Consider the following 283434-nt stretch of genomic DNA (forward strand, 5'->3'; position numbering starts at 1 on the left):
TTTAAAAGAATTTTTAACATGAGAGAGCTCATAAATATAAGTTTAAGGTTAGGGATGTAGCTCAGTCGATAGAGTGCTTGCCTGGCATGCACGAAGCTCGAAGCCCTGCGTTCATTCCCTAGCACCACATTTCCCAGTGTGGTGGCACGCACTAGCCCTGGGGAGGTGGAGGCAGGAGGATCAAGAGCTTACATGTGATCCTGTCTGAAATTAATTAATTATGTGTCTAGGACAACCTTGGGTGCCTTTTTGTTTTTAATATTTATTTTTATTTATTTATTTGAGAGAGAGAAAAATACAGAAATAGGCAGGTAGAGAGAGAGAGGGAGAGAGAAAATGGGCACTCCAGGGCCTTCAGCCACTGCAAATGAACTCCAGAGGCATGTGCCCCCTTGTACATCTGGTTTACATGGGTCCTGGGGAGTTGAACCTTTGTCCTTTGGCTTTGCCCTTGAGTACCTTTTTAAATACACACACACACACACACACACACACACACACACATATATATATATATATATATATATATATATATATATGCTTAGTTTGTTTCTGTGTGAAGGAAACAGAGAAAGAGACAAAGTATGGGCACACCAGGGCCTCCTGCCACTACAGAACTCTAGATGCATGTGCCACTTTCAGCATCTGGCTTTACATGGGTACTGGGGAATTAAACCTAGACCATCAGGCTTTGCCAGCAAGTGTCTTTAGCCACTGAGCTGTCTTTCCAGCTCCTTGGGTGCATTTTCTTAAGCATAAATAAAATAGAAAAGAAACTCACAGACATGGAGGATAGAATGGTGGTTGCTGAGGCTGAGGAGAGGAAGAAATGAAGGATTGATGCTGGATGGGAATAATCGCATGCCTGTAATCCCAGGACTTGAGAGATGAGGCAGGAGGATTATCTCACGTAATCAGGCCAGTCTGGACTACATGGAAACTTCTAATCCTGTTTGGGCTACAGGGAGAGGGGAAGGGGAGAAGAGCAAAACGCCCTCCCATAAGAAAAGAAAACGTTCTGTTGTGGCAGAGGCACAAGTTTCAGAGACCTGCTGTGCCACACTGGGACCGTGGTCAATCGTACGAAGAAGGGCTAACCTGGGGGCTGAGGAGAAAGCCGGATGGGTGAGGCGCTTGCCTTGTAAACAGGAGGACTTGAGTTCCGTCCCCAGAACTCATGTAATGGCAGTGCCCGTTTGCAATTTCACTACTGGGGAGGTGGAGACAGGAGAACGTGGGGCTTGTGGCCAGCCAGTGTAGCCTGCTTGGTAATCTCCAGGGCAATGAAAGACCCTATCTGGAAAAAACAAAAAAGGTATTTATTCTTTTTATTTGCCTTTTTATTATTTAATTAATTAATTTGCTTGTTTGTTTGAGAGAAAGAGAGAGAATGGGAGTTTCAGGGCCTCTAGCCAACAAAAAAAGAAACAAACAAACAAAAAAAAAAAAAACCCAGATACATGCACCACCTTGTGCAACTGGCTTTATATGGGTCTTTTGGCTGTGCAGGCAAGTGCTTTAACCACCAAACCATCTGTCCAGCCTATAATAAAGTCTCCAGACTGTATAAGAAGGAAAGAACTAGACCGGGCGTGGTGGCACACGCCTTTAATCCCAGCACTCGGCAGGCAGAGGTAGGAGGATCGCCATGAGTTGAGGTGAGGTCACCCTGAGACTCCATAGTGAATTCTAGGTCAGCCTGGGCTACAGCAAGACCTTACCTTGAAAAAAATACATTTAAAAGTATTTGAGTTGAGCTGGGCTTGGTGGTGCACGCCTTTAATCCCAGCACTCGGGAGGCAGAGGTAGGAGGATCGCTGTGAGTTCAAGGCCACCCTGAGACTACAGAGTGAATTCTAGTCAGCCTGAGCTACAGTGAGACCCTGCCTCAGGAAAAACCAGGGTGTCCCAGTGTCCCTCCAGCAAGAAGGGAAGCAGAGACAGAGAACTTCCCAGGAGCAGGAGAGGACGAGAAGAGACCTTGCCTCAAAACAGTGGAAGGGGAGGACACACCCACCAGTTGTCTGTGCACCTGTGTACATCCACGCTCACAATACATGCACAACGCCAATACATCCACCCATGCACACATGCATCCTAAAGGAAGGAAGAAAAGAAGAAGCGGAGAGGAGAGGAGAGGGGAGGGAAGGGGAGGGGAGGGGAGGGGAGGGGAGGGGAGGGGAGGGGAGGGGAGGGGAGGGGAGGGGAGAGAGCAGAGGAGAGTGGATAAGAAGGGGAGGGGTGCATGCCTTTAATGCAGGAGGCAGAGGAAGGAGGATCACTGTGAGTTCGAGGCCACCTTGAGACTACATACTAAATTACAGGTCAGCCTGGGCTAGAGTGAGACCCTGCCTTGAAACAACAAAATAAAAGAGGGGGAGGGGAAAGGGAGGAGTGGGGAGGGGAGGAGAGAAGAGGGAGAGGGCAGGGGAGGAGGAACGAAAGGGAGAAAAGATGAGAGCCTTGAGGCAGCCCGGTGGGGAGTGGCTGGCAGCTGGCGCCCCTTGTACCCTTGGCCAGCGTCCAAATCTTGAACTCAGAACTGCCAGCTAGCCGGGGTGCCCAGGCGGCTTCCCCACGCCGCTGCTTCTTTGAAAGCACTCCTGGGACTGCTCCCTGCTACTGTCCTTGGATCCTGCCCAGGGCCCTGAGTTAAAAGGTATTACATTTTTTTTTTAAACAAAACATGTTGTAACCCAAGTCTCCTGTAACCACAGCACTGCCTGTTGCTGGCTGCGCCTCCCAGGCTGAGGTAGAGGAAACTGTCTCTGCCTCCTGCCCAACCCCACAGTCTGCCCGCCCTCCACTCTGGGAGCTTGGGGCAGAAGCCAGGGCCTGAGCTGGGTCTAGGCCACTGTCCTGCTCAACCCCCGCCAGCCCCCCGCCCCCCGCTTCCTCTTGAACCCTCTGGTGGATGTAGCTCCCTAGGGGCCAGGGCTTTCTGACTTTTCCTCTGCAGCAACCTTGGATAGCACCCATTTGACCACACCCAGCCTTGCTTACAAGGTAGTCAGGCATCTTGGCAGGCTGCCTAGGCCTCTCGGTGTCTGCGGGAGCCTTCTCCATTCCCCTCATTCGCCCTGCACTCTGGCCGCACTGAGCCTCTGAGACCCCCGCAATCGCAGCACAGCCCTGGCTGGGAAATGCTATCGGGGCACTAGAGTACACGGAGCCCAACTTGGGGGAGGCTGTCGACCTTGACTCCCCTGGACAGACTCAGTCACTCCTCATGTTCCCACGGGATGTTTCCATGGCCTTGCTCCATTATCTGCTGATCTGAACCCGATGCCAGGTAGCGGCCTACAGACCCTTTGTTCATCTTGAGGGGTGGTTTGCCTTCACGTGTTGGGCAGGGTGAGGGAGAGACATAGAGAGAGATAGAGACACACACAGAGAAAGAGAGAAACACTTCTTCACGTTTTACATAAGATTTCCAGCTTCTGTTGAAAACTTGCAAAACCAAAGCTCGGTATGGTTACAAACACCTGTAATCCCAGCATTCAGAAGGGAGGCAGGAAGATCAGAAGTCTAAGGTCATCCTTGGCTACATAGTGAGTTTGAGGCTAGCCTGGGCTACATAAGACCCTGTCTCATAAAAAGAAAGGCTGAAGAGATTGCTTAGTGGTTAAGGTGTTTGCCTGCAAAGCCAAAGGATCCCAGTTCAATTCTCCAGAACCCATGTAAACCAGATGCACAAGGGGCTACATGCATCTGGAATGCGTTTGCAGTGGCTGGAGAACCTGGTGCATCCATTCTCTCTCTCTCTCTCTCTCTCTCTCTCTCTCTCTCTCTTTCTCTCTCTCTCTCTCTCTCTCTCTCCCTCTTTCTCTCTCTCAAATAAATAAATAAAATACATTTTTTAAAAAAAGATGGGCGTGGTGGTGCACACCCTTCATCCCAGCACTTGGGAGGCAGAGGTAGGAGGATCACAGTGAGTTCGAGGCCACGCTGAGACTACATAGTGAATTCCAGGTCAGCCTGGGCCAGAGTAAGACCCTACCTCAAAAAACAAAAAAAAAAAAAAAGAAGAAGAAGAAGAAGAAGAAGAAGAAGAAAGAAAGAAAGAGAGAGAGGAAGGAAGGAAGGAAGGAGAAAGGAGAGGGGAGGAGAGGGGAGGGGAAAGGCTGTGGAAGGTGTAGCCTAGCTGGAGAAAAGAGGTCTTTCACTGGCCCCTCCCCGCCTGCCCATCCCTCTCTCTGATGCCTGGCTCCACAGTCATGATTCAGAAGCAATTGTGCTCACAGAGTGACCAGCACCTGTTGGGTCTGGGACTTGGGGTTTTCAGTGCTAAAAGTGAGGAAGCCCTGCGTAAGCCAGGATGAGCTCATCACTCACTCGTGCAAGCTGAGTGCATAGTGGGGCCTCGTTAGGGACGACATTCCTGCTACTTACCAGCATTTCTGGGTCCACACGGCAGGTCTCTGTCCCTTGAAATTGAGCCAGGAATGTGACTGGCTTTGGCCAGTGAAATGTGACTGAGTTTACTGTGCATCACTTGTTTTCTTTTCAGTGCTAGGGACCAAGCCCAGGGCAGTGCACGCTCCGAGGCAACGATCCCATGCACAGATCTGTGACAAGCCCCCAAAGCCACCATGCAGAGATGCCGCATCACAGGATGCCATGCGATGTCCCTGCAAAGCGAAGCCCTTGGGCTACTTGTGCCCCAAGTGTACCAGGCAGCAACTCAACTTTTCTTGTGTTAAATCACTGTTGTTTCTGTTTTGTTTGTTTGTTTGTTTTAGTTTATTGCCCTCCCATTTTTTAAATAATATTTATTGTTATTTGTTTATTTGAGAGAGAAACAGGCAGATAGAGAATGGGTGCTCCAGGGTCTCCAGCCACTGCAAACAAACTCCAGATACATGCATCACCTTATACACTTGGATTACATGGGTCCTGGGGAATCAAACCTAGGTCCTTTGCCTTGTAGGCAAGTGCCTTAACTGCTAAGCCATCTCTCCAGCCCTGTTTTGATTGCTTTTTGCACAGGGTCTCATGTGATCCAGGCTGGCTTGAACTTGATAGATAGTGGTATTGAACCCTTGATCCTCTGTCCCGAGCACTGGGACTGACTGCTGTGTTCAGTTCCACGCAGGTGTTGGGGCTCAGGGCCTCCTGCTCACACCAGCACCTAACTGCTAAGCCAGCTCCCTAGCCCCAAGTCAGTGATTTTTAAAAATTATTGTTTATTTATTTATTTATTTGAGAGAGAAAGAGAGGTAGACAATAGGCACACCAGGGCCTCCAGCTCCTGCAAACAAATTCTAGACACATGTGCCACCTTGTGCATCTGGCTTACATGGGTCCTGGGGAGTTGAACCTGGGTCCTTTGGCTTTGCAGGCAAGTGCCTTAACTGCTAAGACATCTCTCCAGCCCCCAAGTCAGTGATATTTATGTTGGTTATATTTGCTGTTGTTGTTATTGCAGCAAAACCTAATTGCACCTGACAAGGACACAAACCATCAAGTTCATCAACCATCACTGGTAACCTCAAATTCAAGTTGTTTAAAAAAGAAGGAAGGAAAGAAAGAAAAGCCGGGCATGGTGGCGCACACCTTTAATCCCAGCACTCTGGAGGCAGAGGTAGGAGGATCGCCAAGAGTTCAAGGCCAGCCTGAGACTACATAGTGAAGTCCAGGTCAGCTTGGGCTAGAGTGAGACCCTACTTTAAAAAAAAAAAAAAAAAAAAAAAAAACAAGAAAATAATAAAATATTTTTTAAAAAAATAGAACAAGCTGTGGGAATGAACTGTGAGAATGTAATATGGGAATGAAGTATGGGAAAATGGTGGTAATAGTTCTTATGGCCCTTACAAATAACTTTTCTGAGATTATTGTGTGAGGTGCTTACTTGTAATGTGCCCTGAAGTTAATCTAAAGCTACTTAGCCCACCTGCTTAAAGCAACATGACTAGGTTTCCCTGGCCTTGGTGCGCCTTCGGCCTGGACAGCTCAGATGACCAGTATTGACAAGCAGTGTTTAGAGAGGCTGCCTGGCCTTAAACTATGCTCCTTACCCATTTCCATAGTGACCTGATTGAATTCCTGCCTTTCTCATCCCTAGCCACCAGCCCAAGTTACTAACTTCAGAGTCGACATTGAAATTGAGGTCAAGTTTTTAAAAAGTCAACTTGTCAATGTCCAGGTGAGGAACTCTTGAGAAAGGAGAAATGGCTGGCTCATTGTCCATGTCTTTTTAAAATATTGTTTACGGGCTGGAGAAATGGCTAGGCGGTTAAGCGCTTGCCTGTGAAGCCTAAGGACCCCGGTTCGAGGCTTGATTCCCCAGAACCCACGAAAGCCAGATGCACAAGGGGATGCATGCATCTGGAGTTCGTTTGCAGTGGCTGGAGGCCCTGGTGTGCCCATTTTCCCTCTGTCTGCCTCTTTCTCTCTATGTCTGTCTGTGTCAAATATATTAAGATATTGTTTACTGACAACTTGATACATGTACAGAAAGTATCTTAGTCATAATTACCTACGATTACCTTCTTTTTCCCCGTCCCCATGCCGTTGACCCCCTCTTCTTCCCAGGTCGTCGCTCTTCTCCATCAATGTGGGGGGCACCCTGTCCATTTCGTCAGGCTTTATCCGGGCTTGGGTGGTAAACAACTAGTCATACTTTCAGGCGTGGGGTTTGAAACAGTCTGCAGAACGTTCTGCTTACTGCACTACTAATCAATGCAGCCTCATTTATGGGGGAGGCTTTTGGTGGCGGTGGTTTTTGGACACAGGGTCTCACATGGCCCAGGAACATGATATATATACAGAAGATGACCTTGAACCCTGATCCTCCTGTTCTCTTGACCTTTCCAATGCTAGGGTCATAGGTGTGCACCACTATACCTGGCTCACTTCTCTCTCTCTCTCTCTCTCTGTCTCTCTCTCTCTGTGGGTATTGCCACAGCACATGTGTGGAGGTCAAAGGTCAAGGGGTGGGTCCGCCCCTTCCACCTTGCCCGAAACAAGTTCTCTCTTGTTATTTTTGCCTCTGAGAGGGCCAGGCCAGCTGACCCCCAAGCTTCAGGATTCTCCATTCTCCCAGTTCTGCTTTCTGTTGATGTGGATGCGTTGGGATTCCAGATGTGTGAACCGGGCTCCTGGTGGGTGCTAGGGCTCCACACTCTGGTCATCAGGCTTGAGGAGATGGGTAAGTGGACAAAGTGTCCACCACTCAAATGAGAGTACTTTAGTTCCATCCCCACACCCCTCAGAAAAAGCTAGAAGCCATCCATGGCGGGCTTCTGTAATCCCAGCAAGGTGATGGTGAGGTGGGACACAGGGACAGAATTTCCCAGACGCTCGTGGGAAATGCAGCAAAGAATGGCAGAGAGAGATTGCAGACTGAGAAATGCCCCCTAAAATGAGGTAGACAGCGAGGACATGCTCCCTCCACCCAAACTGTCCTCTGACTGCCACAGGCATGCCACACACATGAACACACACACACACACACACACACACACACACATAAATAAGAACATTTAAAATTTTTTAAAAATATGGGCTGGTGAGATGATTCAGTGGATAAAGTGTTTGCCATACAACTGTGAGTATCTGGAAGCCGTGGCCAACTTCTGTAATCGCAGCGTGCCTGTGGTGAGAAGGGTGGGGGGGGGACAGGAGGACCTTCCGAAGCTGGTGAAGGATTCAGTGAACGAGCGACTGCCTCAAACAAGATGGAAGATTGTTGACCTCGGACCTCCACACGTGTGCCTTGTCTCATGCACACCCACACCCACACGCACAAGCATACATGCACACACATACATCATGTACCACAGACAGACATACCAAGTAAATAATTTTTTTAATTAAATATATGAAGGAAAATAAAGGACACTTACAAATCCAAAATCTCAACTTATCCAGGGTTAATCATTAGCAAAACTTTTGATTAAAAAAAAAACCTTTGATTTTTAAAATAAAGATGAATTTGCTGTATATTGCAACATTTTAAAAAAATCTACCCTCAGCGAGCATGGTGGCGCACGCCTTTAATCCAAGCACTCGGAGGCAGAGGTAGGAGGATCACCATGACTTCAAGGCCACCCTGAGACTACATAGTGTATTCCAGGTCAGCCTAAGGTAGAGTGAAACCCTACCTCAAAAAAATAAAATAAAATAACGAGTCTAAATCTTCTCTTTTCAGATGGCAGTGACCTTGGGACAACTCAGAAGGTATCATAGTGCTGGAAAGAAGTGACTGTAGTAACAAGTAACATCTCAATCACACCTTCCAAGTCTCAGGGTCTAAGGCGGAAGAGGTGGCGGAAAGAATGTAAGAGCCAAAGGAAGGGTAGGACTCCTTACAATGTGCTCCCTACAGACATAAAATGGATATCCATGACCTCATAAGTGCCTGACACTACCTACACAAGACCATCATAAGAGGAGGAAAAGATGATGACATCAAAACAAAAGAGAGACCGATTGAATTGGGGGGGGGGGGTATGATGGAGAAGGGAATTTCAAAGGGGAAAATGGGGGAAAGGAAGGTATTACCATGGGATATTTTTTATAATCATGGAAAATGTTAATAAAAATTGAGAAAAAAACAGAAGTCTACCCTCATCTGTATGTTTCCTATGATGTGTTTCCTATGTGATATGTCTGTGGTGTATGTGGGGTGATAGTGTGTATGTATGTGCTATGTGTGGTATGTGTTGTACATGGTGTGTGTGTGTGTGTGGTTGTATATTTAGGAGTGAATGAACCAGGGCATCGGGATGTATGTGCTCCACCACTGAGCAACACCAGCTGGTATTCTGTTGTGGTTGTACCATCACCTACTCGCTTAGACAAGTTTCCTTTCTTGGCTGGTGACATGGAGTGGGTTTCACTTGTGGTCATGAGCGCTGTTTCCTCAAACACTGCTAACTGGAGGAGAGCTCTTTCCTTGCAGCCTGCTGGCCAGCGCACAGCAGGTGTTCTCACAGCTGGGCCCCCGGGGGCACCCTCTACAGTGAGAAGCCAGAAGGACTCTGTATTGCTTGCCTCCTCCTCTTTTTCTTCTTTCTTTAAAAACATTTTATTTATTTATTATTTATTTTGTGTATGTATGTAGAGCCTTTTCATTTGTAGGAAAGTGGTTCAAAGGTTATGTCTGGGGAAAGATTCTGTCTGGGCTTTGACTCTTACTACAATTAGCAATGTCATGTTTTTGTTATTGATGTTTTGCTTTTATTTTATTTTTTATTTATTTTAACTCAAGCGTGGGGGGAGGGTAGAGAATCTAGGTGTTCCAGGGCCTCACCACTGTAAATGAACTCCAGATGTGTGTGCCACTCCATGCATCTAGCTTTATGCAGTTCCTGGGGTATGAAACCCAAGCTTTGCAAGCAAACACCCTTAAACACTGACCGAGCCATCTCTGCAGCCCCACTTTCGTTGTTGTTTGTTTTTGTATTTTTGAGGTAGGGTCTCACTCTAGCCCAGGCTGACCTGGAACTCACACTGTAGTTCTGTGGTTCCAGGGTGGCCTCGAACTCACGGCAATCCACCTACCTCTGCCTCCCTAGTGTGTGCACCACCACACCCAGGCCTTTTTTTTTTTTTTTTTTTTTTTGAGACAGTTTTCACTATGCAGCCCAGAATGATATCAGATTTGCAGCTATACACCTGCTTCATCCTTTCAGGTATTGGCATTACAATCCCAGGCCTGACTTCTTGAAAAATGGTCTCACAATGTAGGCCCCGCATGCCTGGAACTCAAAGGAATCTCCCTGCCTCAGCCTCCCCAGTGCTAAAACTGCAGAGGTACACCATCACCATGACCAGTTTGGCACTGTGATTTTTTTTTAATATGTTTACTTTAAATCAGAAAGAGAGACAGAGAGAATGAGCATGCCAGGGCCTATAGCCACTGCAAATGAACTCCAGATGCATATGCCCCTTGTGCATCTGGGAAACGTGTGTCCTGGGGGATCGAACCTGGGTCCTTTGGCTTCATAGGCAAACCCCTTAACCGCTCGACCATCTGTCCAGCCCTGGCACTGATCTTTTTAAGCAAATCACTTCGCCTCTCTGAGCTTTCCTTTCCTGGGGGCGGTAGCACCTTGATGTCCAGGATAAGGCATGTATGGGGATGAGGAGCTGGGGCAGAAAAGTCCTCCCACGAACAGGCAGCGCGTTTGCCAAATGACGGCTTCCACGCTCTGACACCCAGCGCTCGCTCTCTCGCTCTCATCGGGGCCCTGCGGAGCACCTGCTGCTGCTCGGGCGGCCGCGTCCTGGCCGCAGCAGGCTCCTCTCGCGTGGAGAGCCTCTGGCCGCCTGCCCCGGCCGGGGCCCCGGCTCCCGCCGCTCCGCTCGGCTCGTTCTTCCGGCTTTGAAGGCGCGCGGCCGGCCGGCGCGGCTGCAGCTCGGGCGCGGCAGGTTGGGGCTCAGGGTCCCCGGCGGGCGTGCACCCCGGGCTCCTGCACGGCCCTGGAGCGAGCAAGATGGGATGCACTTGCAGCCAACCCAGCCGCCGGAGCCCCAGAAAGGTACGGGGCGCGGGCGGGCGGAGTAGACTTGGGGTGGGGTGGGGTGGGGTGGGGTGGGGGGTGCCGAGCTGCGGGTACTCTGCGACCCCCCCTCCCCGGACATCGGATCAACCCGGGGGAGAGGCTGGCACGGAGAGCCCCCCTCCCCAAGCCGTCCATGGGACACTGTCAGTCCTGCTGCTGCCCTGGGTCCGGGCTTGTGTCGCGGGTCTGTAGCAGGTGCCTCTGTGTGGTCATGGACAGGACAGTGGACGTCCCTGAGCTCTGGGCTTCCCTACCCGGGAGGGGGCAGCTAGGACCCCTACTCGGGTGGTCCACGGACTTGCATCCTCTGGGGCTTGTTAGAAATGCACAGTTTCAGGGCACAGCCCACCTCTCCCCAGTACTCCCCCGCACACACCTCCCTCCACTGTGTGGTTACCACTACACTTTGTTTAAAAAAAAAAAAAGTTTCCGAAGCCCAGATCTAGGGCATCCCGAGGGCGCAGAGCGAGGCGGGGAGCGTGGGCGGCTCTCTGAGTCGATTGGCAGGTGCCAAAGGGGGAGGAGACCGGTCACCTCCTACTGAGCTCTCCTCCCTTCCTGTCCCGCAAGAGGCCACGGAGCTGGGTTAGGGCCCTGGGGACTCTACTCGGGTTTCTCACAGTAAGACCAGCTGCCCCTTGGGGTCTGAGAAGTCCCCAAAGGCCCAGGAGGACAGCGTCCCCAGTGGACATGAGGAGGCCCAGAGAAGGGAACGGAGGACCCTCAAACTCTTGACGCTTTTTCCTGCTACTGCCTGCCCCTCCCCAGCTCTCCCGCGCCTGGGGAAAGAGAACAGGCGTCCAGTGAATTTTAGGGCTACCTTGCGACTGTGAGAAAACTTAATTTGCAGTGAACTTCAGCATGTATGTGCTCGCTCGCTCTCTCCCTCTCCCTCTCTCCTTCCGTCCTTCTCTCCTTTTTCCTCCCCTCCCTCAAACCTGTAGGGTGTTAGGCCCGCCCTATGCTAGATGACTGTATTACCCTCTGTGCCTGCTGTGGGGGCACAAGTTCAAGTCCCAAGTTCAGAGCCTCTCCACTTTCTTGGCTTCACTCTCATCTGAGGACACACTCTCAGAAGCCTGACTGACCCAGAAATCCACCTGCCTCGGTGTTCAGACCCAAAGCCCTGGGAAACAGGAGTCCAAGCAGCCCTTCCCAGAGCTGGTGTTTTTACCTTCACCCACCCCTGTCCTTCCGTAGCTCTTTCCCTTCCCTTTCTTTTCTTGTTTCATTTGCTTTGAAGATGTGATCTCAACCTCTAAGTGATGGGATTATAGGCATGGGACAACACACCCAGCTTCCAATGGCTTCTTTTATTAACTTTTAAAAAATATATTTTTATTTTTATTTTATTTTATTTATTTGAAAGAGAGAAAGAAAGAGAGAGAATGGGCACACCAGGGCCTCCAGCTACTGCAAATGAACTCCAGACGCGTGAGCCCCCTTGTGCGTCTGGCTATCATGGGTCCTAGGGAATTGAACCTGGGTCCTTTGGCTTTGCAGGCAAATGCTTTAACCGCTGAACTATCCCTCCAGCCCTGTTTTCTGAAATAAACTTTAAAAAATGTAACATTATCATGACCCCCCCCTTTCACCATCCCCACTTTCCCTCCCAAATCCCCCCACCCTGCTGAATCCTTCTTCTTTCAAATTTGTCTCTCTTCTATTTTTTTAAATTTTTTTTGTTTATTTTTATTTATTTATTTGAGAGCAACAGACAGAGAAAGAGGCCAACAGAGAGAGAGAATGGGCGCACCAGGGCCTCCAGCTGCTGCAGAAGAACTCCAGATACATGTGCCATCTTGTACATCTGACTTTTGTGGTTCCTGGGGAATCGAGCCTTGAACCAGGGTCTTTAGGCTTCACAGACAAGCGCTTAACCGCTAGGCCATCTCTCCAGCCCCTCTCTCCTATTCTGATGCCATTTTCCCCTCCTGTTTCGCAGGTCTCGTGTAAGTAGTATCAGTCCAGTGGCTTCTTGGTGACTAAGGAGCCCTTTGGCATAAAGGCCTTCTTCACCCCTGTTGCCTCAGCGCAGCCTGGCATGTCTGCCCAGATGCAGGGCTTGCTACGTCCCGTGGCCTTTGGTCCTGTTGGCAGGACGGTGGGCCAGTTTTAGCTGAAGTTTACACCCATTCCCATCCTTCATGGTCAGTGTTCTGGCCAAATTTCTCATGCAGTTGTCGACCTCAGAAGGCCTGAGCGCGCAGTCCACACCCCCAGCAAGCCGTCACACCCTCGGGCGAGAGGACTCTGTGGATGGGAGCTCAGACAACACAGGGGTCAGGTCACAACAAGAATTCCTCATCCTGGGCTGGAGAGATGGCTTAGTGGTTAAGCGCTTGCCTTTCAAGCCTAAGGACCCCGGTTCGAGGCTTGATTCCCCAGGACCCACATTAGCCAGATGCACAAGGGGCGCACGCATCTGGAGGTCCTTTGCAGTGGCTAGAGGCCCTGGCATGCCCATTCTCTATCTATCTATCTGCCTCTTTCTCTCTCTGTCTGTCGCTCTCAAATAAATAAATAAATAACAAAAAAAATTTTTAAAAAGAATTCCTCATCCTGAGTGTTAGTGAGGACTTTCAGATTCCTTCCCAGCCTCACAGAAAGTCCTGGGAAGCAGGCTCAACTGTGGAAGGAAACTTCCTCACTGTAGAGGTGAGGAAACTGAGGCCCAGAGAGGAGCAGTGCTGGAAGGGGTGACTGTGAAATCGAGGCTGGTTTCGTCCCACGCCAGCGAGGGTGCCCTGCCTTGTGCCGGTCACGGAACAGGTGCTAAGGAAGATGAATGACAGCCAACTAGGAACCCGGCCAGGGCTTAGTCCAGCGCGCACCAGAAGAGCCTTCCGGGGACGTGTGGCTTCTTGGGCGGGGTGGTTGGGCAAAGGGGCTCCGCAGTCGGCGCCATGAGGTCAGCTGAAGCGAAGGCTGAGCTCTGGGAGGGCGACTGGGGTCTTTGTGAGAAGTGGGGTGGCAGGCAATGGTGGATGTGGCTGGCGCTTGTAGTGAGGGGACAGCCCCGGCCCGGGAGACAACGTTGACCTCCAGGACTTCTCCAGGCCAAAGATCTGAGCATTTGTCAGGGTCTATAGTCTGTGGCCTTGGCAGGTCAGCCATTATAGACCAGGCCTTACCACGAGGTCCAGTATGGCGCTAAGTCAGTGCCTTCTTGGGACACAGTGATATCCCAGGATTAAGGCTGGCATGTGGCTCAGTTGGAAGAGTGTGGAAGAGTGCCTCCCTAGCATGCACGGCACATCACATAAACAAGGTGTGGCACTTGGCAAGTGGAGAATCACATATTCCAAGCTAGCCTCAGTTACACATCAAGTTCGAGGCCAACCTGCCTCAAACTTGTCTCAAAAATAAATAAAAAGGGGGCTGGAGAGACGGCTTGGTAGTTAAGGAGTTTGCCTGCAAAGCCTAATGACCCACGTTCATTTCCCCAGTACCCACATAAAGCTAGATGCACAACGTGGCACATGTGTCTGGAGTTTGTTTGCAGTGGCTAGAGGCCCTAGCATGCTCATTCATTCTCTCTCTCTCTTATCGCTTGCAAATAAATATCTTAAAAATAATAAACTGTAAAGAAAATATGGGATCATAAGTGGGGTTCCTGTCAGGCTGGGTGGTGGGTGCCGGGTGGGAAGATCCCTTGAGATCACCTGGTCCTAACATTTCTAAATATTTCTTCCTGGCACAATCTGTGCTAATGTCATGTCCCTTGCTAGCACTTGGAAAATGGCCAGGAAGAGGGTGGAACCAAGAAGCAAAGCCTTCTGTGGTCCTGCCTGACATCATAACTTTCCCTCCTGTTATGCAGGCCTGTGTAGATGCATCAGCCATTATGAGGCCCTGAGTGCCATGACCACTTTGTGTCTGGATGACAGTATAACACAGCACTGCTCCCCAAGTTTTTGGTTCATAAGTTCTTTTTTAAAAAGTTTTTTAAAATGTATTTTCAAGGAGAGAGAGAGAGAGAGAGAGAATGGGCATACTAGGGCCTCTAGCCATTTCAAATGAGCTCCAAATGCATGCACCACTTTGTGCATCTGGCTTTGCATTGGTACTGGAGAATCAAACTCAGGTCGTTAGGCTCTGCAGGCAAGTGCTTTAACAGCTGAGCCATCTCTCCAGCCCTTCGTGTATTCTTTGAATGATTTATTTTTGATGTGTACGGTAGTGGGTTTCATTCACACACACACACACACACACACACACACACGTATATCACTGTGCTGTGCTCACACTCGCCCCCATTGCTCTCCCTCGAGGCTCCTCCTCCTGCTGGTCACCTTCCTCTCCCACAAACTGTCCCTCTTCTGCTTTCATGTCATATATACAGCATGTGAAAATGCAGCTTTTGTCTCCCCTCCCCTACTTCCCTCTCTCGTTCCTCCCCCCCAGACCTCGTGCTCTTCCTCGATAGCCCCCTTCTACTTTCATACCTTGTATGCATGCTCTCTCTGTGTTTTTTTTTTTCTTTTTTTGGTTTTTTGAGGTAAGGTCTCACTCTAGCCCAGGTTGACCTGGAATTCACTATGGAGTCTCAGGGTGGCCTCGAACTCACAGCGATCCTCCTACCTCTGCCTCCCGAATTCTGGGATTAAAGGTGTGCGCCACCACGCCCGGCTTTCTTCTTCTTCTTCTTCTTTTAATGTAGAGTCTGGAGGCTGGGGAGGTGGCTCTGGCTCAGCAGTCAAAGGTGCTTTCTTGCAAAGTCTGCCCACCTGGTTCCATTCCCCAGGACCCACGTGGAGGCAGACGCACAAAGTGCTCATTTGTAGTGGCAGGAGGCCCTGGTGGGCCTATACACGCACTGTCTCTCTGATTAGTTCATGAATTAAACTGTTTAAAAAGAATATGTCTGAGATAAAACATGTGTTATTTATCAGAGTGGCTTATTTCACTTTACATAACGATCTCCAGTCCCATCCATTTTTCTGTGAATGACATGATTTTATTGTTCTTTATGGCTGGATAAATACCCCATTGTGTTTCTATAACCACATTTTCTTTATCTGCTTTTCTGTGTTTGGGCATCAGGCTGATTCCATGTCTTGGCTGCTATGAACAGTGCTTCAGGACATATAGGTGGGCTGACACCCACCCAGGAGTGGCGTAGGACACCCACCCAGGAGCAGCAGAGCTGCGTCCTATGGTGGTTTGGCTTTTACTTTGCACAACTGCCGCGCTGGTTTCCGCAGTGGCTGCACTGGTTTTCATCCCCACAAGCAGTGTCAGGAGGTTCTCCAATCCTTGCCAGAATCTGTGGTTTTTTTAATTTTTTTATTTTGGTGTATGAAATGTGGGTGAATGCAGCAGGTAGAGGCCAGAGGACAGCTTTTGGGCCAGTCCTCGCTTCCCACCCCCTTCGAGTCAGTCTCTGGATCTCGTTCTCTGCTCCAGACTAACTAGCTGACCCAGCAAGCAACCAGGAGATTCTCCTGCCTCCGTCTCCCTTACTACCACAGGCAAACGAGAGTCACTGAAGCCCAGCACAGCCTCCAGCTTTTCCCTGGCGTCTGGGGAGCCCAATTCAGGAACTCAGAGTTGCGATGCAAACACTCTATCCACTGAGCCATCTCCTCAAAATATTTTATTTATTCGCTTATTAAAGAGAGAGTGTGTGTGTGTTGGGCATGCCAGGGCCTCCAGCCACTGCTAACGAACTCTGGATGCATGCGCCACCCTGTGCATCTGGTTTATGTGGGTCCTGGAGAGTTGAACTCGGATTCCTGGGCTTCACAAGCAAGCGCCTTAACCTGCAAGCCATCTCTCGAGCCCAAGCCCTGCCATTGTTCTACATGATAACCATTCTGATCAGTGAGATAGAATCTCACTGTAGTTCGAAGTTACGTTTGCCTGGTGGCTCATGACCTTCAACCTTTTCTCTCATCTTCCTTGGACATCTGAATTTCTTCTTTTGACAACTGTCCAATTCATTTGCCAGATTATTGGGTTGTGAGGGTTTATGTGGTATTCAGTTCTTTTGGTAAGTGTGTAGTATGTAGGGTCATATGTGTATATAGATGTATACACTCCATTCATACATATGTGTGTATAGTTGTATAAACTCCATCCACACATGTGTGGAGGCAGAGGAGGACCTCAGGTAGCCCTCCTCTATCATTTTCTGCCATATTTCCTTGAGATAGGGTCTCTCCTTAAGCCTGGAGCTCACCTTTTTTTGTATGAGAGAAAGAGAGAATTGGTACACCAGGGCCACCCAGCCCCTCTTTATTTTGTCTAGACTACCTGGTGGGTGAGTCCCAGCCATCTCCTGTCTCCACCTCCTTCAATCCCTCAACACTGGGGTTACAGGAGTTCACCGCCATGCCTGACTTTTGACCTGGGTGCTAAGGACTAAGCTCAGATCCTCATGCTTACACAGTAAGTGATTTTACCCACTGAGCCATCTCACACCCACCCCTAATGGTTCAATTTGTTCAAAAAACATTTTTATTGATTTACTTGAGAAAGAAAGAGAATGTGAGTGAAAATGAGAATGGGCGCACCAGGGTTTCTGGCCATTACCTCCAAAATCCAGATGCACTTTGTGCACCTGGCTTTACGTGAGTACTGGGGAATCAAACTCGCGCTGGCAGGCTCTGCAATCCAGCGAGTTTAACTGCTGAGTCATCTCTCCAGCTGTTTGATTTTTTTAATGTATTTATTAAAATCCACTTTAAGCTATGCATAGCAGCACGCACCTTAAATCTCAACATTCAAGAGTCTTTGGTAGGAGGATTGCCATGAGTGTGAGGCCAGCCTAGGTTACAGAGTAAGTTCCAGGTCAGCCTGAGCTAGTGTGAGACCCTGCTTTAAAAAAATAAAAAAGACTCACTTTATGACTGTGGTGGTTTGAATGTGAAAAGTACCCGTAGCCTTACGTGCTTGTGATTGAGCCTCATACTCAATCTCCAAGTAGAGGCAGTTTGGGACGTGGAACCTTGCTGGGGGAGGTCACTGGGGATGGACCTCGAGGGTCCAAGCCTTGTACTGAGACCACTTCCATCCAGCTATGTGACAGCTTCCTGCTCAGGCCTGATTCACCCTCAGTTTAATTTCAACACCCACATCAGCATCTGGATGTGCCCCAGCATGCCTGTGACCCCAGTCCTGTGGGGAGTGGAGACTGGAGAGTAGCTAGAACTTGCTGGTCAACCAGTCTGACTGAAAATAGCAGTTCTGGCTTTGGTTACAAATTAAAAAAAAAAAAACTCTCGGGCTGGAGAGATGGCTTAGCAATTAAGGTGCTTCCCTACAAAGCCTGAGGACCCGTGCTCAGCTCTCCAGATGCCAGGTAAACCAGACGTACAGGTGACACAGTACACAGGTCACATGGGTGCTCAAGGTGGTGCGTGTGTCTGCAGTTAGATTGCAGTAACTGGAGGCTCTGACATGCCAATTCTCTCTCACACTCGCTCATTCACTTTCTCACTCTCCCTCTAAAAAAAAGACTATGTCAGGAGTGCTCAGCACTGTAATAGCTCTATCACACCTTCCAAGGCTCAGGGTCCATTACAGAAGAGGTGGCGGAAAGAATGTAAGAGCCAGAGGAAGGGTAGGACTCCTTACAATGTACTCCTCCAGACTCAAAATGGCCTGGATATCCATGACTTCACAGTGCCTGACACTACCTACACAAGACCATCATAATAGGAAATGAAAGATGATGACATCAAAATAAAAGAGAGACTGATTGAGAGAGGGAGGGGATATGATGGAGAGTGGAGTTTCAAAAGGGAAAGTGGGGGGAGGGAGGGCATTACCATGGGATTGTTTACAAACATGGAAGTTGTTAATAAAAAGATTAATTAATTTTTTTAAAAAAGACACTGTCTCAAGGAAATGCATGGATGAGCAATAGAGGACAGCCATTGTTCTCCTCTGGCCTTTACATGTGTGTGCACACCACACTATACACACACACACACACACACACACACACACACACACACACACAAATTAGCTGTGCCTGGTGGTACAGGCCTACAATTAGTTTGAGGCCAATATGGGCTTCATAGGAAGTTGTAGGTCAGCCAGAGCTAGCTACTCTGTCTCAAAAACCTTTAAATAAGTAAATAAATATTTAGTCAAAATACTACCAAAAGCATAGTAGTAAAAAGACAGAGGATGAAAAACCGGACGTGGTGGCGCACGCCTTTAATCCCAGCATTCAGGAGGCAGAGGTAGGAGGATCGCCATGAGTTCGAGGCCACCCTGTGACTCCATGGTGAATTCCAGGTCAGCCTGAGCTAGAGTGAGACCCTACATCGAAAAAAAAAAAGGAAAAAGAAAGCAGATGACAAAGGAGGGATGAAGTGCTGGGGTTGCTTCTTTATAGACTTCTTTTTAAGAAAAATTTTTTTTTTTGTTTGTTTGCAAGCAGAGATTGAAGACAGAGAGAATGGGTGCACCAGGGCCTCCAGCCACTTCAAATGAGCTCCAGATGCATGTGCCACTTTGCGCATCTGGCACTGCATGGGTACTGGGGTATCGAACTCGGGTTGTTAGGCATTGCAGGCAAGCACCTTCATCTCTGAACAGTCTTTCCAGCTCTTCTTTCTGCACTTGTAACACTGAAGTCAGGCAGGTTGGTGGTTCTGGTAATTGAACTCGGAGACTCCTGTCTTTCCTGCCATTTATGCAGGTGCTGAGGGTGGACGGAACAAAGATCGGGTTTCCGCAAGCGCCCTCTTTCGCCTTAGAAGCTCCTCGTTACGTGCCAGGTTTGCGTCGCAGTCTGTGGGCTGGGCACGCTTTCCCACACTCCTAGGATTTCCCCGTTGTCTGTCCTAAGGCACCCTTGGGCGGCTCCTGTTCGGGCCAGGCAGTGTGTGCTGAGTGAGCGGAGCGGGAGAAGCTGTGGAGCAGCCTCCGCACGTCCAAAGCGATCCGGAGGATGAGGCCCTGGCAGTCTGCGGGAGCTCTCGGGGTCTCAGTCCCCGGAGCAGCGAATGCATGGCAGGCAGGGGTGGCAGGGACCGGGGTGATGGGGGAGCCCCTAGACACTGGGGGCAGGGCTGCACCCACGGTCCCCTTCCCTGCCCTAAGCAGGGGCTTCCCCCGCCTCAGCCGCCCCACTCTCTGCAATGACTGTTCCTGGTCCTCAGGCCCCCGGGAGAGCTCAGACTTAAATAACTAGGAAGCTCCCAGCCGCAGCCCTCCCAAGATGTGGGGAGTGGCAGAGCGGCCCTCGTCACTACTGCTGACCCCTCATGCCTCCCAGGAACCCCGCCAGACTCCAGGCTTTCCAGCACCGCAGGCTTGCCCTGTAGTAGGACCGCTGGCCTCTACTGCCAAGGCCGCCTGGCACAGCTGTCTTCTGTGTGCCCTCCCCTGCCATGGAGCTGTGTGGCCAGAGCCCTGGGCGGTTCCCACCTTTTTGCTTTGGCAGCCTTCTTTCTGCTTTTCCGCGTTGTTGGGTTGTCCTGTCAGCCCCTGAGACCTCCCGCCCTCCTGCGTTCCTCCTCATCTTCTTCATCATCCTGACCCAACCCCTCTTACAAACTTTTTTTTGACATTTTTAAATCTTTTTTTTTTTTAGTTTTTTTTAAATTTATTTATTTGAGAGCGACAGATGGAGAGAGAAAGACAGAGGGAGAGAGAGAGAATGGGCGCGCCAGGGCTTCCAGCCTCTGCAAACGAACTCCAGACGCGTGCGCCCCCTTGTGCATCTGGCTAACGTGGGACCTGGGGAACCGAGCCTCGAACCGGGGTCCTTAGGCTTCACAGGCAAGCGCTTAACCACTAAGCCATCTCTCCAGCCCTTAAATCTTATTTTTATTTTATTCTGTGGGGTGTGGTTTTCAAGTTGGGGTCTGGCTCTAGCCCAGGCTGACCTGGAGTTCACTATGGAGTCTCAGGCTGGCTTTGAACCCATGTGATCCTCCTACCCCTGCCTCCCAAGTGCTGGGATTAAAGGCGTGCGCCGGCCCTGTTTTTATGAGAGAGAATTGGCATGCCAGGGCCTCTAGCCACTGCAATTGAACTCCAGAATGTGTAGTGCCACTTTGTACATCTGGCTTACTTAGGATCTGGAGAGTTGAACATGGGTCTGTAGTCTTGGCAGGCAAGCGCCTTAACCCCTAAGCCATCTCTCCAGCCCCTCATTTAAGAATGTGGCAAGTGTGAGTGTATCCACGGCGCCCAGCTCTGAGCTAGAGGGGCCGGGTCCACCCTCCTTCCGTCACAGGTCTAGTAAGTGACCTCGGACATGCTGAGGCTCCTCCGGGGCTCACTGTCCTCACCTGTAGGACAGGCCCAACACTCCCGTGTCACAAGCTCCCGCAGACTCACGGAGAGGTCCCATGGACTGACTGCAAGGCGAGGCGGTATGCCCTGCAAAGGGTAAACGAGGCGTAGAATTAACGTTGAGTTTCTAGGACATCACTGCCTGGGGTTGCATCAAAGGGAAGCAAACAGGGGCGTGGAGGTGATGGACAGGAATGCTCCTGTGGGCAGGGCTTGAGAGATGGAGACCAGAGGCTGGCCTTGGAACCGCTGCTGCCCCCAAGGGGCCTGAGAAGCGGCCTTGTCTCTTGTTCCCAAAGGCAGGGCTGTGGCTAGCGGGTAGGGAAGCCAGATTTTCACTTCTTGAGAGGAAGCCCTGGGAGAGTGGTGAGTTCCCTAGTCCTAGAGGGGTTCAATCAGAGGCCAGTTGTCAGTCAGGTAAGAATACCAGGGAGAATATAAATCTCAGATTAGCAGATATTTAGGATTCAATTTAAGAAATCTCATGATTGCAGTTAAAGACCAAATTTAACATGTGGAAAAGTATATAAAGAAATGTGCAGTGATTAAGGCTCTTGCCTGTGAGACCTAATGGCCTGAGTTCAATTCCCCAGTACCTACATAAAAGCCAGATGCACAAAGTGGTGCATGCATCTGGAGGTTGTTTGCAGTGGCTAGAGGTCTTGGTGCAGTCATTCTCGGTCTCTCTTTGTGTCTGTTTCTCTTTGCTTGCAAATAAATAAAAATATTTTTAAAAAAAAGAAAGAAATGTGAGCAAGGCAAGGTGGTACACTCCTATAATCCCAGTGCTCTGGGGACTGAGGTTCGAGGATCAATGTGAATTCCAGGCCACCCTGGGCTTCAGTGAGTCGCTGCTCCAAAACCAAAGCAGGAGCCGGGCGTGGTGGTGCACGCCTTTAATCCCAGCACTCGGGAGGCAGAGGTAGGAGTTCACTGTGAGTTCAAGGTCAGTTTGGGACTACAGCGTGCCAGGCCAGCCTGGGCTAGAGTGAGACCCTATCTCAAAAGAGAGAGAGAGAGAGAGAGAGAGAAATCTGTAATGAGTTTCTAAGCCCACCATTAAGAAATAGCTGCTAAAAAAAAATATATAGCTGCTGTGTGTATTTTAGCAGGGCTCTCTGTGGAGTTTTTGTTTGTTTGGTTGGTTGGTTGATTGGTTTCATTTGGAATTTTTTTTAATTTATTTGAGAGAGGGAAAGAGGAAGAGACAGAAAGAATGGGTGCACCAGGACTTACAGCCACTGTAAACAAACTCCAGATGCATGTACCACGTTGTGCATCTGTCTTACGTGGGTCCTGGGGAATCAAACCGAGGTCCTTTGGCTTTGCAGGCAAGCACCTTAACCGCTAAGCCATCTCTCCGGCCCTTGTTTGGAACTTTTTTTTGAGACAGGGTCCCATGCAGCCCAGACTGACTTCACACTCACTATATAATCAATGATGACCTGGAACTCCTGATCCTCCTGCCTTCTGCCTCTACCTCTCAAGCGACAGGAAAGCCACCACACCTGGCTCCACAGCTTTCTTTTTAGTCTCTTCCCACATTCATCACAGACATAAGGCTGACTCTTTTTATAAGACAGGGAACATATGACATATGGTTATTTTCTAGTTGTCTAACACTCTGCCAGGGGCATTTTCCCATGATAATAGTCCATGGGAACATGATTTTTAATGGTCACCTATGCTCCCAGGCTGTTCCCCAGCTTGCTTATCCAGTTTGCTTGTTTATACTGTATTTTTTCACATTCCCTCTCCTACCATTGCCACTTCTAAGTCACCTTAGACATGGCATTTAGCTGGGATTTGAAGGCGGGTAGGGGTGAGACCATGGTGGGATAAGCAAGGTATGTGGGAGCGTGTCCTAGGCGGAAGGAATAGGCGGCACATCCCTCCTTTCTGCTGAGTTTGCTGAAGGTGGGCCACCCAGGGAACCCGAGAGGAGCTGCCTGCCCAATCACGCAGAGGCACCTTGTACCCTCTGCCCCAGCCATCACGGCGACATCGGAATGCACGCAGCCTCTGGGGTAGTGGCTTTTGCCCAACCCAGGAAAAAAAAAATGCCTCACAAATCATTCCAGGTGAATCCAATACAGACTCCCATGTGCTGGGCACTCTGGAAAGCGTGAGGTTTCAGCCACATCTCTGTGTGGTAAGCAGATGGCTAGAGCCTGCAACCTAAAATACGTTAGAAAGCTAAAATACGTTAGAAAAGTTTGCCTTTGAAGAACAACTTTTGGTGACATACTTTCTGAATAACATATTGTTAATCCTGTCATCCCAGCACCTGGGAAGGAAAGCCTGGAGGATCAGAAGTTCAAGGTCAGTCTCAGCTATGCAGCCTCTTCCCCTCGCTAAGGGGTCTCCTCCTTGCTTGCAGTGAGGCTGCAGAACCAGGCAGCACGTGGGTGTCACCTAGGAGGTGGCCACCGAGCTGCCACTCTGCTCCCAGGAAGTTGTGATGGACTGTGTGACCACAGCCCTTGCCTGAGCTGCTGGACAAGAGAGGGAGGCAGAAAGGCATCGGGTTCTCCTTCTACTTCCTCGTGAGCCAAGACCCTTGTTTCCTGTCCTCCTCTGTGACAGAGCTGGCAGCAGAATGTGCCAAGCCACCAGCCCCTTCCCTGTCCAAAGCAAACGTGCCTGGCAGGATGGGTGACACATGAGATGGAGGATGACCTTACTCTTCCCCTTCATGACAGGATGGGTGGCACATGAGATGACAGGTGACCTCACTCTTCCCCTTCTTCCCATCCACGGTATGTCAGAACGGGAAGGACTCTCTAAGTTACCCATGGCCCAGTGCCGTACCCTCAGAGGGAAAGGTACTAGGTGCTCACCCAAGGAAAACAAGGGGTCATTCGTCTTCTCATTGCTGTGACAAAGTACCTGACGAAAGGAACTAAGGGAGCAAGCGCTTCTTTTGGCTCGGAAGGTGAGGGTGTTCAAGGAGAACACATGGTGGCGGGAGCCCAAGGCGCTAGAACTGCGTTCAGGAAACAGAGATGAACGCCGGTGCTCCAATCCCTTTTCCCCTTTCTGTTCCGTCCAGGACCCCAGGTCATGAGATGGTGCCACCCATGTTTAAAGTGGGCAATCGACTGGAGAGACTGCTCAGTGATTTAAGGCATTTGCCTGCAAAGCCTAATAACCCAGGTTCAATTCCCAAGTACCCAGGAAAGCTATATACACAAAGTGGCACATGTATCTAGAGTTCAGTTGCAGCACTAAGGGCCCTGGTGCGCCCATTATCATTCTCTCCCCCCGCCCCGGCGAACAAATAAATAAAATTTAAAATAAGCCAGGTGCTAGGTGTGGTGGCACACCTTTAATCCCAGCACTCAGGAGGTAGAGGTAGGAGGACCACCATGAGTTTGAGGCCACTCTGAGACTACATTGTGAATTCCAGGACAGCCTGAGCTAGAGCAAAACCCTACCTCAAAAAAACAAAACAAAAAAATTAATTAATTAATTAAGAATTTAAAATAATAAAGTGATCTGAGCGTGGTGGAGCATGCCTTTAATTCCAGCACTTGGGAGGCAGAGGTAGGAGATTTGCCAGGAATTCAAGGCCAGCCTGAGACTACATAGTGAATTCCAGGTCATCCTGAACCAGAGCAAGACCTTACCTTGAAAAGCCAAAATAAATAGATAAGATAATAATAATAATAAGTTGGGCCTTCCCTCCTCAGTTAAACCTCTCTGGAAATGCCTTCACAAACACACTCAGAGGTAACTGTCACAGGTGATCCTAGATCCAGCCAAGTTGACAAGGAAGTTCAGTCACCACAGCAAGCCAGGACTTTGCCTCCAGGTGCCCCACTTGCCATCGGACTGAGGAGACAAGTGTATGCAGGCCCTTGGTTTGTCTCCTCCCCACCTCAGCCACTGATACCATTACCTGTCTAGCTCATTCATCGAGGGGTCCTTCTGCCTCAGGCTGACCCAAACGTACCAACAGTATGTAGTACTTTGCCAATTTGAGGTCCTCAGAAGTGGTCAGAATTTACAGAGCCCTGGGAAGCCGGTAAAAGACAAGAAAAGCTGACCTCCTGGGGGAAAATATCAGGACGGACTGTTGGGCAGCCTTTGGCTAAGCCTCAGCATCTGTGAAGTGGGGCCCTGCTCCAAAGGCGTGTGGTGTTCTCTGTGCAGGCGGGCTGGGCAAGGATGGCAGCTGTGGAGAGATGCTGCAGAAGGAAGTGGTTCTTTCCTCCCCTGAGGCCTCTTTCCTTGGTGGTCAGGTTGGAGCCCCAGAGACCACACTGAACAGGACGCTGCAGATGTTTAGGCAATGGTGCCCATGGCTCGGCTGAGGGCTACAATCTGGACTTCTGGCTGTAAGTCTCTTGGATCGTGCCCACTGACCACGTTTTATATAATATGAAGGGAGTGAGCTGACTCTTCGATGTCCCAAGAGGAGTGAAAACCAAATCAAATTCAGGCAACACTTTAGCAAAGTCTTTCTCCCTCTCTTTCTTTCTGTCTCTCTCTCTGTGTCTTACTTTTTCTTTTCTTCCTTCATCTCTTCTTAAAAATAATTTATTTATTTAATAGAGAGAGATTAAGAAGTAGAAAGAGGGAGCGAGAAGGAGAGAATGGGCACACCAGGGTCTCCAGCCACTGCAAATGCACTCCAGACGCATGTGCCACCATGTGCATCTGGCTTATGTGGGTATTAGGGATTGAACCTGGATCCTTAGACTTTGTGAACAAGTGCCTTAACCACTGAACAATCTCTCCAGCCATTTCTTTTTAAAAAAATTTTTTATTGATTTATTTATAAGCGAGGGGGGGATGGGCAGGCCAGGGCGTCCTGCCGCCACAAATAAACTCCAGACACATGCAACACTTTGTGCATGTGGCTTTCCGTGGGTACTGGGGAATCAAATGCAAGCTGTCAGACTTTGCAACCAAGTGTTTTTAACCACTGAGTCATCTCTCCAGCCCCTCATTTTTTTTTTTTTTTTTTTGAGACAGGTTTTCTATAGTCCAAGCAGGTTTCCACCTGCTATGTAGCTGACAATGACCTTGAACTTCTGATCCTCCTTCCTCCACTTCCTGAGTGCTGGCAACACAGGCATGAGCCACCACACCTGGCTTCTGAGTTGCTGGGAATGGAACCTACGGCTAGGCAAGCATTCTCCCCACTGAACTACACCCTCAGCCCACAGTAAAATATTTCTTTCCATCTTGAGGATGGCATAGTGGGGGCCTGTACACTGATTTCCATCTGAGTCATACTCGATTTGGGAATGAATATGAAAATCTGTCAATGCAACATCGAAGCCCCACCCTTCCTCCTCAAAGACCTAAGGGGGCCTCCCGGCCTCCATCCCCACCCTCTTCCTGCCTCTACCTCCGCCCGGGCTCTGCCTGTGGTTGTACTTATTGTAAACCAACAGTGCTGGGGCCCCACCTAGGTCGAGTCCCAAACCGGAAAGGCCCCCCTGGCCCTGCGGAGGGTGTGAACCAACAGTCTCCAGAGACTCAGTCACCCCTGCCCTGAAGGCCAAGCCACGAGGCTAAATCTAGTGAACATGGCTGAGTAAAGAGGAAGTGACGACCTCAGGCCCAACAGTGTGTCTGCTTCTTGGGGCTCAGGCCCCCCGACCCCCACTTGAGGGCCCCTGACAAGCTGTCTGCCCAGCTGACAGTCCTCCAAATTGAAGGTCCTCAAAGATCATTCAGTGCAACCCCAAAAATGACGATTTTGTTCTCCCAACTTCTTGCATGCGCCCAGGGGCATTAGGCTCGTAACTGTCTCTGTGCCTCACTGGCTGCCTCTGTTGGGAGGGTGGTTCATCGTCTGGAGCTGAATCTTTTGGGAATGTCTGGCACTTGGCCACAATCCTGGCCTCCAACCCTGCAAAAGGCATGCTGGCACTTTCTGCATCTGAGAGTCCAGTGGAGATGTGATGCCAGTCTGGTTTGCTTGTCTGCCTGGTCTTTATGCTGTTATTGGATTTGAGGGTAGGGGGTTTGTTGTCTGTCTTGGATATATATATTTTTTATTTACTTGCATGTGTGGGAAGGGGGTGGGGAAGGTGCTCCAGGGTCTCTTGCCATTGCAAGCAAATGCCTGATACATAGCCACCCGAGCACTTGGTTTTACATGTGTGCTGGGGAATCAAACCTGGGCTGACAGGCTTTGCCAGCAAATGTCTTTAACCACTGTGCCTCCTCCCCAGCCCCAATGTTTTAGATTTTTTGACACAGGTCTCACATGGTAGCTCAAGCTGACTTTGTCACTGCAATCCTGCCTCAGTCTCCCTTCCCTGTCCTTTTGTTTATGTTTGGTTTGGTTTTGAGGGAGGATCTCACTCCAGTTGGCCTAGAACCTATTCTCCTATTTCAGCCTCCTGATTGCTAGGAATACAAGTGAGCCACAGTGCCCAATTTGTCTTTTCTTTTCTTTTCATTTCTTTCTTTATTTATTTATCTATTTATTTTTGGGGGGTTGGGTTTTTTGTTTTGTTTTTTGAGGTAGGATCACACTGTAGCCCACGCTGACCTGGAATTCACTATGTAGTCTCAGGGTGGCCTCGAACTCTTGGTGATCCACCTACTTCTGCCTCCCGGGTGTTGGGATTAAAGGCAAGCACCACCACGCCCAGCTTTATTTTTTTAATTTTTTTATTTGCAAACAGAGAGATAGAAAGAAGTGAAACAGGGCTGGAGAGATGGCTTAGTGGTTAATTGCTTGCCTGTGAAGCCTAAGGAGCCCAGTTCGAGACTCGATTCCCCAGGACCCATGTAAGCCAGATGCACAAGCCAGAGCACTTTGCAGTGGCTGGAGGACCTGGCGCGCCCATTCTCTATCTGCCTATTCTCTCTGTCACTCTCAAATAAATAAATGAAAATAAACAAAAAAAAAATTTTAAGCCAGGCATAGTGGAGCATGTCTTTAATCCCAGCACTCAGGAGGCAGAGGTAGGAGAATTGCCATGAGTTCGAGGCCACCCTGAGACTACATAGTGAATCCAGGTCAGCCTGGACTAGAGTGAAACCCTACCTTGAAAAAAAAAAGAAAGAAAGAAGTGAGACAGACAGCGGGAATGGGTGCACCAGGGCCTATAACCACTGCAAACGAACTCCAGACACATGCTCCACTTTGAGCGTCTGGCTTTACGTGGGCACTGGGGAATCAAACTCAGGTGGTTAGTCTTTATAAGCAAGTGCCTTAGCCACTGAGCTATATCTCCACTCCTCTTTGTCTTCTTTTTCTTTTTTTTTTTTTAAGTATTCTTTTTATTTACTTATTTCAGAGAGAGAATGGGCACACCAGGGCCTCCAGCCACTGCAAACGAACTCCAGATGCATGTGCCACCTTGTGCATCTGGCTTATGTGGGTCCTGGGGAATTGAACTAAGGTCCTTTGGTTTTGCAGGCAAGTGCCTTAACCACTAAGCCATCTCTCCAGCCATTTTTCTTTTCTTGAGGCCAGCAGCCATTCTTTTAATGGCTCTCTGGTGATTTGGTCTTCAGCCTTCCCTTCATCTTGCTGGTTTCATTTGATGCCTTCCAGCAGGTTCAATCCTCCACCCCCTACATGGCACATTCTAGGATGACCCTCCAGGCCCAGTCTAGGCTGGCCTGGCGTCTCCACAGCTGTGGACCCTTCTGTCCATCACTCTGTTCTTCACTGATGAGAACACATGTGGTGGAATCCACAGCAGGGCCCTGAATATAGGCCTCAGAGATGGTTATGCTGGGCCCTGTTTCCAGCCATCTGAACAAAAGAGCTAAGGGGACCCTGGACCTTTGAGGAGGGAGACACTGAGACCCAGAGAAGGGAAGTGACTTATGTTAAGCCACACAAAAATACTGGAATACAGGTCTCCCGCGACAATTCCACCACCTAGTGTACATGTACAACCTTGTGCTTGCCTTACCTTTGTGCGTCTGGGTCAAGTGGGATCTGAAGAGTTAAGCCTGTGTCCTTAGGCTTCGCAGGCAAGCACCTTAACCGCTCAGCCATCTCAAGCCCTAGACCCCCAGCATTCTCTACCCCTTGGCTCTACTGGCTCTAATATCCACAGGCTTGACCATGCTGGGTTAAACAGATGGGCAGTATGACTCTGTCTTGTTTGTTGGTTGGTCTTGTTCATGTTTTGAGCTTTGTAGCCTAGGCTGGCCTTGAACTTGCAATCTTCCTGCCTCAGCCTTCGGAGTGCAGGAATGACAGGAGTTCGAATGGCTGTAACAGAACTTGAACCTCAGTTTCCTTGCTTGTAGTAACCAGCACCTTACAGAACCTCCGAGATGAGTAGAGACACATACTGAACCCTGGAGCCCCATGTAAAGGAATTAAAGGCTAGACCGCCCCCCAGCGCCCCTTCACCAAGCAGGAAATGGAAGCAGGGGGACAGCAAAGCCAGGACCGGAATGCTGGCATTCTTGCTCCTATAAAAATATCACCCAGATTCCACATAAGGAGTGGTGGCACCAGAGAAGCCGAATACTGACGTGCATTCCCTCCTCCCTCTAGCCTTGGGTGTGGAGGCTGCTTCCACTCGCTCCCCCAGATTCCCGCCTTTGAACTTGAGGCCAGGCCTCCTCTCTTCCTCTCTTCCAGGGGTGAAGGGAGCATCCTCACCAGCTCTGCCCAACCCAGGGCAGGAGCCAGCCTTGCTCTCTTTGCCAAGGACAGGTGCTTCCCAGGTTTCCTGTCTGGCACTGTGGAGGAAGATCAGACTGTTCCAGAAGTTCCTTTCTCTCTCTCTCCCTCTCTCTCTCTCTCTCTCGTTTTGTTTTTCAAAGTAGTGTCTCGCTCTAGTCCAGGCTGACCTGAAATTCACTGTCATCTCAGGGTGACCTTGAATGGTGATCCTCCTACCTCTGCTTCCCCAGTGCTGGGATTAAAGGCATGTGCCACCACGCCCAGCCAGAAGTCTGCTCTTGATTATCTTCCCTCAAGAGCCAATAGTGTGCTTTCTAGCATGATGTCAGTGGGTCTTGAATTCAGGCAATTGTTTTAAAAAAAAAAAATTTTTTTTTCAGTGTTTTTGAGGTGGGGTCTCATTCTAACCTAGGCTGACCTGGAATTCACTATGTAGTCTCAGGGTTGCCTCGAACTCATGGCAGTCCTCCTACCTCTGCATCCCAAGTGCTGAGATTAAAGGCAAAATATATTTGTTAATTTATTTTAGAGAACTAGAGAGGGAGAATGGGTGTGCCAGGGTCTCTTGCCACTGCAAACCAACTCCAGACACAAGCACCACTTTGTGTGTCTGACTTTATCTGGGTACTGGGGAATCGAAACTAGTCTTCAGGCTTTGCAAGCAAGTGCCTTTAACTGCTGAGCCATCTCCCCAGTCAAGTTCAGGCAATTTTTATTCTAATTTTATGCCCATTCTCTCTCTCTCTCCCCCTCCTTCTGTCTGTTGCTCTCAAATAAGCAAATAAATAAAAATCATTAAAAAAAATTCTTTGGGCTTAGGGGCATAGCTCCCCTGCCATCTAGGGTTTGCCTTGCATGCACAGAGCCCGGGTTTCAGCCTCGGCACCACATAAAACCAGGCATGAGCTAAGTGTGCTGGCCCACACTTCTAATCCAGCACTGGGAAGGCTGAAGTAGGAGAATCATTGTAAATTTGAGGCCAGCCTGGACTATAGAGTGAGTTCTAGGTCAACCTGGGCTAGAGTGAGACCCTTTCTCAAAGAAAATAGAAAGCAAGCATGGTAGAATCAGGAGTTCAAGGTCATCCTCAGCTCTCAGCTACATAGTATGTAGAAGGCCAGCTTGGGCTACATGAGACCCCCATCTCAAGAAAAGGAAAAAAAAAAAAAAAAACAAGCTGGGCATAGTGGCACATGCCTTTAATCCCAACACCCGGGAGGCTGAGGGAAGAGGATCACTGTGAGTTTGAGGCCAGCCTGAGACTACAGAGTGAATTCCAGATCAGTCTGGGCTAGAGTGAGACCCTACCTTGAAAAAAAAAGGGGGGACTAAAAAGATGGCTCAGAGGTTAGGGTGCTTGCTTACAAAGCCTGACTACAGGTTCAATTCCCCAGTACCCATAGTAAAGCCACACACACAAGTGGCACATGCATTTAGAATTCCTTTGCAATGGCAAGAGGCCCTGGTACACCCAACCACTCTCCCTCTGACTCCTTTTCTCTCTCCCCTTACAAATAAATAAAAATATTTTAAAACAACACACACACACATATGAACATAAACGGTTTTTGTTGTTGTTTTTCAAGGTAGGGTCTCACTTTAGCTCAGACTGACCTAAAATTCACTATGTAGCCTCAGGGTGGCCTCAAACTCACGGTGATCCTCCTACCTCTGCCTCCTGAATGCTTGGGATTAAAGGCGTGCGCCACCACGCCTGGTATGAATATAAATTTTTTTTAATCATCAAGGACTCCTCTGATGAGATTTGGCCAACACTGGCCATGACTGACAAGTTTCCCTTAGACCTGGCCCTGGTTCAAACAGCTGACCCTGTTTCCCCCTCAGCCACTTTGGTGGAGTCCTGCTTCCCTGGCTGTCCGCGATGGACAGGTAGGATAGCACAGTGTCAGGTCTCAGCCCCGTCTGGCAAACCTCTCCTTGTGGGCTTCCCTGGCGTGATGGCAACCCCCACTCCAGAGCCTCCGGGGAGAGGAGGCTGGATGGGAGTCAGCTCGAGCGCTCGCTTGCAGCAGGGTTCCACGCACGCAGCTGTCGGTCGGTCTTGCTTGCGCCCATCCTCACACTGACCTCCCATCCTTCACCCTCATCTCATCCTGGTCTCATTTCTTCCAGAGATACAAAGAAGCAGGTCACTCTCCCGCGTCGGAACCACAGGATCCCCTTAATAAAGACACCGGTGAGTGACCTCCCCTCAGTGCTCTTACCCCCACTCACGAGCCTTATGCCTTCTAATCAACAAAACTGATGTAATGACTTAAATATCTCATGAGATCTTCTGCATGTGTACACACGTGGGAGTGTGTGTGTGTGTGTGTGTGTGTGTGTGTGTGTATGCACGTGAACGCGCCAGAGGTGGATGTCCAGTGTCATCTTGACTTGCTCGCCTCTGAACCTAGAGTCTCACCACTTTGGCTGGACGGGCTGGCCAGCATGCCCCAGGAACCCTCCTGTCTCCGCCTCCCCAGGGCTGGGATCGCAGCTACCCACCTCCCTCCACACTTGGCTTTGTGGCAAGCACTGTGTGCACTGGGCCGTCTCCCCAGCCCCCTCCCCTGCGTTCCTCGGTGGGTCACATTAACAGGAAGACCACGTAACCTGGGCTCTCCTCTTCTGATCCATTGACACCACACCCGGTCTGCTGTGCATGTTTCTGGAAAGGGAATCGGGAAAGTTAAAGAGAATACAGCGGAACACAGCCCGTTTGGTAAGGGATCTAGAAACTACGTCTGACCAGTTGAAGGAACGGAAGGTTCCACCTAGAAAGATGCTGTCATAAAACAGTCGTTTTCCCCAAGCGTCTGAGGTGCTGCGATGGAGAAGAAAGGGGAGTTTTGTTCAGTGTGACTCGGAGGTTGGCGGCAGGGCCTCAAGGTGGCAACAACACGCAGGCTGATTTCAGCCCAGTCTCAAAGAGCGGGCTGTGTGCTCGTTGGTTGGAAGCCTGCACGGCTGCTCGGCAATAGAATGAGTTCTCTATGTCTGGGGTGTTTCAACCAGCCCGGAGCTGCCAGTGATATTGCAGGTGGAGTTCAAGTACCAGGTGAGCACTTTGGACCAGAATGCAGAGGTCATCAATCTGACTGTCCAGAAAAGTACCTGCAGGGCATCAGAGGTGCAGATTCCGGGACCTTCCCCAGGTCATCTACACAGGAACCTCTACAAGAGGGGCTGACGTGAGATTTTCTTTTAATGTGTGTGCGGTTTTTGTTTTGTTTTGTTTTGTTTTGGGGTTTTTCCAGGTAGGGTCTGGCTCTAGCCCAGGCTGACCTGGAATTCACTATGTAGTCTCACAGTGGCCTCAAACTCATAGCAATCCTCCTAACTCTGCCTCCTGAGTGCTGGGAATAAAGGCGTGCACCACCACGCCTGGCTCTCTTTTAATTTTCATTTATTATTTATTTGCAAGCAGAGAGACAGGGAGAGAGCCAGAGAAAAAGTGAGGAAGGGGGATGGGTATACCAGGGCTTCCTGCCACTGCAAACTCCAGATGTATGCACCACTTTCCACATCTGGATTTACGTGGGTACTGGGGAATTGAACCTGAGCCATCAGGCTTTATGGGCAAGCACCTTTAACTGAGCCATTTCTGCAGCCCAAGCAGATTTTATTTACTTCTCTCATCACTGTGACAGAGCACCTGGCAGGAGTAACTTCAGGAAAGAAGGGTTTACTCTGGCTCAAGTTTTTAGGGCTATGGCCCCTTGAGGTGACTGGTTGCAGGTGCTGGCAGTCAGGAAGCAGAAAGGAACAGTCATGGAGGAAGCAAAGTGGGGCTATAATTCATAAAACCCCCTTCTAGTGACCCACTTCCTCCAGCTATGCCCCGCCTCCTAAGGGTTCACACACTTCCAACACCCCTTGTGCAATGCTTGAGCCATGGGGCCAGTTCACATTCAAACCATAACATTATTTTTTTAAGAGAGAGAATTGGCACACCAGGGCCTTGGCCACTGTAATGGAACTCCAGATGTGTGTGCCACCCAATGGGCATGTGCGACCTTGCACTTTATGCATCTGGCTTATGTGGGACCTGAAGAGTAGAACATGGGTCCTTAGGCTTTGCAGGCAAGCGCCTTAACCACTAAGCCACCTCTCCAGCCCTCAAACAGTAACAATCTTCCTGTATACAAGACAGTTCTTTCAGCTTCTCTTCAGCTGTGACCTGGTGGTCCTGATACTCAGAACCAACAACAGAGCCAGGCGAGTTATGAAAGTCTACACTCTGTGACCTTAGCATACTGTCACCTGACGTGGTCCTGGGGCTCAGGACTCAGGGACACTGACTCCTGTTCCTATCCTGATGGGTATAACCACAGGGTCATCATCTCCCTCATACTTAATGCTGGGAATATAGGCGTGAGCCACCACACCCAGCTCATTAGCTGTTAATTGTCTTTATGTGTATTTAGCCCTTTCCTTTCTTTCTTACTTTTTTTTTTTTTTTGAGGCAGGTCTCATTCTGGCCAAGACGGAACCAGAACTTACCCTGCAGCCCAGGCAGGCCTTGAACTTGCAACAGTCCTCCTAAGTCAGTCTCCCAAGTGCGGGTATCATTAAGTAAAAGCTTCCCAGTTACTAACTCTAGTTGACATGTGGGCCAGGGGCCCGAGTATTCTGTGAGCTATGGGATTTAGTGTAGATATCAGGGGGCCAATGCCAGCTTCTCCACGATCACTGTGCGTGTGGACACCTACCCGCTCCCACGCCCTCCCAGCAGGCCCTGACCTCGCCGTTGCCTACGTTGTTTTGTATTTTCATCTGCAGCCTCCGCTACCCCACAGTGTGCATCAGAGAAGGCCTTACAGGCCCAGAAGGACGTAACCAGAATTCTCCAGCAACATGACGAGGAGAACTGGAGCCATCGGGTAAGTCCTGGGAACCCTGCCCTGTTCTTTCCCACCCGGATAATCCAGATGAATGACACGCTTTGTCTTTTTTTTTTTTTTATAGGACATGTATTGATTTATCTAACAGGGAAATATTTTTGGTTGTTGTTGTGTTCGAGGTAGGGTCTCGCTCCCAGGCTGACCTGGAATTCACTATGTAGTCTCAGGGTGGCCTTGAACTCAAGGCAATTTTCCTACCTCTGCCTCCCTAATTCTGGGATTAAAGGCATGCAACACCACACCCAGCTCTAACAGGGAAATCTTTTAAGTGTGAATTTTTCTGTTCAATTTTTTTAAAGTCTTTAATTTATAACTTCCATAAATAGAAATAACATAGCATGATCATAATCCCTTCCCCCACCCTGCCTTCCTTCTATTTTGATGCCATCAGGGTTTGCTGGGGATTTTTTGTTTTTTCTTCTTTTGAGATAGGGTTTCACTGTAGCCCAGGCTGAACTGGAATTCACTATGTAGTCCCAGGATAACCTGAAACTCATGGCAATCCCCCTACCTCTTTCTTCCAACTGCTGGGATTAAAGGTGTGCGCCCCCACGCCCAGCAGCTGCTTCTCCTCCTCCTCCTCCTGCTTCGTTCATCTTCTGTTTCACAGGTCGAGTGTAGGTGGCGTCAGCCACTGTGAGGTCATGAACATCAAGGCCGCTTTGTGTCTGGAAGAAAGGCAGTATTGTAAGCAGTCCTCCCCTTCCTTTAGCTCTACATTCTTTCCACCACCTCTTCCACACCGCACCCTGAATCTTGGAAGGTGTGATAGAGGTGTCTCGCTTCTTCCCTTCTTCTCAGCACTTTGGTGAGTTTTGGATCACCCCAGTGGTCACTGACATCTGAAAAGAAAAGCTTCTCTAACCAAAAGTGAGAGGACATTAATAACCTGGGCATTAGCTTAAGTATTTAAAGGGCAGTTTGGTAGGCACAATATATCCATTTAGCCAGACAACAATAGTAGTTTCCCCCTAAGGCTTAAAATTTCACAGCCATAGGCTTTTCATTAGATTTTCAGTACCTGACAGGAATTCTTCCTTGTGGAGTTGGCCTCAAGACCAATCAGAGAGCAGTTGGTTTCCCCCATAACACACATGCCACCATTGCACTAGTTAGAACATTTGGCCTGGCTGGCCACCTGTAAAGCTTGCATGGTCTACTACTGGTTAACACCGTTAGCGACTTTTCTCCCCTAATAGGTTTCATAGCTCTTTGCAGCATTCTGAAAGCTAGCCAACAGGGAGAAAGCTTTCAGCTCAGTTCCAGCTCAATTTCTCAGTGACTTGCAACACATGCATGTGGAGTCTTTAGCAATAGGGTCTTACCATCGAGTTCTGGTTGGCAACCAAAAGCCTCGGCAATAGCCTGCAATGTTTTAGGGGCATCAAGGACCTCCCTGGCCAACAGCTCAGTGGAAGATTTCCCACCCCTGGCGCTGAAATATTTTTTAGTAACTATTTGTGGTTTACAGGCACAACATTATCCACCTCCACGGGATATTTCTGCCCAAAGTCTCTCTTTTGACATATATATTATTAGCTAGAAAAGAAGTAAGATTTCCATATGGCTTATTCACAAACACTTTGTCTTTTATTATTATAAGCACCTCTTAGTTGTTGTTTTTTTTTTTTTTTTTTGTCAAGAACAAAGCTCTTACTTTTCCGGACACATCTTAGTCCACTACATGCAGGGTGCATTGGCCGAGGCTAGCCGGTCAGGCGGTTCTCTCTTCACACTGACCACTGAGAAGCCAGCCACTGGGGCTGGTGGATTAATCGCCTTGCTACGCCTACCTCGTGGCCGAAGGCGCCGTGGGCGTGTTCTGGCAGAGGGGTCGTGAGACAGCACAGCCAACGTCACTACTGTGGCACTTGGACTTGTGTCGCTTCCTGACACATTGCTTCTGGTCATGGCACTTCTGCCCAAAGTTTAATAGCTGACTCAGGATCCTCGCAGTCTTTCATTACAGCCAGGGGAAATAGTGGCTGCTCCCTTGACACGATGACACATGATGATACCTACACCCTGGAAATGGACGCACAGTGAGTAACAAATAAACCTTGCACCGGGCGTGGTGGCGCACGCCTTTAATCCCAGCACTAGGCAGGCAGAGGTAAAAGGATTGAGGCCACCCTGAGATTACATAATGAATTCCAGGTCAGCCTGAGCCAGAGTGAGACCCTACCTCGAAAAACCAAAAGAAGAAATAAACTTTGCATTTCTAAGCCACTTTGCCCTTGTGAGTATGGCCACATAATTTATTCTGGTTGAGGGCGGGGAAGCCAGTTGTGGGCTGGAGAGATAGCTTAGTGGTTAAGCACTTGCCTGTGAAGCCTAATGACCCTGGTTCAAGGCTCAATTCCCCAGGACCCACGTTAGCCAGATGCACAAGGGGGCACACGCATCTGGAGTTCGTTTGCAGTGGCTGGAGGCCCTGGCGCGCCCATTCTCTCTCTCTCTCTCTCTCTCTCTTTCTCTCTATTGCTCTCAAATAAATAAATAAAATTAAACAAAAAATTTAAGAAGTCAGATGTTCCACACTGAGACATCCCTATCACAATCTCTAAGACTCAGGGACCATTGTGGAAGAGGTGATGGAAAGAGTGTAAGAGTCAAAAATAAGGCTGGGCGTGGTGGCACACACCTTCAATCCCAGCACTTGGGAGGCAGAGGTAGGAGGATCACCATGAGTTCGAGGACAGCCTGAGACTACATAATGAATTCCAGGTCAGCCTGAGCTAGAGTGAAACCCTGCCTCGGAAAAAAAAAAAAAAAAAAAGTCACAAAAAGAGGAGAGGAGTGCTTTTCAGTACTGTCTTCCAGACATTCATGACCTCCAGTGGCTGATGCTACCTACACCGGACTATGTAAGTAGGGGCCTCAGTGGAATGGGGACAAGGTAGAGGGGATGTGAGTGGACAACCCAATAGGAATATGATCAATTCTCAATATGTTTATATATTAAAGTCTCCAATAAAAATTATTTTTAGGCCAGGTGTGGTGGTGCATGCCTTTAATCCCAGCACTCGGGAGGCAGAGGTAGGAGGACTGCCATGAGTTCGAGGCCACCCTGAGACTACATAGTGAATCCCAGGTCAGCCTGAGCTAGAGTAAAACCTTACCTCGAAAAACCAAAAAAAAAAAAAATTATTATTAGGACTGGAGACATGTCTTAGCTGCTAAAGAGCTTGTCTGCAAAGTCAAAGGACCTAGGTTTGAACCCCCAGGACCCATGTAAGCCAGATGCACACAAGATGGTACATGTGTCTGGAATTCATTTGCAATGACCCAGGCATACCCATTCTCTCTCTGTCTTTCTCCCTTTCTCTCTAAAATAAATAAATAAATTTATTTTAAAAATGATAATAACCTCAAAATATAACAAGGACTAGTTGGAAAGGATTTAGTGGAGAGAGGACAGGGGAGAGAAAAAGGGATAGGAGGTGATATGATCACGGCACATTGTGTATGTGTATGGAGAATGTCAATAAAAAGTTTTTTTAAAAATAAAAGAAATAGAAAGTCAGATGTGTTGGTTGTGGTGGCACGTGCCAATGGGTTATTGCTGAAGAGGCGAAGGCAGGAGGACCAGGAGTTCGAGGCCAGCATGAGCTAAAAAAAAAAAAAGTCAGGTGTTAAATGCAAGTATAGTCGAGAGTGGCAGTGCCTGCCTGTACGTGACAGTCCTGAGCACTCAGGAGACTGAGGCAGGAGGATTGTGACTTTGAGGCCAGCCTGGGCTACATTGTGAGTACTGTCTCCAAACACCACAAGCAGCTGGAGAAGTAGCCTGGTAGAGTGCTTGTCTGGTGTACACGAGGTTCTAGATGCGAGCCCCAGAACCACCAAGCAAATAAACAAACAAAATGCCCTAGTTACATGGCGCTTTTCTTTTTAATAATTTTATATTTTTGGCTTTTCAAGGTAGGGTTTCACTGTAGCCCAGGCTGACCTGGAATTCACTCTGTAGTCTCAGGGTGGCCTCCAACTCACAGTGATACATGCCTCCTGAGTGCTGGGATTAAAGGTGTGTGCCACCACACCTGGTTATTTATTTATTTATTTATTTATTTATTTATTTATTTATTTATTTATCTAAGAGAGCAAGGCAAAGAGGCAGAAAGAAAGAGTTAGCATAAGTATGCCAGGGCCTCCTGCCACTGCAAGCAAACTCCAGAGATATGTGCCACTCTGTGGCTCTGGCTTTATGTGGGTTCTGGAAAATCAAACTCCAGCTGTCAGACTTTGCAAGCAAGTGCCTTTAATCTGTGAGCCATCTCTCCAGCCTTAATGAAACTATTTGATGGGACTCATAGTGCTATGAAAAATGTGTATGAAAGCCGGGTGTGGTAGTACACGTCTTCAATCCCACCTCTTAGGAGGCAGAAGTAGGAGGATCTCCATGAGTTCAAGGCCACCCTGAGATGACATAGTGAATTCCAGGTCAGCCTGAACTTGAGTAAGACCCTGCCTCGAAAAACAAAAGTCTGTATGAAAGTACAAAATAGATACTTGTGGAGTAACACTGAGACTTTAAAAATTGTTTGAAAATGAAAAGTACAGGACATTTTGTTCAATTACCAGGCTGTATTTGTCACATGTCAGGGTCACGGGAGGTGAGGAAAGACGTGATAATTTCCAACTAAAGCAATCTGCAGAGGTGTGACAACTCAATGCAGACACAGCCCAGGATTTCCTCTTCCTCATTACCTGCTCAGCCACAAATCCCTCGCCACTCTCTGCCTCAGTTTCCTCCCTTACTGGAAAAGCAGCCGGAGAAACCTGAGGAGGGCTCACAAGCATTTCCGTCCATCATCTTCGTAGTTATTTTTAACTGCACTGGAGACATGCTCATTGTAACTCTTCAAGATTCTGAACTTCTTTAGAAGGAGGCTGTGTAGTTACACTGCTCTGGATGAGGGAGCACACTGGACTTTTAGAACCCCAGAGGGCAAACCTGGCATCTGAGGGCAGAGGTGACCTGGACCAGTCACGCCTGCCTCAGTAGTAGAGAACATGCGGCCTGAAGAGTGCCCGTGGGGCACGTGTTATGGACAGGCAGAGGAAAGTCGGTGGGCTTCCTACCCCAGGGAGCATCAAAGTTCGAAGACTGCCAAGTCCACGTCCACCTAGATAGTTCTCAGGAAACCCTCCCTAAGTCCACCATTCCTGTTTATCTTGGCAATCTTTCTCGTTCTTTTTCATTCTTTTTGGTAAGTGTGTATGTGGTGTGTGTTCATGTGCGTGCATATGGAGGTCAATCCCATGTTTCTCCATTGCTCTCCACCTTGTTTTTCAAATATTTTATTTTTTTTCACGTGAAAAGTGGGGGTTGCCAGGGCCTCTTGCCACTGCAAATGAATGTCAGACACTTGGATCATTTTTAAATCCACCTTATGGGAGTGGTTGGGGATCTGAACCCCGGCCAACAGGCTTTGCAAACAAATGCCTTTAACTGCTCAGGCATCCTCTCAGCCCCCTCCAGCTGATTTTTTTCAGACAGCATCTCTCATTGAACATAAAGCTCACCAATCCAGGGCCAGAAAAAATGCTGCGAAGCCAAAGGACCCAGCTCTGATTCCCCAGGACCCACCTAAGCCAGATGTACAAGGTGGCACATGCACCTGGAGTTTATATGCAGTGGCTAGAGGCCCTGGTGTGCCCATTCTCTCCCTCTCTCCCTCTCTGATTGCAAATAAATAAAAAAATTAAAAAACCAAAATAAGTAAATAAATCAAAAAAGCTCCCTAGCCAGGCATGGTGGTGCACACCTTTAATCCCAGCACTAGGGAGGCAGAGGTAGGAGGATCACCATGAGTTCAAGGCCACCCTGAGACTCCATAGTGAATTCCAGGTCAGCCTGGGCTAGAGTGAAATCCTACCTTGGGGAAAAAAAAAAAGCTCAGCAATTCAGCCAGGCAGCCAACAGGCCCTGGCGATCCCGTCTCCACCTCCCCAGCTCTGCGTGGATATTGGGGATCCAAATTCAGGCCCTCATGCTCCTGTGGCTAAGCCAGCTTGTCAACCTTTCTGGGGTCTTCTGTCCTCTCTGGTCATCCTTCCTGCCATTCACATAAGGGCACTGGGCTCTGATCACCTGGTCGCACAGGCCAGGATGTGAAGAGTGGCTAAGAGCTACTGTGCTGAGCCCGCTAAATGCCTCTCATTCCTGGCCCCACCCCTTTGCCCCCAGGAGCAGCAGAGGGAGCCAGAGCTTCTGGAAGTGCAGCGCCAGGAGCCAGGAGTCCTGGGAGGAAGACTCGAGGAGGCCCAGCCAGGTGAGGGTGGAGACACTGGTGGGGGTGAGGGAGACCACTGGAGGCTCCTCCTCCTTGTCCCACCCTCTGTGGTCATGGGGCCCCCATTCCCACCCCTGGGCCTATGAGTAGTCTGCAGTGCCGTGAGTTCGAGGCCACCCTGAGACTACATAGTTAATTCCAGGTCAGCCTGGGCCATGAAACCCTACCTCAAAAAACCAAAATAATAATAATTATTATTATGGTAGCATGCTTTGCTTTATCTTACTTGAGACCTTTTTTTCTTTCTTTCTTTCTTTTTAAAGTAGTGCATATTCAGTAAAGGAAATCTGGAAAACTTAGGTTCAGTGGAACACACATGAGATCCAGCACTTGGGATGTGGAGGCAGGAAAATCAGGAGTTCAAGGCCAGACATTTAGTGAGCTGGAGACCACCCTCCAACTATTTTGAAATAACTAAAACTAAAAAGAAAAGCTAGGGGCTGGAGAGATGGCTCATCAGTTAAGGTGCTTACCTGCAAAGCCTAAGGACCCACGTTTGATTCCCTAGTACTCACCTAAGCCAGATGCACAAGATGGCACATGCATCTGGAGTTTGTTTGCAGTGGCTAGAGGCCCTGGCATGCCCATTCTCTTTCTCTCTTTCTCTGTCCCCTTGCAAATAAATGAATGAATTAATAAATAAATAAACATCTAGAAAGCCTAGACAAATAAGAAAAGAGTTTGTTTGCAAGGGGGGAAAGAGAGACTAGGTATGTCCAGGCCTCTTGCTGCTATAAATGAACTCCAGATCATGTGTCACTTTGTGCATCTGGCTTTACAGGGGTACTGGGGAATCAAACCCAGGCCATTAAGCTTTGCAAGGAAGTGTCTTTAATCACTGACCCATCTCTCTAACCCCAAGAAAACTTTTAAATAACTATGTTCCATCCCCACAGTGATAATAGCTCTTAAAAATTATGGCTAAGGCCTGGCGTGATGGCGCACACCTTTAATCCCAGCATTCAGGAGGCAGAGGTAGGAGGATTGTGAGTTCAAGGCCACCCTGAGACTACATAGTGAATTCCAGGTCAGCCTGAGCTACAGTGAAACCCTACCTCGAAAAACTAAAAAAAAAAAAAGTAACGGCTAAGGGGCTGGAGAAAGATTACAGACATGAGCTCCTGCACCCAGCTGGCTTGTTTGTGTGCATTTACAGCAGGGCCTCACTGTAGCCCAGGCTGGCCTCCGACTCACAGCAGTCCTCCTACCTCAGCCTCACTTGTTTGCTTCTGAGGCAGGACATTGCTATGTTCGTAGTCCGGCCAGCCTCGGCTTGCCAGCCTCCCCTCAGCTTCCTGCTCATTGGGTTTGCAAGCATGCAGCACCACCCAGCCCGCTGTGGTTTTGATTTCCATGCCCTGACTACTAATTTGTTGAGCATCTTTTCATGTGCTTGTTGGCAATTGTCTTTGGAGAAGGTTACTTACATTTTGATAACATTGAAATTGACTTTGTAAACGTTACACAAAGTATTCCTTTCATAATCAGTATTTGGGTGACCTAACACTAAAATAATAATAATAATAATAATTATTATTATTATTATTATTATTATTATTATTATTATTGTTTGTGGGGTTTTTTGAGGTAGGCTCTCGCTGTAGCCCAGGCTGACCTAGAATTCACTATGTAGTCTCAGGGTGGTCTCAAACTCATGGCAATCCTTCTATCTCTGCCTCCTGAGTACTCGGATTAAAGGTGTGCATCACCGTGCCTAGCATGCTAGAATGATTGCTTTTTTAAATTTTTTTAACAGTTATTTATTTATTTATTAGAGACAGAGAGCAAATGGGTGTGCCAGGGACTCCAGCCACTGCAAACACACTCCAGACACATGTGCCACCATGTGCATCTGGCTTATGTGGGTCCTGAGGAATCAAACCTGGGTCCTTAGGCATCACAGGCAAGCACCTTAACTGTGAAGCCATCTCTGCAGCCCAAATGATTGCTTTTAAATTATTATATACATTATTATATTATTAGACATGTGATCTTTTAATATATTTATTTGAGAGGGAGAGATGGAAAGACATAGGCACACCAGGGCCTCCTGCTGCTGCAAATGAACTCCAGACACATACGCAGTTTTGTGCATCTGGCTTCACTGTAGTGGGGAATCAAACCTGGATGTCAGGCTTTGAAAACAAGCACCCTTAACCACTGAGCCATCTCTCCAACCCACATGTAAATTTTTATTTTTCATTTAACATTGTATCAAACATATATACAAGTATGTGGTTACAAAATTTTATATACATACATATATATAGAGAGATAGAGATAGAGAGAGAGAGAGAGAGAGAGAGAGAGATTGAGAGGCTAGAGTAAGCTTGATATGGTGGATCACACCTGTAACCCTAACTGGGGAGGCTGAGGCAAAAGGATCGCAGTGAATTAAAGCCTGAGCTACGAAGTGGGTTCCACACTAGCCTGGCTAAAGAGTGAGACTCAAAAACCAGAGGCAGACCTGGAGAGATGGCTTAGCCGTTTAGACGCTTGCCTGTGAAGCCTAATTACCCAGGTTTGATTCCCCAGAACCCACATAAGCCAGATACACATGATGGAGTTCATTTGCAATGGCTGAGGCCCTGGCACATCTCTCTCTCTCCCCCTCATAAATAAAGAAAATATTTAAAAAAAAAAAAAAAAAACAGAGGCAGCTGTTTCTTTCCTGAGTTCTAACTCAAAAGCTCAATCTCTTCTTTCCCACTTTTTTTTTTTTCTTCTTGGCATATTGGCTGAAATCCTAAGTATGTTTTCTCTGACACTCTGGACTTTCTGTTTTCTCAATAAATCTCCTTAATTTACACACAGGAAGGAAGGGAAGGAGGAAAAAGGAAGGAAGGAAGAAGGAAGGAAAAAGGAAAAGGCATAACATCCGTGGTTTCTTCTTTCTAGAGCCCAGACATCTAGATTTTAAGTTACCATAAATGGTAGCTCTGCGATCTTTCCCATAAACATACGCTGTCCTTGCACATTAGAGCCGTAGGTTCTAGGAAATAGAGTAACTAGAACAGAGGTCTGAACCATTGGAAAACTCTTGAAACAAATTGCAACATTTGGCACAAAGCGCTTTGAAAGAAAGAGAACCTTGCCTGGGAGCTTAGAGGACTGCTTCAAAACTGGTGCTCCTTACAAATGGAAACTGTGGCTCAGTGCTAGTCAATCTCAGCTCCATTTCTGTCGAAAATCCACCTTCTCAGGCTGGAGAGATGCTTTAGCGATTAAGGTACTTGCCTGCAAAGCCAAAGGATCCCAGTTCGATTCCCCAGGACCCATATAAGCCAGTTGCACAGGATGGCACATGCATCTGGAGTTCATCTACAGTGGCTGGAGACCCTGGCATGCCCATTCTCTCTCTATCTCTCTTTCCCTCTTTCTCTCTCTCTGTCTCAAATAATTAAATGAAATAAAATCCACCTTCTCTACCTGCTAGGCTTACTGGGGAAACAACCTGGAAGTATTGCTTTGATGATTTTGTTAGTTTTAACATCAAGTGACCCCTGAGGCCAGCACTCAGGAGGCTGAGGTGGGAGGCTCAAGGCCTAAGCCAGCCTGGAGCTACAGAGTGGGTTTCAGGTCAGCCTGGGCTAGAGAGAGACCCTGCCTCAAACAAAACAGACGAACAGAAGACGGCGAGGCCCAGAGGGGCAGCGTCTCTTGGGCTCTTTGTAGTCACTGGCTCGCCCAGCTGTTCCTGTGGTGCCATTTGAACAACATCCTTTAGCCAGCCCCTGATTTTTCTTCTTTGTTTTATTTGTATTTATTTATTTGAGAGCAACAGGCATAGAGAGAAAGAGGCAGATAGAGAGAATGGGCGCGCCAGGGCCTCCAGCCACTGCAAACGAGCTCCCCCTTGTGCATCTGGCTAATGTGGGTCCTGGGGAATCGAGCCTTGAACTGGGGTCCTTAGGCTTCACAGGCAAGTGGTTAACCACTAAGCCATCTCTCCAGCCCCTGATTTTTCTTAATCTGAGAAGGTCTTTACCTTCTTCCCAAGAAAATAATATTTGAACTGAAAAGTTTTGATCTGAGACAGTCTCATGTAGCCCAGCATGGCCTCAGACTTGTTCTATGGCCAAGGACGACTTTGAACTTCAGCTCCTCATGCCTCTACTACGTGAATGCTGGGATGACAGGGGTCAGTCACCGTACCTGGTTTATGATGTCCTGGAAACCAAACCCAAGGCTTCCTGCATGCTGGGCAAACATTAGACTCGGAGCCACCTCCCTAGCCCCTAGTTTATGTTTCTGGTAAAACTGAGGCTCCCGACATGTCACGTGCGCTTTCCGGGGCCCCATTCCAGGGTTTGCTGTGCCACTGCTGTCAGAAATGGTGTACTGTGGGCGTGGACCTCACCGGGCTTGTTCGGAGGTCCAGCGAGCCTTTCATCCATGGGTTCCTGCTGCTGCCCACTTGACTTCAACCACCAGGGAGCCTTCTGCACGGCACACTTTTTCTCTTTGACTCTAGAGATACAAAGGTTAGGTGCATTTTACTATTATTTTACAGATCCCTGAGGCTCTGGTGATGTGTTCACACTTTTTTCTTTGTATTGTTCAAAATGGATAACTTTCGTTATCTAATGTCATTTCCATTCAACCACTGAATCTACTCTGTGAGTTTGTGTGTGTGTGTGTGTGTGTGTGTGTGTGTGTTGAGAAAAATGTCGTACATTGTAACACAAGCTGGCCTCAAACTTGTGGCAGTCCCCCCGTCTCAGCCTCCCGAGTGCTGGCATTGCAAGCACGTGGCACCACAGTATGCTCAGTGACTTTTTGTTGTTGTTGTTAATTCTAACATCGGAGGTATCATAGCATAGTCCTCTGCTGCATGACTTCTTTCAGAAAATTGCTGCTTTCCTTCTCTTTATTTTTTCTAATATTTTTATTATTTGTTTAAGAACGAGCGGGGAGGGAGGTAAAAGAGAGAAGGGGCACTCCAGGGCCTCCTGCCACTGCAAACAAACTCCAGACATAATGTGCCATTTTTGTGTCTTTGGCTTTATATGGGCATTGGGGAATCAAACCCAGGCTGTCAGGCTTTGCCAGCAAGCACCTTTAACCACTAAGCCATCTCTCCAGCCCTCCTGCTCTTTATATGCTAAGCAATTTGGATTGTATTCTTGGAAATTTTGAATAGTTGAATGTATGAGTTTCTGGAGGTTTGTTTGGTTTTGGTTGATTGGTTGGATGTGTTATTTTGACACACGTTCTCTTGTATCCTGCGTTAGCCGCAAACTCACTACATAGCTGAGAATAGCCTCAAACTTCTGATCCTCCTGTCTCCACCACCTAAATGCTAAGATGATATTCGTGCACTGCCCCGCCCAGTTTATGGAGTGCCGAGGATGGGCCCGGGCTTCATGCATGCCAGACACGCGCTCTACTGGCTGAACTCCGGCCACAAGCCTCTGGGCGTTCCTTAAATCTACTGGCTCAGGGGCACATTCCAAGTCTGCTTTTCTTGCCTGGTCCGTCCCATGTCTACTTTCAGAGTATGCAATAACTGCCCCATTAACTGCAGATTTCCCAGCTGCTGTAGCCAGCCAGGCTGTTGTGCTTCCTCCATCACTGGACCACAGCTGGGTTTTTGTTTGTTTTGTTCTAGTTTTTGAGATAGGGCCCTGCTCCAGCCCAGGCTGACCTGGAATTCACTATGTAGTCTCAGGCGCAGCTGGTTTTGAAGATAGGAAAACTCATTAATGAGGCCTGTCATTTTTAAACAAATTAGAGATGGGAAGCAGCCAGGCATAGTGGTACTGGTCTGTACTCTCAGCAAGCCAGGAAGCTGAGGCAAGAAGACCTTGAGTTCATGGATAGCCTGGGCAATTTAACAAGACCTTGTTTAAAAAGCAAATGTGTTGGGGGACAAGCTAGAGAGATGGTTCAGTGGCTAAGGTGCTTGCCTGCAAAACCTAACAACTCGGGTTCTATTTGCTAGTACCCACATAAAGCCAGATGCACAAAGTGGCACATGAAATCTGGAGTTTGTTTGCAGTGGGCAGAGGCCCTGGCACACCTATCCTCTGTCTCTTGCTCTGTCTGTCTCTCTCAGCTTGCAAATAAATAAATTAATGAAATACTAAAAAAAAGAAGGAAAGAAAGAAACTGGGCAAAAATAAAAACTATAAGCCAGACGCACATATTTTTATCTATTTTTATTTATTTATTTTTTTGGTTTTTCAAGGTAGGGTCTCACTCTTGTCCAGGCTGACCTGGAATTAACTCTGTCATCTCAGGGTGGCCTTGAACTCATGGCAATCCTCCTACCTCTGCCTCCCGAGTGCTGGGATTAAAGGCGTGCGCCACCACGCCCAGCTGCACATATTTAATCCTAGCATTTGGGAGGCTAAGGTAGGAGGATCGCCATAAATTCAAGGCCAGCCTGAGACTACATAGCGAATTCCAGGTCAGTCTGAGCTACGGTGAGACTACCTTAAAATATCAAAAAAGGAAGGAAAAAAAAAAAAGAGATTAGGGATATACTCTTATTTTATTTTATTTATTTATTGAGGTTTTCCTCAAGGGCTTCATGGGGGAGGTGGGAAGATAACTCTAACCACTGATAGTGGGATTCACACATTTTCAGCTCTGTACAGAATCACCCACCTCTGGGGAAAAATGGCCTGGTGTCTTCTCCTGGGGATCTTCAAGGTGTCTCTTAGCGACACCAGGGCTAACTTATGGACCTCACTTCACAGTTGAGGCCACAGGACTTGTAGATGTTTGATGTGATCTTTCTCTTTATTCTGAGACCTTCATTTTGAGGTGGGACCATGTGGATTTCCTGGCTACAAATCCAGTTTGTGTTCCATGTTTGTGCCTTGGTTTGACAATGTCATGATTTGTGGTTCAAGCCAGCACTGGTCCTAGGCATTTCCCCTGGCCGGGCGTGGCAGGAAGCAGTGACACCTGCTGCAGTCTTTGGATCTCAGCCCTAGTGACATGGGAATACTACCATGTGCTTTACTTCTCGGGATATGATTATTTCCCCGTGCCCACAAGCTTTAGTTAAATGTCTAGTTCGCTTCTGGCATAGTTTCCAAGAAAGCTGAGGAGATAAAAGGGAGGAGAAGGCCATTCCTGACTCGTGGGCATCCATGTGATCATCAGTACCTTTGTAGCCCATAGGGCGCTGCCAGATGGCTCTGGGGAAAAAGAATTGGAGTTAATGGAGAATTCCTTTCCCCACAGTCCTCCAGACCTCATGTGAACAAGACGAAGTTTTTACCAACTCCTCTCAGCTGGCCAAAGTGCCCCTGCAGGTGAGGATGGCTGGGCCCTGATAGTCTGCGTTATGAGAAGTGGAGGGCCAGCTGGACATGAACACAGAGCCCAAGCCAGTCTAAACAGAGGGCCTGTGGGTGATGATCGGTTCAGGTGCCTCCTTTCCATGTGACCAAGTCCCTTCATGTGGTGACCAGATAATTAGCTAAGGGGACTTGGCTGTTTTGTTTTGTTTGTTTTTAGGGTGAGCAAGAGAGAGAGAATTGGTACTCCAGGGCCTCAGCCACTGCAATCAGACTTCAGACACTTGTGCCACCTAGTGGGCACGTGCAACCTTTGTGCGTCAGGCTAACGTGGGATCTAAAGAGTCAAACATGGGTCCTTAGGCTTCGCAGGCAAGTGCCTTAACCACTAAGCCATCTGTCCAGCCAGGACTTGGCTTTTTATAGGGTTGGTCTATTTTTCCAAGGGCTGTTGGGAGGATCTTGGAGGCTGTAGTGAGGCTGGACTAGTTGGGAGAGGACCAGTGGGAGCTCGAGAGCAGGTGCTGAGCTCAGGGAAGACTTCCCAGAGGAAATGAGAGCTGAGCCAGAGACCAGAAGATGAGCCGGGATTCTTCTAATGTCTGTCCTACATAGAGTAAAGCATGGGGGGAAAGCATGGGGTGCCTGCGGAATGGAAGTCCAGGATACCAAGGGTGTGGCGAGAAAGAGGGGCGCTTAGGAACCATGTGAGGACAGTGTCCTCTTCCCCAAAGGGAATGGCTGAGGAGATGCTTATCAGGGAAAGTTTGGGGACAATGCACCCTTAACTGGGGGTGCAAGGTGATGCGTGGCAGCCACATAGACAGAAGCAGTGAGATCTGACACTGGAAAAGTTCATCAAGCCCGGGTTGGTCGGGCTTTGAATGCAAGCTGCCATTGGCCTTGGATACCACTGCATTGTCCCCAAGGGCTCAAGAGGTGAGTCTGGGGCTGGAGAGATGGCTTAGCAGTTAAGGCATGTGCCTGCAAAGCCAAAGGACCTCAGTTTGATTCCCCAGGACCCATGTAAGCCAGATGCACAAGGTGGCGCATGCATCTGGAGTTCATTTGCAGTGGCTGAAAGCCCTGGCATGCCTCCTCTCTCCCTCTCTCTCTCTCCCTCTCTCTCTCTCTCTCTCTCTCCCTCAAATAAATAAATAAGAGGTGGGGCTGGGATGTGTGGAGCCATGGATGAAGCAGGTTAGGCCTGCTTTGCTTAAGACAGCAAGAACCCTGACCCTTTCTTTTGCTGGGATAGGGTGAAATCCACCTTGATAAGCCAGTCTTTCTACTATCCCCCTTCCTGCCTCTTTTCCCAGGACCCCAGCTCAAGACAGGTCTCACCCCAGGAGGCCATCCAGGCCAGGATGAAGAGGCCAGAGGGCTCTGCTCTGAGTCAAGTCTACCAGAAGCACATCCAGGTAGCCGCTCAGCAGCAGCAAGCTTCTTCCTTGGCGCTGCAGGAGGGGAGGTCATGAACCCGCCACCAAGAGCGACAGGCCCAGACCTGACACTGTCCTTCCTGAGGGCCTGGGGGCAAGAGGGCGCTCTCCTCACCCAGAGAGAGGCGGGCAAAGGGTGACACGCAGCATCTGGATTCAGGGAGAACTCTTAGCATGCCAGGTCAAGCCCACAGAGCTGCAGTGTCGCCTCCTGGGAGCACGCCTCAGGGGGTGTCACTGGGATGAGATGGGATGGGATGGGATGGGATGGGATGGGATGGGATGGGGATGGGGATGGGGATGGGGATGGGGATGGGGATGGGGATGGGGATGGAGAAGGAGAAGGAGAAGGAGAAGGAGAAGGAGAAGGAGAAGGAGAAGGAGAAGGAGAAGGAGAAGGAGAAGGAGAAGGAGAAGGAGAAGGAGAAGGAGAAGGAGAAGGAGAAGGAGAAGGAGAAGAGCACTTACTGGACCGTGAGAGGGAGGCGACCCTGCTGGTGGCAGCATGGGAGCAAGGGGACCCCGAGCTCGTCTCTGTCTGCTGGGCTGATGCAGTTACTCGTGTCCTTGTCTAGGACTATGGGAGCCCCGGCCCATTCTGGGAGCAGGAGCTGGAGAGCCTGCACCACGTCATCGAGATGAAGAATGAGCGGATCCGCCAGCTGCAGGCGCAGCTGGTCCTCATGGAGTCACTGGTCTGTGGCTGGGGGGCAGGCGGCTGCTTTCTGGGCCTTGCCACTGCAAACAGCAGCACGGTGCAAGCGTGAGGACCTGGCTTACAGCCCAGCACCCACATAAAAATCTGGGTGAGGGGGCTGCAGAGATGGCTTAGTGGTTAAGGTGCTTGCTTGCAAAGGCTAAGGACCCAGGTTTAATTCCTCAGGACCCACATAAGCCAGATGTACAAGGCGGCGCATGTGTCTGGAGTTTGTAGTGGCTGGAGGCCCTAGCGTGCCCATTCTCTCTCTCTCTCTCTCCCTCTCTCTTTCCCTCTCTCTCAAGTAAGTAAATAAAAAGTTTTTTAATAGTGATAGCCAGGCATGGTGGCACATGCCTTTAATCCCAGCACTCGGGAGGCAGAGATAGGAAGAACACAGTGAGTTCAAGGCCACCCTGAGACTCCATAGTGAATTCCAGGCCAGCCTGGGCTACAGAGAGCCCCTACCTCAAAAACAAAACAAAAATAATTACACACACACACACACACATATAGTGACAGAAAAATCTGGGTATGGCCACACATGCCTAAAACCTCAGCACTGAGGGAAGCAGAGACAGGATTAAGCAAGAGCCTGTAACCACAGAGCCACCTACCCAGCCAGAGACAGGATGCAGCAAATGCCTCCAACCATTGAGCAACCTCCCCAGCCCAGAGACAGCATCACTGGTACTCTCTAGTCAGCCAGTCTAACCAAATGGAAAAAAATGGCTCGGGGGCTGGAGATGGCTTAGCATTTAAGGCACATGGCTGTGAAGCCTAAGGACCCAAGTTCGATTCTCCAGGTCCCACATAAGCCAGATGCACATAGTGGCACATAGGTCTGGAGTTCGTTTGCAGTAGCTAGAAGCCCTGGTGTGCCCATTCTGTCTCTCTCTCTCTCTCTCTCTCTCTCTCTCTAACTATAATAAATAAATAAAAGTAAAATCTTTAAAAAAATGGCTCAGACTCCAGGTTCAACAAAAGAGCCTGCCTCAAAAAACTAAGGCTAAGCTGGAAGGGTCCTAGAGCGGACCCCTGTCACCCTCCTCTGGCCCCCACATGCATACTCACTGGACACAGGCATCTGCACACTCATGCATGCAGTGTACATATTGCACACACCCACACACCAAAAACAAATAAAATAAAACACCGGCCAGGTGTGGTGGTATATACCTTTAATCCTTTAACACTTGCATGGCAAAAGTAGGAGGATTGCTGAGTTCGAGGCCAGACTTGGGATTACAGAGTGAGTATCAGGTCAGCCTGGGCTAGAGTGAGACCCTACCCCCCCCAAAAAAATAATAGTAATAATAATAATAACAGCAAAAAAAAAAAACTGAAACAAAAAAATGCACAAGTACACAGGCCCACATCAGATTTGCCTCGGCCCACGCGCAGATACAGCTAAGGCTGGTGGCACGCGGCAGGTCCTGGGCCAGGCAGAGGCTTTCGACACCTGAGCACTGTGCTTTTCATGGCTTCTCATGTTGCTGTCCCCTGGCTGCACTGAGGCCTGGCTTATTGGGAGGGGCTGAGGAAGGAGGTGAGGCCATAGGCCAGGCAGACAGGGGAAGCCGACCTGGACAAGAATGAAGGCAGGGAACTGGAGGGCCGGACTACCTGGGGCAACACAAAGCCCATGCCGTGTCACTGCGAGACATCTCCCTGGCCCTGCGGGTCAGACAGCCTCAGACATCCCAAATGCTCTCCATAAGGGTTGTCTGCACATTGGAGGACGGGGGTAGACAAGATCTCACTACATAGCTCAGGTTAACCTGGAACTCGTTATGTAGCCCAGGCTGGCCTCAAACTCACAAGTACTGGCACTATAGGCACACACCGCCATGGCAAGCTTCCTTCATGAGTTTTGTTGAGCCATTTTTGAGAAAGAAAATAAAAATAACAGCCGGGTGTGGTGGCGCACGCCTTTAATTCCAGCACTCAGCACTCAGGAGGCAGAGGTGGGAGGATCATTGTGATTTTGAGGCCACCCTGAGACTACGTAGTGAACTCCAGGTCAGCCTGGGATAGAATGAGCCCCTTCCTCAAGAGAGAGAGAGACAGAGAAAAGAAAAGAAAAGGCATAACAGACTAACCAAAGTTTATTTTATTTGCTTTCTTGTTTGTTTTGATCTAGAATTTATCTGTAGTCCCAGACTGGCCTTGAACTCACAGAGATCCTCCTACTTCAGCCTTCTGAGTGCTGAGACTGAAGGTGTGAGCCACCGTACATGGTTTCAATGTTTATTTACATAGGTCATGTTCTTCTGACTTTTAAAATATTTTTAATTAAGTTATTTATTTGAGAATATCAGATATAGAGAGAGAATGGGCACACCAGGGCTTCCAGCCACTGCAAATGATCTCCAGATACATGCGCCACCTTGTGCATCTGGCTTACGTGGGTTCTTGGGAATAGAGCCTTGAACCGGGGTCCTTAAGCTTCACAGGCAAGCACTTAGCCACTAAGCCATCTCTCCAGCCCTTCTTCTGACTTTTTAAAAGAATATTTTATTTACTTATTTACAAGCAAAGAGAGAGGGAGAATGGGTATGCCAGGGCCACTGCTAATGAACTCCAGATGCATGCACCACTTTATGCATCTGGCTCTATGTGGGGACTGTGGAATCAAACCCAAGCCGTCAGACTTTGCAAACAAGTCCCTTTAGCCACTGAGCCATCTCCCCAGCCCTCCTGACTTTCAGAGAACAAAAAGTAACCCTTGCTTTTGTGTACTGTTGGGGATATGAGGTAGCAACACTGTGTCGTGCAAAAGGGTGGTTTTGTTTTTAACATTCTCTAGTGGCAGAAGTACACGCTGACAAGCCTTTCTTTCTTTTTTAATGTTTTATTTATTTGAGAGAGAGATAGAGAGAGGAAAAGGCAGAGAGAAAAATAGAATGGGCACACCAGGGCCTCCAGCCACTGCAAACGAACTGCAGACGCATGTGCCCCCTTGTGCATCTGGCTTACAAGGGTCCTGGGGAATCGAACCGAGGTCCTGGGGCTTCACAGGCAAACACCTTAACCACTAAGCCATTTCCCCAGCCCGTCCTTTCTTAACATAGTTTTATCTCACGCTATCTTATTGTCATGAAATGAAACCTCTAGTCTAGAATGGGTGGTGTTTGGGGAAGAGATGATAGACAGTATTGTGCCAAGGGCTGGAGAGATGGCTTAGCAGTTAAGGCACTTGCCTGCAAAGCCAAAGGACCCAGGTTCAACTCCCCAGAACCCAACTGAGCCAGATGCACAATGGGGTGCATGCTTCTGGAGTTTGTTTAGAGTAGCTAGAGGCCCTGATACACCCATTCTCTCTCTCTTTCTCTCTCTCTTTCTCTCTCTCTCTGCCTCTTTCTCTCTCCCTCCCTCTCTTTCTCAAATAAATAAAAATCAAATATTTTGAAAGTGTTGTGGCAGCTTTCTGAGCTCCTTCTGGTTTGTTACAGAAAGAGAAAAATCTGATGTTAGAACTCAAAATCACAACCTTGCAGCAGGAAAATGAGGACCTCCACTTCAGGGCCCAGAACAGGGCTGCCATGGCCAGGTAAGAGCCCCCCCCCCTTCCCTTCTACCACTTCTGCTAGAACCTCCACTTGGCAGCACCTCAGAGGAGCCCGGGTGGGGCGTGGAGTGGTACGTAGGGCCCCCCGACCTGTCTGGCTGTCTGGGGAACGTGGCCCCTTTTCCCCCCCTCCCCGAGAGTCAGGAAGCCCAGCCTCTGCACGTGGGGGACAGGAAGCAGCGAGCAGTGGACACGCCTGCCTGGCATGAATGGGTTCCCAGCGCTCCTAGTCCGGAGCTCACGTCATGTGACTGAACACCTGCGGTATTTTCTCATGGAAGCCCCCACCATGACTCTCAGAGCTGGGTCCTACTAGGATTCCTGTTTGCAGATGAGGAACCTGAAATTCAGTGAGAGCGAATGAGTCATCCAAGGTGACCCAGCGAGGCAGAGAGGCAGAGGCGGGCAGCCACCCAGAGCTGCCTGCCAGGAGGACTCAGTGGACAGCCGGACTGCCTCTTGAATAAAGGAGCCTGACGGGCGGGGGCGGGGCTCTGCAGCCGCCTGGCAAGGCTGCTCCCCGGGCAACCGCAGCTCCGTCTGTGCCACAGGCAGCTCTGGGAAGACCTGCTGCTGGGCCTGGAGGAGACGCAGGACTGCACGAGCCGCCGCAGCAGCAGCAGACGGAGGAGCCGCTGAGCCCACAGCTTCCCGGGCCTTGCCCGCGGCCCCCCGCGGCCGCTCCCTCGGAGGCTGGACAGGGCCAAGGCCCCGGGCCACCGCTGCCTGAACCCCCGGCTCCCTCGGAAAGCAGAGGCCCTCCGTTCTAACCCCAGGAGGAGCTGCGTGGGGACGGAGCGGGTAGCCCTGGGGGCTTGGGCCTCGGATCACCCGAGAGGTGCCTTTCTCCCCTAGTCTGTCAGTCAGGGAGTCCTGGGGCTTGACCCAAGACAGCCTTGCGAGCTCTCCGGACCCCTGGCAAATGGGCGATAATGCTCGTCCCAGTAAATTCCCCCCCCCCCTGCTTCCGCTCGTTCCCTAGCCCCCTCTCAGCCTCAGTTTACACTTGCTCTCGGAGGCTGAGAGCTGCCAGAGGCCTCCAGTCCTGCAGCGTTCACCTCCAGGGCTGTGTGAAGGTCGAACCAGCGCTGGGAAGACATAACCTGGGCAGCAGGGTGGGAAGGGCGAGTGGCTGGGAGACCTTGCCAGGTCCCCGGGGCTCCAGACAGAGCGTGTTCTGGGTCCTGTGCAGTGGATGTCAGCAGTTAGCTGCGCTGCGCAAAGGGCTTGATTCTGAGACGGTGAGGAGGGACAAGCATGACATAAGACTGTGCCCACACACCCAGCAGGCAGCGTCGGCTCTGCTGAAGGTCCTCAGCACCCTCAGCACCCAGTGTGTCCCCCCCCATCTCCCCATTAACTGTCTAGGTGTATATGGGTCCCACCCACAGTCTACAGGAAGGTTTCCTCTATTTTATTAAAACTCTAGGCATCCAATGGGTGTTGTGAGCAAGCACCTTGTTTGTCTGGTGTCTATAGTTGCACACAGCAAGATGCCTGCAGTGGGTTCTGAGTCACAGAAGTCCCTGGAACTTGCCAGTATGCTTTTCAAGGGCTTCCAGGTAACTAACCACACGTACACCACAACCTGGGCCCATTATATTCTTCAAGAGTGTTCCCTGTCATACCCATGTCCCTCGACCTCCTCCAGACACACCAGTGCCCTCAAGTGGACAGCCTCCCCCAGCAGAGGGGTTCTGCAACCCTCACAGCCCACTCATGGACTCTGCCTTTCCCTACCACCTGACCAGGGTGAAAGGGACGAGGCGGGGGCTCCCCTGGGCATCTTCCTCTGTAGAGACTTTGGGCTGCAGTCTGACTTGGGCTCTCTCTGACCCCTCTTCTGGAAAGGTGTTGCCTCACTGAATCTGGCTGCTTTGAGACCCCTCTTCTCCTAAGCCTTTGGGGTCCCACCCCACAAGGTTTTCGCTGTGAAAAAGACAATAGCTGTGGGATCACTGTGAATTCTGTCCTTCCCTTGGTTGGCTAATCCTAGAATTCTGTCAGCTTTTGTGTTTGTTATTACTATAGCAATAATTCTCAGAGAAAAGTTGTAAAATACACACAGATCGAGATGGGGATTTCGTTCAGTCACCTTGTGTGCATGAAGCTGTGGGTTCGAGTCCCGAATAAAACTGGATGTGAGGGTGCAAACCTGTAATCCCAGCACGAAGTCACTTTTGGCTACCTAGCAGGTTTGAAGCCAGTCTCGGCTGCATTTTGAGACCCTGTCTCAAAATATTAAAAATGCAAACTGGGTGTGGTGGCACACACCTTCAATCCCAGCACTTGGGAGGCAGAGGTAGGAGGATCGCCATGAGCTCAAGGCCACCCTGAGACTACATAGTTAATTCCAGATTCCAGGTCAGCCTGGACTAGAGTGAGAACCTACCTCGAAAAACCAAAAACTAACTAACTAAATAAATAAATAAAATGTATTTTATTTATTTATTTATTTTGTCTTTTTGAGACAGTCCCACTAGGCAGCCTGGCTTCACACTCTTGAATCTCCTGTCCCCGCCTCCAAAGGGCAGTAACCACAGTCTTGTACCTCCACATCCTGCTTCATGCAGGAGGACTGGATCTTCTCCAAGGCTTATCATTCATAGGTGACCACTCTTAATATTTTGAAGCATATTTTTATAAGGTTTTAATGCAAAAATTAATTTTTAAAATATTTTGTTAAAAAAATAAAATAGAATAATATTTTAATAATATGCCTTTTCGGGCTGGAGAGATGGCTTAGCAGTTAAGCACTTGTCTGTGAAGCCTAAGGACCCCGGTTCAAGGCTCGATTCTCCAGGACCCATGTTAGCCAGATGCACAAGGGGGCGCATGCATCTGGAGTTTGTTTGCAGTGGCTGGAGGTCCTGGCGTGCCCATTCTGCCTCCCTCTCTCTCTCTCTCTCTCTCTCTGCATCTTTCTTTCTATCTGTTGCTCTCAAATAAATAAATAAAAATGAACAAAAAATTTAAAAATATAATAATACGCCTTTTCACTGAGAAACATGCTATGATTGTCAGCCCCTGTCAATGAAGACACATGCCGTGACATTTTAATGTGCTCATATAGTATGCTATGGGAGCTAGGTCTGAATCTGTTTCTTCATTGTAGGGTATTTAGATTGGCTTATATTCTTAGCCAAAAAAAGAAAAAAAATCTGAAATAAACATTTTGTGTGTCCAACTGTGAACAGGTCACTTCCTTACATGAATTCACAGAAGGGAAACTGCTGGGTCTGGGGAAATGCTCAGTGGATAAGTCGCCTGCCGTACAGGCATGAGGAACTGAGTTCAGAGCCCTGGAGCCCGCGTAAAAGCCGGGTTGCTGTAGTGGGTATCTGTAATCCCAGTGCGCAAGGCAGAGACAAGAGAATTTCCCAGAAGCTCGTGGAGCGGCTGGCCTGGTGACAGCAGCAGTGAGTGAGGATGCCTCAAACAAGATGGAAGGAGAGACTGACACCTGAAGTTACGTTCTCACCTCAACACACATCCCGGGTCTCGTGCGTGCCCACGTGACCATGCAGCACACGTGGCAAAACTTAAACAAGGGACCAGGCGTGGTGGCTCATGACTTGGAGGGCTGAGGTAGGAGGAGCGCGGCGAGTTTGAGACCAGCCTGGGCTGCAGAATAGGCTTGCAGAAAGGGACCTTGCGCATCATCTCATCCAAACATCCACTGAAGCTTCAAAACCATCTGGAACATTCTCCAAGGAGGCTGTTGTTCTCTTCCCAGAGAAGTTTGCAGGGTGGGCACCACGTCCAGAAGCCCTTTTCCTACCCAGTGGTTCCCTGTCTGCACTCAACCTTCCCAGTCTAGTACCCTGTACCCTTCTTCAGGCTGCCTACATATGGGGCACTCATAAGAAAACCAAAGACAAGAGCCCTCGGGGTGAATTAAAGAGGTGAGAAGACATGGCCAAACCTAAAACGACAGGCCAGGAAGCGGAGGACTCCGGGCCACGATGGTGTCGACGTGGCAGCAGAGGAGGCAGGAGAGGGGCTGTTTAGGACAGCGGGGTGTGAGCAGGGAAGTGCCCTGGTCCCCTGGAATAGGGGGAGGGGCTTCAAAGGCTTATGTCCTGAAGCCCCACTTGTAGGACTGCAAACGAAAGTCCTCCCCCCCCTCCCCCCCTCCCCCCCCCCCCCCCCCCCCAGTTTCCTCTGCCAAGGTGAACTGAGCTGTTACTCAGCAAGGAAACAGGGCCACAGCCAAGAAAGTAGAGTCCCCAAGGACACACAGGCTGGCCAGGTACTTCATTTATTTACAGGAAGACAAGGAGGAAATGGGTACAGCAGGGCCTCTTGCCATTTGAAGAACTCCAGGCACATACGCCACTCTGTGCATCTGGCTGTATGCGGTTACTCAGGGACCAGGCCCGAGCTATTAGGCTGTGCAGGCAAGCACCTTAGCCACTAAGCCACCTCTCCAGCCCCACCAAACCATTTTTTCCTTGAAAAAAAAATCCATGACTGAGCATGGTGGCACATACCTCTAGTCCCAGCACTTGGGAGGCAGAGGTAGGAGGATCACTGTGAGTTCGAGGCCAGTCTAGAGATTACAGAGTGAATTCCAGGTCAGCTTGGGCTACAGTGAGACCCTACCTCAAAAAGCCAGATAGAGTTATGAAAGCTGGGTATGAAACCTAGCATTCAGGAGGCTGAGGCAAAAGGATTGCTACAAGTTCATGGATAGCCTGGGCTACATAAGTTCAAAGCTACCCTGGGATACATAGTGAAACATTGTCTCAGAAGAAAAGGAGGAAGGGAAAAAATAGCCTGGTATAGTGGTGCACAATCTTTAATCCCAGCACTCCAGAGGCAGAGGTAGGAGGATCACTGTGAGTTCAAGGCCAGCCTGAGATTGCATAGTAAATTCCTGATCAGCCTGGGCTAGAGTGAGACCCTACCTTGGGAAAACAAAAAAGGCATACAGAGCCAGACGGAGTGAGGGAATGTCTGTGACATGAATTAATGCTATTCAACACAGACATGTCACCTGATGTACTTTTCATTGTGTCCCTTTGTGACCTAAGTAAACATCCATGCCCAAATCCATCCAGCCATAGCCATGAGCCTCTTACCTCCCAGTATCCAAAATGTGGCTCATCCCTGGGAGAACGCCTCCAGCGTTCAGGGCACAGGATTGCTTCCACACAGCATCAGCAGTCATTCTTAGGGCTACGAGGGGCTGCCATGGTGGAGAGCAAAGAGCTGAGCTTGGCTCCTTTTTTAAATATTTACTTATTTTATTTATTTTAGGGAGAGAGAGAAAGAGAGTGAGGCAGATAGAAAGACAGAGAATTGGCACACCAGGGCCTTCATCCGCTGCAAACAAACTCCAGATGCATGTACTACCTTGTGCATCTGGCTTATGTGGGTCCTGGAGAATTGAACCTGGGTCCTTTGGCTTTGCAGGCAAGCGCCTTAACTGCTAAGCCATCTCTCCCTTGGTTCCCTTTTGGGATTTTTGTTTTTTGTTTTTTGAGGTAGGGTCTTGCTCTAGCCCAGGTTGACATAGAATTTACAATGTAGTCTCAGGCTGGCCTTGAACTCACTGCCATCCTCCTACCTCTCTCTCCTGAGTGCTGAGATTAAAGACATGTGCTACCATGCCTGGCCTTGGCTCCCTTTTTGCTTTACCACCTGTTGGGTAACTTGTGCATTCGCCTTTCCTTGGGCCCAAAAAGGTGTTGGACCCCTGGTGCCCTGGTCTTCCAGGGCTCCCATGTTCTGTGGGTGGGTCCTGCAAGGGGCCCTGGGAGACAGTGGTTTAATTCCAGCCTCAAGGGAGATGCTGGAAGCCTGACACCATTTTGATCCCACAGTGTCACTGACAACTCCCCAAGAGATAGATTTCACAAGGTGAATACGCATGTGTCCCAGATAACTTATATAGGACCCAACCAAAGCCCTTTTGCAGTCAGTTTCACATCACTGGCAGAAAACACCCGACCAAGAGCAATTTGTGGGGAAAAGGGTCTATTTTGGCTTACAGACTCAAGGGGAACCTCCATGATGGCAGGGAAAATGACAGCATGGGCAGAGGGTGGACATCAACTCCTGGTCAACATAAGGTGAGTGTGTCAAACTCTGGCAAGGGGAAACTGGCTATAACACCCATAAGCCTGCCCCCAACAATACACTCCCTCCAGGAGGCTTTAATTCCCAAATCTCCATCAGCTGGGAACCTAGTATTCAGAACACCTAAGTTTATGAGGGACACCAGAATCAAACCACCACATTCTGCCCCAGACCCCCATAAACTGTTAACCATACATGATGCAAAATGCAATGCATTCATCCAGTTTTATAAGCCCCCATAGTTTTTTGTTGTTTTTTTTTTTATTTGAAGCGACAGACACAGAGAGAAAGACAGATAGAGGGAGAGAGAGAGAATGGGCGCGCCAGGGCTTCCAGCCTCTGCAAACGAACTCCAGACGCGTGCGCCCCCTTGTGCATCTGGCTAACGTGGGACCTGGGGAACCGAGCCTCGAACCGGGGTCCTTAGGCTTCACAGGCAAGCGCTTAACTGCTAAGCCATCTCTCCAGCCCAAGCCCCCATAGTTTTTAATCAATCCCAAATGATATTCAAACATTCCCATAGTCTAAGATCTTTGAGCCATTATACCAAAAAAAAAAAAAAAAAAAACTCATACTGGCACAGAATAAACATTCACAATGCAAAAGATGGCATTGGGGGGCAGGAAAGATGGCTTACAGGTTAAGGTATTTGCCTACACAGCCAAAGGATCCCAGTTCAATACTCCAGGACCCATGTAAGCCAAATGCACAAGGGGTTACATTGGCTGGAGGCCCTCACATGCCCATTATCTCTCTCTCCCTCTCTCTTTTTCTCTCTCCCTCATTCTGTCTCAAATAAATAAATAAATAATATCTTTAAAATATGGCATTGGGCATAGCAAAGAAATAGTGAACCAATAAAAGATTTAAAACAACCAGGGCAAACATCAAACTGTAACTCCAAGTCCAATAACTAACCAGTGTCACGTCTCTAAGTCCAATAATTCTAACCAGCAATAAGTCTCTGGAGTTCCAATTCCCCCCCTCCAGCTAGGCTACTCACAGTTCCATAAAACTGCATCTGTTGCTGGCAGCTTTCATTGGCAGCCATCCCACAGTCCGGGCATCTCCACTGGGTCTCTGCTGCAACCCACAGTTCATCCTCACGCTCTATCAGGTCTTCATGCAGGTAATCTAGCAAGCCTGCTTCATTCACACTGCCCGTGGCCATTTCCAAAATACAAAACCATGTTGAAAACTCAATGACCCTCTCTTTCCTGCATTTCTTACACTCCCTCCATAATACCAGGTGGGCTACCAAGTTGTTAATCCAAGGGGGAATAAAGCAGACTTTGAAGAACAGGACACTCCTTGAGTACTCAGGCCCCTTCAAAAGACTCTGCATTCTTTCTGTTGCCCCAATGCAGGTCAGCTGGCCCAATCTCAATGGTTGTAACATCTCAAACAATTGCAGCTGAGTGGGACAGTTTCAGCCCAAAGATTTCATTTTTTTCTGTGCCACATCCCTCTGCTCACACCAGTACATTTCTACGCAACGCAACCCTGCATAAGTTCTCAGGACACAGGCACAACAGCAAGTCTCTCACACAAACTGCTCGTAGCCCAGTCCAGGCAAAGCTCTTTCTCACCCTCACAAGCCAAACCTCACAGTTCATAGTTCTTACTGCATTCAGGTCTTTCATCTCTGACTATAATAGCCCATCTAACTGTACTTACAGCACTGCAAGGCATCTCTAAGGCTAAGGTTTGAAATCCTTCCACATTTCTCTTGAAAATCAGCTCCAAAAGGCCAACAGCCATGCAATCAGGTTTCTAGCAGCAATGACCCCACTTCTTTACCAACTTCATTGCTGTAATCATGTTCACATTGCTGGCAGAAATCACCCAACCAAGAGCAGCTTGTGGGAAAAAAAGGTTTACTTTGGCTTACAGGCTCAAGGGGAAGCTCCGTGATGGCAGAGAAAATGATGGCATGAGCAAAGGGTAGACATTACCTCCCGGATAATATAAGGTGGACAACAGGAACAGGAGAGTGTGCCAAACACTAGCAAGAGGAAGCTGGCTATAACACTCATAAGCCTGTCCCCCAAAATACACTCCTCCAAGAGGTGTTAACTCTCAAATCTCCGTCAGCTGGGAATCTAGCATTCAGAACATCTGAGTTAATGGGGAACACCTGAACCAAACCACCACAGCCCTGGAGAGTGCTCCATTAAGCCCTAGAGCCCAACTCCTGGGTCTAGCCCATGGGCTGTTATATGCTCTCAGAACATTCTCTCCTTTCTATCCAACTGCAATTTTCACACTGTGTAATTGTACAAGTTGCATGGTTGCATTGTGAATGTCTACCTCCAGCCCTCCTCGAGTGTGAGCATGTGAGTCCTCTTAGCTGGACCAGACTTTGTCCACGCTTGGTCCCCAGTTCCTTAACATAGCACCTGGCACTTCATGGACCTAGATATGCTTGTTTGTTGGGTGGATGGATGGATGGATGGACAAATGGGTGGATGGGTGGGTAGATGGGTGGTTATATGGATGGATGGATAGATGATGGGTGGATGGATGGGTGGATAGACAGGTGGTTATATGGATGGATGGACAAGTGGGTGGGTGTATGAATGCATGGGTTGGTGGAGGGATGGTCATTTCCAGACTGGTTTCAACAACAAAGACATAAATCAGCCTTCTTTTGTAGTCCAAGAGCTCCAAAAGAGACAAAGAAAGGTTGTCACCTCCAAGGAGTCAACTCTGGGGTATGTGGGGGTGATGAGGCCTGGGATAGACCACCTTGGGTAAGAGCACTGTTGGGATATGAGTTGTAGAAGTCACTTGTCACTGAATTTTCATTTGTCACTGATTTATGACTGTATTCCAAGAAGGAAGTCATGGTGAAGGCAGGCGTTGACCAAAATTATCACATCATTACTACCAGTGGGACCCCTGGAGTGGGTGAGAAGTAGTCAGACAAGCTGCTTTCATGCTTGGACCAAGAGCTTTCAAGCTACCAACAGGATAACAGGAAGATGCCACCTTTCACTAGACCCTCAAACGTGCCATGTGATCTTGGAATCCCATGAGGATCTCAGCTACATAGGATCTTCATAATCCTACTAGATTCTATGAGGAATAAGTGAAATGTTAGAATGTTAAAGACAAGCGTTCATATAGGAGAACTAGGGGAATCTTAAGAGAGAACATATTCCCAGTCTCCTCCTTTCCTACTACCCAGCTAAAGACAAACAAGTTCAAGGTCAAAGGGCTAACTCCCTCCTCTTACAAACAGGCCAGGGCCTTAATCGGGTAGTGAACAAAGCCTGCAGTGACGCAGGTGTGACGGCGCAACTCCTAATCCCACCACTACAGAGGCCGAGGCAGGAGGATCAGAAGTTCAAAGCCAGACTAGGCTACACGATACCCTGTCCTGAAAAACAAAACCACGCCAAGCGTGGTGGCACATGCTTTTAATCCCAGCACTCAGGATGCAGAAGTAGGAGGATCACTGTGAGTTTGAGGCCACCCTGAGACTACATAGTGAATTCCAGGTCAGTCTAGGCTAGAGCAAGACTCTACCTCAAAAAGCAAAAATAGATAAATAAATATTGGCTGGGCATGGTGGCACACGCCTTTAATCCCAGCACTTTGGAAGGCAGGGGTAGGAGGATTACTGTGAGTTCTAGCCCAACCTGAGACTACATAGTGAATTCTAGGTCACCCTGGGCTAGAGTGAGACCCTACCTTGAAAAACAAAAATAAATACATAAATAAATAAAAATAAAACAGTGTTGGGGAGATTGCTCAGTGGTTACAGTACTTGGTTGCAAAGACTACAAACCCAGGGTTCAATTCCCTAGTACCCACCCACACCCACATGCAAAAGTGGCACATGTATCTGGAGTTCATTTGCAGCAGCTGGAGTCCCTGGCATGCCCATTCTCTCTCTCAAATAAATTAAAATTAAAATTAAAAAGTGGTGCTTTGGGGACTGGAGAGATGGTTTCAATAGTTAAAGATGTTTTCTTGCAAACCCTGACAGTGCAGGTTCAATTCCCCAGTACCCACATAAAGCCATATTCACAAAGTGATACCTGCACCTGTAGTTCATGTATGTTGGCAGGGGACCCTGGCATGTCCATATTCTCTCTCTCTCTCTGTCTCTTTCTGTGTGTGTGTCTACCTCTTTCTCTCTGTCTCTGTCTCAAATGAATAATTTTTTTTTTTTTCTTTTTCAAGGTAGTATCTTGCTCTATCCCAGGGTGGCTTCAAACTCATAGTGATCCTCCTACTTCTGCCTCCTGAGTGCTGGGAATAAAGGCATGCATCACCATACCTGGATAAACTTTTTTAAGTGCTTCTTGCTCTCTCTCTCTCTCTCTCTCTCTCTCTCTCTCTCTCTGCATCTTTCTCTCCATCTATCTCTCTATATATCTGCCTCTTTCTCTCTCTCTCTCTGTCAAGTAAATAAACAAAGGGAATCTGAAGAAATAGCTCAGCAATTAGAGGTGCTTCCTTGCAGAGCCGTGTTGGCCCAGGTTCAATTCCTCAGTACCCACATACAGCCAGATACATATTGTGGTGTATGTGTCTGGAGTTTTTAGTGGCAGGAGACCCTGGCATGCCCATATTTTCTCTCTCTCTAAAATAAATAAATAAATGAAATATTTTTTTTAAGTGGTGCTTGGGAGCTGGAGGAATGGCTCCACTGTTAAGGTTCTTGCCTGCAAAGCCTAAGGACCCAGGTTCAATTCTCCAGGACCCATGTAATTCCAGATGCACTAGATGGTGCATGCATCTGGAGTTCATTTGCAGTGGGTAGAGGTCCTGGCAGCCCATTCTCTCCCCCCTCAAATAAATAAACAAATAAATAAAAATGGTGCTTTGGCTGGAGAGATGGTTCAGCAGTTAAGACATTTACCTGCAAAGCCAAATGACTAGGGCTCAATTTCCCAATACCCACATAAATCCAGATACACAAAGTAGCACATGTATCTGGACTTCCTTTGCAGTGACTAAAGGCCCTAGTGCACCTGTCCTCTCTCTCTCTTTCTCTCTCTCTCTCTCTTTTCTTTCTCTCTCTCTCTCATGTCTGCAGTTTGTTTGCATCAGCAAGAGGACCTGAGGTGCCCATCACCTCTCTCTCTCTCTCTCTCTCTCTCTCTCTCTCTCAAATAATAAATAAACCCCAAACCCAAAGATTTAAATAGCAAAGCTACTTATTTATTATCATTACCATGAGTTACTTGATCTAGATGATTTCTATCATTGCATTCCTCAGATAATTAATAAATAAGCTGGGCGTGGTGGCGCATGCCTTTAATCCCAGCAATCTGGAGGCAGAGGTAGGAGGATTGCTGTGAGTTCAAGGCCACCCTGAGAATACATAGTGAATTCCAAGTCAGCCTGGACCACAATGAGACCCTACTTTGATAAATAATAATAATAATAATAATAAATAGTTCATGGTTATATTTTTTGTTTATTTTTATTTATTTATTTGAAAGAGACAGACAGACAGAGAGAGAAAGAGGCAGAGAGAGAGAGAGAAAATGGGCATGCCAGGGCCTCCAGCCACTGCAAACAAACTCCAGGTACATGTGCCGCCCTGTGCATCTGGTTAACGTGGGTCCTGGGGAATCGGATCTGGGTCCTTTGGCCTTACTGGCAAATGCCTTTACCGTGAAGCCCTTCATAGTTATATTAACTGACAACTTGACAGGGTCTACAATCACCCGTGAGGAATTATCTAAATTAAGTCAGCAGCTAGAGGAGCCTATGAAGAATTATCTTGGTTAGGTCAATTGAGGTAGAGCACCCACTATGGTGGTTTGATCCAGGTGTCCCCCATAAACTCAGGTGTTCTGAATGCTAGGTTCCCAGCAGATGGAGATTTGGGAATTAATGCCTCCTGGAGAAGTGTATTATTGGGGGTGGGCTTATGGGTGTTATAGCCAGTGTCCCCTTGCCAGTGTTTGGCACACTCTCCTGTTGCTATTGTGCACCTGATGTTGGCCAGGAGGTGATGTCCACCCTCTGTTCATGCCATCGTTTTCCCCTGCCATCATGGAGCTTCCCCTCAAGTCTATAAGGCAAAATAAGACCTAGATCAAAATAAGCTGCTTTTGGTTGGGTAATTTCTTCCAGCAATGTGAACCTGACTGCAACACTCACCTACCTGAACATCATTGCATGGCCCAGGGTCTGGACTGTACAAAAAGGAGCTGGCTGGGTGCGGGCATTCACGGCTCTCTGCTCCCTCACAGCAGTGAGTGTGACCAGCTGCCTCACTGCCTGATGGACTGTAACCTGAGACTATAAGCAGAAGTAAGTCCTTCGTCCCTTAAGTTGCTTCTTGCCAGGTATTTTGTACCATCAAACAGGAAGTAACTAAGGAAGTAACTAATGCCATCACTCAAATAGAATATGACAGAACCAGGAACAGAGGTTCTTTTTTTTTTGGTGGGGGTAGGAAGAGTGATTTGCTTTATGTCTTTTTAATTTATTTATTTGTTTTCCTAGGTAGGGTCTCACTCTAGCTCAGGCTGACCTGGAATTCACTATGTAGTCTCAGGGCGGCCTCAAACTCACAACCACCCTCCTACCTCTGCCTCCCAAGTGCTGACATTAAAGGCTGTTTACGTGAGTTCTAGAGATTCTAACCGGGATTGTTTCAGAGCCTCTTGGGCCCTTGTGTTTGCACAGGAAGCACATTTAACCAATAAGCCATCTTCTGGATCCCAGGCTGACCTCAAAGTCACTTTGTAGCTGAGGATGACCTTGAACTCCTGATCCTCCTGCCTCCACCTCCCAACTGTTGGCATTACAAATGTGTACTAGCACACCTGGCTTTTTAGCATGTGTATTCTTTAAAACACTCTAGTACACTGTCTTTCCTAATTACAGCTTCTTGCAGGCCTACCATTCTGACAGTCAGACTTTTCTGGAACTTTCCTCGTGAATGTCAGTGTACATTCTGGAACTTTGCCTAGAAGACCATAATGAAGTCCCAAGTTCAAAATCTCTCCTGAAAAGCAGCACACCATGGGGTATTTAAGTTCACAAATCCATTTGTGCGCACACAGTTTTGCTTGCTTGCTTGTTAGTGTATTTTTGAACAGGGGATCGTTTAAACAATACTAGCCTCAAAGTCGCTTTGTAGCTGAGGATGACTTTGAACTCCTGATTCTCCTACCTCCACTTCCCTAGTGCTGGGATTACAAGCAGGCAGCACTCTACCCGGTTCACGTGGTGCTGGGTGTGGGTGAAAATGCACTAGGCAAGGACTCCCGGACTAGCGCATCCCCAGGAGAAGTCTTGGAGACAGTGTTGGCGGCTATAAACCAAAACCCTTTGTGATCCAGCGCAGGGCCTCCAAGCAGTTCAGTAAACACACATCGCTAGGATACTGGTTGCTATGGAAACAAAACAACGTGCAGGCTGTCTCCAGATGCTGCTTCTGTTGGCTGTGCTCCCGCCCACCCTCCTGCCGGTGACCTTGTTTATACTAACAGCCATTTCCTCCCCAACATCAAACCTGTTTGATGCCACCAAAGGACCAGGCAGGCGTAGTGACCTTTAAGGCCCACTCAGTTCCTGAGTGGGATCTTCACCCAGGCAATCCTTTCGAGTGAGGAAGACACCAGGAAGCGCTGATGAAGTTCTAGAAAGATCCCAACAGCTGGGACTACATCCAGAGCCTCCCTGGCGCTTGGGGTGATGTCACCATGAAGGGAATGAATGGCATCTACAGAAGACACTTGAAGAGTGTCTTCAAAGCATTTGCCAAAGAGTTTGCAAAACTCTATGAGGCTGGGGCTGAGCTGGCAAATGACTGACCCTGGGTGTGGATGTGGTGCCCTGGCAGCGCCTGTGGATGATTCCCCAGGGACTTCATATGGAGTCTGCCGGGGTCCAGGAAAGTCCTTGAACCCCACACCCTGAGTTCATGTTTGTATTTAACCGAAGAATTGGGCAAACCAAAGGGAGAAGAAGAGATATTAAATTATTATATTTATTTAGAGAAGCACAAAACCAAGGGAAGGAAAACTGATAAGAACACATGGTCAGAGAGCCTGCGTGGGTCTAGAAAGCAATTTGAAAAGAGATGCAGAGAACACACGCACCTACATATATGCTTATTGGGGTGGGGCTCACCTGGCTCAGGTGAACCAGAGAGACGGTGTTCACACGACTAGGCAGGTGACGATTCCAAGAGCCAGCGCCTTCTCTTCTCCCTAACATCAGAGAGCGTGAAGTGATCTCTCCGTGGTGGGCTATTTGACAATATTTATCAAGAATTTTTAAAATATGCATCTGGCCACTGCATAGTGAATTCCACATCCACTTAGCCTAGAGTGAGACCCTGCCTCAAACAACAAATAAACAAGCAAAGCAGCAATCAAAAATATGCATGCTTGGGCTGGAGAGATGGCTTAGCGGTTAAGCGCTTGCCTGTGAAGCCTAAAGACCCTGGTTCGAGGCTCAATTCCCCAGGATCCACGTTAGCCAGATGCACAAGGGGACGCATGCATCTGGAGTTCATTTGCAGTGGCTGGAAGCCCTGGCACACACATTCTCTCTCTCTCTCTCTCTCTTTCTCTCTCTCTCCTCCTCTCTGTCACTCTCAAATAAATAAATAAAAATAAACAAAAAAATATGCATCCTAAGCTGGGCGTGGTGGCACGCACATGCCTTTAATCCCAGCCCTTGAGAGGCAGAGGTAGGAGGATCGCAATGAGTTCGAGGCCACCCTGAGACTCCATAGTGAATTCCAGGTCAACCTGGGCCAAAGAGACACTACCTTGAAAAATAAATAAATAAATAAATATGAATCCAGGGCTGGAAAGATGGCTTAGTGGTTAAGGTACATGCCTACAAAGTCTAAAGACTGAGGTTCAAGTCCTCAGTACCCACATAAGCCTGCTGCACAAGGTGGCACATGCGTCTGGAGTTTGCAGTGGCTAGAAGCCCTAATGTGCCCATTCTCTCTCTTTCTCTCTCTCTCTTTCTCACTCTCTACCTGCCTCTTTCACTCCCCCTCTCTCAAGTTAATTAACTAATTAAGTTCTTTAAAAACTTAAAACTATTCATCTGGATCACAGTGAGTTCAAGGCCAGCCTGGACGGAGACCAGGCAGAACTGGAACTGGCCAGCAGGTGGCAGTATCTGTCCATATTTCCAGCTTCTCCAGGGGTTAGCCTGGAGATTTTGAATCCTGTTATAACCGCGTTCAAATTAAGACCCAAAGAAAGGAGGTGAAAAATTCAGAATCCCGGTGCATTGTTCAGGTCTGAGTCATCATATCTCATCATCCCACACGGACCCATTGAAATGGGTCAGTCAGTCTGTGGAGGAAGGGGCCTGGGATAATGCCACAAAGATGAAGCCATCTTTTAAAAACAAACAAAAAAGTGAGTCCACAAAATAAACTGGCATAAAAGTAAACAAAAACTTTTGGGCTTGAGAGATTGAACAGTGATTAAGGTGCTTGCCTGCCAAAGCCTAACAACTAGAGTTCGATTCCTCAGGACCCACAGAAACCACATGCTCAGAGAGCAGCACGTGCATCTGGAGTTTGTTTGCAGTCGCTGGAGACCCTAGTGCATCCATACACTCCCCCCCCCCCGCTTGCAAATAAATAAAAATATATTTAAAAAGACAAAGAAGGGGCAGGAGAGGTGGCTTGGTGGTTAAGGTGCTTTCCTGCAAAGCCAACATACCCAGGTTTGATTCCCCAGTCCCACATAAGCCAGATGCACAAGGTGGTGCATGCATTCTCTCTCTCTTTACCTGTCTCTCTCCCTCTCTCTCTCTCTTTTTCTCTCTCTCTTTCAAATACATAAAATAAATAAAAATTAAAAGCAAACAAAACAAAAACAAACGCAAGAGGGGCTGGGCGTGGTGGTGCATGCCTTCAATCCCAGCACTCAGGAGGCAGAGCTAGGAGGATTTTGGTGAGTTCAAAGCTAGCCTGAGACTACATAGGGAATTCCAGGTCAGCCTGGGCTAAAGTGAAATCCTACCTGGAAAAATAAAAGAACACTTTTTTATTACCAATTTCCATGTATAGAGACAATGTAACATGATCATAATCCCCTCCCACGAGCCTCTTTCTCCTCCTCCAACTGAACCCCGTTTTCTTTCCAAGTCTCTCTTCGATCTTGATGTCACCATTGTTCCCCTCCTATGGCACAGCTGCTGTGAGGTCACGAATGCCGTGGATACTTTGCGTCTGGAAGACAGTGTTGCAAAGCACCCCACCCCTTCCTTTGGCTCTGACACTGTCTTAGCCACCTCTTCCGCAGTGGTCCCTGAGCCTTGGAGGGTGTGATAGAGATGTCTCAGTGCTGAACTCTCCACTGTCATTCCTTCTCAGCACTGTGGAGAGCTTTGAGTCATTCCAATGGTCACTGCCATCTAAAAAGAAAAGTTTCTCTAACTCTCTAATTTAATCAGAAGTGAGAGTATCATTTAACCTAAACTATCATTAAACCATTTTCCTTAGAAAATAACTTGAGCCAGTTAGTGGCTCATACCTTTAGGCCCAGCACTTGGGAGGGGGGTATGAACATAAACACTGGTGGGCATGATATATGCATTTAGCCAAACAGCAACAGTAGTTCCCATAACCTTTCTAGCCATGGGCTTTTGATTAGGTTTTCAATAGCAGGCAGGAATTTCCTCCTCAGGAGATGAAGTCATCTTAATGCTTGTTCCCTTCCAGGGTCTGTTTTCTCCATTGCTAAGTGACACACCTTGGTAGGTGAGCTTCCATTTTGTGCATAGTGTTGAGCTTTAAGTTTCCTCCGCATCTCAAGTTATTTTTTTAATGAGTGTAGGGTTGCTGTTGTTATTGTTGTTTTATGAGAGAAAGAAAGAATGGGCACAGCAGGGCTTCCAGCCACTGCAGACAGACTCGAGGCACGTGCGCCACCTTGTGCATCTGGCTTATGTGGGTTCTGGGAAATGGAACCTGGGTCCTTAGGCTTTGTAAGCAAGTGCCTTAACCTCTAAGCCATCTCTCCAGCCCTTTGTTTTTGTTTTGTTTTTTTCCAGGTAGGGTCTCACTCCAGCCTAGGCTGACCTCTAACTCACAGCAATCCTCCTACCTCTGCCTCCCAAGCACTGGGACTAAAGACATGTGCCACTACACCTGGTTCAAGTTATTTTCTTAGGATTGATTCCCAGAAGCAAGCCAGGGAGCTCAGCCAGCGAATGAGCAGTAACTATGTATTAGCTTTATTCCTACCCACCACTGGGGCTTCAAAATTAGGGCTCTGGACTCTCCAAATGAGTAGCTGGTTTTAAATCCTGTCTCAGCCTCTTAGGCTGACCTAGAGTGAAGGTGATGATTTCAAAGTGTTCCGGTTACTTTTACTGAAAATTAAGAATAGTTGATGGAAGAGAGGACGCAGGAATAGCCAAGTCTAAGGAGTGCTTGCCTTCGCATGCATGAAAACCCAAGTTGAGATCTCTACCAACCACAGAGAGCTGCTAGGTGTGGTAATAACACTCACCTCACCCAGAATCCCAGCTCTGTTACAGTCAAGGCAGGAGGATCCCTGGCACTCACTGGCCAACCAGTCTGGCATAATTGGTGAGGTCCAGGCCAACGAGAGACCCTGTTGCAAAGGAAGTAGATGATGCTTCTGAGGCTGTCCTCTGGCCTCCACATGTGCATGCACATGCATACACCCAAGAAAGAAGTAAGGACAGAAGGGGAAAAAAGAATGAAAGAGAAAGAAAGAGGGAGGGAAGAAGGAAGGAAAGGAGGAAGGGGAAAAAAGGGAGGGAGGGAAGGGAGGAGAGGTGGAGGAGGAGGGAGGGAGAGAGGAAGAAAGAACACTAAATGAAGCCGGGAGTTGTGGCGCACACCTTTAATCCCAGCACTAGGGAGGCAGAGGTAGGAGGATTGCTGTGAGTTCGAGGTCACCCTGAGACTACACACTGAATTCCAGGTCATCCTGGGCTAGAGTGAGACCCTACCTCGAAAAAAAAAAAAAGAACTTCAGACAAATGTCAGTCTGACCTACTTGACAAGTTCCAGGCCACTAAGAAATCCTGTCACATTAAAAAAAAAAAAAAAAAAAAACAGGGGGACTGGGGAAATGCCTTAGCAGTTATAGCATCGGCCTTCGAAGCCTAAGGACCCAGGTTTTGCACAAGGGGGCATATGTGTCTGGAGTTCGTATGTAGTGGCTGAGGCCCTGGCGTGCCCATTCTTTTTCTCTCTATCTCTCTACCTATCTTTCTCTCTCATAAATAAATATTTAAATTAAAAAAAAAAGATAGTGCCCAAGGACCACACCTGAGGTTGTCTTGTGACCTCCATAAGCTCACAGACACATATGCACAGGGCACAGGTACATACACAGCACACACACAGGGCCTGGGGCTGGGACTGGAGCTCATGGTAGAGTGCTTGCCTGCCATGAACCAAGTCCTCGGCTGGAGGTTTGATCCCCGGTACTGCTTAATCTGGTCATGATGGCACACTCTTATAATCCAGGACTTGAGAGATGGAGGCAGAATAATCAGGAGCTCAAGGTCATTTTCGGCTACATAGCACGTTAGAGGCCAGCATGGGTACATGAAACCCTGTCTAATAAAAATAAATAAATGCAGGTGTTGGCTGGGGGTATTATTATTTTGATGTCATCGTCTTTTTCTCCTATTATGAGGGTCATGTGAAGGTATTGCTAGGCACTGTACCAGTGGTAGCTGGCTAATGTACTAGCGCTGGGCCCCATCCCTAGCATCTCCCACCAGCACACAATGTTGGCAGGCGTGTGGAGAAATCAGAGCCTTGTGCATTCTGGGAGCATCAGATGGTGAGGCCAGTGCACAAAACAGTTGGTGATGGCTCTTCAAGTTAAACAGAAGCAGTTGAGGACGTTGTTCAGTCAGAGTGTTTTAGCTAGCACAGGCAAGGCCCTGGTTTCCATCACAAGGCCACATCAATCTCACTCCTAGCTAAACACAAGAGAACCAACCATTGCTAGTCAAATAGGTTTCTGTTCCCAAATGTTCATAGCCGCACTGCAGCCAGAAACAGGAGGCTGAGATGATAATACGCTGTGCAGCCCTGAAAGGCATGAAGTATTAACACAGTGAGCTTCAAAAGCAATGGCCCAGTGTGGTGGCACCTGTAACCCAGCACTCAGGAGGCAGAGGTAGGAGGAGCGCCGTGAGTTCGAGGCCAGCCTGGGAGGACAGAGTGAATTCCAGATTATCCTGGACTAAAGTGAGATGCTGCCTTGAAAAATCAAAACAAAACAAAAAAAAGCAAAAACAAAAGGCTAAATGTTGCTTGATTCCATTTATGTGAAATATTTTAAATGGGTCAGAATCCACAGAGGCAGAAAGCAAGCTGGTGGCTTCCAGAGACAGGGAGTCAGGCAACTGGGGTGACTGGTGAACAGGTGCGGGGCTTCCCTTTGCAACGACAACGATGACCTGGAGTTAGACAGACCCAGCAGTTGTACAGCCTTGTGCGTGGACAGGTCACGTCCCTGCCTGGCCCAACCCCAGAGCAGCTTCCAAGCCACTAGCAATAAAACACCAAGCCTCTCCACGGGCCCATGGGCCCTGAACGAGTTCCCTCTGCCCCTCCTTTTTTCTTGTTCTTTCTTTTTTTTGGGGGGGGGGGGGTAAAGTAGGGTTTCTCTCGCTGACCTGGAATTCACTACGTAGTCTCAGGGTGGCCTCAGACTCACGGCGATCCTCCTGCCTCTGCCTCCCCGCTGCTGCGGCAGGCCTCTGCGCCCCCCTTGCGCTCCATCCAGCCCTCTGCGCCCTGCGCTGGTTCCCCTCTCCTCCTGTCCCGCAGGCGGCTGTCTGTCCAGTCCTGCTCACTTCCTCAACTCTCCCGTGTCTTCTGCAGATCTCGGCAGCATCCCGCACCGGCGCCCTCGTCCCGCGGCAGCCAGTCCAGCCCCAGCGCCCATCCCCGTCTCTGGTCTCCGGTCCACAGCGCTTACCGGTCGCCACGTTTCCTTGTCTGTCGCCTTCCTCTGGCTGGGTGCAGACTCAGCAGGAGACAGGCCTCTAAAGTAGAGCGTGGCGCAGAGCGAATGCTGAATTAAATACAAATGCTTACTCCGCTCATGTGACGAAGGGACACTGCAGTTCAGCGGCTCACAGTCCTGTCTGCTCACGGAAAGGGCTGGGTAACAGACCATAAGAAGATGGGTCCTGCCCCATCCTGATCTTCTTCCTTCATGTTCTTCTTTTACTTTTTGTAAAAAACTTTTTGTTGTTATTTTTGTTTGTATGAGGTAGGGTCTCACTCTAGCTCAGGCTGACCTGGAATTCACTATGTTGCCTCATGGTGGCCTCGAACTCAAGGCGATCCTCCTACCTCTGCTTTCCAAGTGCTGGGATTAAAGGCGCGAGCCACCACGTCCAGCTTTAAAATTAACTTTAAAAATGTTTTTAATAATAAAAAAAAGTTTTTAATATTTATTTATTTATTTGAGAGAGAGCGCATGGGCATGCCGGGGCTTCTGGCCCCAGCAAACAAACTCCAGATGCATGTGCAACCTTGTGCAGCTGGCTTACGTGGGTCCTGGGGATCAAACTGAGGTCTTTGGCTTTACAGGCAAGCGCCTTAACCACTAAGCCATCTCTCCGGCCCTTAATTCTTTTTATTGACAACTTCTATACTTACAGACAATAAGCCATGATATTTCTCTCCCCTGCCCCATTTTCCCCTTCACAGCTCTGCTCTCCATCATACCCCCTCCCTCTCTCCATTAGTCTCTCTTTTATTTTGATGTCATCGTCTTTTTCTCCTATTATGAGGGTCATGTGAAGGTATTGCTAGGCACTGTACCGTCATGGATATCGAGGCCAATTTCTGTCTGGGCAGTTGCATTGCAAGGTGTGGTACCCTTCCTTTGGCTCTTACATTCTTTCCGCCACCTCATCCACAATAGACCCTGAGCCTTGGAGGGTGTGATAGAGATGTGTCAGTGCTGGACACTCCTCCGTCCCTTCTCAGCACCAGAAGCACAGGTTTGCTAGTGTTCAATGTCGCACATGCAGCGGGGGGGGGGGGGTTGCACACATCTGGAGTTCGATTGCAATGGCTGGTGGCCCTGAAACACCAATTCCCTCTCTCCATCGTTTAAAAAAAAAAAGGCCACTCTGTTGGGCTTGCCTCAAAAAATTAAAATAAAATATCCAGGCATGGTGGCACACACCTTTAATCTCAGCACTTGGGAGGCAGAGGTAGGAGGATCGCCATGAGTTTGAGGCCACCCTGAGACTACATAGTGAGTTTCAGGTCAGCCTGGACTAGAGTGAACCCCTAGCTCAAAAAAACAAAATAAATAAATAAAACAAAAAGGTTGAATTCACTTTATTTTTGTGTCTAAAACCCTGCATGGTGGCCACAGCTGGAGCCTTGAGACTCTAGTGTGGGTTCTCACAAGGTCTTTAGTGAATTTCTGGTTGGGAGGCTTGGTGAAATGATCTTTTTCTAGAGGTTGTGGGGTCAGGCAGCTGTAGGTATTGAAGATAGCACCAAAAGTGGCCTTGGCAAAGTACCCCAGGGTGGCAGCCCCTGACGGAAGTATAGCAGTCACTAATAGCAGCAGTAGTCAAGTCTCAGAATCTTTATCTTTTAATGTTTTTGGTTTTTCGAGGTAGGGTCCCACTCTAGACCAGGCTGACCTGGAATTCACTATGGAGTCTCAGGCTGGCCTCAAATTCACGGCGATCCTCCTACCTCTGCCTCCTGAGTGCTGGGATTAAAGGTGTGCGCCACCACACCCGGCCTCAGACTCTTTTTAAAATACACATATATATTGTATTTTTTTATTTTTGTATTACAGAGAGGGGGAGAAGAATGGGTGCTGTGGCCAATGCTGCAGGGTTCAGGTCCTGGAAGGGCGACAGTGACTCATAGACAAAGAAACTCACAACACTCAATTAGACAAGGAGAAGTGGGGGAGCCAGGGGACTCCATTCCAGGGATCAGGGGCATTGACTCTTGGTCCACAGTGTTTTTATTCTTAGGCTTATACATGTTATCACAGATAATGACTTCGACATAATGCAGACTGTCTTGAGGGAACTTCCTGAATTTTTATGGCCTGTGGTTTTAAGATAACAGGTTTGTTCACTAGGAAGGTATCTGGCTAGGGTAAACAGAGCTGGGGCCTGTGGTTAGGGTTTAACTAATCTAATCTGAGATGGGAGCAGCTGTATTCCTCAATTTGCATTTACTTTTGTACAATTATGCTGTCAGTAACACTGAGATATGAGAGTGGTCTCCAACACATGATTGTGTCAAGACCTCTTGCCACTGCAAATGAACTCCAGACACATGTGCCACTTTGTGCATCTGGCTTTACATGGGTACTGGGGAATTGAACCCAGGTTGTCAAGTACGTTTAACCACTGAGCCATCTCTCCATCCCCTCTCAAACTCTTTGATTGATACAGAAATATGGGGTGTCTTTGAGAGTGACAGAGCCTTTCTAGCTCTTGGGAGCTAGGGAAGTTTAGAAAGATTTTATTTTTATTTACTTGAGAGAAAGAAAGAAAATGAGCACATCAGGGCTTCCTGCCACTGCAAACGAACTCCAGATGCACATGCCACTTTGTGTACCTGGCTTTACCTGGGCACAGGGAAGGTAAACCCAGGCCATCAGGCTTTGCAAGTAAGTGCCTTAAACTATTGAATGATCTCTCCAGCCCCTGAAAGATTTTACTATAGAACTTACAACGCTGAAGGAAAAAATTCAGAGCTCCTGCCCACCTAGGCAGGAGGGGGTTTCCAGAAATGGGAAACCCCCACTAGAGACCCAGAGTGGGGACTTCTGTGGAGTTGTCTGGATGGGAGCTGAAAAGTTCAGCCCAGAAGCCAGGTTTCTAGGTGGGGGTCAGTTTTTCTGGAGATGGGCAATCTTATTCTTCCAGGAAAGGGAAGTATCTTTCTCAGAAGGGGGTGAACTTTAGGGAAGAAGAGATAAAGACTGACCAGACCTTTCTGACATTTCCGGCCTCTAGCAGAGCAGAGACCTGTAAGGACACCTCAGGCAGAAAGAGATAAGGGTGGGGGGAATCCACATTCTCCCTTAAGGGCTCAAGGATATTTCTTGCTTTTACTCTCTGAGAGGACCTGTGACCCCTATACTGCCTCATGATGGGCAGGGAGAACAGACAGATCTCCTCCAGAGTCTTGATCTTCATGTCCTTGACCAAGGAGTTGGCTCCAGCCCTTGTCCCTGGTCTGGCCCCCATGATGGCCCCCATGACGGCCCCCACCCCAGCTCATCATCTGACCTCAGCACCCGCCCCACAGACCTCTGTCCTGAGCCTCCTCCACAAAGGCCATCACAGCCTCCCAAGTCTGGGCTGTCTCTCACACAGCTGTCATCTGCCATTTGTTTTCTTTCTTTCTTTCCTTTTTAATATTTTATGTATTTATTTGAGAGAGAAAGAGAGAGGCAGAGAGAGAGAGAATGAGCACACCAGGGCCTCTAGCCACTGCAAACAAACTCTAGATGCATGAGCCACGTTGCGCATCTGGTTTACATAGACACTGGAGAATTGAACCTGGGTCCTTAGGCTTGGCATGCAAGTGCTTTAAGTGCTAAGCCATCTCTCCAGTCCCAACTTTTTTTTGGTGGGGGGGGGTTCCGAGATAGGGTCTCACTCTAGCTCAGGCTGACCTGGAATTCTCTATGTAGTCTCAGGATGGCCTCGAACTCACAGCGATACTCCTATCTCTGCCTCTGGAATGCTGGGATTAAAGGCCTGCGCCACTACACCCTGGACCCGAGTGAGACCCTACCTTGAAAAACCAAAAAAAAAGTGAAACCTGACCATGTTAGAATAGCTCAGACTTTTTCTTTCACATTTTTTATTTATAACTTCCATAATTGTAAACAATATACCATGGTAATTCCCTCCCTCCCTCCACTTTCCCCTTTGAAACTCCACTCTCTATCATATCCCCTCCCCCTCTCAATCAGTTTCTCTTTTATTTTTGAAATCTTTTGTTCATTTTTATTTACTTGAGAGTGACAGACAGAGAAAGAAAGAGGCAAATAGAGAACAGGCGTGCCAGGGCCTCCAGCCACTGCAAACGAACTCTAGACACGTGCGCCCCCTTGTCCATCTGGCTAACGTGGGTCTGGGGAATCGAGCCTTGAGCCAGGGTCCTTAGGTTTCACAGGCAAGCGCTTAACCACTAAGCCATCTCTCCAGCCCTCTCTTATTTTGATGTTATCATCTTTTCCTCCTATTATGATGGTCTTGTGTAGGTAGTGTCAGGCACTGTGAGGTCATGGATATCCAGGCCATTTTGTGTCTGGAGGAGCATATTGTAAGGAGTCCTACCCTTCCTTTGGCTCTTACATGCTTTTCTTTCTTTCTTTTTTATTAACAACTTCCATAATTATAAAAAAATATCCCATGGCAATATAATAACCTCCCCCCCCCATTTTCCCCTTTGAAACTCCACTCTTCATCATATCCCCTCCCCCTCTAAATCAGTCTGTCTTTTATTTTGATGTCATGATCTTTTCTTCCTCTTACAATGGTCTTGTGTAGGTAGTGTCAGGCACTGTGAGGTCATGGATATCCAGGCCATTTTGTGTCTGGGGGGAGCACGTTGTAAGGAGTTCTACCCTTCCTTTGGCTCTTACATTCTTTCTGCCACCTCTTCGGCAATGGACCCTGAGCATTGGAAGGCATGATAGAGCTATTGCAGTGCTCTAGCTCAGACTTTAAACCAGTAACAGATTCTGAGGGTGACACTTTGAAGAAGCTCCAAGCAGCCCTGTCTTCCAGAGGCACAACCTGAAAATCAGAGCAGTGAAATATCTTACCGAGAGCTGGCAGCCACCATTAAAGATGGGCCACCTTGGGCTGGAGAGATGGCTTAGCGATTAAGTGCTTGCCTATGAAGCCTAAGGACCCCAGTTCGAGGCTCGATTCCCCAGGACCCACATTAGCCAGATGCACAAGGGGGCGCACACATCTGGAGTTCGTTTGCAGTAGCTGGAAGCCCTGGCGCGCCCATTCTCTCTCTCTCTGCCTCTTTCTCTCTCTGTTTTTTTAAAAAAAAAAATAAAATAAAGATGGGACACCTTGGGCTGGAGAGATGGCTTAGTGGTTAAGGCGCTTGCTTGCAAAGCCTGGCGGGCTGGGTCTATTCCCCAGTATCCGCGTAAAGTCAGATGCACGAAGTGATGCATGCATCTGAAGTTCGTTTGCAGTGGCAAGAGGCCCTGGTGCACCCATATTGATTCTCTCTCTTTCTCTCTGTCTCATAAATAAATTAATTAATTAAAAGACGGGTTATCTTGGTTCCCTCTGGATTCCCAAAGAGCATATTTCTTCAATGAAGATGTGGATCACAACTTCTGGTCTCCCTAGCTGCTCCCCTCCCCACTATGCACTTGGCGCAAAGCCAAGTACCAAATGCCCCCTGTGGTCAAGTGGGTGACCACGCAATGTGCTGTGTGTCTTCAGTGGGTGCACCGCCTCCTCTTTCCCTGCGAAGTAGGTAAATATGCCAGTGACCCCACGGGCTGCTGAGGTGTGAAATGTGATCGGTCGGATAAGGTGCCCGACCTCAATTTTGGCAGGCTTCACCTTTCCGTTTCTCAACACCCCTTTGGAGACTGGCAGGAATGTTCGGGGTTGGGGGGGTATCGACACAAATGTCCAGAACCGAGGGCACTTGGCTTCTAACTCTGGAAGGCCGCGTGACCTTGACCAGGTACCCTACCCTCTTGTAGGTTTCAGGTCTGAGGTCAGAACCCACCAAGGTTCCACCAGGTCCTCCAGGTGGGCGGGTGGGTACACCCCTCCCACGCCCCCCCTCCCCGCCTTCACTTCCATCCCCACCCCCATCCCCAGCCGCTGGGGTCGCTCAGATTCAAAAAGCCACCGAACGAGGTGGGGGCGGGGCGGGGCGGGGCGGGGCCAGCGGCAGGCCGGTCAGATTGGCCCACGTGCGCCACGTGTCCCCGCGGGCGGCCCCCCTCCCCTCCCAGGGCTGCGCCGCCGCCGCCGCTGCCGCTGGGCTAACGGGTTGCGAGCTCTGCGTCCGTGCGCCCGCGATCCGAGGCCTCCCCCGCGCGGTGAGTGGGCCGAATCGTTCCAGGGCACCCCGTCCTAGGGCTGCAGGCGCGAGGACACAGGCAGCCCACGTCGGCTGGTCTGCTGATCGGTGCCCGGTCCTGCGGGGAAGGGGTCTCGCGGTGCGGGAGCGGAGGGCGCGGCCACCCCCAGGGTGTCGTGGCTGGGTGTGTCCCGGAGCCCAGCCGAGGCCCGCAGAGCCCCGGGGGTGGTGGGGGAAGGGGACCTGGGGCCTGGCTCTACCCCGGGGAGGGGGCGTTGTGCAAGGTCAGGGGCACGCTGCCGAGTCTTTTGGGCTGAGTTAGGGGGTAGGAAGTTGGAAGGGCCTGGGTTGGGGGCGGGCAGCCGGACGCAGATCTGGGGACTCTCAGGGAAGGCTGTGGCTGAGGGTCAGCTCTGAGCAGGAGCAGTCGAACCCCACAACAGCTCCACGTCACACGGGGGTGTGTGGTCCGGGACAGGTGGCCCACGGAGGCTCCGATGGACCGGGCTCCCTCTGCGAGCCTCCGCCCACCCGTGAAGGAGCGCCCCGGGGCCCTGGGCGGGCTGCAGTGACCTCGCCCTTCCTGCAGCTGCTCCGAACGCACGGCGCCTTCCCAAAGCGTGGAGGCCCCGGGCACCTTCCAGAGCGCTAGCATGGGAGTGAACTACCCTGAATCGGGAGTCCGCTACGAACTTGCGGGGAGACCCCGGGCAGAAATGGTTTTGAAACCGTGTTAACGTGCCAGCCGGTTTGGAATCTTGGGTACGGGTTAGCGATGCTAGGCCATACCTGTGATCCCTGGAAGGGGGAGGGAAGGAAAAGGGGTGCTTTGGGAGGGTAAGTTTGGCCTCTGCTTCCTCCCTCCCCTTTCTTTTGTCTAAACTCTGGTGGGTCTTTCTCGACAATTCCAAATTTGGACATATGGCTCCAGGGTTTGTTTCCCAAGAATTCTGCCTTTTTTTTTTTTTTTTTTTTTTTTTTTGGTGCCAGTACTACACTACTCCCCCTGGCCCAAAGCTCACCTTGAAGTCACTGTCCCCCAGAATAGCCTGGCCCACTAGCCCCACCAGATGTGTCTGCCACAGTCTCAGGCCTGCGCGCCTGACCTTCCAGCCGTGCAGAAAACTCTGGCCTGAGGTCGTGGAAAGCTATGTTGGGGTCCTTGTGACGAGCCCCTCAGCACTTGTCCCGCATAGCAGTCTGCTGAAGTGGCTACTTCCAGTCCTGGCTTTCTCCCAATTCAGCCGCTGGCCTCCAAGACCTAGCTAGGATTCTGGGAGCTGGGTGCGGCTGCTGGGGAGGGCGGCCAGGCCTTCACCCCCTGCAGCTGTGGCTGTCGCTCACCCCCATCCCTTCGCTTCCTGCCCTTTGTTCCCAATCTGCTGTCATCTGGATACAGACCAGTTTGCGGTTTCTGGGTCCACAATACAGCTGTCTTGGGCAGAATGTGGGTACGTGTGCAGAGCAGGGCACTGTCCTGGGAAGGCAGGCGTGGGGTGGGGGTGGGGGACTCTGCAGCACCAGGGATCCTGGCTCAGACCGTCTGCACTGCAGTACCCTCACCAGGCTCCCGCCCCACCCAGCTATGTCCCATCACCGGCCAGCCAGGTGCCTCTGGCCCCCCTCTTCCACCTCTCCTTGGTTCTTTCCTCTCAAGACCTGGGGTGAGATCTGAGCCCCAAGCACCCAGCTGGAAGAGTGGGTTGGGTGTGGATGGTTCTTGCTGTGCCATTCTGGCATTTCCTGGGAGACCTGGTGGCACCCGGCAGAGCACCCCCAGGAAGCTTCTTCAAGAGACTTCATGGGTGGGGCCAAAGCACAGGATGTGGTTTCTACACTGATTCCTAAGCGTGTCCCCCAATAGAGAGGAAGTGGGGGGTGTATATACTCTGCTTCTTGGCTTAGAATCCAGCCGCGTTCCATCTGCATTCTTAATTTCCTTTTCTCCGCGGCTGAGCAGCTCCCACTGAGGCTGGAGAGTGTTCCTGGGTTCTGTGAGCCCAGATCAACCATCCTAAAGGAGGGCAAGATTGATACCTTCATACGGTAACAAGCTGGCAGATGTGAAAGTGCCGTGTAAACTGTAGCGTGCTGTGGGCAAGTGCCTCCTTTGTGTCCTTAGAAGGGTGTAGTACTTGAGGCCAGCCTCAGGTTCTGCTGTTTGCAAGACTGGCATCCTGGTGCTTCTTGATCATAACCATGAAACAGTTGCCGATGTAACTGGTTGAACCCTTCCGACTCACCACACCATGATGGAACCTTCACTATGTTCAATACTGGTATTAGCCCATTGTACAGATGGGGACATTCGAGCCCTCAAAAGTATGAAGTAGAGGTCTGGAGAGATGGCCCAGTGGGTAAAGTGCTTGCTGCACAACCACAACAACCTGAGTTCAGATCCCCAGCACCCGTGTAAAAGCTGGGTGTGGTGGCACACGCCTGTAATCTCAGCACTGGGGAGCCAGAGGATAGGATTATCCCTGGGGCTCACTGACCAGCTGGTCTACTGTGAATTGGTGAACTCTAGGTTAAGTGAGAGGTTCTGTCTCAAAAAAAGCTGGAGCTGGGCGTGGTGGCACACACCTTTAATTCTAGCGCTTGGCAGACAGAGAGGTAGGAGCATCACTGTGAGTTCAAGGCCAGCCTGAGACTACAGAGTGAATCTCAGGTCATTGAGCTAGAGCGGGACCGTACCTCAAAAAACAGCAATGCACATGCATGCACACCACACACAAAGTAAGGAAGAAGTGCGGTTGTAAGGTCTAACACAGCAGTTACGTGACTATTTTTATACCTTCACTATAACTCTTGAAGGAGCTGCTATTCTTTTTTTTTTTTTTCAAGGTCAGGTCTCGCTCTAGCTCAGGCTGACGTATGTAGTCTCAGGGTGGCCTCGAACTCATGGTGATCCTCCTACCTCTGGCTCCCGAGTGCTGGGATTAAGGGTGTGCGCCACCACACCTGGCTCCTTTTTTTTTTTTTTTTTAATTGAGGTAGGGTCTCACTGGAATTCACTATGCAGTCTCAGGTGGCCTCGAACTCAGACCGATTTTCTTACCCTCTGCCACCTTGCTGGGACTAAAGGCTGCACCACCATGCCTGACAGGAGCTGCTGTTCTTATCCGCGTTGTCTACCTGAGACCGCCGCGGGGAGGAGGAGAAGGGCTTGCCCAGGGCCACCCAGCTCCTAAACCGTGGTTCGGGCCTCAGTTTTGGAGTTTGTGTGATGTGCTAGATCTGCTGCCTCTCACCAAAGTGACCCGAGAGGATTCAAACTCGGCTCAGGCTGGTTCCAGCCCTGAGGACAGCCAGACGGCCTCTTGGGGCTTTGTCCAGCCGTGGATCAATGGCTGTAGGTCAGGAGATGGAGGGCCTGACTGCTCTCTAAGAAACCTGAGTGCTGGAAGCTGGGAAGGAGTGGCCCAGGCCAAGGCTGGGGCGTGGCATTTGCCCTGCCTGTCAGTGCAGGACTGTGCTCCTGGGTGTCTTCTGGTGGGCTGGAGGGACACCATCAGAAAAGGAAAAAGAGGGCTTACATTTGCCTGCAAAGCCAAAGGACCCAGGTTCGATTCCCCAGAACCCACATAAGCCAGATGCACAAGGTGGTCATACATCTGGAGTTTGTATGCAGTGGCAGGAGGCTCTGGTGTGTCCATTCTCTCTCTCTCACTCCCCCTCTTTCTCTGTCAAATTAATAAAAGTAAAAAAAAAATTTTTTTTAAAGGAAAAGGATAAAGAGGAAGTTGTAGGGTTTTTTGTTGCTGGGGGTGGAACCCAGGGCCTCCCTCGGCATGCTACAGCAATGCTTTCTGGGCTTCTCCTTAGCGTGGGAAAGAGACTGAGTGAGGTACAGAAAGAAGCTTCAAGTTTGTTTGTTTGTTTGTTTGTTTGTTTGAGGAAGGGTTTCACTCTATAGCTCAGGCGGACCTGGAATTCACTCTGTATTGTCAGGGTGGCCTTGAACTCATGACAGTCCTCCTACCCCTGCCTCCATGTGCTGGGATTAAACACCACCACACCCATCGTGTGCATAGCTCAAGCTTCAAGGTCTTGATAGGTAGTCTTTTTGTTTATTTGCAAGCAGAGGGAGAGAGAGAGAGAGAAAGAGGAGATAGGAATGAGCTTACCAGGGCCTCTTGCCACTGCAAACTTTGTGTACCTGACTTTACGTGGGTACTGAGGAATTGTACCTGGGCCAGGAAGCGTCTTCAACCACTGAGCAATCTCCCAGGCCCAGTCTTGTTTTTTTCTTTTTTTTTTTTTTTTTTTTTTTTTAATTTTATTTATTTATTTATTTATTTATTTGAGAGCGACAGACACAGAGAGAAAGACAGGTAGAGGGAGAGAGAGAGAATGGGCGCGCCAGGGCTTCCAGCCTCTGCAAACGAACTCCAGACACGTGCGCCCCCTTGTGCATCTGGCTAACGTGGGACCTGGGGAACCGAGCCTCGAACCGGGGTCCTTAGGCTTCACAGGCAAGCGCTTAACCACTACGCCATCTCTCCAGCCCCCAGTCTTGTTTTTAAGGGTCTCATGTAGCCCAAGTTGGTCTCAAATTTACTGTGTGTAACTGAGGATGACCTTGAATTCCTGATCCTCTTGCTTCTACCTCCTGAGTGTTGGTATTACAGGTGTGAAAACCAAACCCAGGGCTTAGGGGATGCTAAGCAAACACTCTACCAATGGAGCCACATCCTCAGCCTACAATATGTACATTTACTATCCTATTTTAACATATATTTTATATTTTATGTATTTATTTGAGAGAGAGAGAATGCCATGCCAGAGCTTCTAGCCACTACAGACAAACTCCAGACACATGTGCCACCTTGTGCATCTGGCTTATGTGGGTACTTGGATATCAAACCAGAATTCTTAGGTTTCACAGGCAAGTGCCTTAACTGTTAAGCCATCTCTCCATCCCTTAATGTTATTTTAAAAATTTTATTTATTTATTTATTTGAGAGGGTGATAGAGGGAAAGAGGCAGACATACAGAGATAGAGAGAGGGAGAGAGAATGTGTGCGCCAGGGCCTCCAGCCACTGCAAATGAACTCCAGACACATGCGCCATCTTGTGCATCTGGCTTAAGTGGGTCCTGGGGAATCGAGCCTCAAACCGAGATCCTTAGGCATCACAGGCAAGTGCTTAACCACTAAGCCATCTCTCCAGCTCCAACATTATTTTTATTATGATTGGTACTCTTTTTTTTTTTTTTTCTCTAGTTGCTGGTGGTGTCTTAGACTTGCCAACTTCATGGGGACAGGAGCCTTGTCTGTCCCATTTTCTGTGATAGCCCCAGCTCTCACCAGTGAGCCTGGGATATTCAGGCTGACCTGGAATTCACTCTGTAGTCTCAGGGTGGCCTTGAACTTGGGTCAATCCTCCTACCTCTGCCTCCTGAGTGCTCTGCCTCCTGAGTGCTGGGATTAAAGGCGTGCACCACTACGCCCAGCTTTTTCTGAGATGTCTCGGCATGTCACTAAAGAAACCTTACAGCTATAACCAGAGGTTTTAGGGTATAAACCTGGGCTCCAGTAGCCCCAACAAGCTAGGTGCAGCCACCTGCCCCAAAAAAGACAGGTGAAGGTGAAAAAGCAGAGAGAGACTTCAGTTGTGGGCATGTTGGGAAGAACAGGACCCCAAGTCCATCTTTAGGGTACAATAGAAGTTTTGGGTTTAAAGAGAGGAAGAATTGGAGGGGATGAGCCATGTGCATAATAGTCATGGCCTTTATTCTATTTTATTTTATTTTTAGGAGAGAGAGAATTGGCACCTCAGGGCCGCTAGCCACTGCAGTCAAACTCCAGACATGTGCACCACCTTGTGCACATACATGACCTTGTGCATCTGGTTTATGTGGGTTCTAGGGAGTCGAACTTGGGTCCTTTGGCTTTGCAAGCAAGCTCCTTAACCGCGGAGCCATGTCTCCAGCCCAAGGTGTGCATAATGAAGCAGACCTGGTCCAGGTATCCACTTGATCATCACCTCAGCTTGGGTTCTGCACGGTGTTCCCGAGAAACCCCTTACACTGCCCTTGCTTAATGAACACCTGTCTGTTTTCTACCAGATGCTCACTTCTCCCAGTACAGCCTCTCCTCCCTGGACAATTGCCCTCATCTGGGGAGGGGTCTGTCCAGCTGAGGTTTGGTGACTTTGGAGGCAAGAAAGGTTCAGGACAATGACTTAGCTCTGTGCCTTCAGGCAAAATAAAAGAGACAACACGAAGGCATCAGTCCTGTGGGCCCAGTGAGTGAGGGTTCAGTGCTTTTGATTTAGCAAAAGCAGCTCTGAAGTGCTGGCTTCAAAACTGACTGCTCAGAGCAAGAGAATTGCTAAAAGCGCCTCCCTAGAGATTTTAGCATCTGCAGTAACCACATTTTCCCCCCAAAGGAACACATTAGTCACATGGTTGTGAAAATTATTTTAGGCTAAAGATTTTATCCTATTCACTAACCAGTGACTGGCCCCAGCAGATATTAATAATTGGCTCAACGTTGGACCAGCAGACACCTTCATATCGAAGGGAATATCCAGTTAGAGGCAAAACTGGTTTTTCCACCCGAGGGGGGAGAGTGGAGCCGCAGAATGAGCAAGTTCTTAGGATTGCTTTGTGTTACATCAGTTATCTATAACTGACTGGGCTGTAAAGAGTGTCCCCACAAAGAAAAACTAGGAACAGATAACCCAGAGGGATGTTCCTTGAAGTATAGATTTTGTTTCTTTCGGTAGGGTTTTGTAGCCCAGGCTGATGTGGAATTCACTCTGTAATCTCAGGGTGGCTTTGAACTCACGGCGATCCTCTTACCTCTGCCTCCCCAGTGCTGGGATTAAATGTATGTGCCACCATGCCTGGCTTAGATTTTATATTTTTAAGTTTTTTTTTTCTCCTTGGAAGGCCAGCCTCCTGCCACACAGGAATGATAAATCCTCACTGGTTGATCTGAAAGCAGTGTAGGAAAAATTCAAGAGGGTCTTTGCTTCCCATTATGGGTGACATTTGAATCCAGAAAAGACCAAGTGGTTCTCAGCCTCTCTGGCCATGCTTTAGGATCCCTTAGAAACATTTGCACAATCCCAGAATCATTGAATTAATCTCCAGGGTTTAGCCTTTGGTCATTTTGAAAAAGTCCCCAGGTTGTTTTCATGAAGCCAGAATTGAGACACGCAGGGCTAGATAATGACATCATCTTTTTATTTATTTACGAGAGTGGGGTGAGGGTGAATGGGTGTGCCAGGGCCTCTTGCCACTGCAAATTAACTCTAAATACGTATGCCACTTTGTGCATCTGGCTTTGTGTGGGTGCTAGGTGATTGAACCCAGGGCCATCTGGCTTTGCAGGCTTTTAGAAAAAGAAACCAGAGGGAAGACTCAGACAGCAGACAGGCTGTATCTGGGGAAACCCAAAAAGGGCTCTAACCAGGCAAGGTCAGAGCCCCTTCATCATGGCATGAGTGGTCAGGTTACTCCAGGAATGTGATCATCAGTGGGGAGAGGTGCCTAGGTCACTTGGGAAACAGAGGGTTACAATGAGATGGCATCTAAACATGGAGTCATTCTGGCTCTAACAAGCAAGCACCTTTAACCACTGAGCCATCTCTCCAGCCCCCTTTCCCTTTTTTTTTTTTTTTTTTTTTTTTCTGGTGCTGAGGACCGAACCCAGGGCCTTGCGCTTGCTAGGCAAGCGCTCTTCCACTGAGCTAAATCCCCAACCCCACCCTTTCCCATTTTTAAGCAGGGTCTCACTGTAGCATAGGCTGGCCTCAAACTCATGGCAATCCTCCTACCTCAGCCTCCCAAATGCTAGTATTAAAGTTATTAGCCACCACATCAGGCTCTGGTCTAGTTTCTAGAAGGCTCAATAGAAAACACTGGTGAAGCCAAGTGTGGTGGCACATGCCTTTGATCCCAGCACTCAGGGAACAGAGGTAGGATCGCAGAGAGTTTGAGGCCACCACGAGACTACATAGTTAATTCTAGGTCAGCCTGGGCCAGAGTGAGACCCTATCTTGAAAAAACAAAAAAGAGGGTGGGATGATTGAGCTTTTTAAAAATATATGTATTTTTAAATATTTTTATTTATTTATTTGAGAGTGACAGACACAGAGAGAAACAGGCAGATGGACGGAGAGAGGGAGATGGAATGGGCACACCAGGGCCTCCAGCCACTGCAAACGAGCTCCAGAGGCATGCGCCACCTTGTGCATCTGGCTTACATGGGTCCTGGGGAATTGAGCCTCAAACTGGGGTCCTTAGGCTTCACAGGCATGCGTTCAACCTCTAAGCCATCTCTCCAGCCCAAGCTTTATCTGTCTGTCTGTGTGTGTGTGTGTGTGTGTGTGTGTGTGTGTGTGTGTGTTTAATGAGCTATCCAAGCTTCCTTCTCTCTCTCTCTTTTTTTTTTTTAATTTTATTTATTTTAGAGTAACAGACAAACAGAGAAAGAGGCAGAGAGGCTCAACCTTGTGCATCTGGCTTACTTGGGTACTGGGGAATTGAGCCTCGAACCAGAGTCCTTAGGCTTCACAAACAAGTGCCAAGCACTTAACCACTAAGCAATCTCTCTAGCCCAAGCTTCATATATATATACGTATATGAGCTATCCAGGCTTCTCTCCTTTTTTCAAAAAAAAATTTTGTTTATTTTTATTTATTTATTTGAAAGTGACATACAGAGAGAAAGAGGCAGATAGATAGAGAATGGGTGCACCAGGGCCTCCAGCCACTACAAACAATCTACAGATGCATGCTCCACCTTGTGCATCTGGCTCATGTGGGTCCTGGGGAGTCAAGCCTTGAATTGGGGTCCTTAGGCTTCACAGGCAAGCACTTAACCGCTAAGCCATCTCTCCAGCCCCAGCTTTTTATACTTTTATAGAACTTCTGGGAAAGGAGGTGGCCCAGGTCCTGTTATGTCGTAGGACGAAGCCAGCCTCCCAGGTCAAGGTCACCTGTGGCTGTCAGAAGTGCTCCTCGCTGAGCCGCCGCTCGCTAACAGGTAGAAGTGAGCAGCCTCCATTTGGAGCTGAGTCCTCTCTGCAGAGGTCTGTCATTGCTCTGACTGACCAACTCCAAAACATGCCACAGAAACACATTCAGGGGGCCTGGGGATTCAGCTCCGTGAGTAGCGTGTCTGCCTAGCATGCACGAGGGCCTGAGTTCGGGCCCAAGCACCACACAGTCCAGGTGTGTCAGAGGCCTGTCATCCCAGCCCCTGGGAGGTGCAGTCAAGGGAATCAGGAGCTGGGAGGGTGGTGAGAGGGGATTATGGTCATGGTATGTTGTCTATATTTGTGGAGGTTGGCAGTAAACAGTTTTAAAAGTGAGAGAATCAGGAGTTCAGCATCATCCTTGGGCTACATTAGTTTGAAGCCATCTTGGACTATATGAGACTCTGTGTCAAAAAAATTAAAATTGAGATGGAGAGATGGCCCAGCAGTTGAGGCACTTGCCTGCAAAGCCCGACTAACAACCTGTATTCGATCCTCTAGTACCCACAAAAAGCCAGATGCACAAAGTGGCGTATGCATCTAGAGTTCCTTTGCAGTGGCTGGAGGCCCTAGTGTGCCTATTTCCTGTCTCTCCTCTCTCTGCTTGCAGATAAATTTTTAAAAATTAAAAAATAATGCCGGCTGTGGCGGCACATGCCTTTAATCCCAGCACTCGGAAGGCAGAGGTAGGAGGAGGTTCATCGTGAGTTCAAGGCCATCCTGAGACTATATAGTGAACACCAGGTCAGCCTGAGCTAGAGTGAGACCCTACCTCAGGGGAAATAAACAAAAAGAGCTCAGCCAATCTGAGAAGTGTGGTTAGTCTGGGAGGCCCTCAGGGGCTGTCAGGGTGTCTGTTGGGACAGGCCTGGAGAGGATCCTCGAGCTCTCACCTAATGTCCAGTTCTGGAAGTTCACTTCCCGCATACCCAGGAGACGGGCCCCCGTCAGACACACAGAAACTGCTTTTGGAACTGAGATGGTTTCCCCAGAGGCGTGGAGGCCCCTCCTTGGAGCTGCCTCTCCTTGGAAAGGGCCTCTTTTCCAGATGGGCCTGGTTGCCAGCCAGCTGCTGAAGTTTCCAGCAACGAGGCCAAAGGAAAGGGCTCCAGTGGGCAGGTGACAGGCCTCAGTCCCTCCTCTCCCATGCCAGCTGACTTCCTGGGCCCCATTCTGCTCCGTTTCTGATGGCCTTGGGGTTTCCTCTCCCTCTGCCTGGTGGGCCCCCAGGCCTGGGGAAACCCTGAAGCTGGCTTGTGGCCTAGTCCTGGGGTAGATGCCACTCCCCCTCATTGGGTGTGCAGTTTCCATTTCCTGGTGGGAGCTGCACATTTGAGCAAGGGGCCCCTGGTTACCAGGGCAACAGCAGGGTTTGCTCGAGCTGAGCCGAGCTGAGCTTGCTGGCGGACCTCTGCATCACTCCCAGCCTCATCTGGTGACTGTTTCTTACTGACTGCATTTGGGGGCGTTCATACTCAGGCAGTGGGGACATGCAGGTAAATGTGACAAAGTCCCTGTCCCTAACTTCACCCACTACATGAATGCCACCACCTACCAATGGTGCTGCTTTGCACTTAGCAGAACCTTAATCTTAGAAATGAGTGTTGAGGGCTGGAGAGGTGGCTTAGCAGTTAAGGTACTAGCCTACCAGGACCCAGGTTCGATTCCCCAGGACCCATGTAAGCCAGATGCACAAGGGGGCACATGCATCTGGAGTTCGTTTGCAGTGGCTGGAGGCCCTGGCGTGCCCATTCTCCCTCTTTCTGTCTCTCTCTTCCTCTGCCTCTCTCTCTCTCTCTCTCTCTCTCAAATAAATAAATAAATAAAAATTTTAAAAATTAAGACATGAGTGTTGAGCCCTTGCTCATATAGCTAAGAAATGGCAAAACAAGCTATTGTAGCTCCTTGTTGCTGGGACAAGGCGCTTGACCAGAAGCAGCGGGTGGGAGGAAAGTGGTGTATGTTTGTGTGCAGTCCCCAGGGGCACTCCACGATGGCAGAGAAAAGTACGGCATGAGCAGAGGCTGGACGTCACCTCTCTCATAGCAGGTAGAAGCAGTGGCCAGAGAGAGCCCAACAAACATGGAAGCTACGGCTAATGAGCCTGAAGGTCCCCCGCCCCCACAGCAACCACACTTCCTCCAGCCAGGCTCCACCTCCCAAATTGCTACCAGCTGGCCACTAAGCATTTAGAACACATGAGTTTGTGGGGGGGGGGGAAGACACCTGATTCAAACCTCCCATGAGCATTTCTCGGACTCTAAGAATCGTGCACATTCTCTCCACTGTGCCACAGCATGGGCAGCAACGCTGGGAGAGGGATAGGGTTGTGGGTGGGCTGAGGTCTGGAGATTGCTACCCTCAGTTGAAGGATTTGTGGGGAGCTGGAGAGAGCAGAGCTGCAGATCGTTCCAGGCTGACCCTCCTTTCTAGTGTGTTCCTTGTGGCTCTTACTAAGCTTGTTTTCACTTGCACAAAGCAGTACCTCACCACGGTTCAAGGAGGTCAGGATGCGCAGCCCTCCTCAGAACAGAGCCGCAGGACGTCGTGCGCTGACCACTGACCGTGTGCCTTGTCTTTCTGCTCGGTGCTCATGTGCCTGGGTCCCATCTCCTGTGTTCCCCTTCTCATTTATTTGTAGCCAACATATCTGTGTCCCTTGTTCCTTCCCTGTAAATGCAATCTCCTCACACCTCTAACCCATAGTCCTCAATTATTTTATTTATTTATTTATTGGGGAGGAAAGAAAGAGAGAAAGAAAGGGCACACCGGGACCTCCAGCCACTGCAGACCAACTCCAGACACATGTGCCACGCTGTGCATCTGGCTTATGTAGGTCCTGGGGAATTGAACCTGCGGTCCTTTGGCTTTGCAAGCAAGCACCTTAACTGCTAAGCCATGTCTCCAGCCCCTTAATTTAAAAAAAAAAAAAAAAAAAAAACATTGTGTTTATCTATTGTATTTATTTATTTGAACAGACAGAGAGAGAATGGGCGTGCCAGGACCTCCAGCCACTGCAAACAAACTCCAGACACACGCGCCACCATCTGGCTTATATGGGACCTGGAGAATCGAACCTGGGTCCTTAGGCTTTGCAGGCATACACCTTAACTGCTGAGCCATCTCTCCAACCCTCTTTTTTTTTTTTTTAAAGGAGTTTTTTTTTTTTTTTTTTTGGTTTGAGAGCGACAGACACAGAAAGACAGATGGAGGGAGAGAGAGAGAATGGGAGCGCCAGGGCTTCCAGCCTCTGCTAACGAACTCCAGACGCGTGCGCCCCCTTGTGCATCTGGCTAACGTGGGACCTGGGGAACCTAGCCTCGAACCGGGGTCCTTAGGCTTCACAGGCAAGCGCTTAACCACTAAGCCATCTCTCCAACCCTCTTAATTGTTTTCAATAACGTAATTATCTTATTATCCCATTAGTTCAGTTCCCCCAGTGGCCTCGCCTCTCCCCCATCCTGTCACTCCCCCTCCCTGCCGCTGCTCTGAGCTCTCTGTTGACCTTTGCTGTGACGAGCATCTTCATGAGACATCTGACTGGCCACCTGGGGTCACACTCCATCATCCCCCTGAGTCAGTGTTGGTTTCTCCCCTGGGTTCTGACTGATGGGTGCCCTTGTCCCTGGATCTCATCAAAGTGGGCTTTTCAACCTCGTTACTGCCCTGCCGTGACCTCAGCGCCCACAGCGCTGCCTCACTGGGATGGCTGGTGGGCAAGTGCATGTGGACCCAGGCTGGCGGACACGTGCTCTTCCATTTGCTGCCTGGACGGTCTGACTCTGAAGCCGTTCTTGCTAACCTGAAGAGGGTCTTCAGCATGCATATAGCACACAGGGGCTCTTCACTCTGAAGGAGGTTGGAGTCCATGCTAAGCTGTTTGACTTTGGACCAGACACAGTGATGCCCAGCCTCAGTTTCCCCTCCTCTGTCAGGATTGCTGTAAGGATGAGGGGAGAAGACAAGTGCTCTGCAGAGCCTGGAAGCCTCGGGTCAGTGCTGGATCAGTGGTCACGCCCAGCCTTCCTCTTGACTCTAGGTCCCTTTCCTGGACCAGTGTGCCTGCCCAGACACCGTATTCTAGACTATACACTGTTATCTGAAAATAATGTGCGGGTCCCTTCCAAGTCAGTGCATGTGGTTGAACCTAGGGCTAGAGGCAGCTGGGGAAGTCTGGGAAACTGGAGGGGAAGGACAGGAGGCGCGGTGTTGGGGGAATTTCACACTCTTTCTCCTCCACAGTGGTTCCTGCTGCAGGACCTGAGACCATGGCTATACCAGCACAGGTAAGGCTCCCCTGGGTCACACCCTGCTGTCACAGGGCCTGCGAGCCCCCAGCCTCACTAGGCTTGCTGCCAAGCAGCCCACCTTGAGCACAGTCCCTTGTGCCTTAATGTAACCCCTCATGCTTTCATCTAACCCTCATAGGAGCATTACCTCACCCCTTGTACCTTCATCTCACCCCTGGCACCTTCATCATCTGGCCCCTGGTGTCTTCAGATTTCAAGGAGCAGGGCAAGCTCTCACTAAAGTCCCAACTCTTCAGATACGATTTACTATCATCACATTTTCATCACGATATCCCCAGCATAAAAGGATGTGGATTGGCTCGTGAGACTGAGAAGCCCAGGACTTTGGGGCTGATTAGATCCAGGAGCCCAAATGCCAACACCAAGATTCTACCTCTATAGGCTGGAGAGATGGCTTGGCGGGTAAGGCGCTTGCTTGTAAAGCCTAGCAACTGAGTCCAAGTCCCCAGTACCCGTGGAAAGCCATCTGCAGAAGTGGTACATGTATCTGGAGTTTGTTGCAGAGGCTGGAGGCCATGGCATGCCCATTCTCTTTGTCTCTATGTCTCTCTGCTCGCAAATAAATACATAAAGTGAGCCTACCTCCTCCTGTGGTAGCTTCGCTCCTGGGACATTCTTCCTTGCCTGGCATGCTAGTCGGCAGCAGCTCAGGGCTTCCATCCCTCTGTCTTAGTAAACCAGGGGGAAACAGCTTAACTTACTCCCAAAAGATGGCAGATTTTCTCATTGTCTGGACCTGGATAACACACCCACTCTTGGAGAGTAATGTCGAGTTGTCCTCACGAGAACTGCATGACCCAAGAGTAATAGTTTGCCAGGAGAATGGACATGAAGCAGGTAAAAAGGCCCAGCAGAGGGTCCTCTGTACCCCGGAGAAAGCATGTGCCGTGTCATACCCATTGGTACTAAACTTTCCTGGCCTGGAAGACTAACCTCAGTCTTGGATGTTGTCTGACCATTCTCCTGCGGGGTAGAATTTGAGGCAAGTGGAGTGTTTACTCCTGTGTGGCTAAGGTTCGAATCATTCCATGGTCAGTGAGCAGGGTCCCCTCAGTGTCACAACCGGCCCCACACAGGTCCCACGTGGCTGGCCTCATCGAAGGAAGTATGATCAGTGCAGCCATGACATTGGAAGGAGAGAACAAGCTGAGGGACCTTCTGACTTGACCTCTTTTTGTCACTCTCATCTAGAAATTTCAGTTGCAACGTGAGCCAGGGGCCGGGGGGGCTTTTTCGGACCCAGGGCCGGCCCACCTGCGCCCTCACACGGCCCTGGCTGCCACCCTCCCTGCCCCCAGCACCTTGCTCTCTGGCCGGTTGGACCGGGAGGAGTGTTTGCGGTTCCGGGCAGAGCTCCAAGCAGAACTCTCGCTGTTTTTCCCTTCCTGTGTGTGCTCCTGCCCAGGCCCAGAGGCATTTGCCTTCGGGGATTCTTAGATGGCCCGGTCCTGTGAGATCAGGGGAGCCGGGACCTGGGGTGCCCTTTGGCTCTGGGGCCAGGAGACTCCCTGCAAGCAAGTCTCAGTTTAGCCTGGGCTTGGGGGCCCCTGCTTCTGTGCGATGCGTCAAATGCCCATGTACTGTGCTCTGGGGGGCACAGGACAATGAAGGAGGCCTGGGACCAGCTAGAGGGTGTCACCCCAATGGTGGGGAAGTAGCCTGGAGAGGCATGGCTGGGTCAGGTCAGAGCGGGAAGAGAACGCAGTGCAGGGTCAGGGGAAGAGTAACTGGGTGCTCCGCTGGAAGCTGCTATGCCAGGAAAGAGGTCGGAAAAGGAAGGGAGCGTGAGGAAATGTGACACACTTATGGCCTCCAGGTAGCCCTCTCCCCCCCACTCCCCCCACCCACCCCACCCCACCTCGCCTTACACATCCATGTACTTGTCAGCGTAGCGCACAGCTTACTGTTCTGGGGTCCAGTTACCTGTTTCTTCCACCGTGATGACTAGAGTCCTCCCAAAGAGGTGGCCTTGGAGTCCAATAGCATGAGAAAAGAGTGATGTCACATAAGGCTACGCAGGGGAGACACAGGCGGCTCTGTGGACTTCGTTTCATGCGAAGGTTCTGGGTCAGAACGCAGTGGTGTCATATGAACGCACATGAAGAGAAGCACCTGGGCAGGGCCCATGCCAGTCCCGGGACCCCACGGTGCCAGGGTCAGAGCTGCTCGTGTCTGCTCCTGGCTGGAGTCCCATGCAGGCCATGCTCCGGGAGGCTCTAGCACCTCCTGTGGCCTGCGGAGCCTCACACCTCCAGAGCCCCAGGGCCCAGGCTGCCCACCAGCTGACCAGTGGTCCTGCGGGATACTTCAGGGTGGAAAGTCCTTTCTCCTCTGTCCGCCCATCCTCTAGGCCTGTGGCCAGGATCCTGGCTGCCTGGGGTATGACAGGCCATTGGGAAGATGGCACCTACTGATGCAAACTTCCCATAGTGAGGTGAGAGTGACGGCCCGTGGGATATTGTCTCTGTATGATTAGGCTGATCCCCACTCCACTTGCAATGATTGTGACCGTGTGGCATCCAGGAACACGAGTCTGGCAGGCAGTCACTATTGTCCCTGCGCAGAGAGCTGCATGGGACACTGAGCCGGCTGCTTACTTAGCTGGTCTGACTGTGAAAACGTTGGTCGAGTGTGTGTTAAGTCATTAGCCTTCCTTCCCCAGTGTGACATGCTACCTTCTGTCGCCTTGAGCCCTTCCCCAGACACGGCTAAAACCCACCAGCACTGTCCGCTGTGCCGTGGGAGAAGGGCTGGGTGGAGGAGCCCGCGGGAGGAAGGGAGCCGCTGGGCCTCCCGCCCTCGTCCTTGGACATCGCTCAGAGGCTTCCTTGTGCTTGTCTCCACTAACAGCCCCACATGGCAGCCCTGGGACGGTGCTCATCTCAAACTCGCTGCGTTTACTCTGTACACAAGACAATTTGTGTGATTGAAACTAGTTTAAAAAAGAATCCAGCCAGGCGTGGTGGCGCCCACCTTTAATCCCAGCACTCAGGAGGCAGAGGTAGGAGGATCACTGTGAGTTCGAGGTCACCCTGAGACTCCATAGTGAATTCCAGGTCAGCCTGGACTAGAGTGAAGCCCTACCTCGAAAAAAAAAAAAAAAAGAAAGAAAAAAGAAAATTAAAAAAAGAATCCAGGGCCAGAGAGATAGCTTAGCAGTTAGATTCCACAGTACCCACGTAAGCCAGATGCACAAGGTGGTGCATGAGTCTGGAGTCTGTTGGCAATGACTAGAGGCCCTGGCGTGCCCATACACACACATTCTCTCTTTCTCTCTCTCTCTCAAATAAAAATAAAGATTTTTTTTAAAAAATTCTGTTTTATTAATTTATTTGAGAGGGACAGACAGAGAACGACGCCAATAGAGAGAGAGAGAGAGAGAATGGGCGCACCAGGGCCTCCAGCCACTGCAAACGAACTCCAGACGCGTGCGCCCCCTTGTGCATCTGGCTAACATGGGTCCTGGGGAATCGAGCCTCGAACCGGGGTCCTTAGGCTTCAGAGGCAAGCACTTAACCGCTAAGCCATCTCTCCAGCCCAAGCTATTTTTTTTTTTTTTTTTTTTTAGAAACTTAAATCTTTTATTTATTTGAGAGAGAAAGAGGCAGATATAGAGAGAATGGGTATGCCAGGGGCCTTTAACGAACTCCAGACACATCTTGTATGTCTGGCTTACGTGGGTACTGGGCAATCAAACCTGAGTCCTTTGGTTTTTCAGGCAAGTGCCTGAACTGCTAAGCAATCTCTCCAGCCCTTCCATTTAGTTTTTACTCTGTCACTCTTCTGCTTAGTTTCTCGTTGGCCCCAGAGCTGGGGTTAAAGGTGTGCGCCACCACACCCGGCCAAGCTATTTTTTTAAAAAGATTCCAAACCCCAGGGACAGTGTCATAAAATGGACAATGACAGAAGTGCTGGGTGGTAGAGCTCTGCTTTGCCCAGGCGCTGACTTAGGTGGCATGCCCAGGACCAGAGTCCCTCAGAAGCAGTGCAGTCCTTGCCTCCTCTCTGTCACTCTGACACAGGAGTTTAGGGACCCTGGGCACAGGGCTCTTCAGCACCCTAGAATCAGGGCTTGCTCCCTGCCCGGAAGTGAGGTCCCGTGCTGTGTCCTCAGTACGTCACTGGAGAACTCAGCCTCCCTGCAGAGGGCTGCTGTGATCTGCTCAGCATGTGTTCTCAGCAATTCACACATCTATTTATGAAACAAGGACCACGTGGGTGCCTCGCTGTTCCAGGCCCCACACTAGAGGCTGGAAATAACATCAGTGAGCAAGACACATGCACTTGGTGCCTTTACAGTGCTCCCTCCTGCAAGCGCCTTCTCTGCCTCCCCCGCCCCGCCCAGTCCCCCCCCCCCACCTGCCCAAGCAGACAGCTCTGTGGCTGCATGGTGAGCTCTTCGTGGTCCCTCGACCTAGCACTCAGTAGCTGTTCAGTTAGCATTGCTGGAGTGGGCTGTGTGGTGGGTGGGTGGGTGGGTGGACGACCCACGGACAGGAGGGTAGATAGATGGAAAGGTGGAAAGGAGGGCTGTAGAGATGGCTTAGCAGTTAAGGCGCTTGCCTGCAAAGCCAAAGGGCCCAAGTTCAATTCCTAGGACCCACGTAAGCCAAATGCACAATGTGGCACATGCATCTAGAGTTTGTTTGCAGTGGCTAGAGGCCCTGGCATGCCCATTCTCTCTTCTCTCTCTCTCTCTGCTTTCTCTGTCTCAAATAAATAAAATAAAATCTTTAAAAAAAGAAAGGTAGACAGGAAGATGGATGAATGGACAAGTGGGTGGATGGATGGATGGATGGATGGGCAGGTAGCTGAGCAGTTGGGTGTGTTGGGAAGGTAGGTGAGGGGATGGACAGATGGACAGGCGGATGAATAGAGAGTGGGTATGTGGATGGATGGGTTGGTGGTAAGGTGGCGCTGGCTGCACCAAAACATTCTGGCCTCTATGAGAGATGCTCCCAGGAGCCAGGCATGGAGAACAGTGCTGCCTGGGTGCCGCCTCGGAACAGGCCAGCCTGGCACAGGAGCCAGGCCTCCCTGAAAGGAACGAGCCCAGCAAAGGGGTGGTCAGTGCAGGTCAGGGACACGGCTGCTTAGTATTCAGGGACAGACAGGTGGATGCCGCCCCCAGGAGGAGAAGCCCTAGCTGGGTGACACTCTCATCTGCTGCCACAGCCGGAGGTCATCTGTGGAGAAGGGAAGAGTCATCCGCCCTCTTCCCAGCCAGCCCTCTGACATGCTGCGGGTCATATGTCACCTGCCCTCTGTGTGGGGTCCTCGGAACCACATGTGCATCCTAAGGGGCTTTCCTTAAGGACAGGAGGAGTGGCAGGGAGGCTGGAGCTAAGAGAGACGGTGGGCAGGTGGAGAGACAGGTGGCATGTGCCATGGTGACAGCAGCCTGCAAAGGGCCCAGTCAGCTTCTGAAGGAGCTCACCTCCCCCCCCCCACCCCCCCGCCTTTACCATCCTGCATCTTAGCAGGGGATGTCTTTACTCATTCGCTCAACACAATTGCTGTTGCTGAGCCCGTTCTGGTGTCCACAGAGCCTCCGCTAAGTGACAGGTCCAGTTATTCTTGTGCAGTGGAGGCAAGAAGGAAGTTCCACTGATGGTGTCTAAGGCCCTTTACAGAGCCATCGTTCTGGTCCCGTAGCCTCTTGATTCTCCCAGACGCTGATATCTGATATCGCCTGTGCTTCCCTTCTGACATTGCTGGGCTGGGGTTTTCAAAGGAAAACACCAAAGGGTCTGGAGGTCAATTCTAGCAAGGCACCAGCTGTCTGTCTATTTGTTGTTGTTTCTGTTAGTTTGCTTGCTTTTCGAGGTAGGGTCTCACTCTGGCTCAGGCTGACCTGGAATTCACTATAGAGTCTCAGGGTGGCCTCGAACTCATGGAGATGCTCCTACCTCAGTCTCCTAAGTACTGGGACTAAAAGCATGCACCACTGTACCCAAATAGCTGTCTCTCTTAATTTGTGACAAGGACTTGCATGCCTCCCGCTGGTCAGTTTCTAAGCTGTGCCCAGGTTGGTCCTGGCACCTGTTCTGGGGATCCCTGAATCAGACTGTCTGCCCAGGTTGGCACTGTTCTCAGGAACGCCACAGGCTCCAGGAGGTCTGAAGAAAGGCAGGGGGAGTCACGGAGGCTGGGCCACCGTTGGGTGCTCACTGTGCCTCTTGCAAGGTGCCCTGGGTCAGTATTTGGACTCTTTTCTTCTCTGCCCAGGGGCGGCATTGGGTTGCAGGGGATTCATGGATGGCGGGAAGAAGGCCGTGTCCCTTTCTGGTCATCCACCTCGTGAGGACCTTAAATAGCAGCTTCACGCCCACACGTGCTTTCCTCGGAGTCAGCCTGCCAGATGGACCAAAGAGCAGGCAGACGTCTGGCCGGGTCCTGCAGCCCAGCCAAGGGTGGATCAGGACAGTGAGGGACTCAGTGCTTTGCCTTCCAGGTCTCTGAGACCCTTGAGGGCACAGTCTGCGGGCCCTCCCACCCCCACATGCCTTCATCACAGAGCCTTTTCTGGTTTCCTTCAAGAGTTGGCTCTGGCCTGTGCTGTTCTCTGTTTTACCTTGCCTCTTCCCTAAGGCATTTACTACACACATTTAGTGGAATGCATGTGCTTGTCTCTACTGCTGGGCTGGGAGAGGTCGCTCAAATGGTAGAAGTTTGACTAGCATTCATGAAACCCTGGAATTAATCCCCAATACCATGTAAACTGGGTATGGTGGCAAGCACCTGTTAGTAAGTAGAGGCAGGAAGAGAAGTTTGTTCTTGGCTACATATCAAGTATAAAACCAGCCAGGGCTGCATGAGTCCCTGTGTTAGACCACAAGAGAAGACAGGGGACCAGGTCCTCTTTCTCCCGGTGCTCGATGCTGGGCTCCGTGGACGGGGCTCTCCCAGTGGCTCTCCTGGAGGCGGTCCTTAGCACCGTGTGGCTGACCCACATCTGACTCCTCAGTGAAGTGGCCCATTGTCCATTCAGGTTGTAGATCCGATGTCTGCGGTCCCCTGGCTCTCTGCCCTCCTCTCCTGGCCTGGAAGGACCCTGCCAGCTTGTCCTTAGGTGCCATTCACAGTTCAGTTTACTCGGCCCCCAGGACCAGCACTTATCTTGGCTTTGAACCTGAGGGTGACTTGGTCTGTCAGGCTCAAGGCCTCCCCTGGGTAGCTGGCAGTGTCGGGATTTGAGAGGCCTAAAGCCAGAGGGGATCCAGGGGAAATCTGGGGACCATGTAATCTCTATTTTAAAAATATTACTCAGGGCTGGAGAGACGGCTTAGAGGTTAAGGTGCATGCCCGTGAAACCTAAGGACCCTGGTTCAATTCTCCAGGTCCCACGTAGGACAGATGCACATGGTGACACATGCATCTGGAGTTTGTTTGCAGTGGCTAGAGGCCCTGGTGTGCCCATTCTCTCTCGGTGTCTCAAATAAATAAATAAATAAAATCTTTAAAATATTTTATTCATTTATTTATTTGAGAGAGAGAGAGAATGGCTGCACCAGAGTCTCTAGCCACTGCAAATGAACTTCAGACACATGTGCCACCTTGTGCATCTGGCTTACATGAGTACTGGGGAATCAAACCTGGGTCCTTAGGCTTTGCAGGCAAGCACCTTAACCACGAAGGCATCTCTCCAGCCCCCGTGTGACCTCTTACATGGGGTTTCCTTCTCTGAGCGCAGCTGGTTCTCAGTGATAGAGGTTGTCTGTGTGGCTATAGTAGCTGAGATAATCACATTAGGGGCTTGGAAGGAGGCTCAGTTGGTAAGGTACTGTCTACACAAGCCTGAGGACCTGGGTTTAACCCCCACTGCCCATGCAAGTGCTGGACCTGGTGACCAGCACAGGAGAGACAGAGATGCAAGGGTCCTGGGGCCACTGGCCAGCCAGTCGAGCTTAATTACTGAGCTCCAAGCCAACAAGAGACCCTTCCTCAAAGGAGGTGGACAGCATTCCTAAGTACGACACCTGAGATTGTCCTCTGACCTCTGCTCACACACACGCACACACATGACACATACCCACAAACACAGAAGGTGATTAAAATCTTATTAGTGGAGGTAAAAAGGCTTTGTAAACTATAGAAAGTGCTATGAAAGCAGGAAGGGTTCTTATTGCTCACATGAGAATCATTTCCAGCCCTTCTACTCAGCCAAGCATTAAAAAGAAAAGAAAGTCTTTGCCTGGTGTGGTGGCACATCCCAGCATTCGGGAGGCAGAGGTAGGAGGATCACCGTGAGTTCGAGGCCACCCTGAGACTACACAGTGAATTCCAGGTCAGCCTGGGCTAGAGCACCTCGAAAGCAGTTGGTTACCTCCACAGCAGCGTAAGACTATCATTGGCTCGTCTCCACCAGCAGCCCGCTCGATTCTACCCCAGTACAGCATAGTGAACTGCTGTGTTTATTGGGGTTACTCATAGGAGCATGGGTGACTCAGGCAGCTCTGTCACCAGAGAGCCCACACACCCCAGGATGTGTGATGGCTGCATCCCTCGTACTCTAGAACTTTCTGGTACTAGAAATTTAGCTAGCAAGGAGGAAGCTTCCAGCTTGATTTCTCTCCATCCTACAACTGTCTTTAGCAATAAGGACTTAACCATCTAGTTCTGCTGGTCGTAGCAGATGGATTCAGGTTTGCTGAGATGAACTTCCAGACCAGGCGCAGTTGTGGAGGAAAAGATATTTATTGAAGCTTACAAATCCTGAGGATATTCCATAATGGCAGAAAAAGCTGGTCTGCCTTCACAGATCCAAGCAGAGAGAAAAAAGCCACAAGCCCAAAAGCCACACAGCACACGTCAGGAACTCCAGCCAGGTGCGCATTGCGTATCTTTAGATTGGAATCTCAGACCCACCACCACCCAGTGACACCGCCTCCAGCCAGGTGGCTGCAGGTCCAAACTACAAGCTAATAAAACACTGAATATGTTGGGGGCCATCTATTCAAGAGAGCACAGTGGGCAACCAAGAGGCACCCTGGCTTTTTAAAACTTTCCTGGAGGGGGCAATGTGATGCGCTTTGGCCAAACCACTGATCCTTGTAGGGTAGCTCGTAGGGGGGCTGCAGCTGGTGGCCCAGAAGAGCGGGGCACACCTTGCCTCAGGTGATCCACACTCGGGTTTTTCCAGAGAACAGAACTCAGCCTGAGTGAGGGCCAGGGGTCGGACTCACCCAGGTCCAAAGTCAGCACTCAGCCTCTGCTTTTCTCTCCACAGGGTGCCAAGTACCGGGGCTCCATCCATGACTTCCCAGACTTCGATCCCAGCCAGGATGCCGAGGCTCTGTACACAGCCATGAAGGGCTTCGGTGGGCACGGGGTCCCGAGAAGGGGTTCTTCGGGGGGGGGGTTGCATGGGCGGCTGCCAGTGCTTCCCATGTGGGAAGCTAGCCCGGAGCCCTTTACTACTCTGTGCCCTGTCCTGGGAGGGCATGAACAGTCAGGAGAAACGGTTGTACAGCCTGGTGAACCAGTGAGTTTATTGGGGTTACTCACAGGAGCATGGGTGACTCAGGCAGCTCTGTCACGCCAGGATGTGTCACGGCTGCATCCCTAAATCCCCCTGTTCAATCCGCAGGTGGCTCCACTGAGGAGGCTCTGGGCCCCAGCAGTTGTTTACTGCTAATAGGACCTTGGGGGAGGGGGACTTCAGAATCCCGACTTTCTTTGCTTCCTGAGTTTCATGAACTTCCTGAGTCTTGACACCTTCCCTCCTTCCTCCAGGAGGGAGTGTTTCAGTTCCAAGTAAACAGCTGGACAAAAGCTGGGGGTGTTGTTTTTGCTGCATGTGTGTTTGTGTGTGTGTTTTGGTTGTTCATGGTAGGCTCTCACTCTAGCTCAGGCTGACCTGGAATTCACTATGTAGTCTCAGGATGGCCTTGAACTCATGGCGATCCTCCTGCCTCTGCTTCCCCTGTGCTGGGATTACAGGTGTGTGCCATCACATCTGTCACTGTTCTTATTGTTTTGCTGTGCAAGCATGAGCCTGAATTCAGGTCTCCAGCATTCTATAGTACAAGCCAGGAATGGCAGAGCGCGCCCACAATCCCAGACCGAGGGAACAGAGACCGGAGGTGGGGCTGGCTGGCTCACTCATCTAGCGAATGGGAGAGCTCCAGATTCAGGAGTAGACCCTGTCTCAACAAACAAGGTGGAGGGGGTTGAGGAAGACACTCAGTGTCAACCTCTGGCCTCTGCACATGAGTACTTATGCACCTGTGAGTCTACACACACTAAAAGTACATAAAAGAATAACGGCGTCCAGCAGGACAGGTGTGTACAGTCATGATCTCAACACATGGGAGATGGAGACAGAAGGATCAGAGTTCAAGGCCAGCCTCAGCTTCATAGTAAGTTAGAGGCCAGCCTGGGTTATACGAGAAGCAAAGCAAAAAGGAGTAACAGAAGCCTCGCCCATAGATCCACCACCGACCTACAGACTGGGCCACATCAGTGTGACGGAGCACCTTACACAGAGCTCCCCCCACCCCGGCCCCTGTGACCCCTGCCATGCCCATTGCTGCCCCTGCTTGACCAGGGTTAAAGAAACTCTGAGCCAGGTGTTAGGACACCTGGGTTTCTAACTTGGGCTCCGTTTCCATATTTGACGTGGATGAGGGCATCCCGTGGACTCAGAGGTCGTGTGTGCCATGAGGCCACCGCGGTCCCTGTAGAGATCGGCTGGCTAGGATGACCGATGCCTTTCCCTCTTCCAGGAAGTGACAAAGAGGCCATACTGGAGCTGATCACCTCCCGCAGCAACAGACAGAGGCAGGAGATCTGCCAGAGCTACAAGTCCCTCTACGGGAAGGTAAGTGTGGCCGCAGGCCAGGGGAAGCCACTCCCCATGGTCACTGATCCTGAGCATTCTCCCATTCTCCAGCGCCACCTTCCCTCTCTCTCTCTCTTTCTCTCTCTCTCTTTTATGCGAGAGAGAAAATTGGCACACCAGGGCCTCCAGCTACTATAATCAAACTCCAGATGCACGCCCCACCTCGTGTTAATGTGCAGCCTTGCACAGTTGCATTGCCTGTGTGTCTGGCGTATGTGGGACCTAGAGAGTCAAGCACAGGCAATCACCCTAACTGCAAAGCCATCTCCAGCCCCATGCTGGCTCTTCTGCCTCTGGGCCCACCCTTGCTTCTCCTCCTCTGGCCGTACCTGGCATCAGAGCACGTGCTGCGCACACTGGGCTCTTGGGGTGTTCGGGCTCCACGGAGGAACCAGACCTGTGTGGTGGCCTCTCTGGACACACCAGTGGCAGGATAGACATCAGCAGACAAGGGAACAGACAGCGGGGGAGAGGGTACTGGGCTGTGGGCTTGAAACCACATGGCACATTTGCTGACTGCATGACTGGGCAGCAACATGAGTCTTCTAGAGTCTCTTCTGTGAGGTGATCATCTCAGTTACTTGTTTGTCATTGTGACTAAAGACATGCCATAAGCAACTTAAAGAAGGGAGAGTTTCAGCCTGAAACTACATAGTGAATTCCAGGTCAGCCTGGAGTAGAGTGAGACCCTAGCTCAAAAAAAAAACAAAATAAAGTAAATAAAGAAGGAAGAGTTTATTTTGGCTTAAAGTTCAAGGCAATACAGGCCATCGTGGCAGGGAAGGCCTGGTGGCCGGGGAGGAAGCAGAGAATGATTAGTGATGCTGTTCGACTTGCTGGCTCCACCTTTTTTTTTTTTTTTTTTTTTTTTTTTGCGGTAGGGTCTCACTCTGGTCCAGGCTGGCTGAACTGGAATTAACTATGTAGTCTCTCTCAGGTGGCCTCAGACTCACAACAATCCTCCTACCTCTGCCTCCCAAGTGCTGGGATTAAAGGCGTGCGCCACCACACCCGGCACACTGGTTTCTTCTTTTATACTCCCAGGACCCTCGGCCCAGGAAAGGGTGCAACTCCATTTAGGGTGGTCTTTCCATCTCAGTTAACCTAATCTAGAATATCACGGGCTGAGAGATGGCTTAGCAGTTAAGGCGTTTGCCTGCAAAGCCAAAGTTTGCCAAAGGACCTCTGTTCAATTCCCCTGGACCCACGTAAGCCAGATGCACAAGGTGGTGCATACATATGGAGCTCATTTGCAGTGGCTGGAAGCCCTGGCAAGCCCATTCTCTCTCTCTCTCTCAAATAAATAAATAAAATTTAAAAATAAAAATTATTAGAAACTCCCTCACAGACATGCCCAGAGATGCATTTCCATGGTGATGCTAGATCCTGTCCTGTTAACGACCAAGCTTAACCATATAGTGTCTCCTTCTGAGAGTTAGCAAGGTGACGAAGGCCAGGGCCTGGGAGGAAACATGATCATGTATCATCCATCTCTCATCGTATCACCTGTCACCGTCTGGGCACTCCCCACCCCAGGACCTCATTGCGGACTTGAAGTATGAGCTCACCGGGAAGTTCGAGAGGCTGATTGTGGGTCTGATGCGGCCGCCTGCCTATTGTGATGCCAAGGAAATTAAAGACGCCATCTCGGTAAGAAGCACGGTGTAAGTGTGGGCTGGGGAGGGGTGTGTACAAGTGTAAGTGTGTGCTGGGAAGGTCATGGATCAGGGCGCGGGCTCCAGGCTCTGCCACAGTCACATTTAGTGTCCACCCATGCAGCAGAAGTGTCCAGCTTTAAGACCCAGCCTGCCCCACAGGGTTTCCCAGTCCTCTCTAGCTAGGCAGATGTGGACAGATGTCAGGGTAAAGCAGACTCTATGAAAAGGTCCTTTGGCCCAGATCCTGTCCAAGTCCCCATGCTAGGAGTTACAGTCCCAAGGAAGCAGGGCCTGCGAACATGGAGATTGATGGTGTCCGACACACCAAAGACCGAGGAAACAGCAAAAGGGGTCAACAGGGCAATCCCCCAGGCCTAGGTGACCTGGGGAGCGTCCAAGGAGATAAGAAAAGCAAGCAAAGCCTAGAGAGCCTTGAGCAGGAGTGCAGAGGCATTCCAGGCGAGGGAGCTGAGGCAGGAGGGGGAGGTGTGTTCAGGTATGAGCAGAGCTCAGTCTCACTGAGGCAGAGGATTGCCTTCGAAGAAGAAGGGAAAGAATCAAAGGTTCTTGATTGGCTGGGCACGTAATCCCTGTGCTATGACCTCAGTACACAGAGGAAGGAGGGAGGATAGTAAGGTCAAGGTCATCCTCAGTGAATGATACATTTTTTAAATTTTTTTAAGATTTATTTTAATTTATTTATTAGAGACATAAAGGGAAAGAGAGTGTGTGCACCAGGGCCTCCAACCACTGCAAATGAACTCCAAATGCTGGTGCCACCTTGTACATCTGGCTTACATGGGACATGGAGAATCAAACCTGGGTCCTTAGGCCTTGTAGGCAAATGCCTTAACTGCTAAGGCATCTCTCCAGCCGCAATGGTGTGTGTGTGTGTGTGTGTGTGTGTGTGTGTGTGTGTGTGTGTTGTTTGTTTTTTTTAAGATAGGGTCTCACTCAAGTTCAGGCTGACCCGGAATTCACTATGTAGTCTCAGGGTGGCCTTGAACTAATGACAATACTCCTACCTCTGCCTCCTGAGTGCTGGGATTAAAGGCGTGCACCACCACGCCTGGCTGATAAATTTTTTAAATATATTTTATTTATTTGCAAGGAGAGAGAGAAAAAAAATGAGAGCACCAGGGCCTCTAGCCACTGAAAACAAACTCCAGACACATGCACCACTTTGTGTATCTGGCTTTACACGGGTCCTGAGGAATCAAACCCAGCTCATTAGGCATTTCAGGCAAGTGCCTTATCTGCTGAGCCATTTCTGCAGCCCTTAATGAGAAAATTTTTGTTCTTTTTTTATTTTTTTCTTTAATTTTTATTAACATTTTCCATGATTATAAAAAAATCCCATGGTAATTCCCTCCCTCCCCACCCCCCCACTTTCCCCTTTGACATTCCATTCTCCATCGAGAAAGTTTTGAAAGTCCTCGCCATGCACGAAGTCCTAACTTCAATTACAGCACCCCGCAAACTAGGCATGGTGATGCACAAACCTGTCATCCTCATGCCCAGGATGTGGAGACAGGAGGAGCAGAAGTTCAAGGTCACTCCCAGCTATCTGTCAAGTTGGAGGCCAGCCTGGGCTACATGAGAGGCTGTCTCAGCAACGACCACAAAGCCCTTGATGTAGGACGTGAGGCTCAGTAGGATCGCAGCTGCTCTAGCATGTGAGGCTGTTTCCCATCTCCAGTGTTATAGGAAGAAAAGCCTTGGACTGGAGAGATGGCTTAGAGGGTAAGGCATTTGCCTGTGAAGGCTAAGGACTCAGGTTCTCCAGGACCCATGTAAGTCAGATGCACAAGGTGGCACATGTGTTTGAAGTTCATTTGCAGTGGCTAGTGAGGCCCTGGTAAGCCCATTCTCCCCCCACCCCCTCTCAAATAAATAAAATATTAAAAATAAAAATAAAAGCCTGGCACTTTATAAAGTCTAGACTATCTGCTAGTGTTGAGTTATTATCCATGAATTCATTTCATCAGTGTGCACACGATACCTATGGCTGAGGAGAGGTTATTGACTTCTAAGTCTCCCTTAATCTGGACAAAGCAACTCCATTTTACGGATGGGAAAACTGAGACCCAGAAAGAGAGTCTACTTTTGTTGCTAAGGTTCTGTAAACTTTCATTTTGTGCAGAATGATTTGGCCTCTTTCTTTCACTGGGTGAGTGTCTTGGATAATCCACACAAGAAGCTCACTCAGACAGCTTAATGAAGACTGTCCTCACGTGGACGAAACACTAGCAGTAAACATCAGGGCCATGTTTTCTCATCAGATCTGGAGAGTCTGCCCTGGCACGGCAGGAAGGAGAGTCCTGTGGGCTTTCTGCAGGTGGCTCCAGTCGAGCTGCTGTCGCCCATTTTGCTTTTGTGATAAGTAAGCAAAAAAGAAAGAAAGAAAAAGCAGGATCGCTCCTCCTCTTTTCTCTCACTTCTTCTCTCTCTCTCTCTCTCTTTTAATTTTATTTATTTGAGAGAGAGAGAGAGACAGAGACAGAGAAAGAGAGAGAAAGAGAGATGGCGCGCCAGACTCCAGCCACTGCAAATGATCTCCAGACATGTGTGCCACCTTGTGCATCTGGCCAATGTGGGTCCTGGGGAATTGAACCTGGGTCCTTTGGCTTTACAGGCAAGCACCTTCAACCACTAGGCCATCTCTCCAGGCCCTCTCTCTCTCTCTCTCTCTCTTTTTTTTTTTTTTTTTTTTTTTTTTGGTTTTTCATGTTAGGGTCTCACTCTAGCCCAGGCTGACCTGGAATTCACTATGGAGTCTCAGGGTGGCCTCGAACTCACAGCAATCATCCTACCTCTGCCTCCCGAGTGCTGGAAAGCATGCACCACCACACCCGCTCTCTTTTTTAAGGCAAGGTCTTCAGTATTCTAGGCTGGTCTCAAACTTGCTAGGTCGCTGAGGATAACCTTGAACTCCTGATCCTCCCGAGTGCTGTGATTACGGATGTGCACCACCACACCTGGTTTCTTCAGTGCAGGGCTTTGTGTGTGCTTAGGCAAGCATCTGCCATCCGAGTGCTTCTCCATGGGCCCAGGCCCAGACTGCATTGCTTAAAGCGAAGTCACAGCGGCCAGCTGCTGCAGAGACAGGACTGGAATCCATGTCCTTTGAGTCTCTGCATAGTGTTTCCCAGTTGGTGCCTAAAATCTGAGGCAGAGGCACTCTGGGAAGTGACGCAGCTGGGCTGACCCAGGATGCCATGGCTAGACACCTGACACCCCACTTATCCCAAGTGCTTGTATTCCTCTGCAGGGCATTGGCACCGATGAGAAGTGTCTCATTGAGATCCTGGCCTCCCGGACCAATGACCAGATGCACCAACTAGTAGCTGCGTATAAAGATGGTGAGAGGGGCGGGGGCCCACTTGGGGTCTAAAGGTAGGAAATGAAGGTGACTGTAAGGGTGGAACCCAAGACTAGCCACCTTCATTCCCTCTGGTCCACCCATCCACCCACCTGTCCATCTACTTACTGTCACATCTATCTATCTATCTATGGAATAAACACCCGTCCTTTGGTGGACTCATGCAGGCTCTAGGGATATGGTGATGGGAAAAAGGAATGGTCCCTGCTCGTGAAGTAACGATGGGTCTTAGAGCAACAGAAGGACACCCTGTGGTCAAGTTTGACAAAGGGAAATCATATACAGTGGACTGGATGGCAAGTTCAGAGACCCCCACAGGAAGCCAGGCAGCTCCAGGGATGCAAGGGAGACAGTGGACAGGGCTGTGTGACATTTGGTCTTATAACTAAAGAGAAAGGTGATGTTTTACTCACAGCCCAGTGGCAGATAAGGGGGTGTCACGATCAGAGACGGGCCGTTTGACAACTACCCTCGTCACTGTGGCTAGAACCTTCCGCTGCTGCCCACGTGAGAGCTCATGAAACAGGACGGTTCGGGACCAGGTGGAGGAGAGTCGTTGCCTCATGTTACGGTGCCAGTCACCGCTGGGAAGAGACAGTGGGCTTTGCGGGGGCGGCCACAGAGGGTGGGGGATTTGTAACAGGAGCTGATCGTTTGGGGCCAACGAGAAACCTCTTTCCTGAGTCTCAGAGTCTTGGGGGGTGCAAGAGTATCACATGTTTCTTCTGCAGCCTACGAGCGAGACCTTGAGTCAGACATCATTGGCGACACCTCCGGCCACTTCCAGAAGATGCTTGTGGTCCTGCTTCAGGTTGGTGGCCTGACGCCTCTCCCTGTGTGGCCCCCTTTTTTTTTGGGGGGGGAGGCTGAGGTAGGGTCTCACTCTGGCCCAGGCTGACCTGAAATTCACAATGTAGTCTCAGGGTGACCTCAAACTTACAGCGATCCTCCTACTTCTGCCTCCAGTGCTGGGATTAAAGGTGTGTGCCACCACATGGGCCCAGCTGAAAATCAGATTTTTTGCATTAATTCTCGTAGAAACTCATAGAAAGTTCTGGCAATAGCAGGTCTATAGTAACTAGAAAGCATGTCCCCCCCCAACTTTGCCATGTCTTTGTCTGGCCCTGTGAGGGTACTGGAGGACCCTGGTTCTTCTCAAGACCCCCATTTGGGCCCAGCCCTGAGGGTGAACTCTGGAACTGGATCCGTGACTCCCACAAAACAGACAATGGGTGTTTCTGCCAATGCAGTCTGCGCTCCTGGGCCACCTGGACGGCCTGGTTCCCCATTCCCGCCTCTGGCAGCCAGGCATTTTTTTCTGGTTCTAGATTCATAACACACATGCCTTGTCTCTCCGTCCAGGGAACCCGGGAGAACGACGATGTCGTGAGCGAGGACCTGGTCCAACAGGATACCCAGGTAAGTGGGTGCCAATGGGGGTCCCCAAGGCCCAGCCAGGAGCCTTGAGAGGGGACAGGCTGGGGACCTCACGACTGCTGGAGCCAAAGTCATTTGCATCGAGTCAGAAATCCCCGAGTCAGTCATTTCTATGGTGCATTGTTCAAGAAAAGATTCAGGAATCTCCCAGAGAAAAGCACTGTGTTTGTTGGAGTGTTAATGATTGATTGACTTACTCTTCAGTTACTTCAGGCTTATTGAAGTAAATGCCATATGTGTGCCAGGTGCTCACAGTACTGTTGGGGGGGGCTGCTAACTAAAGAACTGAGAGGGAGAGGTGTGCATTAAGCCCGCCCACCCCCTTTGTCCATCGTTGTACAGCCAGGTGTTTGGAGCCCCGTAACACCACAGGGGCAGATACAGAGGGTGCTAACACACGGCCTGTACTCAAGGAGCGCGGGCAGTGGCGGGGACAGACCTGCGGAGAAAGCACCGAGGTGCACTGAGGAACAGTGCCCTGAAGGGGACAGCAGGGAGAGCCTTGAGTCAAAATAAGCCATTTAGTCGGGGCCCTGAAGGTTGAATAGGATTTTCTCAAGGGAGGGAGGGAAGGAAGGAAGGAGGGAGCGAGTGAGCATGTCCCGTCTCCCCGGGTTTGTTCCTTCACCTAAGTCTCATTTCTCCCCCTTTAGGATCTGTATGAAGCAGGGGAACTGAAGTGGGGCACGGATGAGGCCCAGTTCATTTACATCCTGGGAAATCGCAGCAAGCAGCACCTGCGGTTGGGTGAGTTTACCAGAAGGTCTACAGCGCCTCCCTGGGGACATACCGAACGCCTTCCTCTTGTCCCTTGTGTGCTATCACGACAGTTACCTCCTCTCCATCCCAAACGCCGGCAGTGGTTGGCATAGTCCTAAGTCACTCACGGGACAGCCCTCTAGGTTGGAGACAGAGTCCCACACAGTGCACACAGACTGCGGGACAGGTGGTGACGTGTGTCGCCTCCTGGTCACCAGCCCCAGGCTCCCTGTTGGCATTTGAATCCTGGCTCCTAGGTGCTCCCCTTATGAAGTCCCTGTCCTTTGTGGTTGTCTGGGCAACCCTGTCGCATGTCACCTGTGTCCCTCCCTCCAGTGTTTGATGAGTATCTGAAGACCACGGGGAAGCCCATTGAGGCCAGCATCCGAGGGGAGCTGTCCGGGGACTTTGAGAAGCTAATGCTGGCTGTGGGTACGTCCTGATGTTGCATCCCCGCGGGCCCCAAAGAACTCCGAGATGAAAAACGGGTGAATCAGGATCCTCAGTGGCTGACCCAGAGCAGCGTAGAAAAGGCTGGGGACAGGAAGGGAGCTGAGAGCCAGGTGCTGACATTCTCACCTGCTCCTCCAGTGTGGCAGGCAAGAAAGAGCTCAAAGCTGGCACCAGGATAATGCTGGTGGTCATCAAAGACCTGTGAGGGGCTACTTGTCAGGCACCACACTGTGCTTTTTTTGTTTTGTTTTTGGTTTTGGGTTTTTTTGGATTTTTGAGGTAGGGTCTCACTCTAGCCCAGCCACCATGCCCGGCTTTGTCTTTCTTTTTTGTTTGTTTATTTATTCATTTATTTAAGAGAAAGAGGCAAATAGAGAGAATGGGCGCACCAGGACCTCCAGCCACTGAAAATGAACTCCAGACCACGTGCGCCTCCTTGTGCATCTGGCTTACGTGGGTACTAGGGTATTGAACCTGGGTGCTTAGACTTTGCAGGCAAGCACCTTAAGGTAGGGTCTCATTCTAGCCCGGCTGTCTTTCTTTTTTCTTTTCTTTTTCCCCCCTCCTCCCGAGGTAGGGTCTCACTGTAGCCCCGGCTGACCTGGAATTCACTCTGTAGTCTCGGGGTGGCCTTGCACTCACAGCGATCCTCCTACCTCTGCCTCCCAAGTGCTGGGATTAAAGGTGTGCGCCACCACGCCCGGCTCGGTCTTTCCTTTTTCTTTTTTCTTTTCTTTTTTTTTTGTTTTTTTTGTTTTTCGAGGTAGGGTCTCACACTCTAGCCCAGGCTGACCTGGAATTCACTATGTAGCTTCAGGATGGCCTCGAACCCACATCGATCCTCCTACCTCTGCCTCCCAAGTGCTGGGATTGAAGGTGTGCGCCACCACGCCCGGCTCTGTCTTTCCTTTTGTAAAGAGCAGGGCTAGCACCGTCACTGCCTCACAGGCTAGGAAACAGTGTGGTTCAGGCCGAGTCACTTACGGAGGGATGGCTTTGTTATGGACTTGGGGTGCTCTGGATGAGTGGTGCCAGAGGCTGGAGTCCGTGGTAGTGCCCAGATTCAAACCCAGGGCCTCTCCCAGCATGCTGCCAGCCTTAGGGCAGGTCATTTAGTCTGGCTGGGCTTTGGTTTCCTCATCTGTTAAGTGGCAGGGAGGACGGCCTGTACGACCAAGCAGGCCACAAGGAGGTTGTGTGGGGGTTTGTTGTGCTTTGAGCTGGGCTCTCATGTCCTCCCGACTGGCCGCAAATGCGCTTGAGCTCGAGCTCGTGGTCCCCTTGCTGCTGTCTCTCGAGCGCTGGGCTAACAGACAGGCACCACCGTTGAGCACACTGGGGAAGTTAGGGTCTTCGTATGTCACAGAAAAGGGCTACAAGCAGGGCTCCATCTTCTCACTCCAGGTTGTCCCCTGTCCACCCTATTTGAAGCATTTGGGTCCTGGCTTTCTCTGCCAGCATGATCTGAAGGGATTGCTACCAAAATACCTGCCTGGTGTAGCAGAACCTGAGAAAACACCTTTTCACCTTCCTCCAGACTCTACTTCTGACCCTGTCCAGTTCCCTGTGAAACCTTGAGGGAAGCAGAAAGATGAAGTGGGTCTTTGAAGCAAGCCACTCAGATGGCAAGAGGCTCATTTCCTGATCTTTTTAGTTGATTAATGTCCGCGCGTGTGCTGGGCGTGGAGCACAGGACTCACGCGTGGAGCTTCGTGTTCTGCACCCCAGCCTTGTTTCCTGCTTTCTTTGTCCCTTGCGTTTGTGAGGAAGGCAGCCAGATCTAAGGTTGTCTGGGACTGGAGGTTCTTTCTGCATTTGAACTGGTAGCCCCTAAGAATTAGAACCGGGATCCAGGCATGGCGGCACATGTCTGTGATGTCAGCCGTCAGGGAGACGAAGGCAGGAGGATCACAAGTTCAAGGCCTGACTAGGCTACAAACGTGAATTCAGGACCGGCCAGGACAAGTGAGCAAGACCCTGCTTCAAAATAAGAAAGTAAAGAAAGCGCTAGGCATCTAGCTCAGTCATACAGCACTGGACCAGTGCGCACAACGCTATGGGGAGGAAGACCACAAAGAAAGGGAGTTCGAGGCCACCCTGAGACTACATAGTGAATTCCAGGTCAGCTTGAGCCAGAGTGAGACCCTACCTTGAAAAACAAAACCAAAAAAACAAGGGATCAAAGGGGAAAAGGAGGGGATGGAGCGCCCCACTCTTCCTCCCTTTTTCTGAGGTAGCTGGAATAACTCCCTTTTCCTCCTCCTTTCCAGTGAAGTGTATCCGCAGCACGCCAGAGTATTTCGCCGAAAGGCTCTTCAAGGCCATGAAGGTGTGTGGTGGGTTGATGACAAGAGCACTGAGGGAGAGGCCTCTGCTCAGGCCTGTGAGACTCTTAACAAATCCTTGGTGTCCCCTGACTAAAGAGACCCCTTCAGGGATCGGCCACAACACTGACCCTGAGGATGATACCCTGTGACAGTCCTGGGTGAGCGCCAGAGACTGGTCATATGTCCTCCTGACCAGTCAGAGGCATGACAGCCTGCCCCTGACCCACTTGGCCAAAGGAGTTGGCTGCCCACACTTTTTTTATATATGTATATTTTATTTATTCACTTGACAGAGAAAGAGGGAGAGAGAATGGGCATGTCAGGGCCTCCAGTCACTGCTAATAAACTCCAGATGTATGTGCCCCCTTGTGCATCTGGCTTACGTGGGTCCTGGGGAATTGAACCTGGGTCCTTTGGCTTTGCAGGCAAATGCCTTAACTGCTAAGCCATTCCTCCAGCCCTGCCCACATTTTTAATAAAATAGAAATTAAAACTGGGCAAGATAGCACATACCTATAATCCTGGCACTCAGGAGGATGAAGCAGTCGGATGGTGAGTTGGAGGCTAGCCTCAGCTACAGAGTAAGACCTTGCCTCAAAACCACAAACCCGGCCAGGCGTGGTGGTGCATGCCTTTAATACCAGCACTCAGGTGGCAGAGGTAGGAGGATCACCGTGAGTTCAAGGCCACCCTGAGACTACATAGTGAATTCTAGGTCAGCCTGGGCTAGAGTGAGACCCTACCTCAAAAAACAAAACAGCCCAGTAAGTTAAAAAGGAGACATAAAGGGAAGGGAGGAGGGTACTTAATAGGTTGATATTGTATATATGTAAGTACAATGATTGAGATGGGGAGGTAATATGATGGAGAATGGAATTTCAAAGGGGAAAGTGTCAGGGGGGAGGGAGGGAATTACCATGGGATTTTTTTTTTATAATCATGGAAAATGTTAATAAAAATTTAAAAATTAAAAACAAAAACCCACAAACCTGGGGTCAAGGAGATGTGTCAGTGGGCAAAGTGCTAACCTCACAAGAATGAGGACCTGAGAACAGGAATACAGGTCCTCAGTATTCATGTAAAAGCTGGATGTGGGAGCTCATGCGCCCCCCCCACACACACATACAAACATGCATGCACACCACAGACACATGTGGTGGCTCACATCTTTAATCCCAGGACTCTGAAAGCTGAGGTAGCCATGAGTTTGAAGCCAGCCAGGGTTGTATAGGACATTCCAGGTCAGCCTAGGCTAGAGTGAAATATTGTCTCAGTGCAAACAACACCCCACAAACCCAATGACAATAAGTAATTCACCAAAACGCCTTACACAGCGCACAAAGGTCAGACCATGTAAATGCACTCGCATCCGTCGACTCAGGCAGGCCATGAGCGTTACCCCAGGGTGGCATTGCTGTGGCACCCCAGAGTCAATGAATGTAGGCATTTGCTGGCAGAGACCCAAGGCCCAGGAGCTTGGACTGTCTTCGCCCTGTTTGGCTATCCCAACAGGGCAAAATGGACACCCAGCATGCCATTGCGAGGTTGGGTCACTCAGAGCTGCAAAGTTAGGGGAAGATAAGGACCATCAGTGTGAAGATACTGTTTGAAGGGAGAAGATGGGGCACAGCAGAGTTTCAAAGAGAAGGTCTCTGTCTCCCTCCTTTATTCCTATTTTTGGGGGTTGTGCATGCATATGGAGATTGGAGGACAGCCCTGTTTGTCAGTCCTCAGGCACTGTCCGTCTTTCCGTCTTTTTGGGGGTAGGGGGTTGAGGTAGAGTCTCACTCTAGCCCAGGCTGACCTGGAATTCCCTATGTTTTCTCAGGGTGGCCTCAAACTCACGGCACACCTCCTACCTCTGCCCCCTGAGTGCCGGGATTAAAGGCGTGCATCACCATACCCGGCTGTTTTGTTTTGCTTTGCTTTGTTTTTCAAGGCAGGGTCTCACTCTAGCCAAGGCTGACCTCGTGCTCCCTCTGTGGTCCCAGGCTGGCCATGAACTCACGGTGACCCTCCTACTTCTGCCTCCCAAGTGCTGGGATTAAAGGCGTGCACCACCACGCCTGGTTTAGCTTGAACTTTCTTACGATGGAATTAGTGTTTCTGCCTGGGCTGATGTCTGTCACCCCTGCAGGTCCTATTCCTCGTGTTTTTCAGGGTCTGGGCACTCGGGACAACACCTTGATTCGCATCATGGTCTCCCGGAGCGAGCTTGACATGCTCGACATTCGGGAGATCTTCCGGACCAAGTATGAGAAGTCACTGTACAGCATGATTAAGGTCAGCAGCCTCGGTGGGCGGGAAGGAAGTAGAGCACTTCCTGCCGCTGCCTGGAGAAAGGGCACTGGGCATCTCTGAGACATTCCGGGAGTTCTTAGGGCATTTGTCAAGAAAACTCCAGGGTCAAGGGTGCTGGTGACAGAGGACGGAATGTAAGGCAGGACTAGGTCCTGCACGCATGTGATTAGATTTAAGGACGAGGGTGCTATCCCAAGGGACGTCAGAGCTCAGTCTCCTGGGAGAAGGGGGCTGTTGAAGAACCTCAGAGCCAGGCCGGGCAACTAGTCATGGTTCAGGGGTGTCCATGCCTGGCCGAGAGACCAGTCAGATCCAATTGCTATATGAGGATGATGGGGGAAAGTGATCTGATTTGGGTCCCAAAGTATGTTTCCAAAGAGGAATCTGTATAGGTAACAATGTGCCGCACGTTCTAATAGACAATAACTTTTGGGGAAAACTAGAATAAGTATAGGTGATTCACCTCAGAACCTCTCCTGACGTTCTACATCTCCAGGGATGTAGAACAGGCAGCTATCTATTAAGCTTTGGTTGCCTTTGGGCGTTTCCCAGTGTCTTTGTTCAAGGAGCCCCACTTCTCAGGAACTCTGGCCGCAGTGGAGGGCCTCGGCTGGCTTGTCCAGTGTGAGAGGAGAGCAGGCGTCTCCTCACTGCTGTAACTAGTGGAGGCAGCTTGACTGTCATCCTTGGAAATATTGGCACCACAGGAATTGGCACGTGACACAAGCCAGGGGTTTCTTCTTTCACATCTCTTTTCCCAGAGAGTTGTTAAACAGTGCCCAGCACCTGTTGGGTATTCTCACCAGCACCTCACTGTTGGGTGGTCTCACCAGCACATCACTGTTGGGTGGTCTCACCAGCACATCATTGTGGTGATTTGAATAGAATAGGTGGCCCCCAATATATTCAGTTGTTTGTAGTTTGCATCTGCTGGCTACCTGGCTGGCTGGAGACAATGTCACTGGGTGATCTTGAGGTGTGGTGGTGGGTTTCCGATTTCAATCTAAAGATATGCAAAGTGTGCCTAGCTGGAGTTCCTGAAGTGTGCTGTGTGGCTTTTGACCTTTAGGCTTGTGCTTCTCTTTGTCTGTTTGGGCCTGTGAAGGCAGGCCAGCTTCTTCTGCCATTATGGAACTTCCCCTGGATCTGTAAGCTTCAGTAAATCCCTTCCTCCATAACTGTGCCTGGTCTGAAAGTTCATCTCAGCGAACCTGAATCTGTCTGCTACAATCATTATCGGGTGGTCTCAGCCACCTGCGGGCAGGAGGAGAGGCAGAGCCAGTCTGAATGGGTGTGTGGCGCCAGGGCAGGGTTCGTGGTCACCTTTCCTTTTCTTTCTCCACAGAATGACACGTCTGGCGAGTATAAGAAGGCTCTGCTGAAGCTGTGTGGGGGAGATGATGAGTAAGTGGCTTCCTGGCCCTGGGCTGGGGGGATGAGCTCTCCTGGCTTCTGTTCTGGTGGATGGATTGTGCAAGCCAAGGTTTCCTGTGAGGCCACAGGGGAGGGGCCGCTGAAGGCCCTTTCTGTTCCCATCTCTGCCGTTTGTGGGGCCATGTGTTGGAACATGAGTGTGTGCTCCAATACACGGAGCTTTCTGCTCTGTGAACTTGGGAAGTCAAGCAGAGATTTGGGGCCAGGAATTAGAATTTGGAGAGTCCGAGCTCTGCAGACATGGTGGCTTACACCTCTAACCCCGGCCTTTGGGAATGAGACAGGAGGGCTGCTACGAGTTCAAGGGCAATATGGTCTACATAGCCAGACACTGTCTCCAAAAAATATATATATATATGTATCACGAGACGTGGTAGTGCATGCCTTTAATCTCGTGCGGAGTCTGTGAAAGCAGGCACAGGCTGGCTGGCTCCCGGGAGGGGCTCTTCAAGATAAGAGGCCGTCACCCAAGGACAGTGATGGTGTGGGGAGACCAGGTGAAGAGAAGTTTCAGGAGTAGTTTGAGGTGGAAGAAGTCACCTCTAGGAAGAGCTGAATGTAGATTGCTGTGGCCCCATTTCTGCGCACTGTGGGACAGAGGTGAGGGGCAGGAGGGCCAGGCTGGAGGATCTTTCTGGAGTTTTAAGCTTGGCCATGACTTGACCAGATTTGTAGAAAGGTGATTGTGGGTGCTTTGACTCCTCTGGAGCTGTATGGGTCAGTTTTTGGATGCCATAGAGGCCACTGATTTCGTGCCTCACAGGAGGAGGCGTAGAAATGACATGGCCATATCCTGTCCCTTGGACTGTCTGAGAGAGAGAGATTCAGACAGAAGTTGCCCACATTTTAAGGAAGCCTTGAGAGACTGTCGCACGTGGGTCTGGGGCCAACAAGGGTGCTGCGAAGAGCCCCAAAGCAGGGCAGAAGGTGGCTTGAGAGAGGATGGGAGGCTGGGTGTGGTGGTGCCCGCCTTTATCCTGGCGCTCAGGAGAGTTTAGCAGGGTCTTGCTGTGAGTTTGAGGCCAGCCTGGAACTACGAAGTGAGTTCCAGGTCAGCCTGGGCTACAGTGAGACCCCACCTTGAAAAAGATTGAGAGAGAGAGAGGATGGAGTGGGGGAGGAGTATCAGGACCAAAGGAGGCTCTGGTGAGCCTATGAGGCCAGGCGGGAGAGGAAGTCAAGCCGGAAAGGTAGGTGGGGGTATGTGTGTTAGGCTTGTGTGCGTGCGTGTATGATGGTGTGTGTGTGTGTGTGTGTGTGTGTGTGTGTGTACTTACGTGTGGCGTGTTCCCTGATGACATTCCCTCCCATCCTCTCCCCAACCCCCTCCATTCCAGTGCTGCTGGCCAGTTCTTCCCGGAGGCAGCGCAGGTGGCCTATCAGATGTGGGAACTTAGTGCAGTGGCCCGAGTCGAGGTCAGACCCTCCCTCCCTCTGCTTGACCTCTTGACCTCTTGACCACCAAGCTTCCACTTCCGCTTGCACCTCTCTGCTGCTCCGGTTGGCCCCCAGCTGCCTCCTGGCGGCCAGCCCAAGCTGTGGACTCTTACATAGAAGCTTCTGGATTCCTGCATTGATCCTAACCCCCGGGAACGTGTTTGCCCACTCCCTACTAACAGGCTGGCCTGGTTCCATGGGGGCCCCCACAGTTGGGCTTCATGCACTCAGCGCAGGGCAGCCCTGGCAGCGCCCCTGAGCGCCTGCACACGGAGTGCACAAAGGTCAGGGTGGAAGGCCTCACCAAGGCACTTGGCAAACCTTCCCGAACGCCACAGCCCTGGTCCTCACGCCGATCGGGGACTGTGGCTTCTCACTGCTGTTGGCTGTGTCCCAAGGCAGGTCCCACCTCTCCCTGGGTCTCTAGGTCTAGAGCCTTTACAGTGAGAGGTTTAGAGATGCCAGTCTTGCTGATCAGAGGGTTCTCGAGCTCCCTAGTTCCAGGACAATGCTCCCTAAACTACACGGCAAATGATAGCGTCACAGCCACATGAGCAGTGAATGTGGTTTGGCAAATGAAGGAAGGGTTCCCCAAGGCATGAAGTAATGCTGACTGTCACAAAGACAGCCTCCTTTACAGTGTCCCTGCCCTTTTTTTTGTGGGGGAGGTAGGGTCTCCCTCTAGCCCAGGCTGACCTGGAATTCACTGTGTAGTCTCAGGCTAGCCTTGAACTCACAGCAATCCTACCTCTGCCTCCCAAGTGCGCCACCACACTCGGCATTCACTACCCTTTCTGATTATGCAAATAGACTTTGACCTGATCTCTACTGCCCCCATTTATTTGGCTTTAAGTATAGAGCTTTTGATAAACAATGGCATCTTACTAAATTTGATGACATTAAACCTGATTTTTTATTACATTATTTTCATGGGTGATTAATAATGACATAATGCCATGTTCCTAATTCATGATAGATAGTATGAAACTATTGTCATCCAGGATTGGGCCTATGGTTCAGTGATAGAGTGCTTGCTTAGCGAGTGTGAGGCCCTAATCACCGGCACCACAAAAAAAAAAAGTTGTTTTCACCCAATAATTAACTTGACAAGTTTGTTTGTTTGCATGGGGGATTGTTGTTTTGTTTTTACAAGGCAGGGTCTCAATCTGGTCTAGGATGTCCTAGAACAGAACTTTTAGAGTCCTAGACTGGCCTCGAATTCATGGTGATCTCCTGCCTCTACCTCCTTGAGGCTGTTATTAAAGGCATGTGCCACTATACTTGACAAATAAATTTTTTAATTTTTTGTTTTTATTTTTATTTATTTGAGAGCTACAGAGAAAGAAAGAGGGAGAGAGAGAGAGAGAGAGAGAGAGAGAGAGGGAGAGAATGGGCGTGCCAGGGCCTCCAGCCACGGCAAATTAATTCCAGACTCATGCACCACCTTGTGCATCTGGCTAACGTGGGTCCTGGGGAATTGAGCCCCAAACCGGGGTTCTTGGCTTCACAGGCAAGTGCTTAACTGCCAAGCCATCTCTCCAGCCCTTAACAAACATTTTTTTTAAGACAAAACAGATGAAAGTTTTTACATCAAAAAAAAAAAAAAAAAAAAAGAGAAAAGTATTGCTTGTCAGCATGGTGGCGCACACCTTTAATCCCAGCACTCGGGAGGCAGAGGTAGAAGAATCACTGTGAGTTTGAGGCCACCCTGGGACTACATAGTGAATTCCAGGTCAGCCTGGGCTAGAGCGAGACCCTGCATTAAAAAAAAAAGAAGAAGAAGAAGAAGAAGAGGTTGAATTAGGTGAAATAGTGCATTTAGAAGGCAATGTGAGAGTCACTGAAGAGTGGCTAAAAATTGGAAAACCCTATCCTGCTACTTTAGAGCATTGCGGCTGCCTTGTTGGGCCATGGCTCTCTGGCAGGCACCGGGGCGCAGGGCAGGGTGGGATCCAGTGGGCGCAGGACCCCTCCCCATGGAACAAGCAGCCACAGGAGCTGGCGCTCCCGCAGTGAAAGCCGGCACGCGGCCCTGTCCAGCCCTCGCCTGTCCCCCAGCCTGAGACTGTCCCCCATCTTTCGGCCCCGTCAGCTCTGTCTGCTGTGCCTTCTTCCTGCCTCTCTCCCAGGCTGCTTGGTTTGGGGTCCTTTGGATGCCTCCTCACTCCGCACGGGCATGCCCCCCTCTCTGGGCACAGCCCCCTGTCTGTCACAGCCCCCGGGGCCCCGGCACACTTTTTGAGGCTCTCTGTCTTCTCGTAGATGAAGGGAACTGTGCATCCAGCCAATGATTTCAACCCTGACGCAGATGCCAAGGCCCTGCGGAAAGCCATGAAGGGACTCGGTAAAGGCGACGGGGGCGCCCCCAAGCGGGCCACTGGGCAGGGGCGTGGTGGGTTTCGCAGTGGGCTGGGCAGGAAGATGGTTGAGGTATCACGCTGGGGTCTGCAGGGTGAGGAGGATTTAGAGCCTTCACAGGCTCCTGGCTCCTGTGGGGGGCAGGGGTTGCTGAAAAGCATTTGAAATGAACTTGGCAGGAGCTATCCCTGGAAACCAAGGTATTCCACCCCCCAGTAACAATAGCCTGGTGCGCAAGGAACTACTGGATAGTAGTAGGTTCTTGCCCTTCTTGCCCTGTGGCTTATAGACTGTGACTTTGGGCAAATCCTTAATAAGCTCTGAGTCCCAGTTTTCCCAAACAAAAGCCATTGACCTTAAGGCTTCAGAGCTCTGGTCTTGGGATGGCAACACCCCCTGCTGGGCAGCTTATCTGCATGTGGTGGAAAGAGCCACTGGATGGTCTGCGCCCAGGTAGAATTTGGCCTTCATTGCCTCCCTGCCTCCCATCTGCCCGAGTTCAGATCCCCAGCGCGCACACAAATGAGGGGGCAACTTAACGCTCACCTGTACCCTCCGAGTCAGTAGGGGGAGGCAGAAGACCTCCAGGGCAAGCTGGCTGGCTGACCAGCCAAGCTGTGAGCCCTTGGTTGGAATAAGAGACCCTGTGTCAGTAAATAAGGAGCAGCCGGGTGTGGTGGCGCGCACCTTTAATCCCAGCGCTCAGGAGGCAGAGGTAGGAGGATTGCCCTGAGTTCGAGGCCACTCTGAGGATACATAGTGAATTCCAGGTCAGCCTGGGCTAGAACGAGACCCTGCCCTGAAAGACAAAACCAAATAAATAAATAAGTATAATGGGTTCCATCGGTGGGGAGGGGTAACGTCAGGGACACTGAGCAGAACCTCCGCTGAGGCATGTGGCTTTGGTGACTCAGGAACTGATGAAGACACCATCATCGACATCATCACGCACCGCAGCAATGCCCAGAGGCAGCAGATCCGGCAGACCTTCAAGTCTCACTTTGGCCGGGTAAGGGTCCCCCCCTTCCAAGCCCAGGCCCCACCTCCACGCACCCCTGGTGAAGCGCGACCCATCTCACTGCATTCTCTGCACCCTTGGGCTCCGGAGGCTTTGTGGCAGTGAACCCCCCCTGTGGCCTTGTCCTCTTAAAATGTCTCGGCCCTGGGCTTCTTCCTTTTCCCTAGTTGTAATCACGGCAACACTTGGTCTAGAAGGCCGGGTGGAAGCATGGCCAGGTTGGTTTGCTTGCAGCGCTGAGCATGGCCTGACCCTGGCTCTGTCCTTTGCAGGACTTAATGGCCGACCTGAAGTCCGAGATCTCTGGAGACCTGGCAAGGCTAATTCTGGGGCTCATGCTGCCACCAGCCCATTACGATGCCAAACAACTGAAGAAGGCTATAGAGGTACAGGACGGGCACCAAAGGATGGGGTCCGGTCTGTGCGGCGGTAACAAGGGACCCCTCCCGAGTCCAAGGAGGGGAGTGTGGCTGAGATGGCCTTTGTGTGGACTCTCCAGGGAGCTGGTACCGATGAAAAGACACTTATTGAAATCCTGGCCACCCGGACCAACGCCGAGATCCGGGCCATCAATGAGGCCTATAAGGAGGGTGAGTGTGGGAGCCCCAGCCCCCAGCTCCACCCCCACTCCAGCCTGCCATCTTCGTTCCCCCCATGGGCCTGCCTACCAGCCCTGCATCCGGGCAAAGCCAGAGGGCTCCCAGGAAGGCAGAGGCCTAGAGGGAAAAGACAGTTTGGATGGAGGTAGGGCTCAGTGGTTAAGGCACTTGTCTGCAAATCCTAACAACCTGAGTTCGATTCCCCAGTACCCATGAAAGCCAGATGCACAAAGTGATGCATGTGTTTGGAGTTCATTTGTAATGAATGTCTAGAAGCCCTGGCACACCCCTTCTCTTTCTCTATGGCTGTATCTCTCCCTCCCTCCCTCTCTTTCTCTCCTTGCAAAGAAAAAGGAAGCAAGAATGCTGTCCAACATTTGTGAGACAGGATCTCTATGGCTTGGAGCTGGTCAAGTAGACTAGATTCACCAGCCTGCGCTCTGCAGGGATCCCCATCTCCGCCTCCCCGACACTGGGATTGTAGGCACACGCCACTCATTTGGCATTTTATGTGGGTTCTAGAGACGGAACTTAGGTCCTTACACTTGTAAGGCAAGCACTTTACCCCCAGTCCTGTCTTGAAAATGATAATCTTTTTTTTTTTTTTTTTTTTTGGTTTTTCAAGGTAGGGTCTCACTCTGGTCCAGACTGACCTGGAATTAACTATGTAGTCTCAGGGTGGCCTCGAACTCTCGACGCTCCTCCTACCTCTGCCTCCCGAGTGCTGGGATTAAAGGCATGTGTCACTACGCCTGGCTGAAAATGATAATCTTTAAATTTATTTTTATTTGAGAGACAGAGAGAATGGGCACATCAGGGCCTCCAGCCACTGTAAACAAACTCCAGACACATGCGCCACCTTGTGTATCTGGCTTACATGGGTCCTGGGGAATCAAACCTGAGTCCTTTGGCTTTGCAGGCAAATGCCTTAACCACTAAGCCATCTCTTCAGCCCAAAAATGGTAAATTTTTAAAAAGTCTGTGCGTGTTCATTCTGAAAGCACCACGGCTACTAGTCAAAGCCTCCCTCGTGTCAGCAGGTCTTACGAGATCAGTAGGAGGGGGCGCGGGGCCTGTGAGAAGCAACTACAGACTCCTCCCCGCCACCTCCCCTGCTGCCTCTCATCCTCCCACCGCCACCAGATCGTGGCTGCAGCTGCCCACTCTCACATTCTCGCTCTCCCTCCCAGACTACCACAGATCCCTGGAGGATGACCTGAGCTCAGACACATCTGGCCACTTCAGACGGATCCTCATTTCTCTGGCCACGGTAAGTGAACGCCTGGGTCTGAGGCCCATTCGCCCTCGGGGTCCTGAGAGTAGAAGGGTCGTGGAGTATAAAAAGACGCACGCCTTTAATCCCAGCACCCAGGAGGCAGAGGTAGGAGGATTGCCATGAGTTCAAGGTCACCCTGAGATGACAGAGTTAATTCCAGGTCAGCCTGGACCAGAGTGAGACCCTACCTCGAAAAACCAAAAAAAAAAAAAAAGACGACATCATTTGCCTTCTCAAAGTCCAGCCCCTGCCTGGCTCCTGTGGCTTTCTTTTCAAAGATGGCTTGGTGCCACTTCTGGGCAGCCTGTTTTGATGACCTTTAATGTGATCTTTTGGACCTCCGGGCCACAGGATAAAGCCACCTAGGTGGGTGACCCTGTCCTGTAGTTACTGAACCCCCATAACCCAAGTGCTGGGCCTCATTCCCAGCATGGAGAGCTCACCGCGCGTCAAGCATGGGGTTAGGTTCCCCACAAGAGCCGTGGAGGCGGGGGGCTTGGATGGAAGGATGTTTGGGGACTGACTGCTCATTGTTCTGTTGCAGGGAAATCGTGAGGAGGGAGGAGAAGACAGGGACCTGGCCCGGGAGGATGCCAAAGTAAGCTCCTCACTTGCAGCTGATGTGGCCCGTGCCAGGTCCTGGCTGGCTGCCGAGGGGCATTCCCCTGGCAGGAGCGTGGCGAGTTTGAGTGAGAGGTGCTTAGACTCCAGGCCCCTCTCCCCTCGCCCTCCACCCTTAGACGGACACTTTATTCCTGGCATTTCCCATGAGGGGTCCTCAGAAGTAGAAGGCACTCCCAGATCCCCTAGGCAGATCCCTCAGCTTACGGGAGAGGTGGAGGTCAGAGAGGACAAAGGACTTCCGAAAGTCACTGGGCAAATCGGTGACTCTGAGAGAATTGGCCCAGAGGGAGCAGGTGTAGAATGTTGTTGGGAAAGCGGCCCAGAGGCGAAAAGTCTCAACAAAATGACCGAGGTTGAAGGGAGGGACCTGGCCGAAACTCAAGCAGGTTCCTACAGGCTGGCCCCTCCGCTGGGCTCAATTGGGTCCAGAGTGCCCTGTGCTGAGCAGATACTGTTCAGTGCTGGCGGGAGTGGTCAGCGGGGCTCTTAGCTGCTGTTTCTGCCCTGCTCCCAGGCCGAAGAGCTGTCCATTGAAGTTCTTCAGTAGAATAGACTGCTGATTGACCTGGAGTCAGCGCCCAGACGCTCTGCCCAGCGCCACCAGCAGATGTGGCATAGTGCTATCCCTTGGGGTCTGACCCAACTGGAATGGCAAACCCGGGGGTGATGACACAGCCCTGACGTGCCAGTGTGCAGATGTGCCCACACATGCACGGGCCGGCGTGTAGAGGCCAGAGGACAACCTCGCGTGTTGTTCCTTGGAAACATCATCCACCTTTTTTGAAACAGGGTCTCTCACTGGCCTGGAACTCAGCAGCTAGACTAGACTGACTGGCCAGTAAGCCAGGGATCCTCCTGTCTCTGCCTCCTAGTGCTGGGATTACAGATACATGCCACCCCAGTTTTGTTTTCACATGAGTTCTGGGACTCAGCCTCAGGCTCTTGTACTCACAAGGCAAGCGCTTTGCCAACTGAGCCTCCCCAGCCTCACTCTCCTTGTTTTTACTGGAGAGAGATGAAGTCTCTGACCAGCCTAAGGGGATGGTTTCTGAGTGGCTGTGGTTTGATTGGCGCGCAGACGTGCCCGACTTCAGTCTGTCCTTGTTACCACGTACGTCCCCAGGACCCAGTGCCATCACGTCCTCTGTCAGGAAGCTCGCCCTGCTTGCTCTGCGCTGTGTTGTCAGAAGCTGCAGGCCTCCAGTCACCAGGGGGCCGGGGTTACACTTGAGCACATGCAGGGGGGCTGGTCTGGGGACCCAGCCGAACTCGAGGGGGCTTTCTGAGTGCACATCTCACCTACGCATGCGACTGATGTCTAGTCACTGATGTCGTGGTGCTGGCGGAGGAGGGTGGCTTTTGATCTGAAATCTTACCTCACATCTGTTCTCACCCCACACCTGTCTAGATCCCAATGTCTTCCAGGGTTTGCTTCTGCCTGGTGCCTGGTCTTCCTGGGACACCAGTGAGGGGGCAGTGGTGGTGGCAGCTGCTTTGAGAGAGGAGAGACAGGCAGGCTGGAAGCAGTTGAGGAATACATGCCACCCCAGTTTTGTTTTGTTTTCACATGAGTTCTGGGACTCAGCCTCAGGCTCTTGTACTCACAAGGCAAGCGCTTTGCCAACTGAGCCTCCCCAGCCTCACTCTCCTTGGAGCCAGAGACTCACGCCCACTGAGGCGCAGTGGCTCTCCTCAGCCAAGCACCTAATCATAGTAGTGTGGACTCGTTTTCTGATAACTAGCAAGTGTTTTTTTTTTTTTTTGTTTTGGGGTTTTGTTTTGTTTTGTTTTTTGGTCTAATATGCCTATTTTTTCATAGAAACTTTAGAAAATCAGGGTTAGGATATAGCTCAGTAATAGAGTGCTTATCTTAGGCCCTGAGTTCAATTCCCATGACTTCCACAAAAGAGAGAAGAAAAGAAAAACGCAGGGAAAATTTCTTTTTTCAATCAATAGTAATGACCCAATGATTACATATATCAAATTTGTTTTTCTATGTCTATGTGTGTATGTTCATTATACACCTTACAACAATGGGTTATAACGCTGGAATTATATATCAGCTCCAGGATCTAGAAGAGACTCTGCCTCAAGTAAGAACAGGCAGAAAAAACCACGGAGCAGCACTCCTGACATTCAGCTGCAGCCACCACTGACAAGCACACCCTCCTCAGATGAGCACATGGGGTGTCCCTGGGCCACACATGCGCACCCCACACACACAAGCAAGGAAACAAAAGGCTGTATGGGCCCTCACACATGGTGGGTGCTGCTTTTAATCCTAGTATTTGGGAAGCAGAAACAGGAGGATTACCCTGGGTTCAAGGCCAGCCAGGGTTGCAAAGTAAGACCTTGTCTAAAGAAAATAAAACATTCAGGCTGGAGAGATGGCTCAGCAGTTAAGGCGCTTGCCTGCGAAGCCTGAGGACCCAGGTTTGATTCCCCAGGACCCACACAAACCAGATGCACATGGTGGCACATGCATCTGGAGTTCATTTGCAGTGGCTAGAGGCCCTGGTGTGCCCATTCTCTCTCTCTCTCTCTCTCTCTCTCCCTCTCACTCACAATGAAATAAATAAAATAAAAAAGTAAACAGTAGAAATAACTCAAAAAGAAGCATAAATCACTGTCAAGATTATTAAGACCAGGATTTCAGACTCCCAAGAGAAAATGGTTGGCAGTGTCAGCAAAGGGCAAAGGTGGCATCCGGCAGCTGAATCTGTCCCTGGGCTCTCGAGGTCAGAACAGCTTGCCTCACAGAGGTGTCCCACCCAAAGAGCTTGTGCCCCTCACAACGCTATGACTGAAGAGAGTGCTTGTGGAGGCTGGGGAGATGGCTCGGCACTTAAAGGCACATGCTTGCAAAGCCTGTCTGCCCAAATCCAATTCCCCAGTACTCACATGGAGCCCCAGCCACCCGCATAAAGAGATGTGGCCCTCGCCTTTGTTCCTCGGCTATGACCCCCCAGGCCTAAGATGACATTGTCTCCTGATCCCTTCCAGAGAACTACGCACTTGCACTATCCCTTTCTTAGTGACAAGTGATGGGGGTTATTTCTCCAGTTTCCAGAGAAAGAAACTGAGGCTGCTCTGGGTATCAGGATGAAGGGTGTAGTTCCCATCTCTGGTTTTTTTCTCACCCCACAGGTGAACAGGTTTTTAAAAAATTATTCTCAAGTCTTCTGCTTTGAGTTCTAGCCCAAAGGTCAGAGAAGAATTTGGGGGTTTTTGTCCCTCTCTGACCTTATGGTTCTGGGGTTTCTTGGGAACCCTGCCACTCTGAGCCAGGCCCTCCCTGCCCCAGGGGCCTCCAGCCAATCACAGCACCCTCCTCTGACTCTTGCTTCCCTCTCTCCCTCCTCTCTGTCCTTCCCGCTCTCAGGTGGCCGCTGAGATCTTGGTGAGTGTCCTGTTCGTCACGGGCTGTCCAGCAGCCTGAGTCAGTGTGGCTGCGCGTCAGGGATGGGGCCAAGCCAGGCAGGACTGAGCCGGGGTTTGGGGGATTTGTTTCATACCTTCTCTCCTCTTCTGGGCCCCCTAAGGACCCTGCTCTGCTGGTTAAAAATGGGCCAGGCTGGGCTAGAGAGATGGCTTAGTGGTTAAGGCATTTGCCTGCAAAGCCAAAGAACCCAAGTTTGATTCTCCAGGACCCACGTAAGCCAGATGCACAAGGGGCGCACGCATCTGGAGTTTGTTTGCAGTGGCTGGAGGCCCTGGTGTGCCCATTCCCTCTCTCTCTCTCTCTCTCTCTCTCTCTCTCCTCCCCCTCCCCCTCCCTCCCTCCCATCCACTCTGTCAAAATTAATTAAAATATTTTAAATTTTTTTAAATGAGCCAGACTTTGGGTGACACACAGCTGTGGTCCAAGTACGTGGGAGGTGTAGGCAGGAGGATCAGGAGTTCAAGGTCATCATTGGCTACATAAAATTTGAAGCCAGCTTGGAATACATGAGACCCTATCTCAAAAAGGGGGCGAGAGGCGGGCAGGCGTTTCTCACACTTCATCTGTTTACCTCGGGCTTGATTCGTGCAATGTAACCACTAGCTATGATTGTTTCCTTTAAATTGACTCACTTTAAAAAAAAAAAAAAAGCCTAAAATGAGTTATTGTAAATGGTTAAGTTGATGTAAATAGAATCGTATATAACTGTGGGAACATATTTACCCAATATGGTTAAGTGTGTTTCCCTTGACCCCAACTGGAGAGAGGCCAGCTGGACCATTTATTTCTTCCTGCTCACATCCATGTCTGTGGTCCTCAGGGAGTTCTTAGGAGGAAGGAGCACCCAGCTTCTGTGCCTAGCTGCAAGGCCACCTATCTGCATGTGTCCTCAGAACCTGGGGGGTGGCCACTGTGCTCGAGGGTGAGGAGGGAAGGGGGAGTCTCAGCCCATTAGATGGCTGAACTCGGCCCACTCTGCCTGCCCTTAGCCTCCATGGAGACAGAGCAGACATTAACCATTGCTTTCTCGTGTTCCCCCCCACCACCGCTGCCCCCAAATCTTTGCCTCACCGGACTCTGCAGGAAATAGCAGACACTCCCAGTGGAGACAAAACGTCCTTGGAGACTCGGTTCATGACGATCCTGTGCACCCGTAGCTACCCCCACCTTCGCAGAGGTGAGCCTGCTGACCCCCACCCCAGCGCAGGATGAGAGCACCCAAATCCAACTCCAGCCTTTCAGCTCCCAAAAGCAGCCGTGTGCGCAGCTGCCTCTCTCTCCTCCCATCCCGGGGGCGAGGGGGTTGGGAGGTGTCAGAGTCCTGGCATGAACGCAGACAAGTCCCTTTGCTCCTTAAGGAAGTAGGTATGGTGCCCGGGATAAGGGGTGACAGGCTGATTTCACCTCAAAGCCCCCCCTTTTTTTTCAAACTTTTATTAACAACTTCCATGATTGTAAACAACATCCCATGTTAATACCCTTCCTCCCCCCATTTTCCCCTTTGAAACTCATATCCCCTCCCCATCTCAATCTCTCTCTTTTATTACGATGTCATGATCTTTTCCTCCTATTATGATGGTCTTGTGTAGGTAGTGCCAGGCACTGTGAGGTCATGGATATCCAGGCCACTTTGTGTCTGGGGGAAGCACGTTGTAAGGAGTCCTACCCTTCCTTTGGCTCTTACACTCTTTCCATCAAAGGCCCTTTTAACTGATGGATTGGGAGCAACAGCCTAGAATTCTGCATTCTGTGTCATGATCATTGGGGCTGAGGGTGGAGGGTACGTGCACACAAGACCATACCTATGTCTTTGAACCACAGGCACAGCTGTGTCCAGTGGCCCGATGCTAGATGGTCCAAATGTTCCCTTTCTGCTGAGGTCTTTGTGGTCTCACATACATCTGCCTGGCACTTTTTTTAAAAATTTATTTGAGAGCATGAAAGAGGCAGAGAAAGAGAGAGAGAAAAAAAAATTGGCATGCCAGGGCCTCTGGCCACTACAAACAAACTCCAGATATATGCACCACCTTGTGCATCTGGGTAATGTGGGTCCTGGGGAATCTAACTGAAGTCCTTTTGGCTTTGCAGGCAAGTGCCTTAACCATTAACCCATCTCTTCAGCCTTGCTTGGCACTTTTTTTTTTTCCCAAGGTAGGGTCTCAAGCTGACCTGGAATTCACTATGTAGTCTCAGGGTGGCCTTGAACTCACGATGATCCTCCTACCTCTGCCTCCCAAGTGGTGGGATTAAAGGAGTGTGCTACCGCGCCTGGCTTGCCTGGCACTTTTTTTTTCCCCCAGTTTTTGAGGTAGGGTCTCACTGTAGCCCAGGCTGACCTGGAATTCACTATGTAGTCTCAGGATGGCCTCGAACTCTCGGCAATCCTCCTACCTCTGCCTCCCAAGTGCTGGGATTAAAGGCGTGCGCCACCACGCCCGGGGCTCCTGGCTCAAATTTTTAACAACTTCCATGATTATAAAAAATACCCCATGGTAATACCCCCCCACCCACTTTCCCCTTTGAAACTCCATTCTCCATCATATCCTCTCCCCCTCTCAATCAGTCTCTTTTATTTTGATGTCATGATCTTTTCCTCCTCTTATGCTGGTCTTGTGTAGGTAGTGCCAGACACTGTGAGGTCATGGATATCCATTGCCTGGCACTTTTTAAGACTAAGATGCTCTTATATGGTGTCTGAAAGAATGGACTTAGGCCTTGGGATGCCAGGATTTCACTCAGCCGCTCACCAGCGTGGTGCTCTGGGCAGGTGACTCTCTACCTCAGTCTCCTGACTTCAGAATCGGAGTTTAGTGTGCATTGCACAGTTGTTAGGATGTAAAACCTACAGGACTGTAATAGTTCTTGGCTGTGCTGGGCCCAGAGAGCCTCCTGAGGGCCACTGTGCTTATGGCAAAGAAATCTTTGTTCCAAATCAACGTGAAGGAAGAGGGATCCCAGAGGGGAAGTGGTTTGCTGGTGAGCTCTAGACAGAGGTCTGTTTAGAGCCCAGCCTGGCTTCAGAGGACATGCTGAGGCCCAGGGGCTGTTGGCCAGATTTGGAGGTGTTGCCTTAGCCCAGTTGGCTCCAAGCCTGTGACAGACCTGCCCTGCTTCCCACCATGGCCATGCCCAGTATATAGCCTGAGCTGTGTCCTTTACGGGGGTGCAGAGGGCAGCCCTCCCCCTCAACTGGATCTCACCTAACACCCCTCCACACTTTCCCGGGTCTCTTCTGCCCAGTCTTCCAAGAGTTCATCAAGATGACCAACTACGATGTGGAGCATGTCATCAAGAAGGAGATGTCCGGCGACGTCAAGGATGCATTTGTGGCCATTGGTAACTGGGGGACACGGTGGAAGGGGCTGGAGCACTGAAAACATGGCTGGGAGCCAGGGAGGAGTGGAGTTCAGGAAGCTTCACAGGCTGCTGGCAGCGGGAAGTGAATATGACCTCGGGTCACCTCCGGAGTCATGCTAAGGTCTGATGGCAGGAGACAGCCCGGGAGAACGTGGCCTTCGAAGGAGAGCGAAGGAGGGCAGGGCAAGGTGACAGTGCCCTACAGGACTGCCTTGTATAGACTCATACACACCCACACAGGACACAGGGTGACAAGACCTGTAGACACAGCACAGGAAAGAGCCACATGACAGACACACTGCCTGTATGCACGCAGATGTTCACCCAGCATGCTCTCACACCACGTCACACGCACACCCGGCATGCTCTCATGCACACCCAGTTTCCTCCCCCATCTGGCTCCTTTTTGCCTAAGTAGTCAGAGTTCTTGACTTTGGAAAGGTCTTTCCCTCCTACAGCTCAATGTCTGCGTGTGTAAATACGACTAAGTAGCTAGGGGCAATGTTGATTAAGTATGCACTCACCAGTATCTCAACTGTTGTGTTGACCCTGCATGTACTCCATTCTACCAGCAGGTGGCAGTGGAGGGTTTGCACATAACTGCCATTCATCAACTGCAAAATACACCTTGATTTCAAAAAGAGTAAAATGTGGGGGAAGGTGTCTTAGCTTAGATGAGTGGAGCTGTTGTTGCTGCTCATGATGGTTCTTATAGCCTAGAGCAACACCCGGCAGGCAGGACAGCTTAGCAGAAGTGACAGTGAGACAAAATATTGTCCACTCTTGAGGTGTTGGGCCACTTCTGAGACTCACGTGGCTGCAACTTCAGGCTTGAGCAGAATTGATTTGAGAGGAACCTTGTCCCAAAGAATGGCCCTCTGAGGGTATAATTTAAGGCACTGTGCTGACCCCAGGGCTGGGCATGGCCCCGCTCTGCACCCTCCCCTACAACACCTTACTTAGATGGCCTGCCTGGTGACATCCACACAACTGCTCCTCAAGATCTGGGCTTAACTGCTTTTAGAGGCCACCTGACATCCAAGGTCCAGTGCCCCCACAGGGTTGTCTCTAACAGCTTTCAGAGGAGGAGCAACACCAGGAACAGAGAGCTAGAAGACTCTAGATAGCAACGTGTTACTGTGAGGGCCAAGCGTGAGCTGAAGTGGTTGCTCCAAGTGACAGGCGGGCAAGAAGCTCCCCCGTAGCAGGCTTGGGAACCCCTTGGGAAAGCTCATCTTACAAAGCTCTGGCTCCTGGAACATCCCATGGCCGCCCACCACGGTCCCAGCTTAGCCCAAAAGCCAAATCTCCTGTCCCCTTGTACCTTGTCCTTGCGCCTTCCTCTGAGCACTGCACATCCATTTTGGTGTGCATCCTCTCACAATAGTGTTTCTTCCACTTCTCCTGCATGTCACACCCTCCCACAAGCCACACCACCCCCTCTGGGAAGCCCAGGTCCGTTAGTTTGGTCACACAGTACATTGGGCATTTTTCTCCTCTACATCCAATCCTGCAAATGCGCCCAGAAACAATAACTGTCAGCCACAGGGGACCAAGCCCCTGTGTGGACACACACACACACTCTCTCTCTCTCTCTCTCTCTCTCTCTCTCTCTCTCTCACACACACACACACACACACACACACGACCAAGGTGGGAGGAGAGGAGAAAGGGGAAGAAGCACAAGGGTGACCAGCTGTCCTGGTTTTTGTGGGGATTTCAGTGTGACAGCCAGGAATGTCCCAGGCAGACTGGGACCGATGGGTCACCCATCTCCAGAGCCACATCCCAGCCTACCTGGAGTAAGACAAGAATTGTCATTTCTTTCTTTTCTTTTTTTTTTTTTTTTCCAAGGTAGGGTCTCACTCTAGCCCAGGCTGACCTGGAATTCACTATGTAGTCTCAGGATGGCCTCAAACGCACGGCGATCCTCCTACCTCTGCCTCTCAAGTGCACTGGGATCAAAGGCATGTGCCACCACTCTGGGCTTTTTTTTGTTTGCTTTGTTTTGTTTTTCAGTTTTTGTTTTTGAGGTAGGGTTTCACTCTAGTCCAGGATGACCTGGAATTCACTGTATAGTCTCAGGGTGGCCTTGAACTCATGGTGATGATCCTCCTACCACTGCCTCCCGAGTGTTGGGATTAAAGGTATGAGCCACCATGCCCAGCTCTTTTTATTTTTATTTTTTTATTTACTTAGGAGGGAGAGAAAGAGGCAGACAGAGGGAGAGAATGGGTGCACCAGAGCCTTTAGCCACTGCAAATGAACTTCAGATACATCTTGTCCATCTGACTGTACATGGGTCCTGGGGAAGTAAACCTAGGTCCTTAGGCTTTGCAGGCAAGTGCCTTAACTACTGAGCCATGACATGGATGTCATTGGACTCATGCTTAGAATTTAGAGTCTGAGAGCCGGGTGTGGTGGTGCACACCTTTAATCCCAGCTCTTGGGAGGCAAAGGTAAGAGGATCACCATGAGTTTAAGGCCACCCTGAGACTACATAGTAAATTCCAGGGCAGCCTGGGCTAAAGCAAGACTCTACCTCAAAATAAATAAATCGAATCTGAGTCTTTGAGTTTGGGTTTTCAGCAGTCTTCTACATACTTCTTCTACATTTGAACCCGGCGGCCCTGAGCCCTGCATCCATGAGGCTTCAATTTCCTTAAGTCCTCCATGGACATTTGTCAGCTGCAGAACCTCCATTACAAGAAAGCTGCAGCCTTGGTCTAGAGAGATGGCTCAACCATTTAGAACACTTCCTGGGGCTGGAGAGATAGCTTAGTGGTTAAGGCACTTGCCTGAAAAGCCAATGGATCTAGGTTCGTTTCCCCAGGACCCACATAAGGCAGCTGCACAAGGTGGTGGTGCATGCGTCTGGAGTTCGTTTGCAGCAGTTAAAGGCCCTGGTGTGTCCATTGTCTCTCCATCTAGCTGCCTCTTTCTCTCTCTCCCAAACAAATATAATAAAGTTCTTTTTTAAAAAGAGCACTTCCTGTGCAAGCATGAGGCCTGAGAGACCGCCTGAGTTAGTTCCTCAGGACCCACATAAACAGTTGGCTATGGCCAAACACACCTGTAACCCCGGTCCTGTGGGGAACAGAGACTGGAGAATAGCCAAGCCCTAGGGTCAGTAAGAGACTCAAGCTCAAGTAAGAAAGGGAAGAGAGGGGCTGGAGAGATGGCTTAGCAGTTAAGCGCTTGCCTGTGAAGCCTAAGGACCCCGGTTCAAGGCTCGATTCCCCAGGACCCACGTCAGCCAGATGCACAAGGAAGCGCACGCGTCTGGAGTTCGTTTGCAGTGGCTGGAGGCCCTGGTGCGCCCATTCTCTCTCTATCTCTCTCTCAAATAAATAAATGGAACAAAAAAATTCATTCATTAAAAACAAAAAGGGCAGAGAGGAATTGAGGGAGACAGCAGACATTCCCCTCCAAACACCACAAGCAAGCCCGTGGGGCACCACGTGGGTATGTACACATGTATATACCATGCGCACACGAGGGGGGGGGGAGAGGGAGGCAGAGAGAAAGTTGCAGCCTGTGAGAGTTGGGCCTAGGGAGGCGCTCAAGGCGGTGACATTGGGAAGGGGAAGTGAAAATGTCACCCCGAGCATGCCCTGGAGTTGGCAATGACTGTAGCCCCAGGCTGGGTGCAAGGTTTGGGTGAGGGTAATCCACCCGGAGTCAGGGCAGCCCCTCTGACCAGGGTCACTCCCTCTCTCTCCTCTCTCCCAGTTCAGAGCGTCAAGAACAAGCCTCTCTTCTTTGCTGACAAGCTGTACAAATCCATGAAGGTAAGGCCTCTGTTCCCTTCCCTCTAGGCACTGCCTCTCCAGCACCTGCAGGCACAGATGTGTGCCCCCCCTCCCACTGTTTCCCCCCTTTAAGCTGCTTGTCTACACCTGCCCTTGTCTGGCCCTAGGATAGTCTTTCTCAGTCAGGGGTGATTTTGCTGTACAGGGAACACTTGCAACATCCAGGTATATTTTTTGTTGTCACAACTGGCTTCTGGCATGGGGAAGGGGAGGGCAGAAATGCTCTTAGCATCCTACAGTGCGCAGGACAGCTCCTTGCAAGGAAGAATCTTGTCCCCAGTACTGAGGCTGAGAAACTTGTTCTGTGGACACAGGGAATGCAGTCTGCTCTCACCAAGAGTGCTTTAAAAAAAGTAATTAATGGGCTGGAGAGATGGCGTAGCGGTTAAGCGCTTGCCTGTGAAGCCTAAGGACCCCGGTTCGAGGCTCGGTTCCCCAGGTCCCACGTTAGCCAGATGCACAAGGGGGCGCACGCGTCTGGAGTTCGTTTGCAGAGGCTGGAAGCCCTGGCATGCCCATTCTCTCTCTCTCCCTCTACCTGTCTTTCTCTCTGTGTCTGTCGCTCTCAAATAAATAAATAAATAAATAAAATTTTTTTGAAAATTAATTAATTTTGCAAGTAGAGAGACATAGAAAAGAGGCAGACACAGAAATAATGGGCATGCTAATGCCCTCTAGCGGCTGAAAATGAGCTGCAGATGCGGACATCACTTGATGCATATGGCTTTATGTGGTACTAAGGGAGTTTAACCCTGGTCATTAGGTTTTGCAGGCAAGTACCTTAACACCTGAGCCAACTCCAGCCCAATCTTTATTTGGGAGAGACAGAAACATGGGGTTGGGGACAGACAGATAGAGAAAGATTGAATGGGCACACCAGGGCCTCCAATCACCACCAACAAACTCCAGACACATGCACCACCTTGTGCATTTGGCTTACGTGGGTCCTAGGGAATCAAACCTGGGTCCTTTGGCTTTGCAGACAAGCGCCTTAACCACTAAGCCATCTCTCCAGTCCCCCCTCTTTTTTTAAGGTAGTGTTTCACTCTACCCCAGACTGAACTGGAACTCATTCTGGCCCAGGTTGGCCACTAACTCACTGTGATCCTCCTCCAACCTCAGCCTCCCAAGTGCAAACAAACTCTAGATGCATGTGCCACCTTGTACACCTGGCTTACGTGGGTACTGGGGAGTCAAACGGGGGTTGTTAGGCTTTGCAGGCAAGTGCCTTAACCACTAAGCTCTCTCCAGCCCTAGTGAGCTTTTCATTACTGTGACAAGATAGAGTTTGACTCCATGGTCACCGGCCCATTGCTTTTAGGCCCGTGTGAGACAGCACTATGGCGCGGAAGGTGTGCGAGCAAAGAGGAGGGAGGGGCGGGGAAGAAAGTGTATCACTGAAAGACACACCCCAGTAGCTTACTTCCTCCAACCAGGCCCCACCTGGTTTCTACCACTTCCCAGTAAAATACTTCCAGTAGTGAATTAACCCTGCTGGTGAGGCCAGAGCCCTCTAGCCTTCCAAAAGCTCCGCCTCCAAACGCTGAATTTCGAGGAGCCGTGCATTCTCCAACTGTAACGGTGTGCAAAGACCCTACTTCCAAGGTCACATTGGGAGGGTCCAGAGAGGCATGAGTTTGGGCAGGGCACTTGTCAGTCCACGCAGCGGTTTTTGAGCTAGTCTCCAACACAGGGGAGCTTGGTCAGGACAGCTTATGGAAGATAGCCCTGGACTATCCCACCTGGTTTGGGAAGGCAGGCATAGCAGGCAGGTGGCCGCCCAGCCTCTTGCCTGACCCGGTTCTGTCTCTCCTCCTCCCTGGCTCCTCCAGGGTGCTGGCACGGACGAGAAGAGCCTCACCAGAGCCATGATCTCCCGGAGTGAGATCGACCTGCTCAACATCCGGCGAGAATTCATTGAGAAATACGACAAGTCTCTGCACCAAGCCATTGAGGTGAGGGAGGGGCTGTTGAGTGGGCTTTTTCTTCAGGGTGTCTCAAGGGACAGTCAGGGAATTGCTAAACAAAGGGACACTATCTTATTGTTTATACCAAAATGAATTCTGGAAGCAAAGGTTCGTAACTCAAGATTTATTTACTTATTTATTTAGTTAGTTAAGAGAGAGACAGAAAGAAGGAGAGAGAGAGAGAGAGAGAGAGAACGGGCATGCCAGGACCTCCTGCCACTGCAAACAAACTCCAGACTCGTGCACCACTTTGTGCAGCTGGCTTTATGTGGGTACTGAGGAATTGAGTCCAGGCCTTCAGGGTTTGCAGGTAAGTGCCTTTAACCACTGAACCATATTTACTTGAGAGAGAGAAAGAGGCAGAGAGAGGCGGGGGACAGAATGAGCACACCAGGGCCTCCAACCACTGCAAACCAACTCCAGACGCGTGCGCCCCCTTGTGCACTTAGGTCACATAGGTGCTAGGGATTCAAACCTGGCTCCTCAGGCTTGGCAGTCAAGTACCTTAACCACTAAGCCATCTCTCCAGGCTACAAAAGTAGAATATTAAAGTATAATTTATATGTCATAAAATTAGCCTGCTTTAAGAACACGATTCAATATTTGTTTACTTGCTTATTTTTCGTGGCGCTGGGCATTGAACCTAGGGCCTTGCACACGGTAGATGAGCTCTACCACTGAGATACGCCCTCAAGCTTTAAAGTTCTTTATTTTAAATTTATTTATTTGAGAGAGACAGAGAGAAGGAGGCAGAGAGAGAGAGAGAGAGAATGGGCGCACCAGGGCCTCCAGCCACTGCAAACGAACTCCAGATGCGTGCACCACCTTGTGCATCTGGCTAACGTGGGACCTGGGGAACCGAGTCTCGAACCAGGGTCCTTAGGTTTCACAGGCAAGCGCTTAACCGCTAAGCCATCTCTCCAGCCCAGTTCTTTCTTTCTTTCTTTCTTTCTTTTTTCTTTTTAATTTGAGACAGTGGCTCATTAAGTTGCCGAGGCTTGCCATGTGTTCACGCTATAGCCCACCCAGGCCTTGAACTTGCCATCATCTTGCCTCAGCCTGCCAGTAGCTGGGGTCACATGTATGGGACAGTTCAGAAAGTTATTTTTTGTTTTGTTTTGTTTTTGGTTTTTTGTTTTTTCCAAGGTAGGGTCTTACTGTAGTCCAGGCTGACCTGGAATTCGCTATGTAGTCTCAGGGTGGCCTCGAACTCATGGCGATCCTCCTACCTGTGCCTCCCGAGTGCTGGTATTAAAGGCAATAATTTTTGAGTGAATTTATTGAGCCGTACAAACGAGCATTCCTGCAGCTCGTCGTTCCACCAAGATGTCTCATGTGTCTTTGGCTATTTTTGCACCGCTAGCGGACAGCCTCGTGGCTGTCTCTCTCTGCAAAGATTCCGCATTTCCAGGTGTGTCATGGAGGGGGACCCCTGCAATGCATGACCACGTGGGCCTGGCTGCTTTGATTTATTTCTTTTTAGTTTTTCCAGGTACGGTCTCACTCTGCCTCAGGCTGACCTGAAATTCACTCTGTAGTCTCAGGGTGGCTTTGAACTCACAGTGATCCTCCTACCTCTGCCTCCCGAGTCCTGGGATTAAAGGCTGCGCCACCACGCCCGGACAGCTTCTTTGATTTATAGAGCGGGGATTCAGGCCCATGAGGCTGGCCAAGATCCCAAAGCAGTTTGTCCTTGGTTGACAGGACAGTGGGCCTCTCACAGGCCGTGTCAGAAAGATGTGGTGGAAATGTTAATGGTAGCATACTTATAAAGGGTAATTTTGCAGTTTTGAATTTTTATTTCTTTCTAATGCTGGGAGGGCATGGTTCGAGGTAGGGCCTCACTCTAGCTCAGTCTGACCTGGAATTCACTATGTAGTCTCAGGGTGGCCTTGAACTCACAGTGATCCTCCTACCTCTGCCTCCCGAGTGCTGGGATTAAAGGTGTGCGCTGCTAAAACAAAAAACAAACAACAACAAAAAAAAAAACCTTAAAAAAATTTTTTTTCTTTTTTTTTCCAAGGTAGGGTCTCACTCTAGCCCAGCCTGACCTGGAATTCACTATGTAGTCTCAAACTGGCCTCAAACTCATGGTGATCCTCCTGCCTCTGCCTCCCAATTTCTGGGATTAAAGGTGTGTGCTACACCAGCAAACCTTTTTTTTTTTTAATGTTTATACTTTTGCCTTATTAACTTTACTGGTAGAAATTATTATATAGATAGAACCACTAACATTCCGAAAGACTTGGTGGGAATAATTATACCAGCATAGGTAATAGTACAGAACTATATAAATAAATTATAGCATAGGTTGAGCCTCCCTAATTTGACAATGAGAAATCTGAACTGCTCCAATATCCAGAACTTCTGAACATGAAGCTGTTTCATGCACAAATTTGTTACCATACATAGTATCCAGGTCATATGTGTGTGTGTGTGTGTGTATATATATATATGTATGTATGTATGTATGTATATGTATGGTCTGAAATACAAATGAACTCTGGGCTTATACTTGATCTCATTCTCTTCTCACTATATGTATGTAGATATTCTTTAAAAATTTTAAATTCTAGATAGAAAGTACTTCCGATCTTTAGCATTTGAGATAAAGATACAATACAGGGGCTGGAGAGATTGCTAAGCACTTGCCTGCAAAGCCAAAGGATCCAGGTTCAATTCCCCAGGACCCACGTAAACCAGATGCACAAGGTGGCACATGAATCTGGAGTTCGTTTGCAGTGGCTTCAGGCCCTGGTGTGCTCATCCCCCCCCCCATCTCTAATAAATAAATAAAAATAAATCTTTTTTAAAAAATTAAATTAAATTAAAAAATAAGTTTAGCCCCTGAGGGCTGAGGTTGTGGTTCACAGTGTCTGCCTAACGTGCATGAACATTGCCCTCAGCAGCTGGCATATGAAGGCCGGAGAGCTCTCCTCCCCAGCAGTGCCAAAAAAAGTCATAGACAAAGGCAAGCCCTGAAGCAGAGCGTAGACCTGCTTCATATGCGCAGGCTGTTGACAGTCCTGAAGAAGGTGGTAGCAACAGTGGCTGCCTCTTGTTTTGGGGAAGTTGGGGTGAAAGACAGGAAGAAAATGTTTATTGCATAATTATTCCTTTGGTCTGAATTGCTTATAAAGGGAATATATTATTTGATTTAAAGAAACCCTATACATCAAAATCTACAGGCTAGGCTGAAGATAACGCTCAGTTGGCAGAGTGGTGGCTTAGCATGCCCAGTCCTGGCACTGTGTCAACCAGGTGTGGTGGTACCCGCCTGTCCTGTTACCCCACTCAGGAAGTGGAGGCAGGAAGATCAGAAGTTCAAAGTCATCCTCAGCTACATCGAGAACTTAAGGCCATCTGAGCCACATGAGACCCTAGCTCCAAAGGAAAAAAAAATGTGGGAAGGGGACAAGAGAGATAACTTAGCAGTTAAGACCCTTGCTTGCAAAGCCTAAGGACCCAGGTTCAATTCCCCAGGACCCACATAAGCCAAATGCACAAGGTGGCGCATGTGTCTAGAGTTCATTTGCAGTGGCTAGAGTACCTGGCACACCAGTTCTCTTCTCTCCCTTTTTCTCTCCCTCTCTCAAATAAACAAATAATTAATTTAAAAAATGTACAAACCAAGTGTTCTGGCAAGTATAATTCTAGCACTTGAGACCTTAGGTAAGAGGATTGCTGTAAGTTCAAGGCCACCATGGGCTACACAGCAAGACCATGTCTCAACCCCCCCCAATCCAAACTCCATATTATAAATAAATATTATAATATGGCAGACCCCTTACAGTGTGTCATGAATGCAGTGACCCTCACCAGCTGCTCCAGTGGTGGCCTTGTCTAGTGCTCAGTGGCACTTGTTCAGATGAGAGTCACCTAACTTGGAGCCTGCTGGACAGGAGGAACTCAAGGGGGTTGTTTAGAAGGGGACCAAGCTGCTCCCAGAAGGAAGGAAGGCAGTGATGGCCTCACAACTGTCATGCCTTCCTGAGTGTCACAGGGTGTGTATAAGGGAGATCTCTGAGGCCTGAGTGTGGCAGCTACCTCAGTGACCAGAGAGGCTGGCGTCCGTGTCAGGCTGAGGGCCACTAGGAGCGGGAGGAAGGTAGCCTTGAGACCAGGACTGTTTTCACTCACTCTGTTTTCCCTCTGCCTCCCACCAGGGTGACACCTCTGGAGACTTCCAGAAGGCCTTGCTGGCTCTCTGCGGTGGCGAGGACTAGGGCCACCAACCTTGGTGGCCCCTCTGCCCAGTCATGTGACCAAGCCATTACTACAGCTCCAGCAACTAAGGAAGGGGGTGGGAGAGCCGTGAGGTTGAGCTGCCATCATCAGCAGAGCCTTACGGATGGCTCCTCCGCCCTCCTGCCATTCAGGACCGAGCTGATCCCTCCTCCCCATGGCTGAGCGGCTGGAGAACCGCAGCCATAGATCTCGTCCACCTCTGATCCCCTTCTGCCACACCCTTCCTCCTCCTCCTCGGGCCTCCCTGGCTTCTGTCCCTCACCATGACCCCTGCCCCATTTGAGCTTTGTCAACTCCCCAAAATGTACCGATCCTCTGTCTGTAAAGTGAGCGATTGTGTGTGTGTGTAATGGTGGCCAGCTGGGTGAGACGGGGGTAGACGCACTGGGGTAAACGGGGAATTTTCCCCACCACTGCTGTTTAGTCGGCTAGAACACTTGATAAGGAGCCCAGGAGCCTGGGTTTCATTTGCACTTGCCCTGTCCTTGCTTTCTGACTTGGGCCAGTCCCTTCCCAAGCCTTTGTTTTAGTATCTACAATGAGGGAGGTCACAAAATCTTGCCTTCCTTTCTAAACACTGACCTTGAGTCTGCAGTTGTGCTCTTGAATCCCACTCATTTTTTTTTTCAAGATAGGGTTTCACTCTAGCTCAGGCTGACCTGGAATTTACTCTGTCATCTCAAGGCGGCCTCAATCTCATAGCGATCCTCCTACCTCTGCCTCCCGAGTGCTGGGATTAAAGGTGTGTGCCACCATGCCCGGCCCACTCATTCTTTATCAGCAAAAACCAGAGACATAAAGGCATTTTCAGTCAATATCCTGGGCTTTCCCTCTGCTCCTTCCCAGGAGTGAATTCTGTCTTAAGCTCTTCCTGCTCCCCAAGAAGTCAAAGGAGCATGGAAGCGTGCATCAGGCCAGGGACAGGCCAGCCTGTTCTGCCACGCAGATCCCTTGTCACTGCCTGGACATCTCTTGAGGATAGCCTATCCTGTCCTTCCTCTGTGACTCCCTGCTAGGGCATGATGCCATTGTCAGATCTCATCTGGGGAGTTTCCACTTCAGAAGGTCACTGATAAGCGAGGAGGTTTATCAAGTCCCTTGTACCTTCTGCTTTGTACTTGGATCTGCGGGAAGATGCAGATGGTCGTGAAGGTCTAGGTGTAGAAGGGGCCTCAGAAATTCTTACCTCCCGACCGGGCGTGGCCTGTAATCCCAGCACTCAGGAGGCAGAGGTAGGAGGATCACTGAGAGTTCAAGGCCACCCTGAGATTATGTAATGAAATCCAGGTCAGCCTGAGCTAAGTGACCCCCTACCTCGAACCCCCCCTCCCCAGAAAAGGAAAGAAATTCTTGCTTTCCTCTCAGTGACAGGTGTACCTGGAACTCTGCTGTCCTGCCTGGGTCTGCTTTGTTTTGTTTCTTTCTACACAACCCTGTACATTCTCCTGAGAGGGGGTACAATTAGGGTGGCTGGACCCCTGAAGGTGAAAAAGGCACAAAAGTTTGCACTTGCTAGAAATCAAAGGTGATCTGACTTCTTGTCTCTTGCCTACTTTTCTAGACCAGTTTTTCCACAAACAACCTAGACCCCTCCTGGGAGGGAGATCTTACAGGATTCAAATATTGTGGTTGGTCAACCAACCAACTGTACCTCTGGTTCACCTGAGCCGGAAGACAGCCCACCACCCTAAGGTTATAAATATGCAAGAAGAAGGCGGCCTCTCTGACCACTTGGGAACTTCCAGCTGTGGGTGAGCTTTTCCCTCGGCTGGGCCTGGGCCAACTGGGAGGGCCCCAGCCCTTACTCTCCGCATGGGCTCCCTTAACCCCTCCAGCTCCCCACATGGCGGGAGCTCCTCATCTTTGCTCTCAGAAGTGAACTTCAAGAGCAGGTTCACCTCTCCCCTCCTGGTTGCTCTCCATGGACCATTCATTGTCCCTTCAAGAAAACCCTTTCCAAAGCCGGGCGTGGTGGCGCACGCCTTTAATCCCAGCACTCGGGAGGCAGAAGTGGGAGGATTGCCATGACTTTGAGGCCACCCTGAGACTACATAGTGAATTTTCCAGGTCAGCCTGGGCTAGAGTGAGACCCTGCCTTGGGAGGGAAAAAAGCAAAAAAACTTTTCAGCCCATCAGCTGGGAGAAGCCCACCGTGGTCTTTGGAGCCACACTGAGCAAGGGGAGTGGCGGGTTGAGGGAGTGGTCCTTTGACCCAGGCGTCATCACACTCGCGTGGAGAGCGGACAGCGAGGCTGTGGGGCCTGTTGGCTGTTTCCAAGCACCTGACGTTCGGGCCCCAGCTAGGCTGAGGTCAGAGTCGAGGCCGCTGGGTCCCGCCGTAGCCGTTACGGGCCTGTCTTCGCAGTAGTACAGGGTGGATGCACTCGTGTTCCCATGAAGCTGAGGCTCCCGGGTGGTGGGGATGACCCCAGTCAACATTCCTGCTGGACAAATGGGTTAACAGAGTCCCAGACAGCAGAAAAGTGACCACCGTGGTGGTGAGGGCGGGGCCTGGGGCTAGAACCTGGGTCTCCACATTCCAGCTCCACTCTGTGCTGAGTCTGTCTCGTGGATGGGAGCCAAACAGCTAAGGGGGGCAGCGGGGTTAAGTTACCCAACCTGAATTTCAGAGCTCAGGTGTGATCTGTCCTCCAGCCCATTGAAGGATTCCCCAAAGGAAGCTTTCACTTCACAGTGGGAGGAAGGCAAGTGGGAAGTTCTTAGAGAACCTCAGTCTTTGGGCTCCATCACGGGTTCAAATCCCAGTCAACCACTAGCAGTAAAGAAGTCACTTAGGAGCTAGAGAGATGGCTTAGTGGTTAAGGCACCTGCCTGCAAAGCCAAAGAGCCCAGGTTTGATTCCTCAGGATCCACATAAGCCAGATGCACAAGATGGCGCATGCATCTGGAGTTCGTTTGCAGTGGCTGGAGGCCCTGGCGCACACATTCTATCCCTGTATGCCTATTCTCTCTCTCTCTCTCTCTCTCTCTCTCTCACACACACACACACACACACACAAATAAATTTTAAAGAATTAAAAATAAAACAACACCTCACACAGGTTTCCAAAGTTGCTCTTCATGCTGTGGAAAACACACGCTTTCCTTGGCATCCGGACTTGGTGTATGACACAAGGCAAGGAGCTGCTGGATCCTGTGTGAGCTGAACAGGCCCTAGGGAGTCCCTCCCAGCCCAGACATGACCCCTGTACATCCAGACCAGACCCTGGAGAGCCAAGCAGGATATGGGACCAAACCTTGGAAAAGAAATAGAGTTCTAGCATAGGTCCCCTTCCCAGAGGGCTGTGTGGCTCAAGGTGGGAAATTTCTTTTGAGGCAGTCTCATTCTAGCACAGGCTGACCTGGACCTCACTGTAGCCCAGACTGGCTTTGAACTCAAAGCAATTTTCTTACTTCAGCTTCCTTAGTTGCTGGGATTGAAGTCATTCACCACCACTCTTGGCAGAATTTGTTTGTTTTTCAAGGCAGGGTCTCTGTAGTGCAAGAGTAGCCTGGAGCTCATGGGGATCCTCCTACCTCTCTGCCTCTCAAGTGCTGGGATTAAAGGTGTGCACCACCACGTCCGGCTACTTGTTTTTGATGTGTGTATATGGTGTGTGCATGTGTGTGCACGTGTGCGCGCGTGTGTGCGTTTGTTACAGAAGCCCACCGCAGCTCCCAACTTTTCCATGTGGTCTGGGGCCTTGCACTGAGGCGGTCAGGCTTGGGCCATCTCCCCAGCCCAAGGTGGGAGAAATTTAGTGAGGCATGAGAGATTCTCAGAAGCATGGCTCAGGTCACATCGCATCCACCTTTCCAGGAATGTTCTGGAAGCTGGTGGTGAAGACGTTAACTGCCAGTCTCGAGAAAACACAGTACTGAGATTTACCCAAGGCGAGTTCAGGTGGTCACCTGTCCTGTGCCTTTTGGCTGCTCCCAAGATAACCCCCCATCCACCCGCCGCCCTGGAAATGAACCTGCAAGACTTCTCCAACTCACGACCACCTTCACTCAGCAACAACAGCCCTCAGCCCTCCCCACCCAAAGATGCTCTGGGGACAAAATGGGACGGGGCCTGTGAGGAGCCTGACACACTGCTAGAAACCCCTGCTGATATCTAGGCTCCATGACCATCTTTCCCAGCATCCCTTCTCTAATTGCTTTCCCATCCCAGGGTCGGGCGTTTGCACACGTGAGAACTCACCGGGGAAATCCACGGTGACCGGGCTTCTTTTCCGAGGTTAGGCCACATCACCGGCCAACTCCTTCCTCTCCCGTTTCCCACCCCACCCCCACCCGCTGCCACCCCAGCTGCTTGCTGACTGCAGCCCCTGCTGTCTGGCAGGTGTGGGCACAGGAATACAAATTAACCCCATCCTTTGACCTTGGAGTTGGAAGGGGAGGGGTGGAAGCTGGCCCAAGGAGCTGGAGGGAAGGCAGTAAAGCGAGGCACAGCAGAGAGCAGCAGGAGGGAGGGGCCAAGGCTAGCCTCTCCACAGCTCCCTGCCCCGCCCTAGACCCCAGGATTCCCCTCCCTGGGCCTCAGTTTCCCCTTCTTCACAATGAGAAGATGGGTGAAGATAATATTCAGGCTTTCTTCCAGAGATGATGGACTAAGAAATCACTTCCCTTGACAGCACAGCCTTGCAACATATGTTCTTGGATCCTCTTTCTCTGGAGGAAAAAAAAAAAAATCTTGCAACATAACCTCTTGTGTCTATTTCCCTGGGAAATACAATTTTGCAAAACACATCCCTGAATCCCAGTTTTCAAATGTTGCTGGGAATTACAATACCTCATTTCCTTGCAAGAGCTGAGTGTATATACATAATTTTTTAATTTAAGAGTGAGAAAGAGGCATAGGGGTAGGGATCGCACCAGGGCCTCAGCCACAGCTAACAAATTCCAGACGTGCGCCCCCTGTGCATCTGGCTCACATGGGTCCTGGGGAATCAAACTGGGGTCCTTTGGCTTTGCAGGCAAATGCTTTAACCGCTAAACCATCTCTCCAGGCCAGGAACTGAGTTTTAATGTTTCCTTTTACTTCATCGTACATAATCTCTGTGACCTGGAAAAAGAGGGATGTAACTCTCTTCTCTCCAGATCCTAAGATTCTTTGTTCTCACAGGCACAGGTTCTAAGAAGGCACCTCTTCTAGTTCAAAAAGAAAGATGAAGGCTGGAGAGATGGCTTAGCAGTTAAGGCACTTACCTGCAAAGCCAAGGGACACAGGTTCCATTCCTCAGGACCCACGTAAGCCAGATGCACAAGATGATACCTGGAGTTCATTTGCAGCAGCTGGAGGCCCTGGCATCCCTGTTTTTTGCTATCTCTCTCTCTCTCTCTGTGTGTGTGTGTGTGTGCGTGTGTGTGTCACCTTTGTGCGTCTGGCTTATGTGGGATCTGAAAAGTCGAACATAGGTCCTTAGGCTTTGCAGGCAAGTGTCTTAACTGCTAAGCCACCTCTGCAGTCCTTAATATTTTTTATTTTAGAGAGAGAGAGAGGCTATTGGCTTTTATTAAAATGATGTTGATTTCTTCAGAAACAATGCTTAAATTAATTCCAAATGTGCATAGGCTTTTTCTGACAAAAACCACAAGTTTTCCAAGTCTTCTGCTCTGATTATTACTAAAATCAACTAACAATACCAAAGCCCAAATGCTGAATTGCCTTAAGATTTCCTCCACCAGATGAATTAGTTAATTTAAACTTAGCATCACTCAAAGGGTGAGGGCATGGACAAAATATTGGCAAGGTCTTTGTCAGAATACAGCATGAATGGCTTCTAGTCCAATTCCCAGCCATCTTTATTCCCAGCTGAAACCTCAGGAGCCTGGCCTGCGCCGTCCCCATTCCCTCAGCGCTCTGGTCTTCTGAGCGGTCACCCACTGAGCTGTTATGTCATTCTAGGCTTCCTCAAGCTAGCATATCTGCCCTTCCCCAAATTCCTCCTATAAAAGAAGTTCCGGTGGCTCAAGACTCACCCATTTTCTCACTTGTTTTCAGAGATTTTAGTTCGAAGCCCTTGGCTCTGTTGATTCGAGCTGTGCTGAGACAGGGCAGCCTGTTGCTTGGAGCATGTTCACCCAGTGGCCATGGAAGGGAACAGTATGGAAGCGATCAGGGAGCAGGTATTCTCTTCACGGCCTGACCCCAGTGACCTACCTCCTCCAATTAATCTCCACCTTCTAAAGTTTCCAGGACCTCCCAAGCTGGGTGTGGAGGCACACACCTTTAACCCTAGCACTCAGGGAGGTTGAGGTAGGAGGATCGAAGTGAGTTTGACGACAGCCTGGGGCTACAGAGTAAGTTCCAAATCAGCCTGGGCTAGAGTGAGACTTTGTCTTGAAAGAAAAATAACAACATTTAATCCCAGCCCTCAGGAGGCAGAGGTAGAAGGACCACTGTGAGTTCAAGGCCAGCCTGAGCTAGAGCAAGACCCTACCCAAAATATGATAAAAAGAAATAAAGGTCTTTTTTTAGCCAGGGTATGGCAGTCCCCACCTTTAATTCCAGCTCTGGGGAGGCAGAGGTAGGAGGATCACTGTGAGTTCAAGGTCAGCCTGAAACTATATAGTGAATTCTAGGTCAGTCTGCATTAGAGAGAGATCCTATCCCAAAAAACCATTAAAAAAAGAAAGGAGGGCTGGAGAGATGGCTTAGCAGTTAAGCGCTTGCCTGCGAAGTCTAAGGACCCCGGTTCGTTAGACCCCGGTTCGAGGCTCGGTTCCCCAGGTCCCACGTTAGCCAGATGCACAAGGGGGCGCACGCGTCTGGAGTTCATTTGCAGAGGCTGGAGGCCCTGGCGCGCCCATTCTCTCTCTCTCCCTCTATCTGTCTTTAAAAAAAAATAAGAAAGGAAACAAACAAAAATAGTGTCACCAGCTGGGTAGCAGGCACCCAACCCCTGAGCCTGTAGAGGAATTTCATATTCTTTTTTTTTTAATTTATTTATTTATTTATTTATTTGAGAGCGACAGACACAGAGAGAAAGACAGATAGAGGGAGAGAGAGAATGGGCACGCCAGGGCTTCCAGCCTCTGCAAACGAACTCCAGACGCGTGCGTCCCCTTGTGCATCTGTGGGACCTGGGGAACCGAGCCTCGAACCGAGCCTCGAACCGGGGTCCTTAGGCTTCACAGGCAAGCGCTTAACTGCTAAGCCATCTCTCCAGCCCTCATATTCTAACTATAACACCGTGTATTTACTCAATGCCACCTGTCTTTTTGTTTTGTTCAGTTTTGGTTTTTAAAGTAGGATTTCACTCTAGCCCAGGCTGACCTGGAATTCACTCACAGCAATCCTCCTACCTCTGCCTCCTGAGTGCTGGGATTAAAGAGGTGTGCCACCATGCCTGGCCAGATGCAAATTTAAAAAAAAAAAAAAAAAAAAACTTATTTATTTGACAGAGAAAGAGGGAGGGAGAGTGAAAGAATGGGTATGTCAGGGCCTGCAGCCCCTGCAAATGAATTCCATATGCGTGCACCCCTTGTGCATCTGACTATCTGACTAATGTGGGTCCTGGGGAACCAAACCTGGGTTCTTTGACTTTGCAGGCAAATGCCTTAACTGCTAAGCCATCCCTCCAGCCCCAGATGCAATTTTTTTAAATAACGCTTTTTATTTATTTACAAGCAGAGAGAGAGAGAGAGAGAGAATGGATGAACCAGGGCCTCCAGCCATTGAAATCAAACTCCAGACACGTGCCACCTTGTGCATTTGGCTTACGTGGGTCCTAAGAATCAAACTGGGTCATTGGCCCTGGCAGGCAAGCGCCTTAACCACTGAGGCATATCTCCAGCCCCTAGATGCAAAAATTATCTTCCTGAATATTTTCCATCCACATTTGGTTGAATCCATGGATACAAAATATAGAATCAAAGGGCTGACTGCATTTGAATTTTCTTTTTTGTTTTATGTTATTTTTATTGATTTACTAGAGAGAGAGGCAGGGAAAGAGAGACAATGGGTGTGGCAGGGCCTCTAGCCACCATAAACGAACTCTGGACACATGTGCTACCTTGTGCATCTGGCTTATGTGGGTACTAGGGAACTGAGCCTGGGTCCGTAGGCTGCACAGGCAAGTGCCTCAACTGCTAAGCCATCTCTCCAGCCCGTGCACTTGAATTTTCCATGCACATTTGGTTGAACCATGGATATAGAACACACGATATAGGGCCGACTGAACTTGAATTTGAACTCTTAACTGTGCTACTTATTAGCAGTTGGTGGGGCCCACTGGAAACCACAGTTTCCCCATCAGTAAAGCAGAAGTGAGAGCCTCCCAGTGTGCTTCTGGAGACACATGAAACAGCGCGTGCAAGCACACTCACGGGAGCTGGTGTGGTGGTGCACACCTTCGATGCCAGCACTCGGTAGGCAGAGGCAGGAGGATCGCCGTGAGTTCAAGGCCAGCCTGAGACTACATAGTGAATTCCAGGTCAGCCTGGGCTAGAGTGAGACCCTACCTTGAAAAAAATTATATGTGTGTATGTATGTATGAATGTTAACAGAAGTGCTTACTGGGCAGTTGGTGAGCATAATATATGCATTTAGCCAGACACCAACAGGTGTCACACCCTTAGGGCTCATGACCTCCCTGTCATAGGTTTTCAGTACCAGGCGTGTGTTCCCTCCTGTGGAGTGGGTCTGCAATCCAATTAGTGAGTGTTTGGTGGTTTCCCCATAACAGACATACCACTATTGTACCCATTGGGTCATTTGGCCTGGCTGGCCAAACATGAGGCTTGCAGTATCCACTGTTGTGTATCTCCACTGATGACTTCTGTCTCTCCTATGGAGCTGCATGCAGCATGGCTTTTCCCAGCTTTCTGTCAGCTGGTCTACATGGTAGAGGTTTTCAGCTCAGCTCCACAGGATTTCTCAGCGACCCTGCAACTCAAGTATGTGGAGTCTTCAGCAATAGGGTCTTACCATCTATTTCTGGTGGGAAACCAAGAGCCTCAGCAATGGCCTGTGATGTTTTGGAGGCATCCAGGATGTTCCTTTCAGACTTCTTGAGGTGTCAGAATGGCCTTCAGTGGTCATCTAGTCTGCTTCCTCCACATTATGAAAGCAGAAGCTCAGGACATAAGAGGGGGGAAGGCCGCACAGCAGAGGGCTCAACTCAGCCTTTTTTTTTTTTTGCTTTTTGAGACAGGGCCTTGCTATGTAGTCCTAGAGGACCTGGCACTCACTATGTAGTCCAGGTTGGCCTCAAACTTGTGGTGACCCCTCTGCTTCCCAAGAGCTGAGGTTACAAGTGTCTATTACCATCCAACTCCCTCTCTTTGCATGTGTGTACATGTGTGGCATGCTTATGAGTGTGTCCATGGGTGTGAGTGGGCACGTGTTGGGGGCTGGGGTGTATGTATGTGTGGGCCAAAGACGACCTCAGGGATTATCCTCACATATGTTGTCACCAGTTTCTGAGACAAGTTCTCCAATTGGTTGGCCTGGGCTCACTGATTAGGCTAGAGGAGCTTGCTAGTGAGTCCCAGGGACCCCTCTGTTCACACCTGCTTAGCGCTGGATTATAGGTGTGCACCACCAAGCCTGGCGTCTCACATGTGTACTGAGGAGCTAACTCAGACCCTCAGGCTTGCAAGGGAAGAACTTTGCCAACTGAGTCATCTCCCCAGCCCACTTCCAGCTCTCAAAGCCACCCAGTACCCAGTCCAAGGACATCTTATTCCCTTGTGCCCACCCCACAGTCTGGACAGGGAAAAGAATTTCAGTCTGGAAAGAGGGAAGAAGTAGAAGAGAAAGTGGAAGAAGCTGACTAATGTAATAGCTTTTTAGTAGGGAGAAGCCAGAGAAAATCTCTCCCAGGGTATGCCAGCCAGGGTTCCTTAACTGGCCTAGCTCTTTTTTTTTAGGTATTTATTTTTTATTATTGACAACTTCCATAATTATAGACAATAACTCATGATAATCTCCTCCGTCCTCTCACTTTCTCCTTCACAACTCTACTCTCCATCACATCCCTTCCCCCCTCAATCAGTCTCTCTTTTATTTTGATGTCGTGATCTTTTCCTCCTATTATGATGGTCTTGTGTAGGTAGTGTCAGGCACTGTGAGGTCATGGATATCTAGGCCATTTTGTGTCTGGAGGAGCACGTCATAAGGAGTCCTACCCTTCCTTTGGCTCTTACATTCTTTCTGCCACCTCCACTGTTGGTCCAGCTCTATGAACCACCTTGTCTCTCTGTGGTCTCCTGTCACTTAAGATTACGTAGGCAGGCTCCATGAACTCAGAGATCTACCATTATTATGGACTCCTGTGTAAAGAATGTCCCAAGCCAAGAGGTGGTAGCACATGTCTTTAATCCCAGAGGCAGTGGTAGGAGGTAGGAGGATCACTGTGAGTTCAAGGCCAGCCTGAGACTACAGAGTGAGTTCCAGGTCAGCCTGGGCTACAGTGAGACCCTATCTCAAAAGAAAGAAAAAAGAAAAAAAGAGGGCAGGCATGGTGTGCACACTTTTAATCCCAGCACTTAGAAGGCAGAGGTAGGAGGATCACTATGAATTTGAGGCCACCCTGAGACTACATAGTTAGTTCTAGGTCAGTGTGGGCTAGAGCAAGACCCTACCTAGAAAAAAAAAAAAAAAGAATGTGAGAGCCAAAGGAAGGGTAGGACTCCTTATGATGTGCTCCTCCAGATACCAAATGGCCAGGATATCCATGACCTCACAGTGCCTGACACTACCTATACAAGACCTTCATAGTAGGAAGAAAAGACCATGACTTCAAAATAGAAGAGAGATTGATTGAGAGAGGGAGGGGATATGATGGAGAGTGGAGTTTCAAAGGGGAAAGTGGGGGGAGGGAGGCAATCGCCATGGAATATTATCTACAATTATGGAAGTTGTCAATAATATTTTTAAAAAAGAGGCTAGAAAGATGGCTTAGTGGTTAAGGCGTTTGCCTGCAAAGCCAAAGGATCCAAGTTCGACTCTCCAGGACTCACATAAGCCATATGCACAAGGGGGCACATGCATCTGGAGTTTGTTTGCAGTGGCTGGAGGCCCTGGCGTGCCCATGCGCGCGCTCTCTCTCTCTCTCTCTCTCTCTCTCTCTCTCTCTCTCTCTCTCTCTCTCTCTGCTTGTCTCTCTATCAAATAAATAAATAAAAATATTAGAAAAAAAAAGAATGTCCCAGTTCAGAAAAACCAGGGCTGAATGACACATGTTTTCACTCCCTGTAGACAAAGGGTCTGTGCACAGGAAAATGTACTGTCCTTTTGTCTTCAACTCGATCAAAGATAGGTGTCACCAGTCCAGTGTTATTTCCCACGATGTTGAAAGTATCCGCAGTCCAGGATGGCAGCTGCTCCCACATGTGACTGGAGATGGCCGACCTGCACCGCCATCCCCTGCTCTCCTTGTGGCCACTGAGGCCCTGAGGAGTTGCCAGAGCCATGAGGAAGGGAGGACGATGTGGGAGAAAGCGCTGGAGTATGAGCTGGGAAGCTCTCCACTTACTCAACAGGAAGTCATTCCCCCTGTCTAGCCTTCACTTCCTGTTGGCCAGTGATGCAATGGTCCTGGAGGCCCCTCCAGCATCCCCACCCCAGGGGCACAGAAGCAGGCTGGCAACCCTATTCAGCGGAATCTCGCTCAGACCACTCTTGCCTTTGCCCAGCCTCTGGTCTAGTGCTGCCTGTGGCCCCTTGTGACTGTCTGTCTGTCCCTGTCCATTTCTCTAGGTCTACCTCTAGCGCCTCTTCCTCATCTGCTTCACTTGAAGTAAACAATTGCCTTTTGTTTGTTTTTTCGAGGTTAGAGTCTCACTCTAGCCCAGGCCGACCCGAAACTCACTCTGTAGTCTCAGGGTGGCCTCAAACTCACAGCGATCCTCTCACCTCTGCCTGCTGAGGATTTAAGGCGTGCGCCACCAAGAGCCCCTTCTTTATGCTCTTGTTTGGCTATTTTCAGCTTAGAAGTCCTGATATGGGAATTTGGGGGTTCCTTGCCAAAGCACCAATAATTCGGGGGTATCCCTGGATTCTTGCCCTATTAATTCAAAGAATTGAAATCCACAGACCAGAGGGTAAGGTTTAGAGAAACTTGAAGAAAGTACAGAGAGCTCCTACCCAAGAGAAGGCAGGAGGGGCTAAAAGCCCACCCAGGGGTCACTGGGTTTCTGAATGGGGGCTGAGCTTAACCAACCACAAGGCCAGGATCAGGTTTAATCCTTCTTCCAGGACTCTCCCCCCTCCCCCGCCAGGTAGAGTCTGACACACTGACCTGGAATTCACCATGTAGTCTCAAGGCGACCTTGAACTCACAGTGATTCCCCCACCTCTGCCTCCCAAGTACTCCTTCCAGGAATTTTAATTCTAGGAAAGGGGGACTCCTTACCAGGGAGGTTGTTCATGGAAACTCAGGTTGTGTATGGAAAAACAGATTTAGGAAACTCCTTTAGAAAAGACAGGAGAAGCCAGGTCTTCTCTAGCACAGTGGAGACTGCAAGGGGAGGCTCGGGACATTCCCTGCTCTTTCCTCTCCTGGACTCAGTCACCCTAAACTGCCTCAGGTGCTTCCTACAGTAAGACTCCTCAAGTCCTCCAAGCCTGACTAGACACTTTGTCCTGGCTCCTGCAATCTCCTGGATTTGTGCTGCCCAAACTCATCTCTTGCACCCTTCATTGTAATTGCTTGATCACAACCCCTAGACCGCAGAGCAATGTTGTCCGCTTGAACCCTCTGCGGTGATGTGCACGTTTTATACACTTACTTGCTGCTACCGAGCTCTTAGCATGCTCCTAGTTCTACTGAGAAATTTAATAACTATTTCTTTTTGTAAAAAAAATTATTTAAACCAGGCGTGTTGGCACACTCCTTTAATCCCAGCACTCAGGAGGCAGACGTAGGAGGATTGCTATGAGTTCTAAGCCACCCTGAGAATACAAAGTGAATTCCAGGTCAGCCTGTGCTACAGTGAGACCCTACCCAAAAAACAAAAACAAACCAACCAACCAACCTATGTATATACATGTATGTATGTATGTATGTGTGTATATATGTATGTATATAGCTCTCAGTGGGATTCAACTCATTATGGTCTAAGGCCATACCATCCTGAATGTGCCCAATCTTGTTGGAGTTCATGATGTAGCTCAGGATGACCCTGAACTTCTAATCTTCTTCTGTCCCCCCCGCCCCACTCCCAGTGCTGAATTAAAGGCATCTACCACCACACCCAGTTTTTGTGATGCTGACATGGAATTTAGGACTTCCCATATACTAAGCAAGCACTCTACCAACTGAGCCATATCCCACAGTCAGTCTATGAGCTTTGATGGGACAGAAAGCTGACCTAACTTGTCTACTCCTGCATCTTCAGCTGGGGGCTGGAGACATTGCCCAGTGGTTAAGGTGCCTGAGTCCTCAGTTGCTACAGATGAAGTTCTGGAACCAGGGATCATCAAGGAAGATAAGCTTGTCAAATGAGCTCTCCCATCCGCTCACCCAGGCATCTTTGAACAGATGGAAACAGAAGAGACCTATGTGTATGCAGAGAATGTCTGCAAAGCGTCATTTCACTTTCAGTACAACTGCAGACACCAAGCAGAGCAGGACTCATTGTCCCCACTCTGTAGCAGGTGGTCACTGAGTGTGTCTGTTATGTTTCTCATTGTGGTGATGAGAAGCAACTTCAGGGAGGAAGGGTCTATTGCGGCTCACAGTTTGAGGGTACAGTCCATCATGGCAGAGAGGTGTGACCACGTAAGTGTGAGGCTGCTTGCTCACATCTGGGTGGATCAGAGAGCAGAAAGAGATCAATGCTGGAGCTCACTGAGGTTCTGCTTCCCCCACACCCCCGCTTCTTATTCACTCTGAGGAATTAACCACCTACCATATTCCGAGTGACTCTTCCCTCCCCAGTTTACCTCTCTGGAAAAGCCCTCAAAGAACACCCACAGGTTTTTGTCTTGGGTGATTCAAAGTCCAGTAAATTTGACAATAAAGATTGAGGCTGCTGGGCATGGTGGTGCACGCCTTTAATCCCAGTGCTCAGAAGGCACAGGAGGGAGGATCACCATGAGTACGAGGCCACCCTGAGACTACATAGTGAATTACAGGTCAGCCTGAGTTAGAGTGAGACCCTACCTAGGGAAAAAAAAAAAAAATTGAGGCCCAGGAGGAGGTGACTCGCTCAGACCTACAGCTGGTACATGCAGACTGGGCTGTTTCTTGAGCCATATGGCTGCTGTTCTCCCTTGACATCAAATGACACCTGGCATGCAAGAGGGAAGGAAGGGCTTCTCCTTCTCTGTGGAGGATCCAAGGAGAGCCATAAGTGGAAAAAGATGGAGCAGGAACAAGGCAGGAGGATGTGGGCTGGACATCTGGTAATTTCCTCAGGGCCATGAGTGCTGGAATCCCCCACTTGAAGCCAAGGAGGAAACAGATCCTCAGTAGAGCCCAACGGGGAAGCTGGATGGCCCCTGTCCTTGCACCTGTTCCCATTCCAGCTCAGGAGCCAGCAGACTCACAGCTCTAGCTGGGCGCCCCTCTCTTCCCTGGAGTTCATGGCAAAAGACAGCCAGCCTGGGGAGTGACAGGTGGGAGCTGAGGAAGGACCTGTGCTCTGCCAGAGGGCGGGATGGGGCCTCAGCTAGCCTCAGTTGTGGGGGTGCCTACGGCTGGCTCCTCCATCTCGGGGAATTCCCCTCCTGCTGAGGACTCAGCTCCGCCCAGCCCTCCTTCCTGCAGAACGCAGAGAGCCAGAGGCCTCGGGAACGCATGACAGTTCTCACCGCGCACACCTTCGGAGCTCCGTGCATTTCCCTCAGGTGAGTGACCTGAACCGGGGTAGGTGTGCCAGGGGAGAGGAAATGACACAACAGTGTCAGGGGCACGAGGCCCTCCCAGATCTGTGCCAGTAGCTGCCTGTCCTCTTTTCTGCCAGCTAGGGTCCAGTGTCCCTCAGTGCAGAGCTACGGCCCCTGCGCCTTCCTGGCCTCCTTTTCCTCTGACCTCTCTCCCCATCGCTGGTTTCCTCTGCTTGCCCAGCCTAATTGGCCAGTCCTAGCTTTGCCAAACAGGAAAAAAAGAAAGAAAGAAAGAGAGAGAGAGAGAGAGAGAGAGAGAGAGAGAGAGACAGAAAGAAAGAAAGAAAGAAAGAAAGAAAGAAAGAAAGAAAGAAAGAAAGAAAGAAAGAAAGGCCCAGTTTTGTCTCATCCTTCACTCTGCAGAGTAGGTTCACCAGTAGAACATGGGTGTTTTCTGTGTTTGTGAGAATGTAACTTTGTGGCTACGTGTCAGATTCGAGATCATGTGCAGGTAGGGCTAGGGGAGTGTTTATGTTTTCATGTGAAAATGTGCTGTGTGTGCGCGAACAGTCGGGCTCAGTGTGGGTGTGCATTTTTGAGGCTGAGGATGTTGGGTGAGCCGGGCACAGACGGGGCGTCAGGTGGAATCCTGCAGTACTCCCGAGAGACCACAATGGAGGAGGGGAGGGGCCTTCCCTAACGCTGGAGCAGAGGGGCTTTTCTCCTTTCTCCAGCCCTCTTTCTCCCAGGCCCCCCAGGTCCTTCCGCGGCTGAACCTTTCACTCAGAGCTCAAGGCCCTGGGAGTGGGCCAAGGGCTGGCAGGGGGAGCTATTGGCTTGCTTCTTCTTTGATCACAAATAGTCCAGATTTCCCAAAGCTGGTCAGAGGCCCTGTCCAGGGAAGTCCCTGGCTACGAGGGATCAGGGGAAGAGGCTATGTCAGACCTTTGACAATGGCCTCTGGGTTGCAAAATGTGGGATGGGGTGAGGAGGGTCCTAAAAGACATGGAAGGGTGGGATGGGGTCAAAAGAGAACTGCTTTGAGAGCCCTGGTAGGGCTTCCCAGGATTGGGAAATGTTCCATTTGTGTGGGTCTGCGTCCCTGAGGGGCTGGGCTGGAGTGAACTGACCTCTTCCCACTTCCAGGAAAATGACAAGGGGCAAACTTGGATTGCAGCCCAAATCTACTTGAGACTCTGTCCAGGAGATGGAGGGGTCAGAGGAAAAGAAAAAAAAAAAAAAACTTGCTGGAGAAGGGAAGACCCAGCACTCCAGGGCTGTGGGAGGAGCCTGGCTGGGCCACGAATGTGACTAGGCTGGGAATTTCCCCAGTGTCACTTCACCCTTTCTTCTCCTCTAGTGTGCTCTAGAAACCACAGAGTAACAGGCAGGACAGGGGCAAGGACAGGGGGAAAGAGCTGGGAAGGAGTAGCTGGGTGTAGTGGTGCATGCCTTAAGTTCCTGTGCTGGGGAGGCTGATAAATAAATGGATAAATAAATGGAGAGATGGCTTGGCAATTAAGGCGCTTGCCTGCCAAGCCTAAGGACTCATGTTCAACTCCTCAGGTCCCATGTAAGCCAGATGCACAGTGATGCAAGTGTGCAAGGTTGTACATACACACAAGGGGGTGTGTGTGTCTGGAGTTCAATTTCAGTGGCTGGAGGTCCTGGTGTGTCAATTCTCTCTCACTCACTCTCACATAATTTTTTTTTTTTTTTAATTCTAGCCAGGTATGGTGACACAGGCCTTTAATCCCAGCACTTGGGAGGCAGAGGTAGGAGGATCATTGTGAGTTCAAGGCCACCCTGAGACTCCATAGTGAATTCCAGACCAGCCTGGGCTAGAGTGAGACTCTACCTCGAAGAACCAAAAAAAAAAAAAAAAAAAAAAAAAGTTCCAACCAAGCCTTGTGGTGCAATACCTTAGATCCCAGCACTCTGGAAGCAGAAGTAGGAGGATAGCTGTAAGTTTAGACCAGCCTGGGACTACAGAATTAGTTTCAGGTCCACCTGGGATAGAGTGAGACCCTACCTCAAAAAGTGGGGCTTGAAAGATTGCTCAGTGGTTAAGGTGTTTGCCTGCAAGGCCCATGACCACTGTTTGATTCTCTGGCACCCACATAAAGCCAGATGCACAAAATGGTCCATGCATCTGGAGTTTATTTGTAGCAGCTGTGCACCCATTCTCTATGCCTCTTTCTGTCTCTCCCCTTTCTCTTTCTCTGCTTATAAATAAATAAAATATTTTTAAAAAGATTTTGGGGCTGCAGAAATGGTTTAGCGGTTTAGGCATTTGCATGCAAAGCCAAAGGATCCAGGTTCAATTCTCCAAGGCCCATGTAATCCAGATGCACCTGGTGGAACATGCCTCTGGAGTTCGTTTGCAGTAGCTAGAGGTCCTGGCACACCCATTCTCTCTATCTTCTTCTCTTTCCTCTCTCTCTCTCTCTCTCTCTCTCTGCTTGCAAATGAATAAATAATTTATTATTTTATTTTATTTTTTGTTTTTGTTTTTTCAAGGTAGGGTTTCACTCTAGTCTAGGCTGACCTGGAATTCACTCTGTATTCTCAGGATGGCCTTGAACTCATGGCAATCCTCCTACCTCTGCCTCCCGAGTGCTGGGATTAAAGGTGTGCGCCACCACACCCAGCAGTCATTTTTGGTTTTTTGAGGTAGGGTCTCATTCTAGTCCAGGCTGACCTGGAATTCACTATGGAGTCTCAGCCATCTCTCCAGCCCCTTCTTTGTTTCTTTTGTTTGTTTCTTGGGACAGGGTCTCATGTAAGCCAGAATTGCAGCAAACTATGTAGCCTCCTAGAATGACTTTGAATTTTTTCCTCTGGCCTCTACCTTCCCAAGTGCTGAGATCACAGGCAACCACCACACCTGGTTCCATGCAGGGCTGGGGATTGAGTTCAGGGCCTTAGTGCATGCCAGGGAAGCACTCAACAGCTGAACTATAGCTGCAGCCCATCATTTCTTTACTTCTTTTTGTTGTTTCTTGTTTGTTTTTGTTCTTTGTTTTTTCAAGGTAGGTTCTCTTTCTAGTCCAGGCTGACATGGAATTCACTGTGGCGTCTCAGGGTGGCCTCGAGCTCATGGCAGTCCTGCCTCCCGAGTGCCGGGATTAGAGGCGTGCGCCACCACGCCCGGCGTTTATTGACTTCCTAGCAAGCACTGCCTACTGTCGTTTCAGCCAGTGTCACATGTTTGGCAAGTGTTGTCTCTAACTATCACCCAGATCTCTTTCCGGTGTACATATACATATGACACCAAAAAAAAAAGTACCTAGAATCCACTGTAGAGTTTTGCATTCCTGAGATTGCCTCAGGTCAAAGATTCAAGGAAGGGGTTCAGGACTGCTCTTCCAGGCTCTCTGAGTACTTCCCACTCCCAGTTCCACTCACCCTCGCCAAGTCTCAGAGTTACTCATGCTCCTCAAAGAATGAGGCACATGCTTATTTGATTCAGAGGCTCCGTTTCCCATCAGTAAGGATATGTAGCAAATGCACTGGGACTTGGGTTCCAATCCCCCCCCCCCCAGTTAACCACAAGATCAGCGTAAGACCTGCTGCAAGTCTGGCTTCATCATTCTGGCCCTTAGGGTCAGGGTGGCTCCATCTTTACACAGATAGCTTGGTTTTGATCAGCCTGCCTGCTTGCTTGCTTGCTTGCTTTCTCTCTCTCTCTCTCCCCCTCTCTTTCTTTCTTTCTTTCTTTCTTTCTTTCTTTCTTTCTTTCTTTCTTTCTTCTTTTTCTTTTGGGTTTTTCAAGGTAGGGTCGCACTCTAGCCCAGGCTGACCTGGAATTCACTATGTAGTCTCAGGGTGCCTCGAACTCATGCTGATCCTCCTACCTAAGTGCTGGGATTAAAGGCGTACCCCACCATGCCCGACTAATCATTTCTTTCTTCTCTTTTATTTCCTCTTGTTCTGTTTCCTTTTTTAAAATATGTTTTTATTTTTTATTTATTTATTTTGTTTGTTTTTTGGTTTTTCGAGGTAGGGTCTCACTCTAGCTCAGGCTGACCTGGAATTCACTATGTAGTCTCAGGGTGGCCTCGAACTCATGGTGATCCTCCTACCTCTGCCTCCCAAGTGCTGGGATTAAAGGCGTGCACCACCATGTCCAGCTATTTTTACTTTTTTAATATTTATTTTTATTTATTTATTAGAGACACAGAGAGAGAGGGAGAGAATGGGCACATTAGGGCCTCTAGCCACTGTAAACGAACTCTGGACATGCACCATATTCACCTGGCTTACATGGGACCTGGAGACTCACACCTGAGTCATTAGGCTTCACAGGCATGGGCCTTAACTGCTAATCCATCACTCCATCCCTATTTATTTATTTAAAAGAGAGAAAGAGCAGAGACAGAGAGAGAGAGAGAGAGAAAGAATTGGCATGCTAGGGTCTCCAGCCACTGAAAATGAACTCCAGATGCATGTGCCTCCTTGTACATCTAGCAGACATGGGTGCTGGAGAATCAAACTGGGATCCTTTGGCTTTGCAGGCAAACACCTTAACCACTAAGCCATCTCTCCAGCCCCCTTTTTTATTTATTTATTTTTCTGAGGTAGGGTCTCACTCTAGCTCAGGCTGACCTGGAATTCACTCTGTAGTCTCAGGGTGACCTCAAACTCTGGAGGCAGAGGTAGCAGGATTGCTATGAGTTCGAGTCATGAATATCAAGACCATTTGTGTCTGGAAGATTGCATTATAAGCACTCCTCCCCTTCCTTTGGCTCTTAAATTATTTCCATAACCTCTTCTGCAACGGACCGTGAGCCTTGGAGGGTGTGATAGAGATGTCTCTCCATTGGCAATTTTGACATTTATTTTGAGTAGGATTGTGGGTTTAACCATTTCCAAAGACCCTTTCAGGGCTGGAACCCCAACTACTAGATGGGCAGACCTTTCAGCATAATGTGTAAGAGTTGTAAAAGGGCTGGGGAGATGGCGAATAACACACTTGCTGCACACACGTGAGTAGTTTTGTTTGGATCCAAATAAAAGCCAGATCTGTAACCTGGGAGTGGGCATCTGTAATTCTAGTGTGCATATGGTGAGCTGGGAAGTGAAGACAGGAGGATCTTCTGGAAGCCCAGGGGTCCTCCAGTCTGGCAAATGCAACAGTGAGCAAATAGAGACCCTGCCTCAAGCAAAGCAGGAGAGGACTGACATCCAAGGCTGATCTCTTACCCCACACACGTGTCACGGCACACGCACGCCCACACATGCACACACCAACAGGTAAGTTAAGATCATGGTCTGGATACTTGCTGCTCTGTAAGACCTTGGGCAAATAAACAGCCACCTGATACCTTCCAGCCCATTTCAGCTGTGGGACATTGGTACCTTATATCTGTCAAAGTGTGGGCCTAGCACACAGCAAATCCTGTATATATATATTCATTCAAAAGAAAGAGGCAGATAGAGAATGGGTGCCCCAGGGCCTCCAGCCAACCTCCAGACACATGTGCCGCCTCGTGCATCTGGCTATACTGGGAACCTAGGTCCTTTAGCTTTGCAGGCAAGCGCCTTAACCATTAAGCCATCTCTCCAGCCTCCTGATGTTTTTTAATGCTTTATAACACATCCTGCCACCCCTGGCTCTTTTTTTTTTTTTTTAACATTTTATTTATTTATTTGAGAGAGAAAGAGGGGCAGATAAAAAGAGAATGGGCACACCAGGGCCTCCAGCCATTGCAAATGAACTCCAGATGCATGTTCCACCTTATGCATCTGGCTTACGTGGGTCCCAGGGAATTGAACAGGGGTCCTTTGGCTTTTCCTCCTGGCTCTTAACTCAGAGATAGATTGATTATAGATAGATTTTTTTTTGGTTCTTTTTTTTTAATTTCAAGTGTGCATTTGGATCTGACCTTGGGGCCACCTTGGCAGAGGTGGTAGAGCAGGGAGTGGCAGAAAACAAAGTGAGCTAAAACAAAACACAGGCAGCCTGGTTCTTCTCTTGGGTGGGGCTTTGCCCTGGTGCTTGCTGTCACTCTGGAAGAACAAGATGTTGCCACCTGTCTGAGTCACTCAGCTCCCAGGGCCAGGCCCCAGCTTCCTGACCTGGAAATCCCCTTCGAGGCTAAAGGGGGAAAGGGGCCGGGCAAAGACGTCAGGCTCAGCGACCTGCTCTCCATCCCCTCCATGTCCTTAATCTATGGGATTGAGTCCAGTGAGATTGTATTGCTGAGTTTACCAATGAAATGCAACCCAAGGAATGTAACCCTCATGTGCACACCACCATGCTTTCTCAGATGCCTACTGTGTGCCAGGCTCCAGCCTCTAGTTACTTGCCACCATCACTGCAGGGTCCAATTATCCCCATTCTTCAGAATGGAACATGCGACTTAGACGTCACGGGGGTAGTAAGCGGCTGGTAGGATCTAGAACCTCATCGTATCCAGAGGCTGTGGTCAGGACAGAGCAAATAGGACTGGAAGTCAAGGCCCTGGGTTCTAGCTCTGATTGTATCACTCAACTTGTGTGGCCTTGAGCTGTCCCTTTCTATGCCAAGGTCTCAATTTACCTGTCAAGGAGGAGATTATAACCAACAGTCTCCATGGCTTCTCTCATGGTGCAATGCTCTGGAGTCAAACCAAGACTTATAAGGATAGAAGGGGTAGGAGCAATAATGTAATAACTTTAAAAGGACAAGTTTTCTCACAAAGTGTAACTATTAAGAAAAAGTGCTGGGGGCAGGGACTGGAAAGGCTTCTCAGTGGTTAAAGACATTTGGCTTGCAAAGCCTGTTGGCCTGGATTCAGTTCCTCAGTCACTCATGTAGAATTGGATGGGGGGGGGGGGAAGGAAAATGAAATAGGATGAGCATTTGTTTGCACCAGGAAGAGACTTTGGTGTGCCCATGCAATGCACATTATTAGAAAATTTTTATTATTTATTTATTGGGTTTTTGAGGTAGGGTTTTATCCTAGCTCAGGCTGTCCTAGAATTCACTCAGTAGTCTCAGGGTGGCCTTGAACTCACAGCAGTCCTCCTACCTCTGCCTCCCAAGTGCTGGGACTAAAAGCATGTACCACCATGCCTGGATCCCAGCTATTTTTTAAAATATTTTATTTTTATTTATTTGGGGGGGGGGGACAGAGAGAAAGAGAGAGAATGGGTGTACCAGGGCCTCCAACCACTGCAAATGAACTGCAGATGCATGCGCCACCTTGTGCATCTGGCTTATGTGGGTCCTGGGGAATCAAACCTGATACTTTGGTTTTGCAGGCAAGCACTTTAACCACTAAGCCATCTCTCCAGCCCATTGTATGTTTTTCTTAAAACTATATCGACCTTTCGTTCTTTCTTTTTCTTTTTTTTTTTTTTTTTTTTTTTTTTTGGTTTTTCAAGGTAGGGTCTCACTCTAGCCCAGGCTGACTTGGACTTCATTATGTAATCTCAGGGTGGCCTTGAACTCATGGTGATCCTCCTCCCTCTGCCTCCCGAGTGCTGGGATTAAAGGTGTGTGCCACCATGCCTGGCTTCTATTGACATTTATTATTATTATTTTTTTAATTTATTTATTTGAGAGCGACAGACACAGAGAGAAAGACAGATAGAGGGAGAGAGAGAGAATGGGCGCGCCAGGGCTTCCAGCCTCTGCAAACGAACTCCAGACGCATGCGCCCCCTTGTGCATCTGGCTAACATGGGACCTGGGGAACCGAGCCTCGAACCGGGGTCCTTAGGCTTCACAGGCAAGCGCTTAACCGCTAAGCCATCTCTCCAGCCCAATATATTGACATTTTTATAAAGAGCTGTCCTTTACCCCAAGGTCAAGCCTTTCCACTTTTTGTTTTAAAACAGTTTTATTTAGTTATTAGAGGAATGGGGGAAGAAAGATTATACCAAGGCAAATGGACTCCAGACACATGTACCACTTTGTGAATCTGTCTTTACTAGATACTGGGGAATCATACCTAGGCCATCACACCTTGCAAGCAAGCACCTTGCTGACCCATTTCTCTAGCCCCAACTTTTTTGTTGTTGTTGTTTTTGTTTTTCAAGGTAGGGTCTTACTCTAGCCCAGGCTGACCTGGAATTCATGATGTAATCTCAGGGTGGCTCCAACTCACGGTGATCCTCCTACCTCTGCCTCCTAAGTGCTAGGATCAAAGGTGTGCATCATGCCTGGCTCAGCCCTAACTTTTTGGAATGAAAATTCACCTGTATAAAATAAAATAATTCATCTCTGTGTTGGGTTTGGTGGACCAAGCCTATAATACCAGCACTTGGGGGAGGACAGATTCATGCTAGCCTGTGCTACACAGTGAGTTCCAGGCCAGCTTATAGTACATGAGGCATTGTTACAAACAAAATGTCCTTAACCCTAAAGCGAGTTGTTTGATCCTTTCTTTATCATGCCTACTGTGTGCCAGGCTTCAGCCTCTAGTTACTCGCCACCATCACTGCAGGGTACAATTATCCCCATTCTTCAGGTTGCTTGTATGAACCAGCTTCTGAATTTGCCCATCTGGGTTTGGATCATGGTAGTCCATTATTGAGGTCATCTAAGATCTTTGCACCTTGTATATAAAAGGAGGTGGGTAGTGTATGACCACCCTTCACTAGGGTAACTCTAAGATGAAAGCAATGCATGCCAGCCTCACAAACTGTGGCAAAAGTGCACAAAGCCAGGCGTGGTGGCGCGCACCTTTAATCTCAGCACTAAGGAGGCAGAGGTAGGAGGATCGCTGAGTTCGAGGCCACCCTGAGACTACAGAGTGAATTCCAGGTCAGCTTGGGCTAGAGTCAGACCCTGCCTCAAAACAAACAAAAAAAGTGCACAAAAACATTTATAGTAACATATAGATTCTTGTGATACCGGGCTTCATGAAGCCCAAGCTGGCCTTGAACTCTTTTTTTTTTTTTTTTAATTTATTTATTTATTTGAGAGTGACAGACACAGAGAGAAAGACAGATAGAGGGAAAGAGAGAGAATGGGCGCGCCAGGGCTTCCAGCCTCTGCAAACGAACTCCAGACGCGTGCGCCCCCTTGTGCATCTGGCTAACGAGGGACCTGGGGAACCGAGCCTCGAACCGGGGTCCTTAGGCTTCACAGGCAAGCACTTAACCGCTAAGCCATCTCTCCAGCCCTGGCCTTGAACTCTTAATTCTCCTGCGGAGGAGGAGGTCTTCCAGGGCCCTTCAGCCGGGAATTGGTACCGCCTAGCCAAGACTGCAGGCAGGAGGGCCGGGCCTCCGAATGCCTCCGTTTCAGAGATCGAGTCCCCCTCCTCTCCCCGTCCCCCCCCCCCCCACCGCCACCGCCCGAGGATTGGAAAGTTTTCGGTGGCCTGGGCCGCCGGCCATGGCTCTGCAACGCCCACTCTCCCCGGCCGGCGCTCAGACCCGGTGGACACCCGGGACGTTGGCTGTTTAACCCCGCGGGCCCCGCCCACAGAGCTGCAGCAAGCGACGCCACTGGTCTATCGGCCCGTCCATCTCCAGGGACTTTCCCAGGGGTGGGGCTTGCCTGGCCCCCTGCACTTCCTGGTCTTGGGCCGCGTCCTCCCCAATCCCCCCGCTCGTCACCCCAGCCCCGGCCCTGGAAGCCGAGCTGCGCGGCGGCGGCGGCGACGGAGCCTGGCCTCGGGGCTGGACGCGGTGAGCGGGTCGCTGTCCTCATAGTAAGCCGGCTGGGCCGCCGCGGGCGTGGAGGGGAGGAAGGAAGGAAGGCCGGCCCGGGGGCCCTCAGTGACCGCGCGTGCGGTGGGAGGTCGGGCCGGAGGAGGAGGCTTGGGCGCCCGGGCGCGGGGCGCGCGGTGCCCGGGCGGCCCGGCTGTCGCGGACTCCCTTGGCGGGGCGTGGGGCGCGGCGGGCGGCGCGTGCGCACTGCGGGAGGAGCGTCTCCGCTCGGCGCTGGTAGTTGGCTGTGAAGTTTTGGAAGCCGTGGGCACGTGGGATGATGAGGGAAAAAGAGCAGTAATAACACCTAACCGCCCGAGACCGGTCCACACGTCGACGTAGACGCCGTGTGCGCTTAGTGGTGACATCCATCCCCAACACGGACGCCACTTATTGATTGGAAAACTCCATTTTACCGTTTAAGTAATTTATTATCATTACTTGAGAGAGAGAGAGAAAATGGGTGCGCCAGGGCCTCCAGCCACCTCAATCGAACTCCAGATGCACGTGCCTCCCTGTGCATCTGGCTTACGTGGGTCCTGGAGAATCGAACTGGGATCCTTAGGCTTTGCAGGCAAACGCCTTAACCGCTGAGCCATCCCTCCAGCCCCATCTTACCACTTGAGGAAATCCGAGGCACTGTCACACAGCTAGCGAATAGCAAAGTGAGGGCTTGAACCCGGTCACTAGTTTTTGTTTTTCAGGGTCTTGTTCTAGACCAGGCTGACCTGGAATTCACTGTGTAGTCTCAGGGTGGCCTCGAACTCATGACGATCCTCCTTACTCTGCCTCCCCAGTGCTGGAATTAAAGGTGTGCCAGCACCTTTCTCGTTTTGTTGAATTTATTTTGCACACTGTGGAAGACTTGTGCCCTCTGCCTCTAGGGGAGACGTAGTGAGTTTCTAGAAGAGAATTAGGAGCTGGAGTTAATTTTAGCATTTGTGTGAGTTTTGCACTGTAGGAAGCCATGCTGCCCGTGTGTGAGTTCGTTGGGTATGGAAGTCATTACTGTGTGTCCAGGAGTGGATGGGAATTTTGTGGCAACCACTGAGAAACTTTTATGGTAAGGGGAGGGAAGGACTTTTCGTGGATGATGGCTTGCAGAAGACAGCTTCATCCGTCTCCTCCCAGTTGCAGAATGACAGTGCAAAGAACTGTGTGGATTCCTGCTGCATCATTTTTATTTCATTGCCACGTCAAAACGGATTCAGTCAGCTCTTACTCATTTTCTTAACAATGGGGGTGTGGCAGAGGGGAATTCAGCCTCTCATTAGTGGACAGTAAAGGGGACGCACAGAATTTCTTTTAATCTTGGACAAAGGACTTTGTATTAGGAGGGTGGAGTCCTTTATGCAAATTCACAGAGCCCTGTGATGTATCTCTGTACAGAGCAAACAATTGTGGTGAAACCAATCGTGATAAACTAACAACTGTTCACACTATGACACCACAAGTGTTAAGCTAGTTTACATACAGTATCTCATATATTTAAAAATCTTTCACGTGTGTGTGTGTGGGGGGGAGGGGATTGAGTTTATATATGTGTGGACATGTGTGGAGGTCGGAGAACAACCTTCAGAGCTATTTCTTTTTTGTACTTTTCAAGGTAGGGTCTCACTCTAGCCCAGGCTGACCTGAATTCACTATGTAGTCTCAAGGTGGCCTCAAATTCATGGCGCTCCTCCTCCTCCTCCTGAGTGCTGGGATTAAAGGTTTGCACTACCATGTCCACCTGAGAGCTGTTTCTTAACTTCCATCCCTTGTTTGAGACAGGGTTTTTTTGTTTGTTTGTTTGTTTGTTTGTTTGCCACTGAGTGCTCAAGATTAGCTGGCCCTTGAGCCTCTGGGGAGTCCCAGTCTCTGTCTTCCACCTCACAGGCACTTGGGAATTACAGAGCCAGGAACCCCGGTCCTCAGGCTGGTATGGTAACCACTTTGCATGCTGGGCCCTGTGGTTTTTGGTTTTGGTTTTTCCAGGTAGGGTCTCACTCTATCCCAGGCTGACCTGGAATTCACTGTGTAATCTGAAGGTGGCCTCAAACTCACAGTGATCCTCCTACCTCTGCCTCCCGAGTGCTGGGATTATAGGTGTGTGCCACCATGCCTGGCTTGGTTTTTGTTTTTTGGTTGTTTTTTTGAGACAAGGTCTTGTGTTTCTCAGTCTGGCCCCAAACATTGTATAGCTGAGAATGAGCTTGAACTCCCCATCTTCTTGCCGTCATCTCCAGGAGGAGGTTACACGTTTGCACCACCATGCTGAGTCCCCGTTAGTGTAAGCATCCGAGAGGAGTCTTAGTTTTCAGATGAGGAAGCTGAGTTCCATAGACCTGAAGACTTCCCAGGACCAGTCTTCTGGAGCCTGCTCGTTTTTGTTGTTTTGCTGATAGGCTCTCAAGTAGCCCAGGCTGGTCCCAGTTTCAGTGTATAGCTGCGGATGAACTTGAACTGTTGATCTTCCTGCCTCCACCTAAATGCTGGGCCAAGTGTGTGTTACCACACCTGGTTTTATGCAGTGCTGGAGATGGAACCCAGAGCCACATCCCCAGCGATAGGAACTCTGGCTTGCTTGTTTGCTTGTTTCTCCCCACTGTCCAGAACCGTTGTCATGGTTGTGTCATGTGATCAAGAGCTGGCCCTTCACGGACGCATTTGATCCTGCCCCTTAGGAGACTGCACGAGGAAGTGCCCCATGTTTTACATGCTGTGTGGCCAGGCTGTGTGGGTACAGTGTGACTGAGTGTGGGGGCTTGCCCCTGGATGCCCACATCAACACCTTCAGGGCCCCAGCAAGCCTTGGATCTGACTCACACCCTTTCCCCCAGTGCTGCTGTGACTGGGCGCGGATGTCAGTTGGGTCAGGCCGACCTGATCTGAGCTTGGTGGTGCTGCAGGCCGTCTGTCGGCTTCCCTCCACTGCTTCTACCTCCCTCCTGTGCTCCTGTGACCTGGCCGAGCCGCCAGCCTGCTCAGGCTTCACGCCTGGCCTGCCGTCTTTGCTCTGCTCTCTGGAAGTCGGTCCCCCAGCCCTGCTGTGGCTGCCTTTTCTTTATCTCTGCAGTCTCAGCTCAAATGTCACTTCCACAGAGGGACCTTCCCTGGCCTTTCTATGCAAAATATCCCCCTTTTTCACTTTCTGTTATATTTTTAATTTTTAAATTTATTTATCTTACTCTAAATAAGTTTTATTTGCAGGTGAGAAAGTACATGAACAGAATTTAATGGCTAGTATATAGCAATTTTACTTATTGTCTAATTTTTTTTCTCCTTTGAAATAAGATCTCATGTAGCCAAGGCTGACCTTGAAATTTCTCTCTCTCTCTCTTTTGGTTTTTCAGGGTAGGATCTCTCTCTAGCCCAGGCTGATATGGAATTCACTTTGTAGACTCAGGCTGGCCTTGAACTCACAGAGATCCTACTACCTTTGCCTCCAGAGTGAGTGCTGAGATTAAAGACGTGTATGCCACCATGTCCACCTGCCCAGGCAGGCCTTGAAATTTCATAGACTGAAATTTCCATGTAAAAGAGGATGATCTTGAACTTCAGATTCTCTTACCTCTCTCTGTGTGTCTGTCTGTCTGTCTCTCTCTTTTTTTTTTTTTTTTTTTTTGTTGTTGTTTTTTGAGGTAGGGTCTTGCTCTAGCCCAGGCTGACCTGAAATTCACTGTGTGCTCTCAGGGTGGCCTTGAACTCAAGGCAACCCTCTTACCTCTGCCTCCTGAGGCAAAGGGCTTGGATTAAAGGTGTGTGCCACCACGTCCGGCTCTTTCCCCTACCTCTTGAGTGCTGGGATTACAGGTGTTCACCACCTACTTTATATGGTGCTGGGTGAAACCCAGGGTTTCCTGTATACTGGGCAAGTACTTTACCAACTGGGCCACATCCCCCTTCTTCTCTTTCCGTGTAAGTGTGAGAGCAGGGACCTCTTTAGCTTCTGTAGGTATGTCCATACCTCTGGAGAACAGTGTCTAGGGTGAGATCTGCTGAAGGAGTAGAGGAGAAGAATCTAGAACAGTGGTGCAATTCATGGATGAGGAAGCCAACTGAGGCTCTTATCGAGCTGGTGCTGAACAGAACACTTCCTGATGGCTTCTGAGCCCCAGGCTGGGCAGTGTTCAGGGCATGGTATGTGGGGAGCACTGTGCTGGCCTGGCAGCATGTAATCCAGCACTGGGTGAATGTTTGTGGCTGTGACAGGGCTGTGGAGTCATCTGGAGGTTCCTGATAGTCAAGAGGGGCTTCCAGAGGGATGTAATGTCAGAGTGGGCAGATGGGGAAATCCAGACTGGGGCCTGGGCCTGTGATTCTGGATAACCCACCTCTGTCACCTTTTGCTCAGTGCCTGGCCTCTGAATAGCTGTTGGGGCTGGGCATGTGGCTTAGTTGGTAGAGTGTTTGCCTCATTCACAAAACTCTGGGTTTGAGCCTAGCACTCAGGAGGCAGAGGTAGGAGGATCACCATGAGTTTGAGGCCACCCTGAGACTGCAGAGTGAATTCCAAGTCAGCCTGGGCTAGATCAAGACCCTAACTTAAAGAAAGAAAGGAAAAAAAAAAATCAGACCAGGCGTGGTAGCAGGACATGACACCTTTAATCCCATCACTTGGGAGGCTGAGGTAGGAGAATCACCATGAGTTCGAGACCAGCCTGGAGCTACAGAATGAGTTCCAGGTTAGCCTGGGCTGGAGTGAGACACTGCCTTGAAAAACAGAACAAAACAAAACAAAGCAAAACAAAAAAATCCTCTAAAGTATAAAATAAAATAAAATCATCCCAAAACAGTAATAACCCAGCCATTGGGCCATCCTTATTAGCTCCAGCAATTGCAGTTGCTTCCTGCTTGGCCAGGCCTTCATGGGCCTTCTTTGCATTGTCCCATGAGCAGGGAGGGTCCTGGACCCTCAGAAGGGGCACAGCAGCTCTGCTGTTCGCAGCCCCACAGGCAGACCTCAGCAGTCATCCTACTGTGGCAGGAAGTTCTTGTTCGTCTCATGACCTGCTCATGAGAAGCAGTGACAAGTGAGGGTTGGCTGCCTCCCTGTGTGAGGACTGTCCCCATAGGGCTGTGCAGCTATTCCCTAGGCACTGAGTCCTGAGGTGGCTCTGTGAGATGGGCATCTGGGACTCCTCCTTCCTTTGCAGTGGACAAGCCAGGTGGCCACACAGGTGCGTGGGGGTGGAAGTCCTGGCTCCAGGGAGTCTACTCCTGTGCTGGCATTTTCCAAGCAGGCGGGGCCTAGGACTGATTCCCATACACTACACAGCATGTGCCCTGCCCAGCTTCAGTGTTCCCTCAGCTGTGACCCTCATCTGACAGGACATGACACCTTTAGAAGTGTAAAGACCCTTGGTCATTCCACACCCCATTTTCTGGTTTATATACAGCTCCATGGTTCTTTCTCTGCCCAAGGAAAGTAAAGCCTGCATGGGGGGAGCAGAGCCCGGCTAGAATCCGTGAACCCTCTTACCATACTTAGTATTAAGGTTGAAGAAGTGTTCTCAGAAATTGGCATCCTTAGCCGGGCATGGTGGCGCACTCCTTTAATCCCAGCACTTGGAGGCAGAGGTAGGAGGATCTCCATGAGTTCAAGGCCACCCTGAGACTACACAGTGAACTCCAGGTCAGCCTGAGCTAGAGTGAAGAACAACAAATAAATAAGTTAAATAAATTGGCATCTTTCTTAGAGGGGGAGTTGTAAGGTTGGGTAAGCTAGCTGTGACCTGACATGTTGGGGACCAAAAGAGAGAGGACTATTTGGATGCCAGGCCCTGTTGTCCTGAGGTCGTATTTTTGTTTTGTTTTTTGTTTTGAGGTAGGATCTCACTCAAGCCCAGGCTAATGTGGAATTCACTATGTAGTCTCAGGGTGGCATCGAACTCATGGCCATCCTCCTACCTCTGCCTCTTTAGTGCTGGGATTAAAGGCGTGCGCCACCACGCCCCACTTATTTTAAAGGGCAGTTTTAGGTTTATAGCAAAACAAGCGGAAGGGTTAGAGACTTCCCGTGTGCCCCCGCATATGTCCTCCCATCCCCAGTTCCCTTCCACAGCAGTACAGTCACTGTGATGACCAGGCCTGTGTGGACATGTTGTCACCTCCCAGTGCCCATCATCCACAGGAGGGGTCCCACTCAGTGCTGCGTGTCCCATGCATGGATCTGATCCAGTGTCAGAGGCATGTGTCCTCCATCACATGTTACAGAGTGGCTTCATGTCCTGAATCCAGCCCATGCTCGGCTAGATGGACCTGGGCCAGTTGTTCCAATCTTGAAACTGGAGGTCATCCTAAAAGCAGAGTGTGGGCAGTCATGTTGTCCACAGTGAGCTCACAGCTGCTCACTTCCTCTTGTCCTTAGATGGAATGGCAGGACACTTCACAGCTAAGGGAAATGACATCAGAGGCTTCCCAGTTTTTCATGAGCCACACAGCACCTTGGTTCATAGACTGCTTTCTTTCTGAGACCGATCTCGTTGCTTAGCCTAGGTTTCAAACTCGAAATCCCTCTGCCTCTGCCTCTGCCTCTCAAGGGCTGGGGTTATATCCTGGCGTCCTAAGCTTCTGGTGGCTGCATCTTCTCTAGTGGAGGCTGCTAGCAATGACTGTTGGTAGGTGATCTGAAATGAAGTGGAAGCCACAGGCTGGCTGACACTGAAAGACTCCTTAAAAGATGGAATAGCCGGGCTGGTCGTGGCGCACACCTTTAATCCCAGCCCTTGGGAGGCAGAGGTAGGAGGATCGCCATGAGTTCAAGACCACCTTGAGACTACTTAGTGATTCCAGGTCAGCCTGGGCTAGAGTGAGACCCTACTTCAAAAAACAAAAAAAAGCCGGGCGTGGTGGCACACGCCTTTAATCCCAGCACTCGGGAGGCAGAGGTAGGAGGATCGCCATGAGGTCAAGGCCACCCTGAGACTACAGAGTTAATTCCAGGTCAGCCTGGACCACAGTGAGACCCTACCTCGAAAAACCAAAAAAAAAAAAAAAAGAAAAAGAAAACAAAAAACCAAAAAAATAAAAAAATAAAAATAAAGATGGGATGGCTCAGTGAGCAAAGTGCTTACCTTTCAAGCATGAGAACCTGACTTTGATCTCCAGAACCCATGTAAAAATGCCAGGTATTAGCCAGGCATGGTGGCCTTTATTTAATCCCAGCACTTGGGAGGCTGAGGCAGGAGGATCACTGTGAGTTCGAGGCCACCCTTAGACTGCATACTGAATTCCAGGTCAGCCTGGGCTAAAGCAAGACCCTACCTTGAAAAACAAACAAAAGCCAGGTGTGGTTACACATGCTTGTCATCCTAGCCCTGGTGACAGGCAAATCCCTGGGGTCCACCACCCAGCCAGCCTAGCCTATGAGAGATCCTGTCTCAACCATACACATGAAAAGGTAGATGGTATTACTACTGTGGAATGACACCTAAGGTGGTCACCTGGGCTGGCTGCACACGCACGCACGTGCACACACGCACGCACGCACATGTACGTTTTTATGTATTAGAAAAAAAAAAGATTTGGGGGGATGGAGAGATGACTTAGTGGTGAAGGTGCATGCCTGCAAAGCCTAACGACCTGGGTTCAGTTCCCCAGTACCCATGGAAAGATAGATGTACAAGGGGACACATGTATCTGGAGTTCATTTGCAGCAGATGGACGCCCCGGTGCACCCACTCTCTCTCTCTTATGTGCCTCTCCCTCCCTCTCAAGTAAATAAAAGTAAATTTTAAAAAATAAAAGTGGATTTCTGGGGACAGGCCGTTGCCCTTGGATCCGCTGGGCACAGTGGGGGGTAGCGTCGCCCTTTTGCTGAGTACCTGCTATGTGCCAGATAGTGAGCTAGGTACTGTACACTGGTTGTTATCTTGGGAATTTCATCACAGAATTGTGTAAGCTTCTTGCTGAATAAATATGTGATCAGGAACTGTAAGGCCAAAGTGAAGGTTCCTGCACAACTACAGGCATAGTGCTTCACTTGAGCTCTTTCATCTGCCCTTTGTACCTTCTTTCGTTCCTGTTTCCCAGATAAGCAGCCGCAGCGCAGAGTGTGCGTGTGCGCACGCGTGAGTGGGTGGTTCAGTGTCCTGCAGCTTGCACTGTGGACCGAGCTGGGCCTGGGGCGATGCTGCACACGGGACCTCCACAGTGTGGTACCCTGCATGCCTCCATGCCTCTCCCTGCCCCCTCCCCTGAGTGGACCCTCCCTCCTAATTCCAAGGCACCTGTGACTCGTCTAGGCTCCTCCCCTCCAGTGTGCCCAAGGGTGTGTAGCAGAGGGGGAGGAGAGTGGACACCAGTATAGGCCTCTGAGTTCTCCTTCCTGTAGACCCCTTCTTTTTTCTTTTTCCAAGGTAGGGGGTCTCACTCTAGCCGAGGCTGACCTGGAATTCACTATGTAGTCTCAGGGTGGCCTTGAATTTATGGTGATCCTCCTACCTCTGCTTCCCAAATGCTGGGATTAAAGCTGGGATTAAAGGCGTGCGCTACCACGCCCCTTCTTTCCTTCCCCTGTCCCAGCCAAACTCTGGCACTCCTGCATCTGCTGGGGAGCAGACATTGGCCACCATGACTGTCGCGTAGTCCCATGGCCTGGCTTGCTGTAGCCGCCCCCTCTGAACTGGGAGGGCTTTGCAGCCTTGGGCACAAAGTGGAGCTCATGGAGTTCCAAGCAAGTCTGCAGTGATCCCGTGTATGACCTGCTCTGCCCAGGTCTCTCCAAGGCTGTCGGGACAGTCAGATGAAAAAACAATGCCAGGGACTTAGTTTAGTTTGCTGGCGGCTGTGGCCGTATGGGTGGAGGTCAGGGAAGCCTTGCCGCTGTGTTCTTCCCACCCCACCCACCTCCTTATGGCAAGATGGCCTCCAACAGGCTGGAAGGTTTCCTTGCAGAAGCTCAGTATAAATTGTTGTGAAGCTCGCCCGCTCTTCTGGATGAGGCTGGGCTGGGGCATGGGTCTCCTGCCTCCCTTAGGTTCTGCCTTCTCCTGTTGCTCACTGTGGGCACGTACAGTCTGCACAGTATTGTCTCATTTTTGCTTTCTGTGACCTACTTGTCTGGGCCCCTTTCTGCCTTCAAACTAGCCCATTTTGGTTCTGATGGGCAGCCCCGAGCCCCTCCAGGGCAGGGCTGCAGGGAGCCCCCACCACTCACACTCAGTCCAGAACTACCCTACGTCACCAGTGGCTCTTTCTAGTTTTGGTTGGTGTCCTGCCACTGGTGGGCTGCCTGGTGATCAGTGGCTTCTGGGTAACGTGGATACAGACCCACAGGAAATGGGCCTTTGTGGTATGCTGAGCCCCTCAGACCCTGGGCCTCAGTGGGTCCTGAGGGAGAACCAGGTAAGCTTGGACTCTGAAAACCAGCCCCTGTCCCATGTGAGGGGGGCTTGGTACTGCCTGTCCCCTTCCACACACCGTAGTCTAACCCCTTCTATGTTTTATTTATTTATTTGCAAGCAGAGAGAGTGTAGAGGGAGAGAAGAGAGGCAGAAAGAATGGGTACACCAGGGCCTCCAGCAGCTGCAAAAGAACTCTAGGTGCATGTGCCACTTTGTGCATCTGGCTTTATGTAGATCCTGGGGAGTTGAACCCTGGTTGTTAGGCTTTGTAGGTAAGTGCCTTAACCACCGAGCCATCTCTCTAGCCCCTCTACACCCTCCCTGTTCATGGATAGCCTCATAGTTACTATTTCTGTTTCCTACACACCGCTCCTGCCCGAGAGCTCAGAGGTGGCCTCCTTACTGTGGGAGAACCCTTTGGGCTCTCTTCGTTGAGAGCCCCTCTCTGAGAGTGGTCCTCTGACCCTTGCTCCCTGCCTTCCGAACAGCCGTCCTGACCATGTGCTGACCGCTTGGTTGCTGGGCCTGAGCTCAGCCGGAAGTCCTCCCCTGTCCTCCCTTAAGTCCAGGCTGTTCAGCTCCAGCTCCTCTCAAGTCTGCCATCCTAACTGGAACAGGGCCCTCCACACTTCTGGGACCTCTCTGAGGGGTGTGGCTATGGTGTCTTTGCTCTGGGGCAGTGGCTGAGCCCACTGGGAGCTTTGAAAATGTGGCCTTCCAAGATGTAGTAGACAGCTTTTAGTTGCTGGGATGAACTTCCAGATCAGGCACAGTTACGGGAGGAGGGGATTTATTGAAGCAGGGAGGGTTCCTTAATGGCTGAAGCTGGCCTGCTTGCACAGGTCCAAGCAGAGAGAGAGAGAAAAGCCAAAAGCAAGCAAGCACACTGTTGCAGTCAGGTTCACACTGCTGCTCTTGGTCAGGCTGGGGGCGGGGGGGAGAAGCTCCATGACGGCAGGGAAAACAATGGCATGAGCAGAGGGTGGACATCACCTCTGGCCAATAGCAGGTGGACAACAGGAACAAGGACAGTGTGCCAAACACTGGCATGGGTACACTGGCTGTAACACCCATAAGCCTGCCCCCAATAATAAACCACCTCCAGCTGGGGAGACTAGCATTCAGAACACCTAAGTTTATGGGGGACACCTGAATCAAACCACCACACACACACTTCAGGAACTCCAGGCAAAGCTCTGTTAGTTTGCATTATCTTTAGACTAGAATTCCAAGTCCACCCCCACACCTTAGAAGCGGCAATAAAACTGACTATCTTGGGGACAACCATTCAGGCTGCCCCATAGGAGGTGGGGACAGAATCACTTCAGGCTCTGCCCTGCATGGGCTCTGGTTGGGGCTCTGTTCTGGACTGGTCTCTGCTCCCCTGGAGCTTCCCAGCGCCCGGTAAGCCACTCGAGGAGGAAGTGTGTGACCCACAGTGCTGACACTGGGTTTGCTGAAGGCCCTGGAACAGCAGGACCTGGGAACACGCAGCTGACGCACCAGAACAGTGCAGGTCCCTCCCACAGCTCTCAGTCCCCGTTGTGGACCCTGGCCCTCCTTGCTGGGGCGGTGACGGGAACAGAGAGAGGCATAACGCCGTCCTCTGGCACACGGGGGTGTCAGGCAGACGAGCAGCTCTGACTGCAGGCAGGTGTGGTGGCGGGCATGAAACAGGGAGCAGAGGGGGCACTTGCGTCACCGTCACCGGAGCACCCTCCACCAGTGCTGCTGACGGCTGCACCCACGTTGTCAGCCCTCCTTCGTTGGTGCATCTGTCTTACTACTCCCCTGTGTAGCATCAGCCTTTGAGTTGCAATCAAGTTGTCCCCAATGTGTGGTATGTGGGCAGCTGTCCTTGGCCCCAAGGGGCCCAGTAGGCGGGGGAGGGGGCCATCTCGCAGTTTGTATTCATCTCATTGTTTGTCAGCCTTGGGGTGGGGGGTGCCATCACAAGCTTGTTTCTCCTTCCAGCCCAGTCCCTCCTGCACAGCAGACCCTCCTAGTGAAAGAGGGTAGTTGAAGCTATCTCTTTCCCTTGGGGATGTGGCTTCATTTGGTAGAGTGCTTGCCCTGGCTTATGCAGGGCTCTGGGTTCGATCCCTAACCAAAGAGGTTCTGTGCTAAAGGAGAGTAGAGATTACTCACTAGCCCAGAGCTACCCCAGGAATGGACTTGAACTCCTGTTACTTCGGTTGGTCGGTCTTGAGAGCGCTGTGGGCCCCATCCATGTGTGCCAGGAGGGCCAGAGCCTTGCCGTTTGGCTGAGGGGCGTAAGCTTGCTGGGGTGGGCCTCTGCTGTCCCCTTATAAAACGAGGGTGACGTTACTTGTCTCTTCCCTGGGCCCCTAAACAGAGCGTGTCCGGAGCGCCAACGTCAGTCATTGCCTGGCAGAGCTCAGATTGGAGAAGAGTGCCTTCAGCAGGCCCACCTCGCCCAGTGTCTTCCCCAGACACTGGCGTTGAAAGGAAGGACTTCCACCTGGGGGTGTTCACTGGCTCAGCTCTTGCCTGGAATGTTCCTCGTGAGGCTCTGCGCCTCCTTGTAAAGTGCAGCCTCATCCTTTCCTGCCCATGCTCTGTCCAGGCCTTTCTCAGCCTGACGTTCCACGCTCCCAGCACCGCCAGGGCTCTGCTGCCCTAAACCATCCCCATGAGGGGTCTCAGGCTTCCTGGTCGTTCCTCAGCACAGGTCCCACATGGCCAACTCAGGAGGGCATTGGTGGAGGGACGGAGGGAGAAAGGAAGACTGGTTTTGCCCCCATAGGTCACAGAACCAGGATTTTGAACTATTTGCTGAATGATTTCAAATGAAATAAAGCACGTTGCGACTACAGAAAATTTGCTGCACAGGTTGTGGCGTCAGCAGAGTCCAGGCAAGCTGGCTGTTCCTCCTCCTCCTTTTGCACTGTGAAGATCACTGTTGAGTTTAAGGCTCTCATCCCCTCCCCCCAGGAGAGGGGACAGGGCTCCCCACGGCCTCGCCGCCATTTGCTTACTTGCTGAGTGTTTAGTGGGAGTTCACCTCATGCTGGTACTGCGCTGGGTGTGGACGATGCTGTGAAAGGCACAGCGTTAGGGACCCCGTCACAGCTTCTGGACTTGGTGGACGTGGACTGCAGGCCAGGTTCTGTCGCCCTCCACCTGGCACCCGTGCCTCACTGCTGTCCCAGGGAACCCCGCGGTGCGGTGCCCCCGCACAAGCAAACGCCATCCTCCAGCTACGTTGTCACTGTACGTGTCCTGATCCAGGGAGGTGACTTCTGCAGTACTGTGGTCAGACCAGCAAGGGGTCCCCAGAAAAGATGCCCCAATGGCCTGGCCACTGACATACTGCTGTTGTCCTTGCAGCTAGGTGGGCACCACAGGAAGGGTTGAGCCACCCCTCATGGAAGGGAGAGGACCCTACCGGATCTACGACCCTGGGGGCAGCGAGCCTCCAGGAGAGGCATCGGCAGCTTTTGAGCGTCTAGTGGAGGAGAATTCCCGGCTGAAGGAAAAAATGCAAGGGATAAAGATGTTAGGTAAAACAGACTGTCTGTCCCTATGTGCCAGCCCCTCAACCCAGCAAGGGAGGCTACAAGGCTGGCATTCGCCTGTGCCCATCACCTCCTGCCCTCTGGCCTAGTGTTGGCTTCTTCTGATCTCATGGATGCAGCTTTATGTTCCTAACACTGTGACAGCATTCCCAGCCCTGATGACCCCACCCTAAGGGGGATGCATGAGATGGGGTGAGGACCAGAAGTCCCCATTTCTGGACCTGGAATCAAAATGGAGCATGAGAGAAGGGGAGGGCCAGTGGGCTGGGAGTAGTAGAGCAAGCAGGGCTGGCCAGAAGCTTGACACAGCAAGGCCATCTGCTGTCCCTCCACTGTCCAGTGCAACGCGCCCCACTGCCCTACCCACTGCTGAACCAGCAGGCAGCACCTTCCCCAAATACACCTCCTCCTCATTCTCTTCCTCTGCCCCTACAGCACCCTGATTTTCCAAATGTTTTCTCTCTGCTTGGCAGACCCCCACTTTGGGATGGTGGTGGTTGGGGGAGAATGGAATTCCTCCTTCTGCTGCTGTGGAAAGGAAATCGAGGACAAGGGTGCTGTTGCATTATCCAGGTTCTCTGCTCTGCAGGCAGGCCCTGAGAGCCCCTCCCTCCGTGTGAGGAGGGCTAGCCTGGAAGGGGAGGCTGGGGTTGGGCTGCCAAGACCCTTGCCTGTTTCTGGTAAGGGTCCAGCAGCGTGGGGGTGAGCTCAGGAGGGACCAGGTTTAGGGTAGGGAGAACCATGCACTGGCCAAGGAAGGAAATCCATGTGGCTCCCGTCCTTGCATCTCTAGGGGAGCTCCTGGAAGAATCTCAGATGGAAGCTTCCAAGCTCCGGCAGAAGGCCGAGGAGCTGGTCAAAGACAGTGAGCCGCCGCCACCGCCGCCTGCTTCCTCCTGGGGCTCCTTCCACCCGCTGGCCAAGCTCACAGGTATGTCCTGCCTTCCCTGACCCTAGACCACTTAGGCCCTGGACACCCGAACTCCCTTCTCACTCAAACCCATGGCATTTATCCTTAGGTACAGACTCCCCTCCCATTCATTCTTTGGCCACAGCATCGCCCTCCCCCTCCCAGGTCAGATCTGGAAGGTTCTTCAAAAGACTCTTGTTCACATTGGTCATGTCAGCAGCTGTGTGTGACAGGCACAGCGCTCCAGGCTCTGCTCCCTGTCGCTTAGAGACAGACTATGACTTGAAGCCCACTCATTCCCTCCACTGTTTTTTGGGTTTTTTGTTTGTTTGTTTGTTTGTTTTGAGGTAGGGTCTCACTGTAGCCCAGACTGACCTGGAATTCACTATGTAGTCTCAGGGTGGCCTTGAACTCACAGTGATCTTCCTACCTCTGCCTCCCAATTGCTGGGGTTAAAGGCGTGCACCACCATGCCCATCAACCCCCTCCACTTTTTCTTTTTCGCAATCAGCTGAGGCCCAGAGAAGAAGGTAAATTTGATGGTAGCCTTCTGTTATGTATTTCTTTTTTCTTTTACTTTTTTTTTTAATTCATTTGAGAGAGAGAGAGGAGAGAGAATGGGCTCACCAGGGCCTCCAGCCATTGCAGTCGAACTCCAGACGCATGCGCCACCTTTTGCTTAGGTGGGTACTGGGGAATCGAACCTGGGTCCTTAGGCTTTGCAGGCGAGCACCTTGACCACTAAGCCGTCTCTCCAGCCTCTGCCCTGTATTTCACATGTGCAAATACTAAGGGAAAAGGATGCAGTGACTTAAGTTTGAAGTCCTGTTTGTGTCACTCCACTTACTCCAGTGTGCCCCAAAGTCCAGGACAAGGTCTGAGACCAGGAGGAAAGGACCCCCACACACCCATTCTTGGCTCCTCTTTAGGACCTAGGATCCTTTGGCTGGTGGCTACATCTACTGAGTGGACAGAGGGGGGACAGAGTCTGTAGTGCTATGGCCAGAGGCATGTCAGCATTCTGAGCCTCTGACTGGCACAGACCCATCCCAGCCTCCAAGGGTGTAGAAGTAGAGTTGAGTTTCAGTCCAGGGTTTGCAGTGCTGGCTGAATGTATACAGGCAACTTCGTGACCTTGCCAAACCTTAGTTTCTTTGTATTTTTTTCTCTCAATTTTTATTAACATTTTCCATGATTATAAAAAGTATCCCATGATAATGCCCTCCCTGCCCCCCCCACTTTCCCCTTTGAAATTCCAAGTTTCTTTATCTTTAAAACAAGAATATATGCCTTTAATCCCAGCACTGGGGAGGCAGAGGTAGGAGGATCCCTGAGAGTTCAAGGCCACCCTGAGAATGCAGAATGAATTCTAGGTCAGCCTGGGCTAGAGTGAGACCCTATCTCAAAAAACAAACAAACAAACAAGAATACTGAAGGCTAGGGGTTAAAGATGCTTGCTCGCAAAGCTTGATGGCCTGGGTTTGGTTCCCCAGCATATGTGACATATGCGTCTAGAGTTCGTTTGCAACAGCAAGAGGCCCAGGTACAACTCTCAAATAAATAAAAACATTTTAAAAGGTAAAAATGAAGATACGGTGCTATCATGAGAATTACTATGAAAACACTGCAGGGCCTCAAGTGCGATACCCTGTCTCATTAAAAAAAAAAAAAAAAAAGCACTTTGTTAAATCCTGTCCTTATCGCTGATGTCCAGGGTAGCAAGAAACAGTGGCCACCTTGGGGTTTTCCCAGGTAGCTTAAGTTCCCCAGCACTACAAAGCCAGTTGTTTTCCCAAACTACCAGTCCCAGTGGTTACAGATCCCTTTTTCCTTCAACTCAAGGGAGAAGTCCATCTGAGGACTCTATACCGAGGGCTCATTCTGAGGGCCAGGATCATGGCTCTCCCATGTCTCCAGCCATCTTCTCTTGATTTTTCAGGAAAGGATGGGCATCTTCCGGCACCTCCTGCCACTCCCACATGTCCCAGTGACAAGCCAGTGCCAGTCCCCAAACCTCCATCCAGCGTAAGTTGCATTTGGAATTGTAGCTGGATGTCACTTGACCTTGGATATAAAAACATGAAAAAACAGGGCTGGGGCTAAGAAACTGCCTTCCGACTTCTGTGTGGTATTAACCAAGTCGCCTGGAGCACTGTGAGGGGATAGATCACCATTTTGAAATGGAAGAAGTCATGCTAAAATGTGCAAGGAAGATCCTGATAAGTGCAAGGAATGTCTCATTTACTTAGTTGTCTGATGTGAAGCCCTCACTTACATGCATGGCATCTGTCCTGCCAAGAGGGGTGAGAAACTTTGCCCCCACCCCTAGATTTAGCTGGAGAAGTTTTGTGATGTCCTAGGACTGATGTGAGCACTGCAGAGCCATTGCTGTTCAGCTCTAGGGATTTGTAGCCAGGGTCATCCTCCACCTCAGGTCAGGAGCAAAGGGCCTTCCTCAAGGTCATGTGTGTGACTGTGGGGATGTCTAGAGGAAAGGGCAGTTATCGAGGGCAGGGCTGAGACCTCAGCTGAGGTCGAAACGGCCAGTTACTTCCATCTGTCTTGCCCAGTCCCAAGACAGAGAAGGCCGAATAGTGTGAAGGGCAGGTTTAATGGGAATTCTGTAGCCACGAACCAGTTCAGGTGGGTTGTAGATCTCTCTGTTGATCAAACAGCGAGTGGGCCCTGTGTGGAATGGCCGCGGGGTGTGAAAACTGCAGGGGCTGGCTGGCCGCTTTGGGCGTGTGAGCATCCTGCAGAAGTCTTAGCATCTGGGCGACCCCTCACATCGGTCCTCTGCACACCCACGTCCGGGGCTGAGCTGGCCTTTCTAGCTTCGGGCCTTGCTTGGTGGCTGTAACAGCCGCCACCTGCGTCAGCTGGGGGCAGCCGCAGCCACCTGCTGCCGTGGCTAGAGCCTCATGCAGGTCCTCAGCTTTTCTGTGACCTTGTTTCTTCATCTGTTCAGAGGGGATGTGACCCTCTGACCCACTCTGTGTGTGACTCTGAAGGATAGAGTCCATGAAAATATTTTATAAGTTCAAGGCCTAAAAAAAAGAGTCTTTGCCATGCATGGTGGCACACACCTTTAGTCCTGGCAGAGGTAGGAGGATCACTGTGAGTTTGAGGCCACCCTGATTCTGCATAGTGAATTCCAGGTCAGCCTGGGCTAGAGTGAGACCGTATCTCAAAATAACAAAACAAACAAAAAAACAAAAACAAGTAGTCCTGATATATCTGGCTCACAAATGAGGAAACTCCCAGGTGCCGTATGACCTCAGATCACAAGGAGTGTCGCAGCAGTTGTCTAGAGTCCTGCTGTGTGATCTCACGTGAATGGAGCTCTGCACTTGGTGGGGGTTCTCGGGTTGAGCTAAGTGTGAGAAGAGACCTTGTCTTTCTTTCTGTCCCCTCACAACTCCCAGTGGGGGCGAGGCAGAAGAGGGTGGGTGCATTTCTCTTGGGTAGCCCCTGACTCCCTCTTCTGGACAGGGCACCTCCTCTGAGTTTGAAGTGGTCCCCGCTGAAGAGCCGAGTTCTCCGCTGGAAAGCGGCAGCTACCGCAGGGGCATGACGGTGAGTGGACGGTGCAAGCGCCGAGGCGCAACCTACTGTTTCCTCTGTGTCGGTGACTTGGTGCCACTATGACAGGCAGACGGACACTCAGGTCCCATGGGCACCCTGGGGTCACATGGGGCTCGATAGGGCAGGGGCAGGGCTGCTTCTTGCTCCAGTATGCAAGTCCCTGAGCTGGTGGCTTCCTCGGTGGGGCATGCGGGCACCCGACTGTTGTGAAAGCCTGGGCACTTTGCCAGACCTGCTGACCTCGGCCAGTCACTGCCACACACCGTGACTCAGCCTTTCGGGTCAGTGGGCTTCTACCCAGAGAAGTGGGCAGCTTAAGGGGACTAAGTTATCCCTTTGTGCAGCTCTCGGCTCCTCCCAGGAACGGGGTGTGCAGTCTTCCAGCCCTGGCATGTGCCCACACGCGTATTCCATACCTTGTAAGAGCCATGCCTTCTTTCTCTTCTTTCTTAAGCTGGCAGGCCTTTGGAGAGTCATTGTGAAAGGTCTGGAAGGTTCTTCAGAGGTCTTCAATTCCTCCCTTCTTTCTCACCTCCCTGCCTTCCCACTCAAAGTTTGTTTTGTCTTGTTTGCAGCACTGAGCGCAGGTAGCTTCAGCCTCTTGAGTGCTGGGATTACAAGCCTGACTCACCACATCCAGCTTCCCAGATTTTCCTTTTATTTGTCTTTGGCTCTTTTTGTTTGTTTGCTTGCTTGCTTGCTTGTTTTTTATGAAGTAGGGTCTCACACTAGCCCAGGCGGACCTAGAGCTCACTCTGTAGTTCCAGGCTGGCCTTGAACTCATGATGATCCTCCTACCTGCCTCCTGAGTGCTGTCTTTGTTTTTTGTTTTGTTTTGTTTTGTTTCTCTGTTTGTTTTTTGTTTTTCAATGTAGGGTTTCACCCTAGCCCAGGCTGACCTGGAATTCCCTCTGTAGTCTTAGGGTGGTCTCCTCTGCCTCCTGAGTGCTGGGATTAAAGGTGTGCGCCACCATGCCTGACTATGTCTTCGGCTTTGTGAGACAGGGTTTTGGTATATATACAGTGGAGCCCAGGCTAGCCTTCTCAGCCTCCCAAGTGCTGGGATTGCAGCTTGTGCCCATAGCCAAGAGGAGTTTGTTTAGAGTTGTTGTTATGTCTGCAGTCCATGACCTAACCCTCACTGACCTCCTGTCCCTGCTGCTCCTTTCCCTAGGAGCCCAGTCATCGGGAAGGCTCCCTGAGGTGGGGGTTCCTTGGGCTTTGGTAGGAGTCTCCAGAGGGAGTAGACGAGAGCCTGCCTGCCCTAGTCTGTTTTGTCCCTTGTATGCTCTGCTAGGTTAGGATTCATTGAAATGTCTAGAGCTGTGATTCTTGATGTATTTTGAGTCTTGGGTCCTCTGAGAGGCAGATGGAGTGCAGTTTGCTCTGTGTTGAGTCTCCCTGCACTCAGGAATCAGGGTGCTTGCATAAGGACACGCCCTCCCTGTGGCTGCTGCTGCCTGGGTTCACTTCGTTCCTCCTGTCAGGACCCTGTGCTGTAGAAGGGAGAGAAGGGGAGGATGTGCAAAGCAGAGGGAGGTGCTGAGGCCCAGGGGGACAGGCCCTCACTGCCCAGCGAGGCCCCGAGGGGGGAGGAAGGTGGCCCCGGTGCTGTTCAGCCAGCCAGTAGCTGGAAGTCTTGGGTCCTGCCCTGTGAGTCAGCCCCAGACAGGGAGCCTGCGTAACTAGAGAATTTCCCTGGGCTGAGCCAGAGCCACAAGGGGAAACTGAGTCATGAGGCATGGGGACACGCTGGGAGAATGAGCTGGTATGGCCTGCTCAGGCTTTGGTGAAGAGCGGTCCCCACACATTCCCTCTCCACAGCAGGAGCTGGGCCCCCCGCCCCCTGAGGACAGCAACCTGACGCTTCACCTGCAGCGTCTGGAGACCACCCTGAGCGTGTGCGCCGAGGAGCCCGACCACAGCCAGCTCTTCACCCACCTGAGCCGCATGGCCCTCGAGTTCAACCGGCTGGCCTCCAAGGTGCACAAGAACGAGCAGCGCACGTCCATCCTGCAGGTGAGGCGTGCCGCCCCCCCCCCCCCCCCCCCGCGTCTGTCCTGCAGGTGAGGCGTGCCGCCCCCCTTCCCCGCGTCTGTCCTGCAGGTGAGGCGTGCTGCCCCCCCTCCCGCGCTTCAGGGGCTCCAGACCCTGGGGACCTGAGGGCTGCATTCCAGAGAGCCAGGGCAGGAAGTTGTGGGAAGGTATGAGGAAGAGGAAGGAAAGGAGAAGTGGGCGGCGCACAGTGTGGAGGTAGTGGGCTGGGGTGCTCTGCCCCTGCCTGCGGTGGGGTCACGTTTGTGCCCACCTCCCAGTTGAGAAAACTGTCCTCATCAAATGGATTTGGAGGCCATTAATCCCAGCACTCGGGAGGCAGAGGTAGGAGGATCACTGTGAGTTCGAGGCCACCCTGAGACTCCATAGTGAATTCCAGGTCAGCCTGGGCTACAGTGAGACCCTACCTCGAGAAAAATAAAATGGATTTGGTTTTACCCACCTGATAAATAGTGGAGCTGGGACTAGAAAATTTATCTGTCGTATTCCACTGTTTTTTTGTTTATTGAGGTAGGGTCTCGCTATGTGGTCTCATGGTGCCGTCGAACTCGAACTCACAGTGATCTGGTATTATGGGTATGAGTCACCATGGCAACCCTTAATTTCTCTAATTTGTAATTTCGTGCTCATAGACACCTGCTGCACCTGCCTCCCTTACTGAATTCCTCTGAAAAGTCTCCCTGTATCAGGGGTTCCTTTGCTGGGCTGGGCCCGGCTGGGCTTGGAAATTCTTAGTCTTGCCTCCTCACAGCTGTGTGTCCTTAGACAAGTCACAGGTCTCCACTGTCCTCACTGTTCCTATCAGTAGCCTGAGCTGGGAATGCCCCCCCCCACCTGAGTGCTATCTTGAGGGGGGCAGCATGAAGGAAGGAGCTCGCGCAGTCTGGAACATAGAGCTGGGAAAGAGGTCACTGTCAGCATTTCTCACAGTGACTGTCCACACTGGGTGGGCCTTTACTTTTTTGATTTTTCAAGGTAGGGTCTCACTCTAGCCCAGGCTGACCTGGAATTTACTATGTAGTCTCAGGGTGGCCTTAACTCACAGTGATCCTCCTACCTCTGCCTCCCAAATGCTGGGATTAAAGGAGTGCGCCACCACACCCAGCCAAATTTATCTTTTTTATATCATACTCCTACGTCCTCTTAGCTTTTATGGTTTACAATGATTTTTTGTTTTGATTTGTTTTGTTTCTTGAGGTAGGGTCTTGATCTAGCCAAGGCTGATCGGAACTCATTCTGATTCCAGGCTGGCTTTGAATTCAGTGATCCTCTTGCAATAATTTTATTACATGGTTTGCTTGATTTTTTTTTTTCTTTTCTTGCTTACCCATCTAGGGTCAGCCTGAGCATGATCTTACCTTGAAACACCAGAAATAAAATAAACAAGCAAACAAACACAAACCAGAAGTAAAAGCACCCTTTGGTCCCTTTGGTGGGAGGTGGTCTTTTTTACCTCGGCTGATCCTGTCTGTCAGCTGGCTTGTGCCCAGGGCATTTACCCACCCTCGCCAAGGAACGGCCCTGTGGCCTGGAAGGACGGGGCCGCAAGTGAGGCATCACCCTGGCCTTCCCTTAAGGACATTCTGTTCCCTGGAGTCCCCACCCAGATCATGGCATTCTGGTGTTTATGCAGCTTGTGGGTGGAGGTAGAGGATCCAGCTCCTTCTCATTCTCTCATTGATATGTTTCTTTGTTTACCATGTAGTCTCAGGGTGGCCTCGATCTCTCAGTGATCCTCCTACCTCTGCCTCCTGAGTGCTGGAATTAAAGGCATGCGCCACCACTCCCCGCAAAAAAATTTTTTTAATATTTATTTATTTATTTGAGAGAGAGATGCAGATAGACAGAACGAATGGACACCCCAGGGCCTCCAGGCCCTGCACTCGTCTGCGCTCTGTAGAGGAAAGGACAAGTCTCAGAAAGGAAGAGTGAGTCACCCTGAAGGCTTGTTAAGAACTGACCAGTAATACCTTATCCCCCACCTGCCTCGGACAAGCTGGAAGCCTCCCTCTGAACACTGACTGCTCTCACAGGCCTTCCAGGACTCGACATGCCTCCTCATTTGTCACTCATTTGCTTGGCCATTAAGCCACGTGTCATTTCATCGAAGTTTGAGCTGGGGACCAGGCGCACCTGGCACTGAGCAAAACAATGGGAGGGGTCTTAGCCCCCTGGAAGCTCATAGGCTAGTGGGGGCTGAGGGGCTGGATATCAAGAAGAAATGGTAACGGTCTTGTCACAAGTCCTGAGAATGATTGGGTGGGGTCCTTAGGACAGACTGATGGAGGTGTGTGACTTCTCAGGAGGCAAGAATCAACCCTCTGAGCATATGAGGAAGAGCCGCAGTCAGCCAGGGAGGCTGCTGGGAGGAGGAGAGGGCGCTCTGAGAACCAGAGCCAGGGTTGGCCCTTAGGATGTCATGGAACAGAGTCCCTGCAGGGCCTAGTGGCCTGGCATCCAAATGTCTCACCAGTCAAGATTTGGCATTTGGGCCTGGGGTCCCCTGTGTACGTTTTTTCCCCCAGGGTAGGGTCTCACTCTAACCCAGACCGACCTAGAATTCACTATGGAGTCTCAGGGTGGCCTCCAACTCATAGGCAATCCTCCTACCTCTGCCTCCCCAGTTCTGGGTACACCACCACACCCAGACATTTTTGGTCCTCTCCACCCCATGTACATTGGGATGTACCCATCCTTGCTCTTACTCCATACTCCTGTCCACCCCATAGACCCTGTGTGAGCAGCTACGCAAGGAGAATGAGGCCCTGAAGGCCAAGCTGGACAAGGGCCTGGAGCAGCGGGATCAGGCTGCTGAGAGGCTGCGGTAAGCCTGGGCCCCTCAGGGAAAGCAGGAGAAGGGTAGAAGGAGTGGGGGTGCCTCACACCAGATTCTAGGGTGCTGCCTCGTCTCCGAGCCCTGTGTTTGGACGTCACAGCTCTGGGCCCTTCTCCTTAGCTGCTGGTATTTTCTTCCTGTCCTTTGGTTATCTTGGGGAGTGTGGGTACAGAGAGCCTTATAAGTTTTAGGAGCATATTGGTACCAATAGCCCTCCTTGCCTTACTTAACCTGCTAAGTGGGAGCGGGCTCAGGACTCTCCTGCCCCCTGCTGGTCATGCCGTGCTCCATTTTCCTGTGATTTAAAAAAAAAATAATTTATTTTTTATTAACAACTTCGATGATTGCAAATGATATCCCATGGTAATGTCCTCCCTCCCCCCACTTTCCCTTTGAAACTCCATTTTCCATCATATCCCCTCCCCTTCTCAATCAGTCTCTCTTTTATTTTGATGTCATCATCCTTTACCTCCTATTATGATGGTCTTGTGTAGGTAGTGTCAGGCACTGTGAGGTCATGATTATCCAGGCCATTTTGTGTCTGGAGGAGCACATTGTAAGGAGTCCTACCCTTCCTTTGGCTCTTACATTCTTTCTGCCTCCCCTTCTGCAATGGACCCTGAGCCTTGGAAGGTATAATAAGAGATATTGCAGTGTAGAGCACTCCTCTGTCACTTCTTTCCAGCATCATGATATCTTCTGAGTCATCCCAAGGTCACTGCCATCTGAAAAGAGAAGGTTCTCTACCAAAAGTGAGAGTAGCATTAATATACGGGTATGAACATTAAGAGAAGTGCTTACTGGGCAGTTTGATAAGCATAGTATATACACTTATCCAGACATCAGCAGATGTTACACCCCTAGGGCTCATGACTACCCCTGTTTTAAGTTTTCAGTATTAGGGATGTATTCCCTCCCATGGAGCAGGCCTCCAGCCCAATTAGAGGGCAGTTGGTTTCCACCATAACAGACATGCCACTCTTGCACCCATTGGCTCATTTGGCCTGGCTGGCCAAATATAAGGCTTGCAGTGTCCACTGTTGAGTATCTTCACTGGTGATTTCTCTCTCTCCCATTGAACTGCATGCAGAATGGCTTCTTCCAGCTTTCTGTCAGATGGTCTACATGGAGGAGGTTATCAGCTCAGTTCCAGCAGGATTTCTCAGTGGCCTTGCAGCCCACATATGTGGAGTCTTCAGCAATAGGGTCTTACCATCTATTCCTGGTGGGAAACCAAGGGCCTCAGCAATGGCCTGTAATGTTTTAGGGGCATCAGGGACCTCCCTGGCCAACAATTCACTGGAAGGTATCCTATTCCTGGGATCATCACATGTCCCAGTGTGAGCTAGTTGCTGGGCTCAGGTGGATCCAGGAGTTATAAGTTCACACTGTGACTATTGGTGGGCCCAAGGTGATCTTGATGTTTGTAGCCTAGGATGTCTTCTAGGGAAAAGTGCTGACCAACAGAGAGCTCCAGAGACCTTTGTAATTGTATCATTCAAGCCAACCTCACCTTGTGGGAAGGGACACCAGAGCCCAGAGAGAGAAAGGGACTCCTTATGTCATAGCCAGGACTTGGTAACTTCGCATGTCTGTGTCAGTCTCCCATTCCCCAGTGTCCTGCTAGATGCCCTTTACTTCCTGTGAATAATAGCCAAGAGGCTTGTAACCATACTGATTTCCCCCATGTTGCAAAGTCCCAGGCTGCAGGAAAGGCTCAGGGGTTGGATGGCAGGTGGGTAAAGTCATCACCACGTGACCTGGAAAGCCACTTCCTTCCATGCTAGCTGTTTCATGTATTATATCTCTCTTTTGTTTCATTGTTTGTGTTTTTTAAAGTACTTTTATTTATTTATTTGCAAGCAGAATGAGAGAGAGAGAGAGAGAATGAGCATGCCTGGACCTCTAGCCACTGCAAATGAACTCCAGATGTATGTGCCACTTTTTACATCTGGCCCTACCTGGGTGCTAGGGAATGAACCTGGGTCGCTAGACTTTGCAGGCAAGCGCTCTAACTGCTGGGCCATTTCTCCAGCCCCTTGTTTGTGTTTTGGACTCACTGTGTGGTATGGTTTTTTTTTGGTGGGGGGGAAGTTTCGAGGTAGGGTCTCATTCTAGCCCAAGCTGACCTAGAATTCACTATGTAGTCTCAGGCTGGCCTGGAACTTGCGGTGATGTACTTTAGTCACCCCAGTGCTGAGATTAAAGGCGTGCTCCACCACGCCTGGTGCCTGGGTGTTGTGTTTTAGTTTCACTGTATAGCTCAGGTTACTCACAGTGTGGCTTAGTTTTGCCTTAAACTCATGACAGTCCTCCTGCTTCAGCCTCCCAAGTGCAGGGGTTACAGGTGGAGGCCACCACGTCCAGCTTCATTGAATCCCTGTCTCTCCTTTGAAGTTACTTCAAAGGGAAGCTGCACTGGAGCAAATGGAAACCAGTGTTACTCGTACTAAGAGGAAGATAACTCTGAAACACAAAGACACTGAAAAGATGCTCATAGGCGGTGGCTCAGTACCGTGGCCCCCGCTGGCTCTGACCTGTGGCTTGCTCTTTAGGTGGCCAGGGGAGAGGGGCAGGAAATAGTGAGCGCTCGGGGCTTCCTGCACCCCGCAGCCTGCCCTGCTGTAGCTCCCTCAGAAAATAACCGGACGTGTGGAGCTTTCTTGCCAGAACGTGGCCCCGGCTGCCTCATGCTGGACTGGCATTTGTCCTGGAGCCCGCGTGCCTCGGCACTCTCAGGTGGGGAGCCCCGCCATCGAGGAGCCAGCAAGCCACACGCTGCCCTCAAGGTGACTGACGGGTAGACGCCCTTTTGGTTTCTCTCTGCGGGCAGATTTCAGGATCCTTTTTTTTTTTTTCTTTTTGGTTTTCTGAGGTAGGGTCTTGCTCTAGTCCAGGCTGACCTGGAATTCACTATGTAGTCTCAGGGTGGCCTTAAACTCATGGAGATCCTCCTGTGGGATTAAAGGCGTGCGCCACCACGCCCGGCTGAGATTTCAGGATCCTGTCACACTCCACAGAACACTGCTACAGCCCCAGGGACGCCACATCTGCGGCCTTGCGGGTTCCTCAGCCCAGGCCAATATTATGACTTCTCCATTTGCCTCCAACCCAGGGAAGAAAACATGGAGCTCAAGAAGTTGTTGATGAGCAGTGGCAACAAAGAGGGCACCTGTGGGCAGCCTGGCTCCCCAACGGAGGGCGCTGGCAAGAAGGGTGTGGCTGGACAGCAGCAGGTGCGTGGGCAAGGACTCCCCTGTAGCACCCTGGGTTGCTGGTTCCCAACATCTGCTCGGCACCTTTTTTACTTTGCATGTATGTGTGCGTGCATACGTGTGTGTTTGGGTATAGATAAGTGTGCATGGGTGTGTGTGTGCGCATGCATGTACAGGCCAAGGACAGCCTTAGGCATTGTGCCTCGAGTGCCATTCACCTTTTTTGAAGCAGGGTCTCTCACTGGCCTGGAACTGGCCAGGTAGGCTCCACTGCCTGTCCAGATAGCTCTAAGGACCTGCCTGTCTCACCTCACCAGTACTTGGATTACAAGTGTGCCACCACAACTGGCTTTGGGGTTCTGGGGCTCAAACTCTCTATATTCCCCCAGTCTGGGGGCCGGGTCTAGAGGAAGAACTTGTGAGGCTGCAGTGCCCCCTACAGGCTAGGTCACTAAACACACTACGGAAAACAAGCAATCTCCCCAGACACTCAGGTACCTTTATTTTATTTTATTTTATTTATTTATTTTTAGATTTTGAGATCAGGTCTCACTCTAGCCCAAGCTGACCTGGAATTCATTACGTAGTCTCAGGGTGGCCTCGAACTCAGAAGTCCTTTTACCTCTGTCTCTCAAGAGCTGGGATTAAAGGCGTACACCACCATACCCGGCCTATTTTGTTTTTTGTTTTTGAGATAGGGTCTTGCTGACCTGTTATTCACTGTGTAGTCTCAGGTTGCCCTTACTTCAGCCTCCCCAGTGCTGGGATTAAAGGCGTGCAGTACCATGCCCTGTGATCAGGTATCTTATTTATTTTTCACTGTGTTCCAATAAAACTTTGTCAGCCACAGTCTGCCCACTGACCATGGTTTGCCAGCCTCTGGTTCAGAAAGCCAAACTCACAGTGCAATTTCAAGGGCTTGTGGTGTAGGTCAGTGGCAGAGCACTTGACCAGCACATGAAAGGGTCTGGGTTTACTCATTAGCCTTGGGGATGGGCGCAGTTCATGAGATTTCACCTCTGTGAAGGTATGCCAACAGCAGAGTGTCATTTCTCCAAAATCTGGTACTTCTAAAGGGATGGCCCTAAAAGGCAGTTGAGCCTGTCAGGTAGTATAGGAAGAATCGGATAACTGCACTGGGCAGTCTCTGGGCGTTCTGCAGTTCTGAGGTGTGTGCTCTGGCATGGAGGTTGGGGCTCTGGCAGCATTAGCGTGGACACCCCAGGTGACGGTCATGCACCACCCCAGCCTTGTCACTCAGTTGATTCCCGAGGTGCCCCTTGCTCAGTCCTTATCACCCCAAGCCCTCCCCTCTTTAACAACACACTTTCTCCCTTTAAGTGAGGTTTAATAGCTGAGAGTGCACCTCAGTGCCTTTAGCCAGCGTCACACCCGTGTAATAGTGGCAATTGCCGCAGTCACTCAGTCCCTCTTTGTGTTGTGTGGCGATGAGCTGGTTCCAGGACTTGCAAGCTGGGAGCTCACCGGGCTGCCTCTCATCCCACAGGCGGGCGGACGGGCCTGGGACTCTTCATTCTCAGCCGCGGCAGGAGCCTTGGAGAGGTCATGTGCAATCACGCAGTCAGGGTCCCTGCCACCTGCAGACATGGGTGTGGTCAGGAAAAGTCTGCTCACCCCTGGGTTAGCCTCATGCCAGTGCTCCCTCTTGGACAAGCTTTAACTTAACTCTCTGCACCTCCATTTTCTTTTTTTTTTTCTTTTTTAAATTTTTATTTATTAATTTGAGAAAGAGATACAGAAATAGGCAGGTAGAGAGAGAAGCAGAGAATGGACGTGCCAGGGTCTCCAGCCACTGTGAACGAGCTCCAGATGTGCCCCTTCGTGCATCTGGCTTACATGGGTCCTGGAGAGTCAAACCAGGATCCTTTGGCTTCGCAGGAAAACATCTTAATCGCTAAGCCATCTCTCCAGCCCTGGACCTCCATTTTCAAGAAAAGTTACTATTGATTTTACCAGCAGATTTGAGGTCTGTAGCCAGATGTGCTTGCTAACTGGCTTATTCCTCCACAGGGAAGCTCGGAACTCCCCCTCTTCCCAATAGCCACTTTGTGGCTAAGCACAGCTCCCCTCTAAGAAGCAGCAGACTTTCAGGGGGCTGGACTGTCCCCTTTCTCAGAGGAGACCCCCTTTCCTGAGAGCTGCTCTTCCACCTTCTACAGTGTACTTACGGAAGATGACCTGCAGGGGGCACTCGAGCCCACATGTTCTACCTCCGACCTCACCCCTACCCCAGGGAAGCGTGGAAGGAAGGGGAAGGCAGAGAACAGAGAATGTGACCCTGGAGAACGTGGCTGCAGGGCTCATTGGAGGCTGAGGGCGGACCCCAGTGTCAGAAGTCTAGATGGGGTCTGTATAGGCCCTGAGGCCCTGAGTGGCATAGGCTCCTGGCCATAGAGCCACTGTGCAGTTCTCTGCTCTTGCCCTGTCGCCTCACATGTCTGTATGTTGTTTGCTTGTTTCAGTTCTTTGTTTTATTTTGAGTCAGCTTTAAGTTATCCAAAAAATAACTTAGAGTGCCCTTTCCCCTGATTTCCTTCTCTGAAGTAACCATGTACTCATCTCTTGGACCTTCTTACATAATTGTGGCTCACACAGAAAAAGGGGAATTAACATTGGTAAGGTGCTGTTACCCAGATGTCACAGGCCTTCCCCCTCCCCCCAGGCAGGGTCTCGCTCTAGCCCAAGCTGACCTGGAAGTCACTATGTAGTCTCAGGGTGGCCTTGAGCTCAAGGTGATCCTCCTACCTCTGCCTCCTGAGTGCTGGGATTAAAGGTATACGCCATCACACCAGGCCTCCTTTCCCTTTTTTTTTTTTGTTCCAGAATTGAATCTAGCATCTCACATCACATTAAGTTGTCCGCCTCCTTAGTCTGCTCATGCCTGGGACAGTGCCCACGTGCTCCTTGTTTTCATGACCCTGAGGCTGTTGAGCTTCGCTGGCCAGTCCTTCGGCAGAATGTCCTTCAGTGTGGGGTCAGATTAGATTGTGGGTGTGGATTTTGGCAAGAATCTCGCAGCAGTGGCTTTCTGTCCATGGTGTGCGTCGTGCTGGGCTCTCGCTGCCTTGTGCCTGGGCTGTGCTATGATGTCTGATGCGGTCATCATTTCAGCAGTTTATGCTGTCAAAAAACTCCAAGCCAGCCTTATCAGTTAAGTGAATGCCAGCAAACAGATAACGTGAAGCTATTAAGAAAATGCATCTGCTGCATTTTTCTCAATTCTGTTAGGCTGCTGCACAGTGCACTGGCTCATTTTCCCTTCAAGGGTGACAGGGTCTCCCACATGCTAAGCAAGTGTTCTGCCTCGGAGCTGTCCCAGCCTCCTAACATTTTCACGCATTTTGGTACCAGGTGGTGTCCCAGTGGTGATGTTGTTTTTCTCTTCATTCTTTCCACATTTGTTTCCCTCACCTCTTCCTTCCGTCCTTCCTTCCTACCTTTGCGTTTGTGTATGAGTGTGCCAGGGCCTCTTGCTGCTACACACAAACCAGACCCGTGTGCCATTTTTGCATCTGCTTTACATGGGCACTGGCCAACTGAACCCCAGGCTGGCAGGCTTTTTAACTACGGAGCCATCTCCCCTTCCCATTTCTGTTTTATTAATGTGGTTGCGGATCACACCCAAGGCCTTGCACGGGCTGGGCAAGTGCTCTACCACTGAGTTACACTTCAAGTCCTCCTTCCCATGTTTTCTTATTACATTTTTAAACTTTTTGTTTATTTTTATTTATTTATTTGAGAGTGACAGAGAATGAGGCAGAGAGAGAATGGGCACACCAGGGCCTCCAGTCACTGCAAACAAACTACAGATGCATGCTTCACCTTGTGCATCTGGCTTAGTGCGTCCTGGGGAATCGAGCCTTGAACCAGGGTCCTTAGGCTTCACAGGCAAGTGCTTAACTGCTAAGCCATCTCTCCAGCCCTTCATAATTTTTATGCATTTGGGGCTTTTATTTGAGTCAGGGTCTCACCCTCGCAGTGCCTTAACTGCTGACACTTTTTTAGTGCTCCCCCAAATGTTTTTTTTAATCAGCATCTTATAAAACTCAACTTCTATAAAAAAGTTTTATACTACTTTAAAGATAGTAGGTAATTGATCCCTTCCAGGGCAGGATTGGGGCTGGCATGGGGGGAGGGGCTGCAGTGTGGAGAGGGTCTGTACACTCCTAAGTGAAGGGAAGGTTCTCAGGACTTCCTGACGGGAGTGGTTATGGCCGGGGCTCCTAGTGATGGCCACTGGGCGAGATGGAAGAGGAAGAGCAATGGGTGGGGGAGACAGGTTTTATCAGAGCCGTTGGTGAAGCACTGCGTCTCTCCCCAGGCCACCATGATGGCAGGTAAGGTCCATCTCGCGGAGGTGGGGGCCTTGGGTGCCGCTGAGAAGAAAGTGAAGACGCTGGAGCAGCAGCGCATGGAGGTAGGCGGCTGGGCAGGGCGGAGAGAGGACTGCCTCCCCTCCTGGGACTGCTGGGACCACGCTGACCTGGTCACCTGGCTTCAGCTGGTCGCAGGTCAGCAAGGAGTTGCTATGGTGACCACTGAACCATCTGCCCGTGGATGAGTGAGGTCAGAAGAGGTCTCTGTCCTCTCTCGATCTGCCCACAGGCATCGATCGCTAAGGAGACTGCATGTGTGGCACAGCCTAAAATTGTTGGGGAGGGCTGGGGAGCCTAGGAGGACGCCCACAGTAAACTGGACAGTTGGAAGGAGGTCGTGATTAGTCAGGCAAGTGACTGCTCTGCAGACAGGAAGTGGAGGGCTCCTTTACGGGTGGGGCGGGTCAGGGGGTGGTGCAGAGAGCTGGGGGCAGCCCCGAGCCCCCCTGCGGCAGTCCTCGCACTGACCTGGCCTCCTCCCGCACAGCAGAAGGCCGTTCCCTGGTTCCCTCGGCCTCCTCCCTCCTCGGAGCTCAGGTCCTTCCCTCCTCCGTGTCCCTACATGTTGCCATCAGGTTCACGTTGCTGCCAAAAGTAACCTGACCAAGAAAAGCAGCTTGTGGGAAAGAAAAGTTTATTTCGGCTTACAGGCTCAAGGGGGAAGCTCCACGATGGCATGTGCAGAGGGTGGACCTCACCCCCTGGCCAACATAAGGTGGACAACAGGAGAGTGTACCAAACACTGGCAAGGGGACACTGGCTATAACACCCATAAGCCTGTCCCCAACAATACACCACCTTCAGGAGGTGTTCATTCCTAAATCTCCATCAGCTGGGAACCCAGCATTCAGAACAACTGAGTTTATGGGGGACACCTGAATCACCACACCACACATCTGAACATTTGTTTACATGCATATTCTAGATACATTTTTTGTTCAAGTTTCACAAGTAAAGCAGTGTGTGTTAGTTTTTAAAAAATGAAGAATCTCATCTTCTAAAGATAATTGCAGCTAACCGTAGCCCACTGTGTTTCCCTCAGGGTTCTTTGGTTCAGATTTTTTGTAGTGCTGGAGTTCTATACCTGCCCCGTCAGACCCAGCTCCTCTGGGGCTTGAGAGAGAAAGAGAGAGAGTATGTGTGTGTTGAGGCAGGGTCTCTCTAACCCAGCTGACCTTGAACTCAGAGCAAGCCTCCTATCTCATTCTTGTGAGTGCTGGAATTAAACGTGAGGTCTCCATGCCTGGCTCTTCAGGAATGTTGCAGGAAAAGAAAAAGTAAAGTGATACGTATTGCTTTACAAATAAGTTTTTCTTTTCTTTTAAAATTGGTTGTCATTGAGGGTACCTATATGAATCTGTGGCATACACCATATTACTTCATTTTTCTGAGTATTTGTATCATACATAATGATTGTGTAACTGAGGTGTCCCCTCCCTTATTTTATTTATTTAATGATGTAGACTTGTTTTTCTTGTCTGTCTGAGGAATTGCTATATTAAGAGTATCGCTTATAATTAGTCTTATCTTAGAACTGAGAAAAACGCAGCAGATGCATTTTCTTAATAGCTTCACGTTATCTGTTTGCTGGCATTCACTTAACTGATAAGGCTGGCTTGGAGTTTTTTGACAGCATAAACTGCTGAAATGATGACCTCTTAATGTATTTTTATACTCAGCATAAGTCAGTCAGTCTATCTGTCTTTCTTCCTTTTTTGTTTTTTTGAGGTAAGGTCTTGGCTCTAGCTCAGGCTGACCTGGAATTCACAATGTAATCTTCAGGGTGGCCTCGAACTGATGGCAATCTTCCTACCTCTGCCTCCTGAGTGCTAGGATTTAAGGCATAAACCACCACGCCCAGCATGTTCTTCCTTTTTTTTTTTTTTTTTTTTTGGTTTTGGTTGTTCAAGGTAGTCTCACTGTAGCCAAGCTAACCTCTCAAGGCGCTCCTCCTACCTCTGCCTCTCAAGTGCTGGGACTAAAACATGTGCCACCACTCCCAGCTCTTCTTCCTGTTTTTAAATGCCTTACTTGGGTTCAAACCCAGGGTCTTGAGCCATATCCCAAACCCTTGGCTTAAGTATTTCTGTTGGTTAAACTTTTTTATTTTTTTCTCTTTTTCTTTTTCAAGGTAGGGTTTCACTCTAATCCAGGCTGACCTGGAATTCACTATGTAGTCTCAGGGTGGTCTTGAACTCATGGTGATCCTCCTACCTCTGCCTCCCGACTGCTGGGATTAAAGGTGTGTGCCACCATGCCCGGCTTGTTGGTTAATTTTTTTTTTGTTTATTTTTATTTATTTATTTGAGAGTAACAGAGAGAGAGAGAGAGAGAGAGAATGGGTGCGCCAGGGCCTCCAGCCACTGCAAATGAACTCCAGATGCATGCGCCCCCTTGTGCATCTGGTTTACGCGGGTCCTGGTGAATCAAGCCTTAAACCAGGGTCCTTAGGCTTCACAGGCAAGCGCCTAACCACTAAGCCATCTCTCCAGCCCCTGCTGGTTAAATTTTTGAGAGTGGAATTACTGGGCTAAAGGCAATAAAAACATGAGATTGTCGCTCCAGGTTCACATAGCCCTCTGAGGGGCCGCATGATAACTGTCCCCGAGTCTCAGTGTTCTTGCTGTCTGGCAGGGATGAAATGCGACCATAGATGAGGTGAAACCCTGTGAGGAGCACAGAGTTTTTGAGCAGCAGTGTATTCCCATCGCACTTCCGTGGGCTTTCGGGGTGGCTGGGGTGCAGGGTAGGGAGTTGTTTCTAATCCCAGTGCTCCCCACAGCTGCTGGAAGTGAACAAGCAATGGGACCAGCACTTCCGGTCCATGAAGCAGCAGTACGAGCAGAAGGTAACCGGAGTCCCTGGAGCTGTGCCGGGGCGGCTGGGAGGAGCCGCTTAGGTGGTCACGCTGAGACAGGAGGGGCCAGCACACGCTGCACCCCTGCCCTCATGCACACTCACACTCCCCCTCCCTCCCTCCCTCCCCCCCCCCAACACAGATCACTGAGCTACGTCAGAAGCTGGTGGACCTGCAGAAGCAGGTGACCGAGCTGGAGGCGGAGAGGGAACAGAAGCAACGAGACTTTGACCGCAAGCTCCTTCTGGCCAAGTCTAAGATTGAGATGGAGGAGGCAAGTTTGACCACAGCGTCTGTGGTTTTGGGCTCCCCAGCTTGGTTGCCAAGAGCCCATGGGAGCAGTGTGTAGGAGTAGAGTTGAAGGCCGTGTGACCATAGGCAGAGGTACTGCCTTTCTCCTGCCTTACTTTCCCCATGTGAAAATTGCAGAGGTAGAACCAGAGGGAACCAGCCGGCCTTGCCCTGTCTGGTTTAAAGGCGTTGAGAGCTAGTTAGAGGTAAGTACGTGAAGGTACCACAATGCAGTACTTACAGGGATTGGAGAATGAGCATGTTGTGAGGGAAGACCAGATCCTGAAGAAATGACATCTACTCTGTCATATGTGACTGGTACCATTCAGAGCCCCTGGGGTCTTGGAGCTGGACATAGATTTCTTTTGTCTAGCTTAAAAGTGAAGGTTTTCAACGTGGACTGAATTTCAAGAGTCCTTTTCATCGGTATGTGACACTCAGGGCCTTATCAGAGCACAGCTTGTGTCTGTACAGGCATGGCCTGAGACCCAGAGCCAGACACCCGGACTCTGTGGTGAGACAAGTCCTTGTCAACTGGGGGAGGGTGGTGCTCTCTGGATGAAGTCAGGCCTTGGATAGGACTTTCCACAGAGGCCACGCCTCATCCTGCTGCAGGATTCAGGACAGTGCCCACATGTTCTAGCCCAGGCTGCCCTAAGCTACCGTGGCTGGGAACTACTCACCTGACTAGCGGTCACAGGGCAGGATGAGCACCGCCCTTGCTGTCTGTCCCCTAATCCACAACACAGATAAAGTAAAAGCTTTCCTGGAACACCTCCCTGCCCCCCACACACACACCAGACCCAGGTCCTCCCCAGAGGTGATGGCAGCTGCAGTTTTACATGTTGGTTTCCAAACCTCATTTTATATGTGTGAACTGAGAACTATAGCTTACTTGGGTGTACCTTGTCTTTGCATTGTACTGCCAGACACTGTTACTTCATGGTTTTTTTAAAATTATTTTATTTATTTGAGAGAGAGAGAAAGAGGCAGAGAGAGAAAATGGGCACACCAGGGCCTCCAAGCCACTGCAAATGAACTCCAGACACATGCACCACCTTGTGCATCTGGCTTATGTGGGTACTGGGGAACCGAACCTGGGTCCTTAGGCTCCCCAGGCAAATGCCTTAACCATTAAGCCATCTCTCCAGCTCCTCTTTGTGCTATTTTTTGAGGCAATGTCTCACTGTAGCCTAGGCTGATTTGGGATTCACTCTATAGCCTCTCAAGTACTGGAATTGTGGGTGTGAGCCACTACACCCATCTCACCATCTATTCTTTACTTGAGAGAGAGAGAGAGACAGAGAATGAGAACTGGGGCACCAGGGCCTCTAGCCAGTGCAAATGAACTACAGATGCATGCACCACCTTTTGTATCTGGCTTATGAGGGTACTAGGGACTCAAACCTGGGTCCTTAGTCTTTGCAGGCAAGCACCTTAACTGCTAAGCCATCTCTTCAGCCCCATCTCCTCTTAAACTCGGCTTAGCTGCGGCTAGTGGTACAAGTCTACCATCCCTCAGAAGATGGAGGCAGAGGATTGCTAACATCTAAGTCCTGGGTTACAGAGTTTAAAGTCACGTTGGGAAATAGGAAGACCATCCCAAACTTGCCTTTAATCCCAGCACTTGGGAGGCAGAGGTAGGAGGATCACTGTGAGTTTGAGGCCAGCCTGGGCATACAGAGTGAATTCCAGGTCAGCCTGCGCTAAAGTGAGACCCTACCTTGAAAAAAAAAAAATCTATCTCAAGGCTGGGGCTATAGCTCAGTAGCAGGGCACTTGCCTGGCATGTACAAATGTTGGGTTCAATCCCCAGAACTATCCCTCCCAAACAAATAGCAAACAAACGATGTGGGAGGGAGGGAGCAGCAGATGTCGAGCCCTGGATTCTGCCCCACGTCTCACGTGGCCTAGAAGTTACCCCCCCCCCCGCACACTCACACACGTGTTGCACTTGTAAGCACACATTTCTCCCCATGTAAAGGGCCTGAGACTTGATGCCGCTTCCACCCTCGGCTGTGGTGACCTCTCTTTGGCTCCACAGCACTCTGTAATGCTCTGGAGGAACTCCTGCTGCGTGCTCCATTTATTGTCTTTGTTGTCTCTTCCAGGCTCCAGGACTGTAGAGCTGAGGTCCTTAGAGACTGTCAGTATTCATTACTTTAATCTAGTGGAAACTATGGCTTTTCTAACAAGAAAATTGCACACAGACAACATTTTGCTGCAGTTTTGGCACTCGGTTCACCGTAGGTCCCTCTTAATGTTAAGAATCCCTTAGAGGAAACTGAGCATGGGGCAAACACCTTTTTATTGGAGGGAAGGGGGATTTTGAGGTAGGGTCTCACTCTAGGCCAGGCTAACCTGGATTCATTATGTAATCTCAGGGTGACCTCAAACTCATGGTGATTCTCCTACCTCTGCCTCCCAAGTTCTGGGCACCTCCATGCCCAGCATCAAGCACCTTTAATCCCTGTACTTGAGAGGCTGTGGTAGGAGGATTGCTGTGAGTTCAAGGCCAATCTGGAGCTACCGACTATTCCAGGTCAGCCTGTAACTAGAGTGAAACCATGCTTCCAAAAAAGCACCTCTTGGGCTGGAGAGATGGCTCATTGGCTAAGGTGTCTGTCTGCAAAACCTAACAACCCGAATTTGATTCCCCAGTAACATGTAAGGCGAGATTCACAGTGGCATATACATCTGGAGTTCATTTGCAGTGGCCAGAGGCCCTGGTGTGTCCATTCTCTCCCCCTCCCCAACTTTCTCTCAAATAAATAAAGTTAAAAAAATAAATTTGAAAAAAAATTTTTAAGAGGGCTGGAGAGATGGCCTAGTGGTTAAGGCACTTCCCTATGAAACCTAAGAACCCATGTTCGAATCTCCAGGTCCCACGTAGCCAGAGGCACAGTGACACAAGCATGCAGTGTCACACATGTACACAAGGGGGCGCATGCATGTAGAGTTCGCAGCACCTGAAGTGGTGCGCCCATTCTCCCTCCCTCTGTCTCTCTGCCTCTTATACTCTCTCATACAAAATTTTTTTAAAAGTCTCTTAGAGGACTGAGGAAAGGTAGATTGCTCAGTTAGTAAAGTACTTGCCTTACAGACCTCAGGACCTGCATTCGTATCTCTGGTACTCACATCAAAGCCTGATGTGGTTTCTTTTTGTTTTTGATTTTTTTAAACTTTTTTTGGTTTTTCAAGGTAGGGTCTCACTCTAGTTCATGCTGACCTGGAACTCACTATGTAGTCTCAGGATGGCCTCAAACTCACAGTGATCTTCCTACCTCTGCCTCCCGAGTGCTGGGATTAAAGGCGTGCGCCACCACACCCAGCCCTGGTGTGGTTTCTTACACCTAGAATCCCAGTGTTGAAGAGGTGGAAAAAGGAAAGTCCCTGGAGTTCCCTAGCAAGTTGGTGCACTCCAGGCCAATAAGAGACTCTCTAATCAAAGGTGGCCACTAGCCAGACGTGGTGGCACACGCCTTTAATCCCAGCACTCGGGAGGCAGAGGGCAGAGATAGGAGGATCGCCGTGAGTTCAAGGCCATCCTGAGACTACATAGTGAATTCCAGGTCAGCCTGAGCTACAGTGAGGAAAAAAAAAAAAAAAAAAGTGGGCACCATCCCTGAGTATGGCACCAGGCTTGTTCTCTGGCCTCCACACGCACATCTAACGTGAGGACTGAAGTGATGCCTAGTGATGCTAGCTAGTGGAGGAGCTGGTGTCAGAGTCCAGGGCCTCTCACTCTGTCAGGTGCCCTTCCTTGAGGGCAGGGCAGGTGGGCATCACCGAGGTCTCCCCAACTGCTTCACAGGCTAACACTGGGATGGCGGCTGAGCGGGGGGCGGGAGCACACCTGGCAGAGGACTGTTGTTGCCCCCTGGCAAGGCGCCCTGCTTACCGAGCCTGACCTCTCTGCAGACTGACAAGGAGCAGCTGACGGCAGAAGCCAAGGAGCTGCGCCAGAAGGTCAAGTACCTGCAGGACCAGCTGAGCCCACTAACCAGGCAGCGCGAGTACCAGGAAAAGGAAATCCAGCGACTTAACAGGGTGGGTGCCATGGCTGTACCCCCTGCATGAGGCGGGTATTCCCTGGGCCCACCCCTCTGTTGGTGCTTCCAGCTCAAGAGAGGTGACCACCGGTCACCAGCTGGCACCCAGTTCACAACTCCTCTGTCCTGCGTCCCCCACCATACCCTGATCAACCCAGCCCTGCTCTCGCTTCCCAGTGTGTAAACGCCCGTGCCTGTGCTGGGCACTTGTCAGGACCCCTCACTGGGGAAGCAGAGGAGCACAGGCTGACAGCGCCCACCAGGCAAAGTGGGACCCAGGCAGTCAAGGCACCCTGTTGGAGGTGGGGTAACCGAGGCAGGTGGCAGTGGACGGACTAGGCTGGTTCTGGTCCCAATGCAGCCGCACCCTGACTCTGTCAGGGACAGACACCTGTGTAGACAAGGCATGGGAGGCAGGTGCCTCCTTTGTGACCTCAGGCACATCTCTCCCTGTCCCTGGACCTCTGTCTTCACATCTTTAAAAATCAAACAAGGGTAGAGTAGGAGGAGTGAGGACGCTCCCTCCCCTCCAGGCTTCCAGAATTTACTCCTGGTTCAGTGTATTCATTTCCAGGAGAACCAAGCAGATGAAACTGGGACCCTGGTTCAAGGTGGGAAGTCTGTCTGCCTACAGTCGTGGGAGGCATTGAGGGCAGTGCGGAGGGCTGGCTGGCAGAGTTCTTGCCATCCAGGGGCAGGGGTTCAGGTGAGGATGAGGATGAGCAGCTCTGAGGTGGTCCAGAGCTGGGAAGGGCCACGTGAGCCGCTCGGAGAAAAGCGGCGAGCGGGATTCTTGGAGGAGAGAGCCCGTTTGCCAGAAGGCGGAGGGAGAGCGTGGTAGACGAACTCTTTTCTGCTTTTAGTTTGTTTCGGCTCCTCTTCAAGGTTAGGAGGTAAAATGGGCAGATAGAAACTAAAACCCAGTGTCATGTCTGCAGCATGGAGGTGGAAGGACTGGCTCGGACCCAGTGGGCTGCTGAGGCTGAGGAGACAGCACGCTGTAGATCCTGGGGCGGTGGTAGAAAACACTGCAGTTCTCAGACTTAAACTTTCCCTGGGTCTGTGTATGAATTGAGCCATGCGGGTTCAAAGGACTGCTTGAGGACCCCAGTTTGGCCTGCTGGTTAAGAACACACACGTCAGCAGTGTGACCTCTTAATTGTACAGTTTCACATTTGTAAAATGGCCTAGTCTTTCCTCCACAGGACTGTGTAGAGGCGTCAGTGGGGTGGCATTGATTACACAGCACCATTGCTCATGTTCATGGTCATCAGTCCTGTGAGGAAAAGGTCCCTGAGAGATGTGACTTCCACGGGCATCTGCTGACAGTCCCATCTCTTCTCCCCAACCCCAGGCCCTGGAGGAGGCCCTGAACATCCAGGCCAAACCATCCTCTCCTCCTGCTGCTTTTGGGAGCCCTGAAGGGGGTGGAGGCCACCTGAGGAGGCAGGAGCTGGTGACCCAGAACGAGCTGCTGAAACAGCAGGTGAGGCTGGGGAGCTGGCAGGTCCCATGGAGCCTGTTGTTAGAACCACTTCCCTGCCGTGGGCTAAGCCCTGCCCGATTCTAGGTTTACCTTTCCTCACAGCATATTCCTAGTTAAGACACCTCTTTCCCTCTTAGCCATCACTGTGCCCCACCAGGTTCTTACTCACCTAATAGATAAAAGTAAATTTTAAACAAATGTGTTTAGGAGCCGGGGCTGTAGCTCAGTTGGTAAGAATGTCTGGCCAGCATGCACAAAACCCTGGGTTTATCCCAGCACTGTGTAAACCACGTGTGCAGACACACGCCTGTAGTTACAGCACTTAGTAAATGGAAGCAGGAGGATCGGAGGTTCAAGGTCAGTCTCAGCTACATAGAAATTGAAGACCAGGGCCAGAGAGATGGCTTGGCGGTTGAGGCGCTTGTCTGAGAAGCCTAAGGACCTAGGATCAATTCCCCAGTAACCACGTAAGCCAGGTGCACAAGGTGGCACGTGCGTATGGAGTTTGTGGTGGCTGGAGGCCCTGGCATGCCCATTCTCTATCTGCCTCTCTTACTGTCTCTCCAAATAAATAAATAAAATATATTTAAAAAAAGAAAATTGAGGCCAGGTGTGGTGGTGCATGCCTTTAATTCCAGCACTTGGGAGGCAGAGGTAGGAAGATCACCATGAGTTCAAGGCCATCCTGAGACTACATAGTGAATTCCAGGTCAGCCCAAGCTGAAGCAAGAGAGATCCTACCTCAAAAAAGCAAAAGAAAAGAAAATTGAGGGCCAGCCTGGGGTTACATTAGACCCTGCCCCCCCAAAAATATTGAAGAGAACCTTTATATATTGCTGCTATAAATAGAAAAGCCTGTTTGTTACCACAATAGAAGCTAGCTGCAAGGAGTCGGTACAGTAAAGACAAAGAAAGTTACTGAATGCTAGCTAGGTGCTATTTCCCGTGCAGACCATCCTTGGGTCATCTTCTCGGGGATTGTTGGGTACCACGAAGGTGTTCCAGACCTGCTGGCCCAAAATGGAGACCAGTGAGGGGCCTAGAGGATGGGAGGACTTGAAAAAGATTGGTCCTGCCACGGTCTCCATGGTGTGTGGTGTGGCGGTCTTGTCCTGCCCCGTCATCAGGAGTCCCATCAGCGTCTCCATCTGCAGGAGGGGCACAGCCCACCCAGCCTGCACCACCAGGCCCCAGGAGCGGTTTGTGGCTCCTCAGGTCTCAGAACCAGTCAAGAGAGCCAACCCAAACTCCACCTTCCAGCACGCTGGCTCTGAGGCCTCCACTCTGGACCTCGGCACATGAAGCACTGGGCTGATCAACAGCTTTCGGCCTATTTTTTTTTTTTTTTTTAATTTTGAATTTTGAGGTAGGGTCTCACTCTAGCTCAGGCTGGGATTAAAGGCGTGCGCCACCACGCCCGGCAGCTGCCAGCTGTTTTATCGAAAGCCATGACTCCTTTGTCCAAATAAAGGCCTGCCTCAAAGCGCAGAGTGCAAGACAGGGCACAGAGCTCCTGTGGGTGTGGCTGTGGCTGCAGTGGGGTTGGGGCTGGAGGCACCCCATCTCGAAGCTCAGGGACCGTAGCAGCAGGCCCGGGCTCAGGCCTGAGCAGCGGGGTGCCCGCCAGCTGCCCGGCCCTCACCAGGCCCGGCCCTGCCCCTTCCAGGTGAAGATCTTCGAGGAGGACTTCCAGAGGGAGCGCAGTGACCGCGAGCGCATGAACGAGGAGAAGGAAGAGCTGAAGAAGCAGGTGGAGAAGCTTCAGGCCCAGGTCACCCTGTCCAACACCCAGGTAGGAGCCCACGGGCCACCCATCACCCTGTCCTCACGGGGGTAGAGGGCTGGGCGCTGGGGACTTACTGCCCCCATTTCTCTCGTGACCTGAGCCAGTCCTTTGCCCTGTCTGGCCTTCGTACAGTGATGAGATCTAATTCTAAGATGTCCCCCCCATCTGAAATCAATGTCGGTGCCTGGAGGAGCAAAAGTAGAGATTGGCTGTGTGCTGTCCCACCCACTGAGCCGAGTGAACGGATAGTGACACCCACACCACCCTCCTGACCTGTGTCAGACCACCCAGGAAGAGCAGGGGAGCCCACAGCCCGAGCTCAGCTCTGCCCCCCTTCCTGGCAAGGCTCGGACAGGACAGTATGGTGTGGTGCCCTGGCCCTCAGCCAGTTCTTCTCTGGGGCGATGAAACCCCAGGCCCACGCCTCCCCAACGGGCCTCTCCCCCTTCTGTAGCTCAAAGCGCTCAAAGACGAGGAGAAGACCCGAGAAGCCCTCGAGCAGCAGATGAGGAAGGCGAAGGTGAGCGGCTGGAGGGAGGGTGCTCCGCCTGAGCTGCCTCGGAGAGCCGGGCGCTGCCAGCCAGCCGGCCGGGCCTCACGTCCAGATGGAGCAGTTTCTGGCTTAACGAGGGCTGAGGTTGGGTTTGCTGTCGTTGGTCATCTGAGGCCTGTGTCCCTGTCCCAGCCTCCCTTGCCTGTAGAGAGATAAGATTCCAGCTCCGGGGCAGTGTGGTGAGTGCCACTGGGGCCTCGTGTGCAGCCAGAGCCAAATGGGCGCCTTCCCCGCAGGCCCCGGCACAGCGCTACCATCTGGAGCCCCACCCTGAGCACGTCTGTGGGGCCTACCCATACGTGTGCCCGCCCATGCCAGCCATGATGCACCACCACGGCTTCGAGGACTGGTCCCAGATCCGCTACCCCCCAACCCCTATGGCCATGGAGCACCCACCTCCCCTCCCGAACTCGCGCCTCTTCCATCTGGTGAGTCCACCCCTCTCCTTCCCCCACACCCTTCTCTCCTTCCCTCTACACCCCTTCTCACCCCCAGACCCCTCCTTCCCGGAGAGGACGGTGGCAGGGGTGAGGAACTGCAGCCTGGGCAGTGTAGCAGGGCACACGGTGGTGGTGGTGGCAGCTCTGGCCTGCTCTGCCCAGGGTTGAGTCTGTACGGCTCCCAGCCTTGTAGGACCGGGTGTCACGTGCCAGGCTCTCACCTTCAGCCGAGGGTGCCGCGTGCCAGGCCCTCACCTTCACCGTGTTCTGCTCCCTCCTTCCTGTCCTGCCTCCTTTTCTTTCTCCTCACTCCCTCCCTCCTCCTCCCTGGTCGTCATGTTGTCCTGGAACCCATTGTGTCGCCAAGGGTGACCTGGAGCTTCTGATCCCCTTGTGCTGGTGCTGGGTTACTGGCGAGCAGGACCACACCTGTCTGTCTGTCTGTCTGCTTTTGGAGGTAGAGTCTCACTCTAGCTCAGGCTGACCTGGAATTCACTGTGTCCTCGCAGGATGGCCTCGAACTCATGGCAGTCCTCCTACCTCTGCCTCCCAATTGCTGGGATTAAAGGCGTGCACCACCACGCCCGGCCACCACACCTGTTTGTTGCAGAGCTGGTATTGAACCCAGAGCTTTGTGCAAGCTAGGCAAGCGCTCTACCACCTGAGCCACATCCCCAGCCCTCTCCCCTTTTCTCCCCTCCTCTTACCCTGCTTGCTTACCTTTTCCAGCCTTGTGCTGTGTCCTGCTCCTCTCCTTCAGTCTGTGTCGTAGCCCCGCCGCAGACATGTCTTCTCTCCAGATTTCCTTTATGCAGATCTTCACATGCTGGCATAGGGCTCAAGCCAGGCATGGTGGTCACCTATAATCCCAGCACAGCTGAGGCAGGAGAACTGTACAAGTTTGAGGCTACAGAGAGAGATCCTGCTTGAGGAAAGGGTGCGGAGAGGCTGACGGTGTGCAGGCGGGGACTCAGAGCCACACCGTTCTGCCTCACCACCTCTCCCCGTGTCACCTCCCCGGGCTCACTACCCCATCCCAAGTCACCATGTCGGAACCTCGCTTTGCTGACTTGGGAGTGGCAACTTCAGGAGTTGTAAGGAAGAGGCTGTGATTGTGGATTGTTAAGCACCGTTTTGTTGCAGCCCGAGTACACTTGGCGTCCACCTTGCGCAGGGATGCGCAATCAGGCCTCCCAAGTAATGGACCCTCCTCCAGCCAGGCCTGTGGAACCAGGTGAGCATGGGCCCCGAGTCCCAGAGCCTGTCTCTCCCTAGAGAGAGAATTCTTCACCAGCATTGCTCCAGTTTGCACATGATGGTACTTCTGTGCCTTGGTGGCAGAGAGGCCCAGCTTTCTGAAACAGTGTTGAGAGACAGTGGTGTATGCTTTGCTGCAGGGTGAGGGGACTTCACTGGTCCCCACTAGTTTATCTGAATACCAGGTGCTGTGCTACGTGCTGGGGACACCAGGAAGGTGGAAGCAGCCTGGTCCTCCTCGTACCAGGCTGCTGTCTTACGAGAAAGGCAGAAGTGAATTTTAAGAATTCCTGGTGGCGGGGGGCGCTGGAGAGGTGGCTCAGTGGTTAAAGATGTTTGCTTATAAAGCCTGACAGCCTGGGTTTGATTCCCCAGTACCCATGTAAAACCAGATACAGAGTGGCTGGAGTTATTTGCAGTGGCAGGAAGCCCTGGTGTGCCCATACTTGTGTGTATGTGTGTGTGTGAGAGCGAGCAAGCGAGCTAGGGAGATGACTTGCTATGCAAGCATGAGCACCCAAGTTAGTAAAAACCTGGACACAGCCAGGCATGGTGGCGCACGCCTTTAATCCCAGCACTCGGGAGGCAGAGGTAGGAGGATCTCCATGAATTCGAGGCCACCCTGAGACTCCATAGTGAATTCCAGGTCAGCCTGGCCTGGAGTGAGACCCTACCTCGAAAAACCAAAAAAAGAAGAAGGAGGGAAGATATATTTCCAAAAATTATTTTATTTTATTTTATTTATCTGAGAGAGGGAGGGAGGGAGGGAATGAGTTAGAGAAAGAAAGAGAATGGAAACGCCAGGGCCTTCAGCTGCTGCAAACGAACACCAGATGCATATGTCACTTTTTGCATCTGGCTTATGTGGGCCTTGGGGAATCAAATCTGGATCCTTTGGCTTTGCAGGTAAGCACCTTAACCACTAAGCCATCTCTTCAACCCTTTTTGTGGTTTTTCAAGGTAAGGTCTCGCTCTAGGCCAGACTGACCTGGAATTCACTATGTAGTCTCGAGCGGGCCTGGAACTCACAGTGATCCTCCCACCTCTGCCTCCTGAGGGCTTGGATTAAAGGTGTGCACCACCTTGCCCAGCTCCCCTCTCTTTTTTTCCCCCTTTTCTGGCCTGCCACTTTAAATATCCAAACAATTCCACCTTAGTAGTTAAGAAGAGTGGCTGGTTTCAGCATCTGAGGGGAGGCCCGTGTTGCAGGAGCTTGGAGTAAGGAGGAGAAAGAGGGCAGGGCCTTGCAGATGTGGGGCGGGCTGGAGGGAGTCACCCAACATCTCACGGCATGACCAGGTTGGTACAGCGGGAACCTTCCTCCTGCCCTGGATCTGCCATCAGGAGTTTGCGGGCACGGGGGCTGTGTGTGCCCAAAGGAGCCCTGACTCAGGAGGTGCTGCTCGCCTGGGGACTCTGAGAAGTAGGTGGGAGCAGCAGGGAAGCCAAGCCCATCTCAGTACGAAGAAGGATTTCCTAGAGAAGGGGCCACAGTCGTGGAAACAGCCAGCTCCGTGAGGAGTCCGAGTGGAGGTCGCAGGACAGGCGATGACTGGGGCGGAGCTGGAGAAGCCGGTGCTCTGGGGACGGCGCTGCTGCACTGGCAGGCGTTTCCCTAGAGGGGCTGTGGAGTCCTCGGAGAGATGGCTTTCATAAATAGTGGCCTGATGAGCAGAGTGACCCCTGCCCTAGAACTGTTCTCTTCTGAGAACTGGAGCCAAACAGCCTGGGTTCAAATCCGAGCTCCACCAGATGTGGTGGTGCACACCTTGAATCCCTGCACTCAGGAGGCAGAGGTAGGAGGATCACCGTGAGTTCAAAGCCACCCTGAGACTGAGACTACAGAGTGATTCCAGGTCAGCCTGGGCTAAAGACCCTACCTCAGAAAACAAAACAAACAAAAAATCCCAACTCTACTACTTCCCAGATCAGAGACTTGAGACCATTCTCTTCCAGACTTCTCCCGGTCCCAGGCCCTTCCCTTCTCTGGCTGAGCAGTCCCAGCCAGCCCACTCTGGAGGGCTACTCTGGAGTGAACGTCACTGAAATGCAGCCTGGCATTCTGTGGCACAGAAAGACTGGCGGTTGTTTGCACTGGTTCAGAAGCCTGAATTGGCTTCCGTGTAAGTTGTTGATACTGACTATATCACATAATTCTTACTTAAGTCCTCAAAACTTTTGTCTATGTAGAGTCTGCAAAAACTGACCATGAGGTACCTCAGTGAGACCACATTGTGTTCGTTGGCTCCACCTTCATCTTGCAGAGCCAGCTGCCCTCGGATTACCAAGAAGTTAGAGCCATGTGCCTGCTCTGTGTGGCCAGAGCCACCTCAGCTGGATGGGAGGCTGGGATGGGCAGACTGCCCATATCCCCAGCCCCTGCCTGTTTACAAGATGGGGAGAATCCACCCACGTGGCCTCGCTGGGCTCTTCTGGATGAGACTGTTCTGTCTCCTGCTATGACAAAAGGGGGCGCTCGCCCCGCTTTAACCTGCCATCCTTTGCTCAGGCCACTGGACCCGCATCTTCGGAGTGAAGTGCAGCTGAGACCCGTTCTTCTCAGAACCTCTGCCGAAATGGTTCCAGGCCCTCCAGGGGCCACACCCGTCGCGTGTGTGTCTGTAGCTTTTGCTTCAAACTCTGTGGTGGGACACGCCTTGTGCCCCTCCTTCCGTACCCCTCCATGAGGAGCTGTGGAGAAAGAGGTTTGTCTCTAGACCAGAAGAGAATGACAAGATGGGACGCTCTCCACTGCGCCCACGGCAGCTGGGTAAGAGCCAGGCAGCCTGGAATGAAGGTCATGCCAGCCACATCTGCCGAGGGGCCCCAGCATGAACCTGCCAGGCCCCAAGTTCGGGCCCTCAGACCCCACAACTAGACACTTGTGGGGCCAGGAGCCTGTGTTGAGGTGGCTGTGTGTCTCGGGGCAGCTGTTTGCACGAATCTTGGACATAAATCCAAGTTGAACACCAATGCTGTGTGACTAGTGGTCTTTCTTTTGTGTCCTGGTTAATGCTCCCCTCCCAGCCCATCGGCGCTGATTTCCTGTCCCTCCTCTGTACTCCTTGCCTGAATATCCATGAGAGTGTCACTAGCATCTTAGGGTTACCCAGAGACAGATAGAGGAGTCTGGGCTGGGCACCAGGGGACCTGGGCAAGGTCTGGCTCTTCCGTGAGCCTCCGGCTTGGACATGCGCTTCCCAGCCCTCACTGCCTTGGAGAAGTCTGGGAAGGAGAACTAGTTCACAAGCTCCGGAAGCTGAGCAAGAGAAACCATGTGGGCCTGGACAGAAGCCAAAGCACAAGGCCCAGGGTGCCCCACACGCACGCACCTCTTCCTTTACCTTCCCACAGTGCCCCCCTCCCCCCGTCCCCGCCTCCATGCTTGGTGGCCACCACTGAAGAAAACCACAATAACTTCAACTGCTGCAGAAAGGCCTTTACTAGGTAGACGGGTGTGAGAAATGCCAGTGGGCAGGGTGAGGGACGAGGCACATTCTCTGCAGGAGCTGGGGTGGCATCCCTGCCCTGGAGACCTCAGCCTGAATGCACTAAAGGCTGGGCCCACAGACAGGCTCAGGGGAGGCCCGCCCACAAGGGCTTCGGACCCCGCCTTCATGAAGACACCACCTCGGGTCACAGGGTATGTGGCTGTCACACTCACAGCTGCCTTGGCTGATCTCAGGAGCACGATGGGATAGGAAAGGAGCTTGGGAGGGCCCTTCAGGAAGGAGAAGGGAGTCTGGCCAATGTTAGGGACCTAGAAACTTCTCGGAACTTCAGCGGGAACATCTGAAGGCAGGGGCAGATGCTAGCCCCAAGGTTAGCATCTAGATTTGAATTAGGACAGTTTGACCTACCACTGGTTTTTCCTCTGGGCTCTGGTAAAACACATTATCATTGGAACAGCTGGAAAGAAAAGGGTGTTGTCTAGCACTGCCTAGAGCCCAGCTGTGGGCACAGAGGGTCCATGTTTCTGGGTGACACACAGGCAGATGCATGTCTACGGGGTAACCATGCACTCACAAGTGTCAACATGGGTACAAGAGGCTAGGCTTTTGTGTAGTAAGGGGTCTGTGGTCGGTGTGATAGACTGGAAACATGGATTTGTTCCTGAAGAGCCCCTGCATGGTGGACAGGGGGAGCAGAAGGGATCAGTTACTTCCCAGTGGCCCCCTGGGCTGCCTTCCGCCTCATGTAGGCCAGGATGTCCATCTTGACATTGCTGACAGTGGTCCGGTGGTACCAGCGCATGATGGGTATGCCATCTGGCCCCACCAGGAATTTCTCAAAGTTCCAGCGGATGTCATGGACCTTCATGGGTTCCCAGAAGAGACGGCTGGGTGTGCCCAGGAGCTCCGAGGTGGGTGGGCATGAGTTCTGAAACAAGGTTGAAAAGGGAGCCTCAGCTTGGCTGGGGGTGCCTCCCGGCCTTCCCCTCCCTAGGTCTCCTGGTGGTAAACCACCTGGTGCTAAGACAAGGGTACAGGGTTGGGAGCTGGAAGACTTGGCTGCCATCACAGTGGAGACTGGAAGATTGTAGGCCCCAGCCTCTCCCTCCTGAAGCGCTATCTTTTCTGCAGAACGAGCTGGCGAGGTCCCAACGGCTGTTGAGCCCCTCGGTGGAATCCTGACTAACCCCAAGAAGTTCCCATAGGCGCAGGCATGGAGCCCCCCCCCCAGGAGGCCCACACTCACCTTCAGAAAAGTGTAGAACTTCTGCTCTTTCGCCCCATTCACATCCCCTTTCTCAAAAAGCTGGAAGTTAGGGACAAAGCCTCCACCTGGACGGACATACCTGTGAGGAATATTTTTAGGTGAGTCTGAGGAGGTTGACACAGAGCTCAGAAATGATGCAAAGACAAGAATGGGGCTGGAGGGATGGCTTAGCAGTGAAGGCCTTTGTCTGCAAAGCCAAAGGACCCAGGTTCAATTCCCCAGGACCCACATAAGCCACATGCATAAGGGGGCACATGAGTCTGGAGTTCGTTTGCAGTGACTGGAGCCCTGGCACACACATTCTCTCTCTCTCTCTCCCTGTCTTTCTCCCTCTTTCTCTCTGTCAAATAAATAAATAAAAACAATTTTTTTAAAAAAAGACAAGAATGGAGGGGGACTTGGAGTCCAGTAGTGGACATACATAGGCCTAATGTGGGTCTGGGGTCATCTTTTTCCATCTTAGTCCTTTCTCAATGCCACAGCCGATGGCTCAGAACACCCCTGTGCCCCTGTCATGCATGCCCAGCCAGTCACCTCTAGCCTTCTCTTTCCTATCTCCTCCCTTCCCCCAACTCCACTAAATCGGGGTCTTAGTAAGGAGAGCAGGTGGCGAGTGACCAGGGCAGGGCTGAACACTCACTTGAGACTAGGCAGGATCTCCGAGTTCTCTCCTGGCTCCTGTTTGCCGAACTGGTTGCAGGGGAAGCCTAGAATGACCAGACCAAATGGTGCGAACTCTTCTTGTAGTGCATTCAGCTCTGGCCAGGGAGAGAGCAGACGTGGGCACGCAGTGAGAGGAGGCCTGCCTGACTTGAGGCTGGGGGGAGTTTGGCCAGGGCTTGACCCAGCAAGTCAGTGGCAAGACTTTGCCTCAGAGCCTGTGCTCCTGAATGCAGTGGGGTTTGGGAAAAAGAGATAAAGACCCCTTTCAGCAGTCTGGCCCAGGCAGCTGGGGACTGTCCCATCAGGAACTTGAGGAACCCAGTGGAGGCCCGGGCCAACCTAATTTCCTCCGACCTTGTTTATCCTGCTGGCACCTAGACAGAAGCACCCTGATGACGGCACTACCAGGAACTTTCCCACAGGTGCCAGCCCAGCAGACCAAGGACAAGGTCTATTTGGCCCCCAGATCTTGCCCTGGGTGCAGTGAAGCTTTTGGCCTGGCTATTGCCTTGAATTCTTGGTCCCTGCTGAGAAAGGACAGAGGGCATGGACATTAGGGAGTCATGAGCCTGGAATCGGATGCCAGGTTCAGCTAGCCTTGTAACCCTGGCTACGTTGCTTGTACGTGCTGAACCTTGGTGTCCCTCCCTACACACTGGGAAAAGAGGAGGGTGGTTTTCAAGGTAGAGTCTCACTGTAGTTCAGGCTGACCTGGAATTCACTATGTAGTCTCAAGGTAGCCTTGAACTCAGTGATCCTCCTACTTCTGCCTCCCAAGTGCTAGGATTAAAGGCGTGCGCCACCACACCCAGCTACTTTAGATATTTTTATTCATTTATTTACGTGACAGAAAGAAAGAATGGGTGCACCAGGGCCTCTAGCCACTACAAACAAACTCCAGATGCATGCACCACTTTGTGCATCTGGCTTTACATGGGTACTGGGGAATCAAACCCAGGTCCTTAGGCTTCGAAGGCAAGCACCTTAACCGCTGAGCCATCTCTCTAGCCCCGTCATTAACTTTAGAAGGAATGGTGGCTGTGTGTGGCCTGCCCCCTCCCCCGGTGGCTCTTCCCCACTTGCACACTCTGGGGCCTTGAGCCGGTGACCTGCCATTCTGAGTGGGGATATGAGAAGCACCCGATTGGTCTCAGGAAAGAAGCCTTTCTCAGCCAGGCTGAGCTCCAGCCACGCCAGGTTAATTCCAGTCAAGAGAAGCTGCGGCCCGTAGAGCAGCTCCTCCGTCCATCTGGGCTGAAGGGTAGCCAGGAGCCTCCTAGAATGTGTCCAAAGACCATCAGCCCTCAGGCTTACACAACCATCTCCGGGAAGACAGAACCCAGCAGAGCTGGGACACGAGGTCGGAATCTTGACCTCTGCCCGCCCTTCTCCTGCTGCCAGCAGAAGCGCACGTGCCCAATGGGCGCAGCCAGCCACAGATAAAGGGGCGAGCTTGGGGCGCTTACCTATGTACTGGTCTGTGAGGCCTCAGTAGCTGGCCACGTTGACGAAGAGGATGTACTTGCCACTGTACTGCTTGAAAGGAATGTACTCCTCGCCGTCGATGGTGAGGGCCCCATAATCGTAGATGGTGCCACCCACGCCACCATGGCAGTCCGTCTGAAAGAGGAAAAGATCGATGGGGGCGGCGGGGTGAGGGGGGCAGTTTCAGCTGGCAGGAAATGGGGAAAATTCCCACCTTCCTGTTAATAAAATATCACAACAGGAGGAGTGACTGTCCCAGAACTACACCAAAAACTGGAACACAAAAGCAGGTCTCCCTAGCCAGGCACGGTGGCATATGCCTTTAATCCCAGCACCCAGGGGGCAGAGGTAAGAGGATCGCCTTGAGTTCAAGGCCACCCTGACACTACATAGTGAACTCCAGGTCAGCCTGAGCTAGAGTGAAGAGTGAAACCCTACCTCAAAAAACCAAAAAAGGGGGCTAGAGAGATGGCTTAGTGGTTAAGGCATTTGCCTGCAAAGCCAAAGGACCCTAGTTCAACTCTAGGACCCATGTTAGCCAGATGCACAAGGGGGTGCCATGCATCTGGAGTTTGTTTGCAGGGGCTGGTGGCCCTGGCTTGCCCATTCTCTCTCCCCCTCTTTCACTCTCTCAAATAAATAAATATTTAAAAATTATAAATAATAAAAAAGAACCCCTCTCCCCAAAAAACCCAGGTCTCCTAATGCCGTGTGTAAAATATTCATGAGAAGGGCTGGAGAGATGGCTTAGGTTAGAGATGGTTAAGGCGCTTGCCTGCAAAGCCAAAGGACTTCAGTTCGACTCCCCACTACCCACATAAGCTAGATACACAGGTGGCACACTCATCTGGAGTTCATTTGCAGTGGCTGGAGGCCCTGGAGCACCCATTCTCTCTCTGTCTCTGTCTCTGCCTCTTTCCCTCTCTCAAATAAATAAATAAAAATATTTAAATACATATATATACATTCATGAGAACACATAAAAAAAATCAACATTAGCTATTGAAATTATATATATGTATATGTATAAAATATTCACTGGACAGAAAGGATGGAGGGTGACTCTGAGCGTCCGAGTCTGAAGGACTGGAAAGATGGGGAGGTTGTGAGGCAGGAAGCAGCACGAGGATCCAGGAATGGGGAGATCCCGCCATGAGGATTAGACGTGACTCTCGGAGTAAAGCCGTGGTCCCTGGCATAACGTGCTGCCCCGCACATGTGACCAGTGGTGAGAGTGCCCATTTACCCAGCTGTCACTCCTCAGTCTACCTCCAGAAGGAGTAGGGAGGGACAGAGCACCCAGCAGGTCTTGAACCGGGCCTTCCTCTTCCTTGGCCTCATCCCCAGGCGGTGCTTGGGAGCATTGCCATCAGCAAGATGGCAGGAAACAGACCTACTGCCGCAGCAGGATGTCACCTGCCAACTGCACCCCCCACCCCTAACCCTGACCACAAAACTCCAGGGATACTCTTGAAAAAAATATTTGTTTATTTGAGAGAGGAAAAGAGGCAGAGAGAAAGAGAGACAGAATAAACACGCCACTGCAAACAAACCCCACACCTGCGCCACCGTGTACATCTGGCTTACGTGGGTCCTGGGGAATCAAGCCTGGGTCCTTGGGCTTCTCAGGCAAGTGCCTTCACCGCTACACCATGTCTCCAGCCATCTTTTCTTTTTTTTTAATGCATGTGTAAGTGTGCACGTGTGTGTATTTGGAGTCCAGAAGACGTCAGCTGTCACCCTCAGAAGACCACCCTGCTTTGAGACCAGGTCTCTCATTGGCTCGGAGCTCGCCAGTAGGCTGGACGAGCTGGCCAGCACGCCCTGCGGATCTTGACTTGACCTCTCCAGTACTGGGGTTATGGGCACGCGCGGCACGCCGGGCATTTGCATCCGTGTTGGGGATCCGAACTCAGGGGGCTCTGATAGAGCACGGGATCTCTAGAGTCCGAGTTACCTTAGCAGAGGTGAAGTCAGTCAACAAAGGAGTGTGAACTGTGTGAGACCGGGAGAGGCCAGCCAGCGGCAGTTGGGAGATGAACTCCCTCCTCCCTTCAGTTCTGGAAAACTCACAGCTGAGGCAAGGTCCCGGGCCTAAATGAGTACAAGAGCCATCCAGGCAATCGGGTGGAGCCCCACGGGATACAAAAGCATGCCTCTGTCACGAAGTCACCGCAGGCCTGGCCAGCCCGGTGAGGCCAGCTGCCTCTGCAGGTCATTCCCTGGCAGCTGCCAGCTCTCTTGGCTTGGGTGCAGTCTCTGCCTTCCATGAGTCCGACATTCCACCCACTAAGACTCTCACTCTCTGAGGTGCTGGGAACATCCCTCCTGCCCCAGACCTCCTAGGCGCCAGCTGGGGTCCCTTCCATATTAGAATGCAAACAGTGCCAAACACGGTGGTGACCACCTAAGCTCCTGGCACTCAGGACCTCAGGACCGAGAGTTCAAGGTTGACCCCAGGTCAACAGCTACAAAACTTGGAACAGAACACAGGTCCAGAGACCAGAAAGTAACGCCTCCCTGCACACTTCCCAGCCCCTTCCTTCCACCCCAAGTTGAACATGGTTTCAGAGACACAGTGATGAGGAAAGCCCAGGGGTTGGCTGAATAATGGCAGCTTGGAGGTTGGGAGCACCAGCTGCTGGGCACAGTTTTGGGGTGTGGGCACAAGTTTCCCCTCCCCATTAGGTCCTAGTGTTTGGTGTCTGTGCGGCTCTGGGCAAGCCAGTTTTACTCTCTGGGCCTTGATCTAAAATAATCCCACCTGTCTCTCAAAGGATTTAGAGAACCTACTGACTTGTCAGAACAGGCGTGGGGCGTCTGGAGCTAGTAGAGACTAGCCTGACCTAAGGGCTGAGGTTCCTACATCATGGTGTACAGATGGTGAATGTTCACTGGTCACTGTGAAGGATAAATGGAAATTTCCACACTTTTTTTCCCCAAGGTAAAGTCTCGCTGTAGCCCAGGCTGACCTGAAATTCACTATGCAGTCTCAGGGTAGCCTCGAACTCATGGTGATCCTCCTATCTCTGCCTCCCGAGTGCTGGGAGTAAAGGTGTGCACCAAGTATGCTTAGCTTTTTTTTTTTAAATTTCCACACTTTCTGCTGGAGTACAGTGAGGCTTATGCTGGGGGCCCAGGATAGTGGGGGACAGAGGGTAGCCTGTGATGGAAAAGCCATAGATAGGGCTCAGTCCCATGAACCCCACAGCTCTGTGCCTCAAACAGGGAGGCCAGAAAGGACAGCAGAGAATCTTTGAGGGACAACAGAGGAGGGCTTGAGAGGCTGGGAAGATGGCAGAGTGGGTAAGAGGCCTTGGTGCACAAGCCTCCTTAGTTCGAGCCCGGGGCCTGTGTAAAAAGCCAGGCAAAAACTGGCTGTATTCGCTGAGTACAAAACTAATTAATAAAGGCTGGAGAGATGGCTTAGCGGTTATGCACTTGCCTGTGAAGCCTAAGGACCCTGGTTCGAGGCTTGGTTCCCCAGGACCCACGTTAGCCAGATGCACAAGGGGGCACACGCGTCTGGAGTTCATTTGCAGTGGCTGGAAGCCCTGGCATACCCATTCTCTCTCTCTCTCTCTCTCTCTCTCTCTCTCTCTCTCTCTCTCAGTCTCTCTCTCCTCCTCCTCTCTGTCACTCTCAAATAAATAAAAAACAAAAAACACCTCATTAATAAAAAAAATAAAAATAAAAAAAAAAGCCAGGCAAGGCTGAGCAAGCCTGTATCCCCAGCACTCAGCAGGTGGGGGCGGTGGGGGCCAGAGAAACTACAGGATTCCTGGGCCTCCCTGCTCAGGAAGTTTAACCAAGAAACACGAAGCTGCAGCTTGAGTGAGAGCCTGTGTCCCAGAGAAATGAGGCTGAGGAGTCAGAGGTCAGACACCCGCCATCGTCTTCCGTGCTTCACAGGGCACGGACCTGCACACACGTGCGTACATTGGACACACACACCACACCTTACACACACACACACACACGCACACACACGCACCCCAAACAAAAGTGTAATTTAGCCGGCGTGGTGGTGCCCACCTTTAATCCCAGCACTCAGGAGGCAGAGGTCAGAGGATCACCATGAGTTCAAGGCCTCCCTGAGACTGCATAGTGAATTCCAGGTCAGCCTGAGCTAGAGTGAGACCCTACCTCAAAAAAAAAAAAAAAAAAAAAAAGTGTAATTTATGGGAGAACTGGGAGTGGGGGGCGGGGTAAGGGACACACTTAGCCATTTAGGGACACAGTAGCACATCCTGGCCTGTGTCTACTTTCCCTTCTTAGCACTCCATCAAGGCGACCGCTGTGACAGGAAGGCTGATCTGGGAAGCAGGAGGCCTGTGTCTGGGCCCCGCAGTCCCTCTGACTGTGTGGGCCCACCCCCCCACTCCAGGCCCCAGCTCTTCCTCCCTGTAGGAGGGAGCTGGAGTCCAGGCTTCTTAAGGGCCCTTCAGCCTTGACGTCAGCCTACAGTTCCATGATGCTCTGTCTTGTTTGGTCACCTAGAAACCAGCGGTTACTAGGATCCCACGCATGTCAGCAGCTGTTAGTCTCTGGTGAAGCCTTTTGCAGAACAAGAACAGAGGCTCTGGGCAGCCACAGGCCGGACCGAAGCAGAGGGTCCCCTCAGTCTTCAGCCCTCCCTTTGAATTGGGAACACACCCTCTGGAGCTCGGCTGTGTTGAGTCTGTCCCGTTGTGTATATGTCCCCTCCCTGTCTGATCCTTTGTCCTGGGGTTGGGGCAAGGTAAGCAGTTGGGTCCTAGAAGCCAGAGCTGTGGCATCTCCACTCTAAGGACCCGAGGGTCACGATGGGCATGCCCAGGCTGTCATGAGCCACAAGTCCTGGCTGGTTGTATCTGATAAGATCATACCTCACCCTAAGACTTTTCTAGACCATTCTCATCCTGTTTTCTCTGGGCCCACCCATCACTTCACTAGATTTTATAGACAACACATGGCTACGGTGTTGGCTATGCCTCCTCGGGGCAGAGCTCCACCTCTTCCCACCCCCATCTGGCGCTCCCTACACTGTAAGCATGAGGCTGGTGCCACCGGGCTGGCCTGCCATGGTCCACCTTCACTTTCACTCCCTGAACTCAGTGACATCTCTGCCCCAGAAAAATGCCTCCGGAGCCAGTGATTAGCAACTAGGTTTTTACAGCAGCCACCTAGTGGTTAGAGAGAAGGGGTGAGGGAAGAAGGGGGCTTAGAAACAGAGAAACTGCTTCTGGTGGGGGCCTCTCTAAGAATTGAAGAGAATGTTAAAACAGTATCATGACCTTACAAAGCAGATTTCAGAAACCCAGGAGCTCAAATCATAAGCTTACCCAGTGTGTGTGTGTGTGTGTGTGTGTGTGTTTTGGAAACATCTCTGCCTCTCTCCCTCTCTCTGTGGGCCTGTCCTTAGTCCTGGTTTCTGCCTCCCCACCCTAGGGGGAGAAGCTTCCAGGCCCCTCCCAGCCCATAACTGACCAAGGAGATTAGGTTACTGAGTTGTCTCCACTCTGGCTGAGGGTTTCACACCTTGCTGGGGGATAGACTGAGGAGCCAGAGAATTCTGCCTGCTCTGGGATGGCGGCCCTCTTTCTCCCTAACTCTTGTTTGCAGGTGGCATGGCCAGTGAGTGGGCAAGTACTCCACTGTTCTCCAAACATCCCCTCTCAAGCCGTCAGCTTCACCGTGTCCCCATCCTCCCCCCACCCCCACCGTGCAGAGGAAAAAAACGGAAGCCCAGAAAGTGGTGAGGACTTGGGATCTAAATGTTCTGCACTGCCAGTCAAAGTTCTTTGGGTCACGGACTCCTGCCTCCAGTGTTATGGGATCTCTGAGGGGCTGGAAGGTCCCCACAGCTATTTTTCTGGAGAGCTGCTTTCTCCTGACCTGTGTCCAGGAACCTGCAGAGGCCAGTCCTCCAGACCTTTGATCTGTGCTCACCCCCATCCTCAGGACTCTTAATGGATGGGGAATGTTGATCCCAACATGACAATGATGTGGCCAGGTGACCCCAGGGTACCAGCTGGAAAGAAGCGGGAACCCAGGCAGAGAGATGGCTTAGAGGTTAAGGTACTTGCCTGCGAAGCCTAAGGACTCAGGTTTGATTCTCCAGGACTCATGTAAGCCAGATGCACAAGGTGAGGCATGCATCTGAAGTTCGTTTGCAGTGGCTGGAGGCCCTGGCATGTCCATTCTTTCTTTCTCTCTCTCATAAATAAAAATAAAATATTTTTTTAAAAAAGAAAGCTGGAGGGCTGGAGAGCTTGCTTAGCCGTTAAGCACTTGCCTATGAAGCCTAGGGACCCAGGTTCAAGGCTCAATTCCCCAGGACCCATGTTAGCCAGATGCACAAGGGGGCGCACACGTCTGGAGTTCGTTTGCAGCGGCTGGAGGCCCTGGCGCGCCCATTCTCTCTCTCTCTAACTATCTATCTGCCTCTTTGTCTGTCTCTCTCAAATAAATAATCAAAAAAGAAAGTAGGAAGGAAGGAAAAAAGGAAGGAAGGAAGGAAAAAAGGAAAAAAGGAAGGAAGGAAGGAAAAAAGGAAGGAAGGAAGGAAGGAAGGAAGGAAGGAAGGAAGGAAGGAAGGAAGGAAGGAAGGAAGGAAGGAAGACAGGTGGAACCCAAGAAAACCAGTCCTCCTTCCGCGCTCGTTCATTCCGCCCACCGCGAGCTCCCAGGAGGTCCGGATTGATGGAAGTGCTAAGGGAAGGCGGGTGGGCGGAATCGGGGTGTCGCCTTTCTGCTGGGGGAGCCCGGGAAAAGGTGACTCGCCGCCGCCGCATCGCTGGGCTCGTTCACTCACCTTGGACTGCTCTTGTCCCCGGCTCGGCGGGACGCAGCCCGCCAGGAGCAGGGACAGAAGGCAGGATGCCCGCAGGAGCTGGGCCATGGCGGGCTCCGCTCTGGTCCCGGGCCGCCGTCCGGCTGAGGTGTCCGAAGCTCGCTGCCACCTTTCAAGCCCTGGGCGGTGACCAATCCGAGGCCAGGCCGTGGTCCCGGCAGCCAATGGCAGAGAGGCTGGGGTTTCAGGGACGAGTCTTCCCCGCCCCCGTGCTCCCCGGGTCCCCAGGCCCCGGCGACGGTGACCTAAGCGAGTCTGTGCAGAGATGAGCGACGGGTCCTCGCGGACGCTCCGAAGTGCGGGAGGAGGCCGGGCCGGCTGGGGGCCAGACAGCCCGGGGCAGCGGGTGGGCTGCACTTCTGCACTTCGAGCTCCCGGAATGTTTAGTCCTTGCAAGGTTTAGGGCTTAAGAAAGCAAAATGTGAGCCAGGTGTGGTGGCTCACCCCTGTAAGCTTAGCACGCGGGAAGCTGGGGCAGGGGGATTGTTGTGAATTTAAGGCCAGCTGGGGGGCTACAAAAAGACCCTGTTTAAACGAGGCAGGGCCAGGTAGAGATGTAGCTCGGTAGAGTGCTTGCCTATGTGCAGGATGCACTGGACTCGAACCCAACACTACATGATATTGGGTGTGGTGATACATGCCTGAATCCCAGCAGATGGCGGTGGGAGAAGTTAAAGGTCATCTACACTCAAATATCGAGTTCTAGAACATCCTGGGCTACATGAGACCTGAGTTTTAAAAAAAAAAATTAAGATGGGCGTGGTGCATGCACCTTTAATCCCAGCACTGGGGAGGCAGAGGTAGGCGGACCACCATGAGTTCAAGGCCACCCTGAGACTACAGAGTGAATTCCAGGTCAGCCTGAGCTACAGTGAAACCCAACCACTGAAAACCAAAAAAAAAAAAAAAAAAGTTTTGCTCCTTTTTTGCAAAAAAAAAATTATGCTATCTGTGTGTGTGTGTGTATGCATATATATATATGTATATGTATGTGTATATATATATATATATGCATGTTAACTTTTTTTTTTGGTTTTTCAAGGACAGAGTCTCACTGTAGCCCAGGCTGACCTGTAATTCACTATGTAGTCCCAGGTGGCCTCAAACTCACAGCAATCCTACTTCTGCCTCCCAAGTGCTGGGATTAAAAGCATGCGCCACCAAGCCTGGCAACCTCTATAATCTTGAATGCATCACTTTCCCTTTGTGAGCCTCAGTTTCCCTGGTTGTATAATGATGGGATTGGTTAATGATCTCTGAGGCCCTTCATGCTGTGGCTTCTAAGTGACGGACCTAGCCCGAGTCCCTCCAAGGTAGAGTCCATGATTACCACATCGAGCTTAGTGCACAGCAGGTGTTCAGTGTTTGCTGAATTAATAAATCAATACATTTCTTTCCGCTTGGAGATAAGGTCAAGGCAGGAGCTGTCGTCTGGGCTGGCCAGGCATGATCCATTCTACGATAGGAGCCTGCTGTTTCCAGAATCTGCATAGCACGCTGTCATAACACAGATTCCCAGGCTGCACTGCAGAATCACTGTATTGGAATCTCTAGGGACACAGGCTGAGATTTTGCCTTCGGATGTGTTCTAGAGATGATTCTGAGGCTCCTGACATCAGCCTTTGTGGGGTGAGCCCTAGGGTTAGGTTCCTCCTAGAGACTTCTTCTGACCCAGAAATGCCTTGTGACGCCATGACTTTACCATGATTCAGAAAATTAATGCCCCCAGGAAGTTTGAACAGTCTGTTCTTCGTTCTTCAGAAAGCTTGCCCTTCCTCAAACCTCAGTGTGAACTGAAGTGGAAAGAGCCTTGGAGTCCAGGAATGTGTTGAAGCAGAAACCTAGGGGACGGCAGCTGACACAGCACCATTACCCAAAGCACAGAAGCCTCGAGATGCGAAACAACCGGCCCAAGTTCCCACCGAAAACTGGTTGACAGAGAAGGGAGCAGCACCCAGGTCTCTGGACTTCAGTCTCATGTCATCTCCATGCTGTCCTGTTGTCTTTGAGGTTCCTAGTTACTCAAGATGCAAATATCTGTAGTTATGTGTTTGTTATAACCCATTGTTCAGGGCTGGAGATAGACCTCAATGGTAGAGCGCTTGTCCAGCATGTGAGAGGCCCAAGGTTCAATTCTCCAGTATTGAGACAGAGAGTGAGAGACCCATTGTTCATTAGCATCAGTAGTCCTCCTGAGTGTGCCGGATTAATATGATGATAGATATCAAGGAGTTTTCTAGAAGCCACAGCCCTGCCCTCTCAGGTGTATGAGCAGGGCTCTCTTGGTGAGGTAAGGTACCTGGGATGGTGCAGATACGGGGCTGGTAGCTGACAGTAAGACATAAGCTTTGACTGTACGGGCATTGTGTGTCTCATGGGACCCTCAGAGCTCCTGTTCCTTCTCTGGGAGAAGCCTGAGGTTGCTGTGCGGCTATGGCCCTGTTGTTTCCTCTAGGTTTCAGTGGATCCATCTGTTAAGCAAGTGTGTTTGACAATCTCTCGCTGGTGGGTCTCTATCGCTTTTTGGTTCCAAGGGTCTAAGGAAAGCCTGACTATAGGAGGGCAGAGTGGCAGGTGGAAGCATGGCCTCATGGGAAGGAGGGCCTTCCTGCTGCCCACCTGGAGGTCTGAGCATGAGCCCAAGAACGTGCAAATAAGAATGCATGGTGGGTTGGGTGTGGTGGTGCACGCCTTTAATCCCAGCACTTGGGAGGCAGAGATAAGAGGTTGCTGTGAGTTTGAAGCCAGCCTGAGACTACATAGTGAATTCCAGGTCAGCCTGGGCTAGAATGAAATCCTACCTCAAAATAAATAAATAAACAAAAGAATGGGGCTGGAGAGATGGCTTAACGGTTAAGGCGTTTGCCTGCAAAGCCAAAGGACCCAGGTTCGATTCCTCAGGACCCACGTTAGCCAGATGCACAAAGTGGCACATGCATCTGGAGTTCATTTGCAGTGGCTGGGGGCCCTGGTATGCCCATTCTCTCCCTCCCTCTCCCTCTCTCTCTCTCTCAAATAAATAAAAATAAAAATATTTTTAAATAACTAAATAAAAATAAAAGAATGCATGGTGTGATCACCTGTAATCCTAGCACTCAGGAGGCTGAGGCACTGGATGGCAAAAGAAAAAGCCAGTCTGGGCTACACAGTGAGTTCTAAGACAGCCTGTATTACACAGCTACAAAGTGAAACCATCTCAGAAAAAAAAAAAAGATGGGGGAGGGGGGCTGCTGGGGAGATGGCTCAGCTTCTAAAGGCTCACAAAACCTGTTGGCCAGGGTTCGATTCCCTAGTACCCAAATAAAACCAGATGCACAAGGTGGCACATGCATCTGGAGCTCATTTGCAGCAGGAAGGGGCCCTGACATGCCCATTCTCTCTGTGTGTGTGTGTCTCTCATTGAAAATAGATACATAAAGATTTTAAAAAAAAAAAAGAAAGAAAGAAAAGAAAGCCAGGCATGCCTTTAATCCCAGCACTCCAGAGGCAGAGGTAGGAGGATCACCATGAGTTCAAGGCCACCCTGAGACTACATAGTGAATTCCAGATTCCAGGTCAGCCTGGTCTAGAGTGTAACCCTACTTTGAAAAAAAAAAAAAAGAAAGAAAGAAAGAAAGAAAGAAAAAGAAAACCACCCAAAACAAAGAAGATGATGAAAATGAAGGTTGGTGTTTCAGGCTTGTCATCCAAGCTACTTGGGTGACTGAAACAAGAGCCCGTAAGCTCCAGGCCAGCCTGAGTGATTTAGTAAGATCCTGTCTCAAAATTTATTTACCCATTTATGAGAAAGAGAGACAGAGAAAGAATGGGCACACCAGGGCCTATAGCCACTACAAATGAATTCTAGATGTATCTGCCACCTTGAGCATCTGGTTTTATGTGGGTACTGGAGAACTGAACCTGGGTCCTTGGACTTTGTAGGCAAGCACCTTAACTACTGAACCATCTCTCCAGCCCCTGTCTCAAAATTTAAAACAAACAAACAACAACAACCCAAAAGGCTAGGGCTGTGTCTCAGTTATAGAGTGCTTGGGCCCAAGGCCCTTGGTTCAATCCCCAACACTGAAGAAAGAAAGAATAGGAATGAAACAGTATTTCCCGGTCTTTTCATGAGGAACCTCTTCAGTACATGCGGTTGATGTGTTCCCGAGGATGTACATCTGGAAGATGGTGTTCTCTACCAGGCAGTGTCCAGCTGCCCTAGGGTCAAGGTTCACATTCCTCAGCGCTTCAAAATTGACTCATGCCCTTCTAATTCTGTCTAGCTCGGCTGGATGGGATGGTTTCTCAGGTCCTCCTTCCTCTCAGAGGCAGAGTCGGGCTCTAGCCCAGGCTGACCTTGAACTCACTCTGCAGCGGAGCGGAGCTGGCTTCAGGCTCACGGCGCTCTTCCCACTCAGCTCCCTGCGTGCTGGGATTAAAAGCGCAGCGCGCCCACCACGCTGATTGGCGTTTCTGTCTCCAGGTTTTGCCCACGCTGTTCCCTCTGCCCAGAGCACTCTACCGGCTCTCTTTAAATGTTTTTCTTTTTTCCCCCTACCCATTGTTCAAATCTCTTGCTTAATGTCATTTCTTACGGAGTTTTGTTCATGTTCCCTGGCTTTACTGTAGTTCCAAGATACTTCCCAGGTTAACACTGTTATACTTTTGTTTTGTTTGTTTTTTACTGACATAGACTTTCACTCTAGCCCAGACTAACCTGCAATTCACTCTGTAGTCCTAGGCTGGCCTCAAACTCACAACGATCCTTCTGCCTCTGCCTCCCACGTGCTGAGATCAAAGGTGTGCACTACCACGCCTGGCTCCCCTCTCTTTTTGAGAACTCTATATTTGCTCTGTGGGTGAACTACAAGGGGACAGAAAGTTCTTGAAAGTGCTGATGCATTGTGTCTTCAAGGAAGACAGAACCCAAGTTAATGAACAAGAAAGGTTGTAAAAGCCAAAACGGTGAAACGCAGCCCTCCGGTTGCTGAGTAAGTGCTTAGGCTGGGGACCAGGCCAAGCCAGCCCACTTGATTCACCCAGATGGAGGCCATGGAAGGGAGCTCCTGCCACTTTGGTGTCAGCTCCAAATTGTGGCCCTGTTTTGCAATCAAAAAGGGATTGCGGAACTCAGGTGGGGTTCTGAAGGTTCTGGTTTCCAGAATAATTGGCAGATCTAATCTCAGAGTCAGCCCACAGGCAGGGCAGGAGTTGGCCCATCGAAACAGGAGAGTGAGTGACTGGAGAGCTGCTTCTGAGATCAATGCCTCACTTTTCTCATCGATGGAATGAGGAATTGGCCAAGCCGAGACTTTTTAAGTTAGCAATCACCAGAACTCATTCAATGTGCTACATATACCGGGTGCTGACTTTATTAACTTTTGGGAAAAAAGAGGAAAAGAAAACCCTTCAACTTCATGAGGTTAAAGAACTTTGCCTAGGATCACACAAGTTAGTAAATGGCCTCCAGCCACTGCAAATGAACTCCAGACACGTGAGCCCCCTTGTGTATCTGGCTAACGTAGGTCCTGTGGAATCGAGCCTTGAACCAGGGTCCTTAGGCTTCACAGGCAAGTGCTTAACTGCTAAGCCATCTCTCCAGGCCATGACTCATATTTTTATTGGCAATTCTGGCTTAAGTTATGTTCTCATGAGGGATTAGCATAGTGTTTTGGTTGCCTCTGGGACAGCTAGCCTTATCTCCTGCTGGAGCCTCAAACCATGCTCGGTTCACTGACTGACTCCAAGAACTGTAGAACCTAGCCTATGTCCTGAAACACTATGAGTTACTAGAGTAAGATGTTGCAAGAGAGAAGGCGCCTGGGACAAGCTCCAGAGGAAAGCAGACATAAGCCTCTGAGAGTCCTCTCCCAGCTGAGTCACACAGCAGTGCCATGTGACAGCCCAGGTGAGATACTGTCTCCCAGAGTTGCTCCTTGGAGACTCCGGACCAAGGGGTTTTAATGGGGGTTGGTCATGGAGGAGCCCTTTCCTGAGCACACAGCAGGATGTTAGAGACCCAGAACAGAGGCAGGTTTCAGCCCAACATTACATAACTAAATTACACAGTTTATCCACAGTGAGCCACACAGCGATTCTGAGCAAACAGAAGTTTCCAAATGTGAAGGGCCAATGAGGCCAGGTCTTTCTAGAAAAGTAACCTCTATCTTGTTATGTTAGCTCTTTTCTGCAAATATCCCAGGTAAGGGCTGGAAAGATGGCTCAGCACTTAAGGCACTTGCCTGCAAAACCTAATGGTCCATGTTCAATTCCCCAGTACCTACATAAAGCCAGATGCACAAAGTGGCACATGCATCTGAAGTTTGCAGTGGCTAGAGGCTCTGGCATACCCATTCTCTCTCTTTCTCTCTGTTCCCTCCTCTGTCTTTCTCTGCTTGCAAATTATATATATATCTCCCAGATAAATCTCAGCAGGAGTTAGCCCAACAATGGAAGCCTTGCTGGATTTACCTGAAATGAACTTGTCTGTATCATTTGGGTTTCTGTAACAAAATGTCATAAATGGGCCAGGTGTGGTGGTGTATGCCTTTAATCCCAGCACTCAGGAGGCTGAGGTAAGAGGATCATTGTGAGTTCAAGACCAGCCTAAGACTACAGAGTGAATTCCAGGTCAGCTTGAGCTAGAGCGAAACCCCATCTTGAAAAACAAAATGAAATTTAAAAAAATATCATAAATAGCCTGTAAAGATGGCTTAACGGTTAAGGTGCTAGCTTGCGAAGCCTAAGGACCTATGTTTGACTCTTCAGATCCCACATAAGCCAGATGCACAAAGTGGCGCAAGTGCATAAGGTTGCGCGTGCGCAATAAGGTGGCACACATGTCTGGAGTTTAATTACAGAGGCTGGAGGCCCTGGCATACCAATTCTCTCTCTCTCTCACATTAAAAAAAAAAAAAAGGCCAAGCGTGGGGGCGCACGCCTTTAATCCCAGCACTTGGGAGGCAGAGGTAGGGGGATTGCCATGAGTTCGAGGCCACCCTGAGACTACATAGTGAATTCCAGGTCAGTCTGGGCTAGAGTGAGACCCTACCTCAAAAAACAAAACAAGAGCCGGGCGTGGTGGTGCATGCCTTTAATCCCAGCACTCGGGAGGCAGGGGTAGAAGGATCACCGTGAGTTCGAGGCCACCCTGAGACTACATAGTGAATTCCAGATCAGCCTGAGCTAGAGTGAGACCCTACCTCGAAAAAACAAAACAAAACAAGACAAAAGGCCAGTCTGTTGGGCTTGACTCTAAAAATGTATACCATAAATGGGATGGAGATGGCTCAGTTGTTAAAGGCCTTTGCTTGCAAAGCCTGACAGCCCAGGTTCAAATCTCTGGTACCCACATAAAGCCAGATGCATGAAGTAGCACATGTGTCTGGAGGTTGTTTGCAGTGACAGGAGGTCCTAGCATGCCCATATACTCTATCTCTTTCTCTCAATAAATAAATAATTTTTAAAAATATCTTAAACTAAGAGATTGCATGTAAACAACAGAAGCCTACTTCCCACAGTACAGGAAGCTGAGACACTGGGAATCAGGATGACAGTGGATTCAGTGTCTGGGGAGGACCTACTTCCTCATGAGTGGCTGATTTCTCAGGGTAACCTCACCTCATGGAATGAGTGAAGTGTCTCTCTGGGGCCTCTTTACAAGGACACTAATCCCATTAATGAGGGCTCCACCCTCATGCCCTAAGCTCTTTCCCAAAGCCCCACATCCTAACACCTTCACATGAGGGGTTAGGATTTTAACAGATGGGCTTTGGAGGGACCCAGGCATTCAGACCACAGCAGGTGTTAGAGACTCCCTCTCCTTCCAAATCCCATTTCGTTGGAGGGAGTGATAAAAGGGGAGAAGGCATTCCTTATGGCTCTCCATTCAACTCTTTCATCTGAGAGGCTGAGCCTCTGGATGATGTTTCTAGAATCCCACAGTAAATACAAGCATGTACGGGCATCATATCTAGGCCATATAGAATTCTAAGCCTTCAGGGCTGGAGAGATTGCTCAGTGGTTAAGGCATGTAATGACCCAGGTTCGATTCCCCTGTACCCATGTAAAGCCAGATGCACAAAGTGGCGCATGCATCTGGACTTGATTTGCAGTTACTAGAGGCCCTGGCACGCCCATTCTCTTCTTGCAAATGAATAAATTATTATTTTTTTAATTCTAAGATTTCAGCTAAAATGTCCCTCTCCTTCTCCTGCATATTCTAATGTCTTACTGGAACCCAAAGCATGTCCCCTGATCCCCAGCCTCAGGGAGTCCTCCTGTGACTGCCAGCTTCCCTTCACCCAGCCCATGTTTGTTTATAGGTTAGGGTTCATCTGGGAGACCAGAATGCTCTGGTTTCAATAACAACCTTCACAAACACTCCCTCAGCAATAAACAAGCCACGCTGACATCCTGTGGGTCACCCTCCACTGCACAGAAACAGTGGGGGCAGAGGGAAGACAGCCAGAGGGCTGAACAGCCCGGCCCACTCCCTGCCATTCCATCAACCTGGCTCTGGCTAACAAATGGCCAGGTCAGGCCTACTTCATTCTTCCCCTTCTCCAACTCAGACTAAGGGGCCTGTGACGTCTACTTGAGAAAGTTCTGGACAGAGTCCACAGCCCTTGCCCCCTTCAGTAGGTGCCTTAGACGAGTCTCTTCTTCTGATGAAGCCTTGCATTCCCCGACTGCAAAACAAGGAAGTTGGACTCCGGAGCTTTTGCCCACATTAGTCCATCTGCAGTTTCTTCTAAGGGCCAATGGGTGGTGCTGAGTCTGCCCCTCCCGGAGGAAGTTGGGTTAGAAGCTGTAGGTGGTTAAATCATGTGTGTCCTCTCTTCCTTTGTGGTTACTATTTCCCTTAAATGGCAATTTCAAGTTTTAAATGACAAGTTACTTCAAAGTCTGCATGTTGTCACCTTGGAGCCCCTTCCATATGGGATGGAGGGGTTGTGTCTGATGTCCCCTGTCCTTCCCTTTATTCAGAGACCCACTACTTCACTGTGGCTGGGTAACTTCCGCTCAGGTAGAAGCAGTTCTCTGAGCTTGACCTTCCCACCTATTAAATAGGCCAATGATTTCTGCCCAGCCTACTCAGTAACCTAAAAGTTCTTTTTGTTGTTGTTGGGTTTTGTTTTGTTTTTTCAAGGTGATGTCTCACTCCAGCCCAGCTAGCCCAGGCTGACCTGGAATTCAATATATAGTCTCAGGGTGGCCTCAAACTCATGGCAATCCTCCTACCTTGCCTCCCGAGTGCTGGGATTAAAGACATATGCCACCACGCCTGGCATTGTTTTTTTTTTTCTTTAAAGAGACTGGCCAGGCATGGTGGCTCATACCTTTAATCCCAGCACTTGGGAGGCAGAGATAGGACCATTGTCATGAGTTCAAGGCCACTCTGAGACTACATAGTAAATTCCAGGTCAGCCTGGGCAAGAGCAAGACTGTATCTTGAAAAGCCAGAGAGAGGAGAAAGAGAGAGAAAGAGAGAGAGAGAGGGAGAGGGAGAGAGACTGACTACAATGGAAACCATGGGAAGAGTAAGAAATTGCTATTTTTCTCCCATCCAAGTACTAGCCAGCCCTGCCCCTGTGTAGTTTCAAAGATCAGGCATGTGCAGCGTTGGTACGGCTACAGATAGACTTGCTTCCAATTCATTGTGTCCATGGCTCTGAGTTCTCAAACTTACTAAACTGTTAACTAAGCCACGTATTTTTTAAATTAATTTATGTATATGTGGCATGCCAGGGCCTCTTGCCACTGAAAATGAACATCAGACACTTGGCTGTTTTTGGCATCTGGTGCCCATGGGTGGCTTGGGAATTGATCTTGGGTTGGCAGGCTTTGCAATCGTGCACCTTTAAGCCCCAAGCTATCTTCCTACCTCGGTCAGCTGGGTTGATTTTTATTTTTATTATTTTTTATTATTTATTTATTACAGACAGAGAGAGGGAAAGAGGTAGAGAAAGAATGGGCATGCCAGGGCCTCCAGCCACTACAAACGAACTCCAGACACATGCACCACCATGTGCATATGGCTTATGTGGGACCTGGAGAATCAAACCTGGGTCCTTTGGCTTCATAGGCATGTGCCTTAACTGTTAAGCTATCCCTCTAGCCATTTTTTAATTTTTTGAGGTAGGGTCTCGCTCTAGCCCAGGCTGACCTAGAATTCACTATATAGTCTCAGGATGGCCTCAAACTCATGGCAATCCTCCTACCTTGCCTCCTGAATGCTAGGATTAAAGGTATGCACCCCCATGCCCAGTTTATCAGCAGGGGAATTGAACCCAGAGCATCAGGCTTTGCAAACAAGCTCCTCTAACCACTAAGCAATCTCTTCAACCCCTGATGTTTTTTTTTTGTTTGTTTTTGCGAGGTAGTGTCTCACTCTAGCTGAGGCTGACCTGAAATTCACTGTGTAGTCCTCAAGGTAGCCTTGAACTCATGGCAATCCTCCTACCTCTGCCTCCCAAGTGCTGAGATTAAAGGCGTGCGCCACCACACCTAGCCACTGATGCATTTATTTTATTTTATTTTATTTCATTTTATTTTATTTATTTGAGAAAGCTAGAGAGGAAAAGAGGCAGAAAGAGAGAGAGAGAATGGGTACACCAGGGCCTCCATCCACTGCAAATGAACTCCAGACCATATGTGCCACCTTGTGCATCTGGCTTACATGAGTCCTAGGGAGTCTAACCGAGATCCTTTGACTTTGCAGGTAAACGCCTTAATCACTAAGCCATCTCTCCAGGCCCAGTGATGCATTTTTTAAATTAAGTTTACAACTGGAGTCTACAGCCGGCAGAGCCTACTGGGGAGGAGGTGTCCCTGGGGACGGATCTAATAGTCCAGCCCTAAGGTGTGTGCAGGGCAGTTGGCGCTCTGGCTGCTCATGTTAGCTGCCTGTTGGTGGTGGTGTCTTTCTGTTTGGCTCTATGGAAGTGATCCAGCTTTCTTCTGCCATTGATGGTGTTCCTCTAGTAAGCCTGAAATAAACCCTTTCCCCATAAGCTGCTTCTGGTCGGATGTTTGTCCCGCAACACAAAGGTAACTGCAGCAGAAGATGTGGCGCTCTCCTCTGTTGCCCTTCTATCTTACCTCCTTGACACTCCCAGAGCTCGAGTCATTTTTCAGTTAGACTGCCCTGCAGAGCCTCCTGTTTCACCCCCTCAGCACTGGCATCTCCGGGTGTGGGTGTCCATGCCTGGCTTTTCATGTGAGTGTTGGGGATCAAACTCAGGTCCTCGTGATTGCTCAGGAAGCCCTTCTCATCTACTGAGCCATCTCTCTAGCTCCAATCATGAACTTAAAAAAAAAAAAAAAAAAAACTATTTTAGGGCTGGAGAGATGGCTTAGCAGTTAAGCACTTGCCTGTGAAACCTAAGGACCCCAGTTCAAGGCTCCATTCCCCAGGACTCACATTAGCCAGATGCACAAGGGGGCGCACATGTCTGCAGTTTGTTTGCAGTGGCTGGAGGCCCTGACATGCCATTCTCTCTCCCTCTCTCTCTCTCTCTCTCTCTCTCTCTCTTCCTCCCTCTTTCTCTCTGTCACTCTCAAATAAATAAATAAAAATAAAATGATTTTTATCTATGTGTGTGTGTTCGTGTATGTATATGTTCATGTGTGTAAGTGCAGACACGTGGGCATCCCGTGGCTCACGTGGAAGTCTGAGGACAGCGTGCAGGGGTCTGTCCTCAGCTTTCTACCTCACTTGAGGCAGGGTTTCTCTCAGTCTCTCTCTGCTGTTGCTGTTTATTTTGCTGTGCTCGCCAAGAGCTTCCAGGAAACTATCCGAGCTCTGCCTCGCCCTCCCACTTCACTGCCAAAGTGCTGGATTACAGGAGGTTGCCACTGCGCCGGTTTTTACACGGGGTCTCAGGTGTGAGCTCGGTACTGAGGCTTGGGCAGTGGCACGTGCTTTTTCCACTGAGCCATCCCTCCCCCACCACACACACACAGATCAAATAGGTTTTTTTAAAAAATATTTATTTATTTATTTTGGTTTTTCGAGGTAGGGTCTCACTCTGGCTCAGGATGGTCTGGAATTCACTATGTAGTTGCACTCCAACTCAGTGATTCTCTTACCTCAGCCTCCCAAGTTCTTGGATTAAAGTCCATGTGTCACATTCAGCAATACACAACAACCTTTTTTCTTAATATTTTATTTTTTATTTATTTGAGAGAGGAAAAGAGGGAGAGAGAGAGAGAGCAAGCGAGCAAGAGAGAGAGAGGGAGAGAGAATGAATGGCACACCAGGGCCTCCAGCCACTGCAAACGAACTCCAGATGCATGTGCCCCCCTGTGCATCTGGCCTACATGGGTCCTGGGGAATCAAACCGAAGTCCTTTGGCTTCACAGGCAAGCACCTTAACCACTAAGCCATCTCTCCAGCCCCCAAACTTTTTTTAAGGAAGGCCAAGAGACTGGCCTTTTTTTTTTTTTTTTTTAATGTAAGAGTCCAAGAGTGAGCGAGTGACAGAGAATTGGCCTCCAGCCACTATGATTGAACTCCAGACTTGTACACCACCTTGGCATCATCTGCCTTACATGCAACCTGGAGAGTTGAACATGGGTCCTTAGGCTCTGCAGGCAAGCATCATAACCATTAAGCCATCTCTCCATCCCACACAATTTTTTCTTTTCTTTTCTTTTTTTTTAAATTCTTCTTTTTCTTTTTGCCTTTTGGTTTTTTGAGGTAGGGTTTCACTGTAGCCCAGGCTGACCTGGAATTCACTATGGAGTCTCAGGGTGGCCTCAAACTCATGGCAATCCTCCTACCTCTGCCTCCCGAGTGCTGGGATTAAAGGCGTGCACCACCACACCCAGCCTTTTTTTTAATTCTATTTTGAAAGAAAGAGAGAGAGAACATGGGTGCACCAGGGCCTTCAGCCATTGTGAACAAACTCCAGACATGTGCATCCCCTTGTGCACATGTGTGACACTGTGCGCTGTGTCACTGTGTGTCTGGCTTGTGTGGGACCTGGAGATGAGGGCAGCAGTGCCTAGACTTCCCAGGCAGGCGGCGTAACTGCTAGGCCACCTCTCTAGCCTAAACTTTTCTTTTAATAAAAATGTTAAATGTTTATTTATTTTCTGGGGTAGGGTTTCACTCTAGCCCAAGCTGACTTGGAATTCACTATGTAGTCTCAGGGTGGCCTCAAACTCTTAGCAACCCACCTACCTCTGCCTCCTGAGTGCTGGGATTAAAGGCGTGCACCACCACATGCTGCTTATTTATTTGAGAGAGAGAAGAGGCATACAGAAAGAGAGAATGGGCACACCAAGGCTTCTGGCCCCTGAAAACAAACTCTAGATGTATGCGCCACCTTATGCATCTGGCTTTACATGGGTACTGAGGAATTGAGCCTGGGTCCTTTTGTTTTGCAGGTTAACACCTTAACCGCTAAGCCATCTCTCCAGTCCCATAACAAACTTTTAAAGTCAAGAATTCTACATTGTAAATGAAGTTCATTCAGTGTTATGGCAGTTATGTAAATGGATGTAAACTCTATTATGACATAGATTTTAAAAGGTCGACTACTGGGCTGAAGAGATGGCTTAGTGGTTAAGGTACTTGCTTGTGAAGCCAAAGGATCCAGGTTCGATTCTCCAGGTCTCACATAAGCCAGATACACATGGTGGCGCATGCATCTGGAGTTTATTTGCACTGGCTTAGAAGCCCTGATGTGTACTTCCTCTCCCTCTCTCTCTGTTTTTAATAAATAAATAAATAAATGAAAATAAACCTTGAAAAGTTCAGCTACCTATTGATTATATATAATTATATTATATAATAATATAATATTTATATATCATATAATAATTATATATGATATATAAATATAATATATTTTATATTATTTATTATATATTTTATAATACATATAAAATATATAATATATATTATATATATAATATATATACACACACACACAGTGTTCAGTTTGCAGTTTTTTTCTGGTCTTGCTAGTATTTTTTTGGAGGGGAGGGTTTGAGGTAGGATTTCACTCTAGCCCAGACTAGCCTGGAATTCACTATGCAGTCTCAGGCTGGTCTTGAACCTACTCATAGTGATTCTCCAACCTCTGCCTCCTAAGTGCTGAGACTAAGGGCGTGCACCACCACACCTGGCTCTGCTCCAGTTTTAGTCACTTTCCTGCTTAGCCGCTCTTTGGCCAGCTGAATAATAAAAATAAGCAGCCACCTAGCCAAGAAAAAGAAGGTAATCTACGAATGTGAAGATTTCTTTGAGACCCGCCAGTTTCATTAGTGCGTGTTTGCACAGGCCTTAGGTCTGCGGGCTTTGCACTTCTCTCGCTGCAAACAAAAGCCAGACACTTGCGCCACTTTGAATGAGCTCGTCTCAAAGGTAGGAGCGGAGCAGAGCAATGGATTATTCTCTTCCGGCTCCTAGAAGCAGAGCAGTCAACAGTACTTGAGGTGGTTAATCTCTGGCTGGCAACAGGATTTAGAACTGACATGGAAACAAAGCACTTGTCATGTCTGTGTGGGAGTCTAGAGCTCAGGTTCACTGAAATCCGAGGATCCACCCTAAGCAGCTCCAGTCCACAGGCTGGGAGAAAGCAAGCGGAGCATCAGCCTTCATGTTTTGTTTTGTTTTGTTGATGTTTTTGGATTTTTGTTGTTGTTATTGTCATTGTTTGTTTGTTTTGTTGAGGTAGGGTCTCGCTTTAGCCCAGGCTGATCTGAAATTCACTGTGTATTCTCAGGCTGGCTTCAAACTCATGAAGATCCTCCTACCTCTGCCTCCTGAAAGCTGGGATTAAAGGTGTGTGCCACCATGCCTGGCTCATGCCTTGTTCTTTCTTTTCTTTTCTTTTCTTTCTTTCTTTCTTTCTTTCTTTCTTTCTTTCTTTCTTTCTTTCTTTCTTTCTTTCTTTCTTTCTTTCTTTTCGGTTTGTTGAGGTAGGGTCTTGCTCTCCCCCAGGCTGATGTGGAATTCCTATGTAATCTAAGGGTAACCTCAAACTCACAGTGACCCTCTGCCTCCCAAGTGCTGGGGTTGAAGGCATGCACCACCATGCCTGGCTCTTTATTTGTCTATTTATTCATTTATTTATGAGAAAGAAGGAGAGAGAATGGGCACACCAGGGCCTGTAGCCACTGCACACAAACTCCAGAGGCATGCGCCATCATTCTATATCTGGCTTACATGGGGTCTGGGGAATAGAACCTAGGTCCTTTGGCTTTGCAGGCAAGCACATTAACCACTGAGCCATTTCTCCTGCTCTCAAGCCTGATTTTTTTTTTTTTTTTTTTTTGCTTGTTTGTTTGGTTTGGTTTTTTTAGGCCGGGTCTCACTCTAGCCCAGGTTGATCTGGAACTCGCTATGTAGTCTCAGGCTGGCCTCAAACTCACAGTGTTCCTCCTACCTCTGCCTCCTGAGTGCTGAGATTAAAGGCATGCACCACCACACCCAGCATGCCTGATATTTTGTTTGTTTTTATTTATTTATTTTTAATTTTTTATTATTGGCAACTTCCACAATTATAGACAATAAACCATGATAATTCCCCCCTCACTTTCCCCTTCACAACTCCACTCCATCACATCCCCTCCCCCTCTCAATCTGTCTCTCTTATTCTGATGTCATCATCTTTTCCTCCTATTCTGATGGTCTTGTGTAGGTAGTGCCAGGCACTGCAAGGTCATGGATATCCAGGCCATTTTGTGTCCTACCCTTCCTTTGGCTCTTACACTCTTTCCACCACGCACCTCTTCTTCAACGGACCCTGAGCCTTGGAAGGTGTGACAGAGACATTTCAGTGCTGAGCACTCCTCTGTTGTTTGTTTTTTAAGAGGATCTCACTGTAGCCCAGGCTGATGTGGAATTTACTATGTAGTCTCAGGGTGGCCTCAAACTCATGGCGATCCTCCTAACCTCTGCCTTGAGTGCTGGGATTAAAAGCATGCGCTACCATGTACTACAGCTCATGCCTGTTTTTGTTTGTTTGGTTGGTTGGTTTTGTTTTGTTTTGGTTTGGTTTGGTTTTTTGAGGTAGGGTCTCACTCTAGCTCAGGCTGACCTGGAATTCACTATGTAGTCTCAGGTGGCCTTGAACTCATGGCGATTCTCCTACCTCTGCCTCCTGAGTGCTGGGATTAAAGGCGTGCGCCACCACGCCCAGCTGGTTTTGGTTTCTTGAGGTAGGGTCTCACTCTGGCTCAGGCTGACCTGGAATTCGCTCTGTAGTCCCAGGCTGGCCTCGAACTCATAGCGATCCTCCTACCTCTGTCTCTGCTTCATGCCTGATTTTCATATGGGTTCTAGGGATTCAAACCTGGTCCTTGTTCATGCATGGCAAACACTTTACTGACTGAGTTGTCTCCCCACCCTTGTTTGGTTATTCTTTCATTGTGTTATTTTTTTTTTACATGACTTTAAATGATCTTATTATTGGTCAACCTATTCATGGCTTCTTCGTTTCTATTTCCAATTTGAAAGTAAGTAACATGGGAGGGACTACGTCCGTCTTATTATCTGCTTATCCTCAGCTGCTAGTCAGGTACCATGGTGGACACTCAGCACTTACTGTTAGAGGGTGAGTAAATGCATGAGACACGAATGATGGACGAGCCGCTGGCAGCCCCCCACAGGAGAGGGGAGAGCCTCTTCCCCGTAGAAGTAGAGCGCAGCACGGGTCCCAAAGGAGCCGAGGCGGGCGGGGGTGCTGGGGCAGTGGCTCAGTAGTTAAAGGCATTTGCTTGCAGGCCCTGGGGTTCTGTTCCCCAGTACTCACATAAAGCCCTGTGCACAAAGTATCCCATGTGTCTGGAGTTTGTTTGCAGCTCTGGCACACCCATTCTGTCTGTCTGTCTGTCTCCCATACATACATACGGAGGGAGGAGCCCTGAAGAGTGTGAAGGCCTTCCTTCCTCATGGCCAGGTGGTAGGGGAGAGGGGTGATGGGAGAGAGCTCTGAGACCATGACCACACGTAAGGCAGGGTGAGATGGGAAGGGGCACGGGAGGGGCTGCCAGGCGTGGGGGCGTAGGATGCTAAGGGCAGACTCCTCTGTAGGTTCCTTGGTTCACATTCACATTGGGGAACAAAGTAATTCACAATTGCATGGAGGATTCCCCAAAGCTGAGTGACTGATTAGAGCTGTTCTAAGGGGCGCAGGCACCTGGAGTTCATGTGCAGCAGCTGGAGGCCCTGGTGTACCCATTGTCTGTCTGTGTTCCCTCTCTCTTTCTCTCTCTCTGTGCTTGAAATTTTATTTATTTACAAGAGAGAGAAAGAGAGAATGGGCATACCAGGGCCACTATAAACTCCAGATGCATGTGCCCCCTTGTGGGCATGTGTGACATTGCATGCTTGCATCACTGTGTATCTGGCTTATGTGGGACCTGGAGATTCCAACATAAGCTCTTAGGCTTCACAGACAAGTGCCTTAACTGCAAAGCCATATCTCTAGCCCTTAAAAATTATTTTAGGGCAGAGGGGTGACTTAGTGGTTGAGGCATTTGCCTGCAAAATCATATGACCCAGGTTCTATTCCCCAGGACCCACATTAGCCAGATGCACAAGAGGGCGCAGGCATCTGGAGTTTATTTGCAGTGGCTGGAGGCCCTGGTGCACCCATTCTCTCTTGCTCTCTCCCCCTCTTTCTCTGTCAAATAAGTAAATAAAGAAATAGAATTGTTTGTTTGTTTTTGTGTTTTCAAAGTAGGGTCTCACTCTAGCTCAGGCTGACCTGGAATTCACTGTGTAGTCTCAGGTGGCCTCGAACTCAAAGTGATCCTCCTACCTCTGCCTCCCAAGTGCTGGGATTAAAGGCGTGCACCACCACACTCAGCTAAAAATAATAATAAAAAATTAACTATTTTAAAGCTTCCAGACACCATTGTCTTACCCTCTGTGGTGGTTTGATTCAGGTGTCCCCCATAAACTTAGGTGTTCTGAAGGCTAGGTTCCCAGCTGATGGAGATTTGGGAATTAATGCCTCCTGGAGGGAGTGTATTGTTGGGGGCCGGCTTATGGGTATTAAAGCCAGTTTCCCCATGCCAGTGTTTGGCACGCCCTCCTGTTGCTGTGGTCCACCTTATGTTGGCCAGGGGGTGATGTCCACCCTCTGCTCATGCCATCGTTTAGCCCTGCCATTGTGGAGCTTTCCCTCGAGCCTGTAAGCCAAAATAAATCTCTTTTTCCCAGAAGCTGCTCTTGGTTGGGTGATTTCTACCAGCAATGCGAACTGGACTGCAACACCCTCTTTCTGGCCCTCTTTCCTGAAGTAAGGTGGGTATTCTCCATCTCTGACTATTCTGTATCTCTGTCTCTCATCCCCTCTCTGCCTACCCACACCTCTCCCCCTCCTTCTCCCCACTTCCTACACTCTCCCAGCAGGCTGCTGTGCACACAACTCTTCTGACTCTTGTCCCTCACCCTTCCTCAACCACCCAGCCCAGAGCCGAAATGACAGATAACAAATGATCTCTTACAAACCAAAGAATCTGCTCCCGGAACCTCTGTATTCAGCAGACTGCTGACACACGGCCACCGTCAGTTCACCCATGGGGCAGATCTTAGTCTCTCTGTCCCCAGGCCTTGCCTCTACCCACCCCAGTTCCTTCCATACCAGGAGCAGGACTAGATGACCTCTGCGGGAATGTCCCCAACTAGCTTCCTGGTCTCCCTGGGACCAGTGCTCTGTGCTGCGGGTATCCAGAAGTCAAAAGGGAGGAAGAAGGTGAGGTTTTGGGATTGAGACCACTTATTTATTTATCTATTTATTTACTTGGTTTTTCCAGGTAGGGTCTCGCTGTAGCGCAGGCTGCACTGGAATTCACTACGTACTCTCAGGGTGGCCTCAAACTCCGGGTGATCCTCCTACCCCTGCCTCCCGAGTGCTGGGACTACAAGTGTGCACCACCTCGCCAGGCAGATTGAGGTCATCTTTAGGGAAGACTCGGCTCCCTGTCCCTTGAACTCCTATCCCCCTCCCGGCTCGTCACCTACACCTGAGACAGTCCTGAGTGCGGGCTGGGCTGTAGTCTAGGTGGGCTCACCAGACTCATTTTTTAGTACCAACTTGGTAAGACAGGCATCCACATTCCGCTTCGTACTTAAGGCAATTGAGGCATGGGTAGGCTAAGTAATCCAGGCTGCTAAGGCGGCAGAGGTGGCACCCCATCTTGGACGACCTGGCTCCAGAGCCTGCCCTTCCACTCTTCCTTTGCACTTCACTTCTAGCTCATGTTTCACGGAGCTCCGGAGAGTGGAGGGTACTTGCTCAGAGTCACACAGCCATTTAAACAATGCCATTGCCTCCCGCATCCTACATCCTTCCACCACTACCGTAAATTCATTAAGAGCAGAGCCATCTAGGCACCAACTTTGTGGGGAAGTGTCAAGGCCAGCCAGCCCCGGGGGAGAAGGGGAGCCAGGGCCCTGAAGTCCTGCCCCAGCAAGGCCACGGGCCCTGAGCTGTCTTCCCATCTGAGCAGCCTGGCTTAGCTCCCTGAGCAGCATGACCTCCAGGCCTGCTCCCCCGCGGTTCCTGCCCCGTGACTGCTCTGGGCTGTAAACAGCCTGTTCATTAACCCCAGGACACTGGCTCAGCAGCCGCCACATAGCTTTATCTGCCAGCTTCGGCAGTTTGAGAGGACTAGAGGAGACTGGCCAAGAATTTCCTAAACTCAAAACAACAACAAAAAATTTTAAAAATATTTTATGTTTATTTATTTGAGAGAAAGAGAGAGATACAGAAATAGGCAGGGAGAGAGAGACATAGAGAGAGGGAGGGAGAGAGAGAAAGAATGGGCAAGCCAGGGCCTCCAGCCACTGCAAAGGAACTTCAGATGCATGCGCCCCCTTGTGCATCTGGCTTACGTGGGTCCGGGGGAATCGAACCTGGGTCCTTTGGTTTTGCAGGCAAACATCTTAACCACTAAGCCATCCCTCCAGCCCCACAAACATACACAAAAAAATTTAATTCCCTGACTAGAAGGGCTAGCCACCTGGAGCCTGTGAGCGAGCCCAGTGCTGTGGAGGGAATACATTCCGTCCACCCCACCCCCACCCCACCAGGGCTTCCCAAGAGGCTAAAGTCTGCAAGGGCCAGAAGCAGCCGCTGCCTTGACTCATTCATTCTTTCCCCTAACGCCCCCCCCCACCCCCCCCCCCCCCGTCATTAAGCACTGTGGTGACATCAAGTGAAATAATGATCACAAAAGGTACTTATGGGGTTGGAGAGGTGGCTCAGCCTGCAAAGCTTAATGAACTGGATTCGATTCCCCAGTACCCCAGAGCAGTGCATGCATCTGGAGTTCATTGTCAGTGGCTGGAGGCCCTGACATGCCCATTCTGTCTTCTCTCATCTGTCTTTCTGTCTCTACTTGCAAATAATAATTTTAAAAAATTATATGTTTCTTGGTTTTTTGAGGTAGGGTCTCACTCTAGCCCGGGCTGACCTGGAATTCAATATGTAGTCTCAGGGTGGCCTTGAACTCATGGTGATCCTTCTACCTCTGCCTTCTGAGTGCTTGGATTAAAGGTGAGCACCAGCACACCCAGTAATAAAAAGATTTTTTTAAAGGCACTTGGAGGCTAGAGAGATGGCTTAGCAGTTAAGGCACTTGCCTCAAAACCAAAGGATCCAGGTTCAATTCCCCAGGACCCACATAAAGCCAAATGCACAAGGTGGTGCATGAGTCTGGCGTTTGCAGTGGCTGGAGGCCCTGGTGCACCCATTCTCTTTGTCTCTCTATTTATCTATCTCTCTCTATATATATTTGCTTTTGTTTTTCGAGGTAGGATATATATATATATAAATAATGTATGTATAATAAGGCACTTGGTAAACAACCATCTGCACATCTGAGAAGTTGTGCCCTGGCCCAGCCCATTGCCCCCCACCCCACCTCACAATCGGTCACTTGGGGCCAACTCACTTAAGGAGACACATGCATTTCCATTCACCATGTGCTTACGCTGAGTTAACAGTTTCTGGGACCTCAGGTCTCTCACCCACACCAGGGCCCAGCTGCATAAGGAGGGTTCTCGCCTCCTGGGCTACTGGCAGGAGTTACTGCGGTTCTGTCTGGGACGGGCACAGGCTCTGGCACTGCTGTGCCGACAGTTAAGAGCTCGCCGCATGTGTGCCGGGAATCCCTTGACGTCTAATGGTGGTTGGAATAGGAGATGCCCCCCACAGGCTCCTGTGTTTGAGCACTTCGTCTACAGTAGCTGGCGCTACTTTTGAAGGCCGTGGAACCCTTGGGAAGCTGGTACCGAAGGAAGGTGCACAGGGGGTGACGGCCGTGAAGCTGCACAGTCCAGCCTCACCCCCCACTCGCTGCCCGGCTGGGGATGCCCTGTGACCTCCCGCTTCGGCTGCCAGACTTTCCCTGCCGCCATGGAAAGCGTCCCCCGCCCTGAGAGCTACAGTGGATGGAAGGAACAGAAAGGCATCGCTGGCACGAGCGAGCTCTACTCGGGCCAGAGCCGCAGCCTGAGCGGGCCATTCCAGTCCCGGACTCTGCAAACGCCAGGCTGCCAGCAGCATGGGGGGGGGGGGTATTAGCCTTGCGGTGGGGGGCTGGGTTGGGCTGGCAGAAAGGAGTGGACGGGAGGTGATGGAGGCAGGAGGATTCTATTAGGCTGGGAAAGAAGCTGCTTCTCCAGGGACTTAGCCTCTCGGGGTCACGGGTCAGCAGGTTGCTCTCTTCCGCGATAGCTGGGGCAGTTTCATAATCCCCCAGACAAACTTCTTGGAGTCCCGGGCTTATCTCCTGATTTTCCGAGGGTTCTCCTTAGTCATCCTCTTTACCCCAGGGGTTCTGTGGGCTGACCCTTCAAAAAGCCCTTCCTTCCTTCCTTAAGCTGCTTTGGCATCACGTATTTGGTCACAGGAATGAGTCAAGTTACTAATACACCCATACAAGGCCCCAAGAGACCTACTCAACCTACAGGATCCTGGGTGACACCCCTATAATAAAAGATAGGCTAACCAAAGAAGCCCAGAATAGATTCATTTGATCAGTTTTCACCTGACATAGAAGCCTTCAGAAGATTCCAAGCCTTCAGGGGTTGGGTTCCATGAAGCAGGGTCAGTACAAAAACGCAGGTGAATGTAAGGGTTTGAGCTAATGGGAAGAGAAGGAGAGAGAGGCATGGGGCCAGGCCCACTGCCCAGATTCTTCTAGGCGTCCCTGTGTGGCATCCCTTCCTCCTCAGTGTGGGGCAGGACCCTTTTTGAAATGAGGATTTATGATCTTTTATTAGACCAAATAGTCCTTTGTGGCTAGTTCCTAGAGGGCAAGGCAGGAAAGACAGAAGTCGTATTTTTTTTTTTTTGTTTTTTTTCAAGGTAGGGTCTCACTCTAGCCCAGGCTGACCTGGAATTCACTATGTAGTCTCAAGGTGGCCTCAAACTCACAGCGATCCTCCTACCTTTGCCTCCTGAGTGCTGGGACTAAAGGCATGGGCCACCGTATTTTTAAACTACTTTATTTTATTTATTTATTTGAAAGAGAGAGGCAGATAGAGAGAAAGAATGGGCACATGGGGACCTACAGCCACTGCAAACTCCATACACACGCACCACCTTGTGCATATGGCTTATGTGGATACTGGGAAATACAACCAAGGTCCTTTGGCTTTGCAGGTAAGCGCCTTAACCGCTAAGCCATCTCTCCAGCCCCAGAAGTTGTATTTTTAAGTTTTATGGCTGGCTTTGGGGGAAGGGGGCCCTGGTGCCCTATGACTCACCTTGGGGATGAGACATTCTAGTATTCATTGTTTGCCTTGATGTGGAGAAAGGGAAACTGAGGCAAGAGGACAAGAGAGAAGAATTTCCTTCTGTGACTTTTTTTTTTTTTTTTCGAGGTAGGGTCTCACTCTAGCTCAGGCTGACCTGGAATTCCTTATGTAGTCTCAGGGTGGCCTCGAACTCACAGCAATCCTCCTGTCTCTGCCTCCCGAGTGCTGGGATTAAAGGCGTGCACCACCGCACCCGGTGGCCTTTTTTTTTTTTAATTCATGGGGGGACAGGATGTCATGCAGCCTAAGATGGCCTGGAGCTTGCTGTGTAGCCAAGGATGACCATAAACTTCTGGTTCTCCTGTCTCCACCTCCAGAATGCTGGGATACATGTGTACAACACACAGTTGTTGCTGGGGACTGAACCCAGGGCTTTGTGCATGCTAGGCCAGCACTCTACCCTCTTGGTATCTTGAGACATTCATTTTTTAAAAAATCGTATTTATTTATTTGAGAGAGAGAATGGGAATACCAGGGCCTCTAACCACTGCAAACAAAATCCAGACAGATGTGCCACCTTGTGCATCCAGCTTACACCCAGGTTGTTAGGCTTTGCAGGCAGCAGCCTTAACTGCTGAGCCATCTCTCCAACCCAAAATGCATGGTTTTGGGGCTGGAGTGATGGCTTAGCAGTTAAGCTGCTTGCCTGCAAAGTCTAAGGATCCAGTTTTGACTCCCCAGGACCCATGTAAGCCAGATACACAAGGTGTCACATGCATCTGGAGTTGCCTGAAAAGCCAAAGGACCCAGGTTTGATTCCCCAGGACTCATGTAAGCCAGATGCACAAACTGGCACATGCATCTGGAGTTCATTTGCAGCAGCTAAAGGCACATCCATTCTCTCTCTCTCTCTCAAATAAATAAAAGTTTTTGTTTAAGTGACTTTGGCTGGATATAGCGGCTCACACTTCTAATCCCAGCACTTGGGAGACTGAGGCAGGAGGATTGTTGTGAATTCTAGGCCAGCCTAGGCTACAGAGTGAAATCCTGTCCCAAAATAAAACAAAACAGTGAACTGGAGCCTGGCAAGGTGGCTCGCGCCTGTAATCCCAGGTTCGGGAGGCTGTGGCAGGAGCTTTGAGAGCTCAAGGACGGCCTGAGCTGCGCAGTGAGCCCCCGCTTCAAAAGAAGAAAAGGACAAGGCAATCTGGATTGCAAGTTTTGTTTTAAAATGGTTTATTTGCTGGGTTTGTGTTGAGGAATGGGAGAGGAAGTGGTGTCGAGTCTAGCAGCTTGAAGGATAGAAACAAAAGCTGTGAAGGGACCTCTGTGGGTGTGTGCAAAGAATGGGGTGGAAAAACCTTGGAATATTTACCACTCGGGAAAGAACAGAACAAACACCATGTCTCCTTCCAAAACAAGTGGTGGGACACGAGACCTTTCAAGGACACAGGAACTAGTGGCCGTAATTATAGAGTGTTGACAGCCACTACAGCTCACAGGACTCATCTTGTGGCTGCCATCTCTGCAGGAGTGCTGAGTCCCATAGTTCCAGAAGCTTCTCTCAGTGTTCCCAGTGACATTGCCGTATCTAGAGTGTTGAGTACATCCCTGTCTCTTTCTCTCTTCCTCCCATCAAGCTTCTTCTTTTTTTTTTTTTTTTTAATTTTACTTCTCAAAGAAGGTCTTGCTCTAGCCCAGGCTGACCTTGAATTCACTATGTAGTCTCAGGGTAGCCTTGAATTTACTGAGATCCTCCTACCTTTGCCGCCTGAGTGCTGGGATTAAAGGCGTGCACCACCATGCCCAGCTAAACCTCTTCTTTTTTAACAGTTTAGGAATTTAAAAAAATTTTTTTTTCAAGGTAAGGTCTCACTTTAGCCCAGGCTGCCTGGAATTCACTATGTAGTCTCAGGATGGCCTCAAACTTACTGCGGTCTTCTTACCTTTGCCTCCTAAATGCTAGGATTAAAGGCATGTGCCACCACACCTGGCTGAATTTTTGAAAATATTTTATTTTTATTTATTTGACAGAGAAAGAGGGAGTGAGAGAGAGAATGGGTGCCAGGGCTTCCAGCCCCTGCAAACGAACTCCAGATGCATGTGCCCCCTTGTGCATCTGGCTAACATGGGTCCTGAGGAATAGAACCTGGGTCCTTTGGTTTGCAGGCAAACACCTTAACTGCTAAGCCATCTCTCCAGCCCATCTGGCTGGATTTTTTTTGGGGGGGGGGGACTGGATTGTTTTAAAAAATGTTTTATCCATTTATTTTCAAGAGAGAGAATGAATGAATACGGATGTGCCAGGGCCTCCAGCTACTACACACCAACTCCAGATACATGCTGCATGTGCCACTTTGTGCATCTGGCTTTACATGGCTACTGGGCAATCGAACCCAGGTCCTTAGGCTTTGCAGGCAAGTGCCTTAACCACTGAACCATCTCTCCAGCCCCAGTTTGGGAATTTTTATTCACACAGTAATATGCGATTACTCTATTGTAAAATGAAAACTTGACAACTGTGGCTAAAATCCCACTGAACCCCCTTCAGCTCTCCACTGTTGCCACAACTGTTCTCCTTTAGTACCTCAGGCACCGTTTTTATACATCTAGAATTGTCTCCATGCCAACACATGCACCATTTAGAATGCATATGTGACAACATTTTTGTTTTGTTTACTTCTCTCCTTTTTCATCAGCATTAGACTAACTGCATTCAGCTCTGCTCACCTACTGCGCATGTTGGAGCCCTGAGCGGGCCAGTCCTTGAATCTACTTAGTTCATAGTCGCTGATGGTTCACGGTTATTTACCACGTGCTCCTCTCACCAGCCCTTCACCGCAGGCAGTGCAAGGTTACGAGCAGCCTTCATCTGGCTTTCCGGCACACGCGTGCAATGGAACAGCTGGTTACACAGGCCTGAACATCCTCTGTTGGTATTTTCTTGCTGTTTTGCTTAGTTAAGACAAGTTCTTGTTCTATTGCACAGGCTGGCCTCATAGTTGACATACTCCTGTCTCTGTGTTCCAAGTGCTGGGATTCTAGAACTGTACCACTGTGCCAGGCTTTCGCTGAGAAATAGCTCTCTCTTCTCTTCTCTTCCCATCTGGTCTTGTCTCTTCTCTCCTCTCCTTTCCTCTCTTCTCTGTCTGTCTCTCAGTTATTGTGGTTGCTTTTAAATACACACACACACACACACACACACATATATATTGGAGGTAGGGTCTCACTTGAGCCCAGGCTGACCTGGAATTCACTATGTAGTCTCAGGGTGGCCTCAAACTCATGGCAATCCTCCTAACCTCTGCCTCCCAAGTGCTGGGAATAAAGGGGTGTACCACCACGCCTGGCATGTTTTAAACTATTTTATTTTTTTCAACCTGTGAGAGAAAGAGAGAAATATTTATTTGACAGAGAGAGAAAGAGAATGGGTGTGACAGACCCTCCTGCCTCTGCAAACAAACTCCAGATGCATGCTCCACTTTGTGTGTCTGGCCCTACATAAATACTGTGGAATGGAACCTGGGCCATCAAGCTTTGCAAGCAAGCAAAGCACCTTTAACTGCTGAGCGATCTCTCCAGCCCCGTCTCTGTCTTTTGAGACAGGGTCTCACTGTAGCCCAAGCTGGCCTTGAACTCCCAGTCCTCCCGTTTCCCTCCCCAGTGCTGGATTTGCAGGTGGGCATCTTCACACCAGCTTCTGCTACTGAATCTTAAGGGTAGATGCTTCCTGGCTAGGCTCCTTGAATACTTTCTTCTGCTTCTAAACCACCAGCTCCTTCCCTCTAACTGAACGTCTCGGCTGACCCTCCACCTTCCACCTCATGTGAGAAAACTGAACTCACCTCTTCATGCACTTCCCACCCCACTCACCTCCTCCTCCCCAGACACGGAGGATCTTAATCAGAGCTGTCTCCTCTCTCTTCCCAACATTTAATGAGACGCACGACGGGGTGGATTTTTATCTCAGTAATGTCTTTCGGTTCGCATTCCCTTTGTAGTTATCTTTGGCTAGGATTATTTTTACAACTACCTAACTAGTGTTCTTGCTTCCTTACACAATGCGCCAAATTCATCCTTGTAAAGCATGATGTCATTCACTTTGGTGCAAATAAAACACAGTGAGAGCTTTTATTTTTCCCAAGGTAGGGTCTAACCCTGGCCCAGGCTAACCTGGAATTCACTATGTAGTCTCAGGGTAGCCTCGAACTTACACCACGCCTGGCTCCAGTGGGATCTTCTTGGCTGGCAAGCCACAGCCCTCCCGGGCCAGGCCGCTTTCTCCCTCTGGCTTCGGGTCTTTCGGTTCCTCATTCACCCTCCGAGCATACCGGTACTTCTTGCCTTCTAGGCTTTCTATCCATGTTTTCTTTCTTAACACTTTCCCCTAGTTGTCTTAGAAAGTCTACCTATTCTTTTATTTTAAATATTTTACTTATTTATTTGAGAGAGAGATAGAAAGAGGCAGAGAGAGAGAGAGAGACAGAGACAGAGACAGAGAAAAAGAGAATGGGTGTGCCAGGGCCTCCAGCCACTGCAAATGAACTCCAGATGCATGTGCCACCTTGTGCATCTAGCTAACATGGGTCTTGGGGAATTGGACCTGGGTCCTTAGGCTTCATAGGCAAGCGCCTTAACCGTTAAGCCATCTCCCCAGCCCAGAAAGTCTACCAACTCTTTATGGGCCTGGCGAATCCACTTTAAAATGTATGTTCCAGCCAAAAAAAAAGAAGGAAGAACAAAAGAAAGAAAGAGAGGCAGAAAGAAGGAAAGAAAAAAGACAGCTGGGCATGGTGGCACATGTCTTTAATTTGGGAGGCAGAGGTAGGAGGATTGCTGTGAGTTTGAGACCACCTGAGACTACATAGTGAATTCCTGGTCAGCCTGGGCTATGCTAGAGTAAGACCCTACATCGAAAAACCAAAAAAAAAAAAAAAAAGTGTGCTCCAGGGTGAGGATGTGACTCAGTTGGTAGAATGCTTGCCTGCCATGCATGAAGTCCTAAGTTCAAGCCCCAGCCCTTCACAAACTGAGAGGTCACGCATGCTTATAATCCCAGCATTCCGGAAGGGGATGCAGGAGGGTCAGAAGTCCAAGGTCATCTTTGGCAACATGGTGAGTTTGAGAGCAGTTGGAGGCGCACGAGACTCTGGCTCAGAAAGGTGGGGGTGGCTGAGGAGAGGGCGCGGGGCGTCAAAGTGCTTGCTACCCACGCACGAGGGCCCGCGAAGGCCGCAGACCATCTGGGCTGGATTCCCCAGCACACACGTGAACACCTGGGCGCGTGCGCACTTGCCTGAAACTCCGGTCCTTTGGGGACCAGAGACCAGAGAATTGCGGGGTCTTCCAAAAACAGCCAGCTCGGCACTCAGTGAGACGCTCCTCCGGGACGCGTGCGGCGAATGGCGGGTGGGCCACCCTGTGCTCTCTGGCCTCTGCAGGTACGCGCAAGGGGCACGCATCTCTACACACACATGCGTGCAACCCCCACCCCGACAAAACGGGTTCCATTGTTCGCCACAGGTGCTCAGGTTTGTTCTTTCATTCTTCCTTTATTCATTCTTTCTTTCTTTCCTGCCTCCTTTTTTCTTTGAGGCAGGGTTTCACTCTAGCCCAGGATGCCCTCAAACTCAAGGCAGTCCTCCTACCTCAGCTTCCCAAGTACTGGGACTAAAGGCGTGCACCACCATACCCTGCATCTATGCATCTATCATCTACCTATCTATGTCTGTCTATGAACCATCTATCTCTTTGTTTCTTTCCTTCCTTCCTTCTTTCTTTCTTTCCTTCCTTCCCTCCGGCCTTCCTTTTTACTCTGTAGTAGTAGGCATGGAACCCAGAGCCTCTTATATGCCAGATAAGCCCTCTCCCACCGAACTACCTCCCCAGTCCTTTTTCTACTTTTTGTTTTGATATGCCTGTCTCAGTAAGTTGTCCACGCAGGTCTTGAACTTGTGATCCTCCTGCCTCAGCTTCACCCAGTAGCTGGAATTACAGGCCTGTGCCACTAGGCTTGGCAGTACCCATTTCTTACCTGTGCTGCCCTCAGCTTTCTTCTCCGTAGAAGCGAGTCTGACGCCTCCACGCTAAGGGGAGTTTTCGCGGGGACCTGTACGTAATGCGCCGAGAGTGTCCCTCAGCAAGTGAGCGCTTGTTCTTGTTTGGGCCCTTCTCTGAGAAGGCCACATCCAGCCCTCCTTCCCGTCTGTTGCTCAGCCATTCAGCTGTGTCTGGGTGCTTGATGCTCACACGTGATAGCGACCTCTGAGGGCAGGGGTCCTCTTCTTCACCTCCGCATGTTCACAGCACCCCTGGCACCGTGCCTAGGACTGAATCGAGTGTGGGCAGAATCCTGGACCTTTGTGAGCTCAATCAGCTCGATGGAATCCAAACAGCGCTGCATCCTGTCCCGGCTTTGGCTGGGGAGACTCTGCACACACCGCTTCTCTCACCCCTCCAGTTCTGTCTGAGTAATGGAGGTGGTAGTAACAGTGACGCCCACCCACAGGGCTGCGGCCATCTTCTATATATTTTTGACAGTTCAAAAAATAGCTATGCAATTAAAAAATAGCAAGTTTACACAAGATGTACTTAAGGCTTATAATTTATCAGATGAAAGCCCTTCTTAGGTTGATGTACATGAGAAACGCAATTTTGTGGAGGGATGGCTTAGCAGTTGAGGCGTTTGCCTGCAAAGCCAAAAGACCCAGGTTTGATTCTCCAGGACCCACGTTAGCCAGGTGCACAAGGGGGTGCATGTGTCTGGAGTTCATTTGCAGTAGCTAGAAGCCCTGGGGCACCCATTCTCTCTTCCCCCCACCTCTTTCTCTGTCAAATAAATAAGTAAATAAATAAGACCAAAGACCAATAAACTAATGTTAAAGGAAAAATACTTTAAAAAAAGAAATGCAATTTTGTGTTTCAGAAAATGTAACTATAGATATCAGTAAAATATATGTATAATTAAGTATTAAATGAGGATGACTGATCTAAAAATGTACTGGCTTCATTTATTACTTGTATATTACCCTTTAAATAAATGGTAAACATGCCTTGCCTTCATTAAAAAAAAAAAAAAAAAAAAAAGCTGCCAGGCGTGGTGGCGCACGCCTTTAATCCCAGCACTCGGGAGGCAGAGGTAGGAGGATCACCATGAGTTCAAGGCCACCCTGAGACTACAGAGTTAATTCCAGGTCAGCCTGGACCAGAGTGAGACCCTATCTCGAAAAACCAAAAAAAAAAAAAAAAAAAATGCTATGCAAAAAGCCTGGTGTGGTGGCATATGCCTTTAATTTCAGCACTTAGGAGGCAGAGGAATTCCCTGTGAGTTCAAGGCCACTGTTGCAGTCAGGTTTTCACTGATGGCAGAAATCACCCAGCCAAGAGCAACTTTTTTTGGGGGGGAGGGGTTTATTTTGGCTTACAGACTGGAAGGGAAGCTCTATGCTGGCAGAGGAAAATGATGGCATAATAGAGGGTGGACATCACCTCCTGGCCAACATCAGATGGACAAGAGTGATAGGACAGTGTGCCAAACACTGGAAAGAGAAAGCGGGCTATAACTCCCACAAGCCCACCCTCTACAACACACAGCCTCTAGGAGGCGCTAGTTCCAAAATCTCCATCATCTGGGAACCTAGCATTCAGAACACCTAAATTCATGAGGGACACCTGAATCAAACCACCACATCCACCCTGAGACTACAAAGTGAATTCCAGAAAAACAAATTCAAAACAAACAGATAGATTTTGTTGGTTGGTTTGTTTGTTTTGTTTTTGTTTTTCAAGGTAGGGTCTCCCTCTAGCTCAGGCCAACCTGGAATTCACTATGTAGTTTCAAGGTGGCCTCGAACTCACAGTGATCCTCCTACCTGTGCCTACCAAGTGCTGGGATTAAAGGTAAGTGCCACCACACCCGTCAGCTTTCTTTCTCCTTCTTTTTTAAAATCTTCATTATTATTATTATTTGTTGGTGGTGGTGGTGGTTTTTCGAAGTAGGGTCTCACTCTATTCCAGGCTGACCTGAAATTCACTATGCAGTGTCAGGGTGGCCTCAAACTCATGGCGATCCTCCTACCTCTGCCTCCCGAGTGCTGGGATTAAAGGCGTGCGTCACCATGCCCAGCTTTCTTTTCTTTTTGATATATGTCATGTGTACATGTGTGCGTTCATGTGGTATGTGAGTGTGTGCATGCATGTGCCACAGTAAGTGTGTTGTGTGGAGGTCAGAGGACAATGTTCAGGTGCTGGTCCTCACCTTCCACCTTGTTATTGAGGCAGAGTCTCTTGTTCACAGCAGTGTTCTCCAGGCTAGCTACTTGCAAGCTTCTGGAAAATTCTCTCTTCTCCGTTCTTGTCCTTGACATGCTGGGACTACAGAAGCCTGCAGTAGCTTCTAGAATCTATGTGGGACTCAGGTACCCAGGTTTGGGAGGCAAGTTCTCTATCCACTGAGCCATCTGTCCAGCCTGGACTTCCCATTTAAGATCATCATCATTATAAACCATCATCGTATTATGGTTGTTTGCTTCCCTCTTGTGGTTAAAGTTAAAATTGTCTATTAAGTCAGTCTATACCAAGGTAGACACTACAGATTTATGTCAGCATTGTTTATGTTCCTGAAAACCTTAAGATTAACTAGGTCCCAAATAAGAATTTGGGCTAGGTCTGGTGGTGCATGCCTTTAAGCCCAGCACCAATGGGATGCAGAGGTAGGAGGATTGGTGTGAGTTTGAGGGCAGCCTGGGACTTGGGACTACAATAGTGAATTCCAGATCAACCTGAAATAAGACCTTACCTTGCCTCGAAAAACAAATAAAAAAGTACCCCAAAAAAGAATATGGACTGGAGAGATGGGCTAGTGGTTAAGGTGCTTGCCTGCAAAACCTAATGACCAGAGTTTGATTGCCCAGTGCCCATGAAAAGTCAGTTGCACAGTGACACGTGCATCTGGAGTTGGTTTGCAGCAGCTGGAAGCCTTGGAGCACTCGTTCTCACTATATCTCTGTCTCTCTTCTATCTGTCTCTGCTTACAAATAAATAAATAAAAATTTAAAATAAAAAGAAAGCTAGGCGTGATGGAGCATGCCTTTAATCTCGGCACTCAGGAGGCAGAGAGGAGGATCACCATGAGTACAAGGCTACCCTGATACTACATAGTGAATTCCAGGTCAGTCTGGACAAAAGTGAGATCCTACCTCAAAAAAAGAAAAAAAAATGTTCTGAACAATAAAATAAAAAGAAGCTGGGCATGGTAGTGGTACACACCTTCAATCTCAACACTTGGGAGGCAGAGGTAGGAGGATTCCTGTGAGTTTCAGGCCAACCTGAGAATACATAGCAAATTTCAGGTTATCCTGGGCTACGGTGAAACCCTACCTCAAAAAACAAATCAATAAAAACTGAAAAGAACTTGGCGAGGCGTGATGGTGCACACCTTTAATACCAGCACTTGGAAGGCTGACGTAGGAGGATCACGATGAGTTCGAGGCCACTCTGAGACTAGTTCCAGGTCAGCATGGGCTAGAGCGAGACCATACCTAGAACCCCCCCACAAAATTTGGATAAATAGAATACAGTCTATCTGTATAGGGAATCATTTGAATATAATGAAATAGATATCATCAGTGTATTAATTTATAAATTAAAAGTTAATTATAAACCTGTAAACTATACCTTATTTTTATGAAAATGAAAGTTCAGTGCATTGAATATTACTCATGTTTAAGGACTGTGAGGTTTGGCTTATGAGGGTGAGAAAGAATTTTGCCTGGACTGGGCTAGAAACATTTTGCATGAGAGACTTGCTGTTACGTCTATGTCCTGAGAACTTGTGCAGGGTTGCATTGCATAGGAATGGACTGGTATGAATAGAGAAATATGGCAAAGAAAAAAAAAAGAAACCTTTGGGCCTAAACTGCTGCCCGTTCAGTGGCAATTGTTTGAGAGATTATAATATTTGAGACTGGGCCAGCTGATCTGCACTGGGCAACAGGAAGGATATAGACTCTTTTGACGGGGTCTGAGTACTCCAGGAGTGTCGTGTTCTTCAAAGTCTGCTTTATCTGCCCCCTCACCCTCCAGTTTATGGAGTATAACAAGCGCAGGAAAGAGAGGGTCATTATTGCAATCAAGTTTGCATTGCTGGCAGTTAAACGGCCTGACCAAGAGCAGCTTGTGGGGAAAAAAAAAGTTTATTTTGGCTTACAGACTTGAGAGGAAGCTCCATGATGGCAGGGAAAACAATGGCATGAGCAGAGAATGGACATCACCCCCTGGCCAACATCAGATGGACAATAGCAGCAGGAGAGTGTGCCAAACACTGGCAAGAGGAAGCTGGCTATAACAGCCACAAGGCCGCCCACAACAACACACTGCCTCCAGGAGGCGTTAATTTCCAAATTGCCGTCAGCTGGGAACCTAGCATTCAGAACACCTGTTTATGGGGAACACCTGAATCAAACCATCACAATCACTCAATTTGCAACATGTTTTTTTTTTTTTTTTAAATGGCCATGGGCAGTGTGAAGCAGGCTTGTTGGATTATGAGCATGGAGGCCTGATGGAGCCATGTGGATGAACCGTGGGTTGCAGTGGAGACCCAGTGGGGATGCCAGGGCTATGGGATGGCTGCCAAGAGAGCTGCCAACACCAGATGAAGTTTCCCAGGACTGAGTAGCCTCACTGGAGGGGCAGAATTGGAACTCCAGAGACTTGTCACTGACTGACTTGTTGAACTTGGAGCTACAAGAATTTGATATTTGCCCTGTTTGTTTTAAGTCCTGTATTGGTTGAATATTTCTTTGCTGTACCCAATGCCATCTTTTGCAGTGCGAATGTTTTTTTTTTTTAATTTATTTATTTGAGAGCGACAGACACAGAGAAAAAGACAGAGGGAGAGAGAGAGAATGGGCGCGCCAGGGCTTCCTGCCTCTGCAAACGAACTCCAGACGCGTGCGCCCCCTTATGCATCTGGCTAACGTGGGACCTGGGGAACCGAGCCTCGAACTGGGGTTCTTAGGCTTCACAGGCAAGCGCTAAGCCATCTCTCCAGCCCGCGAATGTTTATTATGTGCAATTATTTGGTATTATGGCTCACTTAAAAGACCTTGGACTATGGCAATGTTTGAACATCACTGGGATTGATAAAAACTATGGGGACTTTTAAATTTTGATTAATTAATTTATTTGCAAGCAGAGAGAGAGAAGAGAGACAGATAGAATGGGTGCACCAGGGTCTCCAGCCACTGCAAACAACTCCAGATGCATGTGCCACTTTATGCATCTGGCTGTATGTGGGCACTGGGGAGTCAAAAATGGGTCATTAGGCTTTGCAGGAAAGTGTCTTAACCACTAAGCCATCTCTCCAATCCTATGGAGACTTTTAAAGTTCGACTGAGCTTGGTGTGGTGGCGCATGCCTTTAATCCTAGCACTTGGGAGGCAGAGGTAGGAGGATCGCCCAGAGTTCAAGGCTATCCTGAGACTACATAGTGAATTCCAGGTCAGTCTGGGCTAGAGTGAAACCTTACCTTGAAAAACCAAAATGAATAAATAAAGTTGGACTGAATGCATTATATTTTATATCATGGATGGTTATCAGTTTATGGGGGCCAGGAGCAGAATGTGGTGGTTTGATTTGGGTGTCTCCCATAAACTTATGTGTTCTGACTGCGATGTCACCAGCTGATGGTGTTTTGGGAATTAACCTGAAAGCGGTGTGTTGTTGGGGGCGGGCTTATGGGTGTTATAGTCAGCTTCCCCTTGCCAGTGTTTGGCACACTCTCCTGCTCCTGTTGTCCACCTGATATTGGCCAGGAGGTGATGTCCACCGTTTTCCTCAGCCAACATGGGGCTTCCCTTCAAGTCTATAAGCCAAAATAAACCCTTTTCTCCAACAAACTGCCTTTGGTTGTATGTTTCCTGCCAGCAATGAGAAGCTGACTACAAAACATGTGTGTGGGGTGGGTGTGTGTGCTTGTGTGTGTATTTTTTCATAATTAGAATAAACCTAACCAAGGATGTGAAGGACCTTTACAATGAAAACTTTAAAACACTCAAAAGAGAAATTGATGAAGACACTAGGAAATAGAAAAACGCCCATGTTCACAGACTAGAAAAATCAGTCTTATGAAAATGGCTATCTAACCAAAAGCAGATTTAATACAATTCCCATCAAAATTCCAACAGCATTCTTCATTGAAATAGAAAAAAAAAACAACCCTGGGCTGGAGAGATGGCTTAGTGATTAAGGCATTTTTACCTGCAAAGCCCAAGGACCCAGGTTCAATTCCCCAGAACCCACATAAGCCAGATGCAATGGGGAGGAGGTGTGCATGTGTCTAGAGTTCATTTATAGTGGCTAGAGGCCCTGGTGTGCCTATTCTCTCTCTCTCCCTCTCTGCTTCTTTCTCTCTCAAATAAATAAACAAAAAATTTTAATTATTTTAATTTATTTATTAGAGAGAGAGAATGGGCATGCCAGGGTCTCTAGCTGCTGCAAACAAACTCCAGATGCATGTGCCCCCTTATGCATCTGGCTTACATGGGCCCTGGGGACTCAAACCTGGGTCCTTTGGCTTTGCATGCAAGCACCTTAACTGCTAAGCCATCCCTCCAGATTTTTTTGTTTGTTTGTTTTTTCAAGGTAGGGTCTCACTCTAGTTCAGGCTGACCTGGAATTCACTACATAGTCTACCTTGAAAAACCAACCAAAAAAAAAAAGGAAAGATGGGCTGGAGAGATGGGTTAGCAGTTAAGCACTTGCCTGTGAAGCCTAAGGATGGCGGTTCGAGGCTCAATTCCCCAGGACCCACGTTAGCCAGATGCACAAGGGGGCGCATGCATCTGGAGTTCATTTGCTGTGGCTGGAAGCCCTGACGTGCCCATTCTTGCTCTCTCTATCTCTATCTGTCTCGTTCTCTCTCTGCCGCTCTCAAAAAAATAAATAAAAATAAAAATAAAAATAAAAAATTTTAAAAAGGTAAAAATGTTATGAATAAAAAAGTTCTCCATCATTAACTTCATGAAATAATATTTAAGAATGGCTTACAGGGGCTGGAGGGATGGCTTAGAGGTTAAGGCATTTGCCTGCAAAGCCAAAGGACCCAGGTTCAATTCCCCAGGACCCACATTAGCCAGATGCACAAGGGGCATATGCATCTGGAGTTCATCTGCAGTGGCTGGAGGCCCTGGCGTGCCCATTCTCTCCCTCCCTCTCTCGCTCTCTCCCTCTTTCTCTGTCAAATAAATAAATAATTTTTTTTTAATTTTTTTTTTATTTGAGAGCGACAGACACAGAGAGAAAGACAGGTAGAGGGAGAGAGAGAGAATGGGCGCGCCAGGGCTTCCAGCCTCTGCAAACGAACTCCAGACGCGTGCGCCCCCTTGTGCATCTGGCTAACGTGGGACCTGGGGAACCGAGCCTCGAACCGGGGTCCTTAGGCTTCACAGGCAAGCGCTTAACCGCTAAGCCATCTCTCCAGCCCAATAAATAATTTTTTTAAAAAAAGAATGGCTTATAAATTAACTGGGAAAATAGGAATACAGAGAAGTTGTATAGACAAAAATCATGGAGAGGTGGAGGACATGGTGGTGCACACCTTTAATCCCAGCACTCAGGAGACAGAGGTAGGAAGACCACTGTGAATTTGAGGCCAGCTTGAAACGAGAGTGAATTCCAGGTCAGTGGGCTAGAGCGAGATCCTATCTTGAAAACATTAGAAAATTCGCAAACAAAATAGAGCCAGTGCACAGAGGGACTCTTGCTGGTGCCCTGAGGGCAGGAGCCCAAGTGCTCTGTTGTCTTCCCTGGTATTCAACGCCGGAGCCCAGGGTTGGCAACCCTGACATGGCTGTGCCTGCCAACTTGAAGCTGCTGCCACTGACACCAGGAGCAAGGCTCCTCTGTCCCTGTTTCTTTGTATCATTAGTTTCAGGTTCAAAATCCCAGATAAGTGCATCTGATGGGCACAGTCCGGGCAAGGGCCTGCATCCCAGCTGGCGGAGCCACTGCAGTGCTACGTGTCTCTTCAAAGTCAATGTCTCTTTTGGGAAGCAAGGGATCCCCCAAATTGGGAGGGGGCTCAGAAGTTGGACATCAGTAATTGCAAATGACACTCTTAAGAAAATGCCACAGAATTTTGTTGTTACTTTTTTGTTTTTTTGGTTTTTCAAGATAGGGTCTTGCTCTAGCTCAGGCTCACCTGGAATTCACTATGTAGTCTCAGGGCTAACCTCAATCTCACAGCAAGCAGAAAGAGAGAGAGAGAAGGGGCGCACCAGGGCCTCCAGCACAACAAATGAACTCCAGGTACATGCGCCGCTTTGTCCATCTGGCTTTAGTGGGTACCGGGGAATTGGATTGCTAGGCTTTGCAGGCAAGCACCTTAACCACTAAACCATCTTTCCAGCCCCATGGTTCATGATTTTAAACATCTTTTAAAAAATATTTTATTTTTATTGATTTTATTTATTTGACAAAGAGGGAGAGGGAGAATGGGTGCACTTGGGCCTTCAGCCACTGCAAATGAACTCCAGATGCATGGGTCACCTTGTGCATCTGGCTTATGTGGGTCCTGGGGAATCAAACCAGGGTCCTTTGGCTTTGTGGGCAAATGCCTTAACTGCTAAGCCATCTCTTTTTTTTTTGCCATGATGTGACCTCACCACAGTCCTAAAAGGGGGGCTCTCAAGAGGTTTCAGTGAGATGCTAATTTATCTGAAGGAAGGCTTGACTGGGTGAGGGACCTGCTTCCAAAGTAGTTTTATTTTGGTTTTACAGCTGTGCTGGGCATCAAACCTACAACCTTGAGCAAGCAATGCAAGTACTCTAACCCGAGCCACGTTTCCCGTCCCGAAGTGGTTTATTTTCATAGCTGGCCCATTTCTGTGAGCTGCAGTCAGGTCCCAGTTCAGCATAGGCCTTCCCAGCAGGCTGAGCGCCCTCAGCCTCAGCCTCAGCAGTTGCGTTTTTCCAAAGAGAGTGCGTTATGCCCATTTCGGAAGGCCTAGACACATGATTTATGATAGTAATTTAGCAGGGTGTGGTGGCACACGCCTTTAATCCCAGCACCTTGTGCATCTGGCTTATGTGGGAGGCAGAGGTAGGAGGATCACTGTGAGTTTGAGGCCAGCCTGAGACTAAAGTGAATTTCAGGTCAGCCTGACTAAAGTGAAACCCTACCTCAAAAAACAAACAAAAAAATCTACCATTTTCAACTATGACAACAAAAATGATAAAAGTAGACATGAGGGTCATGTGTGGTGGCACCTGCCTTTAATCTCAGCACTCAGGAGGCAGAGGCAGGAGGATCACCATGAGTTTGAGACTAGCCTCAGACTACACTCTCTTCCAAGTAAGCCTGGGCTAGAGGGAGACCCAGAATACTGGCTGGAAGAAGGAACAGACAGATTCTCTGGAAGCTCCTGGAACAGCAAGCCTGGCAGCAATGACTAAGAACAAGCACGGGAGAGCCTGCCTCAAGAGGTGCAAGGGGCGGACACCTGAAGGCTGTCTCTGACTCCACACCCACCATGTGCAACTCAGTTTGAGTTTCAATAGCAAGGAACTAACGTCTGCCTTCACATGGCCATCAGAGGTTCCTTCCAGATTATCACCAGTCTAGGAAAGGCATGTTGGCTGGATATAAAAATAGTATTAAGTTTCTACACCTAAAACTGCTCATTTCTGGTCCAATCACATCAACAGTTCTATGTTCTTACAGAATGTTCAGATTTTTAAAAAATATTTTTATTTATTTGACAGAGAAAGAGGGGGTGAGAGAGAATGGGTGCGCCAGGGCTTCCAGCCACTGCAAACAAACTCCAGACACATGTGCCCCCTTGTGCATCTGGCTAACGTGGGTCCTAGGGAATAGAACCCTGGTCCTTTGGCTTTGCAGGCAAGCGCCTTAACCGCTAGGCCATCCCTCCAGCCCATGTGTTCAGATTTAATAATCTCCGGGGCTGAGCCTGGGAGTAGAGCACTTGTCTAGCATGCACAAAGCCCTGAATATAATATTCTATTTATTTACAAGCAGAGGAAGACAAGAGGGAAAGCAAGCATGTGAGTCTAGCCACAGCAAATGAACCCCATACATATGTGCCACTTTGTGCATCTGAAAGCCTTGAATTTAATCCCCAGCACTGAAAAGTAAAAATCTCTAATCTAGGTACTCAGGAGGCAAAGGTAGGAGGATCGCAGAGAGTTTGAGGCCAGCCTGAGATTACACAGTGAATTCCAGGTCAGCCTGGGCTAGAATGAGACCCTACCTCGAAAAAAATTAAAACAAATAAATAAAAATCTGAAGCAATATTTTCCTGCCATATTGAATTGGTATTTATTTTAGGATGTCATGTCAAAATAAAACAAAAGTTACTCCTTGCTTTTAATAATAATATTGTATTATAAAAACACTTTACAACTCCATATCTTGAGTATAAGTTACAGAGTATATGGGCTAATGATTATCCAAAAACATTTCTCTATATAGACCCATAAATCCAAGTGCTCTCTGAATATGAAGTGGTTTTTTGCCTCAGAGGATATTTCAAAGTTCAAGATGAATTCCCGTTTCTTTTCTTTTTTTTTGAGGTAGGGTCTCATTCTGGCCCAGGCTGACCTGGAACTCACTACATAGTCACAGGGTGGCCTTGAACTCATGGTGATCCTCCTACCTCTGCCTCCCGAGTGCTGGGATTAAAGGCGTGCACCACCACGCCTAACTTCTTTTTCCTTTTTAATTTTTATTTATTTATTTGAGAGATAGAGAGAATGGGCACACTAGGGCTTCCAGCCACAGCAAACAAATTCTAGATGTATGTGCCACCTTGTGCATCTGGCTTACATAGGAATCAAACCTAGGTCGTTTAGCTTTGCAAGCAAGCACCTTAACCACTAAGCCACCTCCCAGCCCTCAAGGTGAATTTCTGAACTCTTATAATTTGTCAAAGCCCAGTTATACTATTATAACAATACAGTGTTCAAATGCCAAGTCCTCCTTGGGAAGAAAGTGTAGGAACAGACTATGGACATATCTTCGTGGCAGAATATTTGCCTAGCCCATGTGGGCCCTGGGGGTGATCCTCAATAACACATACACGTGAAAGACCTTGAAAATTATGAACCCACGTTTCTCACTCCAACATATGCATTTCTTTGTGCTTGTAATGTGTGCTTGTGTATGTGTGTGAGCACACGTGTGTGCAGGTGTACATGTGTGTGGAAGCCAGAGGTTGATGCTGAAATAATACATTAACTCAGAGGCTGTAAACCATGCAACAATATCTTTTATTAGGCACAGGGCTTTTTAATCCATCTCTCTCCAAATACAGGCAGAAGTAAGGGTGCCATTTGCCATACTGGAACCTGCAAACTTATTTATTACCTAGAGAAGGGAAAATTATTCCAAGCAATCTTAACCAGGAGGCCAATTCATCTGCCGACCTCCGAGGACATGGAGATGGATGTGATAGACAGACTGTCCCCCATCAGCGCCTTCATTCACCACCATTCGATAACCCCTCTTCAGGCCGAGATCAGCAGCACATTTCTTGCCAACAATCATTAAGTGTCCAAGAAGCTGGAAAAGGAAAAAAGTAAAAAAAGGCTTCTTAAGTACAGGAAATGCAGGGTTCACTGACCCAGAAGAGGACTGCCATATTGAAAGCACACATTGTGTTTCTCAATTCTTTTGTTCTAAAGTTAAATAATTAGAGTCAGGCGTGGTGGTGCACGTCTTTAATCCCAGCACTTGGAAGGCAGAGGTAGGAGGATCGCCATAAGTTCGAGGCCACCCTGATACTACATAGTGAATCCCAGGTCAGCCTGGGCCAGGGTTAAGACCCTACCTCAAAAAAAAAAAAAAAAAAAAAATTAAAAATAATAGTAATAAAATAAAGTTAAATAACCCTTGAGCTGACATTCCTGTCTTAATTGCTATAGCTATATTAAAATAGTAGGGTAAACCTCATACCTTACTCTTTTTTTAACTTCATTTATTTGGGAGAGAGAGAGTGGGCGTGCCAGGGCCTCTAGCCACTGCAAATGAACTCCAGATGCATGTGGCCCCTTGTACATCTGGCTAACGTGGGTCCTAGAGAATGAAACTGAGGTCCTTTGGCTTTGCAGGCAAACACCCTAATTGCTAAGCCATCCCTGCTGCCCCTCCTCACCCCCATACCTTACTCTTTAGAAGTTTTCACTATTGTAGAACCCGTCTCTATACTCTCCACAAGCATTTCACAATCAGCTTGTCAAGATCCAATTTTTCACGTTGAGTCTATAGGGTCCCCTTCCCCACAGGTAGGGTCCCACTGTCGCCCAGGCTGACCTGGAATTCACTAAGTAGTCTAGGGAGGGCCTTGAACTCTCAGCGATCCTCCTACCTCTGCCTCCCAAGTGCTGGGATTAAAGGCGTGTGCACAAATCTAAATCTTCTAATTCACGACCAAGGTACAGTTTAGATAGTCAACATCAGTTTATATTAAATCAGACTTTTCATCTTGCCCATTACCCTGAGTGCTCAAATTACAATGGAATCAGCTCCTTAAGCCTTAGGCCAAGATGCCATTTTTTAAAAAAACATTTTATTTTTATTTACTTGAGAGAGGATGGGTGTGCCAGGGCCTCTAGCCACTGAAAACTCCAGATACATGTGCCACCATGTGCACCTGGCTTACTCAGGTTCTGGGGAATCAAACCCGGGTCCTTAGGCTTTGCAGGCAAGCGTCTCATCCATCTCTCTAGCCCCAAGATGCCAGTATTAAAAACAACAGGAGTCTGTGCATGGTGGTGCACACCTTTAATTCCAGCACTTGGGAGGCACAGATGGGAGGATCACTGTGAGCTTGAGGCGAGCCTGAGACTAGACTGAGTTTCAGGTCAGCCTGGGCTAGAGCAAAACCCTACCTAAATAATAATAATATGGAGGGGCTGGAGTGATGGCTCAGTGATTAAAGGCACTTGCTTGCAAACCCTGCTGGTCATCTGGGTTTCACTTCTCAGTATCCATGTGTGGTGGTTTGAATAGAACAGGTGGCACCCAATATATTCAGTTGTTTGTAGTTTGCATCTGCTGGCTACCTGGCTGGAGGCAATGTCACTGGGCAGACCTTAAGTTGTGGTGGTGGGTTTCAGATTTCAATCTAAAGATGTGCAAAGTGTGCCTAGCTGGAGTTCCTGAAGTGTGTGGTGGCTTTTGGCCTTTAGGCTTGTATTTCTTTCTCTCCACTTGGACCTGTGAAGGCAGGCCAGCTTCTTCTACCATTATGGAACTTCCCCTGGATCTGTAAGCTTCAATAAATATCCCTTCCTCCATAACTGTGCCTGGTCTGGAAGTTCATGTCTGTGAACCTGAATCTGTGCTACACCATGTAAAGCCAGATTTACAAAATGACACATGGATCCAGTCTATTTGCAGTGGTATGAGGCTGTGGTATGCCCATTCTCTCCTCTCTTTTACTTGCATATGAACTTGCCTACATACACGCACACCAAACACACACAGAATTTCACCCATAATTTCAATATTCTCACTCATACTTTTTTCTCTGATTCAATCACACAGACACCAATTCCTGGTTGCATGACACACAAATCAAGTTCTTCTAAATACAGCTGTTTTGTCAAGCTCAGACCATACATGACTTGGAAGCATGCTAATGGTTTTTCTGCTTTTCTTGAGTAATGGCTCAGAAGATAAAACTATGACATCATTCCAAGAACCAAGTTTAACCTCTTAATTTAAAAAGCAGTTAAGTGGCCAGGCATGGTGGCACACGCCTTTAGTCCCAGCACTCGGGAGGCAGAGGCAGGAGGATTGCAGTGAGAAAGAGGTCATCCTGAGACTACATAGTGAATTCCAGGTCAGCCTGGGCTAGAGTGAGACCCTACCTTGAAAAACCAAATCAAAACAATAACAAAGATCAGTTAAGTAAACCATGTTCGCATTGTACTTACACTTTCATCATCGTCTTCTGCTACAGAAATCTGGGCTATTGGTTTCTTGGGCACCACCAGAAAATGTGTTGGTGCTTGAGGGGAAATGTCGTGGAAGGCAAGACACTAAGGAAAAGAAAACAAAAGTTTCAGTGTACCATCTGGAAGGCTTAAACTTGTTCTTCCAGGGAGTAGTTTGTGAGCACTGACCACGGGAGGGAGCGAACAAGGCGCAGAAGACAGGAAAATGAAGGGCCGAGAGGCAGCTTGGTCGCCATGCTACACACATTTGTGCACTTTGGTGTACACGATACACAGTCCTTTCATGGAGCTGAAGTCTCAGGGAAGGCCAACTTTACTAAAGGTGCAGTTACTAAAGGTCACATATCATATGAAAAACAGGGGAAGTGAATATTCCAGAAAAACCTGACTTCGCTCCAGTGATCAAGGACAACCATTCTGAGGCAGTGACACTAAAGCTGACTTAATGGAGAGCACACACCAGCCATGTCACCTCACCGGGCTGGTGGCACACAACACCTGTGATTCCAACACAGCTCTCTGTCCTTAGGGACATCCCTGCTGGTCTCCCTACTCCAGTGATCTGTTGAAACCGCAACTTTTGCCCAACTTAAAAATGCCACTGCCAGGCATGATGGCGCACGCCTTTAATCCCAGCACTTGGGAGGCAGAGAGGTAGGAGGATCACTGTGAGTTCAAGCCCACCCTGAGACTACACAGTGAATTCCAGGTCAGCCTGAGCTAGAGTGAGACCCTACCTCAAAAAAAATTTTTTTTTAAATTTAATTTAAAATGCCATTGAAGGGCTGGACAGATTACTTAGCAGTTAAGGTGCTTGCCTGCAAAACCATGTTTGACTCTCTAGATCCCACATAAGCTAGAAGAACAAAGGTGAGGCAAGAGCAAGGTCACACATGACCATTAGGTGGCACAAGTCTGAGGCCCTGGCATGCCAATTTCTTCTGTCTCTGTCTCTCTCTCTCTCTCTCTAAAATAAAAATAAAGCCAGGTGTGGTGACACACACCTTCAATCCCAGCACTTGGGAGGCAGAGGTAGGAGGGTTGCTGTGAGTTTGAGGCCACCCTGAGACTGCATGGTGAATTCTAGGTCAGCCTGAGACCCTACCTTGGAACCCCCCCAAATTTTTAAAAAACAAATATAAATAAATAAATAATGCCATTTAAGCCAGACATGGAGCACTCAGGAGGCAGAGGTAGAGAATCACCTTGTGTTTAAGGTCACCCTGAAACTACATAGTGAATTTCAGGTCAGCCAGGGCTAGAGCAAGACCTTACCTCAAAAAAAAAAAAAAAAGAAAAAAGAAAAAAAGGAGCCAAGCATGGTGGCACACACCTTTAATCCCAGCACTCGGGAGGCAGAGGTAGGAGGATCACCGTGAGTTCAAGGCCACCCTGAGACTACATAGTGAATTCCAGGTCAGCCTGGGCCAGAGTGAGACCCTACCTCGAAACTCCCCCCCCAAAAAAAGCAAAACAAAACAAAAACAGAACTGGAGAGATAGCTTAGCGGTTAAGGCGCTTGCCACCAAAGCCAAATGACCCAGGTTCGATTTCCCAGTACCCACATAAAGCCAGATGTACAAGGTGGTGCATGCATCTGGAGTTCATTTGCAGTGGCTAGAGGCCCTGGTACATTCATTCTCTATCTGCCTCTCTCTCTCAAATAAGTAAGTAAATAAAATATAGTCTAAGGGTGGCTTGAACTCACAGTGATCCTCCTACCTCTGCTTCCCGAGTAGCTGGGATTGAAGGAGTGGGCCACCACACCTGGCTTCAAATAGAATTTTTTTTTTTTTTTTTTGTTTTGGAGGTAGGGTCTCACTCTAACCCATGCTGACCTAGAATTCACTATGTAGTCTCAGGGTGGCCTCAAACTCATGGTGATCCTCCCACCTCTGCCTCCTGAGTGCTGGGATTAAAGGTGTACGTCACCATACCTGGTTTCAAATAGAATTTTTTTTTAAAGTCATTTATTCTTCAGTATGTAATGCCACAATCTCTCTCTTCCAAGCATTAATGTAATTTCTGTTTTTTTTATTATTATTATTTTTTCGAGATAGGGTCTCATTCTAGCCCAGGTTGACTTGGAATTTACTCTGTTGTCTCAGGGTGGCCTTGAACTCACAGCAATCCTCTACCTCTGCTTCCCGAGTGCTGGGATTAAAGGCATGCGCCACCACACCAGCTCCAGTTGTAAATTTTGTAATCACCTATTTGTTTGATATTTGGTTAACACTCCTTCTTCCCCATTATTCAACAATTTTTGTAGGACTGAAGAGTGTAACTTTTGGCCAAATCACCTGCCATGCTAGAGAATCTGTAAATATACTACATGAATGCTTTTGGTATTTCTTGCTCTCTACTGTAGGTGGAGACTGCCTAACAGAACCCGTCCATGCTTGTCTCAGGAGCCACTGTATTGCTGTTCCTTTCAAAACGCTGTATCATTTAGAATGACGCAGGCTGTTTTATCAGGTCAAAGGGCATTATTTCAAAGGTCTTGGATTTTTTAAAAAGTGATTTTTTTTTCTTTCCTTTTTTGGGGGGGGGAAGAGGGGCAAGGTCTCCTCTCATGCATCCCAGGCTGGCTTTGAATGTGCTACTGAGCTAACCTTGGCCTCCATCTCCCAAGGGTGGGATTACAGGCTCTGCCAGAACCTGGCCTGGTGTTGTGGGTTTAATTTTTTTTGACACTTTCACATATGTATGTATTTTGATATTACTCCCATTACTCTCTCTCATCCCATCTCACTAAAACCCTTCTTCCTAATTAATCCCTAGAGAATGTACAAGTTACCAGTGGCACTACATCACTGAAAAATGTGACCACCCCCCACCTCCCATTTTGTTTTGTTTTTGAGGAAGGGCTTTACACTACAGCCCTGGTTGGCCTGGAAGTCACAGCAATCTCCTGCCTCAGCCTGCCAAGTGCTAGGATTACAGGCTTAAGATACCCTGCCCAGCAAAAACTGCAAACTTAAAGCTACTTTAAAATACATATATTTCTAGCCGGATGTGGTGGTGCATGCCTTTGATCCCAGAACTCAGGAGGAAGCAGAGGTAGGAGGAGGAATGCCACCCTGAAACTGCATTGTGAATTGCAGCTTGGGCTAGAACAAGGCCCTACCTGGAAAAAGAAAATAATAATAATAATAATAAATTTATTTATTTGCAAGAAGAGAGAGAGACTGAGCAGGCCAGGACTTCTGGTTGCTGCAAACAAACTCCAGATGCACAAGCCACTTTGTGCATCCTGCTTTACAGGGTTTTGCAGGCTGAGCCATCTCTCCAGCCCTACCTCCAACTACTGACAAATGAAGTATCTAAATAAAACTTACCTCAAGACATCCAATTAGATCTTAGACAGTGCTTTGAATCTATGTGAACACTATTAGCTTAGATTCTCTCCTGACATTGTAAAATTTCTTTAGTTTAACAAAAGGCTTACAAAATCTTTTCTCCCCCAATAGGTCAACCCAGCTTTATGTGAGATCCAACCCCACTAGAATAATTTACAAAAGAGATCTGAAAGCCATACCAACTCAGATCTCACCCATTATGAACTGAACAAAAACGACCTTCTTGATCCTATTGGCATCTCAGCACCGGAGAGGCCGAGGCCGGAGTATCTGAGGCTCAAAAGGTCGTCACGGCTACATGCCGAGTTCAAGGCCAGCCTGGGCTGCCATGAGACCCGGTCTCACAAGCAGAGATAGACAAATGACAAAACAATTGCTTCCTGTGGAATATACCAGGAAGTCATTCCCGTCTCTGCGTGCGGCAGCAATGTGCAGCGGCGAAGAGTCAAAGGAAAGCACGCCCGGGTCTTCAGGCCCCGCGAGCCCCTTCCCCGGGGGACGTGCGGGCCGCGCGCGGGAGATCGCGGAGATTGGGCCCGAGTCAGGGCCCGATCGGGTTTCTCGCGGCCAGGCGGAGAGCGCCGTCCAGATTGCCCGTCGCCCACGAGGTCCGGGGCCGCGGCGGCCGTGTCCCCCGGGGAGCCGGCGCGCCTCCCCGCCAACCGGGCCCCGCTGATAACGCGTAACCGGAGCGCCCGCACGCGCCGGGAGGCCGCCGGGGCCACGCGGGCGCCGGGCCAGGGCCGCCCGCGGCGTGTGTGGCGGACGACGCGCGCGGGCGCCGCGTCCCCCGCCCGCCCGCCCGCCTACCCGGTCGTCCTCGAAGATGATCTTGGCCGGGATTTCCTTGCGGATGATCTTCCCGAAGATCGTGTCGCCTCCAGGCTGGGCGACCTGAGCCTTGGCGATCTCGCTCGCCATCTCGGCCTCCCTCACCCGCCGAGCGGCCGCGGGCGAAGTCTCGGAGCGAGCGGGCGGAGGACGCGGGGGCGCGCGCGGGGCGCCGGCGGGAGCGGGGGCGCGCGCGCGGCCTCGGCCAAGCCTGCGCTGGGACGCGCGCTGCTCGCGCCCGGGCGGCCTGCGCGTGCGCACTGCACTGGGCGGGCCGCGTCTCCCCCCCCCCCCCCCCCCCCCAGCTAGCAGTCAAGCTCTTTCTTCGTGGTGCTTCGTGGGCGCCCTTCCAACATCTGAACACCGTGGCCGCAAAGATTTGCAGGTTCAGAGGGGCTCTTGGCCCTGCTGGGTAGCCGTAGCCTTGGCCAGTGCTGTGATACACGCCTTGCATCAGCTTTTTCCCTCCTGTCTCTCTGGCGGAGAGTCTTACTCATAGATTACGTATTTAAAGCAATCACTTGGGGAGCATTTTTGTTTGTTTGTTTTTTGGTTTGGTTTTTGGAGGTAGGGTCTTGCTCTAGCCCAGGCTGACCTGGAATTTTTACTCATAGATTACGTATTTAAAGCAATCACTTGGGGAGCATTTTTGTTTGTTTGTTTTTTGGTTTGGTTTTTGGAGGTAGGGTCTTGCTCTAGCCCAGGCTGACCTGGAATTCACTATGTAGTCGCAGGCTGGCCTGGAACTCACAGCCATCCCCCTACCTCTGCCTCCCAAGTGCTGGGATTAAAGGCGTGCGCCGCCACTCCCAACACAGTACCTTTTTTATTTTTATTTATTTATTGACGGAAAGAATGGGGGGCCAGGGCCTCTAGCCACTGCAAACGAACTCCGGAAGCATGTGCCACCTTGTGCATCTGGCTAATGTGGGTCCTGGGGAATTGAACCTGAGTCCTTTGGCTTTGCAGGCAAACTCCTTAACCACTAAGCCATCCCTCCAGCCCCATTTTATTTATTTATTTATTTTTGTTGTTGTTTTGGTTTTTCAAGGTAGGGTCTCGCTCTAGCCCAGGCTGACTTGGAATTCACTCTGTAATCTGAGTAGCCTTGAACTCATGGCGATCCTCCTACCTCTGCCTCCTGAGTGCTGGGATTAAAGGCATGTGCCACCACGCCTGGCCCCCATTTTATTATTTTTTTAAATATTTTACTTTTATTTGAGAGAGAAAGAGTCAGAGAGAGATAATGGAAGCGCCAAGGCCTCCAACCACTGCAAACAAACTCCAGATGCATGTGCCACCCTGTGCATCTGGCTTATGTGAGTCCTGGGGAATCAAACCAAGGTTCTTTGGCTTTGCAGGCAAGTGCCTTAACTGCTAAGCCATCTCTCCAGCCCCTGAGTAGCATTTAAAAAATTTTTTTAAGAGAAGAGAGAGGGAATGCATGTGCCAGGCCCTCTAGCCACTGCAGACAAACTCCAGACACATGTGCCACCTTGTGCATCTTGCTTTATGTGAGCGCTGGAGAATCAAACCTGGGTCTTTTGGCTTTGCTCGCAACCTCCTTAACGACTGAGCCTCCCTCCAGCCCTCTGGTAGTATTTTTAAGTATTTTGTGCATTTAACTATTTCATGTATGTAGCCCAGTCTGGTATTGAACTGGCCATGTTGCTGAGGATGACTCCTGATTGTCCTGCCTCCACCCCTCAAAAGCTGCGTTATGGGGTGAGCCACCACCAGGCCCAGCTTGACAAAATTATTGACAGTGATTCTCATCATTTTTCTTTTTTTCTTTTCTTTCTTTTTTTATTTTTTATTTTTTGGACGTATACGTTTATGTGTATGGGTGCAGGCACACATGTTCTAAGGCATGGGGTCATTACCTTTCTCCTTGAGGCGGGGTCTCTTATCTTTACAGATGCGCTTGCTAAACTAGCTTGCCTACAAACTTTTGGGAAATTCTCCTGTCTCCTCCTCCCACCTCACTGTAGTCAAACTGGGATTATAGACAGGTGCTATAGTGTCCAGCTTTACAAGTGCTCTGGGAATCTAAACTCAGATATTCAAGCTTGCTTAGCAAGCGCTTTCTCCACTGAGCCATCTCCACAACACAGATCATGGGTCCCTTTAATCTCAAAAAGTGTCTTATCTGTTATCGTTGCTATCAAAGACATCATTAGTACAATTGTTGAAATCTCTTCACTTTCAAAACTCTGCAGCTGGATTGCGGTACAGGCCAGACTCACGTGTGTCCAAGCAGCACAGGGTAAGAGCTGGAGAGATGCACCAACGGAGGCGATCGAAAGAGAGAGAGAGAGAGAGAGAGAGAGAGAGAGAGAGAGAGGGAGGGAGGGAGGGAGGGAGGGAGGGAAAGGGAGAGGGAGAGAGGGAGAGGGAGGGAGGGAGAGGGAGGGAAAGAGAGAGAGGAGGTGGAGGGAGGGAGAGAGAGAGAGAGAAGAGGAGAGGAGAGAGAGACTGGAAGGCCATAGCCTTTACAGCATCAGATTCAGGTATGTAAGGGGAAGACCTGAGACCGGATTGGTTTATAAATTTGGCGGGTGGATCTCTGAGCCAGCCCATCCAGATAGTGTTTTAGGCTGTGGGCAGCAGGGGGCGCCGTAGATCAGGCTTGATCAGACTAGAACAGTCTTGTGGCCAGGGCGGTGGCATGTGGGGCGACATCTGCTGGTTCCCCCAATCACTAACTGAAACTGCCTTAAAAAAGGTTAACGTTCTCCTATTCTTCTTCACTACCTCGCTTTCTTGCATTTCAGCCTTACTTCACAGCTTCACATGAACTTCAAGTAGATTTGGTAAGCAAAGGATCCTAATTCTTGGATCCCGAGAAGATACTGCCTTACTAAGGAAAGAAAGTTTGCACATTTGATCTTGAGGTAGCTAGGCTGGTGGTGTAAGCTTTTAATCCCAGCACTAGGGAGCAGAGGTAGGAGGACTGCCATGAGTTCAAGGCCAGCCATAGTGAATTCCAGATCAGCTTGGGCTAGAGTGATAGAGTGAGGCCGTACCTTGAAAAACCAAAAAAAAAAAAAAAAAGGATCACAGAGTTTTGAGAGTGCAGAGAGACGGAATGTGATGGCCAAAGCACAAAGCAAGGTCAAGAGCTTTGATGATGCTCCGTGGTTGGGTTTGATGTGGGAAGTGACCAGGAATAGGTGGCATTCTGGAAACTCCACTTTGCTAAGGTCGGCTCTAGGGGTAGCCCATTCCTTTTCCGGTTTCTAGAGATCCCACGTTTTCTTCCACTTGTGGAAACTTTCTTCATGTCCAACGCCTGTGGCTGTCATCAAACCTCTCCCAGCCTCTGCTTCCTTCTTTCACTTGTAAGGACCCTTGTGAAGCACAGACGATTCGTGAAAAATCTTCTCATCTCAGAATCCTTAATTTATGGGCTGGGGAGATGGCTCAGCCCCTAAATACCAACCTGGGTTTGTTCCCCAGTATCCACATAATGCCAGATGCACAGAGTGGCATATGCATCTGGAGTTTATTTGCAGTGAGTGGCAAGATGCCCTAGTGCACCATTCATATTCTCTCTCTCCCTTTCTGCCTGCAAATAAATAAAAATATTTATTTTAAAAAATTCTTAATTACACATGCAAAGCCCCTTTGTCCCATAAAGTAGTAAAATTGAATATGCTCGGTTACTCAGCCCACATCTATTGTTTTGCCAACTACACAGCTCTGTAAACTACACCGTGAACAGATCAGAACTCCCTGTCCAACTCGGAACTTTCTTGCCTGGCCCAATTTGCCTGTCCTAATGAGAAGATGGATGTGTCCCCAGAATAGGCAGAACAGTACAGAGCCACTTCATTTGTTGGACAGTTGAAGGGGACTCTTGTTTAAGATAAGATTTGCTTCAGAGAAGCCACAAAACTGATCTGATTTGGGTATTGTAGGAACTATATTTTCAAATAGCAGTGAGTGGCTTTAGTGAGCTGGATAGTTAGCCAGAAATGACAACAAATTAAAACATTTTAGAAAATTTGGGCTATGCTACTAAAGTGGACATGGAAAAGCATACACCTTTAATCCCAGCATGGGGGAGGATGAGGTAGGAGGATCACTGTGAGTTCAAGGCCAGCCTGGGACTACATAGGAATTCCAGGTCAGCCTGGGCTAGAGTGAGACCCTACCTAAAAATAAATTAATAAATAAAGAGCTGTATAGATGGTTCAGTGGTTAAGCAGGACCCAGGTTCTGTTCTCCAGTGCCCTGCAAGCCAAATGCATAGGTGGTACATGCATGTAGGGTTTGTTTGCAGTGACTAGAGGCCCTGGCATGCCCATTCTCTCTCTGTCTCTGCTTTTTTCTTCTTTCAAATAAATAAATAAATAAATAAATAATTTTAAAATGATAGTCTTGATGCAGTTTAAAAATAATAGGACCCCAAAGTAAATGGCTTTCTCTAGGTTAAACATGAGAACTGTTATTGGGCCTATGGAAGAAAACTCTGGGTCATTTCTACTTTGCTGCAGGTCAGGAATGTCAGAAGAAGAGAAAAACTAGCTTTTTTCCTCATCTCCTAATAATCTCCCGAGAGGAGGTGACTAAGTGCTTCCCTTCTTACCTCTGCCTTTCCTGGAAGAGGAAAGAGTGTGAAGCCCTTGTCCAGGAGACCTGCCATCAAGACCCGATCTACTACTCCAGGCACCCATCCATGGACCTCTCGTAAGACATGCTCTCACAGGCCTTGGGGTGGGCTTCCCCATTTCCAGAAACACCCTCATTGGGCGAGAGTTGTCTTCCTTTACTTAAGGTCTATCTATAATTTAATAAAGCCTTAAAACTTTGTCTTCTGGTTTGTGGATTTCAATTCTTTTTTTTTTTGTTGTTGTTTGTTTGTTTGTTTGTTTGTTTGTTTTTCGAGGTAGAGTCTCACTCTCTAGCCCAGACTGTCCTAGAATTTATGTTGTACTCTCAGGGTGGCCTCAAACACACACTGATCCTCCTGCCTCTGCCTCCCTAGTGCTGGGATTAAAGGCATGTGCCACCACATCCAGCTAGATTTCAATTATTTGAATTTATAGCAAGAACCTGGGGTCTAATGACTCAGTGGAAGTTTTTTTTTTTTTTTAAGATTTATTTTTATTAATTTGTTGGAGACAGAGAGAAGGAGAAAGAGAGAGAGAGAGAAAATGGGCATGCCAGAGTCTCTAGCTACTGCAAACAAACTCCAAACACCTGTACCACCTTGTGCATCTGCCTTACATGAGACCTGGAGAATCAAACCTGGGTCCTTAGACTTCACAGGCAGTTCCTTAACCGCTAAGCCATCACTGCAGGCCTCAGTGGAAGTTTTGCATAGCAGTTGAGTTTTTCCTGCACCTTAACTCCTGGGTTACAGCCCAACCATGAGCCATGAAAAGTTCCATTGCTCTCAAAATACACCCCAAACTCCCAAGTCAGTCTCACTTGGTTTTTGGATGAAAGACAATAACCAGTGCATGTGATTTAATTGGTTTTATTAAATGCCCCTCTGTATCTAATGCATATATGTATACATACACATATATAACTTAAATATATTATTTATTTATTTGAGAGAGGGAGAGAGAGAAGGGAATGAGAATGGGCAGGCTAGGGCCTCTAGCTACTGCAAACAAACTCCAGACACATGTGCCACTTTGTGCATCTGGCTTATGTGGGTACTGGGGAATTGAACCTGGGTCCTTAGGCTTTGCAGGCAAGCACCTTAACCACTAAACCATCTCTCCAGCCAGCACTTGAATATTTTTTAGAAGTTGACTACCATCTTGCTATGCTCATGACTTTATACAATATAACTAAAAATAACATGGATTACAAAGAAGAAAAGGGGCCTTGAGCTCTATATCTCTCTTTCTTTTCTCCTTTCTTTGGAGACAAGGTCTCATGTCCTCGTGTCTCCTATGTTTCGGAATTACAGGCATGTTTCACCACACCCAGATCCCAAATCAATTGCTTCTTAACAAAAAGTCAATTTTATCTGGAAGTTAACTTGAAATGCTGTGGCAGTACGGAAGGGTCAGTCAATTATGAAATAGGTTCAAAGTTGAGATTTTTCTCCCTGCTGTCAAGATACAAAGTTAAATGACCTGAACCTTTTATGGGTTATTATTACGATGCTGATCATAAATGTTTTCCAACCCCAGCAAGACCCAGGAGCAGGATGAGAATAGTGGGCCAATGAATGTGGAGGGTGGGAATGGATAAGAATAGACGATTTTATCCCAGACTTCCGTTTACTGGCCTTGTGAAGTGAGCAACTCAACTTGACCTCTGGGGGAGTAAAGGAAAATGCTCAAAGAGAACGTTCAGGGTCGGTGCTCCAATCAGTGGCACTGGTAGCTGTCAGGACTTGGCTCTTGTTTGTCCACAATCCAAGAAGACTAACTCAACTAGAACAGGTTAACGCCTTAAAAAAAAATTTTTTTTGGTTTATTTATTTATTTAATTTATTTGAGAGAGCAAGCGCCAGGGCCTTCAGCCACTGCAAATGAACTCCAGATGCATGCGCCACCTTGTGCATCTGGCTCATATGGGTCCTAGAGAATCCAACCGGGATCCTCTGGCTTTGTATGCAAATGCCTTAACTGCTAAGCCATCTCTCCCCCAAACCATTTTTTTTTGTAATTTTTGTTGTTGTTGTTGTTGTTTATTTGCAAGCAGAGATAGTAGACAGAGAAAATGGGAATGCCAGGACCTCCAACCCTTGCAAACAGACTCCAGATGCATGCACCACTTTGTGCATCTGGCTTTTTACATGGGTCCTGGGGGATCGAACTCAAGTCCTCAAGCTTTGCAGGCAAGCGCCTTAACCACCGAGCCATCTCTCCAGCACACAGCACTGCACTTGCCCGGCGTGGTAGTGCACGCCTTTAATCCCAGCACATGGTAGCAGAGGTAGGAGGACTGCTGTCAGTTCCAGGCCACCCTGAGACTACACAGTGAATTCCAGGTCAGCCTGGACTAGAGCGAGACCCTACCTTGAGAAAACAAACAAACAAAACACCAAGGCACTTGAACGAACAGACCATCCTGAAACGGGGTAACACCGCTCGGGGCCGCCCAAAATCGCAGGACCGGAAGTCACTCTGCCACTAACAAACATGGCTTCCCACGGCCTTCCGTTCCCTTCTTGTCCCTAATTTAGCCCCGCGGCCTCTCGCGGTTTTACAGTTGTTACCTCTCTTCACGCCGGCCCCCTCGACCTGCCCAGAGGGCGGGGCTACAAAGGAGACGCTGCGTGGTGATTGGCTGCGGCGCGTTAGAAACTCGAGCTGGGTGTTTCTGATTGGTCGCCGAGAGGCGGGGCAGGTCGGCCGGTTGAAAGGTGGCGGCCGCGGCGTGGAGAGCCATGGGGCAGGCGGTGAAGGTGACAGGGTTGGGGTCGGGGTGGGCGCGGCGCCGGGGGTCCCCGAGGCGGGGGTTGCGGGACTCCGCGGAGGAGGCTGAGGGCCGCGAGGGGCAGCTGGGAGTCCTTGCAGGGGCTGGGATGGAGGGAGGCACGCGCGTGCTCCCTAGCTCCTGGTCCTGAGCAGGCCCGGAGTGTTTTCGTGCCCGGGCTTCCTCCGCGGAGTGTCTGCCAACACGGCATCCCGGGCACGTAAACGGGGTGCTGACTGCGGTCCTGCCACACGACCACCCCGTGAGATGGACCGCCTGCCCACATAACCGGCAGGTGCCCAGAAGAGCCCCTGCCAAAGCGAACCGAGGCCCCGACAAAACCAATTCGCAAGCCCGGCGTGGTGGCGCACGCCTTTAGTCCCAGCACTGGGGCTGCGGTAGGAGGATCTCTGCGAGTTCGAGACTGCCTGAGACTACATAGTGAATTCCAGGTCAGCCTGGACCAGAGTGAGACCCTACCTCGAAAAACAAACAAACAAGGTGACACTTTGAGAGGCTTATGAAACCCTAGTTCACGCTTAGGTCATCACGCTGAGGATCTGGGCGCATATTCGCAGTCAGAAGGATGCGCGTCCCTTGCCAGTACCCAATTCTCAGAGACAACCATCACTTGTCTTCCCCGAACATAGGCACAGAAAGGGAGAAATGGCCTGCCAACGTCTAGGAAAAATAGTCCTTATGGTTGGTCATTAACGGAGCCACCAAGCAGTCCTCATGTATTATTTGAATTCAATATATGTATGTATACTGCCATGACATATAGTATATATATACTGGCATATATGTCACACGACAGTAATAGGAGCAATAGTTAGGATAGAATTATGCCAAGTAATTCATTCAGAAAATGTCTTGAGTGCCCACAATAGGTATTAATAGAGTTAACAGTCAGCAGCCTATTCTATAAAGGGATAATAAATGCCAAAATAAACCTTTGCCTTCAGAAAGATGTTCAGTGGTGAAGGTGCTCACCTGCAAATCCTAACAACCTGGGGTTTCAATTCCCCAGTACCCATGTAAAGCCAGATGCACAAAGTGGCACCTGTATCTGGAGATGGATCACAGCAGCTAGAGGCCCTGCAGTGCCCATTTTCTCTCTCTTGTATCTCTCTGCATTCAAATAAATAAACATTTAAAAATAGGATACGTATAGTATAGTATGTAGGGAGATTTTAAAAAATGAATACAATTGTAGGAAGTTCATTAAATTGAAAATACAGCGTGTTTGTGAACATATACTTTAGAGGGCTACAAAAAGAAATCATGGAGTGGCTGAGGCAGGATTGCTTAAGTCTACTTGCCCATGGGTAACCCAGTCAACATAGTGCGATCTTGTCTCAAAATTAAAAAAAAAAAAAAAAGAGTTGGCTATGGTGACACACGCCTTTAATCCCAGCACTACCGAAGCAGAAGAATGAAGGATCACTGAGTTCGAGGCCAGCCTGGGACTACAGAGTGATCTCCAGGTCGGCCTGGGCTAGAGGGAATCCCTACCTTGAAAGATGAAGGAGGAGGAGGAGCTGGAGGAGGGTGGGATGAGAGGGAGGAAAGGGGGAGGAGAAAAGCAAAGGAGAAAGAAAGGAAAAAGAAATCACAGGAAGTATAATCAGAGAACTGAAGTTTGATTAGAAATTGACCAGGAAGGGACTGAGGAGGGTCAAAGGCACTTGCTAGCAAAGCTTGCCCACCTGGGTTCAATTTCCTAGCCACCCATGTAAAGTCAAATGTGAAAAGCTGCGAGAATGTCTGGCATTTATTTGCAGGGGCAAAAGAACATGACCTGGCACACCCCTGCTATACACACATACAAGTAAATAAATTGCCCAGGAGTGTCCAGAGATGCACTCAGGTAGAGTCCCAGCAAAAAGGGAACAAAGAAAAGGAGAAGAGGGAAAAAGTATTCCGCAAAGAAAATCAACATGCAAAGGTGCTTGGAAAACTGGGATATAAGCAAAATTAAGTAGAATTAAATTTTCAGAGCAATTTTGATGTGGCCAACCATAGCTAGAAGGCACCTTTACTAAATTTGAAGAATATAAGTGCTGTAGATATTTGGGAAGGGTGTGTGCTCATAATTAAAGGAATAAATAAGTAATGATTAAAGGGGAATACGTATGGGAGTTGTCACACAACCTGAAAGAAAATTGATGTCAAAAGTCTTGTAATTTGCCAGGGGTGGTGGCGCATGCCTTTAATCTTAGCATTTGGGAGGCAGAGGTAGGAGGATTGCTATGCGTTTGAAGCCATCTTGGACTAGGTAGTGAATTCCAGGTCAGCCTGAACTAGAGTGAAACCCTACCTCGGAAAAAAAAAAATAATAATAGGCTTGTAACTTGTCCAAGCTTACAGTAAATGGCAGTAATATATTTTAAACTGATCTGTTAAAAAATAATCTACTTTTCATAAATACTGCCTAAAAGAAAAAAAAATATGGCTTAAATGTGTCCAGTCACTATATGTAGATAAGGAAAGAAGACCATCTGTAATCTTTAAACTCACTTTCTGGTTTTTTTGAAACAGGGACTTTGTAGCCCCACTGGGCTTGAATTTACTATGTATTCCAGACTAGCTTCCAACTCACAGCAATTCCCCTGCAGTGTGATGGGATTAAAAACGTGAGCCATCAGCCGTCACACCAGCTGCTTTTCTTCCGCATTTTAATAAAAATGTCTAAGTAGGCTGAGCATGGTGGCACACACCTACAGTCCCTGCCCTTGGGAGGCTGAGGTAGGAGTGAGTTGAAGGGCAGTCTGAGACTACAGAGTGAGTTCTAAGTCAGCATGGGCTGGAGTGAAACTCCACCTCAAAAAGAAAGAAACAAAGAAAGAAAGGGCTGGAGAGATGGCGTAGCAGTTAAGGCACTTGTCTGCAAATCAAAGAACCCAGGTTCAGTTTCCCAGGACGATGTATGCCAGATGCACAAGGTGGCGCATGCATCTGGAGTTTGTTTGGAGGGTTAGGGGTCCTGGCATGACCATTCTGTCTCTCTCTGCTTCTTTCTCTCTCAAATAAAAAAAATAAAAATAGATTTTAAAAAAGCCCTTTAGATTCTAATATCTGAAACACTTCTGGTCCTAACCATTTTGGCCAAGTGATATAGTGATATTCAGCCTTCCACTGAGTGGTTTGAAGTAACAAATACATTACATAATCTGTCGAAGAGGATGACTGTCCCCAAAAGGAGGAGGACAGGTCTTCAGTCATCCCCCTACTAGAACCTCCAAATAAGCTCTCAAATTTGCAGTCCACCTGCCTCAGGCTCCTAAATACTGAGCTCACAGGGATGAGCCATCATGCCCAGATTATTGGTTGGTTGGTTGGTTTGTTTGTTTGTTTTCTGAGGCAGGATCTCACTCTAGCTCAGGCTGACCTGGAATTCACTGTGTATTCTCAGGATGGCCTCCAACTTGAACTCACGGCAATCCTCCTACCTCTGCCTCCTGAGTGCTGAGAATAAAGGCATGTGCCACCACGCCCAACTTTTTTATTTTTCTTTCTTGTTTGAGATGCGTCTTCCCATATAGTCCAAGATGGCCTTGAATTCATGGCAAACCTCCTGCTTCAACTTATCAAATGCTGTAACAGGTGTACACCATCATGCCAAGTTTTTTTTTTTTTTTTTAATTTTTATTAACATTTTTCATGATTATAAAATATATCCCATGGTAATTCCCTCCCTTGTTGTTGTTTTTTATTTATTTGAGAGTGACAGAGAGAAAGAGGCAGAGAGAGAGACAGAATGGGCACACCATGGCCTCTAGCCACTGCAATCAAACTCCAGACATGTGCGCCCCCTTGTGCATCTGGCTAACGTGGGTCCTGGGAAATCAAGCCTCGAACCAGGATCCTTAGGCTTCATAGGCAAGTGCTTAACCGCTAAGCCATCTCTCCAGCCCATGCCAAGTTTAATATTTTATATTTTTTCGGCATATGTAATGTGTGTATGTGTGTTTATATGTGTGGGGGTGCATATTTTTATGAATACATGTGCATGTTTCTGAACCTGTGTCAGAGGTTACATCAGATACCTTTCTCAGTCACTCTCCACCATATTTGTTGAGACAGTCTCACTGAATCTGGGCTTGCCATTTAGCTAGTCAGGACTCTCCAGGGACACCTGTCTCCTCCCTAGTTTCTCCCCTCCAGTGGGATCCAAACTCGGGCCTTTACAGCAAGTACTTTACTGACAGAACCATTTATTTTTTAGTTTTTGAATTTTCAAGGTAAGGGATCGCTGTAGCCCAGGCTGACCTGGAATTCACTATATAGTCTCGGGGTAGCTTCAAACGCTCTATGATCCTCCTACTTCTGCCTCCCAGGTGCTGGGATTAGAGGCATGCTCCATGATGCCCAGCCCTTCTATTTCTTATTTATTTATTTATTTGACAGAGAAAAGGGGAGGGAGAGAATGGGTGTGCCAGGGCCTCCAGCCACAGCAAACAAACTCTAGATGCATGTGCCCTCTTGTGCATCTTCCTAATGTGGATCCTGGGAATCGAACCTGAGTCCTTTGGCTTTGCAAGCAAATGCCTTAACCACTAAGCCATCCCTTCAGCCCCCTTCTGCCTCTTATTTGAGAAATTGGAGTAATGTAAAATGTGAATTTTTTTTTTTTTTTTTTTTTTTTTTTTTTTGGTTTTTCGAGGTAGGGTCTCACTCTAGCCCAAGCTGACCTGGAATTCACTATGGAGTCTCAGGGTGGCCTCGAACTCATGGTAATCATCCTACCTCTGCCTCCTGAGTGCTGGGATTAAAGGCGTGTGCCACCACGCCCGACTAAAATGTGAAATTTTAATTAAATTAATTTATTTATTTTAGAGAGAGAAAAGAGGCAGATAGAGACAGAGAAAGAGAGAGGGAGAGAGAATGGGTGTACCAGGGACTTTAGCCACTGCAAATAAACTCCAGACACATGTACCACCTTGTGCATCTGGCTTTATGTGGGTCCTGGGAAACCAAACCTGGGTTCTTAGGCTTCTCATGCAAATGTCTTAACCACTAAGCCATATCTCCAGCCAAAATGTGAATTTTTTTTTGTTTTTTTCTCAATTTTTATTAACATTTTCCATGATTATAAAAAATATCCCATGGTAATACTCTCCCTCCCTCCCCCCTCATAAAATGTGAAATGTTTAAGAAGTCTGAACTCTGATTTTTTTTTTAACTAGGTATTAAAGCTCTTCAAATCACTGCACAGGACAAGACAACAAGTTTTTAAAGATGATACCAGAGCATTAGAAGGTAAATATATCTTTCAACCCTTTGGAGCAAATCCATTCTTTTTTTTTTTGTTGCTTTTGTTTTTATTTATTTATTTGAGATTAAGAGAGAGAGAGAGAATGAATGAGAATGGGTGCACCAGGGCCTCCAGCTACTGCAAACAAACTCCACATGCGTGCATCCCATTTGCATATCTGGCTAATATGGGTCCTGGGGAATTGAGCCTCAAACCCTTGGGCTTCACAGGCGAGCGCTTAACTGCTAAGCCATCTCTCCAGCCTTTTAAAAAAATATATTTATTTTTAATTAATTTATTTGAGAGAGACAGAGTCAGACAGACAGACAGAAGGAGAGACAGAATGGGTGCCACAGGACATCCAGCCATTGCAAACAAACAGATGCATGTGCCATCTTGCGCATCTGGCTTACACAGGTCCTGGGGAATTGAACCTGGGTCCTTTGGCTTTGCAGGCAAGTGCCTTAACCACTAAGCGATCTCTCCTGTCCCAAATCCATTCTTTTGTTGTATGCTTTTTTTTTCTTTCTTTTTTTTTTTTTTTTTACAAATTTTTATTAACAACTTCCATGATTATAAAAAATACCCCATGGTAATACTCTCCCTCCCCCCACCTTCCCCTTTAAAACTCCACTCTCCATCATATCCCCTCCCCATCTCAACCAGTCTCTCTTTTAATTTTGATGTCATGATCTTTTCCTTCTCTTATGATGGTCTTGTGCAGGTAGTGTCAGGCACTGTGAGGTCATGGATATCCAGGCCATTTTGTGTCTGGGGGGAGCATGTTGTAAGGAGTCCTACCCTTCCTTTGGCTCTTAATTCTTTCGAGCCTTGAAAGGTGTGATACAGATATTGCGGTGCTGAACATTCCTCTGTCACATCTTCTCAGCACCATGGTGCCTTCTGAGTCATCCCAAGGTCACTGCCATCTGAAAAGAGAAGATTCTGTAACCAAAAGTGAGAGTAGCATTAATATATGGGTATGAACATTAAGAGAAGTACTTACTGGGCAGTTTGGTGAGCATAGTAAATACATTTAGCCAGACAGCAGCAGATGTTACACTCCCAGGGCTCATTGCTACTCCTGTTGTAGGTTTTTAGTATCAGAGATGTATTCCCTCCCATGTAGCAGCTGCCAGTCAAATTAGAGGGCAGTTAGTTTCCCCCATAACAGACATGCCACTATTGTACCCATTGGCTCATTTGGCCTGGCTGGCCAAATATAAGGCTTGTAATATCCACTGTTGAGTATCTTCACTGTTGATTTCTCTCTCTCTCTCTCCCATTGAACTGCATGCAGCATGGCTTTTTCCAGCTTTCTGTCAGCTGGTCTACATGGAGGAGGTTTTCAGCTCATTTCCAGCAGGATTTCTTAGTGACCTTGCAGCCCAAGTATGTGGAGTCTTCAGCAATAGGATCTTACTATTTATTCCTAGTGGGAAACCAAGGGCCTCAGCAATGACCTGTA

General features: G+C 49.8%; 5 protein-coding genes across 10 annotated transcripts in view; 3 read left to right on the plus strand and 2 right to left on the minus strand.

Annotated features, from left to right (window-relative positions):
- The first annotated feature begins 79625 nt into the window (after positions 1-79625).
- Anxa6 (annexin A6) lies at positions 79626-142047 on the plus strand. 2 transcript variants are annotated; one of them, XM_004666594.3, is made up of 26 exons: positions 79626-79704; positions 92918-92961; positions 102215-102305; positions 103713-103807; positions 105365-105478; positions 108758-108848; positions 109600-109679; positions 110231-110287; positions 110959-111052; positions 111401-111496; positions 113788-113846; positions 116005-116127; positions 117491-117549; positions 118917-118995; positions 121279-121360; positions 122289-122383; positions 122665-122778; positions 122892-122982; positions 124182-124261; positions 124812-124865; positions 128274-128291; positions 129417-129510; positions 131574-131669; positions 135423-135481; positions 137335-137457; positions 141636-142047. In XM_004666594.3, exons 2-26 carry the CDS (start codon positions 92944-92946, stop codon positions 141693-141695), a joined length of 2022 nt encoding a protein of 673 aa, XP_004666651.1. In that variant the 5' UTR covers positions 79626-79704; positions 92918-92943; the 3' UTR covers positions 141696-142047. The 2 variants fall into 2 exon arrangements, with proteins under 2 accessions (XP_004666651.1, XP_045008334.1); XM_045152399.1 differs by lacking the exon at positions 128274-128291 and having other exon boundaries at positions 79675-79704.
- A 14456-nt stretch (positions 142048-156503) lies between these two features.
- Positions 156504-211707, plus strand: Tnip1 (TNFAIP3 interacting protein 1). Of its 4 annotated transcripts, none has more exons than XM_045152535.1 (18): positions 156504-156520; positions 178827-178999; positions 179808-179945; positions 181864-181949; positions 183417-183500; positions 185334-185528; positions 188294-188388; positions 191516-191636; positions 195958-196053; positions 198795-198860; positions 199012-199143; positions 203082-203210; positions 204567-204698; positions 206365-206490; positions 206939-207004; positions 207274-207465; positions 208621-208711; positions 210925-211707. In XM_045152535.1, the coding sequence occupies exons 2-18, from the start codon at positions 178864-178866 to the stop codon at positions 210957-210959; spliced, it is 1920 nt and encodes a 639-aa protein (XP_045008470.1). In that variant the 5' UTR covers positions 156504-156520; positions 178827-178863; the 3' UTR covers positions 210960-211707. The 4 variants fall into 4 exon arrangements, with proteins under 4 accessions (XP_045008470.1, XP_045008467.1, XP_045008471.1 ...); XM_045152532.1 differs by lacking the exon at positions 156504-156520 and adding an exon at positions 166037-166148; XM_045152536.1 differs by lacking the exon at positions 156504-156520 and adding an exon at positions 166037-166148 and having other exon boundaries at positions 185337-185528.
- Positions 211708-212152: 445 nt separating this feature from the next.
- On the minus strand, positions 212153-222554 carry Gpx3 (glutathione peroxidase 3). The gene is made up of 5 exons (XM_004673206.3): positions 222398-222554; positions 215583-215736; positions 214094-214211; positions 213433-213532; positions 212153-213114 (listed from the first exon to the last, which is right to left on the minus strand). Exons 1-5 carry the CDS (start codon positions 222482-222484, stop codon positions 212893-212895), a joined length of 681 nt encoding a protein of 226 aa, XP_004673263.2. The 5' UTR covers positions 222485-222554; the 3' UTR covers positions 212153-212892.
- Positions 222555-262420: 39866 nt separating this feature from the next.
- Hint1 (histidine triad nucleotide binding protein 1) lies at positions 262421-269470 on the minus strand. The gene is made up of 3 exons (XM_045152876.1): positions 269300-269470; positions 265110-265214; positions 262421-262731 (listed from the first exon to the last, which is right to left on the minus strand). The coding sequence occupies exons 1-3, from the start codon at positions 269408-269410 to the stop codon at positions 262567-262569; spliced, it is 381 nt and encodes a 126-aa protein (XP_045008811.1). The 5' UTR covers positions 269411-269470; the 3' UTR covers positions 262421-262566.
- Positions 269471-276488: 7018 nt separating this feature from the next.
- Positions 276489-283434, plus strand: part of Lyrm7 (LYR motif containing 7) — a 17490-nt gene continuing 10544 nt past the window's right edge. The window contains exons 1-2 of one of the 2 annotated variants that reach the window (XM_045152514.1): positions 276489-276698; positions 281899-281971. In XM_045152514.1, the coding sequence (XP_045008449.1) occupies positions 276681-276698; positions 281899-281971 (91 nt within the window). In that variant the 5' untranslated portion in view covers positions 276489-276680. The remainder of the gene's footprint in view (positions 276699-281898; positions 281972-283434) is intronic. The other variant, XM_045152513.1, reaches the window with a different exon arrangement.

The sequence above is a fragment of the Jaculus jaculus genome, chromosome 6 (genome assembly GCF_020740685.1).
Source record: "Jaculus jaculus isolate mJacJac1 chromosome 6, mJacJac1.mat.Y.cur, whole genome shotgun sequence".
Lineage (NCBI taxonomy): Eukaryota > Metazoa > Chordata > Mammalia > Rodentia > Dipodidae > Jaculus > Jaculus jaculus.

What these genes read in the sequence shown, in the direction of transcription:
- Anxa6 (XM_004666594.3), top strand. An exon ending in AGTAGCTGCGTATAAAGATG is followed by an intron (nt 108,849 to 109,599) that starts GTGAGAGGGGCG and finishes TTTCTTCTGCAG; the next exon opens with CCTACGAGCGAGACCTTGAG. An exon ending in CAAGCAGCACCTGCGGTTGG is followed by an intron (nt 111,053 to 111,400) that starts GTGAGTTTACCA and finishes CCCTCCCTCCAG; the next exon opens with TGTTTGATGAGTATCTGAAG.
- Tnip1 (XM_045152535.1), top strand. Translation starts at nt 178,864, where the DNA reads ATGGAAGGGAGAGGACCCTACCGGATCTACGACCCTGGGGGCAGCGAG. An exon ending in CCCGCTGGCCAAGCTCACAG is followed by an intron (nt 179,946 to 181,863) that starts GTATGTCCTGCC and finishes TTGATTTTTCAG; the next exon opens with GAAAGGATGGGCATCTTCCG. An exon ending in TCCCCAAACCTCCATCCAGC is followed by an intron (nt 181,950 to 183,416) that starts GTAAGTTGCATT and finishes TCTTCTGGACAG; the next exon opens with GGCACCTCCTCTGAGTTTGA.
- Hint1 (XM_045152876.1), bottom strand. Translation starts at nt 269,410, where the DNA reads ATGGCGAGCGAGATCGCCAAGGCTCAGGTCGCCCAGCCTGGAGGCGAC. An exon ending in TCATCTTCGAGGACGACCGG is followed by an intron (nt 265,215 to 269,299) that starts GTAGGCGGGCGG and finishes TCTTTTCCTTAG; the next exon opens with TGTCTTGCCTTCCACGACAT. An exon ending in CAGAAGACGATGATGAAAGT is followed by an intron (nt 262,732 to 265,109) that starts GTAAGTACAATG and finishes TTCCTTTTCCAG; the next exon opens with CTTCTTGGACACTTAATGAT.